The sequence below is a fragment of the Coccinella septempunctata genome, chromosome 6 (assembly GCF_907165205.1).
Source record: "Coccinella septempunctata chromosome 6, icCocSept1.1, whole genome shotgun sequence".
Taxonomy (NCBI): Eukaryota; Metazoa; Arthropoda; class Insecta; order Coleoptera; family Coccinellidae; genus Coccinella; species Coccinella septempunctata.
Window position 1 is genome coordinate 5,298,791 of NC_058194.1, and position 288,358 is coordinate 5,587,148.

Consider the following 288,358-nt stretch of genomic DNA (forward strand, 5'->3'; position numbering starts at 1 on the left):
CCAGTTCCAGATTTCCCGTTTACAGTGTTTACGCAGAGTTTGTTCATACATACTCGTTGATTAATGTTTGTTTTGAGCAAGAAGTATGTCGATCGAACAGTAAAAGTTAAAAGGATTTCATCATGATACAAAATACTGTTATATTTTTTTTGATTTTGACATATAAAGTGACATCTTTTTAAAACTTGAGCAGCGATCGAAGCGAATGCTTTTGCCAGCTGTATGCTGGATGCACAAATAATGATTGCATTTTTGAAATAATAGAACCCTAACGAAAAACCAAGTATGACTAAGTTTTTGGCATTTTTCACGGAAATTCCGAGGTTTCTAAGAAATAATGATGAGACGACTGAATATCTGGCTTTCAGATTTACGTATAACGACATTAATTATATAATTTTTTAAATAATGGACGGACCGACCTCCTTTTTATGGCACGGGTAAACCAGTATCCAATATCTGAACATTTCAATTCCATTTATTTTCACAAAACAAATGAAAAATATGATATCTCGGTTATATAGTTTGCCTTTCTGAATGACTTCAATCATAATTTTCTGTACAATGGGATCCATGTGCTTCATTTCGAATTCAGAAGCTGAACCTGTTCGTCGCATTCATGATTGTTGACATCTGTCAATGCAAAAAATTCGATATCTCGGAAGATGAACATAACATTAATTTCAAATTCGACAGTGATTCAAGAAATCCAAGCAGAAAGAACTTCTCTTTACAGTATCAACTTTGGGGCCGCGCGTTGACACCTGTCTTATGTAAAAAATTTGATTGCTCAAAAAAACTGGGATTCATTTCAAATACGAGAGTGACATCACGAAACACCGATAGAAACAACTGCCTTCCTTCAGTATAAAAATGGAGGGCCGATAATTGATACCTGTCAATGTTTAAAATTCGATATTTCAAAAAATGAACATGATATTCATTTCAAATTCAAAAGTTATATCAAGAAACAGCAGAGAAAAATTCGGTTCACTGCATTCACTTAGAAGTCGAGGTTATCTCTTGTAAAAGTTACAATATGGAAATCACAAAAGCTGATATGGGATTATCATAATGAAATTTTGAATGTGGCTTGGATAAGCCCAATGGCCCAGATTTCCAGAAGACACAAAAATTTCAGAGGACATCAGGAATCCAATAGAAGATAATACTTTATCGCTCTTCAAGAATCTTGGAACAGCGATAACAAGGTTAGAGAAAATCGCGATCCACTGAAAAACAATACAGCAGAGCCCTTCAAGAAACTTTTCAGATCTACATAAAATCCAGGGAAAATCTAAGAACCTCAATAGTGCAGCGCCGTGAATAAATTTTTCAGAGTCTGGGATGCCCCCCCAAAAAAATGGAAAAAACAACAATTATTATTATCATTACATCCATAATATTATATACCGGTAGGTATATACAGAAAAAACTTTTCACAAAATTGAAAAAAACGACCATTTTTAGGTACCATTACATCCATGATAGTATATACCGGTATATACAGAATAAACTTTAATCTCCTCCTTTGTGGAAATTCCACTATATCACCAACTATGTAACTGCTTATTTTAAGCACCGTGCAACGTAAAGCTGTGCGATTTTACAGCCAATACGGTGAAATCTGTGAATTGAATCGCACGGCGAATAACCAATAAGATTGGCTCATAGTAGTTACCACGAAAACGAATAGCATCCATAATATTTTGACGTTTCGTAATTGTATCTCAAATGGTTACCAGTTTTTGGATTTGACAAGATCATTTGAAGATAAATCCCTTACAACAAAATTGTTGTCAAAAATGTCCAGTAGCAGCGAAGATGAATTGTGCACACCACCCGATGTAGTGGAGAGGGCGAAAAATGCTTCAATTAATTTATTACCCGCAAAATCCCGTGAAAGATAGGAAACAGTTTATCAAAAACTCATATATTGGAAGCAGAAACACAAAATCTTCATTTTCGGAAAATGGTATGGTAGCATATTTTGATTTCTTCAAAACAATGAAGCTATCGTCAGTTTGGTCAATTTATTCAATGCTAAGGTCAACAATCATCATAAACCATGATAACATTAATATTGCGACTTATCCTAAATTGTTGGCTTTACTAAAAAGAAGATCAGATGTGTTTCTCTAAAACGCTCCAGATAGCAGATATTTGCTTACGAAGGTAGATATACACGAATTATATAAATAAACAGTCAAATATTGATACTTTTTGATTCCAGATAGTTTTAATTATCGGTATTAGTGTTGCTTGTAGAAAGCAGGTGTTACGGAACTTGAAGCCTTAAGACGTACCTACAGGGTACGGAAAAATGTCTGATAATTCATATTGAAGATTCAAAAACCAAAACGCAAAGTTCATTTGCCGTTTACGAGTCCTTTCATCCGGTTTGTAAAAACTACATCGATCTACGTCCGGCAGAACAGCATATTCAGACTCTGCCATGTAACATGCCAAAAAAAGTGGCAGAATATCTGTGCTTAGAGAATCCCAAGCAATACAAAGGCCATTGCTTCAGTTAGGCGTTCTTCTGCCACAAGTCTAGTAGATGCTGGTAGCGATATGATAGCATTGAAGAGACAGCGGTTGGCGGTCATCAGCAGTGTCCTAGTGTTATTTAGACAATTCTATGAAAAACATGACTGCCACCTCATCAAAAATTACAAGTGAAAACAATGATATTATTTTTGTAAAAACAAAAAATCAGACAACCAACCCGCCCTCTCTTGTTATTTATAATTGCACAGTATCAATTAATAATAATTACTACAATTAAAATGTGAACTAAACTATAGGTACTTATTATATATATATAGTTGTATGATGTTTTGTAGTTATTCAATTGATTGATTAAAGATATATTCAATTAATGGAATTTGGAATGGAATGGAAGTTTCATGAGAATGAATGCGTTCGTAGAAAGAGTATAGTACACAACTCGAGTTGTATGGCTACTAATATGCTCCTTACAACACTTGTTATGTAATAAACCTACTATTTAACTTTTTGGTCGGCAACACAATTGAAATCAAGGACCTTCAGAAAAAAATTTCAAAACAAAAAACTACTTAAACAATAATTCGGTGCCCTTGAAATAACTCCCTGGATATTGAAACAACCCCATGCAGAGGAATTTCAGGACAAATCAACTAGGGAATAATATACCCAACAGCCTCCGTGATTAGAATTGATCATCAGACTTTTAACTGAATTTCAAAAGATGATTTCGATGGATAATAATCCATTTTACTATAATACTCGCCTAAAAATTGGTATACTGAAATCTGTTAAACACACTTTTTGAACTTTCAGTTGCAATATTTCATTTAGTTAGACATTCATTGATATTATGTACTTCAAATACATGAATATTACAAGTTTCAGTGATTTTCGTCTGTTCCTCGAAATAACCATTATATCCATAAAAGTATATACCGGTATATACCGTATAAACTTTTCAGTTCCCCAAAGTGCACGCAAGGTATATATATATATATATATATATATATATATATATATATATATATATATATATATATATATATATATATATATATATTTATCCAGCATACTATGTTGCGTCCATACATTGTCTTTGGGCCATACACTATTGCGTCCTGAATAATACTGCGTCTGATGAATGAAATCTATAGTTGTTCCAAAGATAGCTCTCGACGTCCTTCACGATTTGCGACCACCCCTGTCGTTGAATCCCTCGAAATACCAGAGAAAACTTTGAAAAACAATGCTGCGTCCGGTATACGGACGCAGTATTATTCAGGACGCAATATATATATATATATATATATATATATATATATATATATATATATATATATATAGAGGGAAATATTTGTCGGTTATGTAAGTAGAGTCTTGGTATTGTCGCTTTCCCAATAAATACCAAAACTCTATATATATATATATATATATATGATTTCTATGGTTTCACCCCCCTGGTCGTCATCGAAGGTGCACGATCCCCGTAAACAGCTACCAGAGACAAGAGAAAACCGATCTTCGAACACAGAACACACCCATTGACTTACTTTATGTCTTTGAATTCCTCGCACGCTTTCCCTTCCAAATAAAGGAATCGAATCACTGAACGATATTGCTCTTTATCCATTTTTCAAAATATCAGGAAGTTGTTTACTATGAAATGTCGGTAAATCAAAACCACTCGATGAATTGATACGAAATTTTGACAGATGTCGTTTGAAGGGTGGTACTAAAAGATAGTGTACATATTTTTTACCTACAGTTCCCTCTGTTACCAAACACGGGTACTTATCAATCCATCCTCGTACACTGGATTATCATCAATAGTTCGAATATGATGCTTGATTTTATTTGTGAAATTTATAGGTTGTCCTGGTTACTGTAAAACGGATTTGTTACTTTGCAGAATTTTTGTCAATTGATTTTTCAAGTTTCCATTCAAATGACTTAAGTCTATAGGCAGATTTTCACGGGGTTTTACTTGTTGTAGATGGAGTTCGTGGTGAACAATTCCATTGATTAATATTCTGTTTTTTAAATCTAAATTAATTTGTAGGTCTTTCATCAAATTATATCCTATCACACCATCGTATTGGGGATGAAATTCATAGACAACAAATGGGTGGGTTGTATCATAACCGAAATATTTTATAGGAAAAAGCATTATTTTATTATTACAGATTCTTTACCTGTAGCTGTTGTGAAATATGTATTTTCTTTATAAATCGAATCAGGAAAATAGTTGTATGCAATCATTGGATCTATAATAGAAATCGAACTACCGGAATCTACTAGTAACTTACAAGGTGGATTTTCTAACTTGATATAAGGAAGACTTGCAATTCTTTCGTCGTTAAAATTTAGGTCATGTGTGATTGATAAGCAGTTTCCTGAAAATTTTCATCTTCTATTTCGCTACATTGATTCTCTTCCGAATTACTGAAATGAACGTATTCATAATCTAGATCGCAATTTTCATTCGTTTGTTCATTTAGCAAAAATTCATTTTGTTCTTCTGTATTAGCTATAATTCTTCCGATACAAAAAATACAAGAAGGAGTACTGTACAGTGTACGCAGTTCAAGCGCCTAACGAGGCGCATCGGAAGAATGAAAATTTAATGGAAACAACAATTACGAAGGAATTGTAGTTCCAATAATGTGAGAGATGTGAAGATGAGTTGAAATATAATTACCATTTCAAGAAGGGGTATGTGAACAAGAAATGTATTGTGTTGAATAAACATTCATTTTTCTATTTCTTATAAATTTATCTCAATGCTTGTGATTTTAGTGAACATTGGATTTTTAAAGGTTTTTATTGGATGGAGTCGTATAATTCGTATTAAACATTCACATACATCTATTTTTGAAAGAGTAATTCCGATATTAGTCTTTATTTTAGGTCGTGAACCCACGGAGGCAACTTATGTAGTAAACCAGTCTTCAACAGCCTTATTGGTGAGATAGGCGTCAATGTTGAGTTTTATGGCGATCTCACCAATCATGTAGAAGACTAGTTTGCGACATAAGTTGCTTCCGTGAGAGCACGGCATTGAATCATCAAATAAAATAATTCGAATTTCGCGCCAAAGCACTTATTTGAATTTCGCGCTAAATTCGATTTTTTGTATCGATAAGTTGGGTCTCTGTAATTAGTAGTTCGAATCGCACCGTTTAGATGGCGACGGAAAACAGCGTTCATCACCATATTAGGGAAGTGTCGTATCTATATGATTCTGTTATCTGTGGTCCCTTGCTCTGAAATAATTTTCTCTATACTTCATTCACTTTTATTTTAGCAGTCGGTTGGCCATGGAAATTTGACACATTTCACTCTGTATAGTACGAAAATGTGGGGTTATGAAGCTTGTCAAAACATTTTTGGGTTTTAAATCAACGCTATGTTGCCGTTCTACGTAAAAGTTTCTGTTATTACGTATTTTATCACAATGTCGAATCTCTTCGGAAAATATGTGACGAACATAATTGAACTTTATACAAACTGATTGAAGGCATACCAAATGCAGTTATTCGCATGGAAATTACAAGAGATCAGTATAATATCATAATATGCACTAGCTTGAGGAGAGTTAATGTTCGTTATCTTCTTTGGCTTACATCATTTGTAGATTTCAAAAATATTAACTCGAAGATGAAATGCATATGATGCAGTGGTTGGGAATGGGTATCTCCCGAAGGAATTAACAGATAATTACAAGAATGTTAAATTCTTCAACAAAAATCATCTTGCATCAATATAAGTAAAAGGAATTGAAGGAAGTTTCAAGTTAAGATGAACTTCACCTTTGAACAAAAATTTCATATGAATAAACAAGTAACAGGGCAGCTTGCGCCTATATGTGGCTATTCATCCTAATACATTGATGTAATAATAATAATTATAGGTATTTATTAGTACCTTAAGACATTTACATTGTATAGGACAAGTCAAATGAAGAATAGAAAAATCCATTTTAGGGAACTTATTCTCCGATGACATTTATCGAAAATCCTGTGGTAAACTTTTCGCATTAATTCACTCAAACATCAAATTCTCAAATGCCACCACTTTTTTGGGTCTCCCAATAGAAGGAAATTCTTTGTCATCCTCTTCATTCACAATCTTTCTGATTGTGGAAATATTCAGCTGAAATATAAGCAGTATAGATTCAGATGAAACATTATATAACTTCTCTTACATTGAATATGTTCGCTACCGTCTGACGTATTGTGGATTTTAGAATAACAGGGTATAACTATTTGAATGAGCGGACCTAAATTCTAAATAGCACTTCCTGAAACCCTGTCTCTTTTTTCAATCACTTTCGGCATTTTCGTAATAAAATTGTTATTAGTTGTGGCAACGGCGTTATGACATCAACGGCATTTCATGAGTGCCAACCTTACTTCGTTCTAGTTACAAAAACTTGAGAAAATTATTTCATGGCCAACCGACTGTTAAAATAAATTTGAATGAAGTATAGGTTGATAGTTTGGTTTAGGTTGTCGTATACTTGATGATTCATTTGATCGTTTTTGTGGCAAAATTGTCGTTCTTATGGACATCGGTTCTGGTTTATCATTAGGTGAGGTTTATAATGAGTTGAATAGTTTTTATGCACTCATTTCTCTTTTCGTTGATTCATCTGAAAGTTGAAAAAAACGGATACATACTCGATGAATTTAATATTCATTAACTTTTGCCTCACATAAAATTCTTCTCAAAATTTGTACAACAATTTGAAATAAATCATCATTCGAATTCATTCAATCATTCAACGTCGAATATGAAAACAACCTAACCAATATTTTCATTGTCATTTTCGAACTTCTAATTCGCGCATGCGTACAAGTGGATTCCTCCCAACGATTTGGCGTCATTTTTTGTCGTAGTCTAGAACGCTTGTTATCAATATTGGTATAATAGATATATGGTATCATACGATGGAGTACGACCATAGAAATCATCGATAACCTGAATAAAGTTTTCTTTTCCGACGAAGCCTGGTTTCATCTTTCTGGATATGTCAACTCCCAAAATATGAGAATGTGAAGCAGTCAAAAACCGAAAAATTTTTACATTGAGACACCACTTCGTTCTCAAAAAATTGGAGTTTGGTGTGCTATCAGTCAGAGAAGAATTGTTGGACCTATTTTCTTTGACGGAACTTTAACAGCAGAACGCTATAAAGAGGATATTATCATGCCTTTTATAGCTGAATTAAATTTCGAAGAATGGTCATATAGCCATACACAGCTGTAGAAACATTGGCTACACTAAGGAATATTTTTCAGGATCGACTCATTAGCCTCAATACTGAAAATGAATTTCCTCCGAGATCGTGTGGACTTACACTATGTGATATCTTCTTATGGCCTCATTTGAAGAATTCTATCTTTCAATTACCTATTTCTAATCTGGACGAACTCATCACTAGGATCATTGAAAAAATTCATCTAATTAACGATCCTTTTACCTTTTATATTGAATAATGTCTTTGAATCTCTCAAAAGAAGATGTGAGAAGTGTTTGGAGCAAAGAGGAGGACATTTCCAACAGCTACTTTAATTATATATAACTCTTAAACGTGAAACTAATTGTAATGAAAACCCTATAATTCAGTATCTTCAGTTATGGCAGAGACTGCCATAATCAGCCTACAAAATTCCATAGCCTACTTGACGACGAATTTTTTTGAACGCATGTTATATACTTACTCTAGAATGCTAATCCAGTAGTAAGAAATGCGGCGAAAATTTTACAGTTGTCGTTAAAGCGAATGCGCGACATTATTTTATTTCAACTCGAACGTTGCCTAGACTTTCCTACCTTAAGTCAGTCGAATTGTTTATTTGGTATAAATGAGAAATAAACATATTTCATTCGGTAAAAGAACTTATTTTTCGATTCATACAGGGCTTCTTGTCGGTATTGAACACATGCATGGATGACTTATTGTGTTTATATATGCTTTGTTTTAGAAAATCAGTACAATGATGTTGCAGGTTTCAATGAAAATATATCGGGATCTCGGAGGTGACGTGTTATAAGTCCAAATCTAAATTTGTCGATAGAGGTATTATTGAGTATTCATTGATTGTTTGACCAAACCGTGAATTGGCTGGAGATTGGAGTTTTATAATATAATTACTCCGTTTTCAGATGTGATAGGGATCTTCAGTCGACGGGATGTTCTATCGGGGGTGGAGTCCTCATGGCTGTCCATAATAGGTATTCATCGGAGTGCGTGGATTTGTCTATGCTGCGTACTTTGGTTCCATCTATAGATTTAGTTGGCTGCAAAGTTAAGATTGGATCACTGTCAATTCTTATTATTGTTGTTTATATACCTCCTCAAATTGATATAGTAACATATGACTTATTTATAAGCGCTCTTTCAACTATTCAGTCAGTTCTGGATAGTAAACTGTTAATCATTGGTGATTTCAATGCGCCCCAGTTTGTAAACAATCCGAAATCGGATGGGAAATGTGTTTCCTTGAGGGTATTGGCAGAGATTCTGGAACTTCATCAGTTTAATAATTTAGTTAATAATAATGGTAGACTGCTTGATCTGGTGTTTTCGAATGTTCCGTGTCACGTCTCTCATGATGAATTTTCTCTAGTAAATGTTGATCCACAGCACCCTCCTATTCATTTTTGTGTTTCCTGTAGGTCAGAGCATGTTCCTTCCATGAGTGTGAACTCTGTGAACACCAGGGAGTTCAACTTCCGTAAGGCTAATTTTCCGCTTATGTACCACATGATATTGGATGCCACTTGGGATGATGTCATTGGGTCGACCCAAGATGTCGATGTAGCATGTGACAGGTTTTACGCCATATTGAATAATATATTTTTACTAACTGTGCCCTTCAAGATCAAGAGAAAAAGGCGTTTTCCTTCTTACTTTAATTCAACTATAATTGACAACATCTTGAAGAAAGAAAAATCTCTAATTAATTTTAAGAAGCATGGCGATGAGTTTTATTTAATTAGATACAAAGAATTGAGGAAAGCCATCAAACGTGACATTGCCTTGGCTTATAAGAGCTTCATTAAGGACTCAGAAGATAAAATTTTGCAGGATCCTTCTTCATTCTGGTCTTTCATTAGTGAGAGAAAAGGTAACTCCAGAATTCCTGGTGAGATGAGATATAGCGGAGAATCTTATTGTGGACCTACATCTATCGCTAATGCCTTTGCTGAATATTTCCGTTTGGTTTATGATCCTGTTGTTGAACGTGACGCATGTGATATGGACGATGCTGGTGGTCAGGATGCAATACATATTGATTCGATAACTCGGGATCAGGTTATTGTTGCTGCCAGGAAGCTCTCTAATAGACTTACATCTGGTCCTGATGGGATACCAAGTTTTGTTGTGAAAGATTGTATTGATGTATTGTCACACCCATTGAACCACATATTCAATCTTATCTTGAGCAAAGCCACTTTTCCTAGAGCTTGGAAATTGGCCAAAATTGTGCCAGTTTTAAAGGGGGGAGACCCTTTCATTGTTGATAACTACAGACCAATTTCTATTTTATCGAACTTCTCTAAACTGTTCGAAATTGTTGTTTACCAAAGTGTTTATCCAGCCGTGAAGGACCATATTAGAGTTGAACAGCATGGATTTATGGCTAAAAGATCTTGCACAAGCAATTTGATCGTGTTTTCCCAATATGTGTGCGAGGTGTTTGATGCTGCTGGCCAGGTTGACGCAATATATACAGATTTTCAGAAGGCCTTTGATAAAGTTGCACATGAGCTCCTCTTATCGAAACTGCGCAATAGATTTGGCTTTTCTGAGAGACTTGTCAGGCTGTTTCGCTCATATTTAGTTAATCGTCGTCAGTTCGTCCAGCTGGAGGGTGTACGGTCATCTGAGTTCATACCTACCTCTGGGATACCCCAGGGGTCTAATCTCGGTCCAATCCTGTTCATTTTGTTTGTAAATGATCTGATGGGTTACCTAGGGTTGCCGCATCTGATGTTCGCTGACGATTTGAAGTTATATTATATAATTCGGTCACTGGCGGACTGCGCCCGACTTCAGCTCGATCTGGACAATGTTGCAAGGTGGTGTAGGGATAATCATTTGGGTTTGAATGTATCAAAGTGTAAGGTTGTTACTTTTACAAGGAAGGTGGATGTATTGAGGTGTGATTATGTCGTCGGGGATCAGGTCCTTCCCCGTGTTGATTGTGTGAGGGATCTTGGTGTGATCTTTGATAAAACGTTTTCTTTCATCCCACATATCTCTCAGCTTGTTTCATCTGCCTCAAAAACATATGGATTCATTGTTCGCAATGGCAAGTACTTCGGGAATACCTCTACATTCTTAACCCTCTTCAATTCCTTTATCCGTAGCAAGTTAGAGTATGGCAGCATGATTTGGCGTCCTATTTATTTTTGCCATCAATACCATCTCGAGGCGGTTCAGAGAAGATTCTTGAAGTATTTGGTTTGGAAGGAGGATAAAGTTTATCCACCGAGGGGATTCGATCAGAGTATATTGTTGAATCGATTCAATGTCATGTCACTGCAGGGTAGGAGAGAGATTTTGTGCCTTAAATTTCTTTACAAACTACTGCACAACAATATTGACTGCCCACCTCTGTTAGCCGCTTTGAGTTTCCACGTTCCGAGACCAACGTCCCGTGCTGTGGAGTTGTTTCACCTGCCGACGCCAAGGACCAATTCGCTTATGCAGTCCCCAGTCTGGTTTATGGAGTCGGTTTTCAACTCAATTGCGAAAGATTGTGACATTTACGTTGACTCGTTGGCGTCAATTATCGAGAAATATGTTATGGGGTTAACTTAAAGTTAGGTCTCCTCTAGTTTTTGTTGGTATATAGTATATGTGTATATGAATATATAAAGTTGTCTGTTGTTTGCTGGATGAATATAAATATTTTTTTTTTTTATTAGCACTGTTATTGGTTTCTTTTCATTATACTAGGTTTAGTTATTTTCTGTAACTGGGTATGTACCTGTTGAAATAAATAAAGAACTTATTATTTATAGCGAATTCCATGGTAACAACTGGTGCTTACTAAATATTTGGAACTCACAACAAAAATTCCAGAAGATCTTAACTTAATATCAACAATGCAATTCGATATTATTGCAGATTCCATTAGATGAACAGGTACCTATGCATTAAGTGCATATTATAAACTCAACAATTTTGAAATATCCTGATCTAGTACAATACTACTATATACTATCAATGGAATTCGCTATCAGTGGAACTCGTCAATTCATTCAAGTTTTGAATTTTTTGTTTGCATTTATTATTTTTAATATGATAGACAAGTACACAAGTACATTTCAGAAAATGTGACTTAAAACTCCTTACCTCCGAGCAGATCGTGCAACAGTGAAAAATCAAATGACTGAAAGAAAACGCGTTGTTGTCCGACATACCTTCGTTACATGAATTGTTCCCTCTCCATAAGATTCGATCGACAGAATATTCAGAAACAAGGCAACGTTCTACTAGAAAATAAACTAATGATGCGCATTCGTATTAACGACTACTGTCAGTTTTTCGCCGCATTTCTTACTACTGGATTAGCATTCTAGGGTAATAATATATAATATGATTTTTATGAGTAAGACCGACAAATTCATCCGACTGGTGACTGTTGTTATATCTGTGATTATTACCACGAAATCGATGTGATGGGCCTACGAATCCACCATTGCCTTGATTTTGCCATTTTCGACCTCCCTGCATGTGAAAATGATTAACTGATGGAATATTTTCCGATGAAGAAGCTTCATCTAGAGCTGCTCGGATGGCATCTTTAAGTGAAGAAAAATCGCGTGCTGAAATTATGGTAATGGTACTTAATCTTCTATTATTCAATCCGTCCAGAAATTGCTTTATAACATTCCGCTTATTAATGGGTTTCAATACAGAATATGCATTGTCGTCACCTTTGGCCTGCGAAATAGTCAAATCGACAAAAAGTTCTTCTAATGATTTACCGAAAGATTCAATCGATCTATTTCCTTGACGCGAATTTACTACCTAATTCAGATTGAAGAGTAGTATCTGATTTCATCGTGAAAAGATGGGTTTTCATGTCATCCACTAATAAAGATGTTGAAGCATATTCTCTCTTGAGACGAAGTTTAGCACTTGGAGATAACCGAGTTTTCAACACGAATTTTATTAGATACTGTTTTTGATCTGCTTTAAGCATTGAGTCATATAGCATCTATCAGTAGTCATCGGTAACGAAGACGTTGCCGTTTTCATATCAAAAGACTTCATTTTCATCAAACCAGGGGTCTAATTGACCTGAAAATTTGATATTGCACCATATCTTTCTTGTATCTCAGAGGAAAATTGTTGAATTTTGCTCAAAACATCGTGCGGGATTTCTGAAATCTGTTTCTGAATTTCTTGAAAATCAACCTCAAACCGTCCATAAATAATTTCAGTTTCCTTAATTTTAGTATCGAGAATCTCTTTTTTATGCCTTTCAGCACCAATTTTCCTCAGATATAGTTGGATTGATTTCAGGGATTCCAAAATATCATTCAAATTATTTACTGTCATACGTTAATTGAATATCATCATACATTATTAAATTAATTAGTAATCCAATAATTGGGGGGTTCAAAACTGAAGTGAACGAAGTCCATTCCGCCTAATTTCGAGATGAATGGCTTAGAAGCTGTTTATCACCCATTAATTCAAAAGTTACTTCTTCATTTCTTATTATTCTTATGTAAGCATATGCTTACATTCTAACCTTTTAAAATCTAAAGAAGTCACTTTTGAATTATTGGGTGATAAACAGCTTCTAAGCCATTCATCTCAAAATTAGGCGGAATGGACTTGGTTAACTGAACTCTGAACCCCTTGTAATAAATCGGAATAAGAGAATTCGAATTAATTTGAGATAATTGAAACGAGTTATCGCTGGAACCTTCATACATTGTTGCAGCCGTGCTGCAGAGGCGATTTTTAGTTGGAAATATGACACCTTGAGGCGCTTGAGATCAGGCGGTATCAAGTTGCGGGATTTTAAATAATAACCAGCTCGATAGGAGTTGAAAGAGTTAGTGTCACTCAGTCAGAAATTCTGCAGATATTGATACAATGTACGTTTTCGGAGAGCAACCGGCGATCGCCGGCCTATGTAATTGATTCCAATATCCGGTGATGAGGACTTCAGAACGGGTGAAAACGGTCAGTCATATTGATTAAAAAAGATTTATTAGTCTGGAGACCCTGAGAGGAAAACAGTTCTCAGAATTCGAAGTAGCCGAAATTTTCTTGTAACCGCCGAGCTTGGGAACGCTGATTTTTTCAACTCAGCAAGAATTAGCGTCCAATGATTTCGATTTTGGGACGTTTTGGTACCACCCATAGCGTGGGAGAGAAAGACCGGGGAAAAAGTACTGAAAACTGATGGAAAAAAGAAAATATACCAATTGGGTTAAATATAGCTGTTAAATACAATCGGAAATAACAGAAATCCCAACGATAAGCATTCCAGAGGATCTGGAATGTGCGGTTGATAAACTGGAAGAGATTATATTGAAAGCTTACGAAAAAAGCACGGGAAGAGTGAAGAGACCAGCACAAAGTCATACGCATGGCGATACGCTTAAAGAAGTAAAAGATCTTATACGAGAAAATCAAAGACTCAGAAGAATATATCGGATGAATAAAAATGAACTGAATAAAAAGAACCTCAACCGCCATAGCCAAGTTCTGAAAAATGTCCTGAAAAATCTAAGAGCAAGCAGATGGTACAAAAGGGTTCAAGAACTGAATACAATTGATCATTCTGCCTGAAGAATGCAAAAAAGCCTAAGAGGAGAAAAGACTAAAATTCCACCCCTACACGGAGAAAGGGGAATGGCGTATACTAATACTGATGAGGCAGATGCACTGGCGAACTCGATCGAACGAGAATCGAGAATAAATAACAGGATAGACGACGATAATGAAGATTTGGAGGAACTGCTTGAAGAAAATGAAGAAGAAATGGATGAATTACCAGGTGCTGCTGAAATAGACAAACCAACATCGCCAAAGGAAATCAGGGAAATAATTACATAAAAAGGATAATGGGAAGTAGGACAGCCAATGAAACACAACCTCTTACTTCAGCGACGTTTCGTCCATATATTTGGACTTCTTCACAGCTAGAACAATGGACCATTACAGAATGTTTGGAAAAAACTATAGTGGTGACTCACCCTTAGTTAATTGTTGTGGGCCAACGGTGTAATACAAAACATTGAACACACAGTGTATAAATACAATTTGTTCAGATATTTACAATTAAAATAATAAATCAGAACGGACATCATATATAATAAACATCAACCAGAAATTCACATCAAATAGTAATTTATCTTATCACCAGATGTAGTGTGATAACATAATATCAATACAGGTTGTAATGCGAACCAGGTATAAACGTTCATGTTATTCTCCCTCTCAGCCGACCTCTGTTCACCCTGTACAAATTCAAAATATTGGAATACACAGAACTCAAATTATGTGTATCCGTTCTGTCATTTACAGTAGAGTTAATATTTATAAAAATCATCTCACTAATGCATCTCTTATAGTAAATGTCTTCATAGTCTAGTATACGGGCATTTTGAAAATCAAATGCGTGCAATTCTTCAAAATGATGTCTGGCTAGAGCCGTTTTGTCAACTTTATTACAATTTTTTGTTTGGCAGTCATATCTATGTTGTCTAATTCTATTCTGAAGGTACTGTCTAGTCTGTCCTATATAACTCCTCTCGCAATCCAGGCAAGGTATCTGATAAATTAAATTAGACCTTTGTAGCATAGGGGTGTTACAAATTCAAAATATTGGAATACACAGAACTCAAATTATGTGTATCCGTTCTGTCATTTACAGTAGAGTTAATATTTATAAAAATCATCTCACTAATGCATCTCTTATAGTAAATGTCTTCATAGTCTAGTATACGGGCATTTTGAAAATCAAATGCGTGCAATTCTTCAAAATGATGTCTGGCTAGAGCCGTTTTGTCAACTTTATTACAATTTTTTGTTTGGCAGTCATATCTATGTTGTCTAATTCTATTCTGAAGGTACTGTCTAGTCTGTCCTATATAACTCCTCTCGCAATCCAGGCAAGGTATCTGATAAATTAAATTAGACCTTTGTAGCATAGGGGCCTATGCTACAAAGGTCCTTTGTAGCAGTTCGGATTCAGAAGAGAGCATTCAACATGGCAACAATTACTAAGGCTCACAGAATACTTCACAGAGGGATTCCAAAATAAACAAGCTACAGGTCTTGTTTTACTAGACGTCGCCAGAGCATTCGATAGAGTATGATATGAAGGATTAATATATAAGATGAGATGTGCTGGACATTGAATCAAAATGTGCAAGTTGCTCCGGAATTATCTCAAAAATAAAAGATTTTATGTGAAAGTGGAAGGAGAATGCTCCACAACAAGAGATATAGAGGTTGTCAATGGTCAGTACTTGGGCCACTTCTGTACAACATATACATTCACGATATTCCGAAGAATCCAAGAACCATGCTAACGTTATATGCTTATGACATATGAGGCAAAGCAACTCGACACCGCAAGCCAGAAACGAGTTCTACAAGAAATGATCGCCGAAACAAATGACTGGTGCATAAAGTGGAAAATCAAGCTCAATGGACAAAAGAGCCAGGCAATATTACTACAGAAGAGAAGACTGCGACCACTTAACGAATCTAGAAGTTGACGGAGACGAAATCGACTAGAAAAATTAAGCCAAATATTTAGGAATAACGCTTGACAAAGGACTTACAAAGTCATATCAAACAAGCAATCGACAAAACGAAAGCAGCGATGAATAGACACTATCCTCTGACAGGAAGAAGAAGCCACATGTCGAAAGAAACAAAATTGAAGAGAATCAAAGCCGTTGCTAGGCCTCAACTGACTTATGGATCAGTTGCCTGGGGTTTCGCGCAGAGAGTCATATCAAAAGAATTCAGTCCAGTGAAAACAAGCTGCTACGATTTGCAATAGATGCACCTTGGTTTGTCAGGAATAGACATAATAGATTTATAGGGACCTAAAATGGAAAACCATAACGGAATTCATGAACAGAAAAGCAGAGAAATTATTCGAAACAGCGGAAAACCATCCGAATCAAGAACTCAGGGGACTAGTGGACTACGACCCAGAGGAAGACAAAGGGAGAATGCGCATTTACCGAAGGAGACCAAGAGATCAATTGAAAAGGGATTAAAATAAAAACAGAAAATTATAAGAAAATCCAATAAAGTGTTATCCAATAGAGGATGAACACATTAATCCCAGCACGAAAGTGTGCGAGAAGAAAATCGACTGAGAGATGCACGGTTTATAGGCAAATGCTCTGAACCAATATTCAAGAAGCAGTTAAGGGTTTTTAGTGAGTCTCGAGCTCAGGAGAGTGAAAATCTCCACACCTGTTCCCCCTCAGGAGCGGTTGGTTCGTCTGACTTGCAGATATTTCCCCTGTTACACAAAAAAAAAAAAAAATGCGTTCACTCTGAAATACTGAATAGATCGTGAAATGATGCAGCTGGGGCCTGTTTTGCAGTTAAACCTTTTTCGGTCTGTATGAGTTATGGCATGAATGGGTGGGACATTTTTAGTTAGCATGTGCCTTGAAAAGCTATTACCCATATATCCCAATAGTTATGAATCACCCTATATACGGAATTTTTAAGAGACTCTGTTCCTTTCACGCATTGATTTCGATTAATTTATTTATTTTATTTATTTATTTAGTAACTCGGTATGGAATACAACGGGACAGGCCCAGATTACGATTCATCTAGTTTCAAAACAAATATATCGTTACATTCAAACAAAAAACACCAAACAAAAATGATAGGTACTCAACATGAAACAAAATATACACTCAGATATATACCAATGTACAAGCTAAATTACTCATGTCATGAGAAAACATTCCTATTGGGGCGTTTTCGTAGTTTTCCCAATAGTATGTAATAGAATACTCCAACAAAGATCAACGAACAAGATACTTCATGCTCAGCAAACCAAGGGTCAAAAAGAAAATATTTTTGATGAACGAATTCATCAAAAAAATGTTTGTGATAATCTCGAAGAAAGTTTGCCAGTTCCGAATGCTGCAGAACACAGAATAGTTAGAAAAATTACTTAAAAAAAGTGCTCACTTACAATCCATTATAAATGACTTGGAAAAGGAAAATGAAAATGAAAAATTTGAACGAAACTTTGAATCAAAATGTTTCGAAACTAGTTGAAACAAAAACAGAAACCAAAATTTTCATCCAAACGAAAGAACACGAGAGCAGGAAACTCATTTTCTCATTCGCCATGAATGTTTCGACGAAGACTGGATTTTTCTTAATAAACTTTTTAGGGTTTTCACTCCCAATCTCTGAAACAAAATCAATTAAAAATGAAATCAACGATTTGCTCCTGCGTAAATTCTTGCACTAATTTGTCAGGAGCAAATTAACTAGAAAAAATTGTTGCCTGACGATGAACTGAAAATAAATAACGTTGAAATTATAATTTTAAGTGGTAACGATAACTGGATCCAGTGTTGTAAGCAGAGACAACCAAAGTTGTCTCTGGTTGTGAGGTTGTGAGTGTAATGGATTGGTCTATGACTCTATGAGGATGCTCTGACGTAGAAAAGGCTCATCCGTATCATAGGTGTGATTATTGTTGAACTTAAGCTTTTTTTCAGCAGTATATACAATTTTTTTTGTGTCCGATGTTACCCGCTAGTCTTGAAGAAATTCAAAATGTTCACTTTATTTTCTTTGAACGATGTATGTTTATTTTATGAAGTGTATGTTTGTACCTTTTCAGCACTTGTGAAGTATATGTGGAATAATCATTTCAAACTAAGTTTGTTGGAAAAATTCGAGAATAAATTTATGTTTTACTATTTTTTCGTATTATGTCCGGTACTACCCGACTTCTCTTATGTGTTTTTTATAGAAAACCTGCGGAGTGCGGAGATTAACAAAAGTGATGTTCAATCAACAAAATTGTAGGATTGTGAATACATTCTTCTAGGTTGTTTACTATCGTATAATTATCTGCATTGTATCTAGATTAGTCTGTTCATGTGTTGAAATTCAGTTGGCAGTTGAGGTAATAATTCTAATTCAATTTATGGTTGTTTTTTTCAGCACTGAATAGTGAAACATCTAAATCGACATCCATTACTATAAAGCTCATCTGTAGTTAGTATCAACCAGTTTCTCATCTTCTAAATATTTTTATTGTCCAATTTATTATTGTATTGTAGAAGGTATTGTTTTTATTGAAGCATTGCTCTTTTAATGAGCAATCTGTACTTTTATATATAATATAAGTACATGTTACATTAAATGTTGACCCAAAAATATTTTTTATTGAGTATTGAGTAGATTTACAAGGGGGGAAATTGTTATGGTAATGTTTTCCCGATTGTTTTCTGGTCTATGGCATATCGCTTGTTGGACGTCGGCGTCCTCGTGATTTTAGATTTCAACGCAGGGACTTTCACGCAATCGAAATAAATTTGCTTCTATTGTTGTATTTTTTTAATTGAAATAAACTACGCTTTGTTGCGGATAAGTTCGAAATCGAAAGGTAAGATCTTTTTATCGTTTCACAATGGCGTCTGATCTCTCCGATATGCCACCTAAATTTATGATTTATAGCTCACGGAGTTGTACTGATAGTACAATTTTGCACTGGACATTCATCCATTCCCGAAATTTCCACGATTTGGCGATTTGGAGGAGCCTATGCAAAGGACGTCGCCTCAACCATCGCCGCCACTTCAAGGGTCAAAACCTGCACTTTACCTGTACAGATATATAGGAATAACCAAGAAAATTGTATTGTCGGCAGTAGACATTGTAATACAGTTTCAATTAGTACCATCTTGATTTTCATTGAACGAGTGTATTGAATAAGTACTGGAGAATCACAAGGAAAAGTAAGAAGAATTGAACAGCTCGACTTTGACTCGTAAGGAGATGAGATACCTAAGTATGATGTGTACACGTACACGCAATATTGAAACTGGTATGAAACAGTGAAATATAAAACGAACTTGTTATTATGTCACTCTTGAGTTCAGTATGGACGATACCATTCATAGTCGGCACTCATTATTTCGCATATCATAATAGGGTGAATAGTTTTTATGCACTTATTTGGTTTGATCTCTTTTCGTTGATTCATCTGAAGGTTGGAAAAAACGGATACATTCTCGATGAATTTAATATCCATTAACTTTCGCCTCATATAAATTTGTACAAGAACTTGAAATAAATCATCATTCGAATTCATTCAGGCCCGGTATTTTCACCTTCGAATAAATTTTATTCAACCAATAATGACGTACCGACATTCGATCTATGAAAAATAAACTCTTCTAATTAAGTTTCAATGACAGATTTATTCGATAAATAACACTATCTGAAAGTGAAAAGACTGCATTTTTACTAATCTTACGAATAAGACTTAATAAATGCGAATAAATTTATTTATTCGCACGTGAAAGTACCGGGCCTTAATCAAAAACGTCAAAGATAAAAACAACCTAACCAATATCTTGATTGTCATTTTCGAATTTCTAATTCGCGCATGCGTACAATTGGATTCCTCCCAACGATTTGGCTTCACTTTTTGTCGTAGTCTAGAACGCGTGTTATCAATATTGGTCTAATAGATATATGTCGATCTCCCACGGTCTCCTCTACTATTATGAATTATCCATCGAATACCAATTGTTTATCCGTCAATCAAGCATTGGTTCCCCAATCAAACTGAGGGTTAGTACACATAATGTGTTTGAAATGTTTTGAGAAAAGAAATTGATGCATGAAATGTTTTTTTTTCACACTGGACAATGAAATATAAAATTGAGGAATTAAAAATACTGCAAAAAAATTTGAAGCAAATAATGAATATGAGGAGGGCAATGAAATAATGAAAGGGTTAAATCTACCTCCTCCGTTTCTGATATTTTTCTGAAGCCATCTTCATGATGGGATCAGAAAAATTTTGTAGTTTTTTTTCACCACAAAGAATTTTAAATACTGTTTGAATATAAAACTGCAAAACGAATCTGACACCGAACTCAATAAATTCTTTATGGACCTGTGTATGGGCTGAACAGAACAACAATTCAATATCTCTTTTACATATCTCCCTGATGACCTTCTCTTCAATATCATACATGTTAATTTTCATGAGTGTTGTTCTAAATACCTGGCGAGAAAATTCATGAAAAATAATAGTGAATGTACTGGAGGGATATGCCATCATTGATTCTGATTAAGTTTTTGCCTTAATAAAAACATTTGTAGGCAAATCATGATAGACCCCTATGATTCCTAAACATTCAGAACAATTACCAATATTTCTGATGATTTTTTTAGCCAAATACCAAGCAAATTAGGGGGTCGCCAAGTCTCTATCGATATTTGAACATTTTTGTTGCACAGTATAACCAGGTCGTTCTACTCCTGTTAGTGGATGTGATGCTCTACTTTTTTTCAGTATGAAGTTTTTAAGAGTACCAAGAGCGTGATTAGTTTTATTCTCCTCAGAATTCGAACCTGGAGTATGTGCTGATAGAAAATTATTGATGAGAAGGGACTTTAGGGAAGAAATGATGATGAACAGATAGGATCAACATTTTTCACATCCTGGCTTCTTATTTGGGAAATTTTTTTTCCAAAAGATCTTTATTGAAATTTCGGGCAGTTAGAGATTTGAAACCTTTTTTTTTTCAAGATTTGCCAGATATATAAAATGTCGCCAGCGATTGTGAATTTGAAATGTTTTAAGGAGGGAGTAGATATTGGATCTGAGAATGGATCACATGGACACTGTCTCTAGGATTGGGAGGGATTTATTCCAGAAATCGGTATGGGGAGAATTTCCTTTCACCACACCAACAAGGGGGCTTGTACAAAGAACATCCGTTGATACTGTCAAAAAGCTGAAAAAAAAAACAAAAAAGTAGAGCATCAGTAGTTTGTGAGGGTGTTGCAGAGGGATCTATAAAATACCGTCATGAACTGGTTATTTCATTGCCTACCCCTGCTAATAATTTCAGAACCGTACCAACAGATCTGCTGAAAACCTGAGCAGCACACTTCACTTTAATTTTTTTAATCCTATGTGGTATTAAATATGTTCCTCTGTCAGTCAGTGATGACTATATGCATCACTTGTACTCCAATATGTGACCAAGAGGCGACATTTTGAATGCCCTCTTGACAAAAGTATAAATCTTTTGTTAAGAGAGCATTACGAATACCCTTGAGAAGATGGGGAGGATCATATTGTTGTGAATAAATTGTATATTTTGCAAATTATTTCCTGTTTATATATTGTTTAATTATAATAAATATCAATAATCTTATTATCACTGTTTTCATTATTCAATTATGATATTTTCATGCTCATGGATTTTGAAAAATTTGATTCTAGTTTGATGGTGTTGTTTTCCATGTAATGTCGCTTCTACGATTTTACAAATCTTAATCGGTTATTTTCTTAAATGCTTTCATTTTATTACGAAAAAGGATTGAGAAATTTCTAACCGAACATAAAAATTATATAGGGTAGTACGTTATTGAACCCAATTTTAATTGTCAGTGAAATTGATAACGAAATGTAACCTTTAACAACAAATTAAATGGTCTTATGTTATTGAAGACATAGATAGTTTCATGTGTCGCACAGCCATAACGACAACTACCGTCTTTCACTGACGCATCCTTGGCGATATATTTCATGTAGTTCATTGTCGGAATCACCTGGTCCTGGATGGCGAGGATGAAGCCCTCTCTCTCGGGAAACAACCTTCCGGAAGTCAACCAGTTGTTCACGCAGATATTTCGACGTAATCATGATTGACCTCGTTCTAGTGCCTTCCATGCAACGGTTTACCAATCAGTATCTGCATTTTGCTTTCTGTAGATTGTTCGACAGTTTCTAAGTGGTCCTGTTGTAGCTTCAACGGAGTAGAACTATCGGCAGCACAAACTACTCGATGGAGTTCTGACGAAGCAGCCTTGGTCAGGAACTATTTTCGAAGTCAATTACCTGGGACATGCGGTTAGACAAGTCAACAATTCCTCTAGCCCCGAGCTGTCGTGGCAGCTCTGTCCGTTCCATTGAGCTTTTGGGGTGATGTTTATTATGTTTTGTCAGCATCGTCCTCATTTTTCTCTGTAGGGCTGCTAAATTGGTGGTGGTCCAAGAGATGATACTGAATGAGTAGCTCAGCGCCGAGCAAGCATAGATATCAATCGCTTTCATCAGATTCTTGCTGATAAGACCAGTTCTCATTACTCTTTTCAATCTTCGGGTGAACTTCTCCGTTAATTCATTCTTTATCTGGCTCTGATTGATTTTTCTTGCCTGTTTCATGCCTAGATACTTTTATCTGCCTCCTTCCTTTAATGCTTCAATTTCTACACCTTCCTTGAATTGAACGAGTCATCTTCTATTTTTTCCCTCTCGTTACGTTCAGCAGTCGACATTTTTTTATTCCAAACTTTATTTTGATATCTTCCTAGAATCCTTCCAACATTTTCAGCATCTGTTGGATTTGTTTTTTGGTAGATGCGAAGAGTTTCGAATCGCCCATGTAAAGGAGATGATTCAGTTTCATCATAGTTCTAATGGCGCTCTTGATGGCAAATCCGTTATCCGTAGAATTCAATATATGACACAAGGGATTCAGGGCCATGCAGAACCACAGAGGGCTCACCGAATCTCTTTGGGAAATTCCGCGTCCTATTGGAATAGGTCCTGTTGTAATGGAGCCATCTGCTGCTTTCATTTGAAGACTAGTACATCAAGTTGATATGGCGCTTTTCAGGAAATTAACAATATTGGGATTCACCATGTAAATCTTCAAGATCGTCAAGAGCCATTCGTGAGGTATGAAATCGAATGTTTTTTTTGTAGTCTATGTACGCAGCGTAAAGATTCCTCCGCTTGGAGAACGCTTGATTGCAGATAACTGAATCTATTATTAGGTTGTTCTTTGCACCCTCGGCTGTCTTTAGTGCATCGTTTCTGTTGCATGGCGATGTTGTTATTCCTTTCGCAATGATTGTGATTTCGATTTGAAATGCACGGTGTTATTAATTTGTTCCTCTTTGGAAGACATGTGATTGGTTGGTACTTGGATGGGTCTTCTGTATTCTTTGGATTTTAGGTATGTTTTGTGCCATGTGGGAGGAATAGTGGAATTCTTTCAGGAGTTAATGTGCAATCATTTATTGCGGAGGTCAATTTGTCATGCCTAATTCAAAGTTTTTTGTGTTTTCCAATTGAGTATTCCTCTGATAGCTGATTTTACTGCTTCAATTGTAATCATATCATGCTGCATCGGCTCATATTTTATAGCTTCAGATTTTTCATCTTCAATCCATCCAGTATCTCAATTGAAATGGGGTTTCGTTGATAATGGCTCGGTCCAGAATTGTTCAATGGCTTCCTCTGGTGGCAACTTTCCATTTTCTCCTTCAGACGATGTTAGTGACCGGTAAAAAGTTTCTTCCGACTTTTCGAATGAATTATTGCCTTTTTTCTGGCTATAATTGATGTTATATCTCCTCAGTCAAATTCTCATACATAAAATAATTCAAAAAAATATTTCTACAATGAAGACTACTTGCAGGATAATTCCGTGAATTTCCCTTGAATTGATTCTACATACTTGTCTCATGCTTAAACTCTTCACGTTTTAAAGATTCAATAAATAATAATTATATATTATTACACTGAAAATACCGGGTTCTGTTACCGAACTCTCATGATTGAAATACATGATTTTCTGAGAAACTGGAGAAAATCGAGTTTCGAATTGTGACTCTTCAGTCCTTAAAATAGTGATATGAACACGTTTCACATCGATACGATTGATTCATATTAACAGGGATAATAAAATAAAAAACAAAAAACAAAAAACACACTTCTTTTAAAGTTTTACTCTTTGACGATCGATTTCGGTTGTCAAACCATCATCAGGCCAGCTGAAAAGTATATAAGTGTTTTCTCAAAATTTCATCACTTGAATTCATGTAGGCATTGTAGTAAGAATGTGCAATCGTACCGTCAATGAGGTAGTCTCTTTTATAAAAATCACTAGACTCTCGACAACAAATAATGTGGAAGAATGTTGTTGTTGAAATTCTTCTTGTCGGTATGTGGTGAAATTATTCGATACGTAGCCTAAACGAAAGTGTAAGTTAATTTAAGTTGTCATCTGTCACGTTTCTAATGTTAGGGGGTATGTTAGGGAAATTAATTATCTTTATTAGGCTGCCCTCTCTAAGGTTGAAATCTGATAGTTCGTTAAGTAAATGTCGATTATCTCTGTTCTTTAAAATCTCCAATTGTTCTAGCATTGTTAGTTTATAAAAATTATGACCTTTATGTAATATTTTCAAGTTATCGAATTCTATGTTATGTTTACATTCGTTTATATGGCATCCTAATGCTGACTTGGGGTGATTTTTACTGTGTTCGTCGAAACGTTTTTTCATATTACGTGTAGTCATGCCGATGTAAAAAGCAGGACAGCTTGAACAATTTATCTGATATACTCCACTTTCTTCCTCTCGTTTAGTTTTGGTTTTGTTGTTGACTAATAGGTTATCGATTGTTTTATGTCGTTTGTTTATCAGTGTGTAGTCGTATTTCGTAATATTTCGCTGTATATTTTCGTGTAAGCCTTTATAATACGGTACTGTTAAGTAGAGTCTTCTTTTTGTGATATGGGGGTAGATTTTCTTCATTGTTATTTTTCTTTTTATTGTGTTGTATATTTGGTCGATGTATTCTTTAGTGTATAGGTTATTTGTGCCTAGTTGATATATTATACTTATTTCTTTTTTGTAATTTTCGGGGGATAAGGGAACATTAAGAATTCTATGAAACAAAAAATTGAAGGCGGCTCTTTTCATCGATGGTGCATGATAAGAATGATATGGGATAATATTGTCAGATTGTGTAGGTTTTCTATAAATTTCAAAAGAGAACTTATTGCCTATGTCAAGAGAAATCGTCAGGTCGAGGAAGTTTATGGTATTCGATATTGAATGTTCTAGGGTGAACTTTATTTTAAATTTGGAATTAATAGTTGTGAAGAATTCTTCACAGAATGTTCCCTTATCCCCCGAAAATTACAAAAAAGAAATAAGTATAATATATCAACTAGGCACAAATACCCTATACACTAAAGAATACATCGACCAAATATACAACACAATAAAAAGAAAAATAACAATGAAGAAAATCTACCCCCATATCACAAAAAGAAGACTCTACTTAACAGTACCGTATTATAAAGGCTTACACGAAAATATACAGCGAAATATTACGAAATACGACTACACACTGATAAACAAACGACATAAAACAATCGATAACCTATTAGTCAACAACAAAACCAAAACTAAACGAGAGGAAGAAAGTGGAGTATATCAGATAAATTGTTCAAGCTGTCCTGCTTTTTACATCGGCATGACTACACGTAATATGAAAAAACGTTTCGACGAACACAGTAAAAATCACCCCAAGTCAGCATTAGGATGCCATATAAACGAATGTAAACATCAAGGGCGGCTCGTCAGAGGAGGCAAGGGAGGCTAAGCCTCCTCATAAAGCTTAGAGCTAAAATACATTCACTTCGAGCATGTCCTCATTTTCAGAAAGTAATTTCTATATAAATTTTCCGAACACCTGAACTAGATATTCAGATAAAAATTATTTCATTTTTCGGTCCTCCGCTCATAAAAATCCAGCATAACAATCATACAATCCGCCGGCTGCGTACGCGTCCGCCGCGTCGAATGTGAATATTTCCTAGTACTGCCTATTCGGACGGAGGCTGTTGGGCCTGCTGCCTCCGTTGATAGTGTAACTCACGCATACGTTCTCTGGACTCGCATACTAGCCGAACAAGAATTCAGCTGACTTACTGTACCATATTCGCCCGTAAAATGTACCAGAGGAGGCTCAGCTCCCCTGTTCTCCATTGATTCTTTCGTGCCGTCTTCGACTATATTCGCTTGATCTCCGACGGTAGGGGCGTTGTCCGGCGGTAGTTGTTATGATTTCAATTTTTAATTTGAATGTAACGACTTCGTGGAGAACTGGAACTTCGGGAAATTTGTGATATATTCTTGTTAAGATAGGTTGTTTTGTTAGGGCGTTAGGGGTAAGTACTGATACGGATCAAAAAATAAAATGGAATTGAATATTGAGAATTAACTGTACACGTTGTTAAAACCTTTACAAGACCTCCACCAAATTTAATTACACTAAAGTCTACCGAAAGCGTCAGAATAGAAGTTTCAGTGTTGTTTGGTAGTTTTGGTACGATAAATGTGATTGGTTAACTGGATCGATCAAACGGGAAAAATTATTTTGCTGGCCATATTTACTATTTCCTCATCAAACAGAATATACTTCATGGTTCAAAACGGGGTTTTCCGAATTGAAAAATTTACCGCGATCTATCGAAAGGCATAACAAGTAAAAGGAGCATATAGCATCCTCTTGCATTCAAAATTAATCTTAGAACTGACAACTTTTCATTATGTTGAAGAAGTATACTTTATTGACTGATAAGAGTTTGTTCCAACACTCCCCGAAAACTATTAGCCTCCTCAGCTCTCATGACCACGAGCCGCCACTGGTAAACATAACATAGAATTCGATAACTTGAAAATATTACATAAAGGTCATAATTTTTATAAACTAACAATGCTAGAACAATTGGAGATTTTAAAGAACAGAGATAATCGACATTTACTTAACGAACTATCAGATTTCAACCTTAGAGAGGGCAGCCTAATAAAGATAATTAATTTCCCTAACATACCCCCTAACATTAGAAACGTGACAGATGACAACTTAAATTAACTTACACTTTCGTTTAGGCTACGTATCGAATAATTTCACCACATACCGACCAGAAGAAATTCAACAACAACATTCTTCCACATTATTTTTTGTCGAGAGTCTAATGATTTTTATAAAAGAGACTACCTCATTGACGGTAAGATTGCACATTCTTACTACAATGCCTACATGAATTTAAGTGATGAAATTTTGAGAAAACACTTATATACTTTTCAGCTGGCCTGATGATGGTTTGACAACAAAGAGTAAAACTTTAAAAGAGTTGTGTTTTTTGTTTTTTGTTTTTTATTTTATTATCCCTGTTGATACTCTTAACACACTATGGAAGCTTTCATCAGCAAAATGATTCATATTATTCAGTATTGTAACGGATGGGTTCTTGCACAGGGGTGGAAATACTCGTACCAATTGTTATTTATTTTCGTAGAAATGTTTCGAACAAATTTCTGGATAGAACAAAAAAATCTGCAAAAAGGCAAACGTCAGAATGACAATATTAACCCTGAAATCCTCAACTGTTTACCTGCAACCAGGATAATATTTTCTAATTACGCTATGAGTAATTTGAAATAAGACTGGCTACAGGGTAGTCTGTCAAAGCTGAAACTTCCTAAGGGTCTCCACCTCAAGATGATTGAGATGGGGGACCTGGAAAGATTAACGAGAGTAAGTCTGTGGGTGAGGGGTGCTCAGAGCTCCACGCCTACAGGACTTATTCTCAGACGAATAGAGATGTCGACTCCGGCCCTCAAAACCAGAGACTGGAAGGTCTATAACAGGGTTGACAAGCCTGAAATGGCACAGGTCATCCTTGGTATGGACAAGGCGTCTCTCGAGGTCCTGCAGGCTTGCAAATTCCAAGTTGGGATTGGAATGCGAATGGGCACATTCAGGCTCATCCAAGGCCCAGGACGGGTGACGGATGCTCCACCCTCTTCGACTGCACAGGCAGCTCCAACAACGGGGCCCAGTGCCGAGGAGAAGGAGATCCGTACTCCAGAGGAGAAATCCTCTAACCCGACTGACCAGTCGGAGATGGAGGTGGACTCAGCGAGGGCTCCCACCGAGCCCATGTCTCCCGTTGCCCTACCGGTATCTAAGGAGACCGGTGGGCGCGAGAGGGGTGGCGGAGGGGGGGGGAACTGAGCGGGGTTCCACACCACCCAAATCACCAGTAGATCCTCAAGGATCTGCTGCTATGAAGTGACAGTCAGCTGGCTGAGGACAAATATTGCTCCTCATGGCTGCTGACATATAAGTCACGCAAATAAACTTGCAGCACTGCATAGAGGCAACCGATATTCTTCGGTTGCGGCTGGCAAAGCTGCACACATTTTTAACTCTGATTCAGGAGCCCTGGATTAGGGGAGGCGAGGTGAGGGGCCTATCCTTCAAAGGTGGTAGGCTCTTCTGCTCGCCCAAGGATACGAATCCGAGGGCGTGTATACTTGCTTCCATTGATTTAGGGGCTCAATTACTAACAAATTTCTGTTTCAGAGATCTGGTAGCGGTTCAGATTCTAGACTGTAGAGGACCGCTGAAGAATCTAGTGGTGGGTTCGGCATACCTTCCCTACGACTCCCCGGACCCACCGCCATCAAGGGAATTGGAGGAGCTGGTCGAATTCTGTCAACGGAAGGGATGGCCCTTGCTCGTTGGGTGTGACGCTAATGCCCATCACATTTTGTGGGGTAGCACTGGGGTCAACCCGAGGGGTGAAGCGCTAATTGACTTCCTGTATTCAACAAGTCGGAACCTACTCAATAGAGGTGATGAGCCGACCTTCGTTACTTCGAGTAGAAGGGAGGTGCTCGACACAACTTTGTGTAGCAGTTCCATCGCTCACTTCATCGAGAATTGGCGTGTTGCAACGGAAGTGATCTCTCTATCAGACCACCGACACATCTGCTTCACTATCAAGGGGAACAGAATTTCAAAGGATCCAGAAATTTTCAGGAATCCGAGAAGAACAGATAGGTCCAACTACTTGACAGACCTTTCTAACAACCTAAGACAGGAGAACCTTGTACCAAAGACCACGAGAGAATTGAACACTGCTGCTGACAAGCTGCAGGAGTGCATTATCTTGGCCTACCACAGCAGTTGTAGACCTCAATTTCGTAGACCAAAGGGTCAGACTAAGTGGTGGACACCTGAGCTGACTGATGCCAGACTACCATCTTATCAACCTGTCAGTTTCAAACGGTACCTTTCCATCCCTTCTAAAAACTGCAGTAGTTATCCCGGTATTGGAAAAGAAAGCCGACGTTCATAATATTACTAACTATCGACCTATATCTTTGTTGAGTGTAATCTCCAAGGTTATTGAAAATATCGTGCGGAAAAGAGTTGCCACTTTTTTGGACAAGTTCGATCTTGTCTCTAATGCTCAACATGGATTCAGGACCGGCCGTTCTACTGAGACAGCAGCTTTCGAGTTCATCGAGTTCGTCCATAAGAATCTAGACGAAGGTCGCTTTGTTGTAGGACTGTTTTTTGATCTTTCCTGTGCCTTTGACGTTCTTTCCATCAGTTTTATGAGAGAAAAATTCTATAACTTGGGATTTCGAGGTACATTCCTTGATTGGTTGAAAAGTTTCATATCTGGTAGGTCTATGTGTAACAAAGCAAATTTTCAATTAGTTTTGTTTCCGAATTATTCAGTTTCATATTTCCGTAACGTGAATTGATTAAGTCGACCGGTTTCAGGCCGCGCGGACCCATGTGTTCCCGGATCGCGATGTCTTCAACGTAAGGTCAAGGGGGGATATCGTATACCGAATTTGTTTAATTGCGCATTTGACAATTGTACGAAAAAGGGCCGTGCCGGGTATAAATTCGAGCGATTTCGTAAATTCAGTCAATGAAGCCAGAGTGTTCCATCAACCGTCCGAGAAGTATACCAGATAGTAAGTACATTCAAGGGTTACACATGGGCAAGGTCTCAGGTATGATTATTTTAATTACTCTTTTGGTTAATTTGCCGGTTTGTTTATTTTCCCACATACCCTTCTTTTCGCCGTGGAGTTGTGTAGTAGCTTCAAATGGCCTACACTACCCCATGGACTTTCCCAGTATGCGTAGGTGTGTACGCTAGCTTCAAATGGCGCGTACATGCTTCCGTGTCATCCTTCCACCGTACCGCCCGGGTCCTGGAGGCCATGCATTAGCTTGAAACGGCCTGCATGTCTCCTGGTATCCTAAAAGTACAGGGGTGTACGATGTTAGCTTCAAACGGCCCATCCTACACTCTTGTCAGGTACGTTCCGCCGTCTCTAGCTCAGCCCACCCTTACCGTACCGCCTGAGTTCCTAGAGGTGATGCATTAGCTTCAAACGGCCTGCATCTCTCTTGGGATTCCGAGTGTGCGGGAGTGAACGATGTTAGCTTCAAACGGCCCATCCTACACACCTGCCAGGTATGTTCCTTTGTTACCCTTTTTTTACCCCGCCTTTCCCTAACCGTACCGCCCGAGTTCTTGGAGATTATGCATTAGCTTCAAACGGCCTGCATCGCTCCTGGAATTCCGAGTGTACAGAGGTGTACGATGTTAGCTTCAAACGGCCCATCCTACACAACTGTCCGGTATGATCCCCTTCGAACTAAGCCACCCAACCGGGGTTACGGGGGTGGGTACAGCCCCCGTGATTTCGGAACACCTTGGATTCCGAGGGCACCCTTGCGGGTGTGTTCGTCGTCCTTGTTCCGTGGTTTAGTTTTTCCTCGGTTCACCAAAGTATACCGGCAAACTGCCGTCCGCCTTAACACCAGTCTCGCTTATAATAACCGACTTTGCCCATGTTACTACCCGCCGCTTGTACTCAACGTAGAGTTAACTTGTATTATTTCACTTACGCTCTTGCTTCATTCTAACTCCGACCGCTTCATCCCGCATTCTTACTTTGCTCACTCATCATGTTTCGACATTAAAAAGCACGTTACATCCCGCTTCTGCTTCTGCACCGCTTATTCACCCTATACCCTGTACGACATCATCATGTATATAGAAGATATTGAGTAGAAGTTTCATGGTTATTGTGTGTTTTATTTTTCTCCCGAATAGAGTTTTTAAGATATTTCAGAGATAGGGGACTGTCCGAACTTCATGAACATCTGACCCCTGGACATAACCTTCTCTGACTGTAGCTCCTGGTCACCTGTGGGATACCGCCTACAGGTTCCGAGTGTCCTCAACACTTTAAACTAGAGGTGGCGCCCGAGGTTTCTATCTTCGGAGAGGAAGATGATAACAGCTGGAGACAGGGGGTCGTCACATATGAAAGTAAAAGTCGATGATGTTCATAGCCAAAATTATAATTTAACATCCGGAGTACCCCAAGGATCGGTATTGGGCCCACTTCTTTTCGTCCTCTTCATCAACCTGCCTGATTACTTGAGGTCTGTATTGTGGTTGATTTTTGCGGATGACTTTTCCGTAGCTAATTCTGCTTCGGACGCATCCCAGCTTGTTAGCATCTGTCAAGGTCTCATTAATAATTTTAGTGCTTGGTGTCGTAAAAACGCGTTACTGTGAACGTAGAGAAAACAAAAATTATTTCTTTCGGAAACAAAGCAGCTGAAGGAAAGCAATTAACGATCAGCTGCTTAGGCTCTACAATTAGGTCGGACGAGTCCACTAAGTTTTTGGGTATCTACATTGATGAACATCTCAGATGGAGCTATCATATTGACATCCTATGTGAAAAACTAAATTCATCTTTTTACGCCATTTATCGAGTGAAGCATTGCTTTTCAAGTGAATATCTTATGAACCTATACTACTGCCTCGTATATAGCCACATATCATATAATATTTTGTTATGGGGTGTTTCATCGGATGTAAATAGAGTCTTTGTTTCTCAAAAGAGAGTGTTGCGGATGATATAGAGTGTAAACTCAAGATCCTCTTGCAAACCTATCTTTACTAATAATTGCATATCAACTGTACCCTGTATCTACATCTATGTATAAGTCGCTGATCTTAATTAGACAAAAATTTCAGAGTATGGATAAATTATCTAGTCACCACTCTTACAATACACGGAACGTAGAAGTTTTAACTCTTCCTAAACACAAAACAGCACGATATGAACGTTCACCCACTTATCAGGGCATAAAAATCTATAATAAATTACCAGCTTGTTTCAAATCCTTGAGTTTAATCAGTTTCAAGAAAGCCATTAGATCTCTGTTGAGTCGTAAGGCTTATTACAGTATTAATGAATACATATGTGATCAGCAACTTGATTCAATGTAATATTTGTATTTATATTTTTGTGTCCTTTTTTTGTAGTAATTTTAAGTTGTATCATGATATGATATAATAATGAATTTGTAGCTATTTTTTTCTGACTTGTCCCATACATTTATATATGTCTTAAGGGATTAATAAATACTTACTTACTTATTTACTTACTTACTAGCAGGCATCTCTTTAACAGGGCAATGAAATCTGGCCTTGAAAATGACTGGGACGATTACAAATCGGCCCTGAAGAGATACAAAGGACTCATAAGGAAGTCCAAGAGCGAATCGTGGGGGCGCTTCTGTACCGACATAGAGGGTGCACCTGAAGCCAATCGGCTGAGGAAGATACTCTCTGCAGGAGGCACAGTCACAATAGACTACTCAAAGCTTCCTACCGGGCATAAAACGTGCTCAGATAAAGAAAGCTTAAGACATCTCCTAGAGGCGCATTTTCCGGGCTTCACAGAGAACAACAACACGCAGGATGAGCGCCAACGACATGCCTCACGAGAGGACTGGAAGTTGGCTTCACAAGTGGTGACACAGTCTCGAATCCGATGGGCTATTAACGGAATCGAGCCCTACAAAGCAGCGGGCGAAGATGGAATAATTCCGGCACTCCTTATTAAGGGGCTGGATGTGTTGTCCTCCCCACTGCTCCATATACTCCCAGCGAGTCTAGCTCTAGGACATATACCATTGCCCTGGAGAAAGGTGCGGGTTGTTTTCATACCCAAACCCACGCATACGAAGGCGAACGACTTTCGTCCAATAAGCCTTTCCTCGTTTCTAACCAAGACGTTGGAGAGATTGGTAGAAAGATATATCAGGGATGGTGCGTTACAGACGTACCCATTACACCCCTGCCAGCATGCTTACCAAATAGGCAAATCAGTAGATTCTGCTCTTCGCTCAGTGGTTAACTGCATTGAGGACGGACTACATCACAAAGAATGGACACTGGCTGTATTCCTGGATATAGAGGGTGCATTCAACAACACTGCGTTTGGCGCGATGCATGCTGCGTTGTTCAAACATGGCGTGGAACCGACACTTTTTCGTTGGGCGAGGTCTCTGCTGAGGGATCGCAGCATAACTGCTCGGCTAGGCGGCTCGACAATCTGGGGCTCACCGGGAAGGGGATGTCCGCAGGAAGGTGTTTTATCACCCCTACTGTGGAATCTTGTCCTGAATGGGCTCCTGGTCGAGCTGACGAGGGCTGGGCTCGTTGTTGTGGCCTATGCGGATGACCTTGTCCTACTGATCAGAGGTAAGGTAATCAGTGTCATCTTCGATCTGATGCAGAATGCTCTGCGTATGATTGAACGATGGTGCTTAGAGAACGAACTCTCGGTCGACCCTGGTAAAACGGAGATGGTTCTTTTTACTAGGAGGAGGGTCTAGGAGGAGGGTGCCCCACAACATCAAGCTTCCTAGCTTGTTTGGGATTGGGCTCATCCTATCCGAGCAAGTTCGATATCTCGGTGTGGCACTGGACCACAAGTTATTGTGGAACAAACACATTGAGACTCAATCGAGCAAGGCTAATGTAATTTTTTGGTCTTCTCGCTTCTCGGAGAGTGCTTGGTAAAGGATCGGGCTTCAAACCACACATTATGCGCTGGTTGTATACTGTCGTGGTGAGGCCTATCCTTACCTACGCATCACTGGTGTGGTGGACTTCCATGGGGAAGAATTCCAGCCGCACCATTATGACTAGATGTCAGAGGAACGCATGTCTAACCATCACAGGTGCTCTGAGATCCATCCCTACGGCAGCTATGGAGTGTCTGCTGGGCATACCACCTTTGGACCTTGTAGTTACACAGGTGGCCATGAAGACAGCTCTTAGAGTTTGGGAACAGGGACAATGGCGCGATAGAGGACTATTCAGGGGGCATGCGAGGGCTCTCAAGATGGTGAGGGATGCCAACGCATCTCTTCTCTATAGAGGGGACCGCTCGGGCACCAGCTTCTACTTTGCCGAACCCTACAGGGTAATTGTCCCTGACAGAGACCTATGGTCTACATCAAACAGGCTTCTTGAGCCCGAAGGTCCCACTTGGTTCACCAATGGCTCTGTGATGCCCACAGGGACTGGAGTGGGAATTGTGGGACCTCGTTTCAATCTATCCATCCCCCTAGGGAAGGACTGTTCCATAGTACAAGCGGAACTGTATGCTATTCTAGCCTGCACACTGGAGAATATCCGCAGAGGGTACTCCGGAAAACACATCTATATTTGTTGAGATAGTCAGGGAACCCTGAAATCCCTTTCTGAGGAAAGGGTTAACTCACACCTAGTAAAGGAATGCAGAGAGGCTCTGCGGGAGCTAGGTTCTGATAACATTGTGAAAGTTATCTGGTGCCCGGCTCACGCAGGACTTCCGGGGAACGAGAAGGCAGACAAACTTGCAAAGCAGGGAGCCCGCTCAGCTTTTGTAGGTACGGGACCGGCGCTGCCTATCTGTCGTACATCTGTCGAGAACTTCTTTAATAGTTGGCTGGACAGGAAATTTTCCTCTGGATGGAGCATAAGAGGTGGTCTCAGACAGTCAAGGCTTCTCATTGAGAGACCATCCTCTGTGCCTGAGGTCGAAAAACTCTTAGCTCTTGAGAGGAAACAACTGAGTCTAGTGACTGGAGCAATGACTGGCCTTTCTCTGTGCCGCTGGTGCAGGAGCACGGAGGAAACGGTTGAATACATTTTTTTCTTCTGTATGAACCTTGAGGACTTAAGGATGACACATCTAGGAAACAGAACACCCACAACTCCTATGGTGAGAGGGACACCTCTCTGTCGACTTGTGGCATTTTTGTCAGCATGTCACAGAGAGTTTAAGTCTCTCCAACTACAAGCGGACGAAAAATGGGTCACGAGGCCTCAGTTCAGCCCGGTGGGGCACCGCACATAAAAGAAGAAGAAGAAGAATTTGAAATAATCTCTTCCACAGGGATTGCCGACTTCTTCTCATCCACGTTACAACTGTTAATAGTGTTAATGAGCATTATTCTCTTTTGCCCCTCCTCAATGCTAGATGCGCGCGTTCAACCGCTTACAACAACTTCAAAATAATCCTACACCCGCGCGCATATTTGAGATTGAAAAATATATTTTTCCTAAATTTTCGTTATGTTATATGAAGTATATTCAATTTACCGGGTGGCTCACCCCAGACGCGGCGCTCATTTTGAGGGAGTGAATAAAGATATTTTGAAAATCTTTTCTTGTGGTGTGTGTAGGGTGTTCAAAAGCAAAATTTAAAATTATTATCATATATACAGGGTCAACCAAAGTTACACTTTTTTGAATGTAACACTCTTTATTTGACCTCAAAAATGGAATGGCAAGCTCAAATTATGATGATTTTCTTCAGATCACTTTATACCTTAGGAGGACCATTTACGAGATAATGGCAAAAATGGTTTACTAGTTTTGAATTAAAAATTGAAAATTGCTCAGAAACTATCAGGTTTAGATGTAGGAAAATTTTATGACGAAAGTTTCGAAATTAATTTTTACGTTCATCGAGATATAGAAATACCGGGTGTGCCAAATGACACATCTTAGGTCAAATGAAATGAAAAAGTTTTTGACGATTATTTGTAATTGATGTTTGAGCATTAATTATGATTACTCTGTATATTCCAGAGTTGAAATTTTCTTTTATATTTAGGAGTAGTCAACTTGTCTGCACGAAATAATTCTGTCTGTATCGCTGGCGTAACTAGTTTCTTCATTGATTGCTATTCAAAAAAACTCCATATTTTGGATGTTTCGCCATTATCATTATCAGGGTGCTTCTGAGCTAAAAGAAACTCATAACTTCAGCTTGCCATTCCATTTTTGGGGTCAAATATAGGGTGTTACATTTAAATAAGTGTAACTTGGTCTATTTCTTTGTTTTCGAACACCCTGTATGTATAAAAATAATTTTAAATTGTGCTTTTCGACATCCTACTCACATCACAAGAAAAGATTTGCAAAATATTCACTCCCTCAAAATTAGCACCGCGTCTGGGGTGGGCCACCCGATATAATTCATAGTGTGATAATATGGATGTTCAATTCGGTATTCGGATTAACCAACTTTTATCGAAACCTGTACAAATGATTATTAAAAAGTAATTGCAGTCCTTAATATAATTTTTCAGCTTTACTTCGAGAAGGAAATTATGCTTTTGTTGATACTCTAAATTCAAAGTGAACGCGGATCTGGTTTCTTTGTAGTTTCAACGAAAGGAACTTTTGTCTGTCGACAATGATTCATTCAATATAGGCTGTACTATCGAAGTTTGCATAACCTCTTTTTTTCTAAAAAACAAACTCAGTTGTATTTGAATCTTGAAATGTACTTTTCATATTTCTTTTATCTGCATAAAGAGACATACTGTTGAACAAGTACAAAACAAATTTGACGACTAATCGCTTTCTTATATCGTCTTCTTCCTAATCTAATCGACGGCAATATATCCAAATTGCTACGTCCCTGCTCCTATTTACCAAACTCTCATTCACCATTATCACGCGTGCCCTATCAATGGGCATAGTTCGAATTGTATCATCGAACTCAAGAGGTTAACAAAAATCTGGGATATTGCAGGCTATAAGGATCAGTTGATTGTTCATAGAGGTAGTGACTTGTCCGAGCTGGACTGAGTGGTTTGAGTGAGAGAATATGTTTGCTAAACAAGCCGTTACGGATGGTCGTCTATTGTGCCTTATAGGCATGAAGATTCCTGTTCAAATCACGGCCTTGCGGCCAGCCTCCATCAGGACCATTCGATATGTGTCCTCCACCTCTGACAATAGGATGGCAGCTTTACAGGTATAGTGAGCTTAATTTCCACTAGAATCCAATCCATGTTGTTTCCATAGTGAAATCGATTATTTTCCGAGGAAAATACTCTGAATTCGCAATTCTACATAACCAATATTTCTGGTAGTTCCTAATGTTTGCAATACGTATATGTATGAATCGATTTTTTCTTTCTTGGTTCAAACACCATTTTAGTTGAAATATATACATATAAAAAGTGATTCACTGGGAAATGCGTATACAATCCGGGTAAATGAAGGATTTGGAGGTGCCTTTTAAATATCCATATTTTATGGGTCCACCATTTTCTGTAATCAAGCTACTGGCGGATTTTATAATTTTTTCCATTTCTTCTATTGAATATTACTTATGGACCACCTTATACATTTTTGTCATATTTGATTTGTATGTTCCATTTCAGGAGTGCTGTCGATAAACATAATAAAAATCTCATTCCAGGTCCGGTTCTAAAAAATTTAATGAGTAAGTTTCGAGTCGAAACAACACCGTGTACATCAATATTCTGGAATATTTTTCAAAAATTTTGCAAGATCAGGAAAAATAGGTGGGACTAAATGTATTTGATGTTTCCGCATACAACTTTGGCACTTGTTAGCTTGAGTCAAATCCAGATATTTCGAAAACTAGGTGGCACAAAATTTAATAAAATAAATTGTTTTCCTCAAAAATGGTACTTTTTCAGTTTGAATCATCAATTTTTTTCAACTCTCGTATTTTTAGATCCCACTGAACGAGAGGGCATGTCCGTATTATTGATACATTTAATGATGAATAACTAATTTTCAAACACTTGTATGCGTATTTGGAAAAATGGAAGGAAAGTTGCTAATATTTTGAAAGAAAAACATAGCTTTATTTCAAGTAAAAATAATGTTGCAACATATCCACATTTCGAATCTTTACATTGTTTTAGCTAGGAGAAGAGTATAAACATAATCATCTCTCAACTATTCTAATGTATTCTTGATGATGATAGTGAAATAAAGCAGTGTATACGTATTGTTGAATGAATTTAATAATACATTTCAGGTTCGACATCCCAAAATGCTTAGTGTATTATTAACTAAACTAATCAAAACAAAATGATGTGTTGTATTATTATTCTTACTGTGAATAGGTACATCTGAAAAAGGGGGAAATGATACCTGTGTGAAAAAACGGCGGAAAAAATAATTAAAAGCGGTTAAAGAAAATCCTAGTTTTTTATTTTATGTTTTAATCAACCTTTGTAATGTAGATGTGTTTCAACGTTTTTTTTTTTGTATAAAATAAAGTTATGATCTCTCATTTCCATTCTCTCATTATTATTGTGGGAAGAACACATGCTATGATAATTTTCTTACGCATACGGGCTGTTTGTGATTCGGTTGCTGTTAATAAAAAATTTTCCCAATAACGGACATGTCCTCTCTTATTTCATTGAAATTGGGATTCAGTAATTAAGGAAACAAAAAGATGATGATGATATCATGGATTTAATCTGGTAAGATACTATTTGGAGATGGCAATTTTTTTGTCTTCTCATCAACGAAACATCTAGATTTGACTCAAGTTAAAAATCGAAAAACTTGTATGCGGAAAAACCGAATACATTCAGGTTTATTCATTTTCTTCCGTGCTTTCTAAATTTGTAAATCAAAATTTGAAACATTGGCATAGGGTGTTGTTTCGACTCAAGAATTACTCTATATTTTTTTTGAGGCCAGACCTGAAAAAAGACTTTTTTATTTTTTTTTGCCGACTCAAATGAGGACGAAGAATCTATAAGCCAAATGTAATATAAAGTGTAGGGTCGTTCATAAGTAACGATTAATTGAAAAATTGGGGCAAATCACTACATATTACACCCTGTATATGAAGAAAGATGGACCCATAAAATATAGCTTATTTAGACACACCTTGATATTTCCTCTCTATCCTTACTGTATAAGCCTTTCCCAATGAATCACCCTGTATGATTATGTAGTTATCATCTGACGTAGGTATTTATCGTTGAATTAATTAAATTGCTATCGAAATGTTAACACTCATTTGAACTTTGAGAGTTGCGTTCCATTCCATACTCACTGTTTACTTTAACATTTTCAAGGCAACACTATGTTGTTTGCTCATTTTGAGCAGAATACATTCGAAAAAGATAAACTGAGAAATTTTTTCTGAAAAATAAAAATCTTATGATATCCAGATTGATGAACACATGAACACAAATGTTTAGATGAAATGATCAAGTCTATGTTCTAAAAATCTCAATATTTATTCGAGAATTGAAATCTCGATTCTGTTCTTTCCAATAAATATAAAAATATAATCTAAATCTTAGGCAATTTCGATTATAACAAGTTTACTCTTATATTTTGATTGGGATGTTTTCTTACTTATATTTTCCATTTTGAGATGAATGTAAAGATAAATCTACTGATCCTTCATAAGTATATGAATGTAGATAATTCATGCAGAATAATATGAACACAATATGAGGTAGAATAGTTTGAAGTGAATGATAACCTGATTATTACAAGAAAGCATTGCATACTTGTTCAAATTCATAACCAGAGCGGTCACCCATAAAAGTACTGAATACATCAAACGCTGCTTTGATTCCAGAAAAAATATTGTTTGAATATTCGCAAAAATACGAACTCCTGAGTGGAAAACTCGTACATAGCTCTAAAATATCATTCCGAAAGTTAGCGTAGAATTTGTCGACCATAACGGAGTTATTTTCTGAGATACCTACGAATTTTTTTGAGTATTGATAAAAACAAACAGTTACTTACCCACTTCGTTTAAATTCCAGTGATCGTTATATTCTGAATATCGAGAAAATACCTATCTCCGGTGACTCCGGACCCAATCATTTGAGAGTAATTTCGGCTTCAAATTAAATATTATAGTCGAAATGATAAGTCCTTTGTTGCTTGTGTAAGCGCGCAAAAAGATGACATTATATTACAGTTGTGGTTGAAATGACCTATCCTTTTCTCGAACGCCTAATGAAATGTTTGCACATGATGAACTTAAATAATTTGTGGATGATTTCAAATGATCTTAATTTAATCCTACTCCACCACTGGTATTTATTTGTATTATGTGAGTATCCAGACAAGTAGATATCAATAAATAATTTTTGGAATGTATATATCTATATTTTGAAGGATTTTCCTGAGTTTGTTTGCAACATATAGAATAATTCAGTACTGTAAACAAAACAGATAAGAATCCTCAATGATAGATTCAAAACTGTTATCTTGGCTCGGCAGAATGATAGAAAACACAACTGATAAAGCAAAACGAAAGACTTATTCTTATTCTATATATACTTTTCAACTTCCCATGCCTCCACAATAGCTGAAAGCAAAAATCAAACGTATAGTTGATCGATTGTCGTGCATTAATATCATGATAAAAATGACAATGTGATGTATTTCTTTTATCATCCAACTCGTTATTTCGAATAGAAATAACGATATCAAAGTTTTAATCGAAATATTAGTTTTAAGTTTTAATCCCCAGATTATTTATATTATTGCAATTTTTCTGTTGCCAATATATGGAGATATTCTTGTTTGGCTATTTGAGACGTGTAATGTGATGACTTTTTAGTGATTCTTACGATTCCATTAGTGTATTGAGGATAATGTAAAATTTTATGTTTGATGGGATTGCCTCAAAATTGGTATTGTGTTCAACTCGCTAAGAATTACAATACTTAATCATTGCGTTCTTCTTGAGCAATGATTTGTTACTGTAGAGAAAATTTACTCCAATTAAACTTCTGGAATATGAGCCTTATAACTTGCAGCATGGTTGGCGTTAATTTTTTTAATTACAATATTTCAGATTGAAATTTGGTACAAAAACTTAATAATTATAGAAATGACGATACCAAACACACAAAGTGATAACATCAATCTTAGGAAAATTGGAAAATTTTTCAATTCATTGGATTTTCAAAGTTGCTATGAACGAGTCGCGTTTGTGAGAATCATGGTTGACTGGTTTGATTTTGGAGTCTTCTCAGAATTAAAATCGATAAAATGTCAAACTACGTGGAAACTCAAGCCTCAAAAGCCCGCGAATCTTTGGTTCCGAAAATCGAAAAATGACCGATTTTGTCGAAGAACAGCCTGGTTTTCATATCGTTGTTATGATCTCCTCATAGAACGAAAGAGAATACAATCAAAGGACACCCTGTATACATAAGGTGTGAACACACAATAAAAATGAATTTCAGTACCTATTAGCTAAAAAAAACCAACACATATTACGAAACTGAAACCTTTCATTAATCCCTCTGTACAGGGTGGGCAAAATTCGTTGTCTACTGAGGGGATCTCGAGAACTATAGCAGCTAGAAGAAAACGGACGACACATTCTCGAGCTCTTTTTTCTTGACTAATCCAAAACTGAAAACAGATCCAGCCTAACGTTCATAGATTTTGAGTTATGAACGAAAATTGAGAAATTGTCATTTTCAATGAAGCTGAATAACTCGTTTATTTGAACTCGTATTCGAAATCCGTTGTTACATTCTACAGGCACTTTTTTATGAAGAATTCGAAAATGATATCATTAAATTTTTTCATCCAGTCATTTTCGAGATACGACAGGGATTTCCGATTTTTCAAATGTAAACTATAGTTGAAAGTTCTCTCATTCTGCTGCAATTTTTTTGCTGGTTTCAAAAATGTATCATATGTTGCTATTCACATTAATATAACATAAGAAAAAAAATTCAATACTTTTTCCTGCTTTTCGATTCACTGTTGAATTTTTAGTAGGCTGGCGTAACCATAGCAACCGTTGAATATGCATTATATTTTGTGAACCTGAGCCTCTATGATTGGAATCACGGATTGCTGAATAAATATTTCGATGATTAATTTGCCATCGTTTGTTCTCGCGATGTTTGGCATGCTTATCTTACGATGGTTCTCAATTCGAAACTACCGTGGACAGACGTACCTATTTTTCATCATCTTACTTTTGTAAAAATCATAATTATAGATAGCTTTCGTATTTTATTTATATTACTGACACTTTAAGTTTCTTTCATGAATTGAAAAACGATAATTGAATAAATTTTCTTTTTTAATAATCAGACGAAAGTATTTTACTCTCTTTTAAAGGATATCGATTTGATATAATACGAGAAATTCCTATAACACAAGGTTGAGTTCACATAGGATTATGTGGAGTTCACAAACCATAATGCATTTTCAACGGTCGCTATGGTTACGCCAGCCTACTAAAAATTCAACAGTGAATCGAAAAGCAGGAAAAAGTATTGAATTTTTTTTTATGTTATATTCATGTGAATAGCGACATATGATACATTTTTGAAATCAGCAAAAAAATTGCAGCAGAATGAAAGGACTTTCAATTATAGTTCACATTTGAAAAATCAGAAATCCCTGTCGAATCTCGAAAATGACTGGATCAAAAAATTTGACAATATCATATTCGAATTCCTCATAAAAAAGTGCCTGTAGAATGTAACAACGGATTTCGAATACGAGTTCAAATAAAAGAGTTATTCAGCTTCATTGAAAATGACAATTTCTCAATTTTCGTTCATAACTCAAAATCTATGAACGTTAGGCTGGATCTGTTTTGAGTTTTGGATTAGTCAAGAAAAAAGAGCTCGAGAATGTGTCATCCGTTTACTTCTAGCTGCTATAGTTCTCGAGATCCCTTCAGTAGACAACGAATTTTGCCCACCCTGTATTTATCGAGAAATGATCTATGTCGCCATAGCCTGTATTGGTTCCAAGTAAATAAAACTCCGGCTTTGAAGTCGGAATTTAGTAAAAAATATTACGTTTTCACCTTTTTTTTTATATGAACAATAACTCATAAATAGTTTAGTTGTTCACATATACTGTATATTCTGCTTGATACAATGGCTTACAGGAGTAAGAAAAAGCATGAAACAAATTCATTTCGTGGAAACCGAATTCTCTTCTTTCAAAATTCACATGAAGAATCAGTATATCGGTAGAAAAATTATTGGTGCATTTGAATACCTTCAGATGGCCACCCGTAAGTTAACATGTCATGCACTTGATTTACGACAAAATTGCGCTTGCTTTCGAGAAGCCCCTCCTATACTGATGGGATCAACGGGAGCTTGAAGTACACATTGGTTTTCATAGATGGCGAGTTGTGTGAAACAAAGAAAATTGTGAATAAATCAAAAATCACTAATGATAAATAACTAATTCCAACGGAACAAATTGGAACAAATTTGGTACTACTTAATGGCTCAAAATAAAGTAAAAATTAGAAACTTTTTCGGTAATTTCACGCTTTATACAAAACAATATTGAATTGCTGAAAAACCAAAAATGATATTGAAGTAATTTCAACAGAACAAATCGGAACAAATTCGGTACTAAATATTGGCATTGAAATTTTTTCGAAACAAGAAAGTGTTGGTGCTGAGTGTGAGTGAAGTCCACTAAAAGTTATGAATGCGAATAAATAAATACCTATTTGAGATATTTAGATAATTTCAACAGAACAAATTAGAACAAATTGAGTACTAAATATTGGTATTGAAATTTTTTCGAAATTAGAATGTTGGTGCTGAGTGTGAAGTCAGCACCAAATCATAAAAGTGCGAATTTTTCAAAAACCAGACCGGTGCTTGAAAAGTTTTTTACGGAACAAATTAGAACAAATTGAGTATTAAATATTGAGCTTAATTTCAGAATTTGTTCTACCAACTTTTCGCTAACTTCACGCGGCCTAAAGTTGCCTATAGTAAAGCCTATGAAGATTTTCAGGATTGGAGAATAAATAATTTAGTGGACGGTGTCGACGAAAATATCTACTTTATTGAAGATTTGGTATGTTGCTGTGATTCTTGTTATTTTTGATGTAAGACTAATTTATTCGATCTCAAATCGCAGAAATATTCACCAAATACACTATGGCCAAAATTATCAATGCTAAGATCAATTTTGCATCTGAAGGGAAAGATTGAAGTCAAAATTTCCGATGAAGTGGAAGCATTCGTAAAGAACAAAAATAAAGGATACGTTCCTAAAAAATCAGGAGTTTTGTTCCGGGAGCAGATCAAAAAATTCTTGATAGAAGCTCCAAATGACGTTTTTTCGATACATAAGGTAAAAATTTTATTTTGATTTCCTCTGTTGAATAGAGTCTTACATCCGTAATTTTGAAGGTCACTTTAATTATAGAAATTTTTGGTGCCCGCAGAACCAACGAATTGGTGAATATACTATCTTCTGATATCGAAAATCGTGCGTCTGTGATCTTGAATAACGTGTCAAAGACGAAAAATGATATAAATAGGAAATTTAAAATAATTGATGGAGAAGATCTGGGTGCTGCTCGTTTGGTGAGAGAATATACGGCGTTGCGTCCACAAAGCGTTCTTAGGTTCTTCGTAGGTTATCGAAATAAGAAGTGTACCCTTCAGCCTGTCGGCAAAAACACCTTTGGAAAGATTCCGAGTAAGGTTGCTGAGAATGGTAAGGTTTAGATAACCCGAAAGCGTATACAGGCCATTGTGGAAGACGAACATCCACGACTTTGGTTGCCGATGTGGAGCCTCAATGACTACCCTGAAGAGACACGGAGACAAAGTTCGTCTGTTGCGGAAGGCTATCTGGCTGACAGTTTGTTTCTGAAAAATAAGGTAGCGAAGATGATAGCTGGTGTGGAGGGAGAGCCATCGGCAGCATCTGTTACGGTTTCTGAAGTGTCGATGTTCTTAAGGAAACGGTAGTCTCATCTACGTATTGCGATAATAAGATATTTCATCTTCTGTATCTGCTTGCAGTACCTTTAGGGCCGAGTGCACCGACCTATTTGCTGCGAGATTAACGGTAATACTGGATTATTTCACCGAGTAAACGTTAATCCTGTCTTAAATAAGTCGGTGCAATCGGGTTTTAGTGGAAATTTTAATAATTGCCATTTTCATTTTGTTACTCCAATAAAGAAATGAAGCATTCTCTTAGTGAAATATTGATACGATTTCATATTGTCTCAAGGGAAAAATTAAATGATATTTCGTATTGCCCTTGGGAAATATAGGTGTGTTATGACTTATGATATCTAAAGCGATAATGCTCAATACCGTTTTAATCAGAAAACAAAATTTGTTTTTTTTTTTAGATTTTTACAATACAAGGACCCTTCAGGTTTATTATCTTTCCAAGAATTCGTTGAATAATATGTATTTTGAGAGGACCAGTCTTTTGATATTTCCTTTGTGAAATTCAAATTATATGAGTAACATTCAGAAGTCTGAATTATTGAAAATATCTGCGCCAGGGTACAACGAAATTATTTTCATTTTTCATTAACTCTTTTACTATCATAATCATACAAAAATTCAATATCTTAAATTCACAATACCTACACCATGAAACTGTTATGTTTATTCGGCCTATGGTATTTGGAAGAACTCTAAACTTTTGATGTTTCTCGAACTGGAAACTGTGCTGGTGGAAGAGCAGGGTAACTTTATTATTCATTCAGAAATAGTAATCAACAATATGAAGGTTTTTGAAATCAAATTTTTCAGAAGGGTTTGTTCTCCTATGTTTCAGAACGCGTGGAATGGAAATGAGGACATAAATTAAGACAGTGCTCAATTGAAAGCCCTCTTTCCGCAAGTGTAAGCTACGGAAGGAAAATTAAAATTGCTTGTGATGTACCCGACTTGAGATAACATTACGCTTCATTGTATGACACTGAGCTTTCTTGAAAACATAATCGGTTGTTTGCACTTCAAATGAATAAGTCAAAATGATTTTGAGCCAGAGAAACGTCCAAGACTCATCAGGTATTCCGTTAGGTCCTGTAGCTTTTGCGATGAATAATGTAATAATGCACCCCGAATCTTGATCAATAGATGAGCAGCTTTCCACAGGACAAGGAGTGATTATTTTTAAGATGTTAAACACACAAAAATTGAAAGTCCCCGAAGGGGAAAAATGTGGATTCGGCCCATGGCACGAAGGACTGGTCTTGAAGTTGATATTATATTTTTCTGCGGAGAAAGTTTATATGAAACTCATGCAAAAATTAACAGAATAATCTATTAAAAATAAAAGTAGAACTTCTCTACAAACACGTCCTTAGTCGAAGACGACCAACTGAAATCTTTAATATTTTAAATACATGCAAGGAGAGCAAAATAGGTAATAAACCAAATTTTTCGTTAACAAAATTTTGGGTCGAAATCTATTTACCACTTAGCGCATAACAACAAACAAATATTTAATCAATGAATTTTAGAGAAGCTTTCAGGACTCTGGACAAACAAAAAAACTTTATATCTTTTTATGCGATCGTCGTTCTCCTGATGATGCTGATGAAGAACTTTTTCGAACACCAGACTTTCCACGCACGAACGGCGTATTTATTCATTTATTTATTTGACTTTCTACATCCAACAGGCAAATGCCCAATTACAGGTGTATACAATAAACCAATACATACAGGTATACCTACATATATGTATAATAATGCCTCAAGCCGTCGCCAGTCGAAGCTATGGACTATGAGCCAAAAATCACAAAAAAAAACAAACAAACAAAAGATTAGTTTCTAATTAACATATATAATTGTCTCTTAAACAGACCTAAACTAAGAAAAAACATATCAATTGAGGGTAAACTATTCAAGCTTCTGCAGATACATGCTACCGGACTAATTATTATTCTTTACACTCAACCGAACTTCCCACACTTTTCCGTCGCCAACGATTAGCGTTCTTCGTTTTGGCCCGATCCAAAATTCCTAAAACCCTATATCCGATCTTTTCTACAAATCAAAGGTAAACGATCACTCCTCGAATACTCCTGTAATGATTCCGCCTAATATTGTCTTTAACGTCTTTAACTTCAATTTACTTACTTTCGTTCTCTTAAGCTACCTGTTTCCCGATATACCGTTCCTACTTGAACAGAACCAACAAACAACAAAGGACTGTACTTCTCTTCATAAGCAACTTCTTCAATATTTATGAGCCGACCAAGTTTCCTATCCCATTCCGTGATCTACCTGTATCTTTCTCTAACTTCGTAAAAACCTATTTATTCGAAGTCCCTACATTAAATTTTTTGGTTAGGTCGAATCAATTTCATCTCAGGTTCTCCAGACTAATAAATCTTCCCTAATCTACATGAATGTACCTCTTTACACTACTAGGCCGACTTCAGACTTCAGTTCTCATTCACAAAGACAAAGTAGCTCATTCAGATCGACGTCGTCTACGTCGGTGCGTTATTTTTTTTCAATTAGTTCGAGTATGAGAAATATACAGTGGACCCAGGAGCAAATTATGTTGTTCCTGGAAACACTGCAAACGGAAACAATAATTTGGGACCGCAATGATAAATGTCATAAGGATAAAAAAAAATGATGCTTGGGTGCGCATCCGCGATATCTTGGGACGCTGTGTGCCCGTTGAGGAATTGAGAAAAAAGAAGGATTCGCTATTTGGGCGTCCATCACCAACGTCCGCACGCTATCGGCACTCGGCACCTCAGAGCGAATGAGCTCTTCGCAGTCTTCGCGAAGTTGAACGAGTGTGTAGCGACGTACTTCGGACTTCGCCAAACTTTCTAGAGTACTTCGCCGAGGAACTTCGCGAGTAGTGTAGAGGAGGCATAACATTATTCGGACAATGGTCATCAAAACAGTTTTTACCTACATCTTTTCATAAATAACTTCACTATCTCCAGTATGGAGATCTTTAGTATCGATTTTCGGAATTCGTATGATCACCTGGGTAACGAAAACGCAAACTCAGTTCGACTATTGTTGACGCATCGTTTACCGGCTATATCTCTCAGTGCGGTATCACTATTGGTGTAGTTGGGTGTAGCCCTGGAAATTTGCTCGATTAATAATTTAGGTAGATTACTTTCGACTTCGGTTTTGCTCGCACTTTCTCGCCTTTATTCGTCTCCCATAAGTTTTATGTACCCATTGAAAAAATTCTCTACTGCTTGATGTATTTGACTAATCGCAGTAGAGTAAGCTTATTCCATTCCTTCTTGATCGCCTTGAGTGGATACTTTCCACTCGCATGTCTCAAAGAACTTTCTTATTCTTTGGCGCGAAACTTTGCGAGTTCATGAAGCGTTCCGGTGAATACTTTTCTATCCTCATCCTCCGAAAACTTTCATTCGAGAATATATATATATATATATATATATATATATATATATATATATATATATATATATATATATATTATTAACCTACAATTGCAATTTTGCTTCAAACCAACTTGCGTTATTATTTTATTCAAACAACCTGCTTTATAAATTTAAGTTTAAATTAATCATATATATAATGTTTCTCCAAAAATCTCTCTGTAAATTTAAACAATAATCTTGTCGGACGTAAGTAATTGTTAGAAGTTTGTTTTTATGTGTATCCACTTATTATATTATTTTAGCATCCTGAAGAAGAACCACAAGAGGTTCGAAATATAGATGTTATGACACCTGATTGTTGATAATTGCCCAGCCAATAATTGCTGAATACCCAAATTAGCTATTTTTCCCTATATATATATATATATATATATATATATATATATATATATATATATATATATATATATATATATATATATATATATATATATATATATATATATATATATATATATAATTTAAACTGATTCAAAAAAATCGACTTTCTTTTTTTTCGAGAAACACACCCCTTATTATCTTCAGAGCACTGAAAAATGACGTCTGTGAAAATATTAGTCAAAAATTTCATTATTTAGAGGTCGCTCATCGAGGATTTCTATTTTCCCTACTAATAGCAGGGGAAAAAAATTTATTTCTAGTTAAAAAATTCCAGTTCGCAAACGAATGGACGGATTCCATTGAGCGATATATTTTTATGTAGGAAGCGGGAAAATTCGAAAAAAAAATCGAAAATAGAGCTCCGCTGAAACAAGAATAACTTCGAGGTTTTTGGATGGAAAATTTTCATTTTTGGGACTTTTCAAGATGTAAGATTGATGTATCCACTTTAAAAATCGAAATCGCGATTCATGATACAGGGGGTGAAAAAATCGCTTTCAAAGTTAGGGATGACAAAATCGTGAAAAATCAATTTTTTCAAATCAGAACCCCATTTTTTTATGGCAGATATTGAAACTACGTTGAAAAAGAATGTGATTGTATGCATCACACCCTTGGCCTAAAATGAATATTTTCTGAGTTATTCACAAAAAACTGTTTTTCGTCTTGAATTTTCAGCTATTTCTTTTCCCTCCACGCCAAAAAGATGAAATTTTCAGGAACTGTTACTTAAACCATGTTTTAGATTTTACTACCCTAATATGCAAGAGAAAAAATTTACAGGTTGTTCCTAAATAGATGGCGAATTTTGAGTCGAATTTGTATCGGAAACCTCTTTATTTCAACTAATCGGCCATCGGTTTATTCTCCAGTGATAAATAAACAATTCCTTATGAACCATATGCAAAAACTTACCATGTTTTACATTCTTTTTTTAATGATAGATATCATTAATTACATCTGCCAAATTCCTCTTTATTCAGTAGCATTTTGTGTTTAGGTACTATTAATTTGGTGATAATTCGTATTAAGTTATAAAATCGATCACTATGCCTAATTTTACCAATGAAGATTATTTAAATCTCATTCTACTTCATGGAGAATGTAATGAAGTTGTAGATAGAACGATTCGACTGTTCATTGAGAGGTTTCCTGACCGACCCAGACCAACGAGAGATACCATTAACAGAACCATGACAAACTTGAGAAATGTCGGATCTTTCGTTAAGAAAACTATACACAGAGAAAAAAGTGTAGTAGAAGATGAGAACAACGAAATACCAGTTCTTGCATATTTTCGTGTGAATCCTCAAAATTCCCTCAAAGATAACGAGACTGATCTGGGATTATCTCAATCTAGTGTTTGGAGAATATTAAAAAAACATAAAATGCACCCATATAAATTCAATATGGTACAGCATTTGAAGGAAACTGATTTCGTCAGGAGAACAGAGTTTTGCGAAGCTATGATGATTCGATTTCAAGAGAATGAAAACTTTTTGGACTGTATAATTTGGACAGATGAATCTAAATTCACAAAGAATGGTTCTTTCAATAGGCATAACAGTCATTATTGGGATGAAGAGAACAACCACTACTTCAGACAATGGAACTTTCAAGAGACCTGGAGTTTCAATGTTTTTTGCGCCATCAAAAATAATGCAATTCTCGATGTTCACATTTATGATGGGACTTTAACTGGTAAGATAGAACACAACACAAGTTTGCATTATTTAAAGAATGTTCTCCCTTAGGAGATAGATATTCTGACATATTGACTCAAATAATTGAGCCGCTAGTACAGAACCATAATGACTTATGGTATCAACAAGATGGCGCGCCTCCACACAATTCACTCAATGTGTCAAATATCCTCTACAGGCTATTTGAAGATCGATGGTTGGCGAACAATGGTCCACATCTTTGGCCACCACGTTCTCCCGATTTAACTCCTTTAGACTATTATGTTTGGGGTAGGATAAAAAATATTGTCTACTCAACTCCCCTGACTGATAAAGAGGACTGCATAGAACGAGTCAGAAATGCGTTCAGGTTTGTTTAGATTTTTAGATTCATAGTTTTGAAACTCAATTTGGTTTTTAAACACTTTTGCAGATCTCTTCCTCCCGATGAAATAAGAAGAGCAACGCACGAAGCATTCCTGAGACGGTTAAATGAATGTCTATAAATTAACGGTCAAAACTTTGAGCATCTTCTCTAGTTATAACTGCGAGAGTTTGCCATGGTTCTCCTAATAGTAACTTGAAGTCGGTTTCAAGAAGGGGTGAAAAATCTACAGCATGGTTCAAATAACACTTCCTGAAAATTTCATCTTTTTGGCGTGAAGGGAAAAGAAATAGCTGAAAATTCAAGACGAAAAACAGTTTTTTGTGAATAATTCAGAAAATATCCATTTTAGGGCAAGGGTGTGATGCATACACTCACATTATTTTTTAACTTAGATTCAATATCTGCCATAAAAAAATGGGGTTCTAATTTGAAAAAATTGATTTTTCACGATTTTGTCATCCCTAACTTCGAAAGCGATTTTTTCACCCCCTGTATAATGAATCGCGATTTCGATTCTTAAAGTGGATACATCAATATTACATCTTGAAAAATCCCAAAAATGAAAATTTTTCATCCAAAAACCTTGAAGTTATTCTTGTTTCAGCGGAGCTCTATTTTCGATTTTTTTTCCGAATTTTCCCGCTCAGAGAGAATTTTCCAACCAAAACTGAAAAATGTTACATCCAAATCACTTGAAATTTTCTAAGGAATCTATGTCTGCAATAAAAAAAATGGTGTTCTAATTTGAAAAACGGAAGTTGACGTCATTTCCGGAAAAACCGGAGGTGCTCATGCCTTGAAAATATTTTAGATTTCATCAGCATCGTGAAATACTTATAAGTGCTGAATTTCATGAAAATACGTTCTGTAGTTTCCCGTATAAATATGGGTGAGGTTCCTCGTGAAAGACCCTGTATAATATCATCCGTGTGTTTATACTACAAGAATTGAATAATAAAAACATGGAAGTCAACTTGTGCGTCAGCTAAGGTCAGCAGCTGATTATTTTCCGTATAAACATTTACTCGGAAAAGTATTGTATTCAATTCAATTATTGGAGGATGTAGCCAGGTGTTTCTGAAATGTCGATCATATCGGTGACTACCATGGTAGTCAGTCATACGTGCATTGTGTTCTGATTGATTCAATTTTTTGACTATCTTGAGGATATGTTGAATTCTATTCCACCTGCTATGAAGGTAAATATACTGTTTTTTTTTCAGTAAACCATTCATTTCATCGAAAAAATAGTAGAAAATTATTGGTTTGAATTATTTAAAAAGAAGCTTTTGTTCGCAGTTCGCTTGTTCAAATCGATCGGTCCCCATCCATGTTACCCAATGCTGTTCGGCCCCACGAATATATATATGAATTTCTTATTAATTTATCCAAAAACACAAATTTGTCCGAGTTGAAAATTAGTACCTAGGTTATTGGCTACAAAATAAGTCCTGCAAAATTTCACCGCCATCTGAATTATCATATAAACGGAAATCACATATATATTGAATTGAGATTCACGGGTTATTTGCCCAGAGCACGAAAACCTAAAACTATTATAATATATTTCTGTAATAGCTATGTTTGAATAGGTATGATAGAAATATCAAACAAATTCTGTGCCTTCGAGTGAGTTGGTTACAAAGATAATGACATTCATATTTTTGCATTCACATAAAAGCAGATGATCACAAAATAGAGTTTCATAGGACTATATGATTTCAATTTAGGTTCATTTCAAGTAAGTGGGTTACTGGATATTATGTGTTCATTGATCAAAATTGGCATGTGAGCCATCAATATGATAAAGTATTCGAATAGGCGCCAATGCGGAGGAATGATCGAACAGAGGCGGTAAAATCGTTTCGAAAAAAAAATGAATTCTGCAGATTCAACTAAATGGTATGGAGATAATATTTTTCCTATTGAGATTTCCAATTTCCAGGATTCCGAGAACGGCAAACTTTGTATTTCCAATCTACTAATATCCATGGTGCTTAAGGTTCGATAAATACTACATGCCAAAACTCAGCCAACTTCAACTAGTTTAAATCAAAATTTCGCCATCAAGTGATGGCTAGCGCGCCTATTGGCAAAAGCATGAACTACCATATTGGTACATATTTTAGGGGACAAAAAATTCATGGTCTCGAAGCAGCGATCGTTCTCCTTCTCTCTACTCTCCATACATTAATCAATTTGTATATTGTGTCATAAAAAGACCATACCATGAAGAAATCATAAAAGTGTAAGATCCCGCTGCAGAATTACAACGTTCATTACGTATAGAGTCAAACACACATTTTTTCATACGTTTATGGATAGGAGAAAACACTGATAACACCGCAGCCTGTCAAAAATGGCCGCAAGTAATTTCAATTGGATTAATGTTAATCAATATTCCAAGAGAAATTTCGTTCACTTCGTTTTAAAATAAAATATCATCCACATCATAAAAATGCATGTAAAGAATACTAAAATCCATAGCTGCCGTTGCATACTCGGCTGCAACTACCATTTCGATGTATTTCTACGTTCATGACGTACACGGATGTTTTTGATATCAAATTGAAGCTAATTTTTTATCGAATATGATGATATATGGCTGCCTGTGAATAAATAGCCGCAAGTTAGGTCTGCCATCTGTTAAAAACGCGAGATATCCGAAATAATGTGAAAGAGATGGCGCGCAACGCCACTCGTTGGATGAGGATTTTGGATTCCAGCCGTGTGAGTATTTAGAGCCATTGCGCATGCGTCGATCGATAGGGTTCTTAGCCGGCAGCTCAAACAATAGTAGGAACGGCTTTACATGTACTTCAAAATTATAATTATGTAATGAATATTACGAAAAACACTCAAAGTATTGAAGAGATTTATTTTATATTAATGAATTGTTTATCCATCAAGTACAAATATCATTAAATCTCAAAAATTGTTTTTCGTGTTTCTTCAAAATCAGTCTCTTGAATCAAGATATATTTTATATCAGTGTATTACATTTTCTAGTCGAAGTCCGATTCCTCTCTACTTTCATAATCGCAGTTGTCACTATCGTCGTCGCAATCAGAGTTTTCTTCATCATCTGAAGATTTGTTAGCTGAGTTACATAATACATTTTCAACATGTATGGGAGTTGAACTTCCCAGAAATCATGTTGGTTTCAGGAAACCATCCAGAAGAAGCCTACCATTATGTTCCGCACTAAACTTAGTAGCATTGAGCCACATGGAATTGGCGAAAATGGTCAGTAGCATCTTTTGTTTCAATGACTTCAAACACGGTGAAATGTGGGTTGAATCTAACTCTTCGATTTTTTCAATGAATTTTTCATTATTCTCTTTTGCCGCATACATCTTGTTGAACATGATAAATCGTACAGTGTCTTTGTAATGAACTTTTGTGAGAATTATCATCGTTAGAAAAACTTCTTCTTATGGTTTAATATTAATTTATTTGGACCTATTAAAATTAAAAAAAAAGTTCTTATTAGTATCTATTATAATTGATTCAGTTATCTGCAATCAAGCGTTCTCCAAGCGAAGGAATCTTTACGCTGCGTACATAGACTACAAGAAAGCATTCGATTCCATACCTCACGAATGGCTCGTGACTATCTTGAACATTTACAAGGTGGATCCTAATATTGTTAAGTTCCTGAAAAACGCCATGTCAACCTGGCGTACTAGTCTTCAAATGAAAGCAGCAGATGGCTCCATTACAACAGAACCTATTCGAATAAGACGCGGTATTTTCCAAGGAGATTCGCTGAGCCCTCTGTGGTTCTGCATGGCCCTGAATCCCTTGTCTCATAGATTGAATTCTACGAACTACGGATTTGCCAACAAAAGCGGCAGTAGAACTATGATGAAACTGAATCATCTACTTTACATGGACGATTTGAAACTCTTCGCATCTACCAAGAGGCAAATGCAACTGATGCTGAATATGGTGGAAGGATTCTCGGAAGACATCAAAATGAAGTTTGGACTAGAAAAATGTCGACTGCTGAACATAACGAGAGGGAAAATAGAAGATAGTACGTTCAAACTCAAGGAAGGTGCAGAAATTGAAGCATTTAAGGAAGGAGTCACATACAAGTATCTGGGCATAAAACAGGCAAGAAAAATCAATCAGAGCCAGATAAAGAAAGAACTAAGAACTAACGGAGGAGTTCACCCGAAGATTGAAAAGGATAATGAGAACTGGCCTTAACAGCAAGAATCTGATAAAAGCTATCAATACCTACGCTTGCTCGTCGCTGAGCTACTCATTCGGTATCTCTTGCACCACCACCGATTTAGCAGCCTTGCAGAGAAAAATAAGGACGATGCTGACTAAACACAATAAACATCACCCCAAAAGCTCTATAGAACGGACCGAGCTGCCACGACATCTTGGGGGTAGAGGAATTGTTGATTTGTCCAACCGTATGACCCAGGAAATTGAAGGACTTCGAAAATATTTTCTGAGCAAGGGTACTTCATCAGAACTCCATCAAGTAGTTTGTGTTGCAGATAGTTCTACACCGTTACAGCTGCAGTATGACCACTTGGAAACCGTCGAACACTCTGCAGAAAGTAAAATGCAGAAACTGATTGGCAAACCTTTGCATGGAAGGCACCAGAACGAGGTCAACCATGATTACGTCGACATATCTGCGTCGAACTACGGGTTGACTTCCGGAAGGCTGTTTCCTGAGACAGAGGGCTTCATGAGATACATCGCCAAGGATGCCTCAGTGGCGGACGATAGCTGTCGTTATGGCTGTGCGACACATGAAATTATCCAGCACATCACCGGGGATGTCAGAAGTTCGCGGGTACGGAGTATAAAAATAGACATGATGCCATTGGCAAGATTCTTCACCAAGAATTGGCACTAAAACACCAACTTCTAAGTTCGAAAAAGGCTTCCTCATTACAATTACCATCCAGATGCTGTATTGGAAAATGAACATCACAAGCTCTACTGGGATCCCACGGTTCTCACAGACCGAAAAATAACCCACAATAGACCAGACCTCATATTGCTCAATGAGGATGAGGACAGAGCACTATTCATCGATGTGGCGATTCCAAATAATAACAATTTTCTAGATAGGCACACTGAAAAAATTTCCAAGTACAGAGATCTCGAGGAACAAACCAAGAGACAGTGGAAGCTGAAAGGTATTAAGACCATCCCTATTGTCATATCATCTACAGGCCTGATACCGAAGAAACTACTATTATTATATTATTATTATTATACCACTGTTCGCTGTTGTAAGGAAGGAAAATGCGATTCTTCACCATTATTTCTATAAGTTTCTTACGGAAGTCATTTTCAAGTAGTACTCGCTTTACCAAGGCCAATTTTTCTTCTCTATGTATAGGTGAAGTAAGTTTTATTACACTATCACTGAGTCCTATAGCCACTGTTTCCTTTTGTGGCTGTAGGACTCAGGAATAGAGCAATAAAAGCTACTTCACCTATACATAGAGAAGAAAAATTGGCCTTGGTAATGCGAGTACTACTTGAAAATGGCTTCCCTAAGAAACTTATAGAAAAAATAGTGAAGAATCGCATTTTCCTTCATTACAACACTGAACAGAAAACAAAAAAAGAAATAGATTTGACAAAAATGTTGTGGATCTTAAATACATTGGAACGACAAAACAAAAGTTGAAGAATAGAATTTCCGCACATAAGAGTACGATTAGGACGAATAAGGCAGAAAGTACGGCTTTAGCCGAACATGTTTTGAAGCTAGGCCACGATATAGATTTTGAGGAGACTAGCATTCTATATAAAGAAAAAATAAACAACAAAAGAGAAATAGCAGAAAAAAATTTCATAAAACGGGAAATGGATTCAATGAATAGAATAACAGACTGTGCGAATTTCAATTCAATTCAATCCAATTTGATCAAGGATGAAAATAGACGAAGTAGACAACCTAACATACAAGAACGAGTTATGATTGCTGACTAAAACCTGAAGAAGGATGGATGACGGATTGTTGTTAATCAGACGTTCCACATCGAGAACACACGTTTCTTTATCGGATATATTAACGAAAATTTTGTGAGAATTTTGTTTGACGTGGAGATTTCCCAAGAAAATAATCACATATAATGTCTTCACATCTCAGAGATCATGAATAAATATAACAATAACGATGGTGCTTGCTCTGTTGTAGAAATACTTATTTTCATAGTGGTTAGAGAATTCTCTAGATTCCTGTCTTGTGTTTTGTTATTTGTGATATTGTTCCAAAGTCCTTTTTTTGTGTTCCTAAAGAGTATATAAAACTGTATAATTTTTATTGTAATATCTAAAGTAGAGTAATTTCTTTTTAGACTTGAGAATGGCTGAAACCAATAGTCGAAACGTTGTCATTGATGAATAAAAATAAAGAGTAGTTCACTGAATTTCGGTCACCTATACCCAATAACCAAATATATATCATCAAAATAAAAGATGATTAATTGATTCAAAGTCCTTCTGAAAGGCTAACAAAATCCAAACCGATACAAGTTTTCTATCCAAACTATGGAAGATGGAATCAGTAACGGTAGCCAGAGCAGTTGAAGCACTGAAGGTCTTACGGAATCCAGCCTGGTAGTCGGGCAGTAAGTTATTATCAGAAAAAAAAGTATATGGGAGACTGGGGAGGGTTGATACGTTTTTTGGAATTTTCATTTTGGAAACTGAATTATATGAAGAAACAGGACTTTTCTTCTTCTTCTTCCCCATATTTTAAGCCTGCGGCTTGTATTTTCCAATTATGACTCCTGAGAGATGGATGTCCATGAGTCTCTCCAGCGTTTTGGTGGTCTTCCCAACGGTCGGCGTGTTCCCGGTGTTCCGTCTCTCGCAATCTTTGCAATTCTTTCCTCGCCCATTCTTTCCACGTGGGCATTCCATGACCTTCTCCTATTGCAACCCCATCGGACTATATCCGGAACATCACATTCCCTTCGAATCTCTTCGTTTCTCCTTCTGTCTCGTAATGTGAGGCCTGGGACGTTTCTGAGCACTTTCATCTCGGCAGTTCGTAGTGCGTTGTTCATTAATTGGTTGGTGATCTCGGACTTTTCTTATATTATATAATTCTTCAATTATTCGTTCAACAAAATGAATATAGAAGTCTCAAAACATAAACATCTTATTCTGTACAGAACGTGGAACACAAAAACATGCAAACTGCCTCAAGCCTCCCCACATATGGGAGGATTGATACGATGTACTGGGAGGTATGAGACACAAATTGAAAATATGAGTTCCATTGGCATCACTTGCAAATGTCACGTATAAACATTTTTGTGCCCTTTCTAACATCGGCAAATTCTTCGTCGCGCCATTGCGAGCACACCTGACACCTGAACTAGAATTCGTTTGATCTAGAGGATGAAAATGAACCATTGCAATATATATATAGGCTACATTTCCGCCCTCTCAGTCATATTCTTCAACCGTGTCATCCTCATTGTCCGAAATATCCCTTCTCTACATAGTCTCTCTTACGTATACCTACCTCTTTTGTTTTATTTTCTTGGTTCTTGTTCTGCCTCGGCTATGTATGCTGCTGGATGTACTAGGATGTACATGTTCATTGGGATTGTACAGTTGTTAAAAGGGATATTTCGGACAATGAGGATGACACGGTTGAAGAATATGACTGAGAGGGCGAAAATGTAGCCTATATATATTGCAATGGTTCATTTTCATCCTCTAGATCAAACGAATTCTAGTTCAGGTGTCAGGTGTGCTCGCAATGGCGCGACGAAGAATTTGCCGATGTTAGAAAGGGCACAAAAATGTTTATACGTGACATTTGCAAGTGATGCCAATGGAACTCATATTTTCAATTTGTGTCTCATACCTCCCAGTACATCGTATCAATCCTCCCATATGTGGGGAGGCTTGAGGCAGTTTGCATGTTTTTGTGTTCCACGTTCTGTACAGAATAAGATGTTTATGTTTTGAGACTTCTATATTCATTTTGTTGAACGAATAATTGAAGAATTATATAATATAAGAAAAGTCCGAGACCACCAACCAGGCAGTAGAAGAAGCAATCCAAAAACTGAAAAATCGTAAATCCCCAGGTCCAGACGAGATACCAAATGAACTTCTCAAGCATGGAGGACCCCAACTTAGTAACGAACTGAAATCTCTGTTCAACAGAATACTCAACACAGGAAAGGTTCCAGAGGAATAGAAAAAGAGTGTAACAATACCCATCTTCAAGAAGGAAGACAGGAAAAAACCCGAAAATTACAGAGGAATCACCTTACTAAATTCAACTATGAAGCTTCTTACGAAGATCCTGACGGACATGATACAGCGACACACGAAAATCTCCGAAGAGCAGCAGGGATTTAGGAAAAACCGATCAACTCTGGACGCAATATATATAGTCCGACAGCTTATAGAAAAGTCCATCGAGTACAACAAGCCCATGTACATCTGTTTCATAGACCTGACAAAGGCATCTGATCGAGTCCAACTGAAAGATGTCACTCGCATCATGAAGAAAAAACATGTCTCTGGTGATATCGTAAAAATTGTAAGGGAACTTAATCACGAAACATCCACAAGAATAATGACAAATAAGGGTCTCACAAGAGAAATACCAACACCGACAGGAATAAGGCAGGGAGATTCCTTAAGTTCCCAACTATTCATCCTTATAATGGACGACATAATAGAAGAACTGAAGGAAACAACAAGAGGGTATAAGCTGGCAACTGGCGAAATAAAGATAATCTGCTACGCCGACGATGCAGTAATTGTGGCTGAGAGCGAAGACGATCTACTGAGGCTCCTGTTTAAGTTCTACACAAAGGCAAGAGAACTTAACATGGAAATATCTACCACAAAAACGAAGTCACTCGTTGTCTCAAAGGAACCTATCAGATGCAAACTTGTAGTTGAGGACCGACCGATTGAGCAAGTCATGACGGCAAGATATCGGGTGCTCTTAGAGACATTGTGTGGAATAACAAACACATGCGTAAGGAAGCCAAAACCAGAATATACAAAACTATCGTGAGACCAATAATGACATATGGGATTGAAACGAGAGCCGACACTAAATTAATGAACAACGCACTACGAACTGCCGAGATGAAAGTGCTCAGAAACGTCCCAGGCCTCACATTCCGAGACAGAAGGAGAAACGAAGAGATTCGAAGGGAATGTGATGTTCCGGATATAGTCCGATGGGGTTGCAATAGGAGAAGGTCATGGAATGCCCACGTGGAAAGAATGGGCGAGGAAAGAATTGCAAAGATTGCGAGAGACGGAACACCGGGAACACGCCGACCGTTGGGAAGACCACCAAAACGCTGGAGAGACTCATGGACATCCATCTCTCAGGAGTCATAATTGGAAAATACAAGCCGCAGGCTTAAAATATGGGGAAGAAGAAGAAGAAGAAGAAAAGTCCTGTTTCTTCATATAATTCAGTTTCCAAAATGAAAATTCCAAAAAACGTATCAACCCTCCCCAGTCTCCCATATACTTTTTTTTCTGATAATAACTTACTGCCCGACTACCAGGCTGGATTCCGTAAGACCTTCAGTGCTTCAACTGCTCTGGCTACCGTTACTGATTCCATCTTCCATAGTTTGGATAGAAAACTTGTATCGGTTTGGATTTTGTTAGCCTTTCAGAAGGACTTTGAATCAATTAATCATCTTTTATTTTGATGATATATATTTGGTTATTGGGTATAGGTGACCGAAATTCAGTGAACTACTCTTTATTTTTATTCATCAATGACAACGTTTCGACTATTGGTTTCAGCCATTCTCAAGTCTAAAAAGAAATTACTCTACTTTAGATATTACAATAAAAATTATACGTTCAACCTCTTTTGTTTTATTTTCTTGGTTCTTGTTCTGCCTCGGCTATGTATGCTGCTGGATGTACTAGGATGTACATGTTCATTGGGATTGTACAGTTGTTAAAAATCCCCTTGATATGTTGGATGGTGAAAACGCCTTCATGTAGGCTTATCCAACTAGCTACGGAATATTTTTTGAAGATGATACATGTATCAAGCCTCCCCACGAGAAATGTTTCAAACCTCCCTGAAAGCAATTTTTAAAGTGATTTATGTTTTCATCTTCTACTCATATATTTTGAAAACCGAATAAAACTGTAAATTGAGTAGTTTTATGCATATTTCCCAGTGAAATGTTTGTTTATGCCGAAAAATTAATGCATGATCATAAAACCCTTAGGTAACTTGAGTAAAAACTTATAATTTCTCTCCTCGAAACACTCTTTGTTGAATATTTCACGAACAAACTACTGTTAGCCTTACAGATTAACGTCACGCAATGCCATCTCCAAAGAATAGTGTTCAATAGTATAATACTTTCGAAAACGGCTACAGACCGCGGAAATAAGCCTGTATCAAGCCTCCCCATGTATCAATGATCCCTAGTCTCCCCTACATCTGATCCGATAAAGCCTTCTCGATAACCTTAGAAAGAGCAGGTAAGATGCTTCATTCATTGCTGTATCCCGTTGCCGGGATTGAATCTACAAAAAGACGAAAAAAGAAAAAAAAAAACAAAAGGAAAAGAAAAAGAAAGGAAAAAAAAGGTGCGAACAGACATATAATTTTTCAGGGCTAATTGCGACTGTGTGCTCTCCTGTGACTGTAGAGTCCCGACCGTGACCTACATATCCTACCACACTCCGGGCATGGATAGTCACCAACCAGATCTGGCCGCCGCTGTATCCTTCTCGAGTCTCCATTATAACTGTATACCAAAGATCTCCACTGTGACCTGTCTAATGCTAGTTGTTCCCAGTTATGATTGGCATTAACTGATTTTAGGGATTGATGTAGTGTATCCTTAAACCGCTTGTACTGGCCTCCTGGTTTCCGGGCACCCTCAGTGAATTCGCCATATAGAGCTATTTTGGGGAGTCTTGTGTCTTGCATCCTCAGAATGTGGCCGCTCCATCTGAGTCGGGCCCTCGTTACTTGAGTCTCAATTGTTGTACAACTCGCGCGCTGCAAGACTTCTGCATTCGGACCTTTGTGAAACCATTTGTTGCGTTTGTTCAAGCTGTTTAATATGACGCCTGTACGGCGTCCAGCTTTCGCTTCCGTAAAGAAGCGTTGGGAGGACGACTGCCTTGTAAACAGCTGTCTTGGTCTTAAGATTGAGGTCGTGATTTTGAAACACTCTGTCCTTTAGCTTCCAGAATGCCCGTGATGCCGAATTGATACGGTTGTGTATTTCCGTGTCAAGGTTAGTCCTAGTATTTATGAAGCTTCCCAAGTATTTGAACTGCTCGACCTGTTCTAGAGTTTCATTCTCCAGGCTGATATCTGTTGGAAGGCTTTCTGGGGACTAACCAGGATTTTGGTTTTGTCGATATTGAGTCTAAGGCCTAAAGCTTCGTATATATGTTTATAGGTGTCCAACATTATCTGTAGATCCTCCGAGCTGCTAGCAATAAGTGAACAGTCGTCTGCATATTGAAGTTCAGTGATAAACTTGGTACTGGTTTTTGCTCTGAGGCGCTTCAGGTTAAACAGGCCTCCATCAAATCTGAATCTTATCCCAACACCTCTTACAGGCCTACTCATGTCAGCAATCATCGACACAGCTATGGCGAAAATATTGAACAGTAAAGGCGCTAATACGCAGCCTTGTTTTATTCCGGAGTTGGTTGGGAAATGGTCGGTTGTAGAACCATTATGCTGTATTCTAGCGGTGTTTTTGGTATGAAGGCTTTTACACACTGCTAAGAATTTTTCGGGTACTCCAAGACGTGCCATGATTTTCCATAGCGCTCTCCGATTCACCGAATCGAACGCCTTACTTAGATCGATGTAGACTGTATATACCCTTGATTGTTGTTCACGGGCCTTCTCTTGCAGCTGTCGCAGTGTGAAAATTAGGTCCACCGTACCTCGATTTGGTCTGAAACCGCACTGGGATTCAGGCAATAGCTTCTCCAAGAGTGGAACCAGACGATTAGCCATAATCTTCTAGAGAATTTTACTGGCCACACTAAGCAACGATATGCCCCTCTAGTTGTTAGAATTCGACGTATCGCCTTTGTTCTTATAGAGGTTGATAACTAAAGCGTCTCTGAAGTCTTGTTGCACATCTCCCTGTTCCCAGATCTTGCGGAATAGTGTTAGGAGACTATTGAGAATGTCTTCATCCAAGACCTTGAATATCTCCGCTGGAATGCCGTCTAGACCAGGTGACTTATCACTTTTCATATTTTTAATCGCACTTGTGATTTCCGACATTGAGATTTCGTCATCAAGCGATGTCATCGGACTATACGAGGGGAGCAGGTATAAAATGGACAAATCCGAGTCGTTATTTTGATTCAAGACCTGTGAGAAATGCTCCTTCCATCTTTCGAGAATTTTTCTGTCATCAGTCAGAATAGCTCCATTAGTATCTCTTATAGGAAAGTTAGCTTTTCTGCTTGGACCATAAACAGTTTTAATAGCTTCGAAAAAACACCTGTAATCATGGTTATCGGCGTAAGCTTGTATTTCCCTAGCTTTTTCTTTCCACCAGCTGTCCTTGATTTTTCTTATTTCTTGACGTTTTATGTTATTAAAACATTTATGGGCTGCAACATCGCTAGGCTTGTTAATTGCTGTTTTCATCGCTTTGTGTTTTGCCTCCAGAAGGGGTGCGATATAAGTTTCCTTCTCGGCGCACCAGTCTGGGGATTTTCGGGAGCGTTCTGTGCCCAGTATTTCTTTCGCTGAATTTGTAAGAGATGATTTGAAGCGAAGCCAATGACTCTCAATGTCGTCGTCATAATCCGGTGGTGTTAGGCTTTCTTTGACGGCAGCTGTGAAGCTTTCCCTTGTAGAAGGGTTTTGTGATTTGGAGATTTGAAGGCGCTCTCTTAGTAACTTTGGCCTGCGTTGGTATTTTGGGAGCATTGAGATCTTCATTCTCGAGGTTACCAGCCTATGATCAGTCCAGCACTCCAGATCTGCTCTGGGTTTAGTGAACAACACCTCTTTGAGATCTTTTCTTCTCACGATCACATAGTCGAGAGTATGCCAATGCCCTCAGCGCGGGTGGCGCCAGGTCCCCCTTGAATTGGGTCTCGTAATAAAGAAGGTGTTCGTTATACAAAGATTGTGTTCTGCACAAAGAGCCAGCAGACGTTCTCCGTTCGAATTAATGCTATCTGTGCCGTGTTTCCCTATTATTCCGGCCATAGTTCTGTGTCTTGACATCTGCCCACTCTGGCGTTGAAGTCTCCAAGGAGGATAATTCGTTCTCGTTTTGGGATTTTACTTAATGTAGCAACGAGTGATTCGTAGAAAGTGTCCTTTGAGTTGTCAGAGGAGTTCAAAGTGGGTGCGTATACTGCAATGATGTTCACAAACGTGTTGTTTGCTGCAAGAAAGCGTAGAGTCATTAAACGTTCTGAGATGCCAACAGTATTTTCGGTTAGTTTGGCGGCCAGGTCGTTTCTTATGGCAAAGCCTACACCATGTTGTCTGATTTGGCCTTCTGGCAAGCCCTTCCAGAAAAAAGTATGAGCATGTTCTACCAAGCTACCTTCGCCCGAGAAGCGTGTCTCGCTTAAGGCAACTATTGCAATGGATGTTCGTTGCAGTTCCTTATCGATTAGGGTACGCCTCTCTGGTCGGTCGGCCTTGGGGTTGTCTAGCAAGGTTCTAACGTTCCATGCTGCAATGTGCTTTTCATTGGTTGTTGTACGATGATTCACTCGCTCAGGCACCTTCCCCCTGAGATCCGAATGGGAGGGTATTTTACCTCCGGATACAAATTTTGTCCTGTTCGACTGATCCATCTTTTTGTAGGAGCTGCGTTAGAAGGTGTTTTAAAGCTGCACTGGTAACGCTGTCAGTGCAACTTTGGTTGCGGTTGCGACTAGATTATCTTGTGGCACAGGTAACCTGAGACGATAAGGTCTGAGACGTAACTTAAGCAACGCAGAGAGCTCAAGCCAATTCTTGAGCTAGGTGATTGTGGGAAACAGAGATATACCGCTCACGTTCGGTCGCCAGAGCCTCGTTAGTAAGAACAGGGTGCACCGCGAGAAGGTGAGGTTGGCATTTGAGAGAAGAGGCTATAAAACGCATCCTTCCCCCTTACACCCCAATGCTTATTATTCGTAAATCGGAGACGCTCTAAATATTCTTCGACTAAGGTATCGGCAGCCCAATCGCACACTTCCAAGAAGCAGGGAAAGTACCAGACAGGATACAGCTATTAATTAAATGAACAATAAATTGGACAACAACCGGAGCAGACCACCTAAGCATCCTCATAGAAACACCGTCAACTCCAACAGCATCTGAGGTGATATGACGTAATATACAGGGTCTTTCACGAGGAACCTCACCCATATTTATACGGTAAACTACTGAACGTATTTTCATGAAATTCAGCACTGATAAGTATTTCACGATGCTGATGAAATCTAAAATATTTTCGAGGCATGAGCACCTCCGGTTTTTCCGGAAATGACGTCAACTTCCGTTTTTCAAATTAGAACAACATTTTTTTATTGCAGAAATAGATTCCTTGAAAAATTTCAAGTTATTTTGATGTAACATTTTTCAGTTTTGGTTGGAAAATTCTCTCTGAGCGGGAAATTCGAAAAAAAAATCGAAAATAGAGCTCCGCTGAAACAAGAATAACTTCGAGGTTTTTGGATGGAAAATTTTCATTTTTGGGATTTTTCAAAATGTAAGATTGATGTATCCACTTCAAAAATCGAAATCGCGATTCATGATACAGGAGGTGAAAGAATCGCTTTCCAGTTAGGGATGACAAAATCGTGAAAAATTAATTTTTTCAAATTGGAACCCCATTTTTTTATGGCAGATATTGAATCTACGTTAAAAAATAATGGGAGTGTATGCATCACACCCTTGCCCTAAAATGGATATTTTCTGAGTTATTCACAAAAAACTGTTTTTCGTCTTGAATTTTCAGCCATTTCTTTTCCCTTCACGCCAAAAAGTTGAAATTTTCAGGAACTGTTACTTAAACCATGTCTTAGATTTTACTAACCTAATATGCAAGAGAAAAAAGTTGCAGGTTGTTCCTAAATAGATGGCGAATTTTGATTCGAATTCGTATCGGAAACCTCTTTATTTCAACTAATCGGCCATCGGTTTTCTCTCCAGTGATAAATAAATAATTCCTTATGAACCATATGCAAAAACTTTCCATGTTTTACTTTTTTTTTTTAATGATAGATATCAGCATAAGTGCTGAATTTCATGAAAATACGTTCAGTAGTTTCCCGTATAAATATGGGTGAGCTTCCTCGTGAAAGACCCTGTATTATCGACATCAGAAGCGGAAACCAATCTGAACTCAAAAGAGAGGAAAGGGTCATGTCCTCGAACATTATAATAGTCGATCAAACTCGAGCAGTTATCATTACCAGAACTACGACTGAATTGACTAGCAAACTGGTTCATCGAATCCGGATTAGAAAATTCCTCCGAAATGGTGGAATCAGTGGATCTGGTAACCTTGAGCTCAGAAAGGGCCTGTCAATCCCGACGACCACCCACACAAATCGCCTCAAACAGATAGTTCTTCTTAGCTACTTCCATAAATGAGCGTTTCCGAAGTCTCCTATAAATAGACCAATCAGAGTCCACTCTAGTTCTCCTGAACTTCGAAAAGGCCTCAAAAAAGTGTTTGTATCGTGTCTTAATTTCAACATCCTAGCACAAACAGAAACGGAGATAAGGACCAAAGTTGAAATCGCCCAAATTAAAATTTTGGCCTATATCCCAAAAACAAAAGAAGATAGAGGAATGCAGTTGATGGCATTATTAGTTTCTCGAAAAAAGAAGACATAAATAGTACATTCATTTTTCTCTATCTAGTCGGGTTAAAAAGTTGTAGTTCACGTATCACCAATTTTGCCCACCCTGTACAATTTATATCAGAAATTAATATGAACCAATATTCAATTTACCGTCATGGGATACACATTTCCGTTACTTACATATTACTGACAAAATTTTCAGAACCATAATTGAAAAAACTTTACAGAGATATTATACAAGACATGTTTATTCAAGCCCGTCAGTATAATTTCTTAATGCTTTTTTATAGTACGATATCCCGCTGCAGAATCACTACGTTCATTACATATAGAGTCAAACATACATTTTTACATACGTTTATGGATGGGAGAATAAACTGATAACACCGCAGCCTGTCAAAATTGGCTGCATGTAATTTCAATCAAATTAATGTTAATCAATATTCCAAGAGAAATTTCGTTCACTTCGTTTTGAAATAAAATATCATCCACATCATAAAAATACAAGTAAATAATACTAAAATCCATAACTGCCGTTGCACACTCGGCCACATTCACCTCGCAGCTACGTTCATGACGTACACGGATGTTTTTGATATCAAATTAAAGCTAATTTTTTTTCGAATATGATGATATATGGCTGCCTGTTAAAAAATAGCTGCAAGTTAGGTCGGCCATCTGTTAAAAACGCAAGATATCCGAAATAAAGTTAGAGAGAGTTAGACGCATTTCACAACATCGGGTTTTTACCGTCGGGTTCTTACCGGATATTCCTAGTTATACTGATATAATGGGATCTTCCACACGTCTACCGGTTTAGTTTCGCACCGAAAAACAACATTGCATTTTCGGCGCCGCTTATCGCCGCGAGATACGAGAGCTGGATGTGCTGGATATGCCTACCGTATGGATAAAACCCTATGAAAAATTTTTCGTTGTTTTCCGGTAAAAACTCGACGGTAAAAACCCGTGGTGTGAAAGGAGTCTTAGGATTCTCAACATTGCATCTGAATTATTCTTATATTATAACCACGTGTTGGAGCTCGTTGTGCACAACGCTGTTGATATTATTTTAGTGGACTAAAGTTAGACTGTAAAATGATGAAATGTAGGAACCCACGGAACATGCATCGATTTCGAAAAAAACTTTTTTATCAGATTATTCATATTCCCTATGGAAATGTTCACTCATCAGAAATCGTTGCTTCTTTCGATATACGTCAATTTTTTCAAAAATATACAGGGTATCACATTAGTATCGGAATTGTTAGAATAATTTGGCGGGAGAGCATTTTAGAGAAAAAGTTTTCGAACAAAAATTGCAGTGTTTTTTCTGGCTATCAGATGGAGACTATGGCTTTGACCATGACCCTGATATTCAAGGTCAATTGCATTTTTTCGTTAGAAACCTCGTACTTTGGACGTCCAAAATGAAAATAGCCAGTAATTTCGAAATATGACCTTAATTTATGCCTTTCTTCGGACCTTGAAGCCCCCGCAATTTGAAACAAGCAAAAATAATCGATCGGCACAAAAAATACAGAAAATATTGCCCAAAAAAGTTTCAAGGTTTTTTATCCACTACGCCATGATAAATTCGGCCTTGGCGCTGACTTTGAAAGCCTTATATTCAATGAGATCCTATGATCTTGGAAATCGAATATTCGTTGCTTTTATTTTTGAGGTCAGAAGAAATATGTCCCTTTTAGAAGAGCGCTTTTGACCTTGAAGTGACATCGATGATCGCGGAATGAGTTGAAGATAATATAGGATAGCCAACATGAAACTGACATATATTTCTGGAGTTCTGAAATGCCTTCCTGGCAGGTTATTCTGCCTCTTTAGCCCATTTGCAACATAAAAGTGCCAGCTGGATATAACGATCGTCATTTACGTTACTATCATGGCCCATCCCTGAAAGTTTTAGAAGTATTTATCGTTCATTTGTAATTGTTTGAAACGAAAGTTAGTAAAAATAATAGTTTATTTTCCTGTCAAAGTATTTGAATAAACATTATATCAATGCTAAATTAGTTCTAATCAATCGTCATCAACCTCGTCAACTTACTTTTAAGGTTGGTTTTCTCGAATTTTTGGTATTCTTATGTCAATGAAGAAACTGGAAGAAGTTGGTGAAATTTTGTGTTCGGAGAAGATTCATCACATCAATGAAAATCTATATTCCGAAAATTACTCCAATTTTTTTTTTCGGTTTTTTGACGATAACTCGGTCAATTTTCGAGGTATGGAATCGGTCTTTGGACCATTTTGTAAACAGTTTTCAAGGCTATCATCTCTCGTAAGGAAATTTTTTTTAAAGAACTTCACTTTCAAAATTATTATCTCCAAATGCAGAGGAAAAGCAAACTTTTACTGTAAGATGCAAACTTCAAAGGTTCATAACTCAGTTATTTTTTAATGTAAATAAAACAAACATAAATTGTTTTAGAATGGGTTTGATTTGAGACCTTTGTTATTGATAACCAATTCGCTTAACAGGGTTGAAGGTCAGGTTGTTGGAATAAAAACCACTTCTTAGACCATTGCCGACATGTTTCGATTTTATTCTAAAATTTTCTTCAGGGCTCTGAAATGATTACAAGATTTTTCAATTAATAACACTTATAAATAAAATGTGTTGGAACATACAATGGGACAAAACATCAGTACAACAAATGAATAAAAATCACATTAACATCTGCATATTACAATGCATAGTCTATGTATTAGTCGCGGTGGTCCTATTAGTTGACCTCCAAGATCTCCAGTCCTCACACCACTGGACTGTTGTATGTGGTGCAAAGTGAAAGTCGACAATCGAGAAGTCCTAATACGGCACATTAGAAATACTTGTCAAAGAAAAACATGAATCACAAAAAAAAGTTACAAGAGCCCATCGCAGACGAAGTAGAATGGGGGTATTTTTGAACATTTGTTGAAACAGCGCGATCATTTAAATCATGTTAATAAAGGAAATTTTGTTTGTTTGTGATTACGCTATATTTTGAAAACAAATGAGAATCGCATACAACAAAAAGTCTAGAGAGTGAATATTACTCCACAAGGGTGTAATACAGCAGAAATAAATGTCACAAGTTGCTTGGCTTGCATTTTCAAATCTCGTAATATAGAAAAACTTTTCGACACGGTAGTCGTTTACTTACACCTCGATTTCAATTAATTTCCGCTTTTGACCTTCAGTGCCGAGCGTATTATAAAATATGTATATGAATTCTGGAAACAAGTCATATATGGTTTCAGCTACAAACATAGGCCTGGTCGATAGAAAACAATGACATAATATCAATCGGTAAAGCCCCCCCACGACATTATAACGGTTTTCTTCAGAAATATTTCGGTTGTCAGATCTTATGCATATATTTAACATATGCTAAATATATGTATTTAATGAATGAACATAGGAAAAATAAACCTCATTCAGTCTCACTTTTACATAGTGAGAATTCTAAACATATAACCTAATAATGATAATAATAATGGTTCTTTATTTCAAATCCTATCCAAAATAACAAGTTATGTGGAGACGAAGTGAAATAGTGTCAAAAAACAAAGACCAATATACGTACATCCGATGGGTGCAATCACATCAACTTAGAAATTCCTCTAGACTGTAAGGCTCCAGTTCTAAGAGAAATTTATATAATCTCCTGTTGAAAAATTTTTCATCCCTTATAATTTTGATATCTATTGGTAGTGAGTTATATATCTTAAGGCATCTAAATTCAACCTGTCTCTGAGATGTTGTCAAATTCAACCTGGGATAGAGATAGTCCACACTTCTTGTCTCGTAAAAGGACTTCTGGTTCTCGTATTTTTCAAACAATTTATTGTTGTCTTTAATGAAGAGGACACACTCTTGTATATATATTGCATAGATAGTTAAAATTCCTGTCTTCTTGAATTCGTTTCTGCAGGATTGGCCATGTTTCAAATTATTCATTATTCTGACCGCCTTCTTTTGTGCAATAAAAAGTGAATTAATATTTCCTGCCCCATAAAATACGATACCAAACCTCAGTTTTGATTCTACAGTTGCATGGTACACTGTTTTCATAGTACGAAAACCGTAAATAGATGTCGTTACTCTTTCGCCTAGATAGTTTATATGTCTCTTCCAATTAAGATTTGTATCTATATAAACTCCCAAGAATTTTGTGCATTCAGCCAGATCATATTTAACTTGATTCAATATAATGTGATCAATTTCTTCCATCTTTGAGTTGGTCGGTGAGAAGAGTATTAATTGTGTTTTTTCTGTATTTATTATCAGATTGTTTTGTTCAAACGATTCTTTTGATTTCTCCAATGTGATTTCACATAGTTGTTTCAGCTCATGGAAGTATTTTTCAGTTATGAGCTTATTAGTGTCATCGACATAGTTCACAGTGGTCACTTTACTTTTATCTGCTTCAAATATTAATCCATAATCATTAAGGTATATTATAAAGAAAAGGGACCGGCTATGCTACCCTGTGGTATACCTAGAATTATATCCTGTATAGTTGATCTTTTGGTTTCCTCATTCGATTCTATTTCTACTAGTTGTTTTCTGAGAGACAAATATGATTTGGCCCATTTCAATGCTGGTCCTCGAATTCCATAAAGTTCCAACTTCTTTATCGATTTTTCCGTGTCAGTACAGTCATATGCCTTATAGATAGGTCCAGGAACATACCCAAGGCAAGCTCCTTGTTTTCAAAAGCTTCAATGATTTCAGTTATAAACTGATGAATTGCAGTTTTGATAGACTTTCCTTTCAAGTACCCATGCTGATAGCATCCAAATATTTCATTCTCCAGAAAAAACTTCATTATTTGTCTGCAAAATGCCATTTCTATAATCTTGGAGAAATTTGGCAAGATACTTATAGGTCTATAATTGTTGTAATTATTCATATCACCTTTTTTATGGATCGGCTTGACAACTGCAATCTTCAATTTATCTGGAATAATGCCATACGTGAAAGAGTTGTTGATTATATACTTCAAGGGTGGAATTATTTCTTCTGCTGTTTGTTTTATAATATTGTTGGATATTTCATCAAAACCACTTGAGTATTTATTTTTCATCAATTGAATTAAATCTCGTACTTCATCTTCTGTTAGTTTTTTCAAGCGTATAGATCTGTCTCGTTCTTTGATATTGTTAGTCGCATTCATTGCCGGAATATCTTTTGTTAAGTTTTGTGCTGCACTTATGAAGAAGTTGTTAATTTCATTTGCGATTTTCTGAGGCTCGCCATTCAATTCAATTTTCCTTTTCGGTTTATTCTTAAGTGAATTTATTAATGTCCCTAAAGTTTTATTTTTGTTGTCCGAATTCTTTATTGATGTTTCATATCTTTGTCCTTTCTGTCTCTTTAATAATTTATCATATTCAATTTTTGTTTTACGATACTCATCTTTGAATAAATTATTGTGAGTGTTTAGAACTAATAATGCATCTAGTCGATTTTTGGTTTTTTTGATAATAGGGTCCGTATTATTCATTTGGGATTTTTTCTTCATTGACACTTCCTAAAGTGGAAACGATCTATCAAAAAGGTTTGAATATATGGTATGGAACATATTGAACTGCTCATTCACCTCATTTTCAGGTATTTCATACAAAAGCTTCCAATCTTGTTCTGTCAATAGCTCTTTGAAGGATTGGATGTTTCTTTGCGATAGTATTCGCTTAAATGCTTTATTTGTGCATATCCCTGTCATTCTGAAGGTTATTTTCTGTGCTGTGTGATCCGAAATATGTGTTTGAATCACACTCGTCACATATATTTGCTCCGTATTTGTGAATATGTTATCAATGCACGTTGCTGTTGTAGCTGTTATCCTTGTCGGTTGATGGATCGTCTGTTTTAGGTTGTATGCTCCAAACATACTCATTAATTCAGTTTTTTTAGTAGAGTCTTCCATGATATTGACATTGAAATCCCCCCCTATACTGACTGTTGCATTTTCACTAAAAATTTTCTGCAGTAAAGGTTCCAAGTTTTCTGAAAGTATCTTTACATTTCCATCATTATAAATTGCTATGTAAACGTGTTTGCATCCTTCAATTCTGTATTCAATTCCAACACACTCGAATTTTCCTTTGGTCGATATTTTCTTGATGTCTTTCCTTTCTCTGGCCTGTAATTTATGTTTGGTATATATAGCAACTCCCCCATGCTCTTTCTCATTTCTGCAAAAGAAAGTCAAAAGTGAGAAGTCTTTGATTGCATAAAATTCTAACTGTTCTTCTGTTTTCCAATGTTCAGTTAAACAGAGTACTTGAACATCCTTATGACCTTCCAGGGTTTGCTCTATAAGTTCCACTGCATTTCCAACGGAACATACATTTTGGTGTAATATACTAAACTGATTTTCATAATTACTGATTCTTTCTTTAACATTTTCATATTCTTTTCTGGTGTTTTGATCTTTTGTACTCACATTCTGTGTTTCTCTAAAAAAATGATTGATCTACAGTGTTTCCGATCGATTGACCGTTCTGGTGTAGTACTGTGATGTGATTGGGTTTTTTGCTATTGATTTTAGTACAATGCTGTTGTTGTTGGTTGTTTTGCTTGTGTATTAATTTTTGTGTATAGTTTTTTGACCCTTTCCACTCTGAGTCATTCGCTCCAAAAAATGTCTACCTCGAGTAAAGTTGAATCTTGAGAATACAACTCCGCTAGGCCAAAAGTCGTTTTTGTAGATCTCTTCTTTGGACTCCATTGGAAAAACCTACCATGAAGTTTTTGTATTGAGTTTCTTTGTTTTGCATTTCTAATTCATTTACCACAGTATATTCTGTCTTTAAGTTGCCCTTGTTGGATATGTAATCCTTAATATCTTTTGAGGTTACAGAATTTTTAACTTTAGAAATAAACAGCCAGTGCTTCTTTTCATTGTTTGGTTTGATTGACTCAAAGTTATTTTCTTCTGAAGTGAATGTCCTTTTTTTAACATTTATGTTTTTTCGTCTGGCAAACTTCTTGTGAGTAACGTCTTTAAAAACACTCGCATTTGTCTCGTTTTCGGTATTTCGGAATGGTTGGTCGTGTACTAAATTAATAATTTTATTCATGGACTGTGTGGTGATATCATTAAAGTTTGTTGAAGTTTGTTTTTCTTTGTTGTTCTGGGGTTCACCTTCTCATGTCTTTGTCATCGTCTTCTTCACTGCCTCTGACGTTTGTTGGGTAGTTCTAGTCATCTTTCCTATTCTGTGGCTAGTGGTCTTTGGATCTATCTCCGTCTTGTTTGTTTGCGTTCTCTTCTGTGTTCAATTTGACCGCGTCTCCATAAATTCTTATGTTGTTTACTTGTTTTTTCTGTTCAATTGTATTTACTTTTTCCTTCAAAATGTTAACATAGTCTTGTAATATTTTGTTTTTCTCTTGAACTTCTACTAAGATTTGTTGTAGATATTGGTTTTCAATGCTCAGTATTTTTACTTGCATTTCAGAATTGGTTGTCACCATCTGGAGCTTCCTCGTTCGCTGTTTCGTGTTTGCAGAAAGTAGATTTTTGACTTGCTGCTTGTAAAAGGCAAGAATTGTGAAAGTACCCTTGACACTTTATACACTGTACCGCGGATACTACTTTTCTACAGCATTGATTGCATTTAAATTCATAATTTTCAGTAGTTTTCTTAGCTTGATCTGACGGATCGTTTTCACTCGGCGCCATCTTGACCATAAAGATACTACACAGAGAAATATTACAAATTAACCTTAGTAGATCAATATGAAATCATAAGAAATAAAGGAAACTCATTTTTATTGAATGATAACTTAGAATTCAATGGAAGGAATATTTTCAAACTTATAGATAACCAAATGATAAAACCAAATTTAAACTTTTAACCCGTTTGCAGAGCATATACCTGAATTCAACTTTTGAGAACTGACCATAACCGTACCCTGTATATTCCCGATTGACACCAAGCTACTAAGAACATCAAATAAAATAATTTGATATAATCTCAGACGTTTAATAGTTCAATAAGATTGAAAGAGTCCAAAAAAAAAACAAAATTGTTAAGACCTTTAATTACAGGTTTCATCCTGATTTGGTTGACAGGAAAAAGGTCATCAATTTGGTGAGGCATAAAAGTCTAAGTTTGGAGTCGAGGAGTGTTCTTTGCAATGCAATATTTTCATATAGAACAGTAAATAGTGAATTAGATTCATACCTTATAAATCATCTTTCATTCGTTATACCTCAGTTCCACAGTCCCTAGAAGGTCGTCGTTCGTGTTCCTAGATCTCGAACTATTCACTATTACAATTCTGTCTTTTTGGGTGCTATGATATTTTACATTTGGTCCCTTTGTAGCATTGAAATGATCAATGTGTGCCGTGGTGTTCGAAGGCGTTCAAAGCTACTTCTGTTTGCCTGCTGTGCGCTTTTCAATTATTTTTGTGTTATACCCCCGGTTATACCACTTGACTAGTAACCTGAGATGAAGATTAAAAAAGAAAGAAAATCAATAATAAAATAAATATGTCTTCAATGATCCCATTTTGTGTTCAATCTGCTCATACAATAAAAAATACTCAAAGACTCTGCTGAACTCATGTCATGATGAATTTGTTTCATATTTTTCAACTACGATCAAGTGTATTTGTCTTTTTTTTATTTATGCTCTCCGAGAGACAAAAGATGTTCCATTTGTAATTAGTTTATAAATTTCGATTATTGGTTCTTTTCGGTGGAGATTTCTGCTTATGAAGAAATAAATAGGAAATGAACTTCTGAATTCGTCCACTAGCAGTTCGTAAATTCGGTCAATTCTTGATGTAAATTTTAACCTTAACTCATACTCATCATATGTTAGAGACACGAATGTTGAATGAATCGAGATATTATGTTTTTTCTATTTTCAGTTATACATACTCATTTCTGTAATATGGATAAACCACACTGAGAGCCTTAAATTGTTCAATTCTCTAGAAATATTGAATTAATGTGCCAATAATATTAGATGAAAATCCATAACTAAACTGAAGAAACTAAAAAACAAGATTTTCATTGGAATGCGTTTTAGGTTTAAGTGTACTCTATAATTGAAGTAATTTCTGGAAGTGTTCCGGTCCTCTTTAAACAATTCCCAAGTCTTCCGCCATATTCGAAAAATCGATTTCAAATAAACGTATCGTTGTTAATATAATGAATTTTTTCAATGATTGCAGATTTCAGTTTTTCCCATCAGATATAAAGATTTTTGAAATAGTTTTCTTCAAATACAGATATAGAAAAAAAAAGAAGTTGTTAGAAAACACGATTTTGGAGGAAATTCGTGTTCGGTATCTAGAAGAATGAGCCGATCCTAAAAACCATTGCTCCGAGTTGAAGACGTTTCACCTGTTAAAAATCACTATAAGACCATTCATTTCAACTACAAAGGCATGATAATTTCTTCTTTATGACGTTTCATCTAAGAAAATAGGTCATACCAATTGCCTTCGACTGAGCATAACAAACTACAATTTTTGGGATACTATCTTCAATTTTTTATAACACGACAATCTATTTAGAAAAAAAACAATGTCTGCTTTCAAAATCGTGAGGCATTAGCCAACAGAGATTCCAGGCAGTTGAGAAAACCCAAAGAGAGGTTCCTGGTGCTTTCGTCATCAACATTTCAACATTGCTCATTAAGTCTATGGTTCTATTCTTTGGTCGACCACTTCATTATTTTCTTTGAACATACCTGTTTTACGGAGAACACTAACACATCACGAAACAGTACTTTGGAAAAAGTGATGATCTACAGCAATATTTGGATATGTACCTACTCGATGAAGTGGCTGAAAAATTCATCAACAGAATATTTCCATTTACTTTTTTTTTCTCTGAAGATGAAAAAAGACCCAAGATAATTTCCGAATGAAAATATGAGTTCCGTAACAAATATTCCGTAGTCGCTGAGTACAATAATTTCCATTTCAAGTTACGACCTTATGAGAATGGTTTCATCAGAAAATAAATACATTCTTCTTAATTTTCAGACGAAAACGATGATGGAAAAAAGACAGACCACATTTTCAGATCGTAGTCAGCTCAAGTATGCCAGAAGACTGGTTGTCAAATTAGGGAGTGCAGTAATTACACGAGAAGATGAACACGGATTAGCTTTAGGTCGTTTAGCCTCGATTGTAGAACAAGTGAGTAATTACAGTAGTTATTTGGATGACCCATAGAAAAATACGTTTTTCCAATTCTGACACATAAAGTGACACTTTATCGGATCGACGATCGACGGATCGACGTTTTGAAACGTTTTACCCTTCGTAATTTATTACGAAAAGTAACGCAAAAATATGCTGAAAAAATGAAGACGTCAGCCGTCGCCGCGCTGTCAATATTTTTATCCAAGGTTCAATTTTTATTATTCTATCCGAAAGATAATGTATTGAAATATTTTATTCAAATATAATTTTTTTCCATTTCAAACCGTTAGCGACATGCAGCGGTATATGTAAATTCTATTCTAATATTCTAATTCTAATATATCTGTATTGTCTTTCCTTCCGTTAGAAACATAGATATGATTTTGTTTCTTGAAATAAAGAAGGTTTTGTAACAAATTATTTTTACGGATTGACTGTTTCTTGTTGTGAACGTAATAGACCTTTTTGATTTATCATAAAAAAAAACTCATTGAAAAGCTTTGAAAAAGATGTTTTCGCACGATGAAACTTCGCATTTATTTTTGATTCATTGAGGAGCTGTAGCCGAAACTCGACGCAAGAAGGTATCCTGAGGAAAGAAAGATATAGAAAGATTTTCAAGGTAAGAGAAAGATTTGCGAAAAACTAAAGAAGCCTTTATAGCAAAATAATCCTGCGTATTCTTTTCAAATCTGCAATAAGTTCATCTCTACGAATTACCGTTGCCGATTTATATACAATTAAAATGGAACGGATTTAATTGATATAATTGTCACTCCAAAACTGTCGTTTTGCTCATTAATCCTTACAATTCACGTATTTTCGATTGTGATTGATATCGAAAATAATGAAGAAACACATATATTTCAACTGTTGAGTCCAGTTTTGGGCGAAAAAGAGATACAAAAATTTTTTTTTTTTAGTTTTTCTTCTCGCACACTATTGTGCTGGGATTTATGTGTTTATCCTCTGTTGGATTAACAATTTATTGAATTTTTCAATAAGTTTCTGTTGTTATTTTAATCGCTTTTCAATTGATCTCTTGGTCTCCTTCGGTAAATTCGCATTCTCCTTTTGTCTTCCTCTAGGTCGTAGTCCACTAGTCTCCTGAGTTCTTGATTCGGATGGTTTTTCGCTGTTTCGAATAATTTCTCTGCTTTTCTGTTCATGAATTCCTTTATGGTTTTCCGTTTCGTGTCTATCTGTCTATTCCTGACAAACCAAGGTGCATCTGTTGCACATCGAAGCAGCTTGTTTTCAGTGGCCTGAATTCTTTTGATATGGCTCTTTGCCGCGAAACCCCAGGCAACTGATCCATAAGTCAGTTGAGGCCTAGCAACGGCTTTGATTATCTTCAATTTTGTCTCTTTCGACATGTGGCTTCTTCTTCCTATCAGAGGATAAAGTCTATTCATCGCTGCTTTCGTTTTGTCGATTGCTTGTTTGATATGACTTTTCCAGGTAAGTCCTTTGTCAAGCGTTATTCCTAAATATTTGGCTTCATTTTTCCAGTCGATTTCTTCGCCGTCAACATCCAGTTTTGTTGTGGGTCGCAGTCTTCTCTTCTGTAGTAATATTGCTTGGCTCTTTTGTCCATTGAGCTTGATTTTCCACTTTATGCACCAGTCATTTGTTTCGTCAATCGTCTCTTGTAGAACTCGTTCTATTACTTCTGGGTTGCGGTGTCGAGTTGCTATGCCTGTGTCGTCAGCATATAAAGTTAGCATGGTTCTTTGATTTTTCGGAATATCGTGGATGTATATGTTGTACAGAAGTGGCCCAAGTACTGATACTTGGGGTACTCCAGCCTCTATATCTCTTGTTGGGGAGCTCCTCCCACTTTCACGTAAAATCTTCTATTTTTGAGATAATTCCTGATCAACTTGCATATTTTGATCGAATATCCAGCACATCTAATTTTATATATTAATCCTTCATACCATACTCTGTCGAATGCTCTAGCGACGTCCAGTAAAACAAGACCTGTAGCTTGTTCATTTTGGAATCCCTCTATAATGTATTCTGTGAGCTTTAATAATTGTTGCTCTGTTGAATGCTCCGAACTGTTCTGGTGGTATTAGTTTCAGATTTTCGGTTTCCTCATTTAGCTTCGTGGCTATAATTCTTTCTACTACTTTTCTTAATGCCGACAGTAGACTTATCCGTCTGTAGTTTTGTGGGAACTTCTTCTCTTTGAATGGCTTATTGTGTACTATGACTTCTGCTGTTTTCCATTTTTCTGGGTGGTGTTCTGTCCTCATAATTCCATTGGCGATATTTGTTAGAGCGGCTACACCTTTTCTAGGTTATTTCTTTAACATAACATTCGTTATTTTATCGCTTCCGGGAGCTTTCCTCTTCTTCAAACTTCTAATTATTTACCTGATTTCATTTGGCGATCTTGGCTTGTCCATTTCAGCAGTCGCTGGTAATTCATCCATTTCTTCATCATTTTCTTCAACCAGTTCTTCCAAATCTTCATTATCGTCGTCTATCCTGTTATTTATTCACGATTCTCGTTTGATCGAGTCCGCCAATGCATCTGCCCTATCAGTATTGCTATACGCCATTCCCCTTTCTCCGTGTAGGGGTGGAATTTTAGTCTTTTCTCCCCGTAGCCTTTTTTGCATTCTCCATGCAGAATGATCAATTGTATTCAGTTCTTGAACTCTTTTGTTCCATCTGCTTGTTCTTAGATCTTTCAGGGCATTTTTCAGAACTTGGCTATGTCGGTTGAGGTTCCTTCTATTCAGATCATTTTTATTCATCCGATATACTGCTGAATATAACGAATTACTTCATGAAAAGGTTCAATTCCTTCAGAACCAAACAAAAACAAACACACATGAAACAAAAAGTAGTGATAAAACCAAAGGTGATAAATGTGATAATATTGATAGTGGATATGACGCTTATCCGACATCAGGGAATTCCCGTTATAATTCTGCGGTTAAGAAGCGTACGCAAGGAATGCCCACCCTGAGGCAAACGCCACCGGCGCCACCAAGTGTTGTAAATAAGATGATAAACTTGAATGACAAATGTTCATCTGCCTAGGCAACCGAGGCGAATATAAACAAAGGAGATTCTGAAGATGGTTGGTCTACAGTAAAAGGGAAAAGGCTTAAAAAGAAACCATCTCATAATAAAACTTGTTATGGAACGAAATGTATAGATGACGATAATATGCTAATTCGAGGCGCAACACGTAGGCAATGGATTTATGTCGGAAAAATCGCTGGAAAGGAGGTGTCTGAGGAAGATATTCTGCTTGCAGAATGAGGGTGTTAAGGAGCAAATTGTGGTGAAGAAGCTGAATTGTCAGGGTCAAAACTCTGCATTCAGTATTGGCCTACAAACCAAAGAATCCTACGACAGAGTTTTCAATTAATCCTTCTGGCCTCAAGGAATATGTCTGAGAGAGTTTTCCTTTGGTGGACAATTTTTTCGGAAGAAACAAACACCTCGAGACAACACAGCACAGTACTAAAGTCCAACATCTGGCACCGGTACAGGGCGCGACAAGAGGAGCAAGACAACCGCTCAAGGAGTCGAATTCAGAAACAGAACTTACTTTACCTACTACAACAGGTGAACACATTCTGATTCTTCAAATAAACTTACAAGGCCTTTCAAACAAACTAGGTAATCTTGAGGTCCTTTTCAACGGAAAAAAGCCTGACATCATCAGTATCGCCGAGCACTGGTGTAACCCTGAAAGTGCTAAAACCATGATCATCCCTGGATATTTGCAAGCAGATCAATATTGTCATGTCAATAGGTTGCATGGAGGATCAATGATCTACGTGAGAGAAAACTTACCTATCAAGAAACTATACGTCTCACGATATTCTCAGGAGATGGTTTTTGAAGTGTGTGGAACAATAGTGGAGTCTGAGGATACTCAATGTGTTGTTCTTAGTGTATACCGGCCAGGCACTGGTATACACAAGTTGTTTATTGATTTACTTGAATGCTACAATTTGCATATTTCATCGCGTGAACCCACTAGAGTATTCACGAATATTAATGGTCACACGAGTGTATCTAAAATTGACTATATATTGTGCAATTTACAATTTCCCAACACTATTGTCGAGGTTTATGAGGCTCACATTGGTGATCACCGGGTTTTTTCATTTCTGTTCCCACTGAGTTTCAGTCCAGTCAGTAGTCCTCAGATCAAACTGGTCAAGAATTTGAGCCCGCAGAACCTGGACAATTTCACACATTACATGAAAAGTTGTGATGAAGATGTTGATGAATGCTTTAAGTCATTTTTGTCCCTGATACAAGAAGGTTTTGAAAATTTTTGCCCATTGATGAACTGCACTAGTCTTTCTAGAAGCGACAAGCGGTGGATCACTCCAGAAATAATCATGGCAAAACGAGAACTGAATGATCTATACTGGTTGTATGCTAATCTGAAAAGTTACTCTACCCACGAGAACTATAGAAAGGCCGAAAGCTCTTACAATGATAAAAAAGACGAAATTTCGATATTAACGCGATGTCATCGAAACCTCTGATAACAAAAACAAAACACTGTGGAGTTTAGTAAATCTCCAAACTGGCCGGAAGTCAAAGAATTGCAAACCCTTTGAGTTAATTATTGATGGTATGTCATATGTCAACCCTGATAATCTGCCGTCCATTTTTGCTGAATATTTCTCCTCAGTTACCGAAAAAACTTTGCTCAATTATTATGGGTCTAACTTGTCGATTTCGTCCACCGTCTCACCAATATTGAACAATAACTTTTTTTTTTCAACCTGTTCTGGATAATGAAGTTGTCGATGTAAATAAAAGTCTAAAGAACAAAAAGAGTACAGGGTTTGACTTCATTTCTGCTCGTTTATTGAAGATAATAGCGGCTGACATAGCGCCACATTTCGCATACATCATTAATTTTTCTATAAGCTCGGGTGTTTTCCCTAATCTTTTGAAGAAAGCTATTAATTTACCTGTCCACAAGAAAAATGATGTGCATGACATTGCTAACTGTAGGCCTATTTCTATTCTCAGCGTGTTTTCTAAAGTTTTCGAAAGAATTGTTTTTAACAGAATGATTAGCTTTATTGATAAGTACAATATACTAGATACTGCACAACACGGGTTCAGGACTGGTCGCTCAACTCACACGGCGGCCCTATTTTTTGTCGAGTACGTCCACGAATGCCTCGATAGGGACTTGTTCGTCGCCGGGTTGTTTTTCGATTTATCCCGAGCTTTCGATAGCCTTTTTTTCGAGTTCTTGATCGATAAATGCTACAACATTGGATTCAGGGGTATATTTTCAACCTGGATTCGAAGTTATCTCGAAGGAAGAACTACAGTCCCTGGCCATATTATTAGACGCATTGATTCGATGCAAAATCTCAATTAAACACGCTTTGAAATTTGTTATTAGGTTATTGTTTTTTGAATATTGAATTATTAAATTGAATGTATATGTTATATATTCTTCATCTGTAAATGGTTTTCACATATAATATATCATACTCAATAAAAAATATTGATTTATTGATGATTAAACATGAAATTCTAATATTTTGCTGAGCCACCCTGTGTAGCTAAGAGAGCTTCATACTATCAATGCAGAATTGTTTGGTTTGCTGCATTCGAGGATGATGATTTCATATGTGGATTATCGAAATAACGTTCGCACCTGCAGAATGCAAGACGTCCACTGGAAGACATAGTACTGACTCATACGTTAGTACTAATACTTCAACATCAAAAATAAATGCCAAATAGAACAATTAAATGAGAGTCGTAGATAAAACTGACATTCTGTGGAAATGAAATTCAAATATTCTGCTTCTTCCTCGGGCAATACCAGTAAATATAAAAAAAAACACGAAATGAAAATTCTGGTAATACTTCGAGCGATGGTAGTTTGTTAGTTCGATTTAGATCGTAGCATTCGTTGATTTAATTATCTGCGGATGTTATGCATCTGAATTAATTCGTTTATTATTTACCTGCCTTACTGTGAAGGCGTGATCCATTTCTTATTATAAAAAAAAACCCTCAGTGCGTCTAATAAACTGGCCAGGGACTGTATATCTGTCAGGGTTCACAACTCATTTTCACGAGAGCGTAGCGTTAATTCGGGCGTTCCCCAGGGATCTGTGCTGGGACCACTTCTATTTTTATTGTTTATTAACGATCTGCCTGTGAATCTGAGAAAAATGTTTATTTTGATAACGGGTATCCCTGATATCCGTCTTCTTCTCGAAAAACTGAGATTGATATTGTTCGCCGATGATACTTCGGTGGTGATTAGTGCAGGTTCCTTTGAGGAATTACAGGTGTTATGTCAGCTGCACTGTTTTGTAGATTGGTGCAGACAAAATAATATTATGATTAATATTAATAAGAAGGAGTTCATTCATTTTCAAAATCGGAGTAATGATCTGAATAGGATGACATTGCGGTACTCGGATAATGTGATACAAGCTGAAAGCCATGCAAAATTTCTCGGGATTCATTTAGACGAAAACCTAAGGTGGAGCTTACATGTAGATGATGTCTGCAAGAAACTTAATAGTTCATACTACGCGATCAGTAGAATAAAAGATATTGTTCCTCTGCAATCACTAATGAATGTCTACTATAGTCTTGTTTACAGTCATATCTCTTATAATATTATGCTATGGGGGAACTCAACGGACGTTGGTAGAGTTTTCATAACCCAAAAGAGGATTATACGTATGATGTTCAGTATTGCACCTCGCAGTTCTTGTAAACCGGTTTTCAAGAGGAACAATATTTTGACTGTCGCTTCCATATTCATCCTCAAGTGCCTGGTATATGCCAAAGAAAATGAAAACCATCTGACGAAGCTGTCTGCTTTTCACAATTACAACACCCGAAATAAAACAGTGCTGTCATTTCCAAAACACAGAACATCTAAGTACCAGATGTCACCATCTTATCAATGCATTAAGCTTTTTAATAATCTTCCTGCGAATATAAGATCTCTTAGTCTGAAGAATTTCAAGAAAGTGGTCAAAGAATTGCTCTTAGAGAATTGTTATTACTCGGTTAGTGAATATTTATGTGATCAATTGTAATGGTCTGATTTCTGTGACTTGTCCTATACATTGTTTGATGTCTAACAGGATCAATTATTACTATTATGACTTTAGCCTTGCGGCTTTCACACTCCTCTCCAGAGGAAAATTCACTAATCCCAGATATCTCAGATATCAAAAGGATTAAGCTCTGTTGGAGCCCTTTCCAGGTTTTCGGGCTCGTGGTGGTGGTCGGGTCCGGGTCGCTCCTCGCCTCCCTGCTGTAGGTAGGACTCCTGCTCCACCCGCACTTCCTGTCGCAGCAGACGGTCTTCCTCTGCATTCTCCATGTACTTGCGTACAGTTCTCGCCGTTCCGAGCAGTATCGCCTTCCGCATGACTCTATAGATATTTTCGTCCAACTGAAGTTTCCTCAAGTTCTCCAATAGTTTCCTCGGTATCAGGCCTGTAGATGAAATGACAATAGGGATGGTCTTGATATCTTTCAGGTTCCACTGTCTTCTGGTCTGTTCCTCGAGATCTCTGTATTTTGAAATTTTTTCAGTGTGCCTATCTAGAAGATTGGTATTATTTGGAATTGCCACGTCGATGAATAGTGCTCTGTCCTCATCCTTATTGAGCAATATGAGGTCTGGTCTATTGTGGGTTATTTTTCGGTCTGTGAGAACCGTGCGATCCCAGTAGAGCTTGTGATGTTCGTTTTCCAGCACAGCATCTGGATGGTAATTGTAATAAGGAACCCTTTTCGAAGTTAGAAGTTGGTGTTTAGTGCCAATTCTTGGTGAAGAATTTTGGCAACAGCATCATGTCTATTTTTGTACTCCGTGCCCGCGAACTTCTGACATCCCCCGGTGATGTGCTGGATAGTTTCATGTGTCGCACAGACATAACGACAGCTATCGTCCGCCACTGAGGCATCCTTGGCGATGTATCTCATGTAATTTCTTGTTGGAATCACCTGATCCTGGATGGCGAGCATGAAGCCCTCTGTCTCAGGAAACAACCTTCCGTAAGTCAACCAGTAGTTCGACGCAGATATGTCGACGTAATCATGGTTGACCTCGTTCTGGTGCCTCCCATGCAAAGGTTTGCCAATCAGTTTCTGCATTTTACTTTCTGCAGAGTGTTCGACGGTTTCCAAGTGATCCTGTTGTAGCTTTAATGGTGTAGAACTATCAGCAACACAAACTACTCGATGGAGTTCTGACGAAGCTGCCTTGCTCAAGAAATATTTTCGAAGTCCTTCAATTTCCTGGGACATACGGTTGGACAAATCAACAATTCCTCTACCCCCAAGATGTCGTGGCAGCTCTGTCCGTTCTATTGAGCTTTTGGGGTGATGTTTATTGTGTTTAGTCAGCATCGTCCTTATTTTTCTCTGTAAAGCTGCTAAATCGGTGGTCGTCCAAGAGATAATACCAAATGAATAGCTCAGCGCCGAGCAAGCGTAGGTGTTAATCGCTTTTATCAGATTCTTGCTGTTAAGACCAGTTCTCATTGTCCTCCTCAATCTTCGGGTGAACTCCTCCGTTAACTCTTTCTTCATCTGGGTCTGATTGATTTCTCTTGCCTGTTTTATGCCTAGATACTTGTATGTGTCCCCTTCCTTTAATGCTTCAATTTCTGCAACTTCCCTGAGTTTGAACGTACCATCTTCTATTTTTCCTCTCGTTATGTTTAGCAGTCGACATTTTTCTAGTCCAATCTTCATTTTGATGTCTTCCGAGAATCTTTCCACCATTTTCAGCATCAATTGCATTTGTTTTTTGGTAGATGCGAAGAGTTTCAAGTCGTCCATGTAAAGGAGATGATTCAGTTTCATCATAGTTTTACTGCCGATCTTGATGGAAAATCCGTAGTCTGTAGCATTCAATCTATGAGACAAGGAATTCAGGGTCATGCAGAACCACAGAGGGCTCAGCGAGTCTCCTTGGAAAATTCCGCGTCTTATTGGAATAGGTCCTGTCGTAATGGAGCAATCTGCTGCTATCATTTGAAGACTAGTACGCCAGGTTGACATGGCGTTTTTCAGGAACTTAACAATATTGGGATCCACCTTGTAAATCTTCAAGATCGTCAAGAGCCATTCGTGAGGTATAGAATCGAATGCTTTTTTGTAGTCTATGTACGCAGCGTAAAGATTCCTTCGCTTGGAGAACGCTTGATTGCAGATAACTGAATCTATTATTAGTTGTTCTTTGCACCCCCGGCTGTCTTTGGTGCATCCTTTCTGTTGCATGGCGATGATGTTATTCCTTTCGCAATGGTTGTGAATTCGGTTTGAAATGCACGATGTGATTAATTTGTACACCGTTGGAAGACATGTGATTGGTCGGTACTTGGATGGGTCTTCTGTATTCCTTTGGTCTTTAGGTAACAAGTATGTTGTGCCATGTGTAAGGAATACTGGCATTCTTTCAGGATTTTCAATGACATCATTTATTGCGGAGGTCAATTTGTCATGCATGATCCAAAGTTTCTTGATCCAGAAGTTCTGTAATCCATCAGGCCCAGGTGCTTTCCAGTTGTGCAGTCCTCTGATAGCTGATTTTACTTCTTCAATTGTGATCATGTTATGCTGCATCGGCTCATATTTTATAGCTTCAGATTTTTCATCTTCAATCCATCCGGTATCTCCATTGAACTGAGGTTTCGTTGATAATTGTTTGGTCCAGAATTGTTCAATGGCTTCCTTTGGTGGTAACTTTCCATTTTCTCCATCCGACGATGTGAGTGACCGGTAGAAAGATTCTTCCGAATTTTCGAATGAATTATTGTCTCTTTTACGGCTATAATTGCTTTTATATCTCCTCAGGCGTTCTGCATACAGACTTAATTTTTGCTTCAGAGTGTCGAGGCAATGGTGAGCTGTAGCATTCTCCGTCTCTCGTTCTGTGTGTGTCCTGTTTCTATCCATGATCTCTTTGGCAGCTTTCACAACCTTTCTTCCTCGATTCCCGTTCAAGTACTCCGTCAGTCGTCCAATGTCTCTTCTTAGCCTTTCTGTTTTGTGTTGAAGACGTTTCTGCCATGCTGGCGCGTGTAATTTGTGTAATTTTGGACCATCATTGTTCGTTCGGCGAATTTTTGCCCCCATGGTTTTCGCTGTCGTCAGCGCTGCACAGTGAAAAACTAGATGCAGATATTCCAATGAACTTCCGTTTTGTAGGTATTCAGGTAAAACGTCCTTACTCAAGATGTCGATTATCAGTGACAGTTTCTTGGATGTATTGAGTCTTGGAGGTGCTACTCGATGAAGAGGATCTGTTCCTTCCAGTTCGGCAAAGTATCTCCTCATGTCAGAGTCAACTTGTCGGTGGAGCTCTTCCCTATCGTCCTGGTGTTCAGGCTCACTTGCGTTGCAAGATGGACTTTCAGTATCAGTTTGTTCTGCCTGTTGTTGCCCAGGCATGTGAATTTCATCAGAGGTGTTGGTGTTATTCTCTATTGCAGGCGGACGCTGAAGTTCTCGTTTAATTGCGTCGATTCGGGCCGTTGGTATTAGTTCATTTCTCAGAATTACGCGGTACTGGTCTGCAACTCGTTGTTCAGTGACATTGAGATTTGGGTAGGCGTTGCAGAATTCCTCATGGAGCCCTATCCTATAGTTGTTCGTGTTCTGCCCCAGTCCCGTGATGGAGTTATATATGCGCACAATAGTTTCATTCATGGACGTTGGCCACTTCATGCGCTTTCTCACTAACCCCGCTTGGGTGAGCATTATTATTATTATTATTATTATATTCTTCTGAGTCTTCGATTTTCTCGTATAAGATCTCTTACTTCTTTAGGCGTATCGCCATGCGGATGATTTGGTGCTGGTCTCTTCACTCTTCTCGTGGATGGCCCCCTTCTCCACATAAGACGCATGTGGCATTTCTCTCTTCACCTTTTCTGGTGAGTGTGCAGTCATTGCTGCTATGGCTTCCTGAGCACTTCACGCATCTCCACGGGAAGGACCATTTGTTTTGTCCGTACCTTTGGCACCTAAAGCACTGGCTTGGACTTTCAGGCCTCTTCTTGTGTTCAACCACAATACAGAGTTTGTAGAGTCGCTTCACTTCGAAGATTTCCTTTTTCTGGTTTTCAACCAGGTAGAGAGGTATGGGCTTCTTCGTCTTGTTCGATGTCATTCTGGACACCTCACCGTCTGATATTCCCTGGAATATCAGGTCGTCCTTAATCAACGCAAGATCAGCGTCGATTGGTAAACGCCTGATGACTGCATATATCTTCTTCTCTTCCTTCATTTGGTAGGTAAAAAATTCTTTACCATGGTGTTCGAAAAATTTGGTAATTTTTCTATAATCATCTACGGTTGACGGTTGCGCGGCTATAATTTAATTTATTGAAGTAGAGTGCTTTAGAAATCTCTACCCAATCTGAGGTGCCCATCATCGAGATGGGTGGGATTCTGTCTTTTCTAGGCACTTCAGGTGCTTTTTTGGTATTTTCCTCGTCTGACGAGGAGCTGTCTTTACGCGCGCGTTTAGATGAGGGCGCATTTTGAGGTTAAGCAATCAACGTTGCTTGATTCCTCTTAATGTCAGAAGTGACCTTATTTCTCGCTGCCGAACTCGCAATTTCGGCAAATGTGGGGGGTTTCGGCGCTGAAAGCTTATTTATTTCCTTTTTCGCTAGGCGGAGTTCATTAATCAATTGGCGGACTCTTTCATTCAGTTTCGCGATTTGAGTTTAGGAACCCTCATTATCTGAGGTCTCCGACATGGCTAAACGTTTTTAGTTTTTTTCTTCACAAAGGTGGTAAATATCAATGAGAGAGAAAAGAACGAAAATCACCAATTATTATAAAGAAAAAGTCTCAACACAACACAACACAACAAAACTCATTCACAAAACTCGTGTAATCGAAAAATCACTCAACACGTCTACTCGCTTCGACGTCTCGCTCTCTATGACAAAAATGTTTCAATGACAATAACGTTGAAAAATCTACTTATCCTTGAAGTGCTTTCCCTCCAATCAACAAAGCTCTAAGATTCACCCAAATCCAGTTAGAGGAGCTGGAACGGGACGAATCACCTTCAAAATTTGCGGCATTTTTCGAAATTTGTATGCTTGTTCGTGCCGCCCATGGTCATCTGACGGCATCCTTTTTTTTACGGCATCCCTTTTTTTACGGCGACTCCTTCTTCATCTGTTGATCCACCTATTCCTCGGGTTGAGCTGCCCTGCTCTTATGGCAAAATCGAGCAATGGATTTATCGCTTTATTCGATGCTCTAGTGCATCACAACAATTCCCTGGTGCCCGTTCAGAAGTTTCACCTTCAAAGTTCTGCTCTTTCCGGTGAGGCAGCTTAAGTCATCTCCGGCTTCAAATTGAATTTGGTCAGTTACCCTTTGGCCCATCAAGCGCTTCACTCCCGTTACCCAAACCCTCATCTGCTGGCAGATTTTTATGTGAACCAAATATTGGATTCATCTGTTCACTTTGCCTCAGTTGTAACAATTGATCATAACGCCATAAATGCCATCAATGTGTTGACCATACCAGATCTGGCTGACTACCTCTTATTTTCCCTGGTTTTGCGCAACCTCGACGTATCATTTCGCCAGTTGTTCGAGGGGCAGTTATCCTCTGATGACTTTCTCACTCTCGCTCAATTGCTCAAATTTACCAATCGATAGCTGCGAGTGTTGGAAAGCACTGCTGTCACCCCTTTCCGCGCGTCTATGCCGAAGAAGTAGTTGATACTTCAATCACCATCGGGCTCAGCGTATGTTCCTTCATCGTCTGATCCGTCCTGCTTACGCAGGTGCACGCCACCCTACGTTTGGTTTGTCGTCTACGTGTGTGGGTCGTTGTATCTACGATTGAAAACTACCTACAGAAAAGACTAAATACATCGTCTATTGAAGTGTCAGAAGTTTTTTGAATTTCTTCCCCGTTTTTTCAATTTTCTACTGAATAACCACTGGTTTCTAACAACGAGGGTGATCCTCCACCAAGATCAGCAGAAGATTTTTGACGCAGAGATGATATTCCTCCCAAAACAATTGAAAACTGCGTAAATTCTTGCACTAATTTGTCAGGAGTAGATTAACTAGAAAAAATTGCTGCCTGACAATGAACTGAAAATAAATAACGTTGAAATTATAATTTAACGTAGTAACGTTTCGGAGTCTATATCAGACTCCTTCATCACACGAAAAATCTATTTTCGAAAATCTTATGAATTGTGGCTTTTGTTTGACATTAATTGTCAATACATAGAAACAGAGACTGCATAGAAACGTTGATTCATTTAATTTTGAAATTACCGGATGTCAGTTTCTTCTTCAGTAAATTGATCCAAATATGATCTATTCCTACCGAACAATTTGTCAAATTATTATCTTGATCTAATAGAATACACGTAGATTCTTCAATCTTTCGTTTATAATGGTCTGCTTTCGCCATTTAAATTTTAGTGATATTCCAATCCATCATGTGGTCACCCGTATTAGAACAAATATGATCTGCGATCTGTGATCGATTAATTTCTCTATTTTTAATATTATTTTTATGTTCGCGTTTTCTATTTTCTAGAGGTCTAGACAACATTCCCTATATTTGTGGTAAAACTTATACACAGGTGAAACGTCTAGACCTCTAGAAATAAGAAAACACAAACATAAAAATAATATTAAAAATAGAGAAATCAATCGACAATCGGGTGACCACATGATGGATTGAAATAACACTAAAATTTTAAAGACGGAACCAGACCATTATAAACGAATGATTAAAGAGTCTACGTGTATTCTATTAGATCAAGATAATAATTTGGCAAATTGTTCGGTAGGAATAGATCATATTTAGATCAATTTACTGAAGAAGAAACTGTTATCCGGTATTCCGGATTCCGGATTCCTTCAAAATTAAATGAATCAACGTTTCTATGAAGTCTCTGTTTCTATGTATTGACAATTAATGTCAAACAAAATACACAATTCAGAAGATTTTCGAAAATAGATTTTTCGTCTGATGAAGGAGTCTGATATGGACTCCGAAACGTTACTACATAAAATTATAATTTCAACGTTATTCATTTTCAGTTCATTGTCAGGCAACAATTTTTTCTAGTAAATTTGCTCCTGACAAATTAGTGCAAGAATTTAGGCAGGCACAAATCGTTTATTTCATTTTTAATTGAATTTGTTTCAGAGATTGGGAGTGAAAACCCTAAAAAGTTCATTAAGAAATTCTCAAATGCTTCCTGTAATTTCTCTTCCCTCTTTAGACGGATGAATAGATGCTATGGTGGAGTTCATTGCATTGTATGATTCTTTGGTGCACAATAATTCATCGATTTATGTTACCCAAAAATTTCAATATTTGAAAACTTCTTTAAAGGGTGAAGCTCTTGCTCTCATAAGTGGGTTACAACTCATACCGGAAAATTATAAAATTGCTTATGATACCTTAGTTCAGCGCTAGACGTATAGCATCCGCATATTTTTCAAAGTTATTGCAATTGAAGACTGCACTACATCCATCGTTGTTTTCTCTTGAGGAGTATTTACAAATTCATGAAACGGCAGTCAATTCAATGAAATCCTTGAAATTGCCTTGACTTGGCTGATTTTTTGTTGTTTTCAATTGCTTTGAACAATTTGGATTCTAACACCACACGCATTTGAAAATAAGGTTTCAGTAGAGGGTATACCGACTTATGAGCATTTGATAGTGTTCGTGACAGAGCAAATTCGCATACAAGAGATTTCTAAAACTTCAGAAAACCCTGGTACAAAGAAGAAAGTTTCCAGTTCGAGTTCATTATTGGTAAATTCTTAGCAAAAGTCGTCCTTGGCAGCCTCCTCCAGTAGAGCTTTGGCTTGTTCGCTGTGCAAAGATTCGCACTGCATTCATCAATGTTCGAAATATCGCAATATGAGTTTGAGTAACAAGTATAAATATCTCAGAGAAAATTCGCGTTGTTTCAATTGTCTAGGACGGCATAGAAGGGATAACCCTAATTCTAAAGCTGTTTATCGTCTTTGTAAAACTAATAAACAACATACTTCTCTTTACCCCTCTTCTGACCCCTCTTCTGCTGCTGAAAGGGGGTTATCCGGTTCAACGGAATCCACTGAGTCAGTACTGTTGGGTACAATAGTTCTCTCTATTCGTGATGTATTCAGCACTCCACATAAACTTCGCGCCGTTTATGATCCCGGATCTCTCATTTATGCGATAACCAGATCCAGAGCTTCCTTCTTAGGTTTGAAAATTAACTAATGAAGTTGAGTTCAGTTCCCGGTTTAGTCTAGTGGAAAATCCCACTAGAAAATATTTGGCTCTGTAGAAGTTTCTTTGTTTTCTAGATTTTCTTCGGAAGCGGGAGGGGTCGTGCCATAGTCTTGTCCGAGATTTCTCATCCTCTTCCTCCTCCTGAATTACCTGCGGAAATTAGATCGAAATTTCGTCATTTACTTGCATAGGATGAGTTCGACATTTCTTCTCATGTGGTTTTTTTAAGTGGAGCTGATTCACTTCCCCAAATATTAGTGAGAGATCCAATCAATCCCAGGTAATTCTACTGCAATCAATACCGTCTTTGGTTGGGTGTTGCTCGGTCCTACATCATCACCGCCTTCTGAGGATTCTGTTGTGTCTTTACACGTTTATTGTGATTTGGGAAAAACATTGTTGAAGTTTTAGGAATCGGAGTAAATTTCTCAATCGCCAGCTGAAGATCCACTTGACGTCCTGTCAGAAAATAATTTCATTGATACTCATTCGTGATGAAATGGTCGATACATTGTGGCTCTTCCTTTTCAACCGAATGCAACTTCAATAGAGTCTAATGCTATTATAGTAAGATATTATTGTCATGTTTTCGTCTTGAGAAAAAGCTGATGAAGCAGCCTTTAAAGCACGCATCCTATGAGACCTTCATGACTATTTGAATTTAGGTCACATGTCTCCTGCTCCCTCTGTCTCTTCTTTCGTGATCCCTCATCACGTTGTTATGAAGGAAACTAGTTCAACTACGAAATTGAGAGTAGTTTTCAATGCTTCTGACCCAGACACTTCTGGTGTCTCGTTGAATCACTTGCTAAAAGGCCCCAAACTTCAACCTGAAATACAGAATATCGTTTCTGCATTTCGTCTTCATCCCATAGCTTTGTGTGTAGACATAGAAAAAATGTATCGCCAAACCCTTGTAATTCCAGAGAATGTAAAGTATCAGCACTTATACTGGTGTCCTTCTGATGATCCTTCAATATTAGAATTCGAGTTGAATACTGTGATATACGGTTCAACTCCCTCCGCTTTTTTAGCTCAGAGAGTGCTCAAGCAATTGGTTCAAGATGAGGGTAAGCTTTATCCTCTAGCTGCGAATGCCATTTTGAACAAAATTTATGTTGATGCCATAATTAGTGGCGCCAAAGACATTGTAACAGACATCCTGTTGAGAGATGAGTTGTGTCAGCTTTTGGCTGCGGGAGGTTATGAGTTGGGGAAATGGTCCACTTATTGTCCGGAGATACTTTCGCCCTTTCCAACTGATCATGTTGAGAACTTGATGCGCTTCTCCGATGGGGACGAATTTTTGAAGATCTTGGGTTTGTCTTGGCATCCCTGCTCTGATTGTTTCACTTTTCATGCACAACCTTTTAATTCTGAAATGTCTTGTCCTTTATCGCTAGAACGTATGATCCATTAGGTTACTTAGCTCCCATAACTTTTTCTATGAAGTCTATACTTCAACGGCTCTGGCTTTTGAAATTAGATTGGGATCATCCTGTCCCTCCTTTTCTGGAAATTACTTGGAAGAATTTTGTTCATTCCATTACCTACTTGAACAAGAGCCTCAAAATTCGTCGATTTGTTGTTCCTGAAAAATATGATTCGGTTTCTTTAATAGGATTTTGGACGTTTTTTTAAGTGGTAATTCCGCCGTGGTTTATTTATGTTTTGAATCAGAGACCTCACAACCTTACCATTTGTGGCAAACTAAAACCAAAGTGGCTGTTATCCAAGCTCATGAAACAGGTATCATCGGATATTGCAGCTCAGTCAAATTATTATCCGACTCGCAGATTGTGTTATCATGGATTGGCACACCTCCTCATTTATTCAATACGTTTGTCTCCAATCGGGTCACTCAAATAGTTGAGAACACGCGAATGTGTACATGGTCACATATTCCTGAATATTTCGTGGACGATTCAAACTTGCGTGGTTACATGGTTCTCCACTATTGAACTTTCCCAGAACACCCTGGCCTCCTGCTTATCGCAATTCAGAATTCCTGAAAAATTTACCAGAATTAAAGAATGTGGTAATGTCATTGTCGTCGAATGAGCAGGAATACTGTCTCCTCGAGTCAAGGTTTTCAAGTTACTCTAAACTTCGTCGAGTCATGATAAAACGTTTTATTTACAACTCTCGTGCACGGATCACATCTTCAGCCTTCCGTAAGGGTGGATTGATGGTTGAGGAGTTGAACGAGGCAATGTTCACAATAGGTCGCATGGTCCAGGCCGTTCATTTTGGCGAGGATTTGAATCATCTTAAGAAGAACAGAGTTTTTTCCAAGCGATTAGTTTTGTCCATTTCTCGATTCCCGTGGTCTTATCAGGGTGGGGGGAAGATTGAAATTGTCCCCCCTACACTACGATGCTAAGCATCCTCTCTTACTTCCAAAAAAATGCGGTCCTCTGCCTCCTAGTTGGCAAGAAAATCCATCTAAATTCCTTACATGCAGGTCCCAATACTGTACAGGCTATGATCCGAACAAAATTCTGGATTCTATGTTCCCGTAGCCTCATTCGTCATTCGGAAATGTATTCGTCAATGTCAGACGTGTTTTAGATTCCGTGCTCGTCCCTTCCAACCCAGTATGGACGATCTATCACCATCCCGTGTTAACTTTTCTCGTCCTTTCGCGTATACTGGCATTGATTTTGCAGGTCCCTTTTTGGTTCGCGATTCGAAACTGCGAAAGTTTCGTACCTCTAAAGGTTACTTATGTCTCTTCGTTTGTACTCCAACAAAGGCAGTTCATTTGGAGTTCGTTTCTGAACTCAGCGCTGCTGCATTTTTTTCTACACTATCTCGATTTATTGCACGTCGTGGTTTGCCCACTGAGATCCTTTCTGATCAAGGCCGCAATTTCGTTTCAGCTGCAAGACAGTTAAAGGAAGCTTATAATTTTCTACGAAATATCAATGACACAATTTCAGATTTTCTTACATCTCGTGAAGTGAAGTGGAAGTTCAATCCGCCTTATGCTCCCAATCTTGGTGGCCTTTGGGAGGCAGGCATTAAATCTGCCAAATCCCTTATACTACGTCTTTTTGGCAATCAGATCCATACTTTCGAAGAGTATTGTATTGTTTCTTCACATTTTTATTGTGTAGCGAGGGAAAAATCTGCAAGTCAGACGAACCACCCTCTCCTGAGCTCGAGACCCACTAAAAACCCTTAACTGCTTCTTGAATATTGGTTCCGGGCATTTGCCTATAAACCGTTCATCTCTAAGTCGGTTTTCTTCTCGCACACTATCTTGCTGGGATTTCTGTGTTTATCCTCTTTAGGGTAACACTTTATTGGATTTTTCAATAAGTTTATGTTCTTATTTTAATCTCTTCTTGATTGATCTGTTGGTCTCCTTCGGTAAATTCGCATTCTTCTTTTGTCTTCCTCTGGGTCGTAGTCCACTAGTCTCCTGACTTCTTGATTCGGATGGTTTTTCGCTGTTTCGAATAATTTCTCTGCTTTTCTGTTCATGCATTCCGTTATGGTTTCCCATTTAAGGTCCCTATAAATAGGTTTATTCCTGACAAACCAAGGTACATCTATTGCACATCGCATCAGCTTGTTTTCAGTGGCCTGAATTCTTTTGATGTGGCTCTTTGCCGCGAAACACCAGGCAACTGATCAATAAGTCAGTTGAGGCCTAGCAACGGCTTTGATTATCTTCAATTTTGTCTCTTTCGACATGTGGCTTCTTCTTTCTATTAGAGGGTAGAGTCTATTCATCGCTGCTTTCGTTTTGTCGATTGCCTGTTAAATATGACTTTTCCAAGTAAGTCCTTTGTCAAACGTTATTCCAAATATTTATTTGGCTTCATTTTTCCAGTCGATTTCTTCGCCGTCAACTTCAAGATTCGTTGTGGGTCGCAGTCCTCTCTTCTGTAGTTATATTGCTTGGCTCTTTTGTCCATTGAGTTTCATTTTCCACTTTATGCACCAGTCATTTGTTTCGTCAATCGTTTCTTGTAGAACTCGTTCTATTACTTCTGGGTTGCGGTGTCGAGTTGCTATGCCTGTGTCGTCAGCATAACGTCAGAATGGTTCTTGGATTCTTCGGAATATCGTGAATGTATATATTGTACAGAAGTGGCCCAAGTATTCACCCTTTGGGTACTCCAGCCTCTATATCTCTTGTTGTGGAGCATTCTCCTTCTACTCTCACGTAAAATCTTCTGTTTTTGAGATAATTCCGGATCAACTTGCATATTTTGATCGAATATCCAGCACATCTCATCTTATATATTAATCCTTCATGCCATACTCTGTCGAATGCTCTGGCGACGTCTAGTAAAACAAGACCTGTAGCTTGTTTATTTTGGAATCCCTCTGTAATGTATTCTGTGAGCCTTAATAATTGTCGCTATGTTGAATGCTCTCTTCTGAATCCGAACTGTTCTAGTGGTATTAGTTTCAGATTTTCGGTTTCCTCATTTAGGCTCGTGGCTATAATTCTTTCTACTACTTTTCCTAACGCCGACAGTAAAATAATCGGTCTGTAGTTTTGTGGGAACTTAGTGCTGGTCTCTTCACTCTTCTCGTGCTTTTTTCGTAAGCTTTCAATATAATCTCTTCCAGTTTATCAACCGCACATTCCAGATCGTCTGGAGTGCTTATTGTTGGAATTTCTGTTATTTCCGATTGTATTAAATGGCTGTATTCAGTCCAATTGGTATATTCTCTTATTTCCAAAAGTTTTTCTCTTGGTTCTTCTCCAATTGTCAATTCCACGGCATTGTGGTTTGAGGTTCCATCTTCCAAAGTTTCAATCGAGAATGCTTGAATTATATTTTTCAATATCGCGATATCTATTACATCTGGTATTCCTATACCAAAAGCAGGACATGTTGGTATTTCTGGTCCAATCACTTTGGCATTATGTTTTTCGGCAAAATCCTTGAGTTTTTTGCCATTTCTATTCTCTGCTCTGTTGTTCCATAATGGGGATTTGTAGTTGAAATCTCCGATGCAGATTTTCGGGTTCGTCCCTTTCAACATGTTGTTTATCTCCTCTTTCATTAAATTGTTTGGTGGTCGCTTATATGCCGAGATAATTTCGACTCTTTGTTGACGATTTAATTCGGCAACAATCGTCACTGTTTCTGTTTCTCCTTATGTTTCGTCGGATCTACTTTTGAAGTAATGTTTTAGATCTGTTCTCAACAATATTGCTACTCCTCCGGTGTTTATAATTCTGTCACATCTATACGTTTCATAATTCATGAAATTCAGTCGTCTGTTTTGGTTTATTATTGTTTCCTGTGGGGCTATAATATCAGGTTGTCTTTCTGATATTATTTCTTCTATCTCGGCTTTCCGAGTGTTGATTCCGTTTATGTTCCACGAGATTATTTTGAGGGATTCCTTCCTAATATCCGTAAGGTCAATTAATTCAGTTTACTAAATAATGCTTGGAGTTTTTTCTCCATTTCCCTCTCAATTTTCAACATTATCTTTTCCGTGAAGATGTCTAAATCATCGGCTGATTCAGATATCTTTTTCTTCTCCTGTTGACTGTTCACAGCCTGTTTCATTGGAAGCTTCTTCTGTTCTTCTTTTTTCCGAACGGGTTTTGGAGTTTCCCTCTTCTTTTCCTGTTCTGTAGGTTTGGTTTTCGCTAATTCCTGAATTTTTTGATCAGTAGTTGTTGTTTTTGTTACCTTCTTCTTCTGTTCATCTGGTTTTCAGGAATTCTTCTTTCTGGTCACCAGCTGGAACTCGCTACACCCTTTGTACCTAGCTGGATGGCCCTCTTTTCCACATAAGACACATGTGGCATTTCTCTCTTCACCTTTTCTGGTGAGTGTGCAGTCATTGTTGCTATGGCTTCCAGAGCACTTCACGCATATCCACGGGAAGGAGCATTCGTTTTGTGCATGTCCGTACCTTTGGCACCTAAAGCACTGGCTTGGACTTTCAGGCCTCTTTTTGTGTTTAACCACAATACAGAGTTTGTAGAGTCGCTTCACTTCGAAGATTTCCTTTTTCTGGTTTTCAACCAGGTAGAGAGGTATGGGCTTCGTCTTGTTCGATGTCATTCTGGACACCTCACTGTCTGATATTCCCTGGAATATCAGGTCGTCCTTAATCAACGCAAGATCAGCGTCGATTGGTAAATGCCTGATGACGGCACATATCCTCTTCTCCTCCTCCATTTGGTAGGTAAAAAATTCTTTACCATGCTGCTCGAAGAATTTTGTGATTTTTTTAAAATCATCTACGGTTGACGCGATTATTTTTATACCGTCTTTAACTACAGTTGCGCGGTTGTAGTTTATCTTTTTTGTGTGGAGAGCTTTGGATATCTCTACCCAATCTGAGGTGCCCATCAACGTGATGAGTGGGATTTTATCCTTCTTAGGCACTTCTGGTGCCTTTCTGATATTTTCCTCATCAGACGAGGAACTTTCTTTGCGCGCGCGCTTTGTAGGAGGCGCATTTTGAGGTTTGACCGAAGGCGTTTTAGGGCTTTTTCTGATCTCCACAGGAATCACTTTTTTCCCCACCGAGTTGGCAACTTTGGCGAAAGTTGAGGGTTTAAGCGCAGAGAGTTTTACAATTTCCTCTTTGGCTTGAGGGAGCTCATTTATCAAAATCGAAACCGTTTCATTGAGTTTAGCGATTTCGGCTTTCATGAATTCATTTTCTTCGCGTAAATTTGTCCGACCCTTCGCTAAAGTCTTCCTCGACTTCATCGGTAGCTTCCATGTAGGAACCCTCATTATCTGAGGTCTCCGACATGGCTAAACGTTTTTAGTTTTTTATAATGGCGATGAATATCAGTAAGAGAGAAAAGAACAAAAATAACCAATTATTCTATAGACAAAGTCTCACCTGATGTAATTTGCACAACCAACGATCTTTAGATCTGGACTGAATACAATAACAACACAACAAAACTCATTCATAGAACTCTCCCGAATAATCAGTATTCAATCAAATTCTCAAATCGTATGCACGAAAACCTTTTAACACGTCTGCTTTCGTAGCTTTGCTAGGGGGCACTTTCACTTAGACTTTCTCTTCAACTTTCACTTTTACAACACTATGAATAGGTCTAAATAGGTCTACTCTTGTCAAGATCTCACTCGAAACTGACTATTTCATGGCCAACCGAGTGCTTTTATAAAAGTGAATGAAGTGTAGGATGTCATTTAATAGGCCATATTTTTATGAAGACTCCGCTCGTTGTCACTTTTGCCGGTCCCAAGCCTGGATAAAGGAGGAGGATTGTAGCGGTAGACCAGCTCCCTGCCCTACGTTAAAATTCAACTTGCTAAAAAGCCCAGTAAACAGCCTCGGAACCAGGATGGATATAACGGCAAACGACCACAGAGAGGAAATAGGACATTGAATTTTGCAACAGAATATATGAGGATTGAGAGGAAAAATACAGGATATACTGAGAGGACTAGAACAACAGAAAATCTCAATGGCAGTTCTGACAGAAACCAAAAAGAAAGGATCGGGTGTAGAAGATTCAGGAAATCATGTACACATTTTCAGCGGTGAATCGAAATCAGTCAGAGCAGCCAAGGGAGTGTCAATTTTAATAGATGCAAGGTATAAAAATCGAATAACAGATTGGGAGGCTATAAATGAGAGAATATTAACAACAAACCTGACAATTTATGGACACAGAACTACCATAGTAGATGACGCTTCCCTAGACGAAAAGGACAGATTCCATTCAAAACTGGAAGATGTTTTAGCAGCAATAGGAAACCAAGGATAGATCATTATGATGGGGGATATGAATGCGAGGACCGCAAAAAAATTACATGATCAAATAGTGGGAAGTCACGGTGAGAGCATATGCAATGATGATGGACTGAGAACCATAAGTTTTTGCAGAAAATATGATCTGAAGATACTGAATGGATTCTTCGCCCACAAGAATATCCACAAGTTTACATGGCATCAAGATACGAGACAGCTAAGATCAATCAAAGATTAAATCATACTTAAAATCGATACAACCTGGATAATAAAAGATGTACAGGGGTGAAGAGTGCGGATCGGACCATTATTTACTGGTGAGTCATATGGAAGTACCGTTCAAACAACACCAACAATGGAAAACTACAAACGAACACGCAGAACAGAAGATGGACATAGTGAAATATAAACTACAGGAATTCTACGAGGAAAGTATAAAAACTCTTTTCACGTCAAGGCTAGACCAGAAACTAGAACCACGACTCGCAGAACAAGGATCACACATCTTATACCAACATATCACTCGATCACTAAAAGATGCTGCGTTGGAGGCATTAGGCGAGGAAAAATCAACACATCATGAAAGAAACACAAGTTTAACCTGAAATAGCAATCTGGAAAAACAAAAACAGAAAGCTTACCACATTTGAATGAATACCAAAAATGAAGAGGATAGGTTGCTGTACCGTCGTGAACAGTCAAAATTCAAGAAGTCAATAATAGACAGTAAAAATGAGAAATGGAAGCGTAAATGTAAAGATTTAGAAACTTACATGGGTAGAAGCAGATCATCAGAGGCCTCGAGTTTTATAAAAAGTTTGAGGAAAGAATATATAACGAGAAGCAACATACAACCTATAGCGCTGAATGAATGGAAAGAACACTACGAGAAAGAGCTCCGAGAACATAGGGCAGAATTCAAAAATATCTCTCCCAAAAGATATACAGTACAGGGTACAGCAGAAACAATCACTGACGAACATATAGAAAAAGCCATAAGATCTAAGAAAAACAGAAAGGCTGCTGGACCAAGAGGAATCTCAGCCGAACTTATCAAAAATGGAACAAAGAAATTACAAAATATGATAAAAGATCTCTTTAACAAATACCTGAACGGCGAAAATCTACCCAGTCAATGGAAAGAAGCGTGGATAGCTCCTCTACATAAGAAAGGCAGTAAAAGTGATTGTAAAAATTATCGGTGTATATCAGTAACTACATAGCACATTTAGCAGGTTTTTTTTATTTATTTATTTATTTATTCATTCTGATTTGGGATACAAACAGGAATACTCCCAGAAAAGTATCCTCAGATACATAACAAAAAACACTTTTAACAATATCCCATCCTATGGTGTATATAAGTGGCTCAATAACATGAAACAAAACAATAATCATTGAAAGAAAATTCTTCGGATACTCAACTTAAATGATCTCAAACTTACATTAAATGGATCCAAACTATTACAATATTGATTAAAAAGGTTGCACATTCTCATAATAGATGAATTTCTGCCAAGGTTCGTATTGAATCTACCATGAAAAAGTAATTTCTTATTTCTAAACGTTCTAGTAGGAACGTGATAAAGAATCATGGAAATCAAGTCGGTTGAATCATAAAAGTTATTCATAATCTTGAAGAGGAAAATCAGATCCGATTTTATCCTTCGGTGCTCTAATGGTTCCATATGATAATGAGATCTTAATTGGCTAATACCTGTAGTCACATAAATACCAGTCATTTTGAAATGTAAAAACCTAATAAATCTATTTTGCAATCTCTCTAACCTTTGCTTGTGCACAGCATAATAAGGGTTCCATATAATACTGGCAAAATTGATTCTGCTGTGTATGAAAGCAAAATATATTGCTTTTAAAGCTGCCTCATTATTAAAATGCCTACATATTCTGCAAAGGAAACCCAAATACCTACTGGCAGAAGCAATGAGAGTATCAAGGTGGGCACCGAAAGACATTTTTGAGTCGAAAATCACACCCAAATCTCTGACCTGACCCACCCTCTTCCCTCACAACCAACCAATCGATACCGAAAATCAATGTTTGCATGGCTTCTAGAAAATGATATGCACATACATTTATTCACATTCAGATCTAATTCATTTATTCTACAGTAATCAGAAAACGCATCAAGATCTCTCTGAACCTCCACACAGTCTCTTACAGATCTAATCTCACTGAACATCTTTATCATCCGCGTAAAGAAGAAAGCGTACACGTTTGAAACAGCTACCTATATCGTTCACGAATATTAAAAAAAGTATGGGTCCTAAATGAGAACCTTGGGGCACCCCGGATGTAACGACGAAAGGTGCTGACCTGAATCCACTGACAGTCACTAATTGCGTTCTTTTATAAAGGTAGGAAGATAACCATCTAAGGAGATCCCCATGCACACCGACCCCAGCAAGCCTAGACAAGAGTAAATTGTGATCAACCCTATCAAAAGCCTTACTGAAATCGGTGTACAGCGAATCCACCTGAATCTGATTATCCATAGCTCGCGAGATGAATTCAGTGTAAATTATCAAATTTGTTTCAATACCACGACCTGTATAAAAGCCATGCTGATTCTCCAGTATCGATGATTTAAGAAAGTGAAACAACACATCTAAAACAAGACTCTCAAACAATTTTGCAAAGATAGACAACTTGCTAATACCACGATAATTCTCAACAGCACTTTTACCACCAGAGTTCTTATAAATAGGTACAAGTAGCGAAGTCTTCCAGGAATCCGGAAATGTACCAGAATGCATCGATTTATTAAAAATGATGGACAGTGGATAACATAAACTGGAACCGCAATTTTTCAAAAAGTATGAGGGATATCCATCAAAGCCTGCTCCTTTATTAGCATCAAGTGAATTTATCTTATTCAAAACTACCTGTGGAGTGAATTCAACCGAGATTAATAGATTATTACTACTGATATCATTATGATGGTGATATTTTTGAGAGTAAGGTTTATAAACACTTTTGAAAAATGAAGCAAACAAATCACATATATCCTGACCACCCTCGGCAGAATCGTTACCAAAATGCATCCGGTTCGGTACACCTCCTTCATCCTTACAACTCCTCACATATTTCCAAAAATTTTTTGGGTTAACTTTTATATCATCCTGACAATCCTTAATATATTTTTGATAAAATCGATAAATTGATTATTGAAAACATTCATCCAGTTACACCCATCAAAAAATTCATTGAGAGCATCATAATCACATTTTTTGAAATTATAAAAACTTCTGATAGATTCTCGAAGATTTCTACTTATGGTGTTCTTTATGTGAAATTCTACAGGGGGATGATAGTAATCAGGATCCACCAAACAACTATCACTTTCAGTCAACTCTTTTAATTCAATCTTAGAGCAGAAAACTAAATCTAATATTCTTCCATACCCATTTTCAACAAAATTGAACTGACTAAATTCAGCAAACGAAAGTAAATCAATCAAAGCATTATTATCATTGTTAACATTTGCAGGAACTAAAAAGTTTTCACCCTCACTGACCGACCAATCTATCGTAGGAAAATTAAAATCTCCGAAAATAACAATTGGATCGACCGAAATTGAATCAATAATTTGCTGCAGTTTGGAAGTGAAACATTCTGTTGCTTTGTTATTCCTTGGGAGTAGGTATACACAGCAGATGTGAATTCTTGAGCTACCACCATTACCATAAATAGTGATCCACACATCCCCAGCCTCACTCTGAAAATCTCTGAAGATACTCTTAGCTGCAATCATCACACCACCACCCGATTTTTTGTCCTCCGCACAACCAGTACTCTCCCTGTCCCTACGATAAACTTTATACTCCGACAAATCGAACACCTCCGCATCCTCTACACCACTAAAAAGATTCGTTTCGGTAATAAGAAAAATGTCAGCGCCCATATTCAGAGTATTCAACTTAAACTGTTCAGTCTTTGATCGTAAACCGTTCACGTTTTGTCCATAAATGAATAACTTCTCCATCGAAAAAGCAAACAAATAAACGAAAGAATTATATTTAAGGTATTTACATCCCCTCGATAGAGTTGATATCCTTAATGACCATTATCTTTGATGTCTCAGACTTTCTACAAAAAATAGTTCCATTTTTAACCCATACATATTTATATTGCTTCTCTCTAGCGGCTAGTCGCACTTGCTTATATAACACTTTGTTAGCCAGTGTCAAGTGTTCATTGATGTAAAACTCATCTGAGACTCCATTCAAAGTCATTTTCGGTGAATAATCATTTGTAATGCGCTTTTTCTTAGCGGCAAGGAGAAAACGGTTTCTATCACCCCGGGATACAAATCTAACTATTATATTTTTCGCCTTGTTTGGAGAATTTTGGTAAGCTTGAACCCTATGGGTGTAATCAATGATTGATGGAGTCACCTTGCAATCAATATAATCTCCAATTTTATACGGTTATACGGTCAAATCTTGAAAAATCTAATAGGAAAGCAATACGAGCCAAATGAATTAGAAGAACAGGCTGGATTCAGAATTGGGCGATCCTGTATAGACCACATTTTCACGCTCAACTAACACACTGAAAAGAAGATGGCAACTGGCAGAAACACTAATTTGCTGTTTGTTGACGTGACAAAAGCGTATGATAATGTACCTTTCACTGAACTCTGGCAGGTACTGGAAAAGTCCTCGGTAAACGTGACACTAATAAGAGCAGTTCAATAGCTTTATGAAAATTCCTCTTCAAGGGTTAAAGTTAACAATCAGTTATCCTCTAGCTTCAGCATATCAAAAGGATTGAGACAAGGTTGCAGCCTATCACTAACGCTATTTAAAATTTATTTGGATGAAGACCTGAAACATTGGAGAAGACCATGTCTTGGAATGGGGATCCAACTGACTGATTCGACGACTTTGTACACTTTACATTACGCTGATGACCAGGTCGTTGTTTCCCAGGATAAAGATGATTTAGAGTTTATGACTCGTCGCTTGATCAAGAATACGAAAAGTGGGGATTGAGTGTAAATATGCAAAAGACCCAGTATATTTGTGTCGGCTCAGATACAGAGGATTTCAAACTGCAGGATGGCAGACAGGCAGACAGATACCGACCACAACAGAGTGTACATACTTAGGAACCAAAATCACTGACACCGGCAGAACCGAAACAGAGATAGAAGAAAGATTAATAAAGGGAAAACAAATAATTGGTGCCTTAAACTCGATATTATGGTCGAATAAAATATCGAAGGAAAAGAAAAGACAAATATACAACACTATTTTCAAGAGTGTAGTTCTGTATGGTTGTGAGACATGGCAACTGACATCAAAGACAATGGCAAGACTATTATCCTTAGAAATGGATTTTTGGTGACGAGCAGCTTGGATTCCTAGACTTCAACATATACCAAACATCACAATAAGGGAGATAATGAATGCAAATACCACTATAATCGAGGATATAAAGAGCAAACAACTCAACTGGTATGGCCATGTACAGAGAATGGGCGACGGCAGGATACCGAAACAAATTAAGAACTGGAGTCCATTGGAGCGACGAAAACCGGGAAGACCGAAGATAACTTGGAGGGAGTGAGCAAAGCAATGTCTGAAAGAGATCTTCGACCAGGAGATTGGGAGAATAGACTGAGATGGAGATTGGGCACCGCAAGGCGTAGAACGTATTCGCTATACGAATATTCCTCGAACTCTATCCCAGGTTATTTACATTACTATGAGAAATGCTTAAGCCTATTTCCCATAACACGTCCCCTTTTTTTTTAAAGAAATGACTTCAGCATCAAGGGCTGAATTATTTTTATGCGTTTTTACAATATTTGTAAATTTATCAATGAGAATTTTATACAACAAGTATGTTACTATTATGACAATAATTAAGTTGAAAATAAAATAAATGGAGGATACATGGTAAGGATGGATTTTCCAATTGAAAATCGTTTCTTGCATGGTTGAATTATCGAATATCAAATCTGATACAGTCAGATTTTCAATTAATTCTCTCTTCATACTAGGAAGAGCTACGTTATGGAAAATGGTTGAGAGTTTTTCACTATGAAAGTACTTATAATTGTTCGTTATATTACATGGGTTTTCTATCAATAAACTCCACTAAGTTTGTAGAATTCCGTATGGTCTTTACACACTTCACCGATTTGCACTTTACCGGTCGATAGGAACTTTGTCGCTGATAATTTCCATAAATCATCACTGCACTGTACAGGGTGGGCAAAATTCGTTGTCTACTGAAGGGATCTCGAGAACTATAGCAGCTAGAAGAAAACGGACGACACATTCTCTAGCTCTTTTTTCTTGACTAATCCAAAACTGAAAACAGATCCAGCCTAACGTTCATAGATTTTGAGTTATGAACGAAAATTGAGAAATTGTCATTTTCAATGAAGCTGAATAACTCTTTTATTTGAACTCGTATTCAAAATCCGTTGTTACATTCTACAGGCACTTTTTTATGAAGAATTCGAATATGATAGCATTAATTTTTTTCATCCAGTCATTTTCGAGATACGACAGGGATTTCCGATTTTTCAAATGTAAACTATAGTTGAAAGTCCTTTCATTCTGCTGCAATTTTTTTGCTGATTTCAAAAATGTATCATATGTCGCTATTCACATGAATATAACATAAGAAAAAAATTCAATACTTTTTCCTGCTTTTCGATTCACTGTTGAATTTTTAGTAGGCTAGCGTAACCATAGCGACCGATTTTATTCGTAATATTGGAATATTTTGCTGTCATAGATCTCACAACACTTATAATTTGATTCTGTTCCGTTTTCAATGACTGAATTTTATTTTCAAAAGAGTTGTGATGTACCCAACTAGGGAAGGTTCGGCTAATCGTCTATGCGGTGGAGGGATGGCGAATAATGTTCGGCAGACTCATCAAAGGGTTTTTATTTCTTAAGACATGTTGCACGGAGCACAGACTATAGAATTGACAACTGTATGATGTAATTCAGTAATGAATGAATACACACACTGAATGAATCTTCCTTAGCCAAATGCTATATATTATTCATACATTGTTTACGTGTTGTGTTTATAATACATCATGAATTGATAAATATGAATGACAGTGGTTATAAACATACAGATACAGATTACGTGTTATATCAAGAGCAATTCTATCTATCTGAGGCACGTTCTAATAATGATGTAAGGATGAGACGCCTTGCCGTCTCACGTATGAAAATATACAGGTTGTTCATACTGATACATATCATATATATCATATATATATTTATTACATATCACAGTCTCAATCGGTCTCAAATCTACAAAGTTAAATACGTTAATATCCTAATCTAATCCTTAATTCTAATCACTGATTAGTAATTATTACTAGTTATGAAAAATGCAGTTTCACTCTGTTCTTGTGCACTTCTTTGAGTTTGTTGTTGGCCGTTTTCACAATAATGTTCGGGTTTCGCACTTCCACTATTTCGTAGGGACCGTTAAATAAGGGGTCAAGTTTATTGTCAATGTTCTTATTATTCAAGAGCACCTTATCTCCTACTTTATAGTTTATTTCGTTACATTTCCTGTCGAAACTCTCTTTTCTCTTCAATTTTGTCTTTACCAAGTTTTCTCTAGCATCTTTCCATGCCTTTTCTGCTCTTCCTTCATCACCATGTTGTTTTCTGCAGGGGATGAGAATTCCACGACGAACAATTCCTTCAGGTCTTTGCCCAAAAGAAGTATGTCTAGCTTTATTGCATTGATCTGCCGTGTTGTTGAGACAGGATAGTTCCAGTATATTCGAGCTCTCTCGTTCTAGACCACCGCTTCAATCTCCAGAGGCACATATGGTAGCACCGGTTCTTTGACTATCTCATATGCCGCCCTCAGATGGAAGTAGAGAACTCGGAGTGCCGCGTTGTGTCTCTCTATATACCCTGATGGAGCATGGACTCTGCAGGCGGAAAGAATGTGCATAATAATTTCTTGTTGACTCTGGCACGCTCTGCACGTTGTTGGGCTGTCCATTTTCATGATGTTCTTTTTATACCATCTGGTATTTATTACTCCATCCTGACACGCCATCGCAAATCCCTCCGTCTCTGACTAAAGGCTATCCGACTTTAGAATGGCGAAGACAATCCTTCCGACAGATCTTGGTCTTTTAAACTCCTGAAAAATATGGATTGCAGGCTCTTACTCATATGATGTTCGAATAATGTATTCGACTGAGACTTCCGGATCAGTCTACGAAGGCTACGATTCATGTTCATCGTTTTTCTTGTTGACCTATCAAGATTGAGGAGTTCGTTCACCGTCCAGTTTACCACCCCCAAAGAGTAGGTAAGTATCGGGATGTAGCTGATACTTTGTTCTTTCCTGACAGCTGTGATTTCCAGATGTCTCTCAGCTTCTTCTTGTAGCTGGCTGATAAGGCGTCCTTTATCTGGGTTGTCTCCAGTACTCCCCTCTGTTTCATCCCGAGAAACTTGTAAGTTTCTCCGTCTTCCAGACGTCGAAAAGTCATTCCATCTTCCAGTTGGATATCTTCTCTTGGATCATCAACCCTTCTCCTGCGCAGATGAAAAACAGCACACTTGTCCAAACCCAATGACATTCCCATTGCAGAGGTGTAGTTGGAAACGATATTCAATAGTTGCTGTAGTGCGGACCTGAAGGGAGCGTAGAGTTTCAAGTCGTCCACGTACATAAGATGAGAGATCAGGTGGTTCCTTCTGCCTGGTGGACCGGCCTTGTATCCCATTTTGCTTTCCCTCAGCTTAATTGATAATGGCATGAGTGTTATGCAGAATAATAACGGGCTTATCGAATCTCCCTGGAACACTCCTCTTCTGTACCTCACCCATCCCGTATAAACGGTTTTTTCCTCTGCTCGGATGGCAAACTTCGTTTTCCACAACGCAATGATGCTTTCTATCGCATGGATGATGTTAGGGTGGAATTGCCACGTCGATGAATAGTGCTCTGTCCTCATCCTTATTGAGCAATATGAGGTCTGGTCTATTGTGGGTTATCTTTCGGTCTGTGAGAACAGTGCGATCCCAGTAGAGCTTGTGATGTTCGTTTTCCAGCACAGCATCCGGATGGTAATTGTGATAAGGAACCTTTTTCGAAGTTAGAAGTTGGTGTTTTAGTGCCAATTCTTGGTGAAGAATCTTGGCAACAGCATCATGTCTATTTTTGTACTCCGTGCCCGCGAACTTCTGACATCCCCCGGTGATGTGCTGGATAGTTTCATGTGTCGCACAGCCATAACGACAGCTATCGTCCGCCACTGAGGCATCCTTGGCGATGTACTTCATGTAATTTCTTGTTGGACTCACCTGATCCTGGATGGCGAGCATGAAGCCCTCTGTCTCAGGAAACAACCTTCCGGAAGTCAACCAGTAGTTCGACGCAGATATGTCGACGTAATCATGGTTGACCTCGTTCTGGTGCCTCCCGTGCAAAGGTTTGCCAATCAGTTTCTGCATTTTCCTTTCTGCAGAGTGTTCGACGGTTTCCAAGTGATCCTGGTGTAGCTTTAACGGTGTAGAAGTATCAGCAACACAAACTACTCGATGGAGTTCTGACGAAGCTGCCTTGCTCAAGAAATAGTTTCGAAGTCCTTCAATTTCCTGGGACATACGGTTGGACAAATCAACAATTCCTCTACCCCCAAGATGTCGTGGCAGCTCTGTCCGTTCTATTAAGCTTTTGGGGTGATGTTTATTGTGTTTAGTCAGCATCGTCCTTATTTTTCTCTGTAAAGCTGCTAAATCGGTGGTCGTCCAAGAGATAATACCAAATGAATAGCTCAGCGCCGAGCAAGCGTAGGTGTTAATCGCTTTTATCAGATTCTTGCTGTTAAGACCAGTTCTCATTATCCTCCTCAATCTTCGGGTAAACTCCTCCGTTAATTCTTCCTTCATCTGAGTCTGATTGATTTTTCTTGCCTGTTTTAAGCCTAGATACTTGTATGTGTCTCCTTCCTTTAATGCTTCAATTTCTGCACCTTCCTTGAGTTTGAACGTAACATCTTCTATTTTCCCTTTCGTTTTGTTAAGCAGTCGACATTTTTCAAGTCCAAACTTCATTTTGATGTCTTCCGAGAATCCTTCCACCATTATTATGACTTTAGCCTTGCGGCTTTCACACTCCTCTCCAGAGGAAAATTCACTTATCCCAGATATCTCAGATATCAAAAGGATTAAGCTCTGTTGGAGCCCTTTCCAGGTTTTCGGGCTCGTGGTGGTGGTCGGGTTCGGGTCGCTCCTCGGCTCCCTGCTGTAGGTTGGATTCCTGCTCCACCCGCACTTCCTGTCGGAGCAGACGGTGTTCCTCTGCATTCCCCATGTACTTACGTACAGTTCTCGCCGTTCCGAGCAGTACCGCCTTCTGCATGACTTTATAAATATTTTCGTCCAACTGAAGTTTTCTCAAGTTCTCTAGTAGTTTCTTCGGTATCAGGCCTGTAGATGAAATGACAATAGGGATGGTCTTTATATCTTTCAGCTTCCACTGTCTTCTGGTTTGTTCCTCGAGATCTCTGTATTTTGAAATTTTTACAGTGTGTCTATCTAGAAGATTGTTATTATTTGGAATTGCCACGTCGATGAATAGTGCTGTGTCCTCATCCTTATTGAGCAATATGAGGTCTGGTCTATTGTGGGTTATTTTCCGGTCTGTGAGAATAGTGCGATCCCAGTAGAGCTTGTGATGTTCGTTTTCCAGCACAGCATCTGGATGGTAATTGTAATAAGGAACCCTTTTCGAAGTTAGAAGTTGGTGTTTTAGTGCCAATTCTTGGTGAAGAATCTTGGCAACAGCATCATGTCTATTTTTGTACTCTGTGCCCGCGAACTTCTGACATCCCCCGGTGATGTGCTGGATAGTTGCATGTGTCGCACAGCCATAACGAGAGCTATCGTCCGCCACTGAGGCATCCTTGGCAATGTATCTCATGTAATTTCTTGTTGGAATCACCTGATCCTGGATGGCGAGCTTGAAGCCCTCTGTCTCAGGAAACAACCTTCCGGAAGTCAACCAGTAGTTCGACGCAGATATGTCGACGTAATCATGGTTGACCTCTTTCTGGTGCCTCCCATGCAAAGATTTGCCAATCAGTTTCTGCATTTTACTTTCTGCGTAGTGTTCGACGGTTTCCAAGTGATCCTGGTGTAGCTTTAACGGTGTAGAAGTATCAGCAACACAAACTACTCGATGGAGTTCTGACGAAGCTGCCTTGCTCAAGAAATAGTTTCGGAGTCCTTCAATTTCCTGGGACATACGGTTGGACAAATCAACAATTCCTCTACCCCCAAGATGTCGTGGCAGCTCTGTCCGTTCTATTGAGCTTTTGGGGTGATGTTTATTGTGTTTAGTCAGCATCGTCCTTATTTTTCTCTGTAAAGCTGCTAAATCGGTGGTCGTCCAAGAGATTATACCGAATGAATAGCTCAGCGCCGAGCAAGCGTAGGTGTTAATCGCTTTTATCAGATTCTTGCTGTTAAGACCAGTTCTCATTATCCTCCTCAATCTTCGGGTGAACTCCTCCGTTAATTCTTTCTTCATCTGAGTCTGATTGATTTTTCTTGCCTGTTTTATGCCTAGATACTTGTATGTGTCTCCTTCCTTTAATGCTTCAATTTCTGCACCTTCCTTGAGTTTGAACGTACCATCTTCTATTTTCCCTTTCGTTATGTTTAGCAGTCGACATTTTTCTAGTCCAAACTTCATTTTGATGTCTTCCGAGAATCCTTCCACCATTTTCAGCATCAGTTGCATTTGTTTTTTGGTAGATGCGAAGAGTTTCAAATCGTCCATGTAAAGGAGATGATTCAGTTTCATCATAGTTCTACTGCCGCTCTTGATGGAAAATCCGTAGTCCGTAGAATTCAATCTATGAGACAAGGGATTCAGGGCCATGCAGAACCACAGAGGGCTCAGCGAGTCTCCTTGTAAAATTCCGCGTCTTATTGGAATAGGTCCTGTTGTAATGGAGCAATCTGCTGCTTTCATTTGAAGACTAGTACGCCAGGTTGACATGGCGTTTTTCAGGAACTTAACAATATTGGGATCCACCTTGTAAATCTTCAAGATCGTCAAGAGCCATTCGTGAGGTATAGAATCGAATGCTTTTTTGTAGTCTATGTACGCAGCGTAAAGATTCCTTCGCTTGGAGAACGCTTGATTGCAGATAACTGAATCTATTATTAGTTGTTCTTTGCACCCTCGGCTGTCTTTGGTGCATCCTTTCTGTTGCATGGCGATGATGTTATTTCTTTCGCAATGGTTGTGAATTCGGTTCGATATGCACGATGTGATTAATTTGTACATCGTTGGAAGACATGTGATCGGTCGGTACTTGGATGGGTCTTCTGTATTCCTTTGGTCTTTAGGTAACAGGTATGTTGTGCCATGTGTAAGGAATACTGGCATTCTTTCAGGATTTACAATGACATCATTTATTGCGGAGGTCAATTTGTCATGCATGATCCAAAGTTTCTTGATCCAGAAGTTCTGTAATCCATCAGGCCCAGGTGCTTTCCAGTTGTGCAGTCCTCTGATAGCTGATTTCACTTCTTCAATTGTGATCATGTCATGCTGCATCGGCTCATATTTTATAGCTTCAGATTTTTCATCTTCAATCCATCCGGTATCTCCATTGAACTGAGGTTTCGTTGATAATTGTTCGGTCCAGAATTGTTCAATGGCTTCCTTTGGTGGTAATTTTCCATTTTCTCCATCCGACGATGTGAGTGACCGGTAGAAAGATTCTTCCGACTTTTCGAATGAATTATTGTCTCTTTTCCGGCTATAATTGCTTTTATATCTCCTCAGGCGTTCTGCATACAGACTCAATTTTTGCTTCAGAGTGTCGAGGCAATGGTGAGCTGTAGCATTCTCCGTCTCTCGTTCTGTGTGTGTCCTGTTTCTGTCCATGATATCTTTGGCAGCTTTCACAACCTTCCTTCCTCGATTCCCGTTCAAGTACACCGTCAGTCGTCCAATGTCTCTTCTTAGCCTTTCTGTTTTGTGTTGAAGACGTTTCTGCCATGCTGGCGCGTGTAATTTGTGTAATTTTGGACCATCGTTGTTCGTTTGGCGAATTTTTGCCCCCATGGTTTTCGCTGTCGTCAGCGCTGCATAGTGAAAAACTAGATGCAGATATTCCAATGAACTTCCGTTCTGTAGGTATTCAGGTAAAACGTCCTTATTCAAGATGTCGATTATAAGTGACAGTTTCTTGGATGTATTGAGTCGTGGAGGTGCTACTCGATGAAGAGGATCTGTTCCTTCCAGTTCGGCAAAGTATTTCCTCATGTCAGAGTCAACTTGTCGGTGGAGCTCTTCCCTATCGTCCTGGTGTTCAGGCTCATTTGCTTTGCAAGAAGGGCTTTCAGTATCAATGTCTTCTGGGTGTTGTTGCCCAGGTATGTGAATTTCATCAGAGGTGTTGGTGTTATTCTCTATTGCTAGCGGATGCTGAAGTTCTCGTTTAATTGCGTCGATTCGGGCCGTTGGTACTAGTTCATTTCTCAGAATTACGCGGTACTGGTCTGCCACTCGTTGTTCAGTGACATTGACATTTGGGTAGGCAATGCAGAATTCCTCATGGAGCCTTTTCCTATAGTTGTTCGTGTTCTGCCCTAGTCCCGTGATGGAGTTATATATGCGCACAATAGTTTCATTCATGGACGTTGTCCACTTCATGCGCTTTCTCACTAACCCCGCTTGGGTGAGCACTGGCTGAATATCCTGCGCAGCACCTTCAGCGGTTCGAGTCGGCAATTGAATTGGACTCGTTGGTTGCTGTTGTTGCTTTGGAGCTGTAGCTTCTTTTGCAGCAGGAGCCCGCTTCCTCAACATCCTGCCACCGACGTCCCGCATGCTGTCATGTCCAGCGCCGGCTCCAGACATGCCCTGACGATCCCCAGGCAGCGACTTGTTTCCGAGGCTTCTCGTAATCACCATTTTCATGGGTTTGTGCTCCCCTTTCTCGGTTTGGGTGAGGGGTAGAGAAATGAGAGCAGAAAGAGCACCCCTATAAAGGATGTGAAAGAGAGAGGAAGAAGAAATGGGACTGCGGACAGCAGGCGTGGCTGGCTGCACCGTCTACGTCGTTACGATGGCTACCTGGCAGGCCATCTACCAGATAGCTGCCAGGCAGGCCAGACATTAATTATTATTATGACTTTAGCCTTGCAGCTCTCACACTCCTCTCCAGAGGAAAATTCACTTATCCCAGATATCTCAGATATCAAAAGGATTAAGCTCTGTTGGAGCCCTTTCCAGGTTTTCGGGCTCGTGGTGGTGGTCGGGTTCGGGTCGCTCCTCGGCTCCCTGCTGTAGGTTGGATTCCTGCTCCACCCGCACTTCCTGTCGTAGCAGACGGTGTTCCTCTGCATTCCCCATGTACTTGCGTACAGTTCTCGCCGTTCCGAGCAGTACCGCCTTCTGCATGACTTTATAAATATTTTCGTCCAACTGAAGTTTTCTCAAGTTCTCTAGTAGTTTCTTCGGTATCAGGCCTGTAGATGAAATGACAATAGGGATGGTGTTTATATCTTTCAGCTTCCACTGTCTTCTGGTTTGTTCCTCGAGATCTCTGTATTTTGAAATTTTTTCAGTGTGTCTATCTAGAAGATTGTTATTATTTGGAATTGCCACGTCGATGAATAGTGCTGTGTCCTCATCCTTATTGAGCAATATGAGGTCTGGTCTATTGTGGGTTATTTTCCGATCTGTGAGAACAGTGCGATCCCAGTAGAGCTTGTGATGTTCGTTTTCCAGCACAGCATCTGGATGGTAATTGTAATAAGGAACCCTTTTCGAAGTTAGAAGTTGGTGTTTTAGTGCCAATTCTTGGTGAAGAATCTTGGCAACAGCATCATGTCTATTTTTGTACTCCGTGCCTGCGAACTTCTGACATCCCCCGGTGATGTGCTGGATAGTTTCATGTGTCGCACAGCCATAACGACAGCTATCGTCCGCCACTGAAGCATCCTTGGCGATGTATCTCATGTAATTTCTTGTTGGAATCACCTGATCCTGGATGGCGAGCATGAAGCCCTCTGTCTCAGGAAACAACCTTCCGGAAGTCAACCAGTAGTTCGACGCAGATATGTCGACGTAATCATGGTTGACCTCATTCTGGTGCCTCCCATGCAAAGGTTTGCCAATCAGTTTCTGCATTTTACTTTCTGCAGAGTGTTCGACGGTTTCCAAGTGATCCTGGTGTAGCTTTAACGGTGTAGAAGTATCAGCAACACAAACTACTCGATGGAGTTCTGACGAAGCTGCCTTGCTCAAGAAATAGTTTCGAAGTCCTTCAATTTCCTGGGACATACGGTTGGACAAATCAACAATTCCTCTACCCCCAAGATGTCGTGGCAGCTCTGTCCGTTCTATTGAGCTTTTGGGGTGATGTTTATTGTGTTTAGTCAGCATCGTCCTTATTTTTCTCTGTAAAGCTGCTAAATCGGTGGTCGTCCAAGAGATAATACCAAATGAATAGCTCAGCGCCGAGCAAGCGTAGGTGTTAATCGCTTTTATCAGATTCTTGCTGTTAAGACCAGTTCTCATTATCCTCCTCAATCTTCGGGTGAACTCCTCCGTTAATTCTTTCTTCATCTGAGTCTGATTGATTTTTCTTGCCTGTTTTATGCCTAGATACTTGTATGTGTCTCCTTCCTTTAATGCTTCAATTTCTGCACCTTCCTTGAGTTTGAACGTACCATCTTCTATTTTCCCTCTCGTTATGTTTAGCAGTCGACATTTTTCTAGTCCAAACTTCATTTTGATGTCTTCCGAGAATCCTTCCACCATTTTCAGCATCAGTTGCATTTGTTTTTTGGTAGATGCGAAGAGTTTCAAATCGTCCATGTAAAGGAGATGATTCAGTTTCATCATAGTTCTACTGCCGCTCTTGATGGAAAATCCGTAGTCCGTAGAATTCAATCTATGAGACAAGGGATTCAGGGCCATGCAGAACCACAGAGGGCTCAGCGAGTCTCCTTGGAAAATTCCGCGTCTTATTGGAATAGGTCCTGTTGTAATGGAGCAATCTGCTGCTTTCATTTGAAGACTAGTACGCCAGGTTGACATGGCGTTTTTCAGGAACTTAACAATATTGGGATCCACCTTGTAAATCTTCAAGATCGTCAAGAGCCATTCGTGAGGTATAGAATCGAATGCTTTTTTGTAGTCTATGTACGCAGCGTAAAGATTCCTTCGCTTGGAGAACGCTTGATTGCAGATAACTGAATCTATTATTAGTTGTTCTTTGCACCCTCGGCTGTCTTTGGTGCATCCTTTCTGTTGCATGGCGATGATGTTATTTCTTTCGCAATGGTTGTGAATTCGGTTTGATATGCACGATGTGATTAATTTGTACATCGTTGGAAGACAGGTGATCGGTCGGTACTTGGATGGGTCTTCTGTATTCCTTTGGTCTTTAGGTAACAGGTATGTTGTGCCATGTGTAAGGAATACTGGCATTCTTTCAGGATTTTCAATGACATCATTTATTGCGGAGGTCAATTTCTCATGCATGATCCAAAGTTTCTTGATCCAGAAGTTCTGTAATCCATCAGGCCCAGGTGCTTTCCAGTTGTGCAGTCCTCTGATAGCTGATTTTACTTCTTCAATTGTGATCATGTCATGCTGCATCGGCTCATATTTTATAGCTTCAGATTTTTCATCTTCAATCCATCCGGTATCTCCATTGAACTGAGGTTTCGTTGATAATTGTTCGGTCCAGAATTGTTCAATGGCTTCCTTTGGTGGTAACTTTCCATTTTCTCCATCCGACGATGTGAGTGACCGGTAGAAAGATTCTTCCGAATTTTCGAATGAATTATTGTCTCTTTTCCGGCTATAATTGCTTTTATATCTTCTCAGGCGTTCTGCATACAGACTTAATTTTTGCTTCAGAGTGTCGAGGCAATGGTGAGCTGTAGCATTCTCCGTCTCTCGTTCTGTGTGTGTCCTGTTTCTATCCATGATCTCTTTGGCAGCTTTCACAACCTTTCTTCCTCGATTCCCGTTCAAGTACTCCGTCAGTAGTCCAATGTCTCTTCTTAGCCTTTCTGTTTTGTGTTGAAGACGTTTCTGCCATGCTGGCGCGTGTAATTTGTGTAATTTTTGACCATCGTTGTTCGTTCGGCGAATTTTTGCCCCTATGGTTTTCGCTGTCGTCAGCGCTGCACAGTGAAAAACTAGATGCAGATATTCCAATGAACTTCCGTTCTGTAGGTATTCAGGTAAAACGTCCTTATTCAAGATGTCGATTATAAGTGACAGTTTTTTGGATGTATTGAGTCGTGGAGGTGCTACTCGATGAAGAGGATCTGTTCCTTCCAGTTCGGCAAAGTATCTCCTCATGTCAGAGTCAACTTGTCGGTGGAGCTCTTCCCTATCGTCCTGGTGTTCAGGCTCACTTGCGTTGCAAGATGGAGTTTCAGTATCAGTTTCTTCTGCCTGTTGTTGCCCAGGCATGAGAATTTCATCAGAGGTGTTGGTGTTATTCTCTATTGTAGGCGGACGCTGAAGTTCTCGTTTAATTGCTTCGATTCGTTCCGTTGGTATTAGTTCATTTCTCAGAATTACGCGGTACTGGTCTGCCACTCGTTGTTCAGTGACATTGAGATTTGGGTAGGCAATGCAGAATTCCTCATGGAGCCTTTTCGTGTTCTGCCCTAGTCCCGTGATGGAGTTATATATGCGCACAATAGTTTCATTCATGGACGTTGTCCACTTCATGCGCTTTCTAACTAACCCCGCTTGGGTGAGCACTGGCTGAATATCCTGCGCAGCACCTTCAGCGGTTCGAGTCGGCAATTGAATTGGACTCGTTGGTTGCTGTTGTTGCTTTGGAGCTGTAGCTTCTTGTGCAGCAGGAGCCCGCTTCCTCAACATCCTGCCACCGACGTCCCGCATGCTGTCATGTCCAGCGCCGGCTCCAGACATGCCCTGACGATCCCCAGGCAGCGACTTGTTTCCGAGGCTTCTCGTAATCACCATTTTCATGGGTTTGTGCTCCCCTTTCTCGGTTTGGGTGAGGGGTAGAGAAATGAGAGCAGAAAGAGCACCCCTATAAAGGATGTGAAAGAGAGAGGAAGAAGGAATGGGACTGCGGACAGCAGGCGTGGCTGGCTGCACCGTCTACGTCGTTACGATGGCTACCTGGCAGGCCATCTACCAGATAGCTGCCAGGCAGGCCAGACATTATTATTATTATTATTATTATTACAAATCGGTACAGAGTTGAGGCTTGGCCTATTAACTCAAAAATGTATTCAAATAAGAAATGCTGTCACAAAGAAACAAAAATTGAAAAAAAACTAACACACTATCACACACCCACAGCATTTTCTGAGGCCCTCAAGTCACATCTGTTTTTAAAACTGTTCACACTAGGCGCACAAACAATCTCGGTCGTCAATCTTTTCCAAACTTCGAACACTCTGTTGGAAATGAAGTACTGCCTAGCGGTGGAGAAAAACCTCTCACGTGAGAGTTTGAGCAAATGTCCTCTCAGGTTATTCTGGTTGAGCACAAAAATATGACTGAGGTCACAACCGAATAGACCACCTAACGATCTATAAGTTATTATAAGATCGCCTCTCAACCTCCTTAATGAGTACCTGCTGATATCCATGAGAGCCAACCTACTTTCATAGTCTGGACGCACAAAGCCGTATGGTATTCGGGTGGCCCTCCGCTGAACTGATTCCAAAAGATTTGCGTCTTTGATGAGCCAGGCGAACTCCAGGACTGGACGAATGTACGTTTTGTACAACTGCGCTGCAGTCATAGGATCGCAACCAGCGAAGGACTTTCCGAAAAGATAAAAAAGCTTTCTTGCTCTGCTCGTGCAATGAGCTATATGCTGACGACTCCATGACAGATCCTCTGTCATAATCACGCCCAGATCGCTGTGAGCGGATACCTTCTCAATCTGCTGCCCCTCTATAAAGTAGGAAAGTCCTGGGTTATTCTTTCCTAGATGTAATACCTTACACTTTTCAATATTTAGTGGAAGCAGCCAATCATTACACCACCTTGCCAGGGAGTCGGGATCTTCTTGTAAAATAGAATGGTGGGAAGTTGGACAGTTAAATAGCTTTGTGTCGTCCGCGTATGAACAACACTGCGTTCTTACAGACGCCGGCAGATCCGAAATATAAATAAGAAACAGAATGGGCCCCAGAACTGAACCTTGAGGTACTCCACTTAAATCATCTCTCATGGTAGAACGAGTTGGGCCCACCCTGACCGAAAATTCCCTGTTGGAAAGGAAGCTCTCAATCCAATCAACCACGTCGCCCCGAACACCTACATGTCTTAGTTTTTGCAACAATCTCTTCAGAGGAACACGATCGAAGGCACGGGCGAAATCGAGGTAGATTACATCTACCGATTCACCAGCATCAACAGCCCTTGGGGTATAATATTATTGGACATCAAATAGGACAATATGGCATTAGAAATGATCTTCTCCATTATTTTACCAACTATTGAGGTAATTGAGATAGGTCTATAATTCTCAGAAGACTAATATAGCGTTGTCATAAGGATTTTTTGAATCTTATTTGACGTATAATCTTTTCGTCTATCCAAGGTTTAGGTAATTGTATTCCGCCGCACTGTGATCGAGCGTGTGTGTCTCTCAACAGTATCAACAATAACATTCTCCAATTTTTTCCACATATCCTCGACATCATCGGCATCCCAGAGACTATCAACCAGCATAAGTTCCTCATCAACTTTGTCAAAATCAGTACACCTTATTTTCTTCCTGGACATGAAAGACCTATTTTCCACAGAGAATTGTAATTTTGAGCACAAAACAACGTGATCTGATTTGCCCACTGGTGGTTCATAATCCAAGGAGGAGACCAAATTTTTGTCATTAACGAGAATTAAATCAAGTGTTGACAGACGTTGACCTATACGAAATCTCGTCGGCTGGCTGACGAGCTGTTGGAGATGACAGTTATTGACCATGTCAAGGAACTTAGCTGAGGGTGAAGCATTAGATGGAGAGGTCCTGATAGGCCACTTCAAGTCATTCAAGTTGAAATAAAATAAAATTATTCTTTCTTGAGTTCGATAAATCTTCAATCGCGTCGAACAAGAAAGAATCATATGGACATGGTCTGGGTCGATAAACACAGCCTAATGTGATGGAAAAACTTGACGTAGATAAGTCAAGGAAAATATTATCCATACCAGGCGAAAGAACCGAATATAAACGAATGGAGTATTTATTGACAATATCAACACAAACATAGATGCAGCAGCCCCCATAACCGGGCGTTGTAACACTGTCACACCTGTAAACGACATATCCTGGAATATTACACGAAGCATCAGGGATGTTTGGATTTAGCCATGTCTCTGTGATCATAACAAAGTCTGGTTTAGAAATATCAACAAGAGCTATTAGGTCATTTTTCTTCGCCGACAGAGAAGCTAAGTTCGTATAAAGTATCTTCCATTCTTCAGGTGATGTTAGTATTTTGGGGGAGGATTATCAGGAGCCGTAGAGCAAACAACTGCAGACTAGCCCTTTATATACTTGATTGTTAAATTTATCTCACCTCCGGAAATTCTGTTCTTCAGTTCCTCCCGCATGCGATTGAGACGTTCAAGCTGTTCATGTGTTTTATCGTCAGAAACGCTGAAATCCCTCTGCACAGGATTGACGGCGATTACCTTCTTATTTTTCAGAATGTTGAGAGGGGTATTCAAATTGTTGAAGCAAACTTTCACTGAGCGGGGAACATCAGATTTCCTCACCTTACCAACTCTAGATATAGCTGTGATGTGATCAAAGGCAGATCTTTCAACCTCATTAACAATTTTTTTGATGATCACGGCGTCCTCAGCATCATTTACCTCCGGTATGTTCCTTACAATAATATTGTGTGAACTCTTTATCCTCTCTATCATCTCCTGTGCACTACATGGTTCGGGACCGCCTCTAGCCACACCGCTGGCATCGACAGCGGAAGTCACCCGACCTCCAATGTCAGAGACTCTCGAACGAAGCTCCATCATATCATGAACTACGGATTCATGAGCAGTTTGTGAATTCGTTATGTTATGCTGATACTCCGCAATAGCAACCCCCTGGGCATGGGGCAGCTCAGAGTGGTGTTTGATTTTTTCAGAGCAATTCTTCAGCTGCTCACATAAGTCTGTCTGTGTATTTTTGATCATTTCAATATCCTGAGCAATTTTGTCAAGTATAGACAGCTTTTCCAGAATGAGAGCTAAGGGACCAGTTGATTTCTCGACCTCAGTAGTCTGAGAACTGCCATCACTACCTGAGTTGCTACGCAGTTTTCTCAAGTTTCCCCGACATGAGGGACATGCAAATTTTTCATTCTGCTCTGACATAAATGCTATATCTTCAGGTCTCAAGTTGACGCAGAGCCCATGACAGGTTCGGCAGCAGACAGTACACGCTATTTTACTATCTTTTGCTCCCACACTCTTTGAGCAAACTAAGCAATAAGTAGGCATTTTGAACGGTGAGGCTATATCAATATAAAATCAGGAAAAATTAGAACAAAGGATTAACACTCTTCACTTCCTGAGGCCGACCAGGAAGACTTCGAAATAAACGCACACAGGTAGGCCTAGGAAAATGCAAGGAATTCCCCACAGAGGATAATTACAGAGGACGATATCTTAAGTCTACAGATACTTCAAAATGCAAAATTAGATCTCAACGTGTATACTTCCCTTTATGAAATAGTATGAAATCTCAACATGTGTGCTCCTCTTCAGTGAATACAAAATTAAATATGCTTATCAGAACATGCGATAGTAACGTATGTTCATCGATATACAATTAATGCGAAAACAGATCTTATAGTCACTCGAAAATAAATACAGAAAAGCGGAAAAATCGGTTATTCGAACCCAATTTTTGGTAAATTTCACCCTAACACACGTGAAGACATTTATGATCAGCCTGCCAACACAAAATGCCTCCGTTTCACTTCAAAAACTCTAGAAAATCACGCACAAATGTTTCCCTGTTGACAACACAACTCTATCTCCTATTGTTTTCACCCTTTCGATAAAATCTGATAAAGATTCTTTAGGTTTCCTTGTCAAATATTGATACTCGCTTTGTAGAACATCAAAATTAATTTTGAACCCGAATTTATTATTCAATACATGTTTCAATTCTAACCATGTATTGCATGATGGTCCGGAATAAACTTATTGTTTCCGCTTGTTCAACTAACTTTGATATTATTGTTGCAAAACAATATCGGTTAATCAGCTCATTATTTGTGGTTCCGAATTGACTCATAAAATTATCTGCTTCTAAGAGGAAAGTTTATAACTCCTTAGGGTGACCATTAAATCTAGGTAATAATTCTCCAAAGTTTTTGACTGTATTAAGATCTATCACAACACAATTTCCATTGGGAGAGGTCATTTTTGATTTTTTCTTGGTATTAACCGAAGTAATACATTTAAGTGAATTAAATTGTTCAATTAACGACTCAATTATTGAAGATTATTCTGAAGGGAAAAAAATGTTCAATGAATAAATAAAAATATGGTCCTTATCTTTTGGTCCAGGAATAGGAAAAAACTGGGATTATTAAAACTAACTTAATTGTCTTCAGTTTTAAACCTCGTGTCTGCGATGCTACTTCCAAACTGCTAAGGGTGATCTTTGAGGGTAACCAGGTGTGGATCCAGTCCGGGTTATTTCTCCTTTTTTTTCAGGAATTCAGCAACGCCTCTTGATTAAATCGGTCACACCAGTGTCGCTGGAGATTTTGCTTTTAGTACTCGGTTTTTCTGTTGAAGGTAACGTCACACCAACACAAATCTCTGTTCTTTGATTTTACACAAAGAATTGAAATTCACGTGTACACCTGCTTTTCTTTGGGATACACTAGTAAAATCCCATCCTCGTCGCCAATTATATTTTTACGCTCTGAGTTCACTTTTTTTAAGAAACAACTTTATTTCTCGAAGCAAGTTTATTTCAAGCTGGTCTGAATAATAATGAATCGCAAAACTACATTTCTACTAGAGGAAAGCGAAAACTGCTGACTAAAAGCTATACGAATATTCCTCGAACTCTATCCCAGGTTATTCACATTACACTGAGGAATGCTTAAGCCTATTTTCCATAAAAATATATATTTACTGGGCAGAGGTATCAATATTTCCTTCAAAACGAATTGCCGGGTTTCCCAGAAAACGTGTCAAATAAGGCAAAATATGGGGCTGCAGCAACATAATTGTTTTCCAGACGTGTGAATCTCAGGCCCCTGAGCTAAAGGATAGGATTGATCATGATAAGCAGATAGCCGGATAATGAAAGTGGCTGGAAGAGAGGAGGAGGAACATCAAAAAAGGGTAGTACGTCTTGGCAGACCTGTCCCTGATAAGTGTAGGCTCCTCCGCCTTGTGTTCGATAGTCCGAATGTTTGTCATTCAATCATTAAGCATAAAAGAAGGATCTCTGATCGTGGATTCTCGGTGAATTTCGATAAGACCAAGATGCAGCTAGGTATACAGGGGGAAGCTTTACAGGAATCAAGGTGAAGAACTGAGCTCGGGGAAAGAGACCTTGTTATGGTGTATAGGGGTGTTTAACCAACTATAGTAACCTCTAGATTGCCGACCGTTGGGAGAAATCACACGTTTGCTCGGCTACGGTCGGAGTCAGGTTCCGAAAACTAACCTGTCCCCCAATGGATCTCTTGGTGTACTATCATAACATGCGCAAAATTAAATGAGATTTATGTTTTTCTACAGCATTCTTCTCACGATCTGATAATTTTAACTGAGAGCTGGCTTGGTGTTGACATCTTGGACTCTGAAATATGCCCTAACAACTATAATATATTTCGTTTGGACAGAAGCAGTGAGACAAGTTCGAAATCTCGGGGCGGTGATGTCGTTATCTTCGTGAGGTCTAGTGTTTGTGCTAGCATCATCGAACACTCGTATGGTGACATTGAACAATTATTTTTGGAGATTAAAGGTGCCGAGGACATTATAGTCGGGGGAGTTTATTTTTCCACCGAACTCCAGCGAGGAGAAGTACGCGGCGCATGGTCTGGCAGTGAAAGAGGTGTCGTTGCGGTATTCGAATTCTCTCGGTGAAAGTAGTGACAGATATTTGCTCATGTGGAACTCCTTAATATTTGTTGATTTGACCCAGGTATGTGGGATACCTAATAGTTACGGAACATCTATCGGTTCGACTTCAACAGGGTCGACTACGCCGGCCTCAATAGTTTTTTGACTTCTGTGAATTGGGATTTTGGGGTGGATGACATTGGTGGATCAGAGTGCAAATTTTATGATGTACTCTATAGTGGCCTATAACGCTTCATCCCATTGAAACCTGAAAGGTGCACTAAGTTCCCGGCCTGGTTTAACTATGAACTCATTAGAATGGTGAAAGCTAAGAGGAGAGCCCATAGAAGATTCTTAAGATCCCGGGATCCCGGTGATTATGCCGAGTTCTCCAGGCTGCGCTATTGTTGTAAGACACTCAGTAGATCTCTCTTCAGTTATTATCTGCGGAGGGTCGAGTGTTATTTTCATTCTAACCCGCAATATTTTTGGTCTAACCTGCATTCCAGAAGGGGTACTTCTGATCTGCCTGAGCAGATGACCTTTTGCGGGAGGTCGGTTTCTGGTGGCTATAATTTGGTTAATCTTTTTGCTGACTTCTCGTCTCAAGCATATAATGAGGAAGTAATCGTTCCACCTGAGGTCGAGTCTGTTAATAGCGTTAATTTGAGTTCCTGTCGTTTCAATTCTGGCGAGTTATACGAGGTTATAACCAAAATAAAATCGAAACTCTCAAGCGGACCAAATAAGATTCAAAAGAAGTTCTTGCGCTGTCTTAATTTTAGGCTTGAGGGTGTCAGGCCCCCCTCTAAGGTTCTTAGGAAACATATAGGTAATTGCATATTCGTCATCGCAATTTCAACCCGAGTTATTTTTTTCACTAATTCGAGGTCGTTGATTACGAATATACAATTAGATTTTTCCTAAAATGAGTACTTTAGGAAAAAAATCACTCTTATTTTTTCCCATTGTTCCATTAAAATTTATTTTTTTCCCAAAGTACTCATCTTAGGAAAAATCTGATTGCTTATTCGTAATATTCGACCACGAATTAGTAGAAAAAATGACTCGGGTTGAAATTGTTCGAAAAATAAAAAAGTTTGGTTTTACAAGAATGTCGTTTGCAACCCTCGCTCACCTATCGTTTTTACCCGCGCTTTACGAACGAAAATAAATTTTTTCATCGACCTGGGTCATTTTACTAATTAATTTGAGGTCGTAGATCTCGAATATGCAATTTTTTTTTCAGTAATATCAGTATTTTGGGAAATAAATCACTTTGAGTGCAAAATTTCGAAGAAATTGGTCAACTTTGAGGAGGTGTAGCAGCCAGAAAAAAAGCACTAGTCATATGCTGATTTTTTTGTGATAGATTGATTCTTTGCAAATAGAAAAAAACCGCACTTCATTCATCTACCGCTAACAGTTTAGATTTTATAATTTTTTCCACGTAGGTCCAAAATTTCCGATTTTCCATCGACCATAACTTGAAAACTTAATTTTTAAAAAATATCTGTTTGCATATTCGTGTTCTACGCCCTCGTATTAGTGTACAGTACGAATTTGATTTTGATCGGAGACCAAAAATAATTTTCAAAAAATCCAAACAGAATGGAAAATTTGAAAAATTTTCAATCTCTGCGATTTACACCAATATTGGTGTATTTACTAAATCGGAGGCGTAGATTACGAATATGCGAACAGAATATTGCTGAAAGGATTAGTTTTTAAGTTATGGTCCATAAAAAATCGGAAATTTTGGTCCTTAGTTCCAGATGAAATGGGGATGAGTCGGTAATTCCCTAGGCAAAGAAATTACTGGCTCTATGCTTGCGACACATTGTAGACATATCCTATCTTTCAACCTATTTCACCCAAGTGTGGCGGTCATTCCTAGATGAATGAATAATACATTTACAGTTAATTGATCCCTCATTGATTTTGAAGATTTTTGGCATAATGATGGTTTATCATGATTCCATTCTACAATTTTGATTTTAGCACTAGGAAATTAATTTTTTCCGAGAAACTAAAGAAAAAATTTTAACCTCTGGTTGATTTTGGCGCCCCCTTAAGCTGACGCCCGGGGCAAGCGCCCCGCTTGCCCCCCCCTAGATCCGGGCCTGGAGGGTGTTTTCGATGGTAATGTTGAGCGCGTCCGGGCCTGCTTCGGTTTGGATACTCTGGAGGTGCGTCGGTGGTTGGCGGACTTTCGTCTTTTGTTCGGGCTGCTCAATGGTTCTGTGGACTGTTCTGATGTTTTCGGGCTCATTGGTTTTACGATTCCGCATAGACCTACTAGAAATTTTCGTAACCGACTACATAGAACCAATTATAGCAAACATTTGTTTCCCTCGCGCTTTTTTCCATTTCACTGCGGTCGTTCAGGACTGGAACTGTTTCTTGGTTAAGAGAGATCTTCGGTGTTTCATCCTTATCATGAGTTGCTTATCTGTACTCTGGCTGTGTGTTCTAATTTTTGTTACTCTGAGTGTCTATATATGTTCTTTTTTTATTGTAATATTGTGGGTTTCTCGTCATACCTGATCAATGCAGTGTAAATAAATAAATGAAATAATAAAAATGGACTAGTAGGAAATCTAAATTGAGAAGTGAACTGCATGGAACGTGTCGCCATCAATCGAAAGAGTAGTAAGTAGACCGGTTTCTGACTTATTTGCCGTCATCAGTACCCCATAACTGAGATCGATGATGACGACCAAAATGAAAGGAACAACTTATATTCCATGCCAGAAATAATGTCCGAGATATAACAAACAGATGTGACATCTGGCGGAGAAATGTCTACCTTTCATACCAACAGATCCTTCAAAAAAAAGATCTCTACGTATATTCCTTTTTCCCTCGATATTTCGCAATGACTCGGTTTTGAGTCTTATATTTTCAAACTTGCGACTCTTGTAAAATGCTATTATGCAATAGCTGTTCTGGATGTTCCACATTCAGAAAGATTGTGAATGAATAGGATGACAAAAAAAAAAGTAGACACAACTACTATAAAGACATTATAACACATAATCGGTATAACATGAAAAAATATATCAAGATTTTTCTGAGGCAAAAATTATAAATCTGGAAAAGTACGATGAATCTTGATAAAGTAAAGAAATGGCAAATTTTTTCTCGCTAGCATAGCAACTAAAATGGTTGAGAAAATAAATATTCCATACAACTTCTCATTGATGATAATATTCCCATCAATAGTAACTCCCTATTTTTAACTGCTGTTACAGAGAATAAAGTACTCCGCCACATGAATTCATTGAAAAATATTGTACCTGGTCATAATGGAATCACTCCCTAACTGCGAAATGCATTCTGCGCCCTCTATGCCATATCATTAACCTAATATTTGGTAGTGGAAAATTCCCCAAATAGTTTAAAAACTATGTGATAACCCCTTTTTACAAAGCAGGTGAAAAGGATAAATTTTAAGATTATCGCCCAATTAGTTTAATTAACTATTATAGAAAAATAACTGAAAACTGCCCTAAAACAAGCTTAATAAACTTTCTAAATAGCAGCAAAGTGTTGAGCGAATAGTAGTTTGGGTTCCGAGAGAGAAGAGGCACATCAGATGCCATGTTTGGGGTTATTAAGGAGGTTTCAAACAATCTTGATAACAATGAGAAATGATATGATATTTATGCATAAACGGAAACACTTAAAAATTCACATCTCGCATAACATTGTGACTCGTAGTATGACTAGCAGATTGCTAAGAGTAACTGACTCCAATCAGAATGTGAGTGAACGATTTGCTTACCATGTGGCACCAAGGGCCTACAATTTGTTGCCGTTGAGTATTAGAAATATTAAGGTTTACAAGAAATTTTCAATGGAACGTAAGACGTTTATAAATCACAACTTTATTTCATTTGTAAAACTAATTGATTAATTTAATTTACACTTGTTTATGTTTATGGAATTGTTTGATATAGTATGGGGAAGAAATTATGGCGTTTACTGAATTTGGAAATAAATCCATGATAAAAACGCAAAAGGTGCATGTTTGTGGACTTCAGTATGGTGGTGGGTAACGCCAGCGGGGTGATTTGGTGTTTTATGAAGGAATTGTGTATGAATTTTGTTTTTCTTTCTATTCGTAATTGTGGTGGAAAATGTCGCTGATACACAACGAATATAATGAAAGAATTATGTATTTGTATGGAACAGTTGATAAATACATAAAAAAATAAAAAATTTAAAAAAATAATTCTATCATTAAGGTGGGCATAAACACATATTATGATTCAAAATGTTTCGTTTGTTATTTAAAATATTGTTTATTGTTATAAAATATATACATAATTCAATGAATATAATTTTGAAATAGTTTGTTACAAAGTATCCTCGATTTCAAGAAATAAAATCATATTTATGTTCTCAAATCAAAGCATGTTGTCACAATACGGAAAAAAATTAATGAAATGGATATACCATGAAATACGAAATAGAAAAAATGAATTAATGCACTTTTCGAATAGCATAATGAAAAAGCTTCCTGGAAAAAAATGAAACGGCACCGTGACGTCTGACGACTTAATCTTTATCTCCTTAGCAGAATGAAAAAATATTTATCCCTTACCTATCGAGAAAAATGCTTTGAGCAAGTTAAGTGGACAACCCTCTATTTCAAATGGTGAAAAGATGAAGTTTGGTTACTCGTTTGGTTATAATTATCATTTCATGATAACGTATGTTTTTATAGGTAGCAGAATGTCAAAATGAAGGACGTGAATGCATCATGGTCACAAGTGGGGCGGTAGCTTTTGGAAAGCAGAAGTTGACCCAAGAATTGCTAATGTCTTTGTCGATGAGAGAAACCCTGTCGCCGACAGATCATACGAGAGAGGTAATAAATATGTTTTTAATCATACCAAGTTTTTTCAATTATGTTTCTGGTTGGTACATTTTAATACTGTGATAAGTTAGGAAACTTTAAACAATATCATGATCAAATCAATCACAATAGTAAGAGATAACACTAATGGTTCCGAAACATTCTGCACAATTATAATTGATGATATGAAGGAATCAGGCCCGGTGTACACATCCGGTTTTTATTAAGTTGCGGCGCCGCTCTTGTGGTCTGAGGTATAAAGTATCAGACCACGTGGCGTCTGTTGCGGCGCTGGAACGGCCATATCATTTTTACAGGCTCCGCAACGACTCCGGTGTAGTGTGCATTGAATTTATCTCGCCCCGCAACGGCGCCGAATCTTAAAAAATCGGATGGGTACACCGGGTCTTATGTTGACATACTAGTAATGTAATGGCCAATAATTAAATATGCTTTAGTATCGAGGGTGTACATGAGTCAGCATCCTCTCGCAAGATCAATTAGTGGAACTCCAGGCAGTGGCGCGCTTTGATATATGTAAAATTACAACATGCTCTACAAGTGTTTTGTAATGATTGAAAATTTGTCAGTACACTAGTTTACAGTACCAAAAACGTAAGAAAGTGGACATACCGCATTTTTGTGGAACACGGAGAGTCAGCACGCCACATTAGTTTCTGCCATAACGAGGTAGGTGCAAGAGTTTGGTAACGGCTGAACATTCATTTACCGTTTAATTATAATATAAATTTGGGAAGGAAATAGTCAGAACATAGATTAATGGCAATGAGCTGATAAGCAGTCGCTCAAAGTCCGGATATCCAGGTAGCGCGGGTACTCGGTGATATGTTTGTAAAAATAAATTGTGTTATTTTTAAGAAAACCACCATTGTATTATTATTGTTTGTGTTCTTATAGCAGTTTATAGAGTGCGCATGACTGACATGATAAATTTTAAAATTGCAATTTTCTGTCATTGGATATATCATTTCGATTCATTGTATTTAATTCACACTTAGAAGAAGAAATAGCATTGTTTTTAATTCCATTACAGGTCAGTAATTGGAACTTTGTTTATGCTAGTTTGTAGATAATATTTGAAATATTGTATCCATTACAGGTTAATGACATCAGAAAAACCTATTTCTTCAATAAAGAATAAAGAATTGATAACATTCTCATAACTCAAAAACTCAGGCTATTGATCGTGAGATAAGAAGTAGGTTAGCTGAGTGAAATGCCTCTTTCCATGAGAAACTGTATCGCACTAGAAACACCAAGAAATAGTAAGAAAAATATATTCAAGTTCAAATGGATCCAAAATATTGATACGAAGATGTATTATGAAATACCAGCTGACAAACAGAATCCAAGTGATCATTGTGCACTCTTTGCTGTTCAGAAAGTGAAGAATATTTCGATTTCAATAAAAACACCGGGATCATTTCGCGTATGTGTTATTCCACTTATTACTGAATTAGAGTTACTATATTTCGATGACGAAGGAGATGTGATTTTCAAAGAGGAGTATTCACAACGGACCTATTCACCTTCATATGAAACAAAACCTGAGAAAGAACAGACAGTGCTTTCAGGATTGCTGAAGAAGATTCAAGAAATGAATATTCCTATGAGCAACAAAAGGATCTCAAGGATATAAAGGATAACTTGTACTCAACAATTTTGATGGAAAAATGCATCAATTACGTCATGTTTGGAGGCCTTGAGACTGAATGCGCTCGATGTGGAGTGGAAGCTGATGGAGACAAAATACTGATTCTACGTTTGCTTCTCGATCGAACAGCTAAAGAATGGTTTGCTTCTAAATTCATAGTATTAAGTTTGAACAATTCTTTTGCAACTTGGAAGAAAAACTTTTTGGATAGCTTCTGTGAAACGAGTTGGGATAAATTTAGGGAGGCATATTCATTTAGATACATGGGTGGAAGTTTAGTTGATTATGCTTCTCGAAAGGAAAATTTGTTGTTGAATCTTAGGAACAATTTTCCAATAGACATTTTGATTGATTTGATTGCGATAAATTTGCCAATTTTTGTTCAGGATAGAATTAATAGATCAGATGTTACAACTTGTGAGGAACTAATTGATGAATTGAAAAAGTTGGAAAGTTTAGTCAAAAATTACAGTAGTCGAACTACCAAGAACAAAAGCAAGAAGCAAACTAATGAACAAGTATCTTTAAAAAAAGCAGATGAAAGGAAACCATGCTCATTTTTTGATAGGAATGGTTTTCCTGGGCGATTCCATCTAGAATCTTTATGCCGTTTAAAAATAAAAAATAATAACAAGCAAGAGGATGTGAAAGGTATTATAAGGACAGTGAATAATGTTGGGGTACAGAATAGATTCAATGAAACTGTAACCGATCAAAAAAACTAGGTTTGCTGCCATTGATTTAATTGAGAGTGTTTTTAAGTAATGATGAATTATGTGGGATTTATGATTCAGGTTCAAATGTCACTCTTCTGAATTCGAAAGTGATAGAAAAGTTAAAACTCAAAATTAAAGATAATAAAAACACGTTTAAAACAGTCAATGGCAGAGCAAATTTTTCAGGAAAACTAACAACTAAAATCAGAATTAATAAGATTAAAAAAGAGATTGTGCTTTTTGTAGTTAATAATTATAACTTCGAGTATGATATTCTACTTGGATTAGATCCCATTTTGAATTTTCAATTGAAACAAGATTATGATTAGAATATTTATCAGAGATTAGATACAAATGAGGACGAAACAATAGGATATTTTGACAATGAAATTGATAACCCAGAATTTTCATTAAATTTTAATGAAGAGCTTTTCGAAGCAAAGTTAGAACATTTGACAACAAAGAAGAGGAATGGGATAGAAATATTAATTAACAAATATTTTTTTTTATTATAATAGTTGTTACAATCAATCAGAAAAAAAAACATTCTATAAGCTCATTTGATGGCTTCAGAGCTGAACGCTCCTAAGTGTCATGATGAGGTCCTGTCCAGTGACAATTCCTCTTCAAGTCTCCTTCAAATCTGCTGGCCATTTTCTTTTAAGTCGCCGATCGTTCTGCAGTTGAGTCAGTGGTTGTAGCAAAGTGTTTGTGTGGCTATCAAGCTTTGCGTGATGTTTGGTGCTGTTTTCTGTTATGACGCTCTTCACATACGGTATCTTCAGGTCTTCGTGTAGGGTTTGATTTGTAACGTACCACGGGGCATTGGTTATCATTCTGAGGGTTTTAGATTGGCTTCTTTGGATGATAGACATGTTCGAATTGCTGGTACATCCCCAGATCTCTATTCCGTAGGTCCAGATAGGCTTTATTATAGTTTTATAGATGAGAATTTTATTTTCCAGTGATAGTTTTGACCTCCTACCAATGAGCCAGTGTAGTTCCTTAACTTTCAGATCTATTTGTTTTCTTTTTTTGACCACATGCTCCTTCCAGGTAAGCTTTCTATCCATGTGTAATCCGAGGTATTTCACTGTAGGGGATTCTGGTATCTGAACGTTGTTAATTTTTACTGGTGGACACTGGCCTTTTCTCAGTGTGAAATTGACTTGTACAGATTTGGTCTCGTTGATCTTTATTCTTCATTTATGCAGCCATTCTTGTATCTGGTCTAGGTGAGTCTGTAGCAAGTGAGAAGCTTCTACTGGGTCTTCATTGCTCGCTAGTATGGCTGCGTCGTCCGCGAATGTACGCATTACTGTGTTTGGGTTGGTTGGTAGGTCTGCAGTGTACAATAAGTACAAAATGGGACCAAGAACACTGCCTTGTGGTACCCCAGATGATATGGGAAAATTATTTGATATTTTGTCGTTCACTCTTACCCTGAATTTTCTTGTATCTAGATAGGAGCTCAAAAGTTTGTAATATGTTATTGGAAGATATTTTTTTATCTTGTACAGTAGGCCGGGGTGCCAAACCTTGTCAAAAGCTTGACTCACGTCAAGGAACGCTGATGTGCAGTATTTGTTCTTTTCGAGGGCTTCGTTTACGACATGGCTTATTCTGTGAGTTTGTTGCACTGTTGAGTGAGCTGCTCGAAATCCAAACTGGTGATGTGGTATCCATTGTTCAGTATTTTGGTCTGTGTTGATTCTACGGAGGACAAGTCTTTCGAGGACTTTGGAGGTGACAGGTAGCAAACTAATTGGCCGATAGGAGGTCGCACTGCTAGGATATTTACCTGGTTTTGGAATTAAAATAATTTCGGCTATTTTGAACTGCTGTGGCCAGTAATTTAGTTTCAGTATAGCATTGTAAATATACTTAAGTAGAGTGGTTCCCTTGTCTGGAAACTCTCTAAGCATTTTCGGTGTTATTTTGTCAATTCCTGCAGTTTTTCTTGTATTGAGGCGACAGAGTTCGTCCTGGACTTCAGTCGTGGTGAAAGGTTTAATTGGTGCTGTGATGTTGGGTACCTCTAGGAGTTCTCTTTCTATCTCGTTATCTCTGGCGTCGTTGTGGGGGGTGAATACTGTGGCTAGGTGTTCGGCAAATAGGTTGGCTTTTTCTTCGTCACTTCTGGCCCAATGTGTGTTAGGTGTTGATGTATTACGTATAGCTGATGTATGCGTTGTTGGTTTTTTAGAGTTCTTTATTGGTTTCCATATTGAATTATCAAATCTGCTTAGATTTGAGATGTACTCTTGAAATGAGTTTTCTTTTAATTCCTTGATTTTCGCTCTGAGTCGATTGGTTGTTTTATTCAAGGTGTTTTTATCAGCTGGGGAGTGCGTTTGCTGCCATCTTGCTCTTGCTCTTCTCTTCTGTGCAATTAGTTCCTTAATTCCTGCAGTGATATTGTGGGTATCATTTATTACATTGATTACAGGTGTTGCTTGTTCCACTGCTTGTATAATTAGGTTGTTGAATGTTGATAGCACTTCTTCTATTTCATCTGGGGTTTTCAGGCTTACGTTCAGGCTTATGGTCTCGTCGATATTTTGTCGATATTCGTCCCAATTGGTGCTCCTATTGTGCAGTCTGGGAATTTGTTTCTTGTGGATTATGAAAGCACTGATTGTTGCGATTATGGGAGAATGATCCGAAGACAGGTCGTAGCTTGCTGTAATGTCCATGTTAGAATGAGATAAGCCGTTTGTTACGAAGAGGTCCGGAATCTTATTAGGATCTGTCGGCCAATATGTGGGAGTGCCTGTAGATAAAAAGTTGTAGCCATTTTCTTGTATGAGATTTGCTAATGCTTTTCCTTTCGCTGTTGTAAGACGTCAACCAAATAGGGTATTTTTGCTATTGAAATCTCCTTCGGCGACGAATTTGGGGCCCAGTGTTGAGAAATAGTCATTGAAGTTTTCTTTCTTGATGTTGTGACGTGGGGGGCAGTAAACTGAGGAGACTGCTATTTCGAATGATGCAAGTTCTACCTTTATTGTTGTGGCCTGTAACAGATCTTTCCTATATTCTGGCAGTTCGATATGACCTATCGAGTTTTTCACAATGATGGCGGATCTGGCGTGAGCGGTGTTATCCGTTATCAGATCTTGCCTAATTATATTGATGTCTGTTGTGTAATGCAGGTGTTTGATCACTACTCTATATGCACGATCTTCTTTGGGTTGGTAGGTGTGGTGAATTATATCACTGTCACGCATAATCTTTATGAGTTTTCTGTAGGATTCTGGTGTAGTGCTGTTTACCTTGATTGTGTTGTCTGCTAAGCATTTGGTGGTGTATTCTTCATCTTTCACAACAGCTTTTAATTTTCTTGCCATCTCTGCATAATCCACAACCCCATAGATGTATATCGGGGGTGGTTTAGGAGTTTTACTTGGGCTGTTGTTTGGTTGCTGGGTATCCTCGTTCGTCCTACTCAGAGCATTAAATGTATTGCGAATTTCGATGGGGGTTGTAGTGCTTGCGTTTATTTTTCTTCTTTTTGTGTTTGTTGTTTTCACTACTTGCCATTCGTTATTGCCTGTTGCATTGCTTTCGAATCCATGGAAATCCTCGTCACTTGTTGATGACATTCGATGGAAGTGAGCACTGGTTTTAGTTGTTGGGGCAGTTGTGCTTGGAGAATAATTCATTGGTGTCTTCACTGGGGCAATATTTGGTGTTTTTGTTGGGTGTATTACATGATGAGAATCGATTTCTGATTCATTTGAGGTCGGGGTCTGGTTCATTTTATCTAATCAGCGGTACGCCACTGGTAAGTAATCAATGTTGACGAGATGATAGCATCTTGACCATCTGCACTGATAAGGGATACTTTTTGAGTCCTTTTTCTTGTTAAACTTCACTAGTTTTACATGTCTTTTGTCACAAGTTGCCAATTTTATTGTTGTCTGATGTAGTATAAATATTTTGAATCACAAATAACTATACCAATTAGCATTTAATTTAATTCAATTTAATTCACACCTCGAATACGATTTTATCGCGTCAATATGGGGAGCGGATAAACAGATAACCATTCGCGGCGACAGCTGTTCATTGAATATAATTAACAAATTTAAAAATATTTTTGCGAAGCATAAATTTGACATTGGTCAAGTTAAGGATAATGAAGCACAAATTACACTTATAGAACATAAATTTGTGGGAAAAAACCTTACAGATGATCAATGGAAGATCAGAAATAAATAGAGTTTCAAATAGGGAAACTGTTGAAAGCAAATTTAATTGAAGAATCTTCCTCACCATTCGCAGTACCGGTCACCTTGGCGTACAAAAGGGATGAAGGATCTAAGACAAGATTGTGCGTTGATTTTCATGAACTTAATAAATTAATAGTTCCTGAACCACAACCCTTTCCATCAATCGATGAAATCTTATTCAAGACAATGAATGCCAAATTTTTCACCACATCACACATAAATTCTGCTTTCTGGTCTATTCCCGTTCGCGTCAAAGATAGATAAAAGACTGCTCTTGTGACTCAAAATGGTCATTGGCAAGGAAATGCTTACCTTTTGGACTAAAAACATCACCAGCGATATTCCAACGTATCTTAAGCAATATCATCCGAAGACATAATTTGAATTCATTTTGTACCTACTATATAGATGATATTCTTATATTTTCTCCGACATTTGAACAACACATAAAAGATTTACAGAAAGTATTGGAAGCAATACGTGAAGAAGGCTTCATACTTATATTCATAAATGTAATTTTGCGAAAAAAGAAGTAAAATATTTATGACATATTGTAGGAAACAATTCAGTGCAACCTCTCAACGACAATATAACTTCAATCAAAAATTTTCCTCCTCCAGATACGCGAAAAAAGATAAGGCAATTTTTGGAAAAAGTAAATTTTTATCACAAATATATAGAAAATTCATCTAGGTTACTCAGACCATTTCATAACTTGTTAAGGAAAGATGTGAAATTTGACTCCGGATTGTCAAGAAGCTTTTGATAAAGTTAAGGACATTCTTTGCTCTGAACCAGTCCTTGCAATTTTTGATCCAAGTGCCGCTATAACCATATATACAGATGCCAGTATTCAAGGAGTTGGGGCTGTTCTCAAACAAAAACAGATGAACGGTGAACTGAAACCAGTAGCATATTTCTCAAAGAAACTGAAAAAATTCCAACGCCTTGCAAGTAAAGAAGCGATAAAATTTTAGCAATATTGGTTATAAGGTCGTAAATTCTCAGTTATCACAGACCATAAACCTTTAGAGGGAAAAGAATTTCGTACAAGACCAGATGAAGAATTAGGTGAAATGATACATTTCCTTTCTCAATTCGATTTTGAAATTAGGTATGAACCAGGTAAGGCGAATGTAGAAGCAGATTGCCTTTCCCGTAATCCAGCTATGGAAGATAGTGAAAATTCAGATGAATATATATGAACTGTGAATCTAGTGACATTGGATGAAATAAGAGATGATCAATGTCATAATCGAGAATTTTTTTTTTTCATTTCATTTATTCATTAGCAATCAGAATACAAATTCTATAAGCTGATCTGATGTCTGTAGAGCATGGGCTCTACAGGTTCATAGGGTCTTCTCCAATGAAAAGACCCCTTCTATCCTACTTAAGGTTTGCTGGCCAATTCCTTTTGAGTCTCCGGGTGGTGTATGGTTCTAGCCATGGCTGTAGAAGGTCGTTTATGTGTTCGTGTAGTTTATCGTGGTGTTTCTGGCTCTTTTCCTTTATGACGTCCATAACATCCTTTTAGATATTTTTAGATCTTCGTGCAATGTTTGGTTGGTCACATACCATGGTGCATTTGCTATCATTCTTAGTATTGTCGATTGGCTTCTTTGTACTATAGATACGTTGGACTTAGAAGTACATCCCCACAGTTCGATACCATATGTCCAAATAGGTTTTATGACTGCTTTTTATATGAGAAGTTTGTTTTCCAGCGACAATTTAGATTTCCCGCCTATAAGCCAATACAGCTCTTCAACTTTCAGGTCTATTTGCTCCCTCTTTTAACCACGTGTTCCTTCCATGTTAATTCGTTATCTAAGTGAATTCTCAAATATTTTGTACTATGTGATACTGGTAACTGTATGTTATTTAGCTGAACAGAAGGGCATTGTCCTTTTCGAAGCGTAAAATTGATTTGCACAGATTTTGTCTCATTGACTTCGATTTTCCATTTGTTGACCCATTCTTGTATTTTATCAAGGTGCGTTTGTAAAATATTGGATGTTTTTTCAGGATTTTCGTCATTTGCAAGTATTGCAGCATCATCTGCGAATGTTCCGATTATTGTGTTAGTACATGTGGGCAGGTCTGCTGTATACACCAAATATAAAAACGGACCAATAACACTTCCTTGAGGAACGCCTGATTTTATGGGATAAAGATCGGATACTTTATCGTTGACCCTTACTCTAAAACTTCTTCCTGTAAGATAAGATTTCATCAGTAGAAAATAGTATACCGGTAGACACTTTTTGATCTTGTATAACAGTCCTTGATGCCAGACTTTATCAAAGGCCTGACTGACATCCAAAAAAGCAGATGTACAGTATTTTTTGTCTTCCAGGGCTTTGCTGATTTCACGGCTTATTCTGTGAATCTGTTGTGTGGTGGAGTGATGAGCTCTAAAGCCAAACTGGTGTTGAGGAATTATTTCTTGGTTGTTGGTATCTGACTTTATTCTCAGCAGTAATAACTTTTCCAGTATTTTAGACAGAATCGGCAGTAAGCTGATTGGTCGATATGAGGAGACATCATTTGGATTTTTGCCTGGTTTTGGAAAGAGAATTATTTCAGCATTCTTCAGTTGATCAGGCCAATAGTTTTTTCTCAGAATAGCGTTGTATATTTGCGTCAATAATGATACTCCAATCTTTGAAAGTTCTTTGATCATTTTTGGTGTGATCTTGTCCATTCCTGCTGCTTTCCTTGGATTCAAATATTTGATTTCGTTTTGGACTTCTTTCAATGTGAGTTTTTTGATGGTGGTGACATTTGATGGAGTATATAAAAGCTCTCTTTCGATTTCTTCGTCTTGGAAATTATCATTGGGTGTGAATACTCTGGCTAGATGTTCAGCAAATGTTTTAGACTTTTCTTCATCCGTTCTTGCTCAATGAAGTGTTGATCCTTGCGAGTTGTGTATACGTGCTATATGAATTTTTGGCCTTTTTAAATTTTTTATCGGTTTCCACACTGTGTTATCATATCTATTGAGCCCCATAACATAATTTTTGAAGGATTGTTCTCTGTGTTCTTTCATCTTGAATTTCAATTGGTTTGTTAGTCTGTTTAGGATAGTTTTATCTGTAGGTGAGTGTGTTTGATGCCAATTCTGTCTTGCTTTTTTCTTCTGGTTCAGAGTCTCTTGATTGGAACATTGTATGCTTTGTACGTTTGTTGTGAAGTAGGTGTGGCTTTCTGCACAGCTTCTTTAAGGATATCAATAAATGATGTCAGCGCTTCATCTATCTCCCTGTTGGTTTTAAGGCTCACATTGAGTCGTATATTTTTTTCTATTGTTCTTCTGTATTCGTTCCAATCGGTTTTTCTATTATGTAGTCGAGGAATTGGTTGTTTGTGGATTATGCACATGCTTATGGTGGCTATGATAGGGGAGTGATCTGAGGATAATTCATAACTTGGTATAACACTCATATAGGAGGATGAGATGCCATTTATTATGAAGAAGTCTAATAAATCTGGGGTTTTATTGAATCCGTTGGCCAATAGGTTGGGATACCAGTTGATAGGATGGTATAGTTTTCTTCTTGGATGAGTCTTGCCAAGTCTCTACCTTTTGTCGTGGTAAGTCTTGAACCAAAAAGGGTGTTCTTGCTATTATAATCGCCTCCAGCTATGAATTTTGATCCCAGAGTTTCGAAGAAATCCTTGAAATCCTGTTTTTTGTTATTATGCCTTGGAGGGCAATATACGGCAGCGATCGCTATGTCATGTGCTAGCGTTTAAACTTTGATAACTGTTGCTTGCAAGTGGTTGTATTCATACTTTGGCATTTCATAGTGTTTAATGGTGTTCTTGATTAGAATGGCTGTACCAGCATGGGCAGTATTGTCTGGGTGATTGGTCCAGTATGTTGAGTAATTTCTTAAATTGAAATATGATTTATCTGTGAAGTGTGTTTCACTGATAAGTAGAATATCAAGGGAATTTTGATGGAAAAAATATTCGACCTCATTCTTATGTTGCAGAAGACCATTGGAATTCCATTCTGCTATTTTGATAAAATTAGTGAATTTTGCTTATAAGTGTGATTAGCATGTTCAGTACCATACTATTTTGTTGAATCAGCTGCTGCATCATGGCTTTAAACTCATCTAAGAACCTGCTCATAATATGACTCACATCACTAGTAGTTTCGACATATACGTTTTTGCCGTTCTTGGTAACATCTGCATAGTTTCTGGTTTGTGGTTTTTGTTGTTGTTGTTGGTATTGTACATTATTGGTTTGCTGTTGAGACGTCTTGCAGGATGGATAATTGTCCAGTCGTGTTTGTTGATGTGGATTTTTTCCAAGATTTTGTTGTGTGGTTGGCCTATGTTGTATGTTTAATCGATTATTGGCGTTATTTGATTTAAACATTTTATTGTAGAACTCACATCCTTTATAATTTGCCGAATGGGCTCCTTCACATAGTGCACATTTAGCTGGAGAGTCTCTGGTCTTTTTGCACATTGTGGTGTTATGCGCCCCTCCACATTTAACACATACATAAGGTCTGTTGCAGTAAGATTTGGAGTGCCCATACTGTTGACATCGTGTGCACTGCGTGATGCCTTTGACCTTTTTTGGTGGTTCAATAATCGAGAAATGATTAAAATAATTTTATCAAATGATTTTGGTTTAGAGTTAATTGAAAAAATCCACACATTCGTGCTAGTAAAATAACCAACAAAATCAGAAAAATTTATTATATTGCAATGGACTCTCTGACAAGGCAAATTTGTGAAAAATGTGACATCTAATAATAATAATAATAATTATGACGTTTATTCGACTAGTATTTACATCCTATATTGTCACAGTAAAAAGAAAAAAAGAAACAATTTCAACATATTTACAATTCATTCTATGCATAAGTATATCTACTGTTGAAAAAACATCCCAGATAAATTCTTTTCCGAAGACAATTTCAGAAATTGTCCTGTGAGGAAAATTCATGATTCATTATGAAATAAACAAACATTCATACTGTATTTACAAAGGAGTACAAAGAAAAAACTAATGATAGAATGTCATTTGTTATGAGCCATGGTTAATTTTTCGTCCTTAAGTATGGATATAAGAATTTTTCAAGTCTATCATTTGGCAAACTTTCCATGTCGGCAGCGAGACAAGCCAGTCTTTAATTTTTCTCTTGAAGACTTTCATTACAACATTTTTAATTTCAGGCGGTATTTTATTGAATATGAACGGAGCTAGATAGGTATGAGATCTTTGATCTATTGTCCTGTTCGTCCTCGAATGAGTTATCCACGTTCCTTTATTCCTTGTATCATATAGATGATCATTAAAAATTGCAGACACCAAATGTTTTTTCTGATGTATGGATAGCGCAAGGAAAAAAAGTTTTCGCGGGTCCATAACTCCGCTCTCCGCATACAATCTCTCGGTTGGAAAACGAAATGGTCTTCTGAATATTATCTTCAGTAGCCACTCCTGTGTTATCTCAAGCTTCCTCAGGCAACTTTTCGTCACTCCACCCCAGGCCAATATTCCATAATTCAGGTGCGTCTGTGCCAACACAAAATAGATCTTCCTCAGAAGTCCCAACTTGCAAAAATCTCTCAACTTTCTGAAACGTGGTATCAGTATACGCAATTTTTTGGCCAAATGTTCTATGTGATAGTTCCACCTCAGATGTTTGTCCAGGTATATTCCCAAATATTTGAATTTATCAACAATTTTTATTTCATACGCTTGTGCAGTTCTTGAGAACGATAGCGTTCCTTCAACATCTCCCAGGTATCAGCATGGTAAAAAATGGCCGCATCATCAGCAAAAGCAGTCAATTCACCCTCAATATTGATTGTGAGAATTGAATTGAGATATGCTATAAACAATAGTGGTCCTAAGATCGTTCCTTGAGGCACTCCACATTGGATGGGGGAAGAGGTGCTAAGATGATCTCGAACCTGGACACGTTGACTCCTGCCCGACAAGTAACTCCCAAACCAATCCAAAGCTCGATTTCTAATTCCATATCCTTCTAGTGTTTTCAATAGTTTTTCGTGTTTCACGGTATCGAAAGCTTTCTTTAAATCGATAAATAGGCAAAGGCATGGTTTAGCAGTGTCAAGGGAGCGATATATATTGGCCGTTAGTTGCGCTACAGCATCCTGTGTTGATTTTCCCTTACGAAAACCGAATTGGCCTTCTTTCAAAACTTGGCAGCTTTCCAAAAATTGTAACCTACAGTTGTACTTGGCCTATCGGCTGCTCAGATGGATACGGTGAGGGGTGAGTCCCCAAAATTTTCTTCACAGAACCTAACTTTAGTTGGGCGCCAGGTTTACCACGTAAACCAAGGGAAATCCTGCTTCAGGGAAAGTTGAAGAAAATGGCTTTTTACAATTTTATTAAAATTAAAAATTTACAAAAAAAAAAAAATAAGTTATGATTGCTGAAGGCTGATTATATAAAAAAAATACAAATAAGGCGTTATAGAAAGCTAATTGGGCTCCAGACAGAATTTTGATAAATATGTACTGATCGAGTTAAAGTTATAAAAAAACAGAAATTTTGAGACCTCACTTGTTCTATTCTGGGTATTTCCCGTTGGATGGTAATTGGCAGAAAATTTCAGTTCTCACTGGTTCAATCCAGATGCCTTTGATTTGCAGTTCAGTTATTGGAGGCTCGCTGGGTGTATATCAACCAAAAGATTTCAGTCCACCAGATTCTGATCTTAAGACTCAGCTTCAGACGGTGTTGCTTCCCTTCAATGTCAACTGATACTCCAACGTGCAGCGCAGAATAGACAAAAATTAGTAGATGTCAAAATGGTGGTCGATTTAATTCTGTTACAACTAACTCCTTCGACAGTAATATAATAATTGGAATCAGTACAAAACGCCTTTTAAGTGTTAAGTGAAATAATTCACAGAATAACGAGCTATATGTGATTGAATAGATGAAAAACTATGATCAAGTTCAACAAAATATAACAAAATTCTAGCTATATCTTTCCGGAAAGAGAAAACAAATTCAACAAATTGGTCAAACTAGAATTAACCAAATAGAAGTACAACAACTTTTCAATAAATCATCCGAAAGAATTATATCAAGAAATTAAAGAAAAAATGATAACAAAAAAGGGAGCGTGTACTCTCTGGCAAGGGATGAAATGAAAGGAAAAAAGGAATTAATAAATAAAGTCCCAACCCACTGATGGTGAGCAGGATGAAAATTACGAAATTCAGCAAATTAAATTTCTGAACAAAGAAAATGAAATGAAATTAATATAATTGAAATTAATCAATGAAGATATTTTATCACCAGATATAACGTACTCACTTTTCGTCACCTGTTAACAACGTCAAGTTCAAAATATAATTGATTTGAAGGTCAATTCAAATGGAATTGAAAATGAACGACTCCCCTCCCTCCTAAGAAAAATCCGGTTAATTATTCCGTATATTACGGAAGCAGTAGCGTCACGGCGATGAGGATTAGGGTTGTAACGAGATCGTTACACACCACCCCACCTGGGTAAAAAAAAAATTTGGAAACTTTAGGAGTTCACAAATTTTTTTTTTTTTAATTTAGATTCATGTCAATCACAGAGGAACCAGGTAGAAATTCAGGCACTATTATCAAACTCAAAATTAATATATAGATAAGTATAAAGATAAATCATATAGAACGCAAATTTATATGTTACATCAGTTCTCAAATTATCAAAATTACTAGAACCGAATCAACATAACTCCGTTGAAAGGTTTCCTCATGAAAGCACAAATTTTCCGAAGGAACACAAAAATGTAGATTCTTTCATAATTATGCCATTCAACAGATTCATTCTCCTTCACGACACCATTGTTTATAGATAATAAAGATAAATTACAAGGCAAGGAAGTGGAGATAAAATTATTTTGAGCTATCATCTGAATCAGCGCTGAAATATTCCTCCTCATCGGAATCTGAGTTTTCATCCATATAGGCTGACTTAATATCCTTAATATGCCAGCGACCCAAATCGTTACCATTCAAATCTTGAAGTTCGTAAACCAAATCTGAAACAACTCTAGTGGCACAATAATTATTGACAGCTGAAGAAAGAGTAACATTCTTCTTCCACACCTTGTCACCGACATAAAATTTAACTTTTCATTTCCTCAAATTGTATTGATGAGAGTTCCTAAGATAAGCCTGATGCAACCTATTTCGCACTTCTACAAATAAATCAGGAAGCTTTTGAACGTCATCAATTCGTTGTGATTTGTCTGAAATAGAAGAAATATTCTTATCATTGTCCGAAATTTTTCCATAAAAATCCCCTGTCACAGGAACATTCCGAGCAAAAGTTAAGAAAGCAGGAGAATATCCGGTGACGTCATGTTTTGCCAATCCTATAGCTTGAGCTACTTTGAAAATAGAAGAATCCCATGTTTTGTGATTATCATGAATGTAGCAACGGATTGATGTAACGATAACTTTATTGACTCGCTCTGCGAAATTAACTTGAGGATGATATTTCGCGTTGTACCAAATCTTTTGCACTCGATAAGTTTCCATCAAATGCTTGAACTCTTTACTGATGAATGGACTACCGTTATCAACCATCATAATCTGTGGTACTCCGTAAATGAGAAATACATGATTTTCAATAAATTTGACGATATTTTTCGAAGTAGCATTAGACATCGGCTGAACCAAAGTAAATTTAGTAAACCAATCGACAACCACTAAAACATATTGGTTTCCGTTTTTAGATCTAGGATAGGGACCTGAAATATCCGCAGAAAGGCATTGAAAGGGAAAATTTATGTTTTTATATGAACCCATTTGACCGGCCGGAGGCAAGTTCGTACTTTTACAGGCAGCACAACTAGGACACTTTCTAACATATTTGTAAACGTCCCTTCTTATTTTTGGACAGTAGTATAATTCTGATATTCGATTAAGAGTTTTAGATATTCCTAAATGAGCAGAAGTTTCTTTATCATGATAAAAGCTGAGAACTTCCAAACGATTAGTGGAAGGGACTACAATTTTCCAATCGGTTAAATTACTAGTTAAATTGTGATGTGAAAGATAATGTTTATACAAAATCCCGTTTTCAACACGAAAAGAAGGATATTCATCGGGACTCTTCAGAACATTTTCAATCATTGACTTATACCATCTATCAGGTTGAAAAGTAGAAACGTCAATTATTACAGAAATATCTGCGACCGAGCGCGACAATGCATCAGCCACAACATTCAAAAATCCTTTTCGATGTTTTATTGCAAAGTTAAATTGAGAGAGTTTAACAGCCCACCTAGTCAAACGTCCGGAAGGATTTGACAAGTTATGAAGATAGATAAGAGAGGTATGATCCGTTTCAACTGTAAATTTGGTACCTTCTACATAACTCCTGAATTTTTCAATTCCGAAAATGACCGCTAACAATTCTTTTTCTGTCACAGTATATTTACGCTGACAAGTTGTCAAAGTTTTACTAGCGTAAGCTACAGGGTGTTCCAAACCATCACATTCCTGGTATAAAATAGCACCAACACCTGTATCAGAAGCATCACACTGGATAAAGAAGGGTTTCGAGAAATCAGGGCTGGCTAGCACTGGTGCTGAAACTAAACGAGATTTTATTTCAGTGAAAGCTGCTTCGGCTTCAGGAGTCCAAGTTATAGTTTGTCCTTTCTTTCGACCATGCAACAAATCAGTTATGGGAGAACAGACAGACGAAAAATCTTTTATAAAACGCCGATACCAACCGACAAGACCAATTAAACGTTTGATCTCAGTTGTACTTTTGGGGGTTGGATAATTGACAATCGCAGAAACCTTTTCTGGATCAGTTCTCAAACCATGTTCATCGACTACAAACCCAAGATAAACAAGAGATGGGCGACAGAATTCACACTTATCTAAATTTACTGTGAGATTCGCGTTTTTGAGTCTCTGATAAACCTCTTTCAAAACCTTAGGCGAATTTTGGCGCTGTAACCACAACTTACTATGGTTATGGTTATGTGTGACGTCATAGTTACTGATGACATTTATTGGAAGGTGTCAACTAGCACTGCCGCCTGATTTGTTCGATTAATGGATTTCCGAATAAATTAATAAATGGAGGTTAGAGGAATAAGGAAAGGGAAACCATATCAAAATATGTTTCAACAAGGAGATAAATACTTTTATGGAAAGTACCAATTGATAGAAGGACTTGTTTATCCCTGCAAACATTGGTTTATGTGTCCATATCGATGAATATCTGATAATCTGAATGATATGGAAAGAGACATGGAATATGAATTCAATTCACATATATCTTTCACCAGTTGGGAACTTAAGCTTCATGTTCCGCAAATAATGAGCAGCAAAAATTTTTATATCAGTAGTGATAGTGGAAATTCAAGGGCCAAGGAGAAGCATTTCAATTTTCTACTCTCTGAAACGACACGAATTGAAAATACCATTGCTTTGTTTAAAGGAAGATCTGTAATATTAAAAGTTATTAGTAAACGTGCTTTTAAAATACCGTTTTTTTTTTACACTCCTTTATATTTTTGAGTTTGTAATAGATAAAAATGATTTTACATTGAGGATTCATTATTTCACTATCTACTCAGATACTTCTACATTTGATCGTCTAGATACTCATTAATTCATATTTTTACTTGACGTAGTACATGGACCCTCTATGTATATATACATCCCAAATAGCTTAGGGCTTTATCAAGTCTAACAAAGCAAAAAATCATCCAAAAAGTCTTAATCCGACCAAGACCTCAGCATACCTACTTAGTAAATAATAATTCATAAGCTTAAGAATAATCAAAATTATCAAATTCAAATTTTCAGTTTTGCTTAACGAGTGAAAACTTAATTAAACGGATTATCTTCCCAGTTCCCTTCTTATTTCTTTTCTGTCTGGTACAGAAATTGAATTTTATTTATAAAAATAACGTTATATCGAAGAGGAAGGTTAATCTTTGATTATAGCATCCATCTCTTCAAAACCAGAGACCCTTTCTTCCCCCTTTCCCCCTTTCTTCCCTTTCTCTTTGTTCAAAACTTTGTGAATTCCACATAACATCAATGCATTGAACTCTGTGGGAACTCCAATAGAGTTCAATGCATCAATGGTCCAATATTCCATTTCACTCATTGAAAGGAGATAGAAATACATACCACATTGTACTCAAGAGGAAGGTTACGTGGTTAACTTCGTGTGACGTCATTAAAACGTCATAGTTACATGGTTATCTTCGCCAAAATGTGGTTACCCAAGTAACTACAACCTAACCATAGTTAACCACTAGCGCCAAAATTCGCCTCTTGATATGAAGAGCAAAAGTAGGAGTGGCTATAATGATATCATCCAGATAAACAAAACAATAAGGCGCTAAGTCATGACCTATAACCTTATTCATTAAGCGAACCATAGCTCTAGGACTGTTCTTCAGTCCAAACGGACAAACAACAAACTCAAACAGACCTCTTCCTGGAACTGCAAAGGCGGTCTTGGCACAGGAAGAATCATCCAAAGGAATCTGAAAAAAAGCCTTGGTCAATTCAAATGTGAATATTCTATTGGTTCGAAACGTTTTGTCTTCGGTTGTTTCTCGAATTCGCGGCGCCATGATTTGTGACATTTCGACTGACTGTAACATGACCGTTCTGACTGGTGACGAGATTCGTGTTCTCGCCACCGCGATGCACGTTTTTTGAATTACATTGATCACACTTAGACTTAAATGTGTCCTTCTTACCACAACCATAACAAAATACTGTTCTGGGTTTTCGACATTGAGGATAGTTGTGACCAGATAAACCGCAATTCCAACATCGAGAACTAGATATTGTAGATACATTATTAGATATATATATTATTGTGTTGATCTCTTGTTCCAAGTCCTCCTCGTAAAAGTAAGGAAGAAAATCTCTCTTCAACTCAACAACAAGATCATCCCAAGTTTGAAATTTAGCTCTGCTATTAACAAACCACGTCCATGCAGATCCCCTAAATAAGTCACAAGCAGATTGGAAAAGTTCCTGCTTCGATACACCTCGTGCCTGTCTCAACAATTCAACCTTTTCTAAAAATGAATTTACTGATTCGGTCTGGGTCGAACCTGTGAAATAAATATTCCATTTATGTGGAGCCACAAATGAACCATTCGATGAACTACTATAATGGACAGGAGCATTCACCTGAGTGGGGGTAGAAGACCTAGCAGGAGACACCTTCAAATCGAGATCAGCCTCCAACTCTAAAACTCCATACTCAATCTTCTGTTTCGTCAAAATCTCAAATTCCTCATCAGCAACTAACTTAGATAATCGATTAGACACGTGAGTTAAACGACTAGAAATTCTAGTATAGGTAGGATCATCTCTATTACCGCTAAAGTCAGAAATAACCTTTTTCAAATCAATGAGAGTTTCACCAATTTCTTCTACGTCTTGAGAATGAGAATATGGATTTGTTACGGCATGAAAACTGCGATTAGCTTTTTCCTGACTAAGGAGTCCTCTTAATATTTTTCTCTTAGTATCAATATCTCCAGTAGGTTCAACACCTCGAATTTTAATTTCATAAATCAGTTCATTAATTTTCAAGTGATTAGGATTCATATTGTGTCGAATTTATAGGTACATACGTAGTTACGAAAAAATTCAAAAATAAATGAAAGTTTATTGAATTTCGGGAAAATTGTATATATCTTCAGAAAATTTGCGATGAAGAAAAAAAAATTGAATAATTAAATATCGAGAAGGAAGGAGTTCGTTCAAAAGCGAATATTACCAGTAGACATATGTGTTAGTAAATTTTGAACAAATTCTGTCGGACCACTTATTTTACAAATATTGTCTCCAAGAAGCAAGACCTCAAAGAAAAAAGAAAAGAAAAGGAAGTTGAGCACTGTGAAGCTCTCAAAAGAAATGGCGTGCCCCACGTTGGGCGCCAATGTGTAACCTACAGTTGTACTTGGCCTATCGGCTGCTCAGATGGATACGGTGAGGGGTGAGTCCCCAAAATTTTCTTCACAGAACCTAACTTTAGTTGGGCGCCAGGTTTACCACGTAAACCAAGAGAAATCCTGCTTCAGGGAAAGTTGAAGAAAATGGCTTTTTACAATTTTATTAAAATTAAAAATTTACAAAAAAAAAAAATAAGTTATGACTGCTGAAGGCTGATTATATAAAAAAAATACAAATAAGGCGTTATAGAAAGCTAATTGGGCTCCAGACAGAATTTTGATAAATATGTACTGATCGAGTTAAAGTTATAAAAAAACAGAAATTTTGAGACCTCACTTGTTCTATTCTGGGTATTTCCCGTTGGATGGTAATTGGCAGAAAATTTCAGTTCTCACTGGTTCAATCCAGATGCCTTTGATTTGCAGTTCAGATATTTGAGGCTCGCTGGGTTTATATCAACCAAAAGATTTCAGTCCACGAGATTCTGATCTTAAGACTCAGCTTCAGACGGTGTTGCTTCCCTTCAATGTCAACTGATACTACAACGTGCAGTGCAGAATAGACAAAAATTAGTAGATGTCAAAATGGTGGTCGATTTAATTCTGTTACAACTAACTCCTTCGACAGTAATATAATAATTGGAATCAGTACAAAACGCCTTTTAAGTGTTAAGTGAAATAATTCACAGAATAACGAGCTATATATGATTGAATAGATAAAAAACTATGATCAAGTTCAACAAAATATAACAAAATTCTAGCTATATCTTTCCGGAAAGAGAAAACAAATTCAACAAATTGGTCAAACTAGAATTAACCAAATAGAAGTACAACAACTTTTCAATAAATTATCCGAAAGAATTATATCAAGAAATTAAAGAAAAAATGATGAAAAAAAAGGGAGCATGTACTCTCTGGCAAGTGAAGAAATGAAAGGAAAAAAGGAATTAATAAATAAAGTCCCAACCCACTGATGGTGAGCAGGATGAAAATTACGAAATTCAACAAATTAAATTTCTGAACAAAGAAAATGAAGTGAAATTAATATAATTGAAATTAATCAATAAAGATATTTTATCACCAGATATAACGTACTCACTTTTCGTCACCTGTTAACAACGTCAAGTTCAAAATCTAATTGATTTGAAGGTTAATTCAAATGGAAAAATCCGGTTAATTATTCCGTATATTACGGAAGCAGTAGCGTCACGGCGATGAGGATTAGGGTTGTAACGAGATCATTACAAAATTCAGCTGTTCTTTCATGAATGATTTTCTCGAATATTTTTGACAAATTTGACGTGAGGGAAATTGGTCGATAATTGCTTACATCCTTCTTATCTCCCGACTTGTATACCGGCTTGATCAAGCTTTCCTTGAGAATGTCGGGAAAGACACCAAACTCCATTGACGAGTTGACCACATGACAGAGAGGAACCAGAATATTTGAGGCAATGTTCTTCAGCGTATTCGTCGTTATACCATCCAATCCTGGAGTTTTATCTGTTTTTCAAGGAGGCTCTTATAGATTCTATATCTATTTATTAGTGTCTGATTCCGTGGACTGGTCCTAATCTGCCTGTAAAGTTTATTTTTTTCATTGATAGCCTTGACAATACCTGATGTTATCCATTCTTCGCGTTTTATTTCTTTCTTCTTCTCAACTTTTTTTTATGTATTTTCTGAAATATGAAATTTCAAGATTCTTATGAACGCTTTAGTGGAGGGTTTTGTTCTTCCAGTAACAAACGCCAATCTTGACTAGCCAACGCGGCATTAAGTTTGGGATAATTTATGAAGCTCCTTGATTTTCTGTACTCTTTTGATTTCTCCAATGAATTTCTTATGAATAGCATTATTGGGTAGTGGTCAGTTAGATCATAGTGAAAAACTGATGCCTGGTAGTCTTCCCTCGGCACTTCCGTTTTGATGAAAATATGATCAAGACATGTAGCGCTCTCTGGTCTTGTTACTGTATTTATGAGTGATGTATAACCATACTCGGTCAAGATATTATGATATTCCTCATCCAAATCATTATCAGACAATAAGTCGAAATTTAAGTCTATTATTTTATTAATATTTTTGTTTTGTCCATTTCTAGTAAGAAACTCTTGAAGACATCTGTTGAATGCATCCTTCAATATATCATGTGGTCTGTAGACCGCAACCAAGCTCATAGAACAACCCTCGTAAAATGCCTCGATCTGAATCACACTCAGCAAATCAATAGTTATAATATGATGAACAAAATTTATATTCTCTCCTATATAGATAGCTACCCCATCATTTTGATTCACACTACTATAATTATATACCAAACTATACCCCGGAATTTCAAACAATGATATATCCTGAATTTTCCAGGTCTCTGTTAGAACGATAAAATCGTAAGAACGCTCTATTTGGCTCAAAGCAATCTTCAGGGAATCTAAGTTTTTATTTAGACTACGAATATTAACATGAAATATGCTAACATTGAAGTCATTTTCTAATTTAATAAATTTATTCACATCTTGAACACTTAAAAAACATCCATTATCCAAACTTATATCGTTCCTGTCAAAATCATTTATTTAATTATCCAGAATTAATCAAATATGCTCAAAACATTATAGTCTATCCTGTCCTCAACTCTTTTCATTTGAATTTTATACAGGGGACACTCCTTATCAAGCGCAGAATGACATACATCGAAATCGGTTCTATATTTGGTATTACTTTGAATACAATTAATGCAACAATTCTCTTCAGACTTACAAGTTTTATAATCATGTGATCCTGAGCACTTGGAGCACACAGGAGGTCCATTGTATTTGCAGTCATTCATCTTATGGTTGAACGAGTAGCACTTGAAACACCTCGTCACTCTCAAGTTCTCCCAAACAGAGCACCGCTGGAGTCCCAAGTAGATTTTACCCACAGAAAGCAGCTTTTTATATGCTGATCCGTTACATTCTATTATTCCAGATTGTGATGTTTTGTGTTTATTCATTTTCAGTGAGACTAGTTTAATCTCATCTGCCTCATTCAGAAAATGGTTCTGATTTTTCATGGCTTCAACGATATCACCTGACTAGAAATCCTTTTCTATATTCGACAAAAATATACTAGGTCTTCGCATTTGTGATTCTTTGATATCGTAATTTTGTCCCATTTTAGTAATCAATACATCTTTCATTTTATCCGTCGACTGAGTGGAATTACATTTTATTAGGACACATCCATCTTTTCTATTCAGTATTGCATTGACTCCCACTCGTAATTTAGTAACATCAATTTTAGTTTCTATATCATTTTTTGTTTGAGCACAGTCCTGTCTATATTTTGGTTTGCATATTATGAAGGGGACATTCGGTGTGGATTCATACCTAGCAGTTCCGGTTTTAGTCTTTGCAGCTTCTGCATAAGATGTTGGCTGAGGCATAGTCGCTATAGGTTCTTTCACCAATTCCTTCTTGAGTTTTTCCAAATCACGTTCACTAGAACGTGAAGCCTGATAATTTCTTTTTTACTTTCTATTAGCTCATCTTTACTCTCTATAATCTTGTGAAATAATTCGAGAGATTCCCCTTTCAAACAATGTTGACAATAAAATTTCATCACACGTTTTCCCCGCAGTTCAATGACCGAAATCTCCGATGTTGTTAAACCAGCACATTGTTTACAGAATCCCCTCGAACAACCATCATAGTTGACCACGGGAACTCGTGTCGTACTGGATTTTCCACATTTGTTGCGATCCATTTTTTGTTGGTTGGTCTAACAGGTGTTGATATTTATATACGCATGAAATTGACCGAAATCAAATCAAAGTCGTTCATTTTTGATTCAATTACTATCCAATTTGGATTTTCTCCAAATACTTCAAATTCAACAGTATTTTATCTCACTTTTGGCACAGAATTCAACGTTTAATTCGAAATTGAATCCAGCCAATTCAACATCCGAACACGGAGACCTTATCAACTCGTATTTCACGTCCTTCCATTATAATGTTCAGGGGATATTCACGGGTTTAGGACTGAATAATAACAACTTTCTTAAAACAAAGTCGACGTTTCGTCGATATATTTCGACTTTCTCAAGACTAAAAATTGAGACAGGAATAATAGAAACAAGAACACAAACAAATTATCAAAGCTGCATCTTACCTAGTTTTGTTAGTTGTTTAAAATATACATAAAAATCATAGTATGTGCAGGAATTAGAATAAAACCAGAGTAGGTCAGAAATTTGGTCTTTTGTCACAAATAGGGCCAGCAAAAGAACCATTTGAAATAATGTCATTAGATACGATTGGAGGTTTTGGTGGAAATCGTTATTCAAAAAGATACCTGCATCTTTCAGTCGATCATTTCACTCGCTATGCATTTGCGAGTACATAAAAAAATCAGACAAATGGAAACTTCATAAAATTGATTATTAGAATTCAGGATAAGCACCAAAATAAAACATTATCAACAGAACACATTAGTTGCATGAGTACACATATGATTCATGGGTACACATCAGTATTAGGGGTACAAAAATATTTACCGCGTTTCATTCATTTGGTTTTTCAACATATATAATCATAGACGGAGAGGCAGAGCCAAAAAAGTCTCTGAATTTATTAAGCCTGGTTTTTTCTCGAGTGATTACAATTATAATGTAGGCTTTTTTATCTGGTCTAGGGTATGATTCTCTTTCAGACAAAAGTAAACCTATATTTCCCTTCTTCTTAATGGTATTGTTAATAAAACTCGAACTCTATTTACAAGTTTATTAACAAATGTACACCTTGGATTCACTCTACACAATATATTAAATATATTGTGACACAATATATTAAATATATTGTGACCGATTGCTGACTATTTTCGTCTTTACTTCAAAACAAAACTCTAATCGTCTAATCGACTAAACATCTAAAAGTATTGAATCGTCTATTCGTCTTTCGTCTATATTCAAAACTGAACCCGACACTTAGCGAATCAATCTGAATCTATATCTGAATCTATCTCTCAATCTAACTCTCTGAATGAATGTTTTCCGGAAAGAACAATGATTTTAAAGCTTCAAGGCCCACCCACATTTCTGATTGGAAAACTTAGGGGATGTCTCTTTTACTTTTGGACCAATGGGACTCCAGCAGTACCAAGTCTTGGGATGGTACTTACCCCGTCTTCAAATTGTCCCATCAATCAGCAAACGTCATCTGGCGTATCTCAATGTTAAAAGAAGCTTTGTTCACGCCAGCGTCAATGACTTAATGTTACACATGCTGTTGCCATAAAGCAAACCTTTCTCTTAACATCTGTAGGGGTTGGCGATAAATCTAGTTATCTATTGTTTCTATAGGAAACAGATTTCTATAGAAATCTGTTTTGTTTCAAGGCGCAAAGCTGGACCATATTTTCAACAACGAAAAGACTTCGGAAAGTTCGAATTTCTAAAGTCTTCCATGCACGACAACATTTATTTACAACTTTTATGTTACACAATTGTGGATCCTACAATAATATACAATAAAATGCTGCGGTCTGTCAAGTGGATGTTAGAACATGTTCCTCTGGTGCTCGGTCAAACATGTTAAGATCACCGACATAATAAAATCAATTTCTTAAGGCTGAAACATAAACTTTCGTTTTATGGTATATATTGATTTCGTTCCAAGTTGTTGTTGAAATTTCACGATAAGTTCTCCCAGTTGCCTGTTGTAGATCTTGTGCAATAAAATGAGGGCGCATTAAAAGGATATTCTCCTCTTCTGACCACCGTACTCTCCCATCTCGTTTTGGATTTTTTTTTTTTTTGTTGGTGTAGCAGGGGGAAAATCTGCAAACAGACGAACACACCCTCTGCTGAGAGGTAACAGTGTGGGGATTCTCACTCTCTGAGCTCGAGACCCACTAAAAACCCTTAACTGCTTCTTCATAGGTTCCGGGCATTTTGCCTATTAACCAGTTGACTCTTATGGTTTCTGGACTCTCACACGATCATAGTCGTGTTGATAGTTGTATGCTGCCTATAGCTTTTATAGGTAAAGCTCTTCTTTGGTTACATTTAAATCCTTAACTGATCTCTCGGTCTTCGGTGGTAGGTTCTTGACCTTCTAGCTTCTCCTGTTGGATCGTAGTCGACTAATCTTCGTAGTTCCTCATTTGGATGTTGTTTGGCTTTGTCGAATATCCTTTCCGCCTTTCTCTTCATAAATTCTGTAACTGGTTCCCATTCCGAGTCCTTGTAGATTTGTTTGTTCCTAACAAACCAGGGTACGTCCATCGCCATTCTAAGGAGTTTATTCTCAGTGGCCTGTATTCTCTTTATGTGGGTCTTGGCTGCGAAGCCCCATGCCGCCGATCCATATGTGAGTTGTGGTCGCGCAATAGTTTTAATCACCGTCAACTTGATGTTCTTATTCATATGACTTCTTCTGCCTATGAGTGGATAAAGTTTACTCATTGCGGCTTTTGTTTTATCAACTTCAAATTTGATGTGGTTTTTCCATGTAAGTCCTCTGTCAAGCGTCACTCCTAGGTATGTTGCTTCATTTTTCCATTCAACCTCTTCTCCATCAACTTCAAGGTTTTCTTCCATCCTCAATCTTCTCTTTTGCTGTAATATTGCTTGAGTCTTTCTTCCATTGATTTAGATTTTCCATTTGATGCACCATTTGAGTAATTCATCTATGGCTTCCTGCAGTCTCCGGTGTATGATCTCTGGGCGTCGATGTCTGAACAATATTCCTGTGTCATCTGCGTACAAGGTGAGCATATTCCTAGCATTCTTCGGGATATCATAAACGTATATTACGTAAAGCAGAGGTCCAAGTACCGATCCTTGAGGCACTCCCGCTTCCAATTGTCTGGTTTGAGAGGTTGCTCCATCTATCTTCACATAAAAGTTTCTATTCCTCAGATAGTTCCTTATAATCTTGCATAGCTTGGTCGAATATCCTGCTTTTTTCATCTTGTAGATTAGGCCTTCGTGCCATACTCTATCAAAAGCTCTCTCGATATCCATCAGAACTAATCCTGTGGCCTGTTTTGTCTGCATTCCTTCGGTGACGTATTCTATGAGCCGTTGTAATTGGAGTTCAGTCGAGTGTTCTCGTCGAAATCCAAATTGTTCGGGTGGGATTATCTTCAACATTTCTGTTTCCTCATTCAGCCTTTTGGCGATAACCCTCTCGACGACTTTTCCTAGTGCTTATAGTAGGCTGATTGGTCTATAATTTTGAGGAAATTTCCGTTCCTTTCCAGGCTTGTTGAAAACTATCATTTCTGCAGTTTTCCATCTCTTTGGGTAGTATTCGGTCCTCATCACTCCGTTTGTTATATTCGTCAAGGCTGCTATTCCTTTTCTAGGCAATTTCTTCAACATATAATTCGTTATCCTATCTTCTCCCGGTGCTTTCCGGTTTTTCAGTTTCTTTAAGATCTCTTTGATTTCTGTTGGTGAAGCCGGTTTTGGAATGATTTCGGTTTCCGGTGGTTCCATCATCAGTTCTTCGTTTGCCTCCACTTCTTCTTCTAGATCTTCATTGTCATCATCATTTCTGTAATTTATTCTGGCTTCTCTCTCAATTGTGTCGGCAAGTGCTTCGGCTTTTTCAAGTCTCGTATATACCATTCCGTTTGCTCCATGCAGTGGAGGTATAACTGTCTGTTCTCGTCGTAAGCGTTTTTGCATTTTCCAAGCCGAATGATCTATTGTATTCAGTTCCCTTAATCTCTGGTGCCATCTGTTATTACGCAGTTCTGTTAAAGCATTTTTCAATATCTGACTATGCTTATTCAGTTTCTTCTTGTCTTCTTCTCTTTTTTTTGTTCTGTAGATTTTCTTTTGTTCTTTTTTATAAGTTCCTTTATATCCCTTGGCGTATCTCCATGTGAATGTTTCGGAATTGGTTTCCTTATTCTCTTGGTGCTTTCTTCATAGGCTTCTTTTATATGATTTTCCAATTTTTCAACTGCTTCATCTAATTCATCCTGGGTGTTTATTTGGGGAATTTCCCTGATTTTCTCCTGAAGTAAATTCTTATATTTCTCCCAGTCTGTGCGATCCTTGGTTTGTGTCTCTTCTTCGTTTCTTGGGCCATGTCCCACTATGAATTCTATGGGATTGTGGTCTGAAGTTCCGTCTTCTATTGTATCAATGCTGATTTCTTCAGTGATGTCTTTCATTACGACAATGTCCAGTACATCGGGTAGTCCATTTACTCTTGGTATGTAGGTCGGTATATCAGGTCCTATCACAACTGCATTAAGTTTTTCAGCATAAATCTTCAGTCTTCTCGCGTTTGTATTTTCCACCCTACTGTTCCATTCTTGCGATTTGCAGTTAAGATCACCAATTATGATTTTCGGGTGTCTTCCTTCTAGTAGCATTTTTAGATCCTCTTTCAGCATGGCCTTATCCGGTGATTTATAAGTTGAAATAATCTTCACTTGCCCTCGATTAGTATTCACAATAATCGATATTGCTTCTACTTCTTGTCCATTGAAGATTTGGTCGAAATGGTGATCCATATTCCTTCTAGCCAGCAACGCCACCTGTGCTGTTAGGTCTATCATTTCTGTAAATATAGTAATTGGGAAGTGCTATCCGAACGTTGGGGTTAAGTCTCATTTCTTGGAGAGCTATGACATCCGGTCTCTTCTCTTCAATCAGTTCTTCGAATTCTGATCTGCGGGCTCTCAATCCTTCGACGTTCCAAGAGACGATTATGAGATTGTTCTTCATCGTCGTGTCAGCCATTAAATATTCTTAATAATTTGCTGCATCTTCTTCTCAATCTCTTTCCCCAGATTCTGCATCATCGTGCTGAGGAGGTTTTTCGTGAACTTATCCAGTTCCTCAGTGATTCCAGAAATTCCTTTTCTGGTTTCGGCTTTTTTGACGGTTTTTGCCTTTTCCGTCTTTTTCTCTGGTTTCTTCGTCTCTTTGACTGCTTTGGTTGCAGTTTCCTGGGGTTTCTTCACTTCCGAAGAGTTTGGGGATGGCCTCGGTGTATTTTGTGTTGGCCTCGAGCTGGTCTGGTTCGATCTTGGCGATCTCTTGGTCTTTTTAGTGACCAATTTCCATTCGCTACATCCCTTGTAGCTGGCTGGATGTCCTTGCTCTCCACAGAGAACACAAGAGGCATTTCGCTCCTCGTTCTCCCTGGTAAGCGTACACTCCTTGGAGCTGTGATTACCGGAGCATTTCACGCACCTCCATGGAAAAGTGCACTTACTTTGGGCATGTCCTTATCGCTGACAGCGGTAACATTGTCCAGGCCCGGTCGTCCTTCTCTTAGGTTCAACAACACAGTTCATGTTGTAGATCCTTCTCACCTCGAAGATACCCTTATTCTGGGTTTTAACCAGCAATAAGGGCATCGGCTTTTTTGTTTTATTCGAGGTCATCCTTATGACCTCAGCATCGACGATCCCTTGATCCTTGAGGTCGTCAAGTACCGTCGGGATATCTGCATCCAGCGGTAGGTATCTCACTACCGCGTAAATTTTCTTCTCCTCTTCTCGTTGGAGAGTGTAAAACTCTCTGTTGATTTTGTGGAGGAATTCAGTCATCCTTCGATGATCTTGTGGAGTTTGTGGGACGACCCTAATTCCGTCCTTCACAGTAGTCGCTCTGCTGTAATTTATTCCGTTTTCTCTTGGGCTGGGGTTTCCAAGACTCTTTTCTTGTTTGTATCTTCATTTGACGAGGAGCTATCCTTTCTCACTCTTTTGGCGGGTGGGGAAATTTTGGTTTGAGGGGTTTTGACCACCTCCATCTTCTGTTTTTGAACCGGTAAGTTCACTTCTTGGACATTTTTCAAAATAATGTTCTTCTTGAGTGCTTTGGAGTAAGGACTTTCCTTATTTCCCTCCTGCAACTCGAGCCTCTCCCTGAGATTTTTAATCTCAGCAACTAAGCTAGATACGCATCTATCTAACTCATTCACCCTCGCTTTCAAACTTGCGTTCTCCTCTCTCAAAATATCGTGTTCGGACACGACATTAGCGATTTCTGGCGCGTCTTCTTCCATTACGGAATCGCAGTCCGAATGGTCAGACATTTTAGAATCTAATTAATAATTACTTTGCTACTCAAAGAAATTGGAAATAAAATTTTTCAAGACAAAAGAAAAATGTATCTCATGCATAAAAACAAAACGGCTCATCAAAAATTCTCTACGCTATGAGAAAAATCAGAAAGAAAGATACGGAAAATAAGCTCACCTGATGTTTCTGCAGTACCAACGAGAAAAAAATCCCTGGACACTTAGGATGAACACCAACTTCGAAAATTTTAACGAATTAAAATTCCGATAACAAATATAGAACCTACAAAAACTCCACAGACGGAATCAAATATTCCGTAGCTTTGTTAGTGGGCACTTTCACCTCCGCTTTTACTTTTACGGCACTGTGACTTTCTCGTCCGCTTTCTCTTTTATAGCACTAGGAGCACTGTAGCACGTCTTCTCCTGTCAAGCGATTGACTCGGAATGTCGTTTTGGAGCCTCAGCGGGGCGGGTATTTAGTCCGTCCAAACTTATGCTCCTTCTCAATCTACTGACAAGGTTTGAGACTTGGCTTACGGTGTCATCTCGGGGGGCTGCGCCGCTTGCTCCACAGCTTACCCCATCGGGCTCTTCCTCCGGACGGCTCCGAAGAGGGCCAGCCCGCTGCCCTCCACCGCCCTGGGTTTTGCTTCTCGTGACAGGAGCATTCTGATACATCAACTTCCAGGTTGCTGACCTGAGAAGTTGGGTGACTCGGGAATGCGGGGTCGTCAATCCCCGAAGGCTTACGCCCCCCTGCATATATATGATTTTTTGGTTTTTGGTGTTGGTGCTTTCAATTTGCTAAACACTCTACTGATTTAATAACATGGCCTATATACTATTTCACGGTTTTACGGTTTAATTATATTGTTCATTTTCTGCGACAGTCCCTGTATAAATGGTAATCGTATTCGCACTGTGGTCTCCGTTGTTGGTTTCTTTGTAAAAATTCAATTAATCTGAAAGAATCATTAAGAAATGTTAAATTACAGAGTGACTATCGACTATACTCATTGGATGTAAAATCTTTTAACACCAACATCCCCAAAGAATTAATAAAACAAGCAATTGACAAAAATTGGAAGATTATAAAACAACACACACAAATACCTAAGGATGAGTTCATACAAACAATAGAGTATATAACAAACAACAGCTATTTTCAATATGAGGAATACTTTTACAAACAAATTGGAGGTCTAGCCATGGGCAACCCAATATCAGGCACGTTGGCGCAGTTGGTACTGGAGTTGATAGAGGAGGAAATTATAAGAGAATATAAGACAACATTTTACGAACGCTACGTAGATGACTGTCTAATTGTAACAACACCAACGGAAATACAAACGATCTTAAATCGTTTCAACAGTGTACATGTATTATTACTGTTCACACTCGAAGAGGAAGAAAACAACAGCTTAAACTTCTTGGACGTGACACTGATAAGGAAAAATGATGAACTATTGACCCGATGGCACAGAAAGGAACAGAATACAAGTCACATCTTAGATTACAACTCCCAACACCATCACTCACAAAAAAAGAGCACAGCCATTGGATACATAGACAGAGCGTTAAAACTTACATCATTGATAGTCCAGAAGAAAACATTAATATAAGTGAGGGAACTCTTGATCAAAAACCACTACCCTGAAACTTTCATAGAAAAACCCATAAAACAAAGGACACACCGAATCTACAACACACAATATACAAAGAAACCAACAACGGAGACCACACTGCGAATACAATTACCATTTATACAGGGACTGTCGTAGAAAATGAACAATATAATTGAACCGTACAACCGTGAAATAGTATATAGGCCATGTAATCAAATCAGCAGTGTGTTTAGCAAATTGAAAGCACCAACACCCAAAACCAAAAAATCACAAGTCGTGTATAGTATAACATGCAAGGACTGTGACAAACAGTACATAGGACAGACTTCACAAAGACTAAAAGACAGACTAAACGCACATAAATACACTAAAAACGCTACCACAGCTCTTAATAAGCATTCTGGAATTTTCAGATATTTAACGTGTGGGGGGATTTGCCTATAAAAGCAGATTTTCCCCCCGCGACGGTCACTTCTACTTTTGACTTTCGATTCTCTGTTACTTCAGTCGCTCTTACTTTTTCTGCTCTTTCACTTCAGTCTCTTCATTTATTTTGCGCTCCGTACTTTCTGCGATTCGACGTTTAAGAATAATTTTGTGTTGCTAGCATCAGTGATATTAAGAATTAATTTTTAGTTTTTTTTATTTGTTTTCTGCGAGTGCCTGAAATGAAGGAGGTAGGTCCCCGTCTTTACCGTTCAGTTTCTTAATTAGACCTACACCGGTTACTTCTTGGACACTGCTGTACTGTATTGCTTTCTGTTATATTTTATCGTACTTTATCCTGTTTCGCGAGTCTGACTTTTCCCTTCGCTATCAGTCATGGCGCGTAAGCCCTTGGGGTACTGAAGGGAAAGTCCCGTCAAACCCCCCCTGTCCACGTTTCGCGTCATAAGTGTTGAATCCGAAATCTCTTCTTTTCTATCAGTCATGGCGCGTAAGCCCTTGGGGTAGAGAATAAGAGATAGCGCTCGTCGTCAGTGAAATCCCGTATTTGCGCTAAAAATAGACCTTTTCTTCGCTATCAATCATAGAGCGTTATAGCCCTTGGGGAAGCGAATAAAAGTCTCGAATAGATCCGCCCTGGTTGTGTTTCTTTTCATTGGAGAAATACAATTAATTACATCCCGATACCGTATAGCAAGTCATTTCACTTCGCGAGGTCATCCTTAGTATTCATTCCGTCAGTTCTGGTTGGCGCATTTTATTGAACAACCTTTGATTGTTCACTGTACCCGGTATAAGCTTTATAAAGTTCTCGTGACCGGATAGAATTTCCCGAATGTATATTCGCTTATAGATTCGCTCATATTTCATACCTACACATATCTCCCTAGTACATATAATCAGTTTCCGAAGGTGTGAATAAACTAGTACATAATTTGATTTTGACTACTTCGTTATCGCTACCACCCTAGATAACAGCGAACTCTGTCTCCGACTAGCAGCTACTCTGGTAGGTTTGCTATTCTTCCTAGTGAAAAGAATAGCTGGCGCTCGAGATAAGTTTTCTCCGAGGTAACCACGTTACAACTTTTAGAGCATGTTGTAATCTTACATATATCGAAGCGCGCCCCTGCCAGGTGTTGCACTACCTGTTCTTGCGAGAGGCAGCTCGCTTGCTGACTTATGTACACCCTCAATACTAAAGCATATTTGATTATGGGCCATTACAAAACTCTTGCTGATTTTTGTCGACAGCTCTCGGACTATACAACTGAATGATGTCTCAATAAGGAAGTTGAAAGAACACGAGAATTTATTTCTGTCTGATTTAGCAGTAGTGTAAACATCATCAGCCCAAGTACCTTTGTGATGAGTACAATACTTTTGCTGCCTCCTATGAAAATATCTAGAGTTCTTTTCTAGTCAAAATTGAGGACATTCTGCCTTCAATACAAAGATTCAGTTATATTGTAGTTCTTATAAAACCATAAAGTCAAATAGTGTTTTTAAACTATCCCACATTTTGTCAACATAATAAAAAAAAAATCAAGAGTGAGAGCAGAAACAGGATATATTGAATTGGAGGAAAAATGTTGCATATTAGCTGACTATACTATTATATGTCATAATATTGGATGTATTCCTGGTTTTCATCGAAAAGGGTTATGTTTTATATTTCTGTAGTTCATCGAACAATCAATTGGAAAAATGTTGAGGCATCAATAACTTCTAGAAAATATTGTAAAGGTTTTTCTTTACACATTCCTGATGAAATTTCGGAATATAATACACTGTCGAGAAGTCACATTTAATAGGACTGATTTATTCCATATAAAGGATATATTCAAAGACAACAAAGTTTTTTCACATTTCAAAAGAGCAGTTACATGGAGAGACATGAGCTCAGAACCAAAGTTCTATGACAGAAATTTCTCAATTTTGTCGAAGTATCACTTCCTAAATTCTTGAGATCAATTCAGAAATAGCTCTCATTCGAATGACAAAAAAAATTATTATCAAATGTAATAAATATTTTCCTCAAATGCAGAACAAGTTTTGTAATAGACATATTATATTTCAACACTGTGAAATTTCTAGGATGCACCAACTCTGGTTGAACCAAGAGCTGCCGCCGCTGTGGGTCAGTCAGGTCTCATGTCTCTTTATGATGCCATGTTCGCCCAATACGGCGTCAAAATAGCCCAAGTTTTAGTCACTAAACCGGATTTTTATAACGAAGAGACCAGAAGAAACTTATTCAGTACCATATCCGAATTGATTAGCTTGAACATTGTACCAATCATAAACACGAACGATGCCGTATCCCCTCCTCCGCAAATAGACGAACCGATTGGAGGAAAACCTGGAAAAAAAGGGATAAGTCTTAAAGACAACGACAGTTTGGCTGCTATGTTAGCAGCGGAAATTCAGTCAGATCTTCTGATCCTTATGTCTGACGTCGATGGAATTTACAATAAACCGCCATGGGAACAAGGAGCCAGATTTTTGCACACTTTCACTTCTGACTTGAGAAACACCATAGAGTTTGGACAAAAATCTAAGGTTGGCACAGGAGGCATGGACTCAAAGGTGAATGCCGCAACTTGGGCACTGGACAGGGGTGTGTCGGTGGTTATTTGTAATGGTATGCAAGAAAAAGCGATTAAAACCATTCTATCTGGAAGAAAAGTGGGTACTTTCTTCACGGAATCATCAGCTGGAAGTTCTGTACCAACGGAAGTTGTTGCTGAAAACGGTAAGGGAAAATACGAGGAAAAATATCTATCAAAGGTATACCTACTTAATCGCACAGAAGAAGGTGGATTATTTTGCATAATGATTTCCTCATTCTGTCCAGTATGCAACAATAATCTAACGTCTAGTTTCATAACCATAATGAGCTTAAAGCTTCCTTTAGTGTCATTCTTAGTAGGACCAAAGAAAGTCTCAAATCTAAATGCTTTTAATATATAGGTGCACAAGAGGGAAATTCTGGATGAGCGTGTCAGATAAATATAAGTGGAGATATCTTGGAACCTGTAGTGTACCTCTATCAAAATACATCTCATTAGACAGGGTAAATTGTCTGTCAGAATAGTAAGAAAACGATCATCGTATGTACAGGGTGGGCAAAATTCGTTGTCTAATGAAGGGATCTCGAGAACTATAGCAGCTAGAAGAAAACGAACGACACAATCTCGAACTCCTTTTTCTTGACTAATCCAAAACTGAAAACAGATCCAGCCTAACGTTCATAGATTTTGAGTTATGAACGAAAATTGTGAGAAATTGTCATTTTCAATGAAGCTGAATAACTTGCTTATCTGAACTCGTATTCGAAATCCGTTGTTACATTCTACAGGCACTTTTTTTTGGGGAATTCGAATATGGTATTAAGACATTTTTCGATCCAGTCATTTTCGAGATACGAAAGGGATTTCTGATTTTTCAAATGTAAACTATAGTTGAAAGTTCTTTCATCTTGCGGCATTTTTTTTTTGCTGTTTTCAAAAATGTATCATATGTGGCTATTCACATGAATGTTACACGAGAAAAAAATTCAATACTTTTTTCTGCTTTTCTATTATCTGTTGAATTATATGTAGGCTGGGTTAGCATAGCAACCGTTGAATATGCATTATATTTTGTGAACCTGAGCCTCTATGATTGATATCACGGATTGCTGAATAAATATTCTATGATTAATTTGCCATCGTTTGTTCTCGCGATATTTGGCATGCTTATCTTATGATGGTTCACAATTCGAACACTACCGTTGACAGAAGTACCTATTTTTCATCATCATACTTCTGTAAAAATTATAATTTTAGATAGCTATCGAGTTTTATTTATAATATTACTGACTCTGACAAATCATATTTTATTTCTTTATTCAGTAACAAAATGGAAACTGCAATTGTTGAAATTTCCACTGAAAGTTTTTCCACCAGATACAAAGGAAGAAGAAATATCTTGTTCATAATTATTCGTCGACGAGACTACAGTTTTCTTGAGAACATTCCGTGCAGCAGCAGTCTCGGACGATTCTCCCAAAACGGTCTTCAAAGACTGTGATGCTGCAGATGGCTCTCCCTCCACACCTGCTATCATCTTCGCTACCTTATTTTTGTGCAGCATACTGTCAGCCAGATAGCCTTCTGCAACAGACGAACTTTTCCAACCACCATGTCCCTTGAGTGTTGTCATTGAGGCTCCCGCATCGGCAACCAAAGTCGCGGATGTTCGTCTTCCACAATGGCCTGTATACATTTTCGGATTATCTAATCCCAACCATTCAGCAACCTTACTCGGAATTTTTCCGAAGGTATTTTTGCCGACAGGCTGAAGAGTACACTTCTTATCTCTATAAGCTACGAAGAACCTAAGAACGCCTTGCGGACGCAACGCCGAATACTCCCGCACCAAACGAGCAGCACCCAGATCTTCTTCATCAATTATAGTGAATATTCTGTTTATATCATTTCGTAAACATTCAAATGATGAAATGAATTCGAATGTCTGCTCGACAATCTGCTGCAACCCCGCGGATCAATGATTGGAGTGTCGAGAAAAAGAAATAGGAATTGCTCTAACAGCATTATCTCTTGTACAACTTCGAGAAATGAAGAAAAGACGAAAGTAGACTAAAAAATGGCTAGCTGAACGAGTTCAGTCATATGAGATCGCTCAAGGAATTGGATAGTGATGATTTCCAAAATTATTTCAGAATGGATTACGACTTTCATATTTCCTTTTGTTGATAGACAACATATTTTCAATTTTTTTCACTGTGGCCACACACGCTTTTTCGTCTGAGGATCTCCATTTTTTCCACCAACATTGTCAAGGCCTGATTTCAAGCATCTCTATTGCTATAATCTTTTGAAGATAGTACATCATAATATGTCCCATACCACATCTAAATTCCCTTTACATTTCTTTGAGTTAGGTGGAAATTTTGCTCTCCGTGACAAAATGTGAGAAGATGGCGGAGAGTGAAGGTGATTCGAGAGATCGCTCTGTTAAATCTTTAAAAAAAAATAATAAACCTATACCACGTCAGGAAAAATCCTTTTACTCGTTTGACATCACTGAAGATGAAATAATAGCTATAGTTAGGAAAATGAAAAACTCCAAATCATCAGGCTGGGATGGTATTCCTTTGGAAGTAATAAAAGCATGTATACATCTTATTGCAGCACCTCTAGCACATATTATGAACAAATCATTCAAGGATGGTTTTTTCCCAGAAGACCTAAAAATTGCTGTTGTAAAACCAATTTTCAAAAAAGGCGATCCTAAAGACCCTGGAAGCTATCGACCAATCAGCATCCTGTCCACATTTTCCAAAATATTTGAAAAAATTTTGGCCAATACGTTTCTAAAATTCTTCAAAAAATTCAACGTTTTTACACAATGTCAACATGGATATATTCAGGGAAGGGATATTGAGACAGCAATATTTGAGCTATATACTTCTATAGTAACAGCATTAGAAAACAAGGAATTGCCAATTGGATTATTTTTGGATCTGTCAAAGGTATTTGATTGTGTTGATACAGAAATATTACTGGAAAAATTGGAAAAGTATGGGATAAGAAATAAACAACAAATGCTCACAGAAAGCATAGAAGCTACTCAAGGAATAGGCCTCAGACAGTAAAAATGGTAATAAATGGAAATGAATATCAATCCTCATAGGAAATGAGCAAAGCCGGTGTGCCACAGGGTAGTGTTCTTGGACCACTGCTTTTTCTAATTTACATAAATGATCTTCCATCGGCCCTGCGTGATCATGTTTTTGGTGGTTTTTTGGAGTGTGTGCTGTTTGCGGATGATACCAATCTTATCTTGAGATCCCCGTCTTTTGGCTTCACCTTGGAGATGGCACGGAAGATACTTGATAGCTTAAATAGATGGTGTAAGAGGAATCGTCTCATCTTAAATCTCAAGAAGACCGAGTGTATGGTCTTCAGTACTGGTAGATCTGCAGTGAGTGTACCTCAGGAAATTGAAGATGGTGTGAGATTCTCCACATCTGTGAAATTTCTGGTAGTTCATCTGGATAATAACTTAAGATGGATCTTCCACATAGACAATCCCGTGAAAAGACTAAACTCGGTAATATATTCAGTGTGTGTCCTGAGAACCAGAATGGACTTTGATGCTTTGAAGATGGTGTATTTTGCGATCTTTATAGAAATGTCAACTTTCTTTCATCCTCATCATTCTTTGACAATAACCGAAAAATCTCCACTTTATCTTGGAATGAAATTGTTCAATTTTCGTTGTCTGAGTGGTTCACCTTTTGCTCAACTTACTGAACTAGATTACTGAATTTGACGATGTCACTTTTATTGTATATACAATAACTTCTGTACTGAATAAAACTACTTCTACTGCTACTTCTACAACAATTCTTTCATCAACGAGTACCTCTCCCGTCGACATCTGAATACAGAATGTGCCCGCTTCCACCCGACAGAACTCCGCACGATCCCATTCGGTCGGTCGTGCGGTTGGACCATGGCTAGGCCATACGACAAGACCCGACAAATCCTCTAAGCACCGACTAAGAGATGAACAGTTTATAGGCAAATGCCCGAAACCAAAATTCAAGAAGCAGTTAAGGGTTTTGAGTGGGTCTCGAGCTCAGGAGAGTGAGAAACCCCACACTTGTTCCCCCTCAGGAGAGGGTGGTTCGTCTGATTTGCAGATTTTCCCCCTGCTACACCAAAAAAAAAAAAAAATCCTCTGTCGGCGGACGCAGCTACACACGGCCGGATTTCACATCCAACCCCGGGCTGTCGGCCAGACCGAGTTGGGGAGTGTGTAGCCGCTTTAAATGAGAAATAAACATATTTCATTCGCTAAAAAAACCTATTTTTCGATTCATACGGCACTTCTTATCAGTATTGAACACATGCATGGACGACTAATTGTGATGTTTGTATATGCTTTGTTAGAAAATCAGTACAATGATGTTCTAGGTTTCAATGAAACTATATCAGGATCTCGGAGTTAAGGTGTGTTAATCTAAATTTGTCGGTTGAGATGTTATTGATTATTCATTGATTTTTTGACCAAATGAAAAATGACTTGTCTGAATATTGGAGTTTTATACCGAATTTCATGGTTACAACTGGTGCTTACTAAGTAAATATTTGGTACTCACAACCAAAATTCCAAAAGATCCAAACCAATGGAATTCAATATTATCGCAAATTTCATTAGATGAACTGGTACCTGAGTATTGACGAGTGCATATTATAAACTCAGTGTAAAAATTTCAAAATATCCTGATCTAGTGCAATACTTCGCGATCAGTGAAATTCGATAATTTATTCAAGTTTTGAATTTTCTGTTTGCATTTATTATTTTTAACATGATAGACAAGTGCACAAGAACATTTCAGAAAATGTCACTTGAAACTCCTTACCTCTGAGCAGATCATGCAACAGTGACAAATCGACTGAAAAAAAAAACGCGTTGTTGTCCAACAACCGACGTTATACCTTCGATACTTGAATTTTTCCCTCTTTATATGATTCGATCGACAGAATATTCAGGAACTCGGCAACGTTCTACTCGAAAATAAACTGTTAAAATGATGCGCATTCGTATTAACGACCACTGTCAATTTTTCGCCGCATTTCTCACTACTAGATTAGCATTCTAGAGTAATAATATATAATATGATTTCTATGATTAGATCTCGGTTCCAGTCATTTTCAAACCCGAACGTACTAGGAGTTCTGTCGACATCACCTAGGAGATTCAAATGGTTGTCAAGACGAGATGACAACTTTTTCCCGCGTCCTATTCTATGATTCTGTTATCTGTGGTCCTATTTTGGCACTCCAAAAAAAGTTTTATACAAATATTGACAAAAACCAACGACGTAGCATATTTAAATACCTATGCATTCGATAAGTGCAATTTGTGAAAACAATTAGTGTTCATTCCGAAATATTGTGTTTTTTTAGAACACGATATATATCAGAATTATCTTGGGTATTGGTGCTTCCAAGATTCCTGCAGTTCCTCGGACCTCAAGAAAACAACGACCAACGTTTCACCGAAATTTAGCAGGAACTGGCCTCATTGTGCTGAGCTCAGTTTCCGTGAACCATTGACTAGAAGAGCTGCTAGCTTGTGTGATGTATTTATGTACCAAGCAATAAATATTAATAACCTAATCATGTGCTTATATGATATTTGTACTATTTGATTTTTGTTTGTCCAAAAGTTAATTGGATTTCCTATATTTGGAAAAGCAGAGTCGAAGCATCGGAAGTGGACCAACTTTTGTTTTTAATATCAGATTGAATTCAACATTGCTTTAATGATTCCGCAGAAAATTTGAAATCTGAAAAACATCTTCAAATTATCTCAATAGGACATCATTCCAATGTCAATAACTTCGAGATTTTTGCTCCATATTCAGTTGCACCGTCTCAAAAAATCATTTTTTTTTCCAAAGAGGAACTCTCTGGTTTTTGTCTCTGCTGGCAGTTACAACTTCACACTTGACAGAACCCATCGTTCTCTATCCGCAAACTCGGGGAAGTGCGAACGTGATCGGAGAACCTGCTCCGTGTCGACCCGAACAGAAAAGGGGATACTCAGAGATCGAAGTCGAACCCGATTGAAGTACACCTGACATGCTCAGAGTCGAAAAGTCGCTAAGACGTACTCACTCTCAGAGGTTCTAAAATATCAGTGAACCACATGCGCTCGAAAAATTATTAGTGGATGTTTCAATACTTAAATATGAACCATCAGTCGCAGAACTTGACACCATTGCACAAAGTTATACATAATGTGGTGCTCCAGCGATTGCAGAACCTGTTGAGGAAACCCGAACGGAAACCAGAACACATATCCGCATGAGCACACAACCATCCAGACTTGAACGTGAATTTTTTAATTAGCATACCTGACTTGAAGAGCAAAAAATCAAGACCATTTTTAGTAAATCAGATGCACTTGAATCTTTGTCGAAACTATGTTTCGTAAAGACCAGAAAATATGAACAGTGACCGATTTTCTTCACATATCAAAGCGGAAACGGTTGTAGACAATTAGTAGGAACACATCAATTCAGAAGAATGCCTAAAATAGTTGCTAGTTAGTTGAACTTGGAAAATCCGAGAGAATATACTCACTGCTTTCGACTTCTGCATCAATATTGTTTTACTCTGGTGCCGACATAACTAGTTTAAAGAGGCATGGTCGATGGAAATCATCAAACGTTGCTGAAGGACATTATATCGAAGAATCTCCCAACAATAAGCTCTAGGTGGCAAATAAAATTTTCACAGTGCAAAATATTGAATAAAAAAACCATACCACCTCGCATGTTGTGCAAAATGTTTCTCATACTTCTAATAATATTCCTCCAATTTTCAATAACTGTACTAACTTTCAAATAGCTTCGAATAAAACTGAAGAGGTTTCTGCAATGCATCGAGATTTTCGAAATATGAATTAATTCCTTATAGACAACGCGTTTCCAATCATTAATGTAGAACACTAACTGTAAGGAACTATCATTTCCTAACAGTGAGGAAATGAATATATCCTAACAGTTGGGAAATCGAGACTTTTTCTGTGAGATATTTTGTGTGAAATGTCAACATTTCCTGGGGATTTACAGAAAAATTTATTTCCTTTGGGTGACACAAGCACATCTATCGGATAAATATGAATTGTCTACTGGTACATAATTTAGGAACAGAAAATCTGTGGTCCGGAAGCAGTGCTCGTCCTACTTCTCTCTACTCTCCATAGACTACATTCTAAATATGTATATTGTCTATGTCCAAATAGGTGGAACGTACGCCTGTGCTTCAGGTTTTCTGTATGCCCTCCGCAAGTGTCGCATAGTCGAGTGAGGCGCAGTTCTGCCAGAGTATCAAATCTTTGGTCCTGCACTGGCCTGCCCAGCGTCCTAGGTGCAGTTGCTTGTCTTGTCTTCTTGTGTTTCACGAAACCTTGAGCTGCGTCGCTAGCGCCTCTATGGGGGCTCGGCCTAAATGATTACTACTAACGAGCACATGAATTCCTTTTTAAAAGACGTACACTCATGTTTACAAGTCACATAAGATAAATGAAAACTTTTTGTGATCACTTTCATATGGGAATCATAACTGATCATCCGTCTCTTTCAATCATATGCTTGAAAACAGTGATAAATTTAAAACTATCAAATCACCCAAAGAGATGGGGGATCAATTCTCACGCAGGAAAATAGTTAATGGGTTTTAATGATTATGATTTCATTGCAGCTCGTGCTGGAAGTAGGGTTCTACAAACATTGACTCCGGAACAACGAGCTTCTTGCGTACATACTTTGGCAGATTTACTGATTGACAAGCAGTCCGAAATTCTGGATGCAAACGCCAAAGACTTAGAAGAAGCTTCAAAAACTGGCCTTGCTAAACCTCTATTGTCGAGACTTTCCCTCACCCCTGCTAAACTGAAAAATCTGGCCATTGGGTTGAAACAAATAGCTGACTCTAGCCACAATAATGTGGGAAGGGTTTTGAGAAAAACAAAACTGGCACACGGCTTGGAATTGAAACAAATTACCGTTCCTATTGGAGTATTACTGGTAATTTTCGAATCTAGACCAGACTCGCTACCTCAGGTTGCTGCCTTGGCTATTGCTTCTGGAAATGGACTGTTGCTCAAAGGAGGAAAGGAGGCAGCCTACAGCAACAAGGCTTTGATGGAACTCGTAAAAGAGGCATTGAGAACAGTTGGAGCAGAAACTGCAATTTCTTTGGTATGATATAAATTAATTATTATTAGGTTTTCCACATTATCCTTCATATTATATGATAATCAACAATTATATATCAGGTATCAACAAGAGAAGAAATTGGTGATTTGCTGTCTATGGAACAACATATAGATCTCATCATTCCAAGAGGTTCTAGCGATCTAGTCAGGAGTATTCAATCGCAAGCTCAACATATTCCTGTCCTTGGACATGCTGAAGGCATTTGCCATGTGTACCTTGACAAAGATGCAAGTCCAGAAAAGGCTCTTAAAATTGTTAGGGATGCTAAATGTGATTATTCAGCAGCTTGTAATGCTATGGAGACTCTCCTGATTCACGAATCTCTCATGGAAGGATCTATGTTTACCGATATTTGCAATATGCTGAAGAAGGAAGGTGTAAAAATTTATTCCGGACCGAAACTTAGTGAACTTCTTACTTTTGGCCCACCACAGTGTAAGACAATGAAGCACGAGTATGGTGCTTTAGAGTGTTGCATTGAAGTGGTCAAAGACATGGATGAAGCTATCGACCATATTCATACCTACGGAAGTGGTCATACTGAAGTAATCGTCACAGAAAATGGTGAGTTTGAATATAATTTCACCGATTTTGAGACTTGATATTTATCCTTGATAAATGTTATTATATAATACAGGGTGGCCATTTGAAAACGAAACAGACGAGATTACAGACGAAATAATTTTTTTCGATAGAAATGCTCGAACAGGTCGATTTCTGTTTCGAGGGGGACAACTTAAGATGTGAGTTACGGACGCATAGCGCTTCAACCCTTGCTACTACAACCCTCACCCCCAATTTTTGAATAGGGAAAATAAGGTGAACGATACCTCATTTGAAAGGTATTTGTATACTGATTTCAGCACAGTAATTGTTTTTTTATTTTATGCATTAGTTCTCAAAATATTCTCAACTAAGTATTTGAAAATGAAGTGGTGTTTTCATGGCACTTGTAGTATTTTTTGTGAAAAATCGACATTTTGAGCTTCAAAACAACCATGACTGTGGCTTCCTTCCTCCAATCCACTGACATAGAAATCTTCAATCAAGATGTCGAACAAACAAAGCGTATTGCGAAGGAGCTCAATCTTGCTGAAACTCAATCTAAATTATCTTCGATATAATTTGCAGTAGAAATCTCCAAAAAGTCCAAATACGTACATATCTCTAATCAGATTACCAGGTAAGAAAATCAAATCATCAATGATGCCACAGAAATATTCCAGTCCCAATTCGTGAAACGATTTCCGACTTAATTATGAAGTGTTTTCTCAGTTGGCTTCAATAATGTTTTCATTTTGCTGATTATGGAATTCATATCTTTTGCAAAAAAATGAGATTCGATAATTTTTTATTTATTACGAACAGATCATTAAGTTGGCTTACTGGTTCTTTGACATGTGAATTATTCTTAGTTTGGAATCGAGACTTGTATGTGTTCTAATTCATTGTTCGACATGGTTTATTCAATTGCAGAGCGGGTGGAAATAATTTCACTTTTTTTTGCAAACAATCAATGTGCGAATAGAACCGCAGAATTCTTTAATCAACGACAGTTAGATAAACATGTTAATAGGAAGTATGTTTTGGAATTAGTGTCAAAGTTTCAAGAAACCGGGTCCGTGGCTAATAAAAAACGAAACATGGAAAGAAATGAAGCAGCTGAAGTAGCTGTTCTTGGACAGAAACGCATGAATATTTCGAGAACTAATGCATAAAATGAAAAAACAATTACTGTGCTGAAATCAGTATAAAAATACCTTTCAAATGAGGTATCACTCACCCCATCTTCCCTATTCAAAAATTGGGGGTGAGGGTTGTAGTAGCAAGGGTTGAAGCGCTATGCTTCCGTAACCTACATCTTAAGTTGTCCCCCTCGAATCAAAAATCGACCTGTCCTAGCATTTCTATCGAAAAAATTTATTTCGTCTGTAATCTCGTCTGTTTCGTTTTCAAATGGCCACCCTGTATAATGTTGGTCTAAAAACCCGTTACCGTTAGGAGTGTTGGATGGAGCGTTTATTTTAAGAATTTATCAATCCTATTGAACAGATATTCGATGAGATGTACTCCCTGAAAAAAGTTAGAGAAAAAAAAAGTAATTTTATTATTATGACATGGTGAAAAATTGTTCCAGTAGTGATGTATGGAAAAAGTTGAAGAATTTATTAGGAAATAAACAGGGATCACAAGTAAAAAATGTAAAATTCAATGGAAAATTAGTTACTGATAATAATGAGATAGCGAACAATTTCAATGCATTTTTTGCGGACAGTATACACGACATTATTGCGAAGACAATCAGGGCACATGACCACGCTTTCTATTTATCGAGAATGAGTAGATACTCTGAGTTCTCAAAGTTTTCAAGGATCAATATGAAAGGACTCAAAAACTTTGTTGAAAAATTCAAAAAACAAATGCGGACCAGACGGCATTGATACAAAATTTTTTCGAGATATATTCGAGGTGATGGGTAAAGGGATGCTTGTCATTGTGAACACATCATTTAATTGTGGTGTTTTTCCTGAAAGCTGGAAGGAATCGGTGATAATACCGATCCAAAAAGTGAATAATACTTCCTTATGAGAGTTCAGGGGTGTTCATACAGTACCTATATATGAGAAAGTACTGGAAATGGTTGTGGGGGATCAATTATTGAAGTTCCTGGTTGAAACTAATGTAGTTTTCGATGGCCAATCAGGTTTTCGTGCTGATCATTCGTGTGAAACCTCTGTAGTGTACATACATAACGAATGGGTAAGAAATATAGACAAAAATAAGATAGTTCTGGCGGTTTTCGTTGACTTTAAAAGAGCATTTGAAACAATAAATAGGGATTTACTGATAAAGAAACTGAAAAAATAGGAATTGATGGAGCTGTCCTGGATTGGTTTACATCATATTTGACGAGGAGAACACAGAGGGTAAATTTTGGTGGGGAGGTATCATCCAGTATTGAAAATGATGACGGTGTTCCACAGGGGACAACGTTGGGTAATTTACTGTTTATTGTGTACATAAATGATATCGTAAAATACAGGAAACATTGTACACTGAGAATGTTGCCGATGCCGATGCCAATGATATATATAATTGGAGATGATATTGATATGTTGGTCGAACAGATATGAATGAAGATCCTGAAACATTGAATGAATGGATGGGGGATAATCAGATGGTGGTAAACTTCGAAAAATCGCATTATATGCTGTTCGGGAATGAATGTAGAATAAAACAAGTTAATAAGAGCAACATAATGATTTCAATAAATGGAAGTGATTTGAGTGAAGTAGAGTCCATTAAATACTTGGGTGTTAGATTGGATGGTAACTTGACTTTGAAAGAAGACTCAGAATTTATTACAGCAAAGACTACACTGAAGATCTACTTTGATTGCCCATATCAGATCTGGCAGACTACCTCTTGTTCTCCCTGGCTTTGCGCAACCTCGACGTATCATCTTGCTAGTTGTTCGAGGGGCAGTTATCCTCTGATGACTTTCCCTCTCTAGCTCAATTGCTCGAATTCACCAATCGACAGTTGAGAGTGTTGGAAAGCCACTTCTGTCCCCTCTTCCTGTGCGTCTGTGCCGAAGAAGTCGTCAAGACCTCAATCATCAGTAGGCTCAGCGTCTGTTCCTGCCTCATCTGTGCCTTCATCGTCTGGTCTGTCCCCTCGCCGTCCGGCTTACGCTGGTGCACGCCCCTCTACCTCATCTGGTTCGTCGTCCGCGTGTGTGTTCTGCTCGTCGAATCGCTCCATTCGCCAGTGTCGTGAGTTCAAGGCCATGTATATTAATCAACGGCGAGCTTTCGTGGTTGAAAGACAATTATGCAGAAACTGCATGTCGTCTTTTCATGCAACTACCTCGTGTAGTTCGGATCAGTGCTGTCACACGTGCGGGCGACGACACCATACGATTCTTCACCAGGCACTTACTACCACGCCCCTTTCAGTGTCTCACACGGAAGAAAAGTCCCCTTCGACGGACCGATGTTCCCCTTCTGTAGTGTCCAGGTCTCCAACCCGCGCTGTTACCTCTTGGGGCACCTCAGTAAGGGGCAGATATCGCGAGACCTCTATATCAGCAGGCTCAGCATCGTCTCGGGCTCCACCGTCCCGTCATTCCTGCTCCACCTCTGGAAGTGGTTCCGAGTGACTACAAGTGTGGTCTTCTTGCGATCGTCTAAGCTCGCCGAATAATCAACTGTTTTCGTCTTCTCGTCTGTTCTCTTCTGGTCATCTGTTTTCATCTCCGCGGTCTTCCTTGCGCCAGACCGATAATCCTGACTACCTCATGCCTACCGCTTGGATTCATCTAGATAACCTACGGAATGTCGTGTTCGGCCGCGCTCATCTGGATTCAGGCTGCCAAACATACCCTTATCACCCGAGATTGGGCCTCCACGCTTCGTCTGCACATTCACCCTGAAAATATTCAACTACGCACCTTGAGTAACGCAGATCAGTTTCGCATCCAAGGATACGCATACGTCACCCTCTGTCACCAGGAAGATCCTCCTCATCGTATCATCAAAGCATACGTTATTGACAGCCACATAGATCCCCTTCCTGTGAAAGCATTCAATGGCCGGTGGCCTGAATCTCACCCTAGCTGATCCACTCTTCTATATTCCTCGTACCATAGGGATGTTGATTGGCTCGGATGTGTTTCCTCACTTTATTGTTCCTGGCACGATTCCCCCATCGTCTGAGCTTTCGGGTGCATTATCTACCACCTCAGGTTGGGTACTCTATGGGCCATATGCTCGTCATCGCAAAACGACCAAGCATGTCTTGTTCTCACCTGACACTGTCAGTAGTCAGGTTCGGCGTCTTCGAAGAACTCATCAGGCTTCACGTCCGATAACTTCTCCATCATCTTCTGCGGGATCATCTGCTGTGTCTTCTCCGTCGTCTTCTCATCCTGATTCCCTTCGCTCAGTGAGTGCCTTCAATTCTTCTTCTGATACTTCTCCATCGTCTTCTGCAGGGTCGTCATCCGCTGTGTCTCTTTCATCATCCTCTCAGCATGACGCTCCTCGCTCAGTGTCTGCCTGCCCCTCTTCTTGTGACAGGACTCTCTCACCTGACGCATATCCTCAAATCTCATCCATTGATAGGATGGGTCTTTCTGCCGTTCCTGATCTTCAAACTATTCCGCTGAGCTCTGCGCAGCACTCGGATCAGAAACTTGTCAACATCGTACGACGGTTTTGGGAACTCGATAAGGTACCTGACGTGCTCCCCTTGACACCCGCTGAGAAAGAGTGTGAGGTCCTGTATCGCGCTGATGTCAGCCATATCTCCACCGGCCGTTATACTGTTGGTCTGTTGGTCTGCCCTTATCATCTCATCAGCTGGGCACCTCTGTCAATGTTGCGACTAGGCAGTTTATTCGGTAAGAGCATCGTCTAGATAATAACCCTGACCTTCGCAGCGCCTATCATGAGTTCATGAGAGATTATCTCGAAAGCGGCCATATGGAATTGGTTCCTGAATCATCTGACCAACCTCGATATGAACCGTACTATATTCCTCATCATCCCGTACATCGTCCGGATGAGCCACCTACTAAGATAAGAGTGTTCTTCAACGCATCTTGCGCATCGTCCCTTAACGATCTTCTGCTTACCGGCCCCAAACCGCAAGCGGACATTTCTATTCTTCTTCTTCGTTTTCGTCTGCATCGATTTGTCTTCATTGCCGATATCAGACAGATGTATCGACAAATTCAGATACGCTCTGAGCAGAGAGACTATCTACGCATAATCTGGCGTTTCACCAAACAGGAACCTCTCCAATATTATCGTTTGAACACTGTCACCAATGGACTTCCTGACGCTCCTTATTTAGCACTTAGGACCATTCGGCAGCTGGCTTCGCATGAGGGGCCTAAATTTCCTGTTGCAATGCGTATATTGCTGGATGAGATTTATGTCGATGACATCTTGACAGGCTGTTCATCCGAATCTGAAGCTCTTGAATTACGACAGCAAATTCAGGATCTGCTCATGGCGGGCGGTTTTGAGCTGCGCAAATGGGCTTTTAATCATCCTCTTTTGCTGGACAGTATTCCTCCTGAACATCGTCGAGACTCCTCTTCTATGGACCCCCTTCTTCTTGACCGTGAACCAAGTCTCAAGATTCTGGGACTTGGCTGTTTAGGAGAATAATGTTCTTCAAATCTAGGCTAAGTTTTTTAAAATCAATTCACATACAGTGTTAGATATACAGTTTTCTAGAGGACAATGAGAACGTGAATAGTCAATTGTCCTGAGAAGATGACCTCACTACGAAATGAAATATTAGTCATTAGATATGAAGTACTTTTTCTGTGAACAAAAGTGTATTTTGCCAATCATTCAAGAATTGGGTTTCTGGAAAAATTTTCTACGAAATATACACGATTGTTCCTAATGTTGCAATTTTTTTCCAACCTATTCCAACTTTTGCAAAAAAAACAAAAAGAACTATGAACATGAAAATCGTTGAAAACACTCTTTCTAGCTGATTTTGTTATAAATTTCCTCCCAAGTCATTGAACATGCGGATTTCAGCATACGGCCTGTCACCACCTTTGATGAATCATTAGAGAGGATTCACGTGCAGTCATCGTAAAGCTTATCAGCCAAATAGTCCAGTTAGTTAGAAACAAGATTGGGTATCGCTACTCATATTTCTCCAGAATTTGACCTTTGTTATTTTGATGAACAAGTTTGCGACATCATTCTCTCCTTTTGCTCATTCAATTCCCTTGCAAATTATAATTATTATAACAAGATGAAAGATAACCATTCTTTCTACAGTTTTCCCTCATACTCAAAATAACATGTTCGTCTCGAATTTTGTCATCAAGCTTTTATATTTTTAGCTTCGCTAATAAAAATGCGTTGAGACAGAGTAGGAACAAATATGTGTGTTCATGCTTAATTGAATGCTTTTCTGCTATTAAAAATATCTTATATCTTCAAAATGCATTATTGTTCAAACGATCGCACCAAATTGGACAATTCCTTTTTTGTTGTGTTTATTATTGTTAGGGCAAGGTTTATATAACAAAATATTACCAAAAACAATTGTACAGAACAGAAAAAAAGGCATTCCTTTTTTTCTTACGACTAAAATGTCTAAAACTCTGGTGTATTCACTGATTCGATTTTGTTTTTAATTTCGTGGGGATATGGGACCAGTTTCGTTTTTCCCACTGTAGGTAGCGCTGTTTAGAATTTGACAGAACATTGTCAATTGATATTTGAAAATAATTTGAATACTTTCCTACGATACGAATATGTTGTATTTATAAAAGATTATTAGTGTGTGAAATTGTATTAGTTTCGAGAAAGGGTGTAAAACTTTCATTTATTCAACATGTCCTTCAGTAAGTTCAGTTTCCGTATGGACAATCAAGAATTACAGCTAAGAATTCGGTGTTGTTGGAATTTGAGGCATAACCAAATCATATGAACGAATATTCGGGACGGATATACATAGCTAAGTTTTGTGGCGACTTCAGCAGTGTATTGGAAATACGTAATGTGAATTGTGAGCATGTATTGAGAATCAGAAAAAACATAAATCTATTTGAGTCTGTTCTTCAAATATTCTTCCTGAGTTGATGTAGTGAAAATTCCCTTTCCGTCATCTGAATCTATTGGATATTTGACCAATCAACTGTGTTTTATTGAAATCCTATTGAATTAACACCCTCACGAATTCAGTTTGTCAAACGGAAATTATCTTGAAGAAGAATTGTAAATACTCCTTCGAACCCTTATTCCATAACGTTGAAATATTGACAGATTTGTTTTTACAACGAAAATTAAACTGTAAATCACAAATATTTCTTAACAGCTGCCAAAATGGGCTAGTTCATATGTTGAACTCGTTGATCGATATTCGATATCAACGCAAAACAAAATAAAACGACAGAGTATCATTGAACTTCCTTTGGTAGAACAAGGATAGAACGAAGCAAATGACATGGTGGCGCCGCCACGAAACTGCTCCCATATCCCCGATTTTCTGGAATGTTGATGAATGCAAAAAGTGTCAAGTGCACACACCAGTGTTTTAGACATCTTACTTACGACCAATCGAGCAATCATAGAGTACTTATAGGTTATCTACCCTAGAAATAATTTAAATGGCAAAACAAGGTTTGCCGGGTCAGCTAGTTTGAAATAAAAGAAATGCATTGCATTAATAGTTTGATTTTGTTACTATTTTTAATGACAATAATTTTACATTTCTTCAATTGCCGAAAATGTTCGCCCTTCAAGTCTTGCCAATACTTTTCTACTTTTATATTGACTTCCACATTTTTAGCCGATGTGCTGTGGTTACACTCAAATTTAGCCGGCTTAACTTAAGTTTATGTCCACACCTATCTTTAGCCGTAACATATATATTCGTTTGGAATTGAGTGTTACAAACTTTCACATATCTGGTTAACAGGGGTCTACACTGTTTGAGGGGTCAGTAACCCTGATATTCTTATATCTGCATTATATCAGACGGTATCGAAAATATTCAATGTGAGTGAATTTATATAATGATCTGAATTAATTGGAGACCCTAAAATAAACGAAAAGTTACTACAGGATTTTCGATAAAAGTCATCGTAGAATAAGTTCCAGAACATTAATTTCTATAATTTTCATATGACTTGTCCTAGATATTGTGAATATCTTGGGATTCATAATTATATCATTATTAATATATCAAAGCATTAAAAATGAGCAGTGAACAGCCATAAATACGAGCCAGTTGTCTTGTCAATTAATAAAGGTGAAGTTCCTCTTACCTTTTAAGTCCCCCTAATGATTTTGAATGACTTCCATTATTGCATGATGATTTATGTTGAAGAATAAAATGTTCTTGTAATAATCCGTTAATGTCTTTGAGAGATATCCATTCCCTACCACTGATTCGAATGCATTTCATCTTTGGGTTGATTGTTTTTTTTTAATTCTACAACTGATATCTTCAACCTTTAGCCAAAGAAGATCACAAACATGCAACGTCATTATGCTGCATATAAATTTTTGGAATCCTTTGAATCAGTTTATATAAATGTCAATTATGTTCACCACATATTTCCGACTTCATATTTTCCGAAGTGATTCGACATTCTGATAATATACGTAATTACTGAGGATTTTACGTAGAACGGAAAACATAGCAATATTTTGACAAGCGTCATAACCTAACATGTTTGTACTGCATTGTACTATACAGAGAGCTGAAATAAAAGTCAATGGAGTATAAACATTCTTCTTCTTCTTCAGCCTTCGCACGTCCACTGCTGAACTTCCATCTGTTTCCACTCCTGTCTGTCCTTAGCAACTCTCATCCAGCCTGTCCCCACTGTCTTTACGATATCGTCTTTTCATCTTAGAGGGGGACGGCCTCTTTCTCTAGTACACGTCCAAGGTCTCCACTGTTGGGTTCTTTTCATCCACCTGTCGTTTTCGCTTCTGGCCATGTGTCCTGCCCACCTCCATTTCAGTCTTGCTATTCTCTCAATAACACAGCAGACTTTTGTTCTGGCTCTGATGGCTGAGCTGCGGATGCGATCTCGTAAGCTAACCCCCAGCATGGCCCTTTCCATCGCGCGTTGAGTGGATTCCAGTCTTCGCCTGCTCCGCACCGTCAGTGTTACCGTCTCCATGCCATATGTCATAATAGGCGAATGCACGCCTCATAAACCTTCCTATTGAGACACATAGGGACTGACTTTCTTATTCCTCAATGTATGGCTAAGATTTTTGAAGCTCGCCCACGTAAGCCCAATCCTGCGATCGATTTCCGCTACCCAGTTTGATCTTGTGACCGAGGTAAATGTAGTCCTCCACCGACTCCAAGGTCACACCCTCTATGCTTACGTTTACTCGCTCGGAAGACATTACTTTTGTTTTCTGGAGATTCATTTTGAGACCTTCTTTTTTTACTCCTCATTTAGCTCATTAAGCATTTCTTCCAGTTGGTATACACTATTACTGATCACGATCAAATAGTCAGCAAATATGAGGTGATTCAGATAGGTCCCATCTATCAGTAGTCCCTTTGTCTCCCAGTCGATATTTTTGAAAATATATTCGAGGGCCAAGGTGAATAGTTTAGGGCTCATCGGATCACCTTGTCGGACAACCCCCTTGACGTTAATCTTCTCGGTTTTCCAGTCTTCCGTTAGAGCGATATGCAGAGTGGCATTTGTATAGATGTTTTTCATCAAGTTTGTATACCTCGAGTCAACCCGGGCTTGGTTCATTGCTTCCAATATCGACCACATTTCTATGGTTTCAAAGGCCTTTTCGTAGTCTACAAAAGCTAGGTACAGTGGTATTTTGTATTCAGAACTTTTCTCAATTAGGTTTCGCACTGTTTGTATTTGTTCGATGGTATTGTAGCCTTTCCGGAAGCCCGCCTGTTCTATGGGTTGATAGAAGTCCAGTTTCTTTGTTAGTCTTCTTGTTATTATTCCACTAAACAGCTTATATAGGATACTTGGTCAACTTATGGGGCGGTAATTTTTTATATATTTCGGATCTCCCGTTTTGAACAATAAAATGACCTCTGCATTTCTTCAGCTTTCGGGTATTTCACACTGTTTCGGACACTTGTTGAAGAGCAGGCAAATAGCGTCTTCCAACTTTTTCCTCCTTTTTTATCATTTCCGCAGTTATTCTATCCTCTCCTGGACTCTTATTGTTTTTCAACATCTTTATTGCATATTCAACTTCTTCGGGTATTTCTTCGGAGCCAATATTGTAATAGTCGGTCTGGGCGGATGGTGTCGGGGTTTGGGGATTTTTTCAGCGTAGAGCTCTTTATAAAAACCTTGTACGATCTTAGTGATGTCGTCTCTGTCGTGACATACAATACCCCTCTCATCTTTCATGCACTGTATTTGAGCCTTTCCTCTACTTTGGCTGGACTTCAGACACCTCATATTCACATTTTCTTGAATAGCTGACAATATCATTTCTGTGTTTCGTTCTCGAGCTCTTTTGCGGAATGCCTTTTTTATTTGTTTGTTAAGTTCCTCGTATCTCTGAGAGTCTCTTGGTAGTCTTCTCCTCTCTCCCAGCTTATCAGTAATTTCTTTAGTAAGCTGATTTTCTCTTTTTTTCATAGCACAAACTTTCCTGGTTGTCGTGAGGACGGTACTCACTATAGCATCATGAACCTCATCTATATTCCTCTCGCTCAGATTCGGTATACACCCCAGTTTAGATTTCAGACATTTTTCGTATTCCTGTTTATGCTTTTCCAGTGTTGACGCCTTTGGTCTTAACCCTTTCGTGATTAGTTTCCTTCTCTTCAGTTTCGTGTTGATATCAATTTTTGCTCTAACCATCCTATGATCCCTTCCTGCATCAAGTTTACATAAGACGTCAACATCTAGACAAATGTTTTTCGTTGTGGCCAAAATGTAGTCCACTTTGTTTTTTGTGATTCCATCTGAATTTCTCCAGGTCCATTTCTTTTTTGCTGGTTTTTAAAAAAATGTTGAGCAGCAGTATAGGCTTTCTCTCTCTAGAAAATTCATCAATAGATATCCTCTTGCATTTCTTCCCCCTAGTCCAAAGCATCCGATATTTTCTGGGTATGAGAGTGTTTTGCGTCCAATTTTTGCATTGAAATCTCCTATGATGAGACACAAGTGTGTTTTCTCACTATTCCTGGCTGTGCTCAAGTCCTCATAGAACAAGTCGATGTCCTCGTCATCTGCACTTGATGTGGGCGCATAAGCTTGGATTATTTGCAATTTGTAACCTTTGTTTAGTCTCATTATAATATAAATGACTCTGTTTGAAATTGATTGGGCCTTCTCCACCAAGTGAGTTAGGTTTTTATGTAGGTACCATCAACGCCACTCCACCGTTTGAACCGCGATCGTCATTTTTCTGGAAAAGGAGGGGGCCATTTTTTAATGTTGTCAGTGACTCACCAGGTCTTCTGGTTTCGCTAATGCCAAGAATATACCACTTAACATAGCACTGTCAATTCCGAAAATGATTTTCCTCTTGAATATTTGACTCAAGCACATACAGATTCTTAATTATTAACATATTTCGAATGTGTTGAAAAAAATCGAGTTCCATAACCTTCAGCTTCTAAATGCAGTCCTCAAAAATGATCTTAATATATTATGACAGTGGACTGCAAGCTCCGAATTCTGTGTTTCTTACGTAGAAATCTAAAGTGTTAGAAACGGAAACGTCCAAATTTGTATCGCTTCTTTCGAATAGTTCCGCTTCATTTCATTTCTCTCGTTCGAGATAGAGGCCACTACCTTCGTTCTTGGGTCGTGAAAAAGAAATCCGGAATTCGCTTTTCGTATTTCAAAACTTTCTAGTGCATGAAAGCATTGAATATAGTCAGGCAATTCTGAATCTGTTATCATTGAAGTGGGAGTTGTTCAGATGAGGTCGAAGACGACCGAAACCACTATGTTGAAGATTAATCTTCGTTGCATTATTTATTTTTTTGAATGTTAAAATCAAGTATTTTTTGAGTGTATAACGGGTATATTAAGAATGAGAAGAGAAAAAAATATTGCCCGTCAACGAAAGGGTGACCAGCTAGCTCACAAGGGGTAGGTTCTTCATATTCAAGTATGGAAAGGAGAATCAACAAAAAATTTACGCATACGGCGCAATATTAAATGCGCTCGAACTCTGACGTTCAAATCTTTAAATTTACCGCGAGAATTAAAACGTTACAACCCCCCACTTACTGAAAAAAAAAAGAATTTCAGCGGAAATTCCCAAAATTTTGAAAAGAGAACAGAACACAATTACAAAAAAAATTATTTGAGAGAGCCATTTACGTATCCCCAGAAGCCTCAACAGCCGGTTTAAGATCTTTATCATTCCAAATACTCTGATATCCATCATCTGAATCACACAATTCATAAGTCCACGGAAAAACTTTTTTCTTGATCTTGAACGGACCTTTTTCGTCTTTTTGTAGATTCATTCCCGGCAACGGGATACAGCAATGAATGAATGAATGAGCTGTGTAATGTGTAATACTGCAAAGCGTCCGACAGCACATAATTCGTCCGGTAGACGTATTGACCTACAGAAAAAGTTACATCACGTCTTCTCAGATTATAATACTTCGAGCGTTGTGAATAAGCCCTATCCATATAACTTCTTATATCCCCATACAATTTACGGAATCCTTCGACTCCAGATGGTAATTTTCCGGGGACTCTAACATCGGGAGTTTCACCAGACTCAGAGGTGACACAATGACTTTCACCGCTTAGGTGCATTTCTGAGCCAAAATTTACAAAGTAGGGAGAATGATTAATAGTATCATGCGGTGATGAGCGAATAGCACAGGCAGCCTTTTGGAGATATTTATCCCAATTTCCATGATTTTCATTTACATAGCAAGATATAATATTCTTTATAACTTTATTGACACTTTCAGTGTGATTAGCCTGGGGGTGATAATGCGCAGTGAACTTTATTTGAACGCCATATGAAGAGGCGAATTGACGAAACCTATTACTTCTGAATTGAGGACCATTATCCAACACTAAAAATTTAGGAACACCAAACACCATGAATACATGGTCTTCCAAACATTCAATAATCTTATCCGCAGTAGTAGATCTTAAGGGGAAAAATAAGGGGAATTTTGAGAAATAATCGCAAACTACGAAAATGAATCTGTAACCACGAGAGGATCTAGGTAGAGGTCCAATTATATCGGCGGAAACCAATTCCCAAGGTTTGTTCACGTAATTTCTTGTCAACATGAAACCTGCGGGAGCCTTTTGAACAGTTTTATACCTGTTACAAACCGAACACGATCTAATGTAAAAAGAAACATCAGCCTTCATCTTAGGCCAGTAAAAATTTTTCAAAATTTTTCCCACTGTTTTATTTATTCCAAGATGACCAGATTTGACGTCATCATGATAGGAAGCAATAATTTTTTTCCGATCCGGTTTTGGAACAACTTTTTTCCAATATTCTTGATCGTCATAAACTAAGTCAGGATATTCTAACTTACAGTACTTATGAAGAAGATCATTGACAATCTTCCAATTGCTATACTTTTCAGGAGCGCTTTTAACCCTAGATACCATTCCTGTGTTCCATTTATCAACCGAACGCGAATTATCCGCTTTATCATCAACTACACAAACTTTATCCACCGACCTACTCAAAAAGTCCGTTACAACATTTTCCCTCCCAGGGCGATGAACAATGTCAAAATCATATTGTGTTAAGGCCACAGCCCATCTCGCTAAACAACCGCGAGGATCTTTCAAATTATGTAAAGATAAAAGGCTGCTATGGTCTGTTATAACAGTAACTCTAGTACCTTCGATATACGGACGAAATTTGTCGAGACTAAAGAGAACTGCCAAACATTCAAGTTCTGTTGTAGTATAAACACGTTTGTTACTAGTTAGGCACCTAGCGTAAGCTACAACTTTATCACCGTCAGGATATTTTTGTGTGAGTACACCTCCCAAACCGAAACCCGAAGCGTCACATTGAACAACGAAAGGGATATCAAAATTTGGACAAGATAAGATAGGTGCAGAGGTGCAGAGATAAGAGCCTGCTTTATATTATTGAAAGCATTTTCGCAATCTTGACTCCATGCAAAAGGATGTTTTTTCTCAAGAGTTTATTCAGAAGGGCGGAAATATGAGCGAAATTTGGTAGGAACCGACGGTACCAACTAACCATACCCATAAAACTACGAATTTCCTTTACAGAACTGGGTCGTGATATATTTACTATAGGTAAATCTTTTTGGAGGTCAGCTCTCAGACCATTCTTGTCAACCACATAGCCCAGGTAATTTATTTCCGGTTAACAAAACTCGCATTTTGATAGATTGAACGACAACCCCGCGTTCAAAAGTTTGTTCAAGATTAAGCGTAAGATTCTTATATGATCTTCAAAAGTTCAAAAATGTTCGAGTGTGTGAGACTATTTCGACATCAATTGAGAGTGAAGTAAACATAAACTTTTATGATAGAGTGAAGAATTTCACAAATGTACAATTTGAAACGCGTGAATTGGACTTGTTAGGAAAAGGTTTGAAGTATTGCCCGAATAATTTTAATTTAAATGACCTCAAACAACTAGCTGTGAATGTTGAATTAGCTTTGAATAAAATTCAATCTTCGAACAAACAAAATTTAGAGAAATCAATATGTGCAGAAATTATCTCTGATTCGACATTTACGAATGATAACATTGAAATGAAAACCTTAAAACAAATAAGGAAAAAGGCCTCGGATAATGACTTGATCATAACAAAAGCTGACAAAGGTAATACGGTAACCATCCTATACAAAAATGATTATTTAAGAAAAACTGAATCTTTATTGAGCCCTAACAATAACAAAAATTGAATTCTGACCCCACACCAAAATTCCAAGTTGCAGTCAAAAAGGCTAGTTGCCCCAATTTGTTATCTCAAGTAGAGACCCCTTCGACCGTGATGAACCCAACAGTACCTTTATTATATGCGCTCCCAAAAATTCACAAAGAAAACTGCCCCATGAGACCCATTGTCTCCTACACCAATGCACCCACTTCAAAATTGTGCAAATATATGAATTCAATATTACCTGATTTGATTCAACATAATCCCATATATTCCGTCAAGAATAACATCCAACTGACCAATGAATTAAAGACACTTAAAATTCTCACAAACGCAAAATTAGTTTCATTTGATGTAGTGAATTTGTTTCCCTCCATACCAACTACAGAGGTCGAGAACTTAGTTAATCAACAACTCGATGAAAACCCTTCACTCACTGTTGATATTAAGGCAGAAGCAATGAGACTCCTTAAGTTATGTCTAGGGCAAAGCTATTTTCAATTCAATGATAACGTCTATCAGCAATTAGACGGCCTACCAATGGGTTCCCCCTCATCAACCTTATTCAGTGAAATATTCATGACAGCTCTAGAAAAGAAAATATTCTCCCCTGTGAATATTAGATTTAACATGTTTGTGTTATACTGGAGGCGATATGTGGATGATATTTTCTGTGTTTGAACTGGATCGATCTCAGAACTAAAATCATTTTTAGATTTATTAAACTCCTTTTATAGTACTGTCCAGTTCACTTTGGAAATGGTGGACGAGAATGGATGTTTGAACTTTTTAGATATTCAGGTTAAAAGAATAAATGAACATCTTGAATTCGATATATATAGAAAGCCCACCTTCTCTGATATTCTTATCCATACCAGTAGTGCACATCCTTACAAGATCAAGATGTCTGCATATCATACATTGGTACACAGGTTAATTTCTAATCCACTGTCTAAAGCCAACTTTGAAAAAGAGGTTCAAGTCCTGAAATTATTAGCAAAAGACAATGGCTATTCTATTGACATAATAGACAAAATACTCTATAAAAAACAACACAACAAATTATTAACTTTAGTCTATCCACCTCAATGTGATAGTGAAATCAAGAAATATATGTACATCAACTATATTCCATCCCTCAGTAATAAACTTTGTAAAAGAATCAAACAGAATGAAATTGATGTGATGTGTACTAATAAGAAAAATCTAAGATCAATGTTTTGTACTGGTAAGGATCGTCTGAGATTTTCACAGTTAAGTGGTGAATATAAGTTGTTCTGTGACGAATGCCCCGCATGTTATATAGGTCAAACCGGTCGTTCTCTGGGAATTAGAATTGATGAACACAAGAGATCAATTCTCCAAAATAAATCAATGACTGGCTTCTCCAACCATTGTATTAGTTCCAACCACTTTATAGACTTTAATAAAACAAAAATTTTACACAAGGGCACTAAAGGTCCTAAACGTAGGGACCTTTTGGAATGTTTAGAAATATCTTCAGCCCTAAAACAAAACCTCCCAATCGTAAATGACCAACTTGATTTTCGCCTGTCTCCGGTTTTAACATCTGTTATCTGATAGTAATAATGTGAATAATGTGTATTTCGTGTTCCTATGTATTTCATGTTCAGTTTTGAGAATGGGATGAAACCCGAAACATGCATGTCAACGAAAATAATTTTAATAAATTGTGAAACGTATAGTCGAGTGTTTTTTATTGTTTTATTTATGTTAGAACGATGTTTCACCAAGAGACCACGACAATATCGTCAAGATAAGGAAATGCAAATTCCGTGAGTTCCCCTGTTTTAATCCTTTCTATAAAACGTTGCCATGTAGCAGGACTATTGCAAAGTCCGAAGGGAAGTCTTTTAAAATGGAATAGACCTCTGCCTGGAACGGTAAAAGCATTGTATTTCTTTGAAGATTCACCCATAGGTATGTTCCAAAAAGCACCGTCTATAGTCGATAAATAGTTTGCTCCGCGTAATTTCTTCATAAACTTTTTAGGGTTTTCACTCCCAATCTCTGAAACATACCCTGTATTTGTGGTAAAACTTATACAGGTGAAACGTCCAGACCTCTAGAAATAAGAAAACGCGAACATAAAAATAATATTAAAAATAGAGAAATTAATCGATCACAAATCGCAGATCACATTTGTTCTAATACGGGAGACCACATGATGGATTGGGACAACACTAAAATTTTAATGACAGAACCAGACCATTTTAAACGGAAAATTAAAGAGTCTACGTGTATTCTATTAGATCCGGATAATAATTTGGCAAATTGTTCGGTGGGAGTGGATCGTATTTGGATCAATTTGCTTAAGAAGGAACTGTCATCCGGTAATTTCAAAATTAAATGAATCAACGTTTCTGTGCAGTCTCTGTTTCTGTGTGTTGACAATTAATGTCAGACAAAAAGCGACAATTCAGAAGATTTTCAAAAGTAGATTTTTTCGTCTGATGAAGGAGTCTGATATAGACTCCGAAACGTTACAAAGAATTATAATTTCAACGTTATTTATTTTGAGTTCATTGTTAGGCAACAATTTTTTCTAGTTAATTTGCTCTTGACAAATTAGTGCAAGAATTTACGCAGGAGCAAATCGTTGATTTCATTTTTAATTGATTTTGTTTCAGAGATTGGGAGTGAAAACCCTAAAAAGTTTATGAAGAGATGCAAAATCCTCCCAAAATAAATTTCAATCGATATCCGCGTAATTTATCTAAAATTGAAGTTATTCTCGGTAAAGGATAAGCATCATTCACATTGACACGATTATAATGTCGATAGTCGACACAAAATCTATAAGTACCGTCCGACTTCTTGACTAAAATAATTGGTGATGACCACGGGCTATCCGATGGTTTTACAATATCGTCTTTAAGCATACGATCTAATTCGTCATTAATTTGTTTTTGAATGGGGGGTGAAACTGGATAGTATCTTTGTTTAATCGGGGTATCGTCAATTAGTTCGATACAATGCTCAACGAGACTCGTAAGGCTTATTTCTGAAGGATTTTTATTGAATACCGTCTTCAACATGTCATTCAATTGAGCACGCTGATTTTCGGTCAATTCTGTCTGTGTCGTGCCCTCTTTTGAAGACACATCCGATGAAAATTTCTACTCTTTCGATCTAAGATTGGGGACTATACCGATTTTTCGCCAAAAGTCAGCTCCGAGAACAAGATCATGAGACAAAGAAGGCACAGCTAAAATATCAATCAATACTATTCGTTCAAAAACTTCGATAGGAACTGAAATGTAACCGAGTATTGAACACTGATCTCCATTAGCAACCGTACAATGTGACTTTGAAGCTGGACGAAGTGATAAATAAAGTTTTTTCAATATTTCCCAATCGAATATGGAAACCTGCAAATACGGCCGCTCGTCTTGACCTAAACTTTCCAAAATTTAATTTAAAACTGGGGAGAATTCTCCAATCTGAGAGGTCTTATCCGAGACAGGAACATCCAGTCGACCACCTAGTGTTCCCGACTTGAGTTTCCCGTTTACCGAGAGGTATATTTCGAACACGATGGACAAGTTAAAACTGTGTAATTCGGTTTGTTACATCTATAAGATCTTTTACGTTTTGGTTCTTTACATGCGTTGACCTTGTGACCACGTTGACCACAATCGAAACACTTTATCTCTAAACCTACAGGATTTACTTCAATTCTTGGGGGATTCGCCGAACAAGTATCTGAGGAATCAATCTCTCTACACAAGTCTGGCTCTAATAAATTTGCTACCCTTCTCGATGGAGGAGGTTTGAACGATTCGACAGAGGATTCGCAAGATTCTAGCATCCTGCCATACTTCAAAAGCTCCTCAATAGATTTAATTTCCATAAGGCCTAATTGAGTTTGATAAAACGGAGCTATATTCTTTAGCAAAATTTTAAGGCGTAGTGGCTCCGTTACGGGAACAGTGAGACGGTTGAATAAATTTGTCATTACAGCTATATACATGCCGATAGTTTCATCAGGTGACTGTGTTCGTCTTTTTATTTCATCAAAAAGGCGATCATTGTAATCGGAGGGCTGAAACTCCTCACGTAATGATACAACCAGAGAAAACCAATTTTTAACGCGACCTCTAGTGGCTCGATACCATACAAGTGCCTTTCCCGAAAACAAATCTATGGCCGAATTGAACAAATCATCATGAGTAGCATTTCTTGCCACTCTCATGTCTTCGACGCGTTCCAAAAATGCGCTCAAAGAGAGGGAATCTTCTTCTCCGGAAAGTTCCACTGAGAAACCGGTATTTTTTTACTTTTGGAGAATTAGGCACAGTAGAGGAATGTGAAGCATTGGCGTCGGCAATATCTCAATCAGCTTCCGAATCAGATGAAGAAATCTCCGAATTGCTACTAGAAATTGCCATCTGGGACATACCGACATACCGAAATCTAAAACATTTTCCGACACCAAAAGTGATCGATTGTGATGTTTAATCTTTTTGTCCAAGGCAGTTTGTTTAGAGAGAATATCCACGAGCAGAGCCGATTTGTTTTTATTATCTTCATTCGTGATTGGCTTCGCTCTTCGGCGATACTGGTCTACGATAAATACCACTTTTCAATTCAATGTCTACAACTCTAACTTTGCCACCCTTTCCTGGGTACGTCTTGTATACTACTCCTTTAGGCCAATTGTTTCTTGGCAACTTACTATCCATCAAAACTATTAAATCACCTTCTTTCAAATTTTGATTCTGTTCGAACCATTTCGTGCGTTTTGTCAAGATAGGTATGTAGGTATTCCTTATGTATTCCTTGACCCACCTGTTCCAAAAATGTTCGTTCAAAGTTTCAGCTATGAGCCACTGTTTTCTCACGTTCCATTTTGTTCCATCGAAAAGTCCAAGTGGTTTCAAAATACTAGAACTCCCAATTAGAAAATGATTGGGTGTAAGGCTTTCTTCGTCTTCTGGAAATGAAGATATGTGGGTGAGAGGGTGGCTATTCACTATGTGTTGAGCTTCTATCATAACTGTGTGAAAAACTTCTTGTCGTGGTGATCTATCCTTAAGAATTATACTTTAAGTGATTTTCACAGATAGAACCATCCTCTCCCATGCTCCTCCCATATGTGGACTACCTGCAAGTATAAACTTCCACTCTATACTTTCAGCGCATAAACCTTGTCTTATTACCTCCAAATTCACATCTTCATAAGCTTCTTTAAGTTCTTTCTCTGCAGCGTGAAAATTCGTTCCATTGTCTGTTAAAAACATCTGCGGTTTTCCTCTCCTCGGCATGAAACCTTTCATCGCCAGAAGAGTTGAATCAGTATTTAGTGTCTCAGCAATCTCAATGTGTATAGCTCTTACTGACATACATGTAAATAGTACACCATACATTTTTTCCCTTCGCCTACCAAGAGTTACTTCAAAATGTCCCATTTGTGTAACTCTGGGATTGCTCTCCTCAAGCAGCAAATAGGACAATACCTCATCGCTCTTTTTATTGCCTTCCTTGCTTGAAGTATTCAAAATCTTTGACGAAATTCATTGAGGATCACTTCTACACCTTGATGTCCCATTATCACATGATTATGTAGGATCAATAATTTCACTGTAAAATGACGGCTGCAAAATTAAATGGGATTTTTGCTGTATCAGGTAAGTCTGTGGGATAATTTGTTCGACCTCCTACACATAAATATTCGGTTTTCATATACGGTGTTAACTGATATAATTTGCTTTTTTTGTGTAAAGTTCCTCCTCCTGCGACAATCGCGATTTCTTTCCTGAAACAATCGTTTTGTATCCTCTTAAACCATATTTTTTCAACTTCTTCAATATCCTCACATGTTATTATTTTATTTTGCTCCTTTATCATACATATTCTGATGAATTTCCACACTATGGCTGTATTTTTCATTAATGATGTCCAACGTGAGAATCTTTGAACTTCTGGTAATACGTCGATAGATTTTGAAGATGTTATCAAACATATTGTCCCATTTTTCAATTCCAGTGATTCTGCAGTGTCTAGGTTCGTTTGCTGACTGTCTTCTTTTGGCCATTATTCAGGTTTGAGATATAAAAAGTCTGGACCCTTTCACCACCTATCCAGAGTTGTTAATTTGATGTCGTCTGCATCTCTTGTTAGATCATCTGCAACATTCATTTTTGTTGGTATCCAGCGCCACTGATTTGCTGAGGTCTTTTCCTGTTTCTCTCCCACTCGATGAGCAACAAACATCTTGAAATTTCTCGTCTCTGATCTTAACCTACACAAAACTGTTTTCGAGTCACTCGAAAATACCTTCTTTTGAATTTTTAATGTGTGGCCTCTTCTTATAAAATCTCCAAGTCTGGAAGCCATCAATGCAGCTTGTAATTCAAGCCTCGGGATTGATAGAGAATTCAAAGGGCTCACTTGTGTTCTCGACATAACTAAGCTCATATGCATTTTTTCTTGAGTTTCAAATCTAAAATAAGCTACTGTACCAAGTGCACGCTCACTTGCATCACAAAATATATGCAATTCTTAATTGAGGTATTGGTAAGGAAAGTAACATCTATCGATTTTCAATTCTTTTATCTTCTTAAATTCTTTCAACCATTTAAACCATTTTGTTCTGAAGATCCACTCATTCTTTCATCCCAGGAGATTCCAGATCTCCAGACATCTTGCAAAATGATTTTTCCTCTCACAACATAATGACCTAGCAATCCCAGGGGATCGTATATCGACATAATGATCTTTAGTATTTCTCGTTTGATAGGTGTTCTTTCTCGAGTTGAAATTTTTTTATTCACTTTATGGCAGGAAAAGCATAAAGAGTCCTCATTTGGATCCCATTTAAGGCCCAATATTCTTTCCATTGATAGAATATTTTCGGTGGTGGAATTATGTTTCTCAATTCGTCAGGAACTTGATTTAGAATTTCCTTAGAATTACTAATCAAACCTTGTATTTCAAATCCTCCTTTTTTATTTATATGAATTACTTCTTTTGTCAGCTGAATTCCTTCTTCTACGGTATCTACACTATCTAAATAGGGATAACTGAATGTTCCTCTAGAGAGGACTGTGAAAGCCGCAAGGCTAAAGTCATTTAATAGTAATATGTCCTCATTTCAAAGAGAGAAAAAAACAGAGATGTGCATAATTAACTCCCATAAGCTCGGTGCTGAACCTTGAAATACTATTTATTTATTTATCCTGGGATGAACCCAGTTACAAAATAAGAACAAGAATATAAGTCAACAAAAATATCGTACATTCCTTATTCAAATTAAACAATAATCAACACACTCACTATGCCGGAGTATGATGAGTTTATAAAGTCGATGCCAAGTCGTCCGGCAACAATCACCCGTTCTGAAATCCTGGGAATAGGAGATGCCCGTTTGTAATTTAGCCTGTAATTAGGAACACTGTGGAAGGCAGACCCCCTAGTATTTCTGGGTTGAACGTGAAAAGCAAAGAGAGAGAGAAGCTCAGTCGTCGACATAGCCTTAAAAGCCTAGTGAAGAGCAATACGTCGCTACTAATCCTATGCGTTTTCAAAGTTGGTAAGTGAAGTACAGATCGCACGTGAGTTGCCGAAAAATTTAATCTAGAAATGCTCATTCTATAAGAAATATTGAGATGAAATTAATTCTGAACACTCTCAATCCTGTCACTATCCTGTGAAGTATACGGACACCACACAGAAGATGTAAACTCAAGATGAGGTCTTACCAAAGTTACATATACAGATGTTTTATAGTGTTGATATCACTGAATTCATGGGAATGTCTCAAAACAAAACCAAGCGACCCCAAACCCTTAGCAACAATATCCTCTATACAGGGTCTTTCGCGAGGAACCTCACCCATATTTATACGGGAAACTACTGAACGTATTTTCATGAAACTCGGCACTTATAAGTATTTCACGATGCTGATGAAATCTAAAATATTTTCAAGGCATGAGCACCTCCGGTTTTTCCGGAAATGACGTCAACTTCCGTTTTTCAAATTAGAACACCATTTTTTTATTGCAGAAATAGATTCCTTAGAAAATTTCAAGTTATTTTGATGTAACATTTTTCAGTTTTGGTTGGAAAATTCTCTCTGAGCGAAAAAATTCGAAAAAAAAATCGAAAAAAGAGCTCCGCTGAAACAAGAATAACTTCGAGGTTTCTGGATGGGAAATTTTCATTTTTGGGATTTTTCAAGATGTAAGATTGATGTATCCACTTTAAAAATCGAAATCGCGATTCATGATACAGGGGGTGAAAAAATCGCTTTCAAAGTTAGGGATGACAAAATCGTGAAAAATCAATTTTTTCAAATTAGAAACTCATTTTTTTATGGCAGATATTGAATCTACGTTGAAAAATAATGTGAGTGTATGCATCACACCCTTGCCCTAAAGTGGATATTTTCTGAGTTATTCACAAAAAACTGTTTTTCGTCTTGAATTTTCAGCTATTTATTTTCAGGAACTGTTACTTAAACCATGTTTAAGATTTTACTACCCTAATATGCAAGAGAAAAAAGTTACAGGTTGTTCCTAAATAGATGGCGAATTTTGATTCGAATTTGTATCGGAAACCTCTTTATTTCAACTAATCGGCCATCGGTTTTCTCTCCAGTGATAAATAAATAATTCCTTATGAACCATATGCAAAAACTTACCATGTTTTACATTCTTTTTTTTAATGATAGATGTCATTAATTACATCTGCCAAATTCCTTTTTATTCAGTAGCATTTTGTGTTTCCTATTAATTTGGTGATAATTCGTATTAAGTTATAAAATCGATCATCATGCCTAATTTTACAATTGAAGATTATTTAAATCTCCTGAGACGTATAAATAAATGTCTAGAAATTAACGGTCAAAACTTTGAGCATCTTCTCTAGTTACAACTGCGAGAGTTTGCCATGGTTCTCCTAATAGTAACTTAAAGTCGATTTCAAGAAGGGGTGAAAATCTACAGCATGGTTCAAATAACAGTTCCTGAAAATTTCATCTTTTTGGCGTGAAGGGAAAAGAAATAGCTGAAAATTCAAGACGAAAAACAGTTTTTTGTGAATAACTCAGAAAATATCCACTTTAGGGCAAGGGTGTGATGCATACACTCACATTATTTTTTAACGTAGATTCAATATCTGCCATAAAAAAATGGGGTTCTAATTTAAAAAAATTGTTTTTTCATGATTTTGTCATCTCTAACTTTGAAAGCGATTTTTTCACCCCCTGTATCATGAATCGCGATTTCGATTTTTAAAGTGGATACATCAATCTTACATCTTGAAAAATCCCAAAAATGAAAATTTTCCATCCAAAAACCTCGAAGTTATTCTTGTTTCAGCGGAGCTCCATTTTCGATTTTTTTTTCGAATTTTCCCGCTCAGAGAGAATTTTCCAACCAAAACTGAAAAATTTTACATCAGAATAACTTGAAATTTTCTAAGGAATCTATTTCTGCAATAAAAAAATGGTGTTCTAATTTGAAAAACGGAAGTTGACGTCATTTCCGGAAAAACCGGAGGTGCTCTCCAGATCAGATTGGAGATTGAGCATATCTAATAAAGTATTGCCTATCAAAAATATCTTCAAGTTATCTGCGTAAAGGAGGAACCCTGCGAATCTGAAACATGTCTTAACGTCATCAATGTACATTAGAAACAGGAAAGCTCCAAGGTGACTGCCCTGTGGAACACCCGACTGGATCACATATGACAAGGAGAAAGAAGCCCTGACCTTAACCCTTTGCGAACGACTATCTAAGTATGACATGAACCAATTGAGCAATCTGCCCGAGATGCCAAATGCCAAATAGCTTTCTCCTCAAGATACTATGATTCACCTTATCGAATGCCTTGGAGAAATCCGTATATATGACGTCAACCTGCTTTCCCCCCTCCAAAAAATCCATTACATACTGAACAAACACAAGGAGATTCGATTCAACGCTCTTACCACAAACAAAACCATGCTGCTGTTCTGAGAGCTTAGAAGATATGTCTCTGCGCAATCGCTCCAACACTAAGGATTCAAAAACTTTCGGTATGGCACTAATGATGCAGTCACCAGCTTTGTACAAAGGTTTAACTGTAATGCACTTCAAATTTTCAGGAAAAATACCTGTAGTTAAAGACTTATTGAATATTATCTAAAGTGGAAGAGCAAGAGATGAGGAACAGTTCTTCAGAAAAAAGGGTGGAATCTCGTCAGGTCCAGGACCTTTGTTGGTATCTAGCGAAAGCAGTCGGCCCAAAACCTCCTCAACTGAAAAAGATAAAATATAATAACCAAGTGGACCGCTTGACGGCGGCACCGTACACCCATATGTAGAATCAAAAGTTGGTAAATATGCTGATTTGAAATGTTCGGCAAAAAGTTCAGCAATATGCGAATCTATACTAGCAAAACCCTTCATCTAGGTGCATATTAAGCGGCAAGTCGTTGTTTTCTCTCTTAGAGTTCGTGAAATTCCAAAATGATTCGACATTCTCTCTCAACGAATTTTCAACATCAGAAATATATTTTGAATAATATGTGGCCGCCAAAGCTGCACCTTATCTTGCTGATAGCTAGATAATCCTCCCAACGTTTGTATTTTTTGTATACTAGATGGATTCTTTTTTTTTTTGTGGAAAATAAGTCTCTTCAACTCTACAGAGAATTACGGAGGAAAGGTTGATCTCTTTGTTCTGATCTTCAGCACGAACCTTTTAATGGCTGCCATGACCACTTCATAGAAAGTATTCACGATGTCATCCACATGACCAGACTCGGACAAAATCTCACGCCAGTTCACATACAATAAATATCTGTTGAGTTCTGCATAACTGGCCTTCTTGAAATTAAAATAAGTACTACCGACATCAGGAGACCGGACAGGATCCAACGAAATGTGTGCACAAAGTGCGGGATGGTAATGTTCCAATCGAGAAAGAACATGCACAGCAGGCTCAATAAAGAGATCAGCTTCACCAGATAGAACGAGATCCAACAAGCATCATGCACATTCTTAACTGAATTTACCTGGTGTAAGTCGCCAAAAGCAAGAGCATCAACCAGAAGACGAGCACAACGATACGAAACGCTACTCAAACAGGGATCATGCCAACTAACATTTCCCAAATTATAATCTCCAGCTATGAAAACCTGCTGATGTTCGAATTCACTTACAATATGTTCTATATTAGCACAATGAATCTCTGAAATCTTATCAAAGAACAAGAGCTTGGTGGTATATAAACTGTTCCAAACACTACCTACACTTGGTTTGCCCTTGACTGAAACTAACAAGTCTTCAACATTAGTATTAACTATAGGCAATAAGGAAGAATGTGAACTCTTTTTGACCGCAATCAAAATACCATCTCCAGTTTCCTTCAAGCTCGTCAGACAAGATCTATCCTTTCTGAAAACATTATAATTATGCAATCGGCAATTGAGGAGTCAAGCCACGTCTCGGTGAGCAAAATTACATCATAATTTAACTATGTTTATAAAAAAAGGTCGAAATACACACTATTTTAAGGTGTGGTATGATAAATAATTCAAAGTCATGGTAATAATCGAAAGAAAAAACACCTTTCATGGCTCGATATTCAATCGAAGGTAGTTAATTCACCCTCATTAATTGTTTTCTAGTATAGGTAGGTATTAAACATAATACGAATGTCCTAACTAATTTTAAGTCTTATCTATTACTCACACATCTTCATGTCTGGGTAACCGCACAGTAATTCACACTCAAGGGGAGCGAGTTGAATATTGCGGGGAGATTAAACAAATCTCTCCCTGAAGACTGGAGTCAGTCAGGAATAACACATTGAGCATGCAGGTTTATTTGCCTCAGTTAGTTTATATCTTCATTCTATACCACTAGAATTACTGACACAATCTTCCAAATTGCTTAGGGCCTAGGAACAAAAACTTAATCCTTCTGAGTAACGAACTTCCGCAGAGTTCGTGAGTTTTCATTATGAGAATGTGAAAACTAGACTATTTGTGAATGAGTTGATAAATTTTAATGCAAGAAAAAGATATTTTAATAAAACGATCTATGTATACTGACTTATTTTATCTGCTGTGTCAGCGATTGTTCATGATGCGACGTTACTGTTGCAGAATACGGAGTGGATTTTTTAGTAGTAGTTAGGGAGGATTTACCTACATATGGACGATACAGCGAATCTGGAAAACCTCGCCATTGGAGAACAAAGGTGATACCCGGAATGAAAGAAGTAACAAGAATGTAATACGATAATTCAAAAGGTTTCAGAACCTAGACTAAAATATTACGCATGGACTCTCAATTGAGCGGTTTTTTAGTTTTGTAGTAATTATTTCTGTGATATTTTTTCTTGGAAGGCTGTCATTGACATATCAACCTTCAAAAAATTCGGTTAATCGCCTCCCGCCTATAATTCCTACACTGATGGTTCCTAATTTAATTATTTTGCTGAATAAGCTTCATTATTCACGCCATTCATTCAAGCGTGCTTCAGTATGTTTATCATCGAGCTACCCCATCTCTTCAGCAGTCACCTGTTCCAACATACGCATTTTCCATTCATTTATTTAAAATTTGGAACACAAACACTTGCTAGAGCCCAAAATAGCATTCACAGTTCAAAATCTCAAATTATGAAATGAAGGTTTTAGCTGCATGCAGGCAGGAATTGAATTCAATTCCTGCCGCTAAAACCTTCATTTCATTATATGTATTTCAGACACTAAAACTATGATCTCAAATTATGAATGTCATATATGTAAATATGTAAGAATGCGCATCGTCATTCAGGTGAGGATGTTGATTGTACAGGGTGGGCAAATTTCGATGTTTTAGCACTACAGCTTTCAAACCAGAGGGGATAGACAAAATCTGATACCCCATTCTCGTTCTCTTTTTCTGAGAAACTTACAATAGTAGTAGTCATTTTTGGCCATTTTCTTTTGTTTTCGAGTTATAAGCAAAAATTGGAAAAATGGCGATATCGAAATAAATTTATATCTCCGCTGATACTGATGATAGAGCTCTGAAATTGAAACATTATGCAGGCACTTTTTTACGTAGAATCCAGTGGCGTGCTCGCCTTTTCAGCAGGATTTTTAATTACGAAGCTATTACCCAAAGTTATGTTTTTTTAAATGGGAACACTAATTCTTTGTGCAATTGTTTGAAAGCTTATTTTTTTCTGATTTCAAAAATATATAACATCATATGGATTGTATCAATATAAATGATAGAAAATGGTCAAAAACCTTTTTTCTCAATATTTCTATGGTTTCAACTTTTGACGAGCACAGAAAAATAGAGTTTCATATAAAAAAAGCAGTCTCCTTCCGGCAATGTCATTCTTTCCATGCTTTTTACCAATTTTCACAAAATTTGAATAAAGATATAATATATTTAATAAATTTTCATAATAATGAAAAGACTTATAGAAGGAGACAGTGGTAATCATACGATGCTATATGTTTCTGTAGTCATCAAAAGTTGAAACCATAGAAATATTGAGAAAAATGGTTTTTGACCATTTTCTATCATTTATATTGACACGAACCATATGATGTTATATATTTTAGAAATCAGAAAAAATAAAGCTTTCAAAAAATTGCACAGAAAACTAGTGTTCTCATTTAAAAAAACATAACTTTGGGTTATAGCTTCGTAATTAAAAATCCTGCTAAAGAGGCGAGAACGCCACTGGATTCAACGTAAAAAAGTGCCTGTATAATGTTTCAATTTCAGATCTCTATCATCAGTATTAGCGGAGATATAAATTAATTTCAATATCGCCATTTTTCAAATTTTCGCTTATAACTTGAAAACAAAAGAAAGTGGCCAAAAATGACTACTACTCTTGTTAGTTTCTCAGAAAAAGAGAACGAGAATGGGGTATCAGATTTTGTGTATCTCCTCTGGTTCAAAAACTGTAGTGCTAAAACATCGAAATTTGCCCACCCTGTACATGATTGGAAAGAATAAAGTTTCAGTTGAGTTATAGATATCTGATGTATCGATACCTATACAGATCCAGATCGTTACGAATATAACAATGATAGATAAGAGAAACAATGAAACAATCATAAAATAACACGATTTAATCCATAAAAGTATTCGCAGAAATCGTTTTCAGGCAAGCGGCTTATTTGAAAAATATCTACATTGTTAGGGAGATCATTATAGAGTCGCATAATAAATAAACAGGTGACCTTATCGTTTATTCAGTATGAAAAAATGTTGCATGATATGTGTTTTCATGCCTAAGTAATCCGGGATATACATGGGGAGCTATTTTGATAAGAATTTCACCCGTAAAAAATATTTAACGATCATAATTTTTCGCTGAATGATTTTACTAGGTACTAAATATTTCTCATGGGTCGGTTCATAGACAAATCTACAAAGACACAAATTTCTGTAGCAAGTAGTAAAAGAACGAAAAATTTCATACATCTCTCTAGAAATCATCGAGAATCCAACACTCAATGAGTAGGTACACCTTTATAGATTCTAACATCTAGGAAACGAATCAAAGGATACGCACACAACATAATTATTATCTACTTTCAAATGTCTCCAAACCACATGAATAAATTGTTGCTTCAAGTGTTCTATCCAAATTGATAGATATGATGATTCGTTGAGTTGTTGTTCTTGTGGAAGTAGTTATCACATCAAGTGTCTCAACTTATCTTGAATGTTTTAATGAAATTCGTATGCATTCCGCGAATAACTGGAAGTGCGAAAATTGCCATATCGGTGAAAACACTGTGAAATTCAAGTGTCAAAGCTCACAGACAACTGAGTTTTATCAACCAATTTTGGATCTAATGAACATCAAGAACGATATTGTAGCCGAAATTACCGGTAAATTCATGAACGAATTCGATACATTGAAATATAATCACATTCCAAAGTAAACAAATAAAAGAACTCACTGAAGAAATACGTTCATTGAACAATTCTAAAAACCTTATCACGCATTCAACTGATAACAATTGTGGCAGGAAATCTAAAAAAACGGGGAATCCGAGTGAATCATCTCCATCTGATTCGCTGCCCCCATCCACATGTTTACATATGCCCCGCAATCTAGATGATTTGTGTTCGGATTCTCCTGAACAGAGTCCTATTATACGGGGTCTCTCCGGCAAAACGCTGGGTCAAAAATCTCTTCTACTTCCGTTCCAAAAGAAGTACGAAACAAAGACGCCTGGAATGGAGGAAACTCAAGTCTGGTGACAACCGACAAAATGGAACCATCTATTCCAACAAATAAGGAAGCCAGAAATTCAGAATGGCAGGTTGTTTCTCATAGGATGAGAACCCAGAAGCGAAGTCAACCCTTGGTGGTTGGTAATTATTCCGGAAGTTCGCCAGTGGAAGGAATTAAAAAATTTAGAGCGCTACATGTGTCGAACTTGAAGTCCGATGCAACTACAGAAGACTTACAGCATTTTTTGTCTAAGAATTTTCCTTCATTAAAATGTCAAAAGCTTACATCAAAGTTTCCCGATAGTTATTCATCATTCAAGGTTGTAATAGTCAGTTCTGAATATGAGAAAGTTATGGATGCATCTAATTGGCTGAACAAAGCTATTGTTCATCGTTTTTTCCGACCGAGATCGGAGAAACAACAAGCTCCTTGAAAAACGATCCTTTCAAAAAAAAAATCAAAATTTCAAGCTATTGAACTGAATGAACTGAATGCTCAATATATAAAGAATAAGCTGGATATTCTCGAGCTACTTAATAGGTGAAAAAAAAAGCTGACGTTATAAGTGTTGTCGAGCACTGGTGCTGTCCTGAAAATGTCAAGACTATGACCGTTCCTGGGTTTTTCCTGGCTGACTACTACGGCCGTCCTAATAGAGAGCATGGAGGTTCGCTGATCTATGTCAGAGATGGTTTGCAGGTGAAAAGCCTGTGTTTGTCTCGGTTTTCGGAATTGGAGTGTGAAATTTGTGGAACTATAGTGATCACTCATAAGGCCCGCGTAACCATTTTGAGTGTATATAGACCTGGCCGGGTAATTTAGAAAATTTCCTCTAAAGAATATCACTAGCTTTGAATTATTGTTACAGCCTAGCTGATATAATCTTTGTTTGTGGCGACCTGAACATTGATTATCTTAAAGTGTAAAAATCGTATGTTACTTTTGGATTTACTAGAATGTTTTGAATTGAGGGCGACTTTTCGACTCTGAGCACGTCAAGTGTATTTCAATCGCGTTCGACTTCGATCTCTGAGTATTCCCTTTTCTGTTCGGGTCGAGACGGAGCATGTTCTCCGATCACGCTCGCACTTCCCCGAGTTTGCTGATAGAGAACGATGGGGATCTGTCAAGTTGGACAAGTTTAACTGGAAGTTGTGTCTGCCGTCAGTGACAAAAACTAACGAGTACCTCTTTGAAAAACTGCCCCTGCCGCCGTAATAGAAAACAAAATGATTTTTTCGGATGGTTCAACTGAATATGAAGCAAAAATCTCGAAGTTATTGACATTGGAATGATGCCCTATTTGAGAAAATTTGAAGATGTTTTTCAGATTTCAGAACATTTTTCTGCCGAATCATTGAAGCAATGTAGAATTCAATCTGATATTGAAGACAAAAGTTGGTACCCTTTCAGATGCCTTTAGTTTCCTCTTCCTCATAATCCAAAAGGAGTTCAACACCAAATCTTATTAATAAAAGCATGGTTCAAATTCATTTCGCAGTTTCAAATATCAGATAAACTTTCAAACAAACAAAAATCAAATAGTACAATTTTTTTTTTATTTTTTTATTTTACAAAGAAGAACGCTAACAGGTGTGAACACCCAAAAGAAGCGGCCACTAATAATATAAAATAGACAATGCTAACAATCAGAAATAAATGAAACAATGCTCACGAACAATGTAAAGAACTACCCGAATATCCTCTTAACAGTTTTTTTGAAAGAACTTAAACTACCCCCCGAAAATAAATCAACGCTATGTACATAAGAATTGCATAGATCTAACATTCTCGATATAAGTGAATACTTTGCACTGTTGGTTCTATAGGTGGTCAGGTAAAATACAGGAGGTCTCCTCAGATGTCTAACAGGACATAAAAATCAATTGAATCTAGAATTTGAGGACAATCAATTTTATTCGATAGTATATTATAGATGAAAATTAAATCATTCATTATTCTTCTGTCCTTCAAGCTATTAATTCGAAAATGTCTCAAACGAACAAAGTATTTATCCGGATTTCCAGGTATCAGGTGAAATCCCGTCTTATAACTTAGAAACCTTAGAAACTAAGCTTGCACCTTTTCCAACCTTTCGATATATACATTATAATGAGGACACCAAACCGAAGAAGCAAAGTTGAGCTTGCTGAAAATATACCAAATAAATACTATTTATTTCTTGGAACATAATTAAATCACACAAGCTAGCAGCACCTCTAGTCAATGGTGATGGCAAACTGAGCTCAGCACAATGAGGCCAGTACCCAGTGCCAAAGGACCCCGCACACTTACTCAGGAAAAGCGGGTCCAGTGAATTTTCCATATTTTTACATATTATATTTATATCAACCTTAGGAAGAATATATCAGATTTCCACAAAGGTCTTACATCCGGTTTGTACTATAGGGCGTTCCAAAATTGCAGGTACGGAAAAATGAATCTTTAAATTTTGATGATAATTCTTCTAATTTTCAGAATTTCATCATGATGCCTTGGGTTCTGAATATCAAGATATCACAGATATCCAAACACCGCCCACCACGTTGAGTTTCGTTATACAGGCTGTTCCATGAAGCTGTATAAGTAATTGAATGTAACTTTGTAAGTGACTTTGGGACCACCCTGAGTTTTTCAAAATATGATACCATGATGTATGTCCACCTCTCTCGAAAGTTTCATTAATGTACAAAGAACACTTGCAAAATTATTCAGGTTTAAATACGGATTTCATACAATTTTTCTTTGAAACTCATCTGTAGTTGAGATTACTGTCAATTATTCGATTTTTTATGAATTCTGTAGGATACCTAAAGGGTTGGTTAGCTTTCCTTCTGTTAAGTAGTTTTCAGTTAGTTTTTTTTTAATCGTTGCGACCATTATTGGTATAAAGTTATAGAAAGTTAATGTGAAAAGACAGCAACGAACGCGCGAAATAGATATGCATGTTTCCTATGTGATCATGAGTTTCCATTAAATAACCTCAGACGAATAGATAGAGAAGATGATGTAGATAAAAGAAATCTGGCTGTTTTGAAGCGTGAAGTATTAGAATTACCGGTAGTTGAAGTAACCCAATTAACGAGATTGTGCATTAATTGCATTAATTATTTGAAAGAGATAATCAACGAAATAAATGATGATTCTACAGTACCAGTTAAATTAAATACTTTGCGTCAAACTCCAAGTCATTCGTGCTTCATTTGCAATGAAGACGGTGGTGATCTTTGCAGGTTAACATTGAAGTGCAGAGTGAAAATTTTCATAGGACATGACATATATATTAGTGAGAATGCTAGAATTTGCAGACACCACATGAATGTGGATCTTTTTATACCTCGTCCTCTCCTTGTTGGTTTATACGATACACCAAGAAAAACATTAGAATGAACGGAATTCAATTCTCTACATTTCTACAAAAAAATGCGCGAATGCCATGGAGAAGCCTTTAAATGGAGGTATCATGACGAGAAGGATTTTACTGATGAGGAATTCAAAGCCCTTTGCCCAATTACAAAAGACAAATTTCTTGATTTGTTTAGACAGTGTTTGCCAGTTCCCGAAGATGAAACTAAATCAGGGCACATTTCTAAGAAAGATCTTCTCACTTTTCTATGCAAAATAAAAAAAGGATTGTCAGATGATTTATGTAAATTGTTGATAATTATTATTTCAAGTAATGAACTAAAACCTGAATAATTTGGCAACAATATTTTAATTATATATACACGAGTGTTCACAAAGGTCGACATACTTTCATGGTATAATATTTAAAAAAAATATGCATCCTTAGAATGCTCAAAGATACAACAACCTGAAATGATAATACTGTTTTTCTATATAAACAGATTTTGAGATAGCTAAATGAGGAGATTAGTGAAACCGAATTAGGTCCATCCTGTACATTCCTGAATAGAAACACCTTTCGACCGACAATACCTATCATAATAATTTTACTGAATGAAAACTTATATTCTAACTGAAAACTACTTAACAGAAGGAAAGCTAACCAACCGTTTAGGTAGCCTACAGAATTCATAAAAAATCGAATAATTGACAGTAATCTCAACTACAGATAAGTTTTAAAGAAAAATTGTATGAAGTCCGAATTTAAACCTGAATAATTTTGCAACTGTTCTTTGTACATTAATGAAACTTCCTACAGAGGTGGACATACATCATGGTATCATATTTTGAAAAACTCAGGGTGGTCCCAAAGTCACAAACAAAGTTACATTCAGTTACTTATACAGCTTCATGGAATAGCCTGTATAACGACACTTAACGTGGTGGGCTGTGTTTGGATATCTATGATATCTTGTTATTCAGAACCCAAGGCATCATGATGAAATTCTGAGAATTAGAAGAAATATCATCAAAATTTGAAGATTCATTTTTCCGTAGCTGCAATTTTGGAACGCCCTATAGAACAAACCGGATGTAAGACCTTCGTGAAAATCTGATATATTGTTCTTAAGGTTGATATAAATATAATATGTAAAAATGGGGAAAATTCACTGGACCCGCTTTTCCTAACTAAGTGTGCGGGGTCCTTTCTGTTAAACGTTGATCGTTGTTTTCTTGAGCTCCGAGGACCTGCGGGAATCTTGAAAGCACCCAAAACAATTTTCAAATCTTCTCATCCTTACATATGTCGTGTTCTACCATATTTCGAAATGATCACTAATTGTTTTTACAACTTGCACTTATCGAATGCATATTATGCATATTACGTCGTTGGTTTTCACCAATATTTCTATAAAATTATTTTCGGAGTGCCAAAATAGGACGCGGCAAAAAGTTGTAAACTCGTCATGACAACCATTTGAAACTCATAGGTGATGTCGACAGAGAACTCCCAGTACGTTCGGATTTGAAAATGACCGGGAACGAGATCTAATAATGACGTCACCTTCCCCGTGCTCTCTCCGTTCGATCTGTAGAACTTCAAGCCGAACTCAGCCAGTGGAGGTATAACTGTCCGTTCTCGTCGTAAGCGTTTTTGCATTTTCCAAGCCGAGTGATCTATTGTATTCAGTTCCCCTAATCTCTGGTGCCATCTGTTATTCTTGTCTTCTTCTCTTTTTGTTGTTCTGTAGATTTTTCTGAGTCTTCTATTCTTTTTTATAAGTTCCTTTATATACCTTGGCGTATCTTCATGTGAATGTTTCGGAATTGACTTCCTTATTCTCTTGATGCTTTTTTCATAGGCTTCTTTTATTTGATTTTCCAATTTTTCAACTGCTTCATCTAATTCATCCCGGGTGTTCATTTGGGGAATTTCCGTGATTTTCTCCTGAAGTAAATTCTTATATTTCTTCCAGTCTGTGCGATCCTTGGTTTGTGTCGCTTCTTCGTTTCTTGGGCCATGTCCCACTATGAATTCTATGGGATTGTGGTCTGAAGTTCCGTCTTCTATTGTATCAATGCTGTTTTCTTCAGTGATGTCTTTCATTCGAGCTGGTTTGGTTCGATCTCGATATCTTGTTCTTTTTCGTGACCAATTTACTTTCGCTACATCCCTTGTAGCTGGCTGGATGACCTTGTTTTCCACAAAGGACGCAAGAAGCATTACGTTCGTGATTTTTTCTGGTAAGCGTACATTCTTTGGAGCTGTGATTACCGGAGCATTTCACGCACCTCCATGGGAATGTGTATTTGCTCTAGGCATATCCATACCGTTGACAACGACAGCACTGTCCAGGCCCTGCTGTCCTTCTTTTTGGTTCGACAACACAGTTCATGTTGTACAGCCTCTTGATTTCGAAGATGCCCTTATTCTGGGTTTTCACCAGTAGTGAGGGCATTGGCTTCTTAGTAATGTTCGAGGTCATCCTTATGACCTCGGCATCAACGATTCCTTGATCCTTGATGTCCTCAAGGATCGAAGGAATAGAGAGAGTGTAAAACTCTCTGTTGATTTTTTGAAGGAATTCAGTCATCCTTCGGTGATCTTCTGGGGTTTGTGGGACGATCTTAATTCCGTCCTTCATAGTTGTTGCTCTGCTATAGTTAATGCCGTTTCGCATCAACGCGTTTGAAATTGACGTCCATTCTGACGTACCTCTCAGGGTGACTGGGGGGATTTTTTCTTTTCTCTCCTTCACTGGAGTGGTTTTCTGTGGGGCTGGGGTTTCCAAGACTCTTTTTTTGTTCGATTCTCCATTGGACGAGGAGCTATCTTTTCTCACTCTTTTGGCGGGTGGGGAAATTTTGTTTGGAGGGGTTTTGACCACCTCCATCTTCTGTTTTTGAACCGGTAAGGTCACTTCTTGGACATTTTTGGAGACAATGTTCTGTTTGAATGCTTTGGAGTAAGGACTTTCCTTATAGAAAAATATATCTCATGCATAAAAACAAAACGACTCATCAAAAATTTTCTACGCTATGAAAAAAATCAGGAAAAAGATACGAAAAATAATCTCACCTGATGCTTTCTGCAGAACCAACGATCTAAACAATTCTGGACTCTGGCAGATGAACACAGACTTTGAAAATTTTAACGAATTAAAATTCACATTCACAAACTTCACCTACGGAATCAAATATTCCGTAGCTTCGCTAGTGGGCACTTTCACTTCGTCTTTCTCTTCATTTTTCACTTTTACAGCGCTATGAGTAGGTCTGCTTTTGTCAAGATCTCACTCAACACTGCTTACAGTGGAGTACCGGTACCAATACAGCTTTACTTGTACAGAAACAAAAGCAAACATAGAACCTATAGAAGATTAAGAATATTATAAAGCTCTAAACCATGGAAAAAACACAGCCCCAGGTAACGATAACTTGCCTCGGAGAATATTGAGGAAGTTGGACCCTACAATGCTCAATAGAATAATTCTTACTTTCTTAAACTGACCACTCTAAGCTAGAAAATTATCGACATTGCTATCTGTATAGTGGGAAAAACGTCTGAAAAAATTCTTTTAGATTGGATATGTACTGAATTAGGAGAAGCTATTCCACCATACCAGTTTGGATTCAAAACCAAAAATTCAACCACTCAACCATTACTAATCCTAATATCAAACATGCAGTGCAACAAGAAGAAGGAAAAAAAGTCGGCAGCCCTTTTCATGGGCATACAAAATGCTTTTGATAGTATCTGAACGTCGGACTTATACCTATTCAAACTGTTTCACCTTCATTGTCCAATCTGTCTACTAAAAATAGTAAACTAATTTTTAGTGAAGAGAACTATCCAGGTTCGTGCAACAAACGAAATTTCAGAGCAATTCACTTCACACCACGGTTTCCTACAAGTCTCAACTCTCTCTCCATTACTATTTTGTGGATACAGTCAACTCAATTAAAAACTATAATTATAGCTCTTTATCGTAATCCACATGGTAATTTTGATATTTTTCTTGATGTGACTACAGGTATTTTGGAATTGATGGATATTTGTGACTATCGTATTTTCGTTTTGGGGGACTTTAATGTGAATTTTCTTATAGATAGCGCTAATAAATCTGCGATCATTGATCTTTTCTCTTCATATGGACTACGTAAGTTAGTGTCATCCCCTACTAGAGGTATTGCATGTTTGGATAACATATTTACGAACGTTGGGGAATGTAAGGGTTGTGTGATTGATTTGGGCTTCTCAGATCACATGGGTGTAGAGACTAAATTTGCTTGCGAGTCAGAGTCTAAGAGAGCCTGTAAGCTGACTGTATGTAGGCCACTCACTAGGGTTGGAATTGATACTATGAAATTTCTGGTGAGGAATATATGTTGGGATTTTATAGAGGATGATAATATTGATACGGATAGCAAATTTGAAATGTTTGTAACTTTTGTGAAAAATTGTGGAGATTTAGCTTTTCCTCAAAAAACCTATAAGCATTATGCTGACACCTCTCCTATTCCTTGGTTCACCGACGATCTGAGGAAAATGCGCGACAAATTGAATTTTTATAGAGATCTTGTAAAAATCTATGGGACACCCCATGTTAAGAAAATTCTTAGAGATTATCATAGAGTATATCGGTACGAAATCAAAAATGCGAAAAGGAAATTTAATGATGATTATATCCGAAATAACAATTACAATCCAAAATCTGTATGGAATGTTGTAAAAAACAATACCAACCTTTTGAAAACTAAAAGTGCATGTAAAAATAATATAACCTCAAATGAATTTAACACTTTCTTCATCGATGCACCTAAAGAGATCATCACAAATATACCACCATTTAGAAGGTCATCGGCGGACTTTGTGAGTGACTACTGTAGATCGATAGAACCCAAATTAGAAAATATTCAATTCAGTTTCTCTTTTGTATCTGAGGCTTTGGTGAGGGATACCATTATGAAACTTAAGAATAAGAGTAGTAGAGACATCTATGGATTAAATAGCAAGATACTCAAGAGTTTGGTGAATGAAATAATTGGTCCACTCACGAAATTAATAAATTTGTGTTTAAAAGATTACATCTTCCCGAAAATACTTAAAGTAGCAAGAGTTGTCCCTGTTCATAAAAAGGGTTCAGTGCAAATGGTCAGTAACTATAGGCCGATATCAATTATACCTATATTCGCGAAAATCTTTGAGAGTGTTATCAAGCTGCAGTTAACCTCCTATTTTGAAAACAACGACCTTTTTAATAGCTCTCAATTCGGGTTCAGAGGTGGCCTCTCCACGGCAGCTGCCATCACAGAGCTCATGAAAGTAATAAATGAGGGTTATAATCAGGGTTCGTACATAGCTGGACTCTTCTGTGACTTAAGTAGAGCTTTTGATTGTGTCTCCAGAGAGCATCTTCTTTATAAATTACAGCGATATAAGCTCGATCAGGGTGCAATTGCGCTTATAGATTCCTATTTATCTGATAGATTACAGTGCGTCGATCGCGAGGGGGATCTGTCTGATATGTCAGATGTTGATTGTGGTGTGCCTCAGGGATCGGTCCTCGGACCGCTTCTCTTTCTTATTTACATAAATGATTTTGTGGGCTGTGATCCAAGTGCAGATTTTGTTCTTTTCGCTGATGACGCAACAGTGCTAAAAAAAGCTCAGTCTAAAGAACTTTTACTCGACATCATGAGAGACTTGTTTTCTGTTGTCACCGAATGGTTCAGTAGCAATCAGCTCAGCTTGAATGAAACTAAGACGGAGTTCATGTTTTTTTCAATGAGAGATCTGGGGGATATGAATCCACCTGATCCAATCAAATTCTTGGGTGTACTGATAGAGGGTAAGTTGTCGTGGAGTGCTCATATCGATAACGTTTGTAGTTGTATATCGTCAAGTGTTTATGCGCTGCGAGCGTTAGTGGGGGTTGTGTCGGATTTTGTGTTGATATCTGTGTATCGTGCTTTTGTAGAATCAAGATTAACATATGGTATTTTGTGCTGGGGTCATGATACTAGTGTGAAACGACTGTTTGGATTGCAGAGAAAGGCTATTAGAGTAATAGGTAGACTAAATTACAGAGATGAATGCAAACATGTTTTTCAAGATAAGAAAATACTTACGGTTCCCTGTTTGTTTATATTTCAATGTTTATTGCATGTAAGATCCCATTTGGGTGAATATAGGACACACCAGGATATACATGCACATAATACACGTCGTAGAGATCAAATTTATACGGATTTTCATAGAATCGATAAAATGAAGTGTGGTGTAACATACTACGGGCCCAAGTTTTTCAATAAGCTGCCGACCACTGTGAGGGCGATGCCTGCAAAGCAGTTCAAGACATGTTTGAAGAAATATTTATTGAGTAAATGTTTCTTTACTTTAGAAGAATTTTTCTGTGATGATTTTGTTTATATTTCATGATTTTTTTTTTCCCGTCGTTGACGTATGCAAACATTTTAAAATGTACTAGCATGAATAAATATTATTATTATTATTATTATTATTATTATTTATAACTTATACTGCCTTGTGGGAGCGCCCACCAAAGTGTGTAGCACTGACATGGCACATACATGACGAAGGCGATGTATAATTTTCAGATATGAACTGAGAATGACATATTTCACACAACTGACACTTCACCCAGATGTGCGATATTTGAAAATTCTGCATCGCCTTTGTCATATATGTGCCATGTCAGTGCTACACTACTTTGGTGGGCTTATTGCCTCAGAAACATCAAATCAATGAACAAGCTTACATACTACAATTTGCTGATCCTGTCATTCGTGGAATAGGGTTCTGTTTTTATATGTCGGCCTAAAATTGTCCTTTAATTTTTCTTTACGATGCGATGTTTTGTGTTGCCTGTTTCATTCCATTACAGTCGCCTTGTCTAACCCAGTGACTTCCTTCCTCTTGTTCCGACTGCGACTTTGATCCGGAAGTACACCACTGCTTGTTGTAAGTGTCCTTGTATTATTCGTAATATCATAAATGAATTTGAAAATGGGGATGATTCTAGGCATACATCGTTTATTTATCCCTTCACTAAAGTGTTTTTTTTTAAACCACAAAACGGATACCGTCAAACGGGGTGAAGTGGATATAGCGGGGTGAAGTGGATCAACCGCGTTTTCCCGCATATTTTATCGCGTAACTCATAGACAAGACACTAAATTGCCGCGAAAAAAATTCTGTGTCCACTGTTACCTCCTAAGATTGCTAACTCGTGCCTTGGATACAATTATGGATGGTTAGTTTCCTCACAAAAAAAAGTTTCGTACTCTCTCATATAAACAGTTTTCAATTGTTCAACTTCAATTATATATTTTGCAATAACTACGATAGTTATTCTCACCTAAACTTTTACAAGCTACATATAAACTATTTGGAATGATATTTCCCATTTTGAAATCAAATGTACCACCAAAGTTCTTTAGGAAAAAAATATTTGTTACATCACTCAAAAGTGAGGGGTGAAGTCGATCACCAATGATTTAGTCATGTTTGACCATGTTGCGTATAGGCCCATATCGCAAAAATACCATTTTAGTATATCCGCATGCAGAGGATATAGCTCTTGTGAAAAGGAACCAAATAATTCGCAAAATCCACCTGAAGCAAGTTACACGTGGCCGGCACATCTTCACTCTGGAAGCCAAAGAAGAGAGAATTGAATCTCTACCTATATGAAGACTGACTAGAGTATAGAGTACATTCATATACCTTCATTCAGTGGCGCAGCCAAGATTTTGTTTGGGGGAGGGCGGTCTTTACACCGAACGATCGTTCGATGTTTGTACTAGAAAAAAATTTGAATTGTTGCTATCTTTGGGGGAGGGGGAGTTGCCCACTTCCCTAGCTGCGCCAATTTCACAGTACCTGTTGGTCTTAGGACTCAAAATATATTTTTTTTTTCATTTCATCTGATCCACTTCCACCCTCGTACAGCTTAAGTGAATATCCATTGATTTTTAAAATGTGACCCACTTCACCCCAAAGTACGAGGTGAAGTGGATCGCACTTCAACCAAGAAAATTTGAAAAACTGTGCAGCCAAAAATTTTGGTAAATAGGCCAATCGAAAGCAAAAGGATCATAGAATCTATATTATAAATGCCAGCCCGCTCGCACTGATACTTTGAATCTTATTGCTAAAAAAACCTCTATTTTTGATCCACTTCACCCCGTTTGACGGTACTCAATCCCATTTCCAGTGCTCAAGGTGAAGAACATCAAACATTTAGCTTTTGACCTGACTAACGGATTCGTATTTGCGCGTCAGTGTTGTCATGTTGCCAGAAGATCTCCCGAAGCACACCAAAGGAAGTGACGAATTATTGCACAAGCGTAAATAACCTATTCTAAAATCCTTTTTATTCGATAATCCCCTTTTCAGAAATTTATCTTTTCCATGATTGTTTACCATTGAGCCCAATGAGATATTTCTACTATGTCACAAATCCATTCATTCAATCGTCAGCATGTGTACGTGAATACGCGAATAAATTCGGCTCGATAAATATTGCTGTAAATGGTGGAAAACTTCATTTAATTGGATGAAAGTTATACTGTTAAAAATCGTGCATCTGAAATAAAAATTATTGTGCAATATTGATGAAAATTCCAAGAGTAAATTGAAGGAACATTAACAACTAAGACACCGAGAATTCCATTGCAAGATAAAAAAACGGATATTAGCAGACATCTGTGATAGTAAATAAACGATTGAGGCGAACGACTGTGGCTTTTCGGATAAATAACATACCTAAGTGAGGCGAATTAAGATGGCTGGAAGTCTAACGTGCATAATATGCAATAGAACTATAGGAAAAAGTGGCTATAAGATCCAATGTTGTGGAATATGCAATGGGTGGGCCCATCTTGGGTGTACAGATATTTCGAAAGAGGATATTGCCCGAAAGAAGAAAATAGACTGGATATGTAAGAACTGCGAATCACTAGAAGAGGAAGAGGATACGGTGGAGGAATCCCTGGAGGAGCTAACCGAAAAATTGGAGAGAAAGAGGAGAAGTTTGGATAAGATGAAGAAGGATGAAGGAGGAGGTAATGTAGAAAAAATGTTCAAGCAGATCCTGAAAAAAATTGAAACTCTCGAAGTAGCGGTTAACTTTAATAGCAGTACAATGGATGAAGTATTGAACGCTATGGAAGAAATGAGACGAGAAAACAAAGACCTCAGAAAGAGACAACAAAACATGGAATTCACTATAGAAAAAATGGAAAAAAAATTAAGTAGTTTAAGGGAGCAGGTGTTACAAAACGCAGCTACATCTGATGCCCAAAATAGAAGGAAAAATATTATACTAATAGGATTAAGAAAGAAGGAGGAAATAGCTGCAGTCTTCAACAAGCTCGAAGTCAAAGTTCCGGAGAATGAAATGAAAGTAAGACAGTTACCATCGAAAAATCTGATGAAACCAATTTTAATCTCTTTTGAAGAAGAAAAGACCAAGAACATGGTAATACAACAGCGAAAGGTGATGGGAGTTTTAAGTTCAAAGAGCATGGGATTGGAAGGAGATGACAGAAGGATATATATAAATGAAGATTTACCGAAAGAAACACAGGACTTACTAAAAAAGGCGAAAGAGCTGAGAAATTCAGGATACAGATACATTTGGTCAAAGGGAAATAAGGTTTTCTGTAGGAAGGGTGAGTACACGAAGATAATTCATATTCAGAATATTGAACAGGTTGAAGAGATGAAAAAACAAAATTAAGTTAAACATATTCATTACATTAATACCGCATGGATGAATTTGTGAGGAATTATCAATTGGAGCAACCATATACCAGAAATTTTCAAATCACGGAGGAACTCAATTTATTTACCAATAAAGAAAATCATAGTAATTTCAGAATTTTACATAATAATATAAGGAGTGTGGATAAAAATTTTAGTGAATTCAATGTTGTTCTATCACAGTTAAATTTTGATATAGATTGCATAGTTCTGTCAGAAACATGGAAAATAAGTGATCTAAATCAGTACCCAGCGAGCACAAAAACATCTCAGAGATGTTAAAAGTAAGAGATTTCGAGACATTGAACATCCACTGCGATGTTCTGTTTATACATGAATAGATCTTTTATAGAACAGCCAATGTCCGCCGCAGGCGGCTATTATATGGATGTCCCTGGGATGTCACAAAAAGAACTACTCAGAAGTTTTTTTGATAGCCTTTTCATGTACACAATAGAACATTTCTAAAGCGCTTTGCGCACACGAAATCGCTGTTTGTAAGACTTTATATGAAATTCTTTTGTGAGGAGTTTTTTCTTTCATTTGAATGTTTGAGGATACCACATTCAATTTTAAATGAACTACAAAGTTCTCAAATGAAATACAGAATACTATATAAGAATAAAAATATTTTAATGATACTTCAGCAGGTACAAAAGGAAAAGAAATCACATTTCACATAAAGAATTGAACAACAAAAAACAATTGATAAATATTATACTACAGAAAGGGAGAATAAACAAAAAAATATATCACATTCAATAAAACAAACATAAATAACCAAAAAGAAATATCACATTCAACATAAAAAACAGAAATAATAGAAAACAAACTGATTATAATTTTAGATGTACCGAAAGGGAAAATGAAAAAAAAATTATGAAAAATTTATTTTCCCGTCATTTTATCGTCCCTCCTCCTCTGCCTAATATGCCTTAACCAATCTTTGGCATAGAGTTCGAATACTTTCCTAGTGATTTGGAATTTTTTATGGATCACATCTACAAAATAAAAACAATTCAAACAATTAATTCACAAAATATATGAAGGTTAAGATGATTTTTTCCAATTAAAATAACAGAGAAAATAGCTGCATGAAAGGATCTGGAAGATTTGAGTTGTATAGCTCCTGACCAGGTTGATTTGCGAAACGATTTTATTTATTTAATTATTTGTACTGGTATTTAAAGATACAATACAACAATTTGAAGGAGTTTTCAAAAACAAGAACTTTTCTGGGACAATTTGAATTATTTTGTGATTCACAAGTGATGAATGATTATTATCATCGTCGGAAGAGTAATCTTACAAAATATTCTGGGAATTATCAACGGCAGAGATCGATTATCGAAATATGTTGAAATCCTCGATGATATGGCTTTAAACTTTAGAAAGTTATTTCTTGAATAATTATAATAACCTTCCATATACCATTCGATTATTCCAACCAAAATACAATGATCTCTTATACCTAGTCCCAAATACACAAATAATATTAACCACGCAGCGTGGATTCTTTTGAGGTTATATGTATGTTTCTGGACATTATACTATACATTTAATTCATGTAATACTTACTTATTAATTGTATTTGGTTACTATGAAGAGATCGATCCTAAATTCACAATCAAAACCAACACAGAAGTAGTTAATATTATACAAATCACCAATCAACTTTCAACTCCGAACAGTCCACAGTCCAAACTACGAAGAAAGTGGAAATGGCGGCAAAATGAAATAGGTGAATTGTATATTGTTTATTTGGAATAAACCTCCCAAGGCAAACTATGCGACGCCAAGAGAAGATATCCACACGTTTACATTATTTTCAACACGACAGTACCTCTCAGTAGGTAGACGAAGAAATGCCACAGATGGCACAGATCAGAACAAATAAAGATTTCCAATAGCCTTTGGAGACCTCTTTGGGAAGTGCATATTACGTTTCAAAGAAACATCCTCATGCCAACATTTTCGAAACATCCCAAAACATCCCAGGGATGTTTGTGCTCGCTGGGTATGAAATGGAAGGGTATAACATAATATATAATAATGGGGAATTAAACCAGAATGATGGAGTGGTTGTGTTTATAAGAAATAATTTACAATATACTTTCGACATAGTACAGGTAGGAGAAATAAAAGTTATAGTCCTCAACGTAATAAAGCTTAACAAGAACATACAGATCATCGCTATGTACAGATCTCCAAGTTCATCTATGGAGGAGTTCAATAGGAATCTCCCAATGCTACTGGAGTCCTGCAAAAAGAAAAATAATATATCCTTCTTTATTGGCGATATCAATATGGACATTCTAAAAAATCAAGCAGATACAGAAGAATACCTTAATACCATGGGGGAATACGGATATACGTCAATGATAAATGATTTTACTCGAGTAACAACCAACACAAAATCATGCATTGATCACATCTTTGTCAGCTCTGATAATGATATAGAAACATACTTACCTGCTATACTACATACAACTGTGACTGACCATTACTCAATCTTTATAGAGGTCTCCTCAGAAACATCTGTAAATACAAGTTCAAATGAATCATTTCGCGAAAAAAAATACATAAACTATAATCAGATGATGAGAATACTTGAAGAGCAAAAATGGGAAAAAGTATATGAAACGAGTGAAGTAGATCAGTCGTGGCTTCTATTTATAGAAAAATTACAAGAAATTGTTGAGAGTTGCTCAAGAATAGTAAAAATGAAGCGATGCGATAGAAAGAGAAAACCGTGGATAACAAACGGACTTATCAAAGCTATTAAAACTAAAGACCAACTATATAAAAATGCCGTACATAACCCTAACAATCCACAACTTTTAAAGAAATTTAAAACACACAAAAATAAGTTAGAGGAACTGCTGAAATGCGCAAAAAAAAATTATTATCGAAGGGAAATTGAAAAAAATCAAAACTATTCAAGAGGTCTCTGGAAAATGGTGAATAATAAAAAACAAGAAAATAGGATTACAAAAATAAAGAATGAAAGTGGAGAGATATTGGAGGGAGACAGAGTGATAGCACAGGAATTTAATAAATATTTTATAAACATTGCGACGAGACTAGCAGAGAAATTCCCTCCATTTGAAGATCACATACTGCAAACAACCCATAAGCATTGCAACTCCATTGTTTATTTTGACACGGATGAAACAGAGGTGAAGGAAGTAATTAAAGAATTAAAAAATAATAAAGCACCCGGACCGGACATCATCAAAGCAGAAACCTTAAAAATCATATCCACTCACATCGAAAAACCATTAACATATCTTATCAACAATAGTATTAGAAAAGGAATATTCCCGAATATCCTAAAAACCGCCGTGGTAATACCATTATATAAGTCTTCAGAACGGGCAGAACTGAAAAATTATAGACCTATATCCCTAACATCTTCAATCGCGAAAATATTCGAAAAAATGTTATACAAACGTACTATTTCTTTCGTAGAAAAGTACAAGATATTGGCCACGAATCAATATGGATTCCAAAAAAAAAGATCAACACAGGATGCCATCACTGCCCTAGTAGAATTAATCACTGAAGCCATGGATAGTAATGTACCAGCGGTATGCATATTCGTTGACCTGGCAAAGGCATTCGATACGGTGGATCACGAAATACTGTTGCAGACATTAGAAAATATGGGGTGGAGAGGAGTAGCATTTGATTTAATCAAGAGCTATCTGAAAGGGCGAAAACAGAAAGTCAAAATAGGAAAAGTTTTAAGCGAAGAAGAAACAATTACATGTGGAATGCCTCAGGGGACTATTTTGGGCCCCATCCTTTTTCTGCTCTATATAAATGAATTATTTGCCTTAAATTCAGATAATCAAATTGTAAGTTTTGCTGATGACACAGTAGTCTACTTTAAAGCACCGACGTGGGACCAATTAAAACTAAAAGCTGAAGAAAAATTTACTGAGATAGTCGAATTTTTTGAAAGAAAAAAGTTGACAGTTAACATGGACAAAACTAAATTTATGTCATTTACGTGTCTTAGAACTGGAAAACCTTCATATGATACGTTATGCATAAAAACTAATGGATATTCGTTTCAAATACAAAGTGCAGAACATATTAAATATCTAGGGATAATGGTGGATTGTCACCTACGATGGAATGAACAAGCGTATCTTGTAATCAAGAAAATAAGATCGCTACTGGGAAAATTCAAAACTTCAAGAGAGATATGTGAGCAAGACGAACTGACGAAGGTATACCGGGCACTGGTTGAACCTCATTTGAATTATGGTATACTATCATGGGGAGGGATAGCAAATACGTATTATAAGGGCATAGAAGTAGTTCAAAAATGGGTGTTAAAAATTATGTACCGTAAGCCCATTACTTACCCAACAGAAAAGCTATACGAGTTGTCAAACATGTTTACTGTGCGTCAACTATACGCCCGTGCCCTCCTCATGTACCAACATCAATTACATGTACCTGCAAAAACTGGAAAAGATATGAGATCTCCGAACATCCCTTTACCTATGCCAAAGAAGACTATTGGCTTGAAATCGCATACCTACCTGGCACCTTTACTTTATAATATACTTCCGAAGAACATCAAGGAAACTAAGGCAAAATCAACGTTTAATAAGAAAATAAAAGAATGGATTCGAAGCAAGCTCACATCTTTCTGGTATACGTTCACAAATAGAAACAATTTCATCTAACACTACCTGTTCCGAATGTGTGAAAATTTATTTAATTTGGCATTGTAATTTTTTGTTAGTTTTTTCCCTCTTCTTAGTTGTGTGCACGCAATTCTTGTGCAGGTTGCTGGTTTTTGATATGTACTGCCCACGTACAAGTCTTGAACTTTTGTGGGAAACAAAATGTTTGTTTTTTGATATAGAATGCTGTAGTAATTTTGTTATTGTGATAATTTTCTTGGAAGCAAAATAAACATTATTATTATTATTATTATTATTATTATTATTATCCAGTTCGGCACTGACTCTTAATTGATTTTTGACCTGTCTTATACACCATGAAGGGTCTAAGATTATGAAGTGAATATTATTTTTACCATAATTATTCATCATTCTAACTCAATAATTCTTTTTACAGATGATAAAGCAAGAGAGTTCCAGAAAAAAGTAGACAGTGCCTGCGTCTTCCATAACGCCAGCTCCAGATTTGCTGATGGATTCAGGTTTGGTCTTGGAGCGGAAGTTGGTATAAGTACTGCCAGAATTCATGCTAGAGGGCCCGTTGGAGTCGAAGGTCTTTTAACAACGAAATGGGTTTTGAATGGAGAAGACCATGCGGCTGCAGACTTCGCCGAAAATGGTGGAAGGGTTTGGTTACATGAACATTTACCTGTTAATTAGTTGCATCTATGAATAACCTACTTGTAATGAGTAGGTGAATTTGTAAATATTTTGTATAAATGATATTCGGCAAAAAATGTAGGATTAAGAATAGTAAAATTATGAAGCTTTTTGTTAACTGTGTTAATTGTGTTCCATTCAGAACCTTGCATCTTCCCTCTTCATTCATTTTTCTTCGATGAGGCTAACAGAAAGGACTGCGTTAACCAGGAGTAGGAAGTCTTTGTTGAGTACCTAGTTTTTAAAGAAACCAGATCACCACATTATAGAGCAGCTATATAGCCGAAATATATACAGTGTTAGTAAGAAAAGATGAACACACTGGTTTTTAATTATATATTTAATCAGCTATCTATTTCGGCAAAATACTTATACCATCATCAGGTTGTCCTGAAATGACACTCATGTGCAAAAGAAAATAAATATTTCAAGAAAACCTTTCTGTCATGAAACACAGAAACAAGATGCAACTTATAAGATGTAGTACAAACATAAAATAAATGAATTTTCACCTAAAATGGAAAATTTCATTAGTCCAAGACATAAATTAAAATGGTAAACAACATATTGGCTGGAGGACAGATGTAGATACATTACAGCTAATAGTCCAAGAGCCAGAGCCAAAAAAAGTCTCTGAATTTCTTAAGCCTGGTTTTTTCTCAGGTGATTACAATCATAATATACAATAAAATACTGCGGTCAGTCAAGTGGATGTTAGAACATGTGCCTCTGATGCGCGGTCAAACATGTCGTGATTACCGACATAATAAAATCAATTTCTTAAGGCTTAAATTTTATAAACTTTTGTATTTTGGTATCTAAATCAAAATTATGATAGTCAGTCAACGTCCAATCGGGACACAGCTGGTCAGTCAGCATTAATGCGCGTAGATAGAAGTTGGGACTAGGAATCATCAAAGGATGATTAATGTCCGTAGAATGCATCAAAAATTGTGAAATTCTGTTTGCAATGCTCTTCCTGGACTGCATGCTCTAATTGAAAGTGATTTTAATCCAGCTTTTTATGAGAAAGGTAAAAAAAACCACTGCAGATAATGAAGCAGAGCGAAGATTTTCGAAAAACATTCGCTGACCTTGGACTTGCAGATGAAAGCAACCAGAATAATATGTTAAATAGGGTTCAAGGATTTGTTTCCCATTTGTATGTCTTGAAAAAAAATAAATCAATTGACGAAGCAAGATTCGTTTTATTTCAGAAGACGTATCAATGTCTTAGTACCACAAACGATCGTTTTAAAATTAAAATAATCAATGTAGATGGGTCGAGTATGCCACCATGCCAATCAGAATTGATGTAGCAGTTCTTAAGAGCGAGATTCATTACAAATATTTGACTACGGCTGGAAATTGGTGGATGAGGAATATGAGTGTCATCGGTTCAAAGGCGATCAATTACCAGAACTTGTACAGGATGATATTATTCAACCTTTACAAGAAAATACTAAAATACTTAAAGATAAATCTTTATCTGAATTAAACAATCACAAATTTATATATTTTTTAGATTCTGCAACACCTGAGCTTGACGTGTCAGATCACGATAGTGAGAATAATGATATGAAAGATTCAGATGATGAATTATGTGATGATTATTTATAGCTTGTTATCCCTAATGAATTAAATGAATATTAGTTGAAAATGATTGAAAATCAAGGGGTTCTTACCTGTGCGTATACCTGCGTTAGTTGAGTACACTGTTGATTTCGAACGAATTTTATTTCTGAGATTTTAAGGCACAATTGCGACATGGAAGTGCCTCATTAAAATAAATGTGTTATTTTTAATGACTATGACGTAATATCTATAGAGAGCGAAAAAAATTTAATTTTTTATCCACTGACTGACGGGCGTTGTTCTACGGAATGGCTGACTGACCATTTTATTCATTAATAAAATAGTCAGTAGTAGTTACAAAAAATTTTCACGCTTAATAAACGAATTGCACCCTTTTAAATGATGCTACGCCTCGCGCTACGCACATTAAAGCTGACTGACCAGCTGTGTCCCGATTGGACGTTGACTGACTATCATAATTTCGATTTAGATACCAAAATACAAAAGTTTATAAAGTTTAAGCCTTAAGAAATTGATTTTATTATGTCGGTGATCACGACATGTTTGATCGCGCACCAGAGGCACATGTTCTAACATCCACTTGACTGACCGCAGCATTTTATTGTATATTATGATTGTAATCACCTGAGAAAAAACCAGGCTTAAGAAATTCAGAGACTTTTTTTGGCTCTGGCTCTCCGTCTATAAGATGTCTAAAACTCTGGTGTATTCACTGATTCGATTTTGTTCTTAATTTCGTGGGGATATGGGATCAATTTCGTTTTTCCCACTGTAGGTAGCGCTGTTTAGAATTTGACAGAGCATTGTCATTTGATATTTGAAAATAATTTGAATACTTTCCCTTGACATACGAATATGTTGTATTCATAAGCGATAATTGGTGTGTGAAAATATATTAGTTTCGAGAAAGTGTGTAGAACATTCAGTTATTCAACATGTCGTTCAGTAAGTTCAGTTTTCTGTATGGACAATGAAGCTGAGAATTCGGTGTTGTTGGAATTTGAAGCAGAATCAAATCAGATGAACGAACGTTCGGGGCCGATATAGATAAGTTTTATGGAAACTTCAACAATATTTCAAAAAAACTGTATTGGAAATACGTAATGTGAATTGTGAGTATGTATTGAGAATCAGAAATACATGAATCTATTCGAGTCTGTTACTTCAAATATTCTTCCTGAGTAGATATAGTGAATATTTCCTTTCCGTCAACTGAATATATTGGATATTTGACCAATCAACAATGTTTTATTAAAATCATATTGAATTACCCCCCTCACGAATTCAAGTAAAACGGAAATTATCTTGAAGAAGAACAGTAAATCCTTCTTCGAATCCTTATTCCATAGTGGTGAAATATTGACAGATTTGTTTTTACAACGAAAATTGAACTATAAAGCACACATATTCCTTAACAGCTGACAAAATGTGCCAGTTCATATTTTGAAGTCGTTGATCGACAAACGATCGCAAAACGAACGCAAAACAAAATAAAACGAGAGAGTATCATTGGACTTCCTTTGGTAGAACAAGAATAGAACGAATCGAATGACATGGTGGCGCCGCCACGAAACTGATCCCATATCCCCGATTTTCAGAAATGTTGATGCTTGCAAAAAGCGACAAATGCACACACCAGTGTTTTAGACATCTTAATTACAGCCATGCATATATCTATTATATTCTATATCGATAATGGGATTTCGAAAATTGAAGCCAGCCCGTGGCCGGAATCGACTTCTGCGCATGTGCAGAAATATTAAGAATAAAAATACCTGATTAGTTCTGTCTCTTTCTGATACATGGTGGCGAGTAAAGAAGTCGTTCCTGGTGTCTCTCTACAATTAACAGTTCCCCAATGCGGGTCCTGTAAGAGACCTATTGCTAAAAGTTGTAACAAATGCAGTATATGTTGTAAGACATTCCATCCTGGCTGCAGTTCAAAAATTAAAAAGTGTTGTGATGTGGAAATATCTAACATAATGGTTTGTGACAGAAACGGTGGAGATTCATCCCCGCAAGTGGAATCAACGGCTAAGCCTTTATCTGGTGAATCATGTAACAAAGATCTTAGGATAATCTTCGAACTAGAATCGAAGAATAATATCCTAATGGAAAACAATAGTTTACTGAAATTTAAAATTTCCGCCTTGGAAGATGCAATTCGTATTAAAGATAATGAATTATACACATTCAGAAGGGAAAAAACATCAACACATCTTATAAATGCGAGTTCAAGTGATCGTGAGAAACAACAGTTGCGCACGCTGTCAGTGTCATCAGAGTGTACCGCAACTGGGAGTCGTCAGCGTTCATCATCTGATTCGAAAACTGTGAATACGCGTTCTTCAACTCGCGCTCAAGCCAGTTCTCAGGTGAAAACTGTTGAACGAAGTGTTCATATAAATGATGGTAATAATACTGTGGATTCGATAAGATCACAAAATATAATATCTACATGTGATCCAGCCAATTCAACTACTTTATATGAAAATAATGTTAATCACCCCACCATTGGGGAAGATGATAATAATGGATGGAAAGTTGCTCAGCGCAAACCAAAGCGCAGACAGAGTAAAGCGTTGGTTGTTGGTAGCTTTGCCGGCTCCTCCTCTGTTGAAGGGGTAGAAAGGTTCAAAACCTTTCATGTTTCCAACCTGAAACCGAATACAACTGAAGATGGTTTACTGGATTTTTTAAAACTAAAATTCACAAATGTCCGCTGTGAAAAGTTGAAATCTCGATATCCTGATCATTATTCGTCATTTAAAGTTCTGATTCCCTGCTCAGAATATGAAAAGGTACTTGATAGTTCTAACTGGCCGTACAGGGCCAATGTACACCATTTTTTCACACCGACGCAAGGTTCAGCAACCCCAGCGATCTTGAAGTCTGGTATAGGTGATGCTGCACAATCTACGATTTTCGGAATAATGCAGCTTAATGTACAGTGCATCTCAAATAAACTGAATCTCTTGGAGTTACTGACTGGGGATAAACTTCCTGACGTGAGTAGTGTATCGGAGCATTGGTGCAAAGTCGATAATGTTGAATCCATGGTGCTGCCGGATTACATTTTAGCTGTTCATTTCTGCCGCGCGTCGAGGGAACATGGTGGTACTATGCTTTATACTAAAAAAGGGCTCCAGGTAAAAAGGTTGAAACTTCAGGACTATTCTGTAGAAATGCATGTAGAAATCTGCGGCATTGTAGTTACGATTGGTTGTAAGAAGCTCGGTATATTAAGTGTGTATAGACCTTGCTCAGGAGAAATTGATGTATTTTTCGAAAAGATGTTCTGTGCTCTAGAATATTGTACCTTAAATGTTGATTTCATATTTTTGTGTGGTGATCTCAATATTGATTCACTTAAAACTAATTTCTACAGTACAAAACTTCTCGATGAACTATTAGATTGCTTTGGCCTCACTAGAACGTCCAGAACTCCAACAAGAATTTTCACTAATGTAAATGGGGTCACTTCAACTTCTAAGGTTGACTACATTATCTGTAGTTCAAATCTCGATAACCATAATTCTATTGTATTTGAACCCCATATTAGTGATCATAAGGCCATGTTCCTTAAAATATGTATGGACCTTGTACCTGTAAGAAAAGCTCCAGTCTCCATTAGAAATGTTAATAGTAACAATCTTAACAAATTATACGCCTGCTTATCAGAGAGTAATTTTAAAGACCTCTACTTGGAGAAGGATGTTGACCTATGTTTCCAAGCATTCAACAATGAAATTTTGTATTACCTGGATTTATGTTGTCCTTTCAAAAGAGTTAATTCCACTGCTGTTCGCAAAAATTGGTTCACGTATGAGATAGAACAAAGTAAAAAGAATCTCAATAACCTATACTGGATTCATTCTGTTGTGCGTTCACCGTCCACATCAATAAATTATAAAAATGCAAAATTCCATCATAGCGCATTGATAAAATCAACTAAATTGAGATATTTCGGTTCAGTTATTGAGAAATTAGATAATAAAAGCAAAGCACTCTGGAATATAGTAAATTCATTCACAAGTGGGAAAAAACGATCATATGACCCCGTAGTTATTTGTGTGAATGGAGAGAAATACGACACTCCTTCTGAGCTGGCCAATCAGTTTGCCATTCATTTCACCAGGATGGCAAACATGAAGTTAAAAAATAGTTATGGCAATCACTTGTCTGCTTCTTGCACTACTGCGCCGATAATTGAAAATACTTTCTTCTTTTATCCGGTAGCTAAATTTGATGTCTTGGACTCTATCAAGAGCTTAAAAAACAAGCATTGTATTGGGACAAATGCAATCTCAACCAGGGTTGTTAAATCTATTGCTGAGGTAATGAGCGAACATTTTGCTCATATCATAAATTTTTCAATTTCTTCTGGTAAATTTCCAAATGCTCTTAAGGAATCCACAGTTATACGGATTCATAAAGGCGGCAGCCTGGAGGAAATCACCAACTACCGTCCCATTTCCATTTTAAGCGTCTTATCTAAAGTTCTCGAGAAAATTGTTTCCATTAGAATGACGAAATATCTTGATAAGTTCAAAATACTGAGTCCAGCCCAGCACGGCTTCAGAAGTGGTCGGTCAACCCAGACTGCTGCTCTTGACTTCATGGAATGTGTGCACGAATGTATGGATAGAAACCTACTTGTTGCTGGTTTATTTTTTGATTTGTCTTGTGCCTTTGACACGCTTTCTTTTGAATTTATTCTAACTAAATGTTACAACCTGGGTTTCAGGGGAATATTTCTTGATTGGCTGCGTAGTTATCTAAATCAAAGGCATATGCGCGTGAAGGTGGGTTCAGCGTATTCGGAAATGTTTGATGTCGATTGTGGGGTTCCTCAGGGCTCCGTTCTGGGACCACTCTTGTTTTTATTGTTCATAAATGGCTTACCTCTTCACATTGCTCTTTTTTTGTTGATTCTCTTTGCAGACGACACTTTGGTTGTGATTTCAGCACGGAGTAGGGGGGAGCTTTGCTATGCGTGTGAAGCTATTATAGAGCAGTTCACTTGTTGGTGCCGGGCTAACAGAGTTGTTGTAAATGTGAACAAGACAGTTTGCATGTGTTTTGGTTCAAGGGGCATTCCTGATGATACGTTAGAGTTACGTTTTTCCAATTTCGTGATTACTTCTTCTGACCATTGTAAATTCTTGGGTATATACATGGATAAAAGAATGAGCTGGTCCACGCATGTTGATATGCTCTGCAGAAAGCTGAACTCTTCATTCTTTGCCATAAATGGAGTAAGAGATTCCCTGCCCCTCAGTTCACTAATTCAAGTCTATTATAGCCTTGCCTATAGTCAACTTTCCTATACTATCCTAGTCTGGGGTAACTGTGTAGATTTCAACAGAGCTTTTGTTGCCCAGAAACGAATTATACGTCGAATTTTCAATCTCAGTACTCGTACATCATGTCGACCTACACTCATTGCTCACGGTTTGTTGTCATTGCCATGCATTTATATATTAAAATGTTTGGTTTATGCCAAGGAAAATATTGATAAATGGTCCAAATTATCCGATAACCATAGATATCATACAAAAACTCAGAACATACTGCTTGTGCCGAAGCATAGGACACGGAGGTTTGAGAACTCTCCGTCCTATCAGTGTATTAAAATGTATAGCTGTTCACCAAAAACTATAAAGTCCCTTAATTATGTACATCTCAAAAAGAAAATTAAAAATATATTGTTAAGTAAATGTTATTATTCTGTAAATGAATTTTATCAAGATTGTCCCCAAATTGTTAATGAGGGCTGAATTGTTATGTATAATGACTTGTCTCATACACCGTGGTGTCTTAGGGGATTAATAAACTATGACTTTAGCCTTGCGGCTTTCACACTCCTCTCCAGAGGAAAATTCACTTATCCCAGATATCTCAGATATCAAAAGGATTAAGCTCTGTTGGAGCCCTTTCCAGGTTTTCGGGCTCGTAGTGGTGGTCGGGTCCGGGTCGCTCCTCGGCTCCCTGCTGTAGGTTGGATTCCTGCTCCACCCGCGCTTCCTGTCGGAGCAGACGGTGTTCCTGTGCATTCCCCATGTACTTGCGTATAGTTCTCGCCGTTCCGAGCAGTACCGCCTTCTGCATGACTTTATAAATTATTTTCGTCCAACTGATTTTTTCTCAAGTTCTCTAGTAGTTTCTTCGGTATCAGGCCTGTAGATGAAATGACAATAGGGATGGTCTTTATATCTTTCAGCTTCCACTGTCTTCTGGATTGTTCCTTGGGATCTCTGTATTTTGAAATTTTTTCAGTGTGTCTATCTAGAAGATTGTTATTATTTGGAATCGCCACATCGATGAATAGTGCTGTGTCCTCATCCTTATTGAGAAATATGAGGTCTGGTCTATTGTGGGTTATTTTCCTGTCTGTGAGAACAGTGCGATCCCAGTAGAGCTTGTGTTGTTCGTTTTCCAGCACAGCATCTGGATGGTAATTGTAATAAGGAACCTTTGTCGAAGTTAGAAGTGGGTGTTTTAGTGCCAATTCTTGGTGAAAAATCTTGGCAACAGCATCATGTCTATTTTTGTACTCCGTGCCCGGAACTTCTGACATCCCCCGGTGATGTGCTGGATAGTTTCATGTGTCGCACAGCCATAACGACAGCTATCGTCCGCTACTGAGGCATCCTTGGCGATGTATCTCATGTAATTTCTTGTTGGAATCACCTGATCCTGGATGGCGAGCATGAAGCCCTCTGTCTCAGGAAATGCCCTTGAACATGTCTGTAGGCGGACGCTGAAGTTCTCGTTTAATTGCGTCGATTCGGGCCGTTGGTATTAGTTCATTTCTCAGAATCACGCGGTACTGGTCTGCCACTCGTTGTTCAGTGACATTGAGATTTGGGTAGGCGTTGCAGAATTCCTCATGGAGCCTTTTCCTATAGTTGTTCGTGTTCTGCCCTAGTCCCGTGATGAAGTTATATATGCGCACAATAGTTTCATTCATGGACGTTGTCCACTTCATGCGCTTTCTAACTAACCCCTTTTGGGTGAGCACTGGCTGAATATCCTGCGCAGCACCTTCGGCGGTTCGAGTCAGCAATTGAATTGGACTCGTTGGTTGCTGTTGTTGCTTTGGAGCTGTAGCTTCTTTTGCAGCAGGAGCCCGCTTCCTCAACATCCTGCCACCGACGTCCCGCATGCTGTCATGTCCAGCGCCGGCTCCAAACATGCCCTGACGATTCCCAGGCAGCGACTTGTTTCCGTATTGTTTGTGTTGTATTATTATTATTATTATTATGAATTGACAGGAATGAAATGATTTTACTTCACAACCATTCGAATATTTTCGACCTTAACCTATCAATATGTTGATATTGGTTTGAATCAGGTTCAAACTCAGGTTTGCATTACGTATTTATTTGTATTTCTTCGTTGATTTCTAAAAACTAGAAGTCAAAATTCTTGAAACCTCATCATTTTGCAACACTAGACGCTCGGATCCATAACAAAAGTGAAATATTATATGTACTTTACAGAAAACCTGCGGAGTGCGGAGACTAACAAAAGTGATGTTGAATCAACAAAATTGTAGGACTGTGAATACATTTTTCTAGGTTGTTCACTGTCGTATATTATCTGCATTGTATCTAGATAAGTCTGTTATTGTCTTGAAATTCAGTTGGGAGTTGAGGTAATAATTCTAATTCACTTTATGATTGATTTTTCGCCACTGAAATAGTGAAACATCTAAATCGACATCTATATCTATAAAGCTCAACTGTAGTTACTAATATCTACCAGTTTCTCCTCTTCTAAATATTCTTATTGCCAAATTGATTATTATATTGCTTCTATTGAAGCATGGCTCTTTGAATGAGCACTCTGTTATTTTATATATAATATATAACTACATATTACATTAAATGTTGACCCAAAAATATTTTTTATTGAAAATTGAGTAGATTTACAAGAGGGGAAATTCAGGAGGTGAGATAAGTATGATGTTTACACGTACACGCAATAATTGAAACTGGTATGAAACAGTAATATAAAACGAACATGTTATTATGTCACTCTTGAGTTTACTGAGTATGGAAAATACCACTCCTTTTCGGCACTTAATTATTATTTTACATATCATAATAATATTGGTTGAATAGTTTTTATGCACTTATTTGGTTTGATCTCTTTTCGTGATTCATCTGAAAGTTGAAAAAAACAGATACATACTCGATGAATTTAATATTCATTAACTTTCGCCTCACATAAAATTCTTCTCAAAATTTGTACAACAATTTGAAATAAATCATCAATGGAATTCATTTAATCATTCAAAGTCAAATATGAGGACGAACTAACCAATATCTTGATTGTCATTTTCGAACTTCTAATTCGCGCATGCGAACGATTTGGCTTCATTTTTTGTCGTAGTCTAGAACGCGTGTTATCAATATTGGTAGGTAGATAGATAGATAGATAGTATTTATTCATCTCTTAGTATTCTCGAATACAAGAAAAAATTACAAATAAACAATATAAACCCTACACAACCATGTGTTTGTTTACCTTACAATATTCCAAGAATTCATTAACATTGTATGATTCACAAGTAATTACAAACTTAAACAACTTTTTCAAAAACCAGGCCCGGATCTAGGGGGGGGGCAAGCGGGGCGCTTGCCCCGGGCGCCAGCATAAGGGGGCGCCAGCATAAGGGGGCGCCAAAATCAACCAGAGGTTAAAATTTTTTTACTTTTGATTTTCTCGGTGCTAAATGGAAAACTGTAGAATGGAAACATGATAAACCATCACTATGCCTAAAATCTTTAAAATCAATGAGGGATCAATTAACTGCATATTATTCAGTCATCTACGAATGACCGCCACACTTGGGTGAAATAGGTTGAAAGATCTGATATGTTTACACTGGTCGCATTAAGCGGACGAAACAGTTGCGCAACTGTTACCAAACGCTAGCGTAAACGTTCGGTGACATATGCGCTACATTCTCAACACGTTCTGGAGCGGACGCCACTTTTGGGAGCGGATTTGATTTGTGCTAGGTAGCGGTAGCGGAAAGGAGCGAAAGTTGGACTTGAACTGAGTAGGTAGTTGTTATTTAGTGTGGAAGATGCACGAGCTTGAGTTTGTTGAGGAAAATGAAATGAAAATTGATGGAAGGTAATAAAGAAGGATGTTAAATAAGTTATAGGAAATATACTAGAGCAACAAAGTAATTCGTCAGAATTCTAGGTTATGTTTTTCACAAAAAAAAACTGACTTAACCAGCACAAGGTTAACGAAACTTAAAAAATCCGTTTGTTTACGTCTTTCCTACAGACTTCTCAACTAATCAGCTGATAGTGACAGCTCGTTGGACTGCCTTATCCTATCTCGGCTTGCCAGCGAACGTTCAACATGTTCCCGACCGCTACCGCTACCGATGGGTAGCAGAAGCGTTTTGCGCTCCGTCCGCTGAATGCGACCACTGCGTCGCAAGCAATAATTTCTTTGCCTGGGGAATTACCGACTCATTCCCATCTCATCTGGAACTAAGGGCCAAAATTTCCGATTTTCTATAGACCATAACTTAAAAACTAATCCTTTCAGCATAATTCTGTTTGCATATTCGTAAATTCTATGCCTTAGTAAAAACACCAATTTCGGTGGAAATCGGTAAGATCGAAATTTTTTCAAATTTTCCATAGATGTACCGAGTTTTTCACCATAATTTGAGCCCCCCTTTAACTTTGTTACTAAGAGAGGTACAAAAAAATGTTTTATAGAAAAGTTTCACGAAATTGAGTTTTTTAAAATGTTTTCACAAAATGAAATATATACAGAGTGGGCGATTTTCTGAAGAATATTTTTGGTCTCCGATCAAAACCGAATTCATTCTGTACACTAATTCGAGGGCGTAGAACACGAATATGCAAACAGATATTTTTAAAAAAATTTATTTTTCAAGTTATGGTCGATGGAAAATCGGAAATTTTGGACCTTCGCGGAAAAATTCATAAAATCTGAACCGTTCGAGATAGATGAATGAAGTGTGGTTTTTTATATTTGCAAAGAACCAATTCATCACCAAAAAAACAGCATATGACTAGTGTTTTTTTTCTAGCTGCTACAGCTCCTCAAAGTTGACCAATATTTCCGAAATTTTGCACTAAAAGTGATTTATTCCTCAAAATACTGATCCTCCAAAAATCTAATTGCATATTCGTGATCTACCTTGAATTAATATGTAAAATGATCCGGGTCGATATATGTAATTAAAAAATGAATTTTTGCTCGGAATAATTTCGTTCATGGAGCGCGGGTAAAAACGATAGACGAGGGCGGGTTGCAAACGACATTTTTGTAAATACAAACTTTTTATTTTTTTTTATTTATCCAATTTTTGGGAGTATTTTGGGAAAAGAATAACTTTTAATGGAACAATGAGAAAAAATATCTTTTGATGGAACAATGGGAAGAAAATATGAGTGATTTTTTTCCCAAAGTACTCATCTTAGGAAAAATCTAATTGCATATTCGTAATCTATACTACCTCGAACTAGTGAAAAAAATAACTCGGGTTGAAAGCGATGACGAATATGCAATAAGATTTTTCCTACGAACCTTAGAGGGGGGGCGCCATCATGAATTTTTGCCCCGGTCAGAAAAAATCGTAGATCCGGGCCTGTCAAAAACATTTTCTCAACATCGATAGTATGAAATTTTACAGGCAGGGAATTAAGCAACCTAATACACATACTATACTGTGCATTATTTTGTGTCAGTGTTAGACTATGTATTGGGTATATATTTCACAATCTGTCTGGTCCTAGTGTTCACATTTCTAAATTTTTCGAAAAGTTCTGGGTGCTGTATGAGAAATTTAATGCTGTTATATACGTAAAGACCCATAAGGGTAAGAACAAGGGCGGCTCGTCAGAGGAGGCAAAGAAGCTTAGAGCTAAAATACATTCATTTCGGGCATGTCCTCATTTTCAGAAAGTAATTTCTATATAAATTTTCCGAACACCTGAACTAGATATTCAGATAAAAATTAGTTCATTTTTCGGTCCTCCGCTCATAAAAATCCACCATAACAATCATACAATCCACCGGCTGCGTACGCGTCCGCCGCGTCAAATCATCATCAGATTGTCTATGCGACATGCGTCAAATGTGAATATTTCCTAGTACTGCCTATTCGGTCGGACGGAGGCTGTTGGGCCTGCTGCCTCCGTTGATAGTGTAACTCACGCATAGGTTCTCTGTACTCACATACTAGCCGAACAAGAATTCAGCTGACTTACTGTACCATATTCGCCTGTATAATGTACCAGAGGAGGCTCCCCTGTTCTCCATTGATTCTTTCGTGCCGTCTTCGACTATATTCGCTTGATCTCCGACGGTAGGGGCGTTGTCCGGCGGTAGTTGTTATGATTTCAATTTGAATGTAACGACGTTAGTTAGTTAACGTTTCAGCTTGAATATTTCTTATCGAAATAGATTCCAAATACAGGTCATTTGAAGAACTTTCATCTGAAGAAATTTCATCAACATTCACATTATTCAATTTGAAATTTTCATTACGTCGTTCTCTAGATGAAATTCTTTTAATACCAATTTGTTGTTTATTCGACTTTTTAATCAAGCAACCAGATTCAAAGTGATTAGTTTTTTTACAATAAAATCATGTTTTACCATATGCCGGACATTTTCCTGCTGTATGAAATTGACTACATTTAAAACATTTATATATTAAAATTTTATTTTTATGATGAAATTTGTCGAAGTTGGATTTTTACTCATCTTTTTTGTAGAAGACGATTGAACATTGTCCACCTCCACATCCAGCGATTTATTCGAACCTCCTGCCATTTCATCGGTCTGCTTTCTGCTCACTTCCGATATCTGACAAATATCGATCGCTTTCTTCGGAGTCAAATTTTCTACTTGAAGAAGTCGTTCTCTCAGGTTGGAATCTCGGATGCCCATGATTATTTTGTCACGTAGCATATCATTTGCGGCTTCATATTCACATGAATTCAACAATGTCTTCAGTTTTGTGATGTATTTATTCAGGGATTGTCCTTCTTCTTGATGGTAGGTGAGGAATTTGCACTACATTTTTCTTCGGATTGCCAAACTTGTCGAAGGCTGCTATTACTTCATTCAATTTGAACTTGTCTGGTTTTAAATTGAAGGTGTTGAAAATCTCGATTCCTTCATCCCCAATTAAATTAAGAAGAGTAGCCACTTTCTGTTTATCAGTTAAATCTTGCTTAGCTTATGCCATCAGAAACATCTCGAACTTCTGCTTCCATGCCGTCCAATTCTTTGACATGTTTCCGGTGAAGTCCATAACTGGTGGTAATCTCAGATCTTCCATTTTATTATTTTATTAAGAATAACGTTTTATTATAATTCTATTCACACGTGACACCATGCAATAGTGTCAGTTTTATTAGAAAAATTAATTATTATTCACAGCGTATAATCTTTATTCGATAACCATTTCTATTGATCTGATCATACAATATCTGCGCGGTCTTCACAATATCAACAGACCTGCGCCTATCATTCTATATGATAATTACAATATTTATTTACATACAGGTGTATATAAAACAGATACCTTACACACCACATACGAAGAAAGCAGCATTTAACTTCCCGTTGCACAGACTGAATACTGTTCCTTTATCTGTTTATTCTATATAGATAACATAATAAAACAAAAAAAGAAAAAAAATTAGTCGATAAAAAGATCTTTCCACATCACAGCATAGCTCTTAAGTACATATATCTCCATTCCCTTTTGTCGAAGCCTTAATTATAATATAAACTCGATCCTACAGAAATATAACTTCTATGTTACTAATAAGGGTGGTAATACTCTGGGTAATATTCTAGTTAACAACAAACCAAAAATAATGACTGAACAAAAGAGTGGAGTCTACGAGACTGATTATGAAGAATGTCAGGCTTATTATGTAGGTATGACTACGCAAGCTGCTGGTATAAGATTTTCTGAACACGTGGAGAATAAACCTCCATCGGCACTAGGAAACCACCTCATTGACAGTAACCATAAAACTTCAATACATAATCTCAGTATTCTTCACTACGAAAGGAATTTTCATCGTTTAACCCTTTTAGAACAATTGGAAATTAAGAGAAGAAAGGATGACAGCAACCTTGTAAACGATGTAAAAGAGTTTCCGTTACATAATATTTTCAAAACGTTAATTTAGAGACGATAGCCTGAAAATAACTTCTTATCTCTATGTTTATATTTTCTATGCGGCTCTTATGTGACGCATGGCAGTAATGTATCTACATCTGTCCTCCAGCTAATATGTTGTTTACCATTTTAATTTATGTCTTGGACTAATGAAATTTTCCATTTTAAGTGAAAATTCATTTATGTTATGTTTGTACTACATCTTATAAGTTGCAGCTTGTTTCTGTGTTTCATGACAGAAAGGTTTTATTTATTTTTTTATTTTTATTATTTATTTTTTTTATTTATTTTCTTTTGCACATGAGTGTCATTTCAGGACAGCCTGATGATGGTAAAAATATACGTAAACGTGATCAACGAACCTTTGGTTTCAAGAGAAAAAATCTTACTTCCGCCCTTGCATATCAAGCTAGGCCTAATGAAGCAATTTGTGAAGGCTTTAAATCGAGATGGAAATTGTTTTGGGTATTTGTCACGTAAATTTCCTGGCATTAGCACGGAAAAACTAAAAGCTGGTATATTTGATGGTCCTCAAATAAGGCAACTTGTTAAAGATCCACAATTCACCACATCGATGAACGAGACTGAATCTAACGCTTGGAGTTCATTTGTTCAAGTAGTACAAAATTTTCTTGGCCATCATAAAGCAGAGAATTACGTAGAATTAGTGGAAACTATGCTTCCAAATTTTAATATTCTCGGCTGTAACATGAGTATAAAAGTTCACTACCTCCACAGCCACCTAGATCGTTTTCCAGAAAACTTAGGTGATTGTAGGAAAGAACAGGGGGAAAGATTCCATCAGGATATTAAAACTATGGAAGATCGTTATCAAGGACGATGGGATAGCCACATGATGGCGGACTACTGCTGGAGCCTTCAGCGAGACTGCCTTAGTAAACTCCATTCTAGAAAATCGTATAAGAGAAAATTTTTATGTGATTAGTGGCTAATGTAGTTATGTAAATTAAGTTTTTGCAATAAATACTTAAATCCATGTGTCTTTGTTTTTTTTAACTGTCAATAGTAATATTATATATTATAACAGTTATAACGTAAATTATATATAATGAATAGAGACTCAATTGCGTTTCTCTGAAATAATAGAGGGAATCTTTATTAACAATATCAAAACTCACAATATAACAAACCTGAAATAATAGAGGGAAACAACATTTAAAGCCTCTAATTCAACCTTCTGAAACTATTTATTATGACGCTTCGAAAAAACTTCAAAATTTATTTTAAAGTGTCAGTTCGGCCATTCCAGGTAACACGAATATAATATTTAAGAGAAGCTTCGCGATTATAACGCTTTTCTTTACATCTCCCCCCCTCGAACTAGAATGCACGTACTCGTTCATTCACTAACAAACACTGGACACAATTTCGTTATGTGAAAAACATTTGATTCTGCTCTTCTGTGTCCAGTATCAACTTGATAGATTGAATCGGAAATCTTCTTCAGCATTTCGAATGGTCCAATCCTCAATTCTTCCATTTTCTTCCTATTAAGCCGATTTCCATTTTCTATATAGACTAGGTCTCCCTCTTTGAATTTATAATCTTTCCTGTGTGAGTCGAATAATTTTTCATTATATTCATGTGATCTCACTGAATTTTGAAATGCTATTTTCCTATCTCTTTCTAAAATTTCTCTGGTACATCTTGATTTTAATTCACTTGGTAGAATGTTAATACTTTCGCCTTCCAAAAGATATTTTGGAGCAAACTTCGTGACTGTGTGTTCCGTTTCATTATATTTTTCTACACATTTCTGTGCAATAGAAGACCATGCAGTTTTTTTATCACTCTCATTAATTTTACATCTTATCTTATTTACCAAAGTTTGATTTAGTCTTTCATTAAGACCATTTGAAAATGGTGCATCCACAGCAGTGAAAAACAATTTTATATTCTCTGTCATGACGAATTGTTTGAATTCTTTCGAATTCATACCAGGATATTGGTCCGTTAATACCATATCAATATTGTAAGCTGGTGTCACTTTTTTCAACAGTTTTATGAAATCACTAGAGCTTTGATTTCTCGATGTTGATATGTAGGCGTATCTCGTAAAATGATCCACAAGAAGATGTAAGTATTTTTTTGTAGACCGCAATCCTCCAAATCCTCCAATGGTATCAATAGACACAATTTCAAAGGGTCGTGTTGCTGGACCTAACTGTGACATTAACCCAAATTTTGGTTTTCTCCTTGATTTATTCCTAATGCAAATTTCACATTCATCACAAATTATTTTAATGTTTCTGTCGATATTTTCTGCCGTTTAAAACGGTGTTATTTTATTTTTCATCTGTGTATGTCCAATGTGGCAGTAGAGATCATGGACGTTTTTAATTAAAGTTTTGCTGAATTTTTCCGACAGCATAATTTTTTTTCCTCTCTTATTCCGTTTGTAATAGATTCTATTTTCTAATATAAGTCTTTCATTTTCTAAGTTTAAATTGTTGTTTTGGTCATTTTTAATATCTTCAAGGTTTATCGAATAAACTACTTTTAAAAAATCGTCATTATTTTCATAAGATTCTAAAACTGGATTTCTACTCAGACAGTCAGCTTCTTGATTTGATTTTCCTGGGTTATATTTTATTTTTAAATTGTATTGGGATAAATAATATATTAAATCTCCTAGTTCCTCGTCAGTTCTAGCCTTAATATTCATATTTTCTAATGGTTTATGATCTGAGTAGACTACGAATTCTTTTCCCATCAGCCAATGTTGCCAATATTTCACAGCTTCTTTTATTGCTTGACATTCTAGATATATTGCCTTCTTCTTTTTTTGCGCTTCATTTAATTTTTTTGAAAAATAAGCTACCGGTCTGCTGTCCCCGTTTTCATCTTCTTGTTTCAGCACCGCCCATAATCCTTTGATACAAGCATCTGTATAAATGCTTATTGGTAATTCAGGATCGAAGATTTTCAGGAATGGTTCAGAACATAGCAATGATTCAGTTCACCTCGAGACGTTGAAGCAGGTAGATGTGTTGAATGATACCAGTGCGATACGTCATCTCTCGTGTTGTAAAAGAGAAAGTCGAAGTGAAAGTGTACACTAGCGAAGCAGTGCGATACGTCATCTCTCGTGTTGTAAAAGAGAAAGTCGAAGTGAAAGTGTACACTAGCGAAGCTACGGAATTTTTGATTCCGTCTACGAAACTTCCGAATTTTTTTGTAAGTTCTATAAGTGTATGTGTTATAGAGCGGAAATTCGTTCAAATTCAGTGTGTTCAGTGTCGAGTCCAGATCACCCCCAAGATCGCTGGTTCCACGGAAATCACTGGTGAGTCGATTTATTTTTCTCATAGTATAGAAAATATATAACTTAGCCAAATAGCTTAGAAGTAACATATTAGTGAGTATTTCCAATATTCATTATTACACAGAAATACCTTATATAGTTCAATACGGACAAAAAGCCATGTCGGAGGTCTCAGACAATGAGAGCTCCTACATGGAAGCTACGGACACCGAAGAATTCAGCGATAGAGAAGCAGAGGAGCTTGTAAGGCCCAAAGAAGAGAATGAGCAATTGAAGGCTCAAATAAATAAATTAACTGAAACCGCAGCTCAATTGGTCGGAGAGATACGCCTCTTGAGAAAGGAAGTTAATAAGAATAAAGCGCCTCAATTCCCTAGTTTTGCGAAAATTGCAAAACACATTTCGGTACAGAAATCTCCCACATTTGCAGAAATTGCAAAGCCGGTAGCAGTCCCCAAAAATTCCTCCAAACAGGAAGTAGCTAAGAACCGGAAAAGAATAAAAATTTTGCAACTCAAGTTGCAAAAACCCAGAACGCGCCACCTTCAAAACGCGCGCGTAATGAAAGTGCATCTTCAGACGAAGAGACCGCAAAAAAAGCAACGGAGATACCTGAAAAAGGTAAAATTCCACCCATCACGACGATGGGTACAGCCTCAGCTCAACAGAAAAGTGGAGGAGAGGAAAGAAAAAATCCCCCCTGTCACCCTGAGAGGTACGTCCGAATGGACGTCAATTTCCAACGCGTTAATGCGAAACGGTATTAAATACCAAAGAGCGACGACAGTAAAGGACGGTATAAGAATCGTCCCACAAACCGCCGATGATCATAGAAGGATGACGGACTTCCTTCATAAAATAAATAGGGAGTTTTACACTCTTCAACGGGAGGAAGAAAAGAAAATCTACGCGGTAGTGAGATACCTACCGCTGGATGCAGATATCCCGACGATCCTTGACGACCTCAAGGATCAAGGGATCGTCGATGCTGAGGTCATAAGGATGACCTCGAATAAAACAAAAAAGCCGATGCCCTTATTGCTGGTTTAAACCCAGAATAAGGGTATCTTCGAGGTGAGAAGGCTCTACAACATGAACTGTGTTGTTGAACCTAAGAGAAGAACGACCGGGCCTGGACAATGTTACCGCTGTCAGCGATATGGACATGCCCAAAGTAAGTGCACTTTTCCATGGAGGTGCGAGAAATGCTCTGGTAATCACAGCTCCAAGGAGTGTACGCTTACCAGGGAGAACGAGGAGCGAAATGCCTCTTGTGTTCTCTGTGGAGAGCAAGGACATCCAGCCAGCTACAAGGGATGTAGCGAATGGAAATTGGTCACTAAAAAGACCAAGAGATCGCCAAGATCGAACCAGACCAGCTCGAGGCCAACACAAAATACACCGAGGCCATCCCAAAACTCTTCGGAAGTGAAGAAACCCCAGGAAACTGCAACCAAAGCAGTCAAAGAGACGAAGAAACCAGAGAAAAAGACGGAAAAGGCAAAAACCGTCAAAAAAGCCGAAACCAGAAAAGGAATTTCTGGAATCACTGAGGAACTGGATAAGTTCGCGAAAAACCTCCTCAGCACGATGATGCAGAATCTGGAAAAAGAGATTGAGAAGAAGATGCAGCAAATTATTAAGAATATTTAATGGCTGACACGACGATAAAGAACAATCTCATAATCATCTCTTGGATCGTCGAAGGATTGAGAGCCCGCAGATCAGAATTCGAAGAACTGATTGAAGAGAAGAGACCGGATGTCATAGCTCTCCAAGAAATGAGACTTAACCCCAACGTTCGGATAGCATTTCCCAATTACTATATTTACAGAAATGATAGACCTAACAGCACAGGTGGCGTTGCTATACTGGCTAGAAGGAATATGGATCACCCTTTCGACCAAATATTCAATGGACAAGAAGTAGAAGCAATATCGATTATTGTGAATACTAATCGAGGACAAGTGAAGATTATTTCAACTTATAAATCACCGGATAAGGACATGCTGGAAGAGGATCTAAAAATGCTACTAGAAGGAAAACACCCTAAAATCATAATTGGTGATCTTAACTGCAAATCGCAGGAATGGAATAGTAGAGTGGAAAATACCAACGGGAGAAGACTGAAGATTTATGCTGAAAAACTTAATGCAGTTGTAATAGGACCTGATATACCGACCTACATACCAAGAGTAAATGGACTACCCGATGTACTGGACATTGTCGTGATGAAAGACATCACTGAAGAAATCAGCATTGATACAATAGAATACGGAACTTCAGACCACAATACCATAGAATTCATAGTGGGACATGGCCCAAGAAACGAAGAAGAGACACAAACCAAGGATCGCACAGACTGGGAGAAATATAAGAATTTACTTCAGGAGAAAATCACGGAAATTCCCCAAATAAACACCCGGGATGAATAAGATGAAGCAGTTGGAAAATTGGAAAATCGAATAAAAGAAGCCTATGAAGAAAGCACCAAGAGAATAAGGAAACCAATTCCGAAACATTCACACGGAGATACGCCAAGGGATATAAAGGAACTTATAAAAAAAGAACAGAAGACTCAGAAAAATCTACAGAACAACAAAAAAAGAAGAAGACTAGAAGAAACTGAATAAGCATAGCCAGATATTGAAAAATGCTTTAACAGAACTGCGCAATAACAGATGGCAACAGAGATTAAGGGAACTGAATACAATAGACCACTCGGCTTGGAAAATGCAAAAACGCTTACGACGAGAAGGGACAGTTATACCTCCACTGCATGGAGCAAACGGAATGGTATATACGAGACTTGAGAAAGCCGAAGCACTGGCCGACTCAATTGAGAGAGAAGCCAGAATAAATTACAGAAATGATGATGACAATGAAGATCTAGAAGAAGAAGTGGAGGCAAACAAAGAACTGATGATGGAACCACAGGAAACCGAAATCATTCCAAAACCGGCTTCACCAACAGAAATCAAAGAGATCATAATGAAATTGAAGAACAGGAAAGCGCCGGGAGAAGATAGGATAACGAATTATATGTTGAAGAAATTGCCTAGAAAAGGAATAGCAGCCTTGACGAATATAACAAACGGAGTGATGAGGACCGAATACTACCCAAAGAGATGGAAAACTGCAGAAATGATAGTTTTCAACAAGCCTGGAAAGGAACGGAAATTTCCTCAAAATTATAGACCAATCAGCCTACTATCAGCACTAGGAAAAATCGTCGAGAGGGTTATCGCTAAAAGGCTGAATGAGGAAACAGAAATGTTGAAGATAATTCCACCCGAACAATTTGGATTTCGACGAGAAAATTCGACTGAACTCCAATTACTACGGCTCATAGAATACGTCACCGAAGGAATGCAGACCAAACAGGCCACAGGATTGGTTCTGATGGATATCGAGAGAGTTTTTGATAGAGTATGGCACGAAGGCCTAATCTACAAGATGAAAAAAGCAGGATATTCGACCAAGCTATGCAAGATTATAAGGAACTATCTGAGGAATAGAAACTTTTATGTGAAAATAGATGGAGCAACCTTTCAAACCAGACAATTGGAAGCGGGAGTGCCTCAAGGATCGGTACTTGGACCTCTGCTTTACGTAATATACGTCTATGATATCCCGAAGAATGCTAGAAATATGCTCACCTTGTACGCAGATGACACAGGAATAGCGTTCAGACATCGACACCCAGAGATCATACACCGGAGACTGCAGGAAGCCATAGATGAATTACTCAAATGGTGCATCATATGGAAAATACAAATCAATGGAAGAAAGACTCAAGCAATATTACAGCAAAAGAGAAGATTGAGGATGGAAGAAAACCTTGAAGTTGATGGAGAAGAGGTTGAATGGAAAAATGAAGCAACATACCTAGGAGTGACGCTTGACAGAGGACTTACATGGAAAAACCACATCAAATTTGAAGTTGATAAAACAAAAGCCGCAATGAGTAAACTTTATCCACTCATAGGCAGAAGAAGTCATATGAATAAGAACATCAAGTTGACGATGATTAAAACAATTGCGCGACCACAACTCACATATGGATCGGCGGCATGGGGCTTCGCAGCCAAGACCCACATCAAGAAAATACAGGCCACTGAGAATAAACTCCTTAGAATGGCGATGGACTTACCATAGTTTGTTAGGAACAAACAAATCTACAAGGACTTGGAATGGAAACCAGTTACAGAATTTATGAAGAGAAAGGCGGAAAGGATATTCGACAAAGCCAATCAACATACAAATGAGGAACTACGAAGATTAGTCGACTACGATCCAACGGAAGAAGCTAGAAGTTCAAGAACCTACCACCGAAGACCCAGAGATCAGTTAAGGATTTAAATGTATCCAAAGAAGAGCTTAACCTATAAAAGCTATAGGCAGCATGCAAATATCAACACGACTATGATCGTGTGAGAGTCCAGAAACCATAAGAGTCAACTGGTTAGTAGGCAAAATGCCCGGAACCTATGAAGAAGCAGTTAAGGGTTTTTAGTGGGTCTCGAGCTCAGAGAGTGAGAATCCCCACACTGTTCCCCCTCAGGAGAGGGTGTGTTCGTCTGTTTGCAGATTTTCCCCCTGCTACACCAAAAAAAAAAAAAAAATAGCAATGATTTAATTTTATTGAAAGATTCTTGGCATTCTCTAGACCATATAAATTTCACATCTTTCGGCAATAAATTATGTAATGGATCCAGAATGACTGCACTTTTTGGAACAAACTTATGGTAAAAATTTATTTTTCCTAAGAATTGACGTATATTTTTTTTTGTAACAGGTATTGGAAAATTTTTCACAGCTGTTGAATTATCTTTCAGGGGTCTAATTGAATTGTTTTCTATTATATGACCTAAATATTTGGCAGGATTATTCGCAAAATTACATTTCGAAAATTTCAGTCTGAAACCTTCTCTATGAATTGCTTCCAACAATCTCGATAGATGTGATAGATGTTCTTCGAAACTTTTCGAAAAAATCAATATGTGGTCTATAAAATTATCTGCAAAATCACATAGTTTGTATTTTCTTAAAATGTTACTCAATATCCTTTGAAAAATAGCTGGAGCAGTCTTCAATCCAAATGGCAGACATGTCCATTGAAAATGACCTTGTGTTACAAATGCAGTTTTATATCTATCTTGAATTTTTACAGGAATTGACCAGAATGCGGAATTAACGTCAAAAGTAGAGAAATATTTACAATTCACTGTTTTAATCATTGAATCCTCAATCAAAGGAAAGGGTTGTGATTGAGGGACGACAATTTTGTTCAATTCTCTAAAATCTATACATAACCTTTTGTTTTTCTGCCGTCTTCTTTCTTATAAGCCAGAGTTACAGGAGCAGCAAATGGACTATAAGATTCTTCAATCAAATTTTTTTCTAATAATTTTGATACTTGATTCTCTATTTCTTTTCTGTCTTCATTTGAACATCTATATGGACGTTTGTAACAGTATTTATCTACCATTAAGTCGATATGAGCTTCATAATATCTTACAGCTCCAACATCATATTTATCTTTCGTAAATACTGATTTATATTTTTCTATCAATTTATTTATTTAAGATTTTTTGTATATATCTAAATGATTCACGACTATCTCAAATTCATCTGTATTTATATGCTCATTGAAATTTATCTCATATCTATTCACATTTTCATGTTCATCAGAATTTGAAAAATAATTCTCTTCATTCTTTTCACCTTGTACATTAGGAATATCTAAAATTTTTGAATTCAAAGAATTATTTTTGAAAAATTTTCTTGAGATCATATTCTTTTGTTCCAGATCATCAAATTGTGAGATCTCCAAGTCTTGATCTTGTACTAATTTGAAATTTTTAATGCAATCCAAACCAATTAAAAAATCATAACTGAAATTTTCATTGTCTACTACATAAATGTCCATAATTTTTTCTATATTGAAGATTTTGATTTTAAGGGTTACTGTACCTTTTGTTTTTCCATCACCATTAATAGTCCTCAAGTTCACTATCTGGATGTTACTAGCAATTTTTGTTGACTTTATCTTCAATAATTTTGCATTAATCAACGATACATTCGAACCTGAATCATATACTCCAAAAACTTCTAGAATATCATTCAATAGTAACTTAACTTCTATTAATGGTGGCACATCTAGTTTTTTGGATTCTTTTCATTCAATTCAATCTCCAATGCAATGTTATTCACGGTCTTCAAAACTCCCCCATGGTTTTCCTTTTTGAACCAGCAATTCTTCTCAGGATGATAACGTTTACCTTTTTCTTTACTAATACAAATTTGGCATGGTTTGTTTTCATCATTTCGTTTAGGTTTTTCCTCAGGATTCATAGTTTTTCTTTTGTCGTATTTATTACCATTATTCTTTGCAACCAAATGTTCAAGTTTTCCAATTTCATTATAAAGATCTTCAGTTTCTCGTAAAATTTCTCTATCAATTTTATCTGCAACATAATTAGGTAGACCAAACGCTATTAGGTCTATAAGTGTCCCAGTATCGATTGACTTCCTCACTTCTAATAATAATTTCTCTTTTTTCAAAGCATACTCAAGCAATGAACCTGCTTGATATTCGAAGGCTAATGCATGTCTGGCTGGTGACCATCCTTTGTTCGCGAAGGTATCACAAAAATTTCTCTCCCATATATTCCATTCTGCTTCTATCGAATATTTTATCATCATACAGCTGTACCACTCTGCTCCGGAAAATTGCAAGAAATGTTTTAAAATTCCAATTTTCTTTTTGTCTTCATTTACTTGGAAACGTTCACATTCTTTATTAAAATTTTCAATCCATTGGTTTGCATTCAAATTTCTGCCAGTGAATTTCTCTATCATGAAATCATTCGCAACTTGTCCTAAATTCTGTGATTGGAATTGTGCTGGCTTATAGTTAATTAACTTCTCTACAAAAATTTCCAAGATTTTTTCTGAGCCAGTTGGGATAGATTTATAAGTATTTGTTTCTACCTTGATTTCTTCCAAGTAAATATCATCAAACTGTACATTTTTCTCTTCATCCAAATAAGTTTTCGATATATCTTCCGTTAGTTTTATCCATAATCTTCTTTTTTGATATCTTTTTGTTAATGATTTTTTTACTTTCACATAGTTTGGAGTGTTAATAAGTTGTTGGTGCGAATTAACTGGTTGGTATTCATCTGGTTATTCAAAAACCTCTCCATCAGTTGTTGCTATTGAAGTTACACATATAATGTTTGATTTTCCATCCGCTGTTGGTTTTACGGTAAAATCAAATCTCAGTTTATGCATGATTTGTGGAATAGATGCAGAAAATGTTGTTTTATAATGAATAGAGACTCAATTGCGTTTCTCTGAAATAAAAGAGGGAATCTTTATTAACAATATCAAAATTCACAATATAACAAACCTGAAATAATAGAGGGAAACAACATTTAAAGCCTCTAATTCAACCTTTTGAAACTATTTATTATGACGCTTCGAAAAAACTTCAAAATTTATTTTAAAGTGTCAGTTCGGCCATTCCAGGTAACACGAATATAATATTTAAGAAAAGCTTCGCGATTATAACGCTTTTCTTTACATATATACACAATTTTTTTAAAACATCTCAAAAACTAGATCTGATAGACAAAATCTGAGAACTTTTTTTACATTCTGCATCCAAAAATTACCCAGGAACAGTTTCTTAACTGTTCTAACTAATCGCAGGCATCAAAATGTGTGTTGGCCTGTGTAATCTACAAGCTGATGGAGAAATACATCAATTTCATAGAAAGTTTGGAGCTATCCAAAGTTCTCCGACAACTGAAATGCACTCTCAACAAACGACATCGCACTAGACAACACATAGATGTTCTACAAAATTGCAGACGTAACAAGATTATTCCAAGATTCCTAAATATCAAGCTTCCTTCATATTTCAATAAGGACTACAAATCATTCGTCCACACTTCTCTATTGAAGAGGAAGATCAGACGACAATTTAATAGATCTGGTGAGATAGATTTGAGACTCAAATTTTTGCATCGTCATCTTTTGAAATTCCTCCAAACTATAGAATACGAAGCTCTTATCACCAAACTGGAAGAAACGGTTATTTTAGAAAATATGAGAACATACGCAAGGAGGAGACGGAATCTTGAAATACTCATTTCGTGTAATCAATAACGTTATAATTCAAACCAGCCTACCAACGCCAGCAGTGACCACAGAACAGTATTCCACCCTAGATTCACTAACCTTTCTGAGGTTATATTCACTGGGGAGGAGATCAATACGTTAAATCTTGGACACAAATTTTCGCCAAACCACAGCAAAGTCGATCTGCCTTGCCTTGCTGTAGACCTAGAGTTGCAGACTAAAAAACATCCTGAGTATAACAATATCGCAGGCGAGTTGACACTTCTTTTTAAGAAACATTCTAATCTCAAACCAATCAGTTCAAAAGAAATGGTGGATAGCAAGAACATCCGCAAGAATATTAAAAAGATTAAAGAGAAACCAGACAACAATGATTTGATTATAACCGAAGCAGATAAAAGTGCCGGCCTAGTGATCCTAAATAAGAGCGTATATATAGAAAAAACTCTACAATTCTTCGAGGAAAATAACATCAAAGAAAAAAAAACAACCCAATGTTAAGCTACAATAAAAAACTCACTCCTACTTTAAAAAAGTGCCTTCCTACTCTGCAGAAACAACTAGATGCCATCAATATACATGCTATTAAAAAAAAGAATCCACGAATACCTACTCTGTACTCCATGATCAAACTTCATAAACCAGATAGAAGTATTCGTCCGATTACTTCAGCTATTAACTCACCTGCCAATAAAATCTCCACAGTTCTAAATGGTGTTCTTGTTGATAAATTGAAATTGAGCTCAAAATACTCTATTAGAAATCCAGCGGAACTCATAAAAGAGCTAAAATCCATCAACCTGGACAAGGACACCACATACCTCTTATTATCTTTTGATGTAGTGAACCTCTATACCAATGTCCCAGTGGAACAAACCTTATCTATACTTAAAGACCATTTTCACCATCTTTTATCTCAAGAGAACTACTTCCAGCTGGTAGAAGAAGATATCGAGAATATATTATCCCTAATAAATTTAGCATCTAAACAAAACTTTTTCGCATTTTGGGACAAACTCTACATCATGGCCAACGGACTACCAATGGGCCCTTCACTTAGCGGCGCTATCGCAGAAGCCTACTTGGACTTCATAGAAAAACAAATTATCATTCTTCCCCCGAGTGAAAATATAGTGTTCTGGAGGAGGTACGTGGACGATATTTTTTGTATTTGGTCCGGCAGTGAGAGAGACTTGGATTCCTTCTTGGATCTTTTGAATAGTCAGTTTAATATAAAATTCACTTTAGAAAAAGCTTCTGACAACACCATTTATTTTCTGGACTTAAGAATTCAACTTAAACTAGACGAAACATACTACTTCGAATTTGATATCTACAGAAAACCTACAAGCACTGACGTTATTATCCCCTATGACACACATCATCCACCACATATGACCCAAACAACACACACACATATTTAAAACATTTTATAGACCATAGCTCATAGACTTTTAGATGATCTATAAAACATCAGAAAGTATCGAATCTTTAACCTAGATTCGACGGAAAAATGTCCGCGAGATTTACGTTGAAAAGTATCACTTCTTTAGACGTCTATTCGACGTAATTCTAATTATCTCTATAACAAGTACGATTTCTGATATTCTCGAGATTATCCTGATTTGGTATTTTGTTTGATATATTATTACGAGATGCTCCTCGTACTGGAACGCTGACGCCAGCTTCGTCTTCGCGGAAAGTGTTAGTGCGAGAAGAAAGTGATGACTCGGATTCTTCCAGAATCCAAGGTTTCCATGTGAAAAGAGACACATTCTAGTTTAGTTCCATTTTAGAATTCATTCTGTTTGTAACTCCTTTCCGCTCTGTCCAATTATAAAGTCATTTAGTTTTTCGAAATTGTGATTTATAATTGAAAGAATAAAATTCTTTTTAAAAACAGAGTTTGCGGATCGAAAATCATAATTGGCGCTGCGAACAGGATTTCGCAACGGTTTTCGGTTTTTTCAAGAAACGAACTAACTGAAAATAGTTTCCACTAGTGAACACAAACTGTTCGAGGAACCCCGTTGAGTTTTAACTCTTAGTGCGAAATTCCAAACTTCACCAACCCACTTCGACCAGAAGGAAGGACGTTCCACCCTAGGATGCAAATCTTGGTGTAAGTCCTATTTTCCACCACATTTCCTTTATCACCAGTATTCTTTATTTCGATGACAGACTCATCTCATCAATTAGAGATAATTGCTGAAGAGCCAGAAATTTTAGAATCTTTGAATTCTCATAATATTCAAGAACGCTTACTTAGGAATAATCGATTTCGGCCGTATCCTATCAGAAATTTCAATAACGAAATGAATCAAAACTCTTCTAACACCCCAACACTCCCAACAGTAGCCGACCCTATGTCTAGACAAGACATCCAATTATTACTTAATTCTATTCCAGAATTTTCACCGGGTAAAAATTTATCAATTTTCATAAACGAGGTAGATAATTTAGTCTTACATTTACGTGGCAGACTAACAACCGATCTCGAATTTTGCTTGAATTTTTCGATCCGTTCGAAAATCTTAAATGAAGCACGAGACTTCATCTCTTTCCAAAATGCGACGGATTGGCCTTCGATCAGACGTGCTCTCCTTCAGAGATACGGAGATCAAAGGAACGAAGAACTATTAATTGCTGCGGTTTCACAATGCGTCCAAAAAAGACACGAAAATTATTTAGATTATTATTGCCGAATTTCAAAAACTCTGAGTGATCTCTTACAACACCTCTCTTTGAATATACAAGACCAAAATCTATTAACTTATAAAAAATGCGAAGCAGAGAAATTGTCACTAAAAACATTCCAAGCAGGATTACTCGAACCTTATAGATCCTATATAAGCAATTTCGAGTTGAAGAGCTTAGAAGAATGCATCAATAAATGTAAATTTTATGACAACAGGAAACAAGAATGGGAATATTCCGAATTTCTTCGTAAATCCCAAGAAACCAAGAAGCCTTTGGCACAACCTCATTTCAAACAGAATCAAAATTATAATGATCATTTACCTAGATTTTCTAATAACAGTTTCAATCAAAATTTACCAACAAGATTTTCCAATAGCAACTCTAATCAAAACTTACCAAACAATTGTTTTTCCAAATAATCAACCTTTGAGAAATAATCAGAAATTTTTCACAAATCAACAAGTTTTTGGTACTAAACCAGGGTCAAGTATCTATAAATCGAATCCAGAACCGACACCAATGTCAATTTCGACCAGAAATACAAAACCGACGCCTATGTCGATTTCTACCAGAAATTCGAAATTCCCACAAAAACAATTATTCAACGTACAATTCAAACCCGATGATGTAATCGATCATGAAGCTGAATCTTACGAACCCGAACATTCTGAAGAAAATGTTATGAATTTTTCCGAAGAAGATGAGAATTATTATTACGAAATGGATGAAAATTTTCAAGAAGCTCCTCCAGAAACCCCAGGAACTTAGATCTCAATTCCTTGAAAATAAAATCAAAACTTCCTTACATTTATCTTCCAAAAATAAATTTGAAAATTTTAATAGACTCGGGTGCCACAAATTCAGTCATTAATAGAAAACCAGCATTTGAGAAATTTTTCCAATTTTTGTTCAAAGAAAAATTCAGTGTGTCCGGATTAGGAAATACAATTAACGCTGATGATAACATCAATATTCCACTGTTTTACGAATTAGGAATCCTCGACAATATTCATTTAGGTACATGTTGTCGACTGGCATAAAAATTTCGATGCTTTATTAGGAACATCCGATTTGCAAAAATTAGGTGCAAAGATTGACTATCAAAACCACATTTTGGAAATGAAAAATTTGAAAATACCTTTTAACCTCGAGTACTCCACGAATAAACTTAAACCAAATAAAACTATAGCAAGAACATTTGTAAAAATTCCAGTATCCCTAGAAAATGGTGACGTTTTACTACCCGAAATTAATTTTAAAAAATTCTCAACACCAGAATGTATAGCACGAGCAAAAAATGGTATTTGCCTAATTCCTATTTCAGAATCAATTGACGGGAATTTAGAGATTAACTTTTCGGAAAGAATACCCGTGAAATCAATATCTGAAACAGAAATATGTGCTCCTCAAATTGAAAATTCTAAATTAAAACTTTCAAAAAATATTCGTACGCAACACATGAATTCTGAAGAAAAACGAGAAATTTTGAAACTTTGTAGTAAATTCAAAAATATTTTCTATAACGAAAACTGCGATCTCTCTTTTAGCAATACTGTCAAGCATAAAATAAGAACGAAAGATGAAGAACCCGTTCACGTTAAATCTTTCAGACACCCTCACAGCATGAAAAAGATTATTCAAGAACAAATTCAAAAACTTTTAGATGATAATATCATTCGTCCATCTATTTCACCCTACAGTGCTCCAGTTTGGATTGTAGACAAAAAGAAAGATGCTTCCGGCCAAAAGAAATATCGTATGGTCATTGATTATCGCCGTTTAAATGAAAAAACCATTGAGGATAAATATCCGCTCCCGCGAATAGAAGAAATTTTGGATAATTTAGGAAAAAGTTGCTATTTTTCGACACTCGATATGGCAAAAGCCTTTCACCAAATCGAAATGGACGAGGAATCAATAGAAAAAACTGCATTCACCGTGAATAATGGTCACTACGAATATCTTCGTATGCCCTACGGATCGAAAAATGGACCCAGTACATTTCAACGCGTAATGGTCAATGTACTTAAAGAATATCTTCATAAGTTTTGTTTCGTTTACATGGATGACATTGTCGTATTTTCAAAATCGTTACAAGAACATATTTACCATTTGAAATCAATTTTTGAAAAAATTAGAGAATTCAACCTCAAAATTGAACTTGACAAATGTGAATTTTTGAGTAAAAATGTCGAATTCTTAGGACACTTAATAACTCCTGACGGAATATCTCCGAATCCCTCTAAACTGAAAGCTGTTGAAAAGTACCCTATTCCAAGCACAGTGAAGGAAATCAAATCATTTTTAGGATTAATAGGTTATTACAGACGATTCATTCAAAATTTTGCTCACATAGTTTCTCCCATGACCAAATGCCTTAAGAAAGGAGCGAAAATTAAAATTGATGATCCCGACTATGTAAATGCTTTTCAATTATGTAAAGAATTATTGACAAATGCTCCGATATTAGCTTATCCAGATTTTGAAAAAACATTTAAATTAACAACAGATGCTTCAAATGTTGCAATTGGAAGTGTATTATCACAAGACAACCGCCCAGTTGCCTATTATTCAAGAACCCTAAATTCAGCCGAAAAAAATTATTCAACCATAGAAAAAGAACTCCTCTCAATTTTAGATTCAACAAAACATTTTCGACCATACCTCTACGGACAAAATTTCATAATAGAAACTGATCATAATCCCCTTGTTTGGCTTTATAAAATAAAAGAACCTAATTCCAAGCTCATAAGATGGAAATTGAAACTTGATGAATTTGATTTCAACATAATTCATAAAAAAGGAAAAGAAAATAAAGTTGCGGATGCCCTATCGCGAATTGAAATCAATAACCGAGAAAATGAAGACTCTTTATTATCAGAAAATGACCTAAATATAGAAGTTTCCTCAATTTTACCTAATATTAATGATCTTCCGGTACTTAGTGATGAAGAACTTGAAAATATTTTGAACCCCCCAGACAATCGTCAAGATAACGATGATCCCAATCATCAACATGAAGCAAATAATAATGATTCTAATGCCACCATTCATTCAACTCAAGAAGACAATGGAAAAGTTATTCCAATCACGGAATCTTCTGTGAATATATATCCGAATAGAATTATTCTAAATATTGGCGAACAATACAATTTAAAATTCACAAAAAATTTTCAGAAAAATACTTACAACATAACAATAAGACAAAATTTCATGGAAAATGATTTTTCAACTTTTTTCAAAGAAATTTTTAGACCGAATGAATCTTACGGAATATTTTTCAGAGATAATAAATTACGACTCCCTTTCATCAGATTTTGCAAAGAATCCTTCAATTACTCCGTGAAACTTTATATAAGCAACACCCTTTTATTAGATGTACCTTGTGAAGAGAATCAAGTCGAAATCATTTCAGAATATCATGATAAAAACCATAATGGTATTTCAGAAACATTTAATCAATTATCGAAAAAATACTATTGGCCAAAAATGAGGAATAAAATCACAGAAATCATAAATAAATGCGAATTATGCCTTAAATCAAAATACGAGAGAAACCCTTATCAATTGAAATTTTCAGGTCCCCTCCTAGCTAAGCGACCTTTCGAAGTAATCCACATTGATACATTCTCTTTTCAAAATTCGAAGTTTTTAACAATAATTGATTTATTTTCAAAATACGCGCAATCATACCTTTTAAAAGACGGCACTGCTTTAACAATTCTCAATAAATTACGTCATTATTTTTCACATCACAATATTCCACAAAAGATTGTTTGTGACGAAGGACGAGAATTTCAGAACAAGACTTTCACAGAGTATTGTAAATTGAACAAAATCAATCTACATTTTACAACAGTGAACAATCCGAGCTCAAATTCTCCAATTGAACGATTCCATTCAACAATTTTGGAAAAACTCAGAATTCTCAAATTGAACAACCCAAATGAAAATCCAGCTAATCTCATGATTACAGCAACATTAATTTATAATCAATCGATACATTCAGCGACTGGTTATTCACCTTTTCATTTACTTTATGGTCCATACGACAAATTACCAGAATTTGATTTGAATATGACTATTTATGAGCAGTATAACGAAAAACGAAAACAGGAAATTTTGCCATTTTTTGACCATATTTACGAACGAAATAAAAACAAAGCTCAGAAAACATTAAACAAGCTGAACGAAAAGCGAAATGACCCTCCAAATTTAGAGCAAGCAGAAGTTTACGTCGAACGAAACAGACCGAGAAAAACGGATCCACCCTACGAAAAAATTATTGTTGAACAGCAACAACAAAACAAAATAAGTGGTCTAACTACAAAATCAAGAGAAACAACAGCGCACATACAAAAAGTCAAAAAACTAAGAAAAAACGTTTGTTCTTTTCAGGATACTGCTGATCCTCCTGATTCAGACCCAAACAAACCAGGCCCTTCAGGTCCACGAAATAAAAAGTAATGGATACTTTGATGAACCTTTGAGTCATGCCAAAATTCTTGATCATTACCATAATTTTCTTTTCTTCATAAATATTACCAATTTGCAAGACAATTTCGATCAGTTGAACGATAATTTTAATGACCTTCAGAAAGACCAAACATTCGATGAATTACCCCGTCGACTTTTTCACCAATTGAGTTTGAATTTGGATCAAATCGAACAAATCTTACGAAAATTTGTCAATAGAAAAGTTAGAAGAGGTTTGGCTAATTTCATCGGAAAAGGTATTAAATTCATTACAGGTAACCTAGACGATGATGATCTGAAAACTATTAACGAAAATTTAGAAAGCCTTCACAACAGCAAATCTTCCGAAATCGAAAGGATAAATAAATTAACTTCTTTTGCTAATCATTTGTCAAAAAGATATTCAGAAGATTTGGCTCTGCTAAACGAAAATATTATTCATACTAAAGCATTATTCCAGAATATTGAATCTACCGAAGGATTTCGAATCATTGTAGAATACCAAATGCTTCAGTCCCAAGCACTCTTGAACACTTTATTAATGCTAGAAAGGACTATAAGTTTTGCAATGAGAGAAATTCCAAATTTAGAAGTCATTAAAGTTGAAGAACTTTATTCCATCGGGACATATCTTGAAAAAATTTATAAGACACAGCAACTATCACCAATTGATCATGTTCATCTTTTCAAAATAATCGAATATGCAAAAATGTCTGTCATTGGAACGGAGGAAACTATCACATTCCTTCTCAAAATCCCAATTCTCAAACGAGTAATTGCTTCATATTCCCGAATCTACCCTGTACCCAATACCCAAGATATTGCTGTGATCCCGCCAAGGACGTATTCCATCAAAATCAACAACGAGGAATATTGGACCAATGAAATATGCAAATCAACATTGGGAAGTTCGATGGTGCTTTGCCTTCAACAGCCTACCAAGGAAGCATGCATTCTGTCAACCCCAGGTCGATGCCAAACAACACTAGTGAACAACGACTTCAACATCATCCACCCGCTGAAGAATCACCAGCTCCTGACCCTCTTCAAAAAGAACAAAACAGTACTAGAAGACTGCCATGGAATTCTATTCAGGAAATCAATCCAGGGAATCAACCTTCTAAGTTCCACCTGCCGAATTATTATTGAAGAATCCATCTACGATGACACAGTTCCGATTTTCGAAATAACTGCCAAAAACATTTCGAAAATTTCATTGAACTCCACCCACAAAATTGAAATACCTGAGGCATCTGAAAGAACCAACTTCAATCCTTCAAGAAGCAGAAAAACTTTCAGACCAGCCCATGTACCTACATCCAATAACTCAGGTCATTCACCAGTCTACAAGTGTGATATTGTGCTGTTTCACAATTCTTGGAATCATCTTCGTTATAAAGAACAAAACAAGGATCTCCGAGTTAATCTACAGTCCAAGGAAAATCATACACGTAGAAATGGAAGACATCACCCAAGGCCACCCAGCAGATAACAGAGACGTTATCTCTTAAGGGGGAAAGTATTACGAGATGCTCCTCGTACTGGAACGCTGACGCCAGCTTCGTCTTCGCGGAAAGTGTTAGTGCGAGAAGAAAGTGATGACTCGGATTCTTCCAGAATCCAAGGTTTCCATGTGAAAAGAGACACATTCTAGTTTAGTTCCATTTTAGAATACATTCTGTTTGTAACTCCTTTCCGCTCTGTCCAATTATAAAGTCATTTAGTTTTTCGAAATTGTGATTTATAATTGAAAGAATAAAATTCTTTTTAAAAACAGAGTTTGCGGATCGAAAATCATAATTATATAATAGACGCTTGAGGATGTACTTTATTGGAATCATTCGATAACGTTTATATATCATTAGATTTTTGACATTTTTTTTGATCAACAATCTGATAATATATAGATGATCTGAAAAACATGGACAATCGGGGCATCTAAATCATGTAGCACCAAAAATCTTCTTTAGACTTTGGAGCATTGTCTTTATCGTTGAAGAAATCGGATGTCTATTAGAGGAAAGATTATTTATTGAAAAAGATGGTGTTAGTATTCACCTATTTTAGATGATCAAAGATGAACATCTGTTAGATATTTCTAGAATGACCTTGTATTGTATATACAGTTTTTGTCCTCTAATTGTTGTCAACTTTGGAATTATAGTAGGATAATTTAAAGAACGTGATATTAATGACCTCTTAACTAGACATATTTATTTCACAAGATATGTTTCGAAGAAGGGTCCATGTGAAAGAAAATGGACGTTCCGTAGATTCAAGATCCACATCTTCGAATCATATCTATAAAATCTGACCACTTGAAAATCTACAGATTAGTGATGGGCGAGTTCATATTTATACGGAATGGTTGACAGTTTGTATGGGAGTTGGAAGAGAAAAAACAGGTTCTGATGAATAAATATATTTATAATAAAAAAAAATCAAAAATAAATATAATTCAAAAACATAACACAAATTCATAAAATTGGAAAAAACATAATATAAATAGATGAGATTATTGTCTGTTTGTTTTTATTCCTCTCATATTCGTACCGTTGATTGGCTAGTCGTAACCAGTCTTGAATGGCCCGTTTTATGACAGCATCATTTAAGTCTGCTGGCGTTTCATTCTCGAAGAGAACATATGCAGCCTCTGGAAGCAACATAAATTACAAATAGCTAAATGTTTCTTGATTGAATATCAATTACAAATTGAGAAAATATCCGAAAAAATATTCTTTTGAAGAAAAGAAAGCGATGAACCAAAACCTGGAGATAGAAATTATAAATCAATAGGATTCAATTTCCGTACTCTTTAGATACCCTGTAGTATTTTTTAGAAATAGAAAACGCTGCTCTGACGAACTCCTATAGATTAATTGATACAGAATTTTCAATTCGAACATCGAAATACGAAAAAACATTCGAATTCTTAAATGATCTAAAAAACATCTAAACATTTCCTCGAAGATTTCAAACTCCGTATATTCAATTATTCGTCAAATTTCAGATTGAATCCTGTTTTGTAAGTACCTACTTATAATAATAAGGGTTACATTATTCAGCAAGTGTTGAGTGAGGTGATTCAAAATTCACTTCTGAATCGATGTCTGAAGATGTCTATCAATAGACTTTTTCAGATAACCCTCTTCACCAAGTGAATTCTACATAGAAATAGAAAACGCTGCGGTAACGAACTCCTATGGATTAATTGATACAAAATTTTCAATTCTAACATCGAAATACGAAAAAACATCCGAATTCTTAAATGATCTAAAAAACATCTAAACATTTCCTCGAAGAATTCAAACTCCGTATATTCAATTATTCGTCAAATTTCAGATTGAATCCTGTTTTGTTAGTACTTATAATAAGGGTTACATTATTCAGCAAGAGTTTCCTGAGTGAATTGATTCAAAATTCACTTCTGAATCGATGTCTAGAAGATGTGTATCAATAGACTTTTTCAGATAACCGTCTTCACCAAGTAAATTTTACATAGAAATAGAAAACGCTGCTGTATAATGAACTCCTATGGATTAATTAATTCAAAATTTTCAATTCGAACATCGAAATACAAAAAAATATTCGAATTCTTAAATGATCTGAAAAACATCTAAACATTTCCTCGAAGATTTCAAACTCTGTATATTCGATTATTCGTCAAATTTCCGATTGATATTCCTTAGAGGAGCGCATTTTAAATATAATATATACCATTAATAGTACCTATCTAACAAAATAGTATTGACTTGTCAATGGTTATCTAAAAAATATCATTTAATAGACTTTATTAGATGATTGATCTATGAAAGATATTTCTATTTTAAATATACCTATATCTCAATTTATTGTAGCCAAAAATTCAGGTACGTATTTGAAAACGATAACTGGATATAATTTTTAACAGAGAGCACAAATCCAAACTAATACCATATCGAAGTAAATAGTATTTTACTATGTTCAAGCAATTTGATTAATGTGTGAAGGGATTACCTGCTGTAACTACCTGCTGTACTCACCTTGTTCAATTATTACAGCACAAATCACTAATCAAAAAACGAACACAATCACTAGCCGACTTGACCTTCTTACAAAGAAGGGTTGTATACTAACGGAAATGGTGAATGTTCAAGTTCAAATGGCTATGCACTATGAACTTTAACTCTATTGGCCCATGGCCGGTTCGCGGCTTCTTGCGAATTGCGATAAGAGTTCGCCACCAAGCGATCCAACCCGATCGTAGTTCGTGTCTAGTCCTTCTCATCGCATATCTCTCGACCAAACACCTATTTTCTGCAAACTCGGAAAAATATCCTTTTTCCTCAAGACTCTCATGAGTATCTTGGGTTAATCAATAGTTTCGTTCGAATTCATATTTAACATATTGAATTTAGGAGTCAATCATTCTTCACCATTATTGTTTTCAGAATAGGTACCAATATTCATACTCGATTTTCGATTTATATTAAAAAAATTGTCCAATCAGTTTTATCATATGAAAATTTTCACGAATTTCAATATCCTGATACTAAGTCTCCTAGAAAAACATCCCCATCATAAGAATACGAATACTTACATGTGCTTTTTAGCATTGATACTTAGATGATAAAACACAATATGAATTTGAAAAATACACTAGGAAGATGTTGATTAGTCCAAAATTTTTTGACTATCGTAGAAATATGGTTTATGAATAATTAATTTCGGAAGTCACTTCAATAGATGACATTGATTTCTTATTATTATTTGGGACACTTGGAATCGTTAAGTTTAAAGACGATCTAGCAATGACAAATCTAGAAGAAATTTATTTGTTCACTGTTTTTCGACCATTTTTTATATATGTAATCTAGGCGTCTAAACAAAGTCAGATATTGATGTGTCATATCGATATAGTATATGATATCTATTTTCCGTCTGAAAACTAATTTCATCATGATTATAAAATTAAGATATCTAATAAACGTTTTTTCAATATATGGTCTTCTTTGAAGATATTAATCGACATATTTGGTACAATTTGAATTCTAATGTTCATAGACGATACAAAATGATATATCTGAAAGATATTCATCTGGTCACTGGTTTTCGACCATTTTAGTTAGATGTTCTAAATATGTAATCTAGATGTCTTAATAAAGTCAGATATTGATGTCTAATATTGGTATGGTATATCATATCTATTAGTTGTCCGCCCAGTGATTCTTTCGCGATTAATACAATTAGATATAAGAAAAACGTTTTTCAGATGTATATTTGGAAACTAATCTATTTTCAGATATCTTACTGACATAAGAATTTTGCCAGGCATAAGACTAGACATCTAAAAGATATTTCAAAAACATCATACATAGAAAACGTCTTATTTAGATAATCTAATTTTGATCATAATTCAGAGCAAGATCATTTTAGATCCCTTTTGACATAAATGAGATGTCATTTAGACGGAAGTGTGTTGTTTGGGGAAGAAAGCAGTGTGATGACAATTAATGTCAAACAAAAGCCACAATTCAGAAGATTTTCGAAGATAGATTTTTCGTCTGATGAAGGAGTCTGATATAGACTCCGAAACGTTACAAAGAATTATAATTTCAACGTTATTTATTTTGGGTTCATTGTCAGGCAACAATTTTTTCTAGTTAATTTGCTCCTGACAAATTAGTGCAAGAATTTACGCAGGAGCAAATCGTTGATTTCATTTTTAATTGATTTTGTTTCAGAGATTGGGAGTGAAAACCCTAAAAAGTTTATGAAGAGATACAAAATCCTCCCAGAATAAATTTCAATCGATATTTAACTTCCTGTTGCACAGACTGAATACCGTTCCTTTATCAGTTGAAAACTATAAGAAAGAACTAGAAACTATATACACAATTGGCCTAAATAATAAGTATCCAAAATCCTATATAGATAACATAATAAAACAAATAAAGAAAAAAGAATTAGTTGATGAAAATATCTTTCCACATCATAGCATAGGTCTTAAGTATATCTCCATTCCCTTTTGTCGAAGCCTTAATTATAATATAAACTCGATCCTACAGAAATATAACTTCTATGTTACTAATAGAGGTGGTAATACTCTGGGTAATATTCTAGTTAACAACAAACCAAAAATAAAAACTGAACAAAAGAGTGGAGTCTACAAGATTGATTGTGAAGAATGTCAGGCTTATTATGTAGGTATGACTACGCGCGCTGCTGGTATAAGATTTTCTGAACACGTGTACAATAAACCTCCATCGGCAATAGGAAACCAACTCATTCACAGTAACCATAAAACTTCAATCCATAATCTCAGTATTCTTCACTACGAAAGGAATTTTTATCGTTTAACCCTTCTGAAACAATTGGAAATTTTGAGAAGAAAGGATGACAGCAACCTTGTAAACGATGTAAAAGAGTTTCCGTTACATAATAACGTGCGTTCAAAAAAAATCGTCGTCAAGTAGGCTATGAAATTTTGAAGGCTGATGTTCGGTGGCTGAACGTATGTCTTTCCTTGAATTATTTCATCTTCCCAAAATGTAAACAATGATGACATTAACCTATATATCGTTATTATGTACGGAAAGGCACTTTTCAGAAAAGGTTACCTCTAAATTTCACCCAACGTTCGGAAAGCATTTCTTTCATTGAGTAAGATGACAAGAATCCAAACAATCTGAGGCGGTTAGAAAAGTTCTTCGTAAAAATTTTAAACGTCCACTATTTTCATACGTAAGAGACATGAATCTTGAATTGATCGTGGTAGTATGTTTTTTTGTAAGAAGGTTCTAGTTACTTCAGTCATATGGATAGATCACAGTAAGATTCTCAATAATATGTTTATTAATTCTCTATAAATATTGAATTGATTCAGTCATTACTGAAAATCCATGACTAAACTAAAAGAACTGAATTACATGAAAATAGCTATTGGACAATTTATTAAAATTCAATTCAGCTATAAAAAGACATGATGCTTTCTCCTTCATAACGTTCTGCTATTGAAGTTCCATAAAAGAAAGTAGGTCCACATTTTGCCTTTGACTGATGCATACTGTCAGTATGCATCAGTTCAGTATGATACTGAACTCCAATTTTTCCCGGATGCTACAAAGTTAGGTAATCACAACTATTTCAGTTTTCTGATAACATGTCAATCTTTATGGAAACAAATGGATATCTTTTTTTCAATATAGGGTGGCATATGCCAACGGATACTCCATCCACTTGAGATAAAATCTGAAGAGAGGTTTGTCGAGCTTCTGTCACTATGTTTTCATTATTACTGAACTCTAGAGTTTTCTTTTTTGGTATACCACTTCCTTTTTTGTTTGAACATACCTGTTTCGTCAACACATCGCAAAACAGTACAATGGAAAAATTCATTCTTAATAATCAACAGCAACATAGGCTTCAATGAAGTTGCCGGAACAGAATATTTCCATTTTCCTTCAATTTTTTTCCAATTTTGAAGTAGAATGCAATAGTAAAAGTCTTTCACACGTCCGTAAAAACCATTTTTATAATTTGCTGATAATTTTAATTTAACAACAACCCAAAATGCTAAAATGACAGTTCACCTGGAAAATAGTAAAGCACGAGCTGAGAATTACGTTTAGACACGAAATATCGACGTTCAAAATTCCATAGCCTACTTGACGAATTTTTTTGAACGCACATTATTTTCAAAACGTTAATTTAGAGACGATAGCCTGAAAAATAACTTCTTATCTCTATGTTTATATTTTCTATGCGGCTCTTATGTGACGCATGGCTGTAATTTATCTACTTCTTTCCTCCAGCCAATATGTTGTTTACCATTTTAATTTATGTCTTGGTCTAATGAAATTTTCCATTTTAAGTGAAAATTCATTTATGTTATGAAAAAGACGAAGTTTTCGTGTCTGCTCCAAATTCTTTATTAAAAATTGCTACATATGTTTCGGCCCTTACAAAATTAGGGCCATCTTCAGGCATCTGCAGACGAATACAAAGATGTATGAAAACAGTTATAAAATAAAAGACAGCAGCAGAAAAGTACACGGAAAGAGAAAACAACAGTACAAAGACAAAACAGTTAATCAATAAATATTGAGAGTCGAATTGTTAAAAGAAATTTAAGGAAAATAAATTACATGTTTAAAATTATAACCGAACTTATCTGTCAAGAAAAGATGAAAGTAAACATGTCAAATTATCAGGGGTCGACGAAGGCAAACAGAAAGAGCAGAAAGAAGCGCAGAAACCACAGAAAAACACAGAAATGACTGAGTTTCTGTTGAGTGGCGAATATCGGGTTGTGTGAAATATCAAAATTGGGAGAAAAGGGGGAAGAATGAAATCGGAGTCATCGCGATGGGAAAAAGCCGAGCAAATGCGGACAAATAAGCAGTTCAGGGAACTCTTGCTGGGTGTTCAGAAGTTTAGTTGGGGTGTTGTGTTTTGCCTTTGTGATATGTATCTTCTCCAATGAGTCACATAAACTTTTGTTTCGAGGTAGAGACAGGTTGCAGGGCTCCAACGAAGGAACGTGGCCGGAGTTAGAGAGGATGTGCTCCGCGAAAGTGGACTTGTTGGGGTTGTTGGTCCTAATGGCTCTGAAGTGTTCATCGATCCTTGTTTTGATGCTTCTGAAGGATCGGCCTATGTAGAAACTACCACAAGAACATTCTAGCCGATAGACTCCCATTCTCTCGACCGGGTCGACCTCATCCTTACCTCTAGACAGGATTGCTTTAAGGGAGTTTTCAACTTTGAAGGATATCTGAATGTTAAACCGTTTCAGGTATTTTTGGATTCTCTCAGAAACCCCAGGAACATAAGGGATGCTCTTGAAAATTATGTTTTCGTCTGATATAGGGGTTAAGTGGGTGTTATGTCTAATCATGATCTTATGGGAAATCTTGCGAAAAGTGTTCTGGACCAAGTTCATAGGGAAGCCATTTTTGTGTGCTATTTGTAGTATAATATTGTATTCCGTTTCGTAATCTTCAGCGGACAATGGAGTTGTCAACAGTCTATAGAAGAAGGAACGGAAGGCGGCAAGCTTGTATTGGAGTGGATGATTTGATGAGAAAGGGATCACATGATCAGTTGTTGTGGGCTTCCTGTAGATAGAGAATTCGATTTTATCATCTCTTGAGTGCAAAAGCAAGTCTAGAAACGGAAGGGTTCCATTTGTCTGTGCTTCAACGGTGAAGGTGATTCTAGGATGCAGTGTGTTAATGAAATCAAGGAACACATCTAGGTCAGATTGATCTCCCAGAAAGACGCAAAAAATGTCGTCTTCATAGCGTCTCCAAAATAGAATGTGTTTTTTGAACAAGTTAGTGTCCTTGAGTTCATTTTCAAGATATTTAAGAAAACACTCTGCAAGCAATGGCGCCAGGGGAGATCCCATACTTAAATTTGAAAAAGTTCTGCTCTAGGCAAACTTTTAGTAAAGCTGAGAGAGAAGACACAACATGGTCGCCGAAATCGGAAAAGGTCAAAAGTTGGTTGATCAACTCGGCGGATTCAACCGGTGGAGTAGATGGGTATAAGTTGACAATATCGAAGGAGACCATGGTTGCTCCCTCGGGAAATTTGAGGTCCTTGATCTGATGCACCAGTTCTGAAGAATTTCTGATGGAGAATTCTGATCTGCAATCTAAATGGCGTTGAAAAACATCACAGAGGAAGGAAGACAAGCCGTGGGTAGGGGTGCCAACAAAGGAAACGATTGGTCGAACGGGTATGCCTGGTTTGTGGATCTTTGGCAAACTATATAACAGAGGAGTGACAGGTACAGACGAGATAAGCCAATCTATTCTAAAATTGAAAAGTTGCAAAATATCTTTATTTTGTTTGATGGTAGAATTTACCTTCTTAAGAAAACCGGGTGTGGGATCTCTGGGGGTTGTGTCGAAATCTGTTCAATTTAGGAAGTCTTCAGTTTTGCAAATGTACTCAGACTTTCTCATGATCACGGTGCAGTTGCCCTTGTCAGCTTTGGTGACCAAGAGATTGTTTACGTTGATTTTGTTCAACAATGATTTTATGACAGAGGAAGAACTCCCAAATTTTGTAGTTTGATGTCTTAAGAAGGATTTGATGATGTTAGTTGTCTCTAATGTTATGGTGGCCAAATTTTCTAATCTGCACCGGTTAAAAATGTTCTCGATATGTGAGGTGAACGAGTCTTAAAGTACAGGAGAAGGCTTGAGCGGTGCGGAGTATTTAAGGCCCTGGTCAAGAAGATCCTATTCGGCAGATGACATGTTCATTAACACACTGCATCCTAGAATCACCTTCACCGTTGAAGCACAGACAAATGGAACCCTTCCGTTTCTAGACTTGCTTTTGCACTCAAGAGATGATAAAATCGAATTCTCTATCTACAGGAAGCCCACAACAACTGATCATGTGATCCCTTTCTCATCAAATCATCCACTCCAATACAAGCTTGCCGCCTTCCGTTCCTTCTTCTATAGACTGTTGACAACTCCATTGTCCGCTGAAGATTACGAAACGGAATACAATATTATACTACAAATAGCACACAACAATGGCTTCCCTATGAACTTGGTCCAGAACACTTTTCGCAAGATTTCCCATAAGATCATGATTAGACATAATACCCACTTAACCCCTATATCAGACGAAAACATAATTTTCAAGAGCATCCCTTATGTTCCTGGGGTTTCTGAGAGAATCCAAAAATACCTGAAACGGTTTAACATTCAGATATCCTTCAAAGTTGAAAACTCCCTTAAAGCAATCCTCTCCAGAGGTAAGGATGAGGTCGACCCGGTCGAGAGAATGGGAGTCTATCGGCTAGAATGTTCTTGTGGTAGTTTCTACATAGGCCGATCCTTCAGAAGCATCAAAACAAGGATCGATGAACACTTCAGAGCCATTAGGACCAACAACCCCAACAAGTCCACTTTCGCGGAGCACATCCTCTCTAACTCCGGCCACGTTCCTTCGTTGGAGCCCTGCATCCTGTCTCTACCTCGAAACAAAAGTTTATGTGACTCATTGGAGAAGATACATATCACAAAGGCAAAACACAACACCCCAACTAAACTTCTGAACACCCAGCAAGAGTTCCCTGAACTGCTTATTTGTCCGCATTTGCTCGGCTTTCTCCCATCGCGATGACTCCGATTTCATTCTTCCCCCTTTTCTCCCAATTTTGATATTTCACATAACCCGATATTCGCCACTCAACAGAAACTCAGTCATTTCTGTGTTTTTCTGTGGTTTCTGCGCTTCTTTCTGCTCTTTCTGTTTGCCTTCGTCGACCCCTGATAATTTGACATGTTTTTTTTCATCTTTTCTTGACAGATAAGTTTGGTTATAATTTTAAACATGTAAGTTATTTTCCTTAAATTTCTTTTTACAATTCGACTCTCAATATTTATTGATTTACTGTTTTGTCTTTGTACTGTTGTTTTCTCTTTCCGTGTACTTTTCTGCTGCTGTCTTTTATTTTATAACTGTTTTCATACATCTTTGTATTCGTCTGCAGATGCCTGAAGATGGCCCTAATTTTGTAAGGGCCGAAACATATGTAGCAATTTTTAATAAAGAATTTGGAGCAGACACGAAAACTTCGTCTTTTTCATTATCTATCAAACTCCAATGAACAGGATGGATAACACATTTATGTTATGTTTGTACTAGTAATGCTCTATATCAAAAGAATATATATATATATATATATATATATATTTTTTTTTAAGGATATTCTAAAGGAAGTGGAGAATATAAGAATAGCAAGATACAACCCACTGACAGTAAGAAATATTTTCTCTAAAATTAAAGACCCAGTCCACAATTCGTCTAGATCCGACGTTGTATATCGTATTCCGTGTGGTGGGTGTGATTCTGTATATGTAGGACAGACATCCCAATCCTTAAAAAAACGTATCTCCATTCATAAGAGTGACGTCAGACTGAGACCTGACAGATGCGCATTGGCGACTCATTCATCCACATTAGATCACGCATTTAAATTCGATGAAGTTGAGATACTATGCACCAGCTCGAATTATAACAAGAGATCATTTCTCGAAATGTGTTTCATCAATGAAAATAAAAATAATATTAATAAGAAGACTGACCTAAAAAATCTAAGTGTAGTTTACAGTTATCTGTTATCCCTCGACAAAAATTCGAAGGACATACGTATTGTGGATATCATCACTTGAATTGTTATTTTCTGTGGTTCACCTTGTCTTTTGTGTTTCAACCTATTGATTGTATGTCAAATTATTCACGCTGCAATAATAGAGGATTTTTGAGATTTTATATTGAATTTAACTGAGATGTTTTTCTGATGCTCTCTTTGCTAATTTAAATAATAGTCTTGTCAGATGTAAGTTATTAGGTGTTTATTTTTCTAGTTTTTTACAATGTATACATTGCAGCATCCTGATGAAGAACAGCTAAAAGTTCGAAATATAGATGTTGATGACGATTGATTGTTAACTCCTGCCAGATATTGCCTTGTACCCAAATTCATCCCTTACTATATATATATATATATATATATATATATATATATATATATATATATATATATATATATATATATATATATATATATATATATATATATATATATATATATATATATATATATATATATATATATATGAACCCGTAGTTCGTTGTTACCTCCGTTAAGTTCATTGGGCGACCTGACCTCCGGGTGAAGGAGTTTTTTAATTGGAATAATTTTTGCTTATATATGTAGAGGGGAAGGTAAATAACAGGGGTACCTAAAGAGGGGAAAAGATTCTCATTGAAAAATTTTTCTTTAAACGAATCAGACCTTACTACCTCCGCATATATTTCTTATTAGTATTGCGCTCTCACCTCCCGCAACGTTGCCAGATTTCAGGAGGACAGAAAGTAGGGCAGCTTGAATTCTACTCATATACAGAATACAGCTGCTCTTCCGATTCATTCACACATACTGAAACCTGTAAATAGTTCGAGAACGATACTGATATTAATAAACTTCATACGCTAATAATTGATTGATAAGGATTCGGAGTAAATGAATTTGGACAGAAATTATTATCTTTTCTTCATGAATATCAACAGTTTTGAATAAGTATGCTATGTCTACGATACTTCGTCCGATAGGGGAGTTTAATACCGTATAGGTCCTAAAATGAATGATACATGACAATGAAATTTTTCGTTACATATAAGATTAATTCCAAAGACAATTTTACCGAATTTGTTCTGGTATGAAATAGTTATCTAAATTTTGGGCATTATATTCACGACATGAGGAACTCCATTGAAATGTTTTTCCCGAATGAATCAACAAAGATATACGTTTTACTTTCAGCTTCTATACTTCATTCACTTTCATTTTAGCACAGGATTGGCCATGGAAATTGAATACCTTTCACTCTGTATGGTACGAAAATGTTAGGTTAAGACGCTGGTCAAAACATTTTTGAGTTTTAAATCAGTGCTACGTAGTCCGTTCTACGTGAGACTCTCAGTAATAACGTACTTCATCACAATGTCAAATTTATTCGGAAAATATTGCGTCGAAAATATGTAACGAACATAATTGACATTTATACAAACTGATTGAAGACATACCAAATCTATTTATTTACATGGAAAATAGAAGTAATCAGTAGCTTGAGGAGAGTTACTGTTGTTTATTTTCTTTGGCTGAAGACGTTACATCAGTTGTAGAATTCAAAAAAAGCAACCCGAAGATGAAATGCATTTGATGCAGTGTTAGCATTGAATTGAATACTCATAGGTGGTAGGGAATGGGTATCTCTTGAAGAAATGAACGGATAATTACGAGAATGTTGAATTCCTCAACAAAAATCATCTTGCGTCAAAATAATTAAAAGAAGTTTGAAGCAACAGGAGCTTCACCTTCAAACAAAACAACTGCCTAGTATTCATGTCTGTTTATTTTCAATACATTGATATAATAATAATAATTATACAGGGTGTGGCGTAATGAGTGGATAATATGGAGCCTGCGGGTAGAGTACTCTATGGCGGTTCAAATAAATATATTTTACGTTTGGCAAAAGTGCCTTGGTTTTCGAGATATTGGGGATTTTCGATGAATCACCCCAAATAATAATAATAACTGGATATTTACATTTTTCATCATAGCGGTTCAAAAGAAACTCCTTGATTTAATGGCATTTCTTAATTGCTCGAGGAGTCTTGTGAAATTTTTCAGTACACAGGGTGTTTCACAAGTAAACGGACAAACGAAAACCGTGAATAGAGGGCATTGAGCTGAGTTCAAAAACACCTCATATGTGTGTCTTAGGCATTCCGTTTCCGATATAGAGAGGAGTTTATTCAAATTTCCCTAATTTTTGTTCGGCTATAACTCCAAATATTTTAGTTGGATTCGGCTAAAAATTCATTATCCGCTTAAACTTCTAAATTTCAATAAAACAGAACAATAAAAGTTGACGAACACAGAACCGAACTCATTGAGGATATATTCAAATTTAAACTCATGCAAAACACTCTGTTTGTAGTTTTTCTCGTCATAATTTTGAATTTTTCAGGCATCTCCATTGATTTTCTCAAAATCAATGAAACTTTGGTATGCCTTTTCAGATTATTTTTAATGAATAATTGTTTGATCGTGAAATGTCTGGAAAAAACAGCGCTGCATATTGACTTTTACTTCACATTAATTAATGGGATGAATATGATCGCCAATCAACTGAGGAGATCTAAAAATGGAATTTGAAATGTTCAACTGAATTTTTTCGTTCTCAATATATGTCTTGCATTTGTTTTTGATATTTATAGCATATCTGGTCATTCAGATAAGTCATTAACAGTGATAATGAGCTTTGTTATTGATAATGAACAAAAATAGAAATAAAAAACTACGCTATCATGATCATGAAAATAATAATTATAATTCGATGTCTTATGAATGAATCGCTTTTTATGGACAACGTGGAACTGAAGTGATTTTCCTAACTGGTTTTCACCTCATTTGGTCATTTAGTGAAGGTAATGATTGGCACTTCGGATAAGTATGATAAATGCACTTTCTTCCGTTATAGTCATTATTGGATCTATGGAAATCTATGGATTGTTCTGGTCTTATTACAATTTGTTATTGAAACATCGATGATATTCATGCACCAGCAAAAGTATTTATCAGTATTTCAGGTCTTTTTATTAGAAGGGTAGGACCCCAATATTGGACTGCTAGATCTCCAGATCTGACACCCCGCGATTTCTTTCTTTGTTTTTATTCACACAACTAGTTGTCCATAGAAAAATAGATTCATTCTGAATATCAAGTTTTAAATTTTAGTTTCAAGATAGCGTAGTTTTTCCACCCATATTTGGATATTATCAATTTTGAAACATTTTATCCTTGTGAAAGAATATTTTGAAGACCGAATATGGTATAATTGTTGAACACATTCAACAGAATATTCTTTGAAAAAAAATCAATTATGGATTTCTAAATACATTCTCATGAAGTGCTCTATTCCTTAGAGGCGTCTGACCAAAACAATTATTTCTAGAACATGATCAACAGGTGGGGCAACCCAAAAATCAATTCATTTTGAGACAATAATAATGCAGATAAAAAAGTTGAAATTATGATTAAAAAACTACATACATGGTGTTTTTATGAGTTTGAAGTTAAGTAAAGCCTCACTGAGCCCGGTCCAGATTTTTGTCGAATTTTAATGCTCTGTTTCAATGAAATTAACAACTCAAGGCTAAATATAAATTTTCATTCGACTTGATCAGAATTTCAGGAGTTATAGTAAAACGGAAATTCGAGAAATTTCAAAAAACCTCGAAGAAACCTATATATAGGGTGCCCCAAAACTATTGAATCAAACGTCACACCACGATAGACTAGATCAAATACTATCGAATGACACCAACATTAGTTGAGCGAAAATGTACCGTTTCTAAAAAAACCTAACCTAAAGTTGCCGATTTTCGAACTATTTTTTCAGTCACAAGGCCAATTTGTTATTGAGGATAGCGTTTTTCTCCCATATTATCACCCCTGTTTATTCTGAGTATTAAAAATCATGTAGAAAAAACAATTGTTTTAATTTACATTTACTTAGGTTATGGTTATCGATTAACTACTTAAAATAATTTCAATTAGGGGAGATGAAACAATAATATTACTTCAATATAATTTAAAATCGATATCCTTTTTCACAAACTGGCCCTGTTATTAAGAAAAATAGTTCGAAAATCGGCAACTTTATGTATTTTAATAAAATTCTGATTATTTTGGAAACGGTACATTTTCGTCGAACTAATGTTGGTGTCATTCGATAATATTTGGTTTACTCTATCGCGGTGTAACGTTTGATTCACTAGTTTTGGAACACCCTGTATATGGTATGATTCTGAACTCAGCTCAATGCCCTCTTTTCACGGTTTTCATTTGTCTGTTTACTCGTGAAACACCCTGTATACTTCTTGTACTCTGAAAATTTTAAAACAAATGCCCTCACCGTCATATGAAAATTCAAATTCTTCTTGTTGTAAGAACCGTTCATCCTTTCACCCAACGCCGACCCTAGTTACATGGCCCGTTGAAAACGAAATCGGCATCTGTTTACTGCAAAACACGTGTTAACGCTGATATGAAGGGTTCAAAATTTTCTACCTGATTCGGGCTTTTTAGGAACGAATTGCTCAAGATGCCGAGTTCGAATAACATTTCGTTTTGCGTGTTATATTGGATAAAATTGAATTTATTCCATGGATGATTCGAGAATTATTGATGTCCAGAATGCTCCAGAATGATGAAAATTTTCAGATTTCATTGAAATTCTTGCGAAAATTATCTCGTATATTTTCAAGTTTAGATTTTAATTCATTCAGAACTTTGAAGTTCGGCAAATAATGATGTAAATGATAAAGATAACAGTCAATCACATTTCCTTCAGCGCAGTTGTTGTTTTGAAGAAAAAGCAGTAGATTCTCGCAAAATCCGAAACTCTACATGAATAGGCCCAGTTGTTCAGTTCGGGATTAAAGTTTATCCTAAATTGATTTTGACACTTCAGTTCAGTTCTGTCAGGTTAATCTAGGATCATCTTAAATCCCGGCCTTATCCTGAACTGAACAACCGGGCCTTATAGTAATTGCAACGTAGCATTAATTAACTCGGTATATTATTGGAATAATATTAAATTTTCATAGCGGAGAATAGTAGTTTTCAGCCTCGGTATTCACGAAATTCATTTTATTATGTTTTTTCTTCATGTGAATCGGCCCGAAATCTTGGATCCCCCGACCTGATAGTTTCGTATACTTCTATGACAATAGCATAATAACTCAAATTTCAACATTTTCACAGAAATTTTTGAATTTAAGGGAGAGACACATTAAAAAAATCGATAGCAAGTTACCGCCTAAACTGCGAGCTTGCCGAAGTTGAAACTGGTACCAATCTACTCAGTGCTTCATAATATGTATAGTTTTATGACTCAGTGTTTTTCAGAACCTGTAAAAAAAAATTAAAAACTGTAAACTCGTCATCGCCTTCCAAGGCTGCATCTTGGAAGAGCTGTCTATTTGGAAAAAAATTTATAGGAACTAGCCCCGCTTATTTTCATTAAGGAATCATCTCCCTTAGTCCTTCGCATTTGTTTACAGATATCCTGTATATAGATACATTTTATCTATGTACCTATTCATTTTGGATAGTAGAAGTTTAATCAATATGTGTTATTTTCGAAGACCAAAACAAAAATTTTAATTGCACCTGATTTGTTAATTATAAGAATCATCATTTATTTGGAATAATAAAACTTCATGCGAAAATACTTAAATTAAATTTTTTTCTTTCTCCTTTCATCATGCGTCCATCATAGTGTCCGCTGTTCATCATAGCTTTTGGGAATTACCAATCAATCATATGTATCCGAGTATGTATCTATATTTTTACCTTCATTTTGTAGATTCATCATGTCTTGACAAAAATATGGTTGCAATTTCAAAATATGTTGACTCGAGGCCTTCAAAAGACTTCAATTTTGTTTATTTTTTCCCTTACAAATCTGTTTTGGATAATTCTTCATGAATTCTTACTTGTTTCGATATAATTTGTAATTTTCTTTATGATACATCACTAAAAAATTTAAATAAATAAATAAATAAATAAATAAATAAATAAATAATGTGCTTTATAACAGGTAAAGTGTACACATGACATTAAACACTTGAAGTGAAACAGGGTCATTTTCTGCTTTATAGTCTGTGTTCCATAAAGTCTTCCACACTGTAGGGTTCGATTTCAAGTAGGAGTTTGAAGATGAATTTCTTGAACTGTTGTAGAGTCCATTCTCCTCTTAGTTTGTGAGCTATCTTATTGTAATAACGAATATATCTATATTCAGGTCCCTTTTCAGTGAGGCTTAATCTGTGTCTTGGATATTTTAGTGCAGTTGTCCTCGTATTGTAATTACTTACAGTGTTCTCTTCGAAGTAGTGCTAGTTCTTGAATGTAAATATCAGGCTTTCTTGGATGTGTACAGCAGGAGCAGTCAAAAGACCATTCCTTCTGAAGACTCCCCTGCATGATTCCGTCCTCCTCATCCTCCAGATCATTCTGAAGGCTCTCTTCTTCATTTTCAGCACTCTATGTAGGTTGTATGAACTACCATAGAACATGATGCCATACCTAAACACTGTCTGGTATATTGTTCTTAGTGAGGTTATGTCCAGATATTTATTGAGGACTCCCAAAGTGTAGCAGATGGTACCCAGTTGATTGCAAAGGTTGGAAATGTGCTCTCCCCAATCAAGGTTTACCTCAATAGTGAGGCCTAGGAAGCGACAAGATTTAGTCAGTTCTAATGTGGAGTTAGACAGTGAAATGCTAGTAGGCACTTGGGGACCGGAATGAGCTGTCCTGAATAGGATGGCACTTGTTTTTTCAGAATTCATGCACAAACCGTTTGCTTCAAACCACTGGCTAGCACGATTTAGAGTTAGAGTTGAGTGTAAAATGGTAAACTCAACTCTAAATCGTGCTTGGCCAATACAGTGAAGTTTGTGTCATCTGCATAATTCACTGTCCTAACCATGGTTTCATCGAATATGGTACTTAGGTCATTTAGAAAAATTATAAAAATGATAGGGCCCAATATGCTACCCTGCGGAACTCTGTGAGTTCTTCTTCCGAAACTGTTGTTTTTCCGTTCTGGGAGATCACCACTCTCTGCCTGCGGTTTGCTAAATATGATTGAAACCAGTCAAGCTTGTTTATGCCATATGCAGAAAGTTTATGGAGAATAAGGTCGTGGGACAGAGTATCGAATGCCTTTGATAGATCCAGCATTAGACTCACTGTTATAATAGAATCTTCCAAGGCATTAAGGATTCCTGAAATGAACTCAAACACTGCTGTCTGAGTTGATCTACCTCTTACATAACTATGTTGTGTGGGTAAAAGGATCTTTTCTTTTAGAAGGTATTCTACTAGTTGAGTGCAGATTGTTAGTTCCAGTATTTTAAACCAGAGAGATTGTACAAGCTATTCAAATTTTCGGGAAAATCCAATAATTAAACATAATCGATAATAAAACAGATGTTTCTGAGCAAAGGATTCCTCAAAATCATTGAGCAATCCGATTTAAGAAAAATATATAGAGCGTTCCATTTGAAATAACACAACAATGTCCAACATTCGGTTTAGCCGACGTTGTTCATTTCTGTGATATTGTAAAATTAGTAGCAATTTTTCTCTTGATTCTGAAATGAAAATTTTCGGAATGGCTCATTGTCCTTGAATATTCATCACCATTTACATCTGAATATTTAGCTTGAGATGAAAGAAGTTCAACGGATGCATAGATACACACGATGGAATATAAACAGTCATAATTCCATTCGAGAGAGCCAAGATTGGTTTTCTTTCACGTGATTCTTTCCCCTACAGATAAATGCGATAAAAAATCGTTGAGATATGCCGCCTGGATTCCAATTATGGAGGAGATAGCGCGCTGCGCCTCTCTACAGTTAATTCATCCGTATACTTATATTCCGCCTGTCTACATCTGCTTTGAAAATACAACGTTGCCATTTTCGGAGGTGCTAACGAGCAGAGAGTCCCCCACAGCAATTCTTCGATATACAGCTCAGCACACTAGCGCCAGTGATATACACTCGAACTAAAAGATTGTTCAGTACATAAACGGGGTGCGTTGTGACCTCAAAACGATTTTTTGATATGTTGATCCCTGAAGCCTCCTGAATCTAACAAGCTAAAAAACAAGGCAAAACGTTGTCACCTCCGATTTCGGAGGTGACAGCGATATATATGAGGTGAGAGCGTTAAACGAGTTACTATTTCGGAGGTGGTATTAACACTTTATAACTATATATATATATATATATATATATATATATATATATATATATATATATATATATATATATATATATATATATATATATATATATATATATATATATATATATATATATATGAACCTGTAGTTCGTTGTTACCTCCGTTAAGTTCATTGGGCGACCTGACCTCCGAGTGAAGGAGTTTTTTAATTGGAATAATTTTTGCTTATATATGAAGAGGGGAAGGTAAATAACAGGGGTACCTAAAGAGGGGAAAAGATTTTTATCGAAAAATTATTCTTCAAACCAATCAGACCTTACTACCTCCGCATATATTTCATATTAGTAGTGCGCTCTCACCTCCCGCAACGTTGCCAGATTTTAGGAGGACAGATAGTAAGGCAGGTTGAATTCTACTCATATATAGAATACAGCTGCTTTTTCGATTCATTCACACATATTGAAACCTGTAAATAGTTCGAGAACGATACTAATATTAATAAACTTCATACGCTAATAATTGATTGATAAGGATTCGGAATTTGGACAGAAATTATTATCTTTTCTTCATGAATATCAACAGTTTTGAATAAGTATGCCATGTCTACGATACTTCGTCCGATAGGGGAGTTTAATACCGTATAGGTCCTTAAATGAATGATACATGACAATGAAATTTTTCGTTACATATAAGATTAATTCCAAAGAAAATTTCACCGAATTTGTTCTGGTATGAAATAGTTATCTAAATTTTGGGCATTATATTCACGACATGAGGAACTCCATTGAAATGTTTTTCCCAAATGAATCAACAAAGATATACGTTTTACTTTCAGCTTCTATACTTCATTCACTTTCATTTTAGCACAGGATTGGCCATGGAAATTGAATACCTTTCACTCTGTATGGTAAGAAAATGTTGGGTTAAGACGCTTGTCAAAACATTTTTGAGTTTTAAATCAGTGCTACGTAGTCCGTTCTACGTGAGACTCTCAGTAATCACGTATTTCATCACAATATCAAATCACTTCGGAAAATATTGCGTCGAAAATATGTAACGAACATAATTGACATTTATACAAACTGATTGAAGACATACCAAATCTATTTATTTACATGGAAAATAGAAGTAATCAGTAGCTTGAGGAGAGTTACTGTTGTTTATTTTCTTTGGCTGAAGGCTGAAGATGTTACATCAGTTGTAGAATTCAAAAAAATCAACACAAAGATGAAATGCATTTGATGCAGTGTTAGCATTGATTTGAATACTCATAGGTGGTAGGGAATGGGTATCTCTTGAAGAAATGAACGGATAATTACGAGAATGTTGAATTCCTCAACAAAAATCATCTTGCGTGAATGGTAGTCAAAATAATTAAAAGAAAGTTGAAGCAACAGGAGCTTCACCTTCAAACAAAACAACTGCCTAGTATTCATGTCTGTTTATTTTCAATTTATTGATATAATAATAATAATTATACAGGGTGTGGCGTAATGAATGGATAATATGGAGCCTGCGGGTAGAGTACTCTATGGCGGTTCAAATAAATATATTTTACGTTTGGCAAAAGTGCCTTGGTTTTCGAGATATTGGGGATTTTCGATGAATCACCCCAAATAATAATAATAACTGGATATTGACATTTTTCATCATAGCGGTTCAAAAGAAACTCCTTGGTTTAATGGCATTTCTTAATTGCTCGAGGAGTCTTTTGAAATTTTTCAGTACACAGGGTGTTTCACAAGTAAATGGACAAACGAAAACCGTGAATAGAGGGCATTGAGCTTAGTTCAAAAACACCTCATATGTGTGTCTTAGGCATTCCGTTTCCGATATAGAGAGGAGTTTATTCAAATTTCCCCAATTTTTGTTCGGCTATAACTCCAAATATTTTAGTTGGATTCGGCTAAAAATTCATTATCCGCTTAAACTTCTAAGTTTCAATAAAACAGAACATTAAAAGTTGACGAACACAGGACCGGACTCATTGAGGATATATTCAAATTTAAACTCATGCAAAACACTCTGTTTGTAGTTTTTCTCGTCATAATTTTGAATTTTTCAGGTATCTTCATTGATTTTCTCAAAATCAATGAAACTTTGGTATGCCTTTTCAGATTATTTCTAATGAATAATTGTTTGATCGTGAAATGTCTGGAAAAAACAGCGCTGCATATTGACTTTCACTTCACATTAATTAATGGGATGAATATGATCGCCAATCAACTGAGGAAATCTAAAAATGGAATTGGAAATGTTCCACTGAATTTTTTCGTTCTCAATATATGTCTTGCATTTGTTTTTGATATTTATAGCATATCTGGTTATTCAGATAAGTCATTAACAGTGATAATAAGCTTTATTGATAATGAACAAAAATAGAAATAAAAAACTACGCTATCATGATCATGAAAATAATAATTATAATTCGATATCTTCCGAATGAATCGCTTTTTATGGACAACGTGGAACTGAAGTAATTTTCCGAACTGATTTTCACCTCATTTGGTCTTTTAGTGAAGGTAATGATTGGCACTCACTGATTCCGTTATAGTCATTATTGGATCTATGGAAATCTATGGATTGTTCTGGTCTTATTACAATTTGTTATTGAAACATTGATGATATTCATGCACCAGCAAAAGTATTTATCAGTATTTCAGGTCATTTTATTAGAAGGGTAGGACCCCAATATTGGACTTCTAGATCTCCAGATCTGACACCCCGCGATTTCTTTCTTTGTTTTTATTCACACAACTAGTTGTCCATAGAAAAATAGATTCATTCTGAATATCAAGTTTTAAATTTTAGTTTCAAGATAGCGTAGTTTTTCCATCCATATTTGGATATTATCAATTTTGAAACATTTTATCCTTGTGAAAGAGTATTTTGAAGACCGAATATGGTATAATTGTTGAACACATTCAACAGAATATTCTTTGAAAAAAATCAATTAAGGATTTCTAAATACATTTTCATGAAGTGCTCTATTCCTTAGAGGCGTCTGACCAAAACAATTATTTCTAGAACATGATCAACAGGTGGGGCAACCCAAAAATCAATTCATTCTGAGACAATAATAATGCAGATAACAAAAAAGTTGAAATTATGATTAAAAAACTACATACATGGTGTTTTTATGAGTTTGAAGTTAAGTAAAGCCTCACTGAGCCCGGTCCAGATTTTTGTCGAATTTTAATGCTCTGTTTCGATGAAATTAACAACTCAAGGCTAAATATAAATTTTCAGTCGACTTGATCAGAATTTCAGGAGTTATAGACAAACGGAAATTCGAGAAATTTCAAAAAACCCCGAAGAAACCTATATATAGGGTGCCCCAAAACTATTGAATCAAACGTCACACCACGATAGAGTAGATCAAATACTATCGAATGACACCAACATTAGTTGAGCGAAAATGTACCGTTTCTAAAAAAACCTAACCTTTAGTTGCCGATTTTCGAACTATTTTTTCAGTCACAAGGACAAGGCCAATTTGTTATTAAGGATAGCGTTTTTCTCCCATATTATCACCCCTGTTTATTCTGAGTATTAAAAATCATGTAGAAAAAACAATTGTTTTAATTTACATTTACTTAGGTTATGGTTATCGATTAACTACTTAAAATAATTTCAATTAGGGGAGATGAAACAATAATATTACTCCAATATAATTTAAAATCGATATCCTTTTCCACAAACTGGCCCTGTTATAAGGAAAAATAGTTCGAAAATCGGCAACTTTATGTATTTTAATAAAATTCTGATTATTTTGGAAACGGTACATTTTCGTCGAACTAATGTTGGTGTCATTCGATAATATTTGGTTTACTCTATCGTGGTGTGACGTTTGATTCACTAGTTTTGGAACACCCTGTATATGGTATGATTCTGAACTCAGCTCAATGCCCTCTATTCACGGTTTTCATTTGTCTGTTTACTCGTGAAACACCCTGTATACTTCTTGTACTCTGAAAATTTTAAAACAAATGCCCTCACCGTCATATGAAAATTCAAATTCTTCTTGTTGTAAGAACCGTTCATCCTTTCACCCAACGCCGACCCTAGTTACATGGCCCGTTGAAAACGAAATCGGCATCTGTTTACTGCAAAACACGTGTTAACGCTGATATGAAGGGTTCAAAATTTTCTACCTGATTCGGGCTTTTTAGGAACGAATTGCTCAAGATGCCGAGTTCGAATAACATTTCGTTTTGCGTGTTATATTGGATAAAATTGAATTCATTCCATGGATGATTCGAGAATTATTGATGTTCAGAATGCTCCAGAATGATGAAAATTTTCAGATTTCATTGAAATTCTTGCGAAAATTATCTCGTGTATTTTCAAGTTTAGATTTTAATTCATTCAGAACTTTGAAGTTCGGCAAATAATGATGTAAATGATATAGATAACAGTCAATCACATTTCCTTCAGCGCAGTTGTTGTTTTGAAGAAAAAGCAGTAGATTCTCGCAAAATCCGAAACTCTACATGAGTAGGCCCAGTTGTTCAGTTCGGGATTAAAGTTTATCCTAAATGGATTTTGACATTTCAGTTCAGTTCTGTCAGGTTAGTCTAGGATCATCTTAAATCTCGGCCTTATCCTGAACTGAACAACCGGGCCTTATAGTAATAGCAACGTAGCATTAATTAACTCGGTATTTTATTGGTTTTCAGCCTCGGTATTCACGAAATTCATTTTATTATGTTTTTTTTTTCATGTGAATCGGCCCGAAATCTTGGATCCCCCGACCTGATAGTTTCGTATACTTCTATGACAATAGCATAATAACTCAAATTTCAACATTTTTGAACAACAGAAATTTTTGAATTTAAGGGAGAGACACATTAAAAAAATCGATAGCAAGTTACCGCCTAAACTGCGAGCTTGCCGAAGTTGAAACTGGTACCAATCTACTCAGTGCTTCATAATATGTATAGTTTTATGACTCAGTGTTTTTCAGAACCTGTAAAAAAAAAAATTAAAAACTGTAGACTCGTCATCGCCATCCAAGGCTGCATCTTGGAAGAGCTGTCTATTTGGAAAAAAATTTATAGGAACTAGCCCCGCTTATTCTCATTAAGGAATCATCTCCCTTAGTCCTTCGCATTTGTTTACAGATATCCTGTATACCGGGTGTCCCAGAGCTTTTAGGCCAGCAAATATCTCAGTTACCTGCGGAAAAAAAAAATTGAAAAAAATACTTGTCGTAGGAGACCATACGCTCTTTCATGCAGCATAGCAAAATCCATCCCCTGACAAACAACCCCCGAGAAACCACCCCTAACTTTTGTTTTTCAAATGGCACCCCCATGTTTGTTGTGCTTCAACTTACAGTTTTTTTCATTTCTCATTCAATGATGTATCATGGTAGCTAGAATGGCATGCTGAATTATGGAAAATAAAAATACAAATGAAATACGAATTTATACGCTCAGCTGTACTGTTACTGCAACATTATACTAAAGATACCGATACTGTAGGAATAAAACAAAGCACAAAAAGTTCTAACATTTTATTGACTCTTTTTTTTTCAACATCCACTTTTTCTTGTCTCTACAATGTGGACTAATTCGATCAGTCCAATTAACAGTACCCACTAACGAATTCAATTTTATCGAGTGACTATCTTTACAACTACATATTATGATATATCATTGATTGAGAATTAAAAAGAGCTGTCAGTTGAAGCCAAACAAACATGGGGGTGCCATTTGAAAAACAAAAGTTAGGGGTTGTTTCTCAGGGGTTGTTTGTCAGGGTGTGGATTTTGCTATGCTGCATGAAAGAGCGTATGGTCTCCTACGACAAGTATTTTTTTCAATTTTTTTTTTCCGCAGGTAACTGAGATATCTGTTGGCCTAAAAGCTCTGGGACACCCGGTATAGATACATTTTATCTATGTACCTATTCATTTTGGATAGTAGAAGTTTAATCAATATGTGTTATTTTCGAAGACCAAAACAAAAATTTTAATTGCACCTGATTTGTTAATTATAAGAGTCATCATTTATTTTGAATAATAAAACTTCATGCGAAAATACTTAAATTAACTTTTGTCTTTCTCCTTTCATCATGCTTCCATCATAGTGTCCGCTGTTCATCATAGCTTTTGGGAATTACCAATCAATCATATGTATCCGAGTATGTATCTATATTATTACCTTCATTTTGTAGATCATCATGTCTTGACAAAAATATGGTTGCAATTTCAAAATATTGTGACTCGAGGCCTTCAAAAAATGCAAATCTGTTTTGGATAATTCTTCATGAAATCTTACTTGTTTCGATATAATTTGTAATTTTCTTTATGATACATCACTAAAAAATTTAAATAAATAAATAAATGAATAAATAAATAAATAAATAAATAAATAATGTGCTTTATTTCAGGTAAAGTGTACACATGACATTGAACACTTGAAGTGAAACAGGGTCATTTTCTGCTTTATAGTCTGTGTTCCATAAAGTCTTCCACACTGTAGGGTTCGATTTGAAAAAAATAAATTAAGAATTTCTATTTTTCATGAAGTGCTCTATTCCTTAGAGGCGTCTGACCAAAACAATTTTTTCTTGAACATGATCAACAGGTAGGGCAACCCAAAAATCAATTCATTTTGAGACAATAATAATGCAGATAACAAAAAAGTTTAAATTATTATTAAAAAACTACATACACGATGTTTTTATGAGTTTGAAGTTAAGTAAAGCCTCACTGAGCCCGGTCCTTATTTTGTCGAATTTAAATGCTCTGTTTCAATGAAATTAACAACTCAAGGCTAAATATAAATTTTCAGTCGACTTGATAGAGAATTTCAGGAGTTACAGCCGAACGGAAATTCGAGAAATTTCAAAAAACACTGTAGAAACCTATATATAGGGTGCCCCAAAACTATCGAAACAAACGTCACAACACGATAGAGTAGATCAAATACTATCGAATGACACCAACATTAGTTGAGCGAAAAATGTACGGTTTCTGAGAAAACCTAACCTAAAGTTGCTGATTTGCGAACTATTTTTTCAATTACAAGGCAAATTTGTGATTAAGGAGAGCGTTTTTCTCCCATATTATCACCCCTGTTTAATCTGAGTATTAAAAATCATGTAGAAAAAACAATTGTTTCAATTAACATCAACTTAGGTGGAGACTTAGGTTATGGTTATCGATTAACTACTTAAAATAATTTCAATTAGGGGAGATAAAACAATAATCTTAGTTCAATATAATTTAAAATCGATATCCTTCTTCACAAACTGGCCCTGTTATTAAGAAAAATAGTTCGAAAATCGGAAACTTTAGGTATTTTAATAAAATTCTCATTATTTTGGAAACGGTACGTTTTCGTTGAACTAATGTTGGTGTCATTCGATAATATTTGGTTTACTCTATCGTGGTGTGACGTTTGATTCACTAGTTTTGGGACACCCTGTATATGGGTTGATTTTGAACTCAGCGCAATGCCCTCTATTCACGGTTTTCATTTGTCTGTTTACTCGTGAAACACCCTGTATACTCCTTGTACTCTGAAAATTTTGAAACAAATGCCCTCACCCTCATATGAAAATTCAAATTCTTCTTGTTGTGAGAAACGTTCATCCAGAGACTCTGGTTCATCCCCCCGACCCTGGTTACATTGCCCGTTGAAAATGAAATCGGCATCTGTTTACTGCAAAACACGTGTTAATGCTGATACGAAGGGTTCAAACTTTTCTACCTGATTCGAGCTTTTTAGGAAAGAACTGCTCAAGATGAGTTAGAGTAACATTTCGTTTTGCGTGTTATATTGCATAAAATTGAATTTATGCCATGGATGATTCGAGAATTATTGATGTCCAGAATGCTCCAGAATGATGAAAATTTTCAGATTTCATTGAAACTCTTGCGAAAACTGTCTCGTATATTGTCAAGTTTAGATTTTAATTCATTCAGAACTTTGAAGTTCGACAAATAATGATGTAAATAATTCAATATTATATTTGCCTCAGACTCGAAACTTTTCGAGAAACGATTTATTTAATGATTTGATGACGAATAAATCAAAAAATTATGTGTGTTGATATTATATTTTCATTCATTGAAGAATATTTAGAATAATGAAGTTCAACAAATGATACGAACAAGATACTTATTCAATTAACCTTATGATCCGAAACATTTCAGAATTTATTTCGTGTTTAGATAATCCGCTGCATATCGTTTTTCACAATACGACTGTCAATTTAGGACCAATTATAGAACGATTAATTTAATAGATCAATAGCTTTCGAAAATGTTGGTCAGTCTATGAACTGACAACTCATTTTGACAAATGACGGATTTCAGTATCCGACTGCTATATAGTATGATGAGAGTTCAAAAAAATTTGTATGGACTACAGAATTTAGATGGTTGATATTCCGCGTCGCTAACAGTCAATCACATTTCCGTCAGCGTAGTTGTTGTTTTGAAGAAAAAGTAGTAGATTCTCGCAAAATCCGAAACTCTACATGTATAGCAGTTGTTCAGTTCGGGATTAAAGTTTATCCTAGATTGATTTTGACATTTCAGTTCAGTTCTGTCAGATCAATCTAGGATCATCTTAAATCTCGGCCTCATCCTGAACTAAACAACCGGGCCTTATAGTAATAGCAACGTAGTATTCATTAAGTCGGTATATTATTGGAATAATACTAATTTTTTATAGCGGAGAATAGTGGTTTTCAGCCTCGGTAGGTATTCACGAAATTCATTTTATTATGTTTTTTTGAGGTGAATCGGCCCGAAATCTTGGATCCCCCGACCTGCTAGTTTCGTATACTTCTATGACAATAGCATAATAACTCAAATTTCAACATTTTCACAGAAATTTTTGAATTTAAGGGAGAGACACATTGAAAAAATCGATAGCAATTTACCGCCTAAACTACGAGCTTGCCGAAGTTGAAACTGGTAACAATCTACTCAGTGCTTCATAATATGTATAGTTTTATGACTCAGTGTTTTTTGGAACCTGTAAAAAAAATTAAAAACTGTAAACTCGTCATCGCCTTCCAAAGGCTGTATCTTGGAAGGGCTGTCGATTTGGAAAATTTACAGGAAATTCCCCCGCTTATTTTCATTAAGGAATCATCTCCCTTATTCCTTCGCATTTGTTTACAGATATCTTGTATATAGCTATATTTTATCTATGTACCTTTTTATTTTAGATAGTAGAAGTTAATCAATCATCTGTATCTCAATCATATGTATCCGAGTATGTATCTATATTATTAACTTCATTTTGAAGATTCATTATATCTTGACAAAAATATGGTTGCAATTTCAAAATATGTTGACTCGAGGCCTTCCAAAGACTTCAATATTGTTTATTTTTTCCCTTACACCCTGTATGATCAATCGAAAAATGCAAATCTGTTTTGGCGAATTCTTCATAAAATCTTACTTGTTTCGATATAATTGGTAATTTTCTTTATGATACATCACTGAAATATTTAAACCAGAGAGATGGTACAAGCTCTTCAAATTTTCGGGAAAATCCAATATTTAAACATAATCGATAATAAAAGAGATGTTTCTGAGCAAAGGATTCCTCAAAATCATTGAGAAATCTGATTCAAGAAAAATATAAAGAGCGTTCCATTTGAAATAACACAATGTCCAACATTCGGTTTAGCCGACGTTGTTCATTTCTGTGATATTGTGAAATTTGTAGCATTTATTTCTCCTGATTCTGAAATGAAAATTTTCGGATTGGCTCATTGTCCTTGAATATTCATCACCATTAACATCTGAATTTTCTTATCCAAAAAATGTTTTTCTCTGAACAGGTTATTTTATTATATGCAATGTAACAATACTGATTATTCGTTATACTAATAGGTAGTATTATCTATATGGATCATTTCCATAGAGAGAAGAAATATCATTATGGACAAGACTAAAATCGATTCGTATTCAGATAGGTAATGAAATAGTTCGCCAAATTCAGAATTATAGTGTTAGCTTGAGATGAAAGAAGTTCAACGGATGCATAGATATACGCACGATGAAATATAAACAGTCATAATCCCATTCGAGAGAGCCAAGATTGGTTCTCTTTCACGTGATTCTTTCCCCTACAGAGGAATGCGATAAAAAATCGTTGAGATATGCCGCCTGGCTTGCAATAATGGAGGAGAAAACGCGCTGCGCCTCTCTTTACTTAATTCCTCCGTATACTGATATTCCGCCTGTCTACATCTGCTTGCACAGTACAACGTTGCCATTTTCGGAGGTGCTAACGAGCAAAGAGTCTTTCAGAGCAATTCTCCGATATACAGCTCAGCACACTAGCGCCAGTGATATACACTCGAACTAAAAGATTGTTCAGTACATAAAGGGGGTGCGTTGTGACCTCAAAACGATTTTTTGATATGTTGGTCCCTGAAGCCTCCTGAATCTAACAAGCTAAAAAACAAGGCAAAACGTTGTCACCTCCGATTTCGGAGGTGACATCGATATATATGAGGTGAGAGCGTTAAACGAGTTACTATTTTGGAGGTGGTATTAACACTTTATAACTATATATATATATATATATATATATATATATATATATATATATATATATATATATATATATATATATATATATATATATATATATATATATATATATATATATATATATATATATATATATATATATATATATATATATATATATATATATATATATATATATATATATATATATATATATATTTTTTTTTTTTTTTTTTTTTTTTTAATCACCATCTTGGGTTTTGGCTTCTAAGATGAACCGGGTCAAAATTGACCAAAATTCACCTAGGTCGTTGTCAGGAACATTCTCACTATCCTAGCTGTCCACAGCAGTACTTCCTTCTGCGCTGTGCTAATGATGTTCAAATCAAGTTCTAGGGATTTGGTGTTATCAACTAAATGGCTTTCAACAAGTCCGTTGGTGCTGATTATCAAGGGGAGAACTGAGACCGTTTTCAGTGCATATATTTCTTTCATTTCAAAGGCAAGATCGTGGTATTTGTTTACTTTTTCAGAGTACGCTCTACTGATGTTATCGTCGGCTGGTACAGTTATGTCTATTATGATGACTTTTCGGTTTTCTTTGTCAAACAGTACGATGTCCGGTCTGTTGTGTGGTATTCTCCTATCTGTCTCAACTGTGTTGTCCCAGTATATTTTGAAGCTTCGGTTTTCTAGTACGGTTGCAGGTTTGTACTCATGAGTTTTCTTCATGGCGGTTATGAGGCCAGTTTTAATAGCAATGGCTTGGTGATATACCTTCGCCATTGCATTATGGCGGTTCGTGTATTCTTTGGGCGCCAGAATGGAGCAGGACGAGGTGATATGCTGGATTGTCTCGCGAGCTTGGCCACATTTACGGCATCTATCGGTAGGTATATTTTTTCCAGCTATGTGTTTCATATACGCTCTCGTTGGCACGACCTGATCCTGTATAGCAGCAATGCGTCCCTCCGTTTCCGGAAATAGGTAACCCGATGTAAGGTAAGTGAGTGAATGTTGTTGATTGACTTTCTTTTCTTTCAGTGCTGCTGGATATCTTCCGTGAAGGGGCTTGCTGTACCATTCTTCGGACAATGCTGCAAGTGTCAACATCTGAGGTGGATCCGTCGTACATCCTAGATTTAGGGCCGTGATGTTATGGTCTTCTCTGCATATGATATTAAAAAAAGGTGAGTTTCTTGATTGAAAATATTTTCTAAGTTCTGTCACTGCTTTCTGATGAGTGATCTCGATGTTCTGTAGACCTCTGCCGCCAGAGTGTCTAGGCATGTACAATCTATTGATAGATGCGTGGGGATGGTGAATACCGTATTTGCTCATGAGAACTCTATATATTTTTTTTTTTTTTTTTTTTTTTTTTTTTTTTTTTTTTTTTTTTTTTTTTATCACCATTTAGGGTGAGGCTTTTTTGATTGTGCCGGATTGTATTAATCAAGGCACTTCTCAACTGCTTGTCAGAAATCTTCGGACTATTCTTGTGGTCCACAAGATAACCTGCTTTTGTGCTTCCTCAATGAGGTGCTCGTCGAGTTCCAGCTGAATTGTACTCTCCAGCATATGTGCTTCCACTAGACCGTTCGTGGTGATCACGAGAGGCAGGATTGACGTGGAGGTAAGTTTATATATTTCCTTGAGTTCGAAAGCCAAATCGTGGTACTTTAGTATCTTCTCCGTATATGCTCGTTCAGCGTTGTCATCTGCCGGGACAGTGATGTCTATTATAATTAATTTCTTTTCTGTTTTCAGGATCAACACAATGTCTGGACGATTGTGGGGGATGGGTCTATCAGTGATGAGCGGATGGTCCCAGTACAGTTTTACCTCATCATTCTCTAGGATTTCCTTGGGTATGTATTCATGGATCTTTTTCTGTTGTTTGATTAACCCTTTTTTTAAGGCAATGGCCTGGTGGTATGCCTTTGCCATGGCATTGTGGCGGTCCGTGTATTCCCTAGGAGCAAGGATTGGGCAGGACGACGTGACGTGCTGTATCGTCTCCGCCGCCTGTGAACACTTCCGACATTTGTCTGATGGTAAGTTTTTGTTCAAAATATTTTTCTGATATGCTCTTGTGGAAACCACTTGATCTTGGATGGCCGCCAACCTGCCTTCTGTCTCCGGGAACAGGTAACCTGCTTTGAGGTACTTCACAGATCTTTCTTTGTCAATTCTGTTTCTTTTTAGGGCATTGGGGTATCTTCCGTGGAGTGCTTTTCCATGCCAGATCTCGGACAACTCGCTGATGTTAGGGGGTTCCGCTGGGAGATTTCTTGAGGCCAGATTTAATGCCGTGATGTTGTTATCCTCTTCGCATAGTGTCCTGAAGAAAGGTGAGTTTTTGGATTTAAAGTACTCTCGCATTTCCTTTACTACTCTGTGGTGCGTGATTTCAACATTCTCCAGTCCTCTCCCTCCATCTTTCCTAGGTATATATAACCTGTTGGTGGATGCATTGGGGTGGTGCATGCCATATTTAGTTAATAGTACTCTTATTTGAGTGTCTATTGCCTTGAGGTCTGTAGTGGACCACTTAACAATGCCAAATGAATAGGAGAGGCATGGAATTGCCCACGTGCTTATGGATGTGAATGTCGGCTTGGCATTCAATTTGCTTTGCAAGATTTTTTTTATTCTGCTCATCAATTTATTTTTGAAGGCTGTTTTTGTTTCTGCGGTATTTATTTCTAGTCCCTGCTGGATTCCCAGGTATTTATAAGTCTCTTTCGGGCCTAATCTTTGTATTTGCAATTCATCCTGCACCAACATCGCTTCTCCACTTATCAGTTTCCCCCTTTTCATGTGCAGCACCGCACATTTGTCCAGGCCCATTTCCATTTTTATGGTTTCAGTGAAGTATGCGACAATCTTGAGCTGTCTCAGCAGTTGATCTTCATTTGCTGCGTACAGTTTCAGGTCGTCGATATACAGTTGGTGGTTGATCTTGATGTTATTTCTCTTTTCTACTATATATCCATATCTTGACTTATTTAATAATATGCTGAGGTGGTTTATCGCTAGACAGAACCATAGAGTGCTCAATTTGTCGCCCTGGAAGAGTCCTCTTTTGATTTTGATTTCGGCTGTCGTGTAGTCGCCCTCGTTGGTGTTAACGTGTATATATATATATATATATATATATATATATATATATATATATATATATATATATATATATATATATATAT

At 36.9% G+C, this 288,358-nt stretch overlaps 3 protein-coding genes and 1 long non-coding RNA gene across 5 annotated transcripts; 3 read left to right on the forward strand and 1 right to left on the reverse strand.

Annotated features, from left to right (window-relative positions):
* Positions 1-25,805: 25,805 nt before the first annotated feature.
* On the forward strand, positions 25,806-27,681 carry LOC123314916. The gene is made up of 2 exons (XM_044900377.1): positions 25,806-26,175; positions 27,268-27,681. The coding sequence occupies exons 1-2, from the start codon at positions 25,848-25,850 to the stop codon at positions 27,486-27,488; spliced, it is 549 nt and encodes a 182-aa protein (XP_044756312.1). The 5' UTR covers positions 25,806-25,847; the 3' UTR covers positions 27,489-27,681.
* Positions 27,682-37,282: 9,601 nt separating this feature from the next.
* LOC123314688 (delta-1-pyrroline-5-carboxylate synthase) lies at positions 37,283-220,989 on the forward strand. Of its 2 annotated transcripts, none has more exons than XM_044899992.1 (7): positions 37,283-37,564; positions 77,081-77,236; positions 129,133-129,276; positions 163,067-163,724; positions 171,259-171,758; positions 171,836-172,340; positions 220,609-220,989. In XM_044899992.1, the coding sequence occupies exons 1-7, from the start codon at positions 37,415-37,417 to the stop codon at positions 220,869-220,871; spliced, it is 2,376 nt and encodes a 791-aa protein (XP_044755927.1). In that variant the 5' UTR covers positions 37,283-37,414; the 3' UTR covers positions 220,872-220,989. The 2 variants fall into 2 exon arrangements, with proteins under 2 accessions (XP_044755927.1, XP_044755928.1); XM_044899993.1 differs by lacking the exon at positions 37,283-37,564 and adding an exon at positions 52,298-52,433.
* Positions 212,383-215,600, forward strand: LOC123314689 (myosin heavy chain, embryonic smooth muscle isoform-like). Its single transcript, XM_044899994.1, has 2 exons — positions 212,383-215,149; positions 215,205-215,600. The coding sequence occupies exons 1-2, from the start codon at positions 214,529-214,531 to the stop codon at positions 215,226-215,228; spliced, it is 645 nt and encodes a 214-aa protein (XP_044755929.1). The 5' UTR covers positions 212,383-214,528; the 3' UTR covers positions 215,229-215,600.
* LOC123314690 lies at positions 217,582-219,518 on the reverse strand. The gene is made up of 3 exons (XR_006537859.1): positions 218,966-219,518; positions 217,981-218,046; positions 217,582-217,768 (listed from the first exon to the last, which is right to left on the reverse strand). It is a non-coding gene; the product is annotated as an uncharacterized LOC123314690 (long non-coding RNA).
* Positions 220,990-288,358: the final 67,369 nt, after the last annotated feature.

Coding starts and splice junctions, on each gene's coding strand:
- LOC123314688 (XM_044899992.1), top strand. CDS start 37,415: ATGTTTGCTAAACAAGCCGTTACGGATGGTCGTCTATTGTGCCTTATA. Junction 37,565..77,080: donor ATAGGATGGCAGCTTTACAG/GTATAGTGAGCT, acceptor CTTAATTTTCAG/ACGAAAACGATGATGGAAAA. Junction 163,725..171,258: donor GGAAGTTGTTGCTGAAAACG/GTAAGGGAAAAT, acceptor ATTTCATTGCAG/CTCGTGCTGGAAGTAGGGTT.
- LOC123314916 (XM_044900377.1), top strand. CDS start 25,848: ATGAAGAAAATCTACCCCCATATCACAAAAAGAAGACTCTACTTAACA. Junction 26,176..27,267: donor CCATATAAACGAATGTAAAC/ATCAAGGGCGGC, acceptor CCACTGGTAAAC/ATAACATAGAATTCGATAAC.
- LOC123314689 (XM_044899994.1), top strand. CDS start 214,529: ATGGCTGGAAGTCTAACGTGCATAATATGCAATAGAACTATAGGAAAA. Junction 215,150..215,204: donor TTCCGGAGAATGAAATGAAA/GTAAGACAGTTA, acceptor TCTCTTTTGAAG/AAGAAAAGACCAAGAACATG.